This window comes from Phascolarctos cinereus, unplaced genomic scaffold (assembly GCF_003287225.1).
Source record: "Phascolarctos cinereus isolate Bilbo 61053 unplaced genomic scaffold, phaCin_HiC Scaffold_726;HRSCAF=1367, whole genome shotgun sequence".
Taxonomy (NCBI): Eukaryota; Metazoa; Chordata; class Mammalia; order Diprotodontia; family Phascolarctidae; genus Phascolarctos; species Phascolarctos cinereus.
This window is the reverse complement of record NW_027556098.1, coordinates 178,380,111-178,668,468: the sequence shown is the minus strand read 5'-3', so window position 1 is coordinate 178,668,468 and position 288,358 is coordinate 178,380,111. Positions and strand designations below refer to the sequence as shown.

Here is a 288,358-nt window from a genome sequence, read left to right as displayed (position 1 = left end):
TTTTATTCCTAGATTTTATTTTTATATCACTTTCATTTCCCGATGTATTTCTTCCTAGGGCTCCACTCAGAGAGTCAACCCTAATAACAAAGAATGAACAAGAGGGGAGCAAACAGTTCAGCAAAACTAGCCAATGTATGAAAAAGTTGGACATGATATGCTGTTCCCTACCCATAGTTGCCTACCTCTGTAAAGAGATTGGGGGAGGCACCTTCTCACTTCTCTTCTTTGAGGACAAGCTTAGTCATTATAATTCCACAGCATTCAGTTTTAATTATCTTGTTACTGCTCTTTCCGCTTATGTTACGGTCATTGTTTATGTTGCCTTTTGGTTCTGCTTATTTCTCTTTCCACTAATGCATATAAAGCTTCCATTGTTTCTCTGTATTCATCATAGTTATTGTTTCTTACATCATAGTAATATTCTATTACATTAATATTCTGTAATTTGTTTATTCACTCCCCCATGTCATGAACATCTGCTTTGTTTCCAATTCTTTGCTACTACAAAAGTGCTTCGTTATATATGAGGTCTTTCTTTTTCTCATTAACTTTCTTGGGGTATATGCTTAACAGTAGACTCTCTGGGTCAAATGTGTGATAGGAACACTATCGACCAAGATTCTTCTTTCCCTCTACAACAGGAGTTAGTCAAGTTAGTCACCCCTGAAAGGTGACGAAGCTAGAGTTTGTTTAGACAATAGGGCTAATACTCAAACTAAACCTCTGTTGATATAGATTCCTTGAAGCCTCTGGCCATATTGAAATGACTTCCTGGTCACTTAAGGGCCCCCTTGGTTGAGGCCTTTAAACTTGGCAGATCTCCCAAGACCAGACAAGTAAACACATCCTGCTGATGAGCTTTTCTGTGTGGAATACAAGGCGGGCAGGGAAAACACGTGTCTATCCAAGCTAGGTGTTGGAATATTCTTGTTGAATACTCTTTCTATGCTCTGGCTAAGTAAACCTGCTTTTTTTCAAACTTCGGAATGACTTACAAGTGCCCAAGTTCATTTCCAACATTAAACCTGCCTACAAAAGAGTATAAACATTTTAGAGTTGTTTATTTTTCTTTTGTATATTTCACATTTTTGTTCTATAACGTCTGATCCAGACTTCTGGTTTGGATGGCCCACAAAAGATTGTAGAAAAGCTCAGCTCTCTGTCATATAAACCAAAGCACGTATCTAAAAGGGGCCCCAGAAAGATTAACAATGAAGAAAACCAAAAGGAAACAGAAGGAAGCCCCTCTATTCAGTCATTAACTACATAAAACAGAGGCCTGCAGCCAGTGAAGGCTGGTAGAGAGGTTGCACTGGGAAAGCTAGTATGAGCACAAGCAAATGTTTGGGAGCTGGTAAGAGTGGGGGGAAGAACCACTTCAGGGAAGCCAAAGCAAGCTGGACCGAAAACCAGCCAGTTCTTTCAATAGAGGAGTTAAAAGCCCTCTGAGCTCTAGTAATCAGGGACTTGATGCCATATTCTGGCATTAGCTTGTCAGAATAGAAGCAAGAGGAACAAGTGTTTATGGGTCACTTCACAGAGAGCTGTACCTGCCTGTAGATTCTGTGGAGCCTTGAGAGAGAAAGGGCCAAGTTAGCACCTGGCAAGAGAGTGTGAGGATTGCGGGAAGGAAGGGGAGGCTGTACAAGAGGCTGGAGACCAGGATGATGGCCAAAATCCCACTATCAGGTCTATCAGGGTAATGAGAGGGGAAGGAAACAACTCCCAGTTGAATAGCATGTGAAGAGAAAGATACCAAGTCCAGAACCTGCCATAGACCACCAGGACACTGGGTCAGGTAGCTAGATTATGTAGTGCGTAGAGTCCTGGAGTCAGGAAGACTTGAGTTCAAATATGGCTTCAGGTACTTCTAAGTTGCGTGACTTTGGGCTAGTCACTTAATCTCAATTTGCCTCCGTTTCCTCAACTGTAAAATGGGATAATTATAGCACTTATTTCCCAGTGTTGTTGTAAGAATCAAATTAGATAGTATTCGTAAAGCACTTAGCATAGTGCCTGGCATGTGTATAACTGCTAGCTATTATTACTATTAGAAACCAAGACTTAGAGCAAAGTATGGGACCTTGTACCAGACACCCCATTTGGAATGGCAGCAGCAGTGGCATCCTGACTATAGAAGAAATAGGTCCAAACAGAACCTATACAAAAGTGCCACAGGGCATTGGCCTTCTGAACACTAAACCCCAATCCAAGAACTGAGACTGAAAATGTGAGGAAAGAGAGGAAAACAAGAAACACTACAGGTTAAAAGAAACCTAAGAGTCAGTTTTCCCAAGCGTAAAATGAAGGAGTTATACTCAATGACCTCGAATGTCCTTTCTAGTTCTAAGTATAAGAGAGCAACCTCACAATAACTACAAGTTGAGACACTCAGAAGAAGAAAAAAATCTTGACCAAAAAAACTACAAGAAGGTCTGAATGAAATGATGCAGGAGATAAAAATGAAATTAAAAATCAAATTAGAGTTCAGGAGGAAAAAATTGAAAGGAGACTAAATAGCTTAGAACAGAGATGGAAATCATTTCCTAAGTAGTGAATTCCCAGGGAAAAAAAACAAAAGGAAACAAACCAAATTCAACGACTCCATGAGATAGTGAGAAATATTAGAACAAAGTCAAAGACTGGGGGAGAAGGAAAACAGGTTGAGGAGAGATAATGTAAGAATCCTCAAGCCCTCTGAAAACCATCACCACACAAAAAACCCACATGTGTTATTTCAAGAAACCATAAAAGAAAACCACCCAGGTCTATTAGAACCAGTGAGCAAAGCAAAAATGGAAAGACTATATCAGGCACATAGTTTCATCAGTGTAGAGCTCTGGGCTAAGTACATTTTCAAATCAGAGAGTAAGGATTCAGGTAGAAGAGGGGAAGCCCCCTTAGGAATTCTGGGTTCAGACCAGGGCAAGATGATACTGCTAATGGTGCTCTCCTGATCAGGAAGGCTTCCTGGAAGAAGTAGGATTTCAGCAAAGCAGGATGTCTGATTCTCTTGGTAACAGAACAAAACACAAGTTAGCCTCTGGTGGGTTCCCACAGTACAGAAAAGTTTTCCAAAAAAAACTTAAAAAAAAAAGATTCGAAGCGATCACAGTGACATACAATGCACTGTACTCTAGAACAGTTCTAGTTTGTTTATGTATAGTAGATAATTCAAGTATAATAGAGATGATTCGGTTTGTGTCATTTCACTCCAATGGGCAGTTTGTTGAATTATTAAGTTTTATTAATGCCTGTTTTTATCATATTCACTTCCATCTCTTGTAGCAAAGAAAAATGCTTAAGAAGAACTGACTGATCAAACAAACCAGTCAGATGGAACAGTAAATATTCTGTAGCTGTAATTCCCTAACTCTCTCTCTACTGAGTGTATGGAGGCGGGAAATGTGTTTCATAGACTATTCTTGAGGATCAAGATTTGTAGCTGCAATTAATCAATGTGGCTGTCTTTTAGAGCTATTTTCTTTTACAGTATTTTTGCCAATATTTTATGTTATTCTTATTCTACTTCACTCTGTATCACTTAATTCAAGTCTCCCCATTTACACGGATCATTGATTTTATACTTAGAACTAAAAAGGACATGAGTGGTCATTTATTTTACACATGGGAAAACTGAGGTCCATAGAGGTTAAGTGACTTGCCCAAGGTCACGTACGTAGTAAGGAGCATATCCTGGATTTGAGTCCAGCTCTTCTAGTTCTTCATATTTGCTATTTCTCATGGCCTAGTATAATCCCATGTTAAAAATGCGATAAGTAAATAAGTAATAAATAAAATGTAATAAAATTACATTTCTATATTACAGTTTATTCAGCCATTCCCCAAATGATGGACATCCACTTTATTTCCTTTTTTTTCCTTTGTCACCACAAAAGATGCTATTATAAATATTTTGGCAATATAGACATTGATTTCTGACACTCGCTCATCCTGTCCTCTCGCTCTACTTTCACTGAGCTTAAAAATAAATGGAAGGGGAGCCACGCATTGGGGAATCTCTGGAGCCGTTTGCCCTTTAAGTGACCGTCTCAGGACTAATTTATTTTCTCTCCTGATTTGGGAAGCATTGACTTAGAATATCCGCTATTTCTGGCGAAGAAAAGAGTGACTTCCTGTGACGTGATGTAATTTTCACAAAGGTGAAACATGTGTTGAGTCCTGCATAGAAAATAATAGCCAAGAGCTGAGAGCCAGCACTGCCCATCACATGACAGGAAACAGCGGAAGGGGTTAGCAGCTCCACACAGCAGCCCCTGGGAGCCCTGAGGAAGAAGGGAGAGAAAGCCAGACCAAAACAAAACGCCATCTTTAAGATGACTTTAAAAAAAAAAGCATCAGTAAGTTTAAAAGGCTAGAAAAAAATCTTTTAAAATGTTTAATTCTCTTTAATAGAGGATTTAGTTCTTTCTAAGACAATGCAGGGTTGTCCCAAAAGTCTTAGTTCACTTTAAGCTTTAATAAGCTTCATCTTAGTGGGAGAGGGGGAAGCGAGTTTGCTGCATATAAGCTTGCTTAAAATGGCACTAAGACATTTGGGACACCCTGTATTTGTTGCTAAGGATTGCAAAGAAATTCAGCAAGCTTCTTTTTTTTTTTTTAAAGATTAATAAAAATAAACATTAACTTCCTTAAACCTGAGTACTAATCACACTTCAGATACTACATGGACCATGAGTCAGGTCTTTAGACATTGCAGGGACAATAAGGAATCACTCTCCTTCTGTTTTCAGATTATATAGATACCCAGACAACTGTCTAAGAGTAAGCTGCAGAATAGGTTGTGATCTGTATTGGTGAAGGGAGTTTCCTCTATGGTAATTCTTTATACCATTGAAATCATAAGTCCAGTCCCTTTCTGTTCCCTTTTCCCCCCTCCTCCCTCAAAGGAGAGGGGGTACAGTGTAGTCTTTAGAGTGCTGGCCTTAGATTCGGGAAAATTTGTGCAAGCTCTGCCTCCAATGCACGCTGGCTGTCAAGATGACTTTGTATCACAGTGTTCTAAGTGATGTCAAAGTCAGACAGAAAATCTGTACGTAAGTACAGATGTACATATGTACAAAACATGTATGTAATCTGTACATAAGGATCTCTGAAGGCCACATATTGATGTAGAAACCCACCTATTCACATTTTCTCTGTTTTATTGCCTTTTTATTTATTTTAGTAAGTATTTCCCAATTACATTTTAATCTGGTTCAGGCTGCATCTCATTTGACACCTCTGAATGAGCAACTCTCTAAAAGGGTAAGTTACAGAGTCATAGCTGATCTGCTTTGGTGAGAGTTGCTTATACCAATGAAATCACAAGTCTAGTAAAAAAAAAAATAAAATAAACATCCCCCCTCTTAGGTAGGGGGAATTCAATAGAATCCAGAGGCAGCAGATTGGTCCAAATGGCCTCTTGTGTTTCCTTCCAGCCTCTGACACTTTCCATTTCTGTGTCTCAGTTTCTTCATCTATTAAATAAAAACATTGGACTTGTGACCTCTAAGGTCCCTTCCATCTCTAGATCTATGACCATCTATGATCCTCCCCTCATCCATGATTACTCCAAGATTTTGCTCCTGTACAATCTCTTATTCTTCCTCAATATCCTTGGCCATATCTCTGGTCTAGCAGCTGTCCATATAGTTATGCCGTTCATATTCACCACCTCAACTCTTTGTTCCTGAGAAAGACTTATCTGTCTTCCCCCTATGAAGACCTTTAGTGTCTACTCATATTATGTTTGGGAGGGGACAAATGAATGAATACTTGCTCAGCATTCAGAAAAGCTGCCAGTCCTGGATCTAGTTCTATACAACTGTGAAGTTTGCACTCTGACATTTTTTGTCTCTATAATAGTCCTACAGAATCAAAGAATTTCAGAGTTGGAAGACATCTGAAACATCATCCAGTCTAACCTTTTCCCTGTATCTGAATCTCCTCTACAACATCCATGGCATATAGTAGGTGCTTAATAAAAGTTTATTGATTGAAATGTTTATTAAGTGGTTATCTAATTACAGCTTGAAGACCTCTAGCTCTCTGATTTTCCTGATACTTTCCTTCATATGGAGTTAAAATCTGCCCCTCTGCAGCTTCTATCCATTCATGCATCTTCCATTCCATTTGGCATAACTGGAATCTGCCAAAAGTCATCTAGTCTTTCCCTCCTGCCTTTCAGCAGGCACTCAAAAGGTTTCAAAGGACCAAAGGTCAGTCTATTTTTAGAGATTTCCTGAGGAAGAAAGGATTCTGTTGCCTTTCCTTCTCCCTTTCAAGCTAACCTAGTCTACTGATTCACAACTTCATAAAGACAGGAAGTGTGTGTCTAATAAGAATTCCTCCTGTCTTTATTGAAGGTCATTTCCCTTATTTTGACCTCAGGAAAGCTGCTCACCATTCTCTCTAGAATCTATCATTCACCTGAACAGGCTTATTACAACCTCCGTACCATCTTCTACCCCTCCCCAGCCTTTCTTTCAAGGTACAAAGAAACAAACAAAAAAAATCTCTAAAAACCTAATTTCTTTAGCCATTCTCCAGCCAGTCTCATGAGCACTTAAACACTCTCGAGTGAATGGGCCTCCTTTCATCATCCATTTAGGAAAGGGGCTAGGAGATTTTTCAACTTTGCTGAAGACCTCCATGCTGAATAGCACTTCAGCTGAATTGTTATAACAATGGTCACCAAGCACCTCCTGTAATCCTATGAAAACAGAACACAATAATCAATTTTATTTTAGAATCATAGAATCACAGGCCTAGAAGGGAAGTCAGAGGCCATCATTTGTAGTCTGTACCTGAACAATAACCCCCTCTAACAATAACAACTAACATTTATATGACACTTAACATAATTATCTTTTTTGATTCTCACAATAGTCTTGTGAGGTAGATGCTGTTATCATCCCTATTTTCCAGTTAAGGAAACTGAGGCTGAGAAAGAGGTAAAGTGATTTGCCCAGGGTCACACAGCTTGTAAGCATCTAAGACAGGATTTGAATTGAGGTCTTCCTGACACCAAGGTCAACACTCTATCTCCTGCACCACCTAGCTGTCTCTACACTGTCTTTTACAAACACGTATCTAGCCTTTGCTTCAAGCATGGGAATCCCTCTACCTTCTGATACATCCAGTGCATTCCAATGTGGGATAGCTTGGTTAGGAAGTTTGTCCTTACATCAAGCCTAAATCTTTCTCTCCACTACTTCTCCCCATTGTCTTGAGTTCTGCTATATAGGACTAAGGAGAACAAGTCTAATTCATCCTCCATGAAAAAGTCTTTTAAACCATTGGAGAGAAGTATCATGCGTTATCTCTTCTAGGCTAAATACCCTCATGTCCTTTGAACAATGTACATCTGGAATGGTTGCCACAGCTCTTCACCATCCAGTTGGTCCTTCTATGTGTGTTCTATAGCTTCTCAGTGTCTTTCCTAGAATGTGGTGCTCTAAACTAAAATGGCAGCTAGGTGGTGCAGTGGATAGAGCATCAGGCAAGGAATCAGAAAGATGCATCTTCCAGTGCTCAAATCCATCCTCAGACATTTAGTAGCTGTGTGACCCTGGGCAGGTCACTTAACCCTGTTTGCCTCAGTTTCTTCATCTGTAAAATGAGCTGCAGAAGGATATGGCAAACCACTCCAGTATCTTTGCCAAGAAAATCCCAAATGGTGTCACGAAGAGTCAGACATGACTGAAACAACTCACCAGTAACAACAAACCTAACATAATACTCCAATGTAGATGTTACTTTCCTATTAATGTAGGCTAAGATTGTGGGAGCATTTTTGAGCACCACATTACATTGTTGACCCATACTCAGCTCATAATCCATTAGACCCTCCTAACTTTTTCAGATGAATGTCCACTTCTGCCTCTCCTTTCTTTCCTCCTTGTATTTAGGAAGTTGGTTTTGAACCTAAGCATGAGTTTTACATTCATCCCTGCTCAATTTATTATATTTGACCCAAAATTTTAGACGATTGCTATAGTTTTTTGTGTAATAATGTTATCTGGTATGTTGTCTGTCTCCCACCTCTGTGTCATTTACAATTTTTATGTGTATGCTGTCTGCTTTTATCCAAGTCATAGCTAAAAATATTAAACAGCATGGGACGTGGGACAGATCTCTGGGTTAATCCACCACAGACCTCCTTCCAACTTGACATTGAACCACTAATTTCTAAACTTTTTGAGTCCATTTATTCAAACAGTTTCAAATCCACATAGCTTCACTGTCATCTGCTCCTCATCTTTCCATTTTGTACATAAAAAGGGCACAAAACACTTTGTCAAATATTTTGCTAATATCCAGTTAAGCTATAACCATGACATTCGTCTGACCTATCATTCTAGGAAAACCACCAAAATAAAGAGAATTGTTAGTCTCTTATCGTCTATTCTTTTTTTTTTCAGCCAAAGACAAGGTTTATTAAAGATCCACCATTTTGGTTAGACTCTTAAGGAATCTGAACATTTATGAGCTATTGGCTAGGTTCTTAAGGAATCTGAGCACCTTAATGGAGACAAGATGGACCTTACATCCAGAAAGACTGTGGGAGGAATCTAGGAAGGATCTTGATAGGAGTGACTGGGAGGTCGAGAATGGGGTCTAGATAGGGTCAAGGATGGGAAGAAAACAGGGGCCACGGGGAGGTAATAGACAATAGAGGGCTGGACGGGGTTAAGGGTAACAGAGAATTGGGAGATTGGGCATAAGCAATAATGAAAGGCTAGTTGATAGGATTATAGTCTCAGGGGAATGCCAGAGACTTCCTTGATCAAGTGGGAGAATTCAAGGAGAATCCCATAGACAAATGGGACCCAAATTCTTTTTGGGGTATCTTATGGTCTATTCTTGATGAAGCCATGCTGGCAGTTTGTGATTGTTGCTTCCTGTTTTATTTCCCACCTGGCTACTCCCTTGGACTTCACTGTGATACCCAGAAACTCACCTTCCTACAAAATCAACTCTGAAGTTCATACTTTTTTTGGGTGCCTATTGGTATCCCTCATTTCTAGGCCCTTCCTCCTCTCTGATTGGAGAGAGGGGAAGGATAGCATCTAGAACCTACCCAGCTGTAGGACTTTGTCATATCCTCAATACCAGGAATCCTTTCCCCCTACACACACCCACACACCCTTCAGTTTCCTTTTTGGTCTTGTCTTCACCCATTAGATTGTGAGCTCCTTGAGGGAAGGCAGGGATTGTCTTTTGTCTTTCTTTTATCCTCAGTGCTTAGCACAGCACCTGACATGTAGTGGAAGCTCAATGTTTATTGACTGACTGATTGACTCTTCTGGTAGTTCACTAGCCATCGCTTTAGTAAAACCCTCTAGAATTTTCCCAGTGATCAAAGTCGAGTTCACTGGCCTATTTCAGAGTGAATTCCTTATTTACAGGTATACAAAGAAAGAAAAGACCAGGAAATATATTTCAGTAGACTTATAGAGGGGGAGATTGTCATTGATCATAAAGTAATAACAATAATAACTCCCATCCTCTGTGATTTAAGAGTGCTTTATACATGTTATCTAATTTGATTCTCACAATAATCTTGAGGCAGGTGGTATAACTATTATGACCTCTATTTTATAGATGATGAAACTTTTCAAAATTAAGTGACTTGATCAATGTTAACATTTAGTAAGTCATGGACCTAAACCTCAAATGCAAGTTTTCTGACAACATCTGGTCTTCTTTCCACTATACGCTTTCCTACCACGTGTTAGGTGATTTAGGGGATGAGGAGAAAGTATGAGACATACATTTTTTATTCAAGGAAGTAGCAATCAAGCTGGCAAGGCAAGACTTAAGGATTTTTTTAAAATTGTATTCATCATAGCATATGTTCCAGACCTTTACCAGATTCTTCAAGTCCCCAATCCCATCCCCTTTCCTCCCTCTCAACAGATGGTCTTCCTCCTATTTTTCTGAGAAGATAAGCCCATGGTGTTGCAAACTCTCTCATTTTCTTTCTTTAATCTACAGCTCAAAAAAATGTTTTATTGAAACATACATTCACTGCCTTTATTTCCTCCTTTGCCACACTGCTAAAACTGCTTTTTCCATGATCACTAACAATCTCCTAATAACAAAATCCAATATACTTTTTTCCCCTCAGTCCTCATTTGTCTTGACCTCTCTACAGCATTTAACACTATGTACAACCTTTTTCTTCTTGAAACTGTCTCCTGTCTTGGCTTCCATGATGCTATACTGCCCTAGTTCTTCTCTTTTTTGCTTATGCCACCCTGTAGAGTATACCCTAAGATCTAGTCCTCAGCCCTCTGCTCATCTCACTGTACATGTTCTTCATCAGAGATATCATCTACTCTCATGCCTTCTACTGTTTCATCTACTCAGAAGATACCCAAAATACATATGTCCAGCTGTGATGTTGCATTTTAGCTTTAGGCCCCCTCCATGACTTCCAGATGGACCTCTTTGCTTAGATGTTCAATACTGTCTTACACAGAACTCATTTTGCTTTCTTGGCATCCCTGGTGATGGAGATGAAAGAAGCTAGGGTACTTTGTTATACTATCTTCACTTAACAGTGAAGCCACCTCTGAGGAAGGTAGATAACATCTAGAAACTTTCTGTCAACTTAGGGAGCTGAACAAAGTCAACTAATTGATCTTGACAGGTAACCCAGTTCCAAAATGAGAGGTATGGAAAAATTGATCTCAACAATGCTTTTTTCTCTATTCCTGTGCCTGAGATTAGTCAGGAGCAGTTTGATTTGAACTGGTAAGAGTTCAGAATGCTTTCGCTGTCCTTCAGGGCTATTTAAACTTTCCCGTGCAGTCAATAAGCATTCGTTAAAGACCTACCACGTGCTAGACACTGTACTAAACACAAAGGATACAAAAAAAAGGTAAAAGGTAGTCCCTTCCTTCAAGGAGCTCACAGTCTCATGGGGGGTGGTGGGGGGGAGGGGGAACAAAATACAAACAACTGTGTACAAAAACTGAGCAGGATAAATAGGAGATAACCCACAGAAGAAAGGCACTAGTATTTAGGGAAATCACTGAAGACTTCTTGCAGAAGGTGGTACTTTAGCTGAGATTTGAAGGAAGCCAGAGAAGCCAGGAGGCAGAGATGAAGAAGGGCATTCTAGGCATGAGAGACAGCCAGAAAAAACACTCAGAGTCAGGAAATGGAGTGTCATATCTGAGGAGCAAAAGGAGGCTGGTGTCACTGATCACAGAGAACCTGGTGTGTGTGTGTGTGTGTGTGTGTGTGTGTGTGTGTGTGTGCATGTGATGTAAGATGACTACAAAGGTAGGAGGGGACCAAGTTACAGAGGGATTTTTAAGCCAAACAGAGAATTTTATATTTGATCCTGGAAGTTATAGGAAACTACTGGAATTGATTGGATAAGGAAATGACATGGTCATGGTGTTTGGGGAATGTCAGTTTGACAGTTGAGATGAGAATGGACTCATATGGCAAGAGACTTGAGGCAAACAGACCCACGAGTAGCTATTGTGACAGTCCAGACATGAAGTATAAGAGCCTACAACGAGGTGGTGGCAGTGTCAGAGAAGAGAAGCGGGGCATATAGGAGAGATATGACAGAGGTAGAAACAACAGGAGTTAACAATTGATTGGATTGGGGAAAGAAAGGTGAGAGAAAGTAAGGAATCTAGGATGATACCTTGGTTGTGAGCCCAAATAACTAGGAAGATGGTGCTATCCTCCATGAAAATAAGGATGTTATGAAGAGGCAAATATTTTGGGGAAAGATCATGAGTTCAGCTTTGGACTTGTTGAATTTAGGATTTTTTTAAAAAAGAAAAATTAATTTGAGGTGTCCATTTGGCAGTTTGAGGTGCTGTACCAGAGGGGACAGGTTAGGATTGGACAGTTAAATTTATAAATCATCTGCATAGAGATGAGAGTTAATGAGATCACCAAGTAAAATAGTATATAGGGAGAAGAGAACCTAGAACAGAAGAGCACTGAAAGACATTTAGTGGGCATGACCTGGATGAGAATTCAAGAAAAGGACACTGAGAAGGAGCAGTCAGACAGGTAGGAAGAGAGCCAGGAGACAGTAGTATCATGAAAACCCAGACATCAATAGTGTCAAAGGCTGCAGATGTCAAGAAGGATGCAGATTAAAAAGGGCTATTGGATTTGACAATGAAGGGATCAAACTTTGGAGAGAGTAGTTTTTATTTAATGATGAGGTAGGGAGACAGCCTGCTGCCAGATGAATCTTTAAAGAGGAAACTTTGCATATCTCTTCTCTACTCAGAAACTTTCACTTATCCCCATTGCCAAAAGAATCAAGTTCAATGTCTATTGATCCTTTGAACACCCAAGTGTTCCAGTGTCTACTCAGTTCCCATGACCTATGCCTCCTCTCCACGTCGGCTGTGGAGATGGTCATACCCTTCACCTTGCCATCCCCCGCAAATGTTCTACTTCCAAGTTCACGAATGCCAAAATTCCTTTATCTGATCCCAATATTTCTTTCTTTTCTTTTCTTTTCTTTTCTGTTTTTTTTGTGAGGCAATTGGGGTTAAAGCGACTTGCCCAAAGTCATACAGCTAGTGAGTGTTATGTGTTTGAGGCTAGATTTAAACTCAGGACTTTGTGTCTCCAGGGCTGGTGTTCTATCCATTGGGCCACCTAGCTGCCACCCACAATCTTTATAATTCCATATTTCCCTATGCCTTGTAAACTTTAACCCCATTCTTCATCCTCGTCATGACCTACAATCCCTCGTCTCTTTGCTTTTTTCCCAGGCCATCACCCATGCTCTGGTGAGAATCTCTTCCATTCTCTATATTTGACTCTTTGGTGAACTGATTTAACTCTAAATTATTCTCTTGTTCCCTCCAATCTCTTGTCCTCTTTGTCGTATTGCTTAGCACACCTTGTCGGACCCACATCCAGGGTTACCCCCATCACCCACCTCATCTGGTCCTATTCACATGTTGCTGAATGGAGCTAGAGGAAATCATGAACTTATGCTGATTGGGTCCTCTGCAAATTTATGCTTTATAATCTCAAATGAGTCCTCGCTGGAGCAATGTATCCCTTCTACTCCTCCTAATCTCCATGGCAGCTTTTCCAAAGTTCTCATCTCTTTTGATCCTCCCATGACACCCCCTTCCCTGACCCTCTCAGCTAAGGATTTTGCTGCGTAGTTCACTCCCCAAATTGAGGACATTTGATGGAGACCCTTCATCTTCCCTCCTCCTCATCTCACATCCCTCATACATCTTCCTCCTCTTTCTCCTTATTTCCTCCTGCCTCATGTGAAGTAGTGGACCTTCTCCTTTATAAGTCTTCCATGAAGTGACTCTTGATCCCATTCCTTCTCATATTCTCCAGCAGATTGTCCCTACCATCATTTCTCTACTCTTCAATTCCCCCTATCTACTGGTTCATTTCCTGTTTTCTACAAACATGCCCATGTCTCCCCCACCTTTGAAGAGCCCTCATTTGCTAGGACCATTCCTGGTGTCAACCTGTATCATTCCTACCCTTCTGAACTCCTTGAGAAAGCTATCTAGACTTGGTGCCCTATGTGTCTCTTTCCAATTTAGCAATGTGTTTCTGACCTCACCATCCAACATCAAAATCACTAATGAGCTCTTTGTTGCCAAGTCTTATGACCTTTTCTTGTTCCTTATCCTTCTTCATTTCTCTTTGGCATTTGACATTTGATCATGGTCTCCTCCTGGATACTTTTGCCTCTGTAGGCATTGATGACACTGCTCTTACTTGGTTCTCTTCCTACTCATCTGACCATTCCCTCTAAGTCTTTGACTATCTTTTCATCCATGATAGGTAACAACCCTAAATTGGACATCACATAGCATTTTGTTTGTACTCCTCTAATGTATTGAATATAATATTGTGTATTATTGCCGTACAAATCTGTATCTTAGAGGCAGTGTAGAATGGTGAAGAGAACCCTGAACCTATAGCCTGGAAGTCCTGGTTTCAGGTTCTGTTACAGATTCTAGCTGTGTGACCGTGGGCAAGTCACTTAACTCTGTTTCCTCATCTGCAAAATGAGGATGATAATAGCTAGGTGGCACAGTGGTTTTGAGTGCCAGGCTTGGAGTCAGGAGGCCTTGAGTTCACATCCGACCTCAGATATTTACCAGCTCTGTGTTCCTGGGCAAATCACTTTACCCTGTTTGGTCATCTGTAAAATGAGCTGGAGAAGGAAATGGCAAACCTCTCTAGTACCTTTGCCAAGAAAAACCCAAATGGAGTCAAGAAGAGTCAGGCACAACTGAAACACTGAACAATGACAACAGCAAAAATAGTAATTATTTGCAACATTATTGTAAGGATCAAATGAAATAATGAATAGTAAGTGGTAGGTGGCAAAGTGGATAGAGTCCAGGGCCTAGAGTCCAGAAGACCCAAGTTCAAATCCATCTTCCAACATTTACTAGCTGTGTGACCCTGTCTGAAGTCACTTAACCTCTGTTTGACTCAGTTTTCTCATCTGTAAATTGAGAATAATACAGTAATCCCTTCCACATCAAGGAGGTTGGGGGCACAGCACCCCTGCAACCTAGAGAATCCATATAAAATGTTTTGACCTTCCCTTTGTACTAGAGAAGAAGTTTGAATTTTTTTCTTTACTTTTTCTTTTTTTTAAGCATTTTTTTAAGGCAATTTGGGTTAAGTGACTTGCCCAAGGTCACACAGCTGGTATCTTTACATTTATAAGGTGTTTATAGTACCTCATTATAAAATTTGGATTACATATTTGGTCATAGGCTCTGTGTCATCTTCCGGCATTTGCCTGGCATCTGCCGCTTCAGCAAAGCTGCCCCTAAATTCCCATTTAACTTTTTATGCTGACCTGCAATACATCTAAACCATGATGGGGAAAGTTGCGATGTGGAAAGGATGACTGTAATAGCACCTATCTCTCAGGGTTATTGTGAAGATCAAATAAGATAATAATTGTGAAGCACACTGCTCAGTGCCCAGTCCATAGTAAGTACTTTATAAATTTTAGCTATTATTATTATTGTGTTCACCAACCTTAAAGCTCATATATAAATGTGAGCTATTATCGTCTTCTCCCATACTAGACTCTGAGTTCTAGGACAGGCATGGTGGATAGAATATCAAACTTGGAATGAACACTAGATTTAAACCCTGGTTCTGAAATTTAAGTAGCTGTGTGACTATGGGCAAATCATTCTCTCTGATTCCATTTTCCTCATCTATAAAATGGGGGCCATAGTATCTCCCACACAGGGTTCTTGTGAATTACGGTGAATCTTAAATGAGATAATGTATATATAAAGTGATTTGCACATTTTAGAGCACTATATGAATGTCAGTTGTTACCAATATGAAGCTAGGAGCTATCTTATCCAAACTTTATATTTCCCTTAGAACTGGACATAATGCCTTGAACGCAGTAGGTGGCTAATTAGTGTTTATTGAATGAATATTATTTCTCTACCTGCAGATTTACTTTCACAATCATATTTTGCTGAGAATGGAATTAAATTGAGCACACAGCACTGATAGTAAAGCAATGAAGTAGCCTAGAAGAGAGAGCAAATCCTTAGTCCTAATGTCCTTTGGGCTTTTGATAGATGGGTAAACATGCAGTTCACATAAACACATATATAATAATGAATATATACATTTAACAGATAGGAAAGTAAAGAAGCATAAAATGAGAAGGGTCACAGAGTTCATTTCTTCCAACCCTGTAATTTTACAGATAGGTAACCTGAGGCCGAGAAAGGGGCAGTGGGCCACAGTGGATAGACTTGGAGTCAAGGAGACTTAAGTTCTGAATCCTGCCTCAGACACTAACTTGCTAGGTGCCTGGGCAAGTCAATTAAGCCCCTGGCCTCAATTTCCTCATCTTCAAAATTGGGATAATAATAGTATCTATTTCACAGGGTTGCAGTGAGGATCAAATGAAATAATGGACGTAGAATACTACATAAATGTTAGCTGTTATTATTTTGATCAAGTATATGCGCACAAATTCCAAGGTGTGCTTAACTACATTTATAGAGGAAGACAATTATTTCAGTAATCACAACCCAACAGATTAATTTTTAAAAGCCCAGAGTTTAGAAATACAATCTAAGGGAAAGCAGCAGTGGAAATAAACACTCTCTTTTACTGGTCTTTGAAACAGAGGTTCTTTGGTACAATTCCAGCGAGTGAAACCAGAGGGAAGACCCAATAAGCATTGATCCCATGTCCTAGCCTCAAAGGTCCTGGCTGCAGGGGAGACTGGGGTGAGGGTTACAGCACTCCTTGACTATGCCTGAGATTATTATCTGAGCAAAGATGATTATATTTCCAGGTTCATTACTTTTAAAAATTTATTTAGGGCCAAGAAACCCCAAAATAAAAATGTTTCACTAAAGAGAGAATGTACAGTCATATATCCAGTGGGTGGGTTGTTCAAATAATTGAAGTTAAGCCAGACAGAAACCAGTAAGAATGATCTTTTGAGGCAGGGGTTGCACAAATCTACCAAGAGCAGCCCACGAAAAGTGTGAGTGGCCCATAGAAGAAAGAGTGGGTTCAGAGAACTAGAGTTTACTCTGCTAACAATGGTAATGTAATATTGGATGAGTCACTTCATTTCCCTCAGCCTCAGTTTCCTCTTCTGTAAAATTAGATTAGATCAGTTCTTAGGGTTTATGAACTCGATTTTTTAAAAAAGATATTTTGATGACTATTTCAATATAATTTGTTTCCTTTGCAATCCTACATATTTTACGGCTTTAAAAACACTATTCTGCGAAGAGATCCACATGCTTCACTAGACTGCTGAAGGGGTCTATAACATGAAAAAAGGAGTGGGTAACCCGTAAGGTCCCTTTCAGCACTAACATTATAGCATCCTTTTGGTTCTACTAACCTTGCAAGGTTTTTGTTAGAGAAGGGATTTGCAGTTATATATTAAATGTTGAAAGAGTATGATAGTGTATATTCTCCCCTCTCACATCCTTCCCAAAGGAGGAGAGCATGGAGCATACAGTTGTCTATACATTTTCCCAGATTTCTTTGCCTGATCTAGGCTATCCATACCTGATTGCTTATTTTTCATCCATTCATTTGTTTGTTTGTTTGTTCATTTATTCATCCATTCATTTGTTTGTTTGTTTATTTATCTATTTATTGTGTATGTGTGTGCATGCATGCATGCGTGTGTGTGTGTTTCCAGTGCCTACGATGATGCCTGGTAAATAGTAAGCACTTATTGATAAATGCTATTGATAGCATATAAAGGCAACAAACGTGGGGTTATAAATATAAAAGGTAGCATGGGAATATATGAAGAGGTAGTGTCAAGAGTGCTGGATCTGGGGTTGGAAGAGAACTACAATAAAATCTTAGCATTGACGCTTATTAGCTATATATCCATGGGCAAATAACTTAGCCTGTTCTCTCATCTGTAAAATGGGCATCATAACATTTGTACTAGAGACCTTTAAGGCTTATTGTGAGAGTAACACTTTGTTAGCTTCAAAGTACTTAAGTGTGGGCTATTATTTTCTATATAGCAACATCCATCCCATTTCACAGAATCATAGAATTTCATAGTTAGAAGGAACTTGAAAGTCATCTAGTCCAATCTATGCTCCTGAAGCACTTGGTGCAACCCTCCCACAATGTGCTACCACAAAAGTTGCCCCAGATTTGAGAAATTCTGTGAGTTCTTAGAACCTACTCAAAATCACAGACCTAAATCAATATGTTCACTTTTATAAGCCAGTCAGAGGGCACATTTGTTCAAAACAAAAGACAGTTAATAAAATATTATAGCAAATAAAATTACAAGATCCTCCTCCCCATGCATGAATGGGGTATACACTTGAGCAAGTTATCACATCACCGGAGGGGGAGAAGGCATGTACACAGGGAACACATGTGACCTAGACATACCAGGAAACACATGGAACATGTCCCTCAGGAAGCCATGTCCCTAGTCACATCCATAACACTAGAAACGCCAATGTCCTCCTGAGATATTACAAAGCTGCTCTTTGCTGCTCATTGTTGGCTGTGATGACTCTCTATCGGTCATGTCACCTCTACTGGGTATTTTGTCTCTGCTCTGTCCTAAGTGTCCCTTGTCTCTATTGGGCTTCTCTGGTCACAAACATGCTCTCTAACAATCTACTACACATTAGCACTTCAGGACCACCTACTAGCTCTCAGTTTCTGTCTACTAAGTGTGGTGACCCAAAGGCTTCTCTGTGATAAAAGCAAGCTGAGTTCTTTTAATAAGTGCCTAGCAGATAGGACTAAGAGCCACCACCCTTATCCAGGAGCCAATGAAAGACAACCAGAGTGCCCAAAAGCTAAGACTAAGTTCACTTTTTTGATATTCTCTAGTGCTTCTTCTAAGTACATGGTCCCAGACAACTATTTGACTTAGGGTTAGGAAGCTCCTTACCGTCTCCATTTATTTCATGATAGGAATCTCGTTCCTATAAGCCTAATTTGGATGCTGCCCCCTAACCAAATTAACCCACAGGAACTGTGTGCAGGCTGGGCTACACACACACACACACACACACACACACACACACACAGAGTTCCAACTAGTTCCAGCCATTTCCCAAGATCTTTCCAATTGGTATGCCAATGAAGTTGAACAAGAAGAAAAGCTAAATGAAAAGGGCAAAGACCTTGCCCTCCATCTTCCTGGTCCACATTCCTTCTTTTATTATGTATATCTATCAGTGGCAGCAATAACAATAACCCAACTCTAGGTTTTGAGCTATGGTCTAGCCAGGGCAAAAACTAGCTGCTTTCCTATCCTGAAAAAGGATTCCCTCTACAACATATCCAATAGACTACTTAAAAACCTGCAGTGAGGGGGAAATGCGTTAACTTTATCCTCACACTAAGCAGTCTATTCTCCTTCTGGATAGATCTAATTATTAGGCAGTTTTTCCTTTACATTAAGCCAACGTTTGCTTCTTTGAAACATATGCCTGTTGCTCCTAGCTCTCTCTGGGCTCAAGCTGAACATATCTAATTCCTCCTCCTGGGGCAGTCTGACAAACACTTGAAGACGGTTAACATAGCTTCCTCTTGGTCTTCTGTTCTCCAGGGTGAATATCTCCATTTCGTTCAACCAATCCTCATACGACATGATTTTGAGGCCCTTCATAATCTAATTCATGATCCAGCACTTAGCACAGTACCTGGTGTATAGTAGGTGCTTAATAAATATTGATTAATCCAATTACCATCCTTTGGACACCTTCTAGTTTATCAGTGTCTACTCTAAAATGTAGCATTGATGAAATACAAGGGGACTATCACCTCCTTATTCCTGGATACTATGCCACTGTGACACCTCCAAACATATCTCAGGGAATGAATAAGTGAACATTCTGATTTTTTTTTTAAATTTAAGCATTTTGGAAGCCTGTGATGTCTGGTGACTCTTTATCTTGGGTAACAGCTTTTTTGGGGAGAAGAAGAAGAGGCCAGAGAAACAAGAGTGGAAGCTCCCTTGATTTTATTCTTTTTTTTCTATTCCTGCAAACTCTCTAATTTACTTGTTAAAAGCAACCTCACCTTATTTATTCTTCCTGTCTATTTTTTGGTCCTAATTGATACTAATTAAAATCAAAATAAAATTACCACTATAAAACTTGACTAGGGTTTTGATCAGTTGCCAGCATGCCCACCACTGATGATCATTACAGCATAAACACTTCTCATTTGTGACTAGGTATTTTAGAACAGAATGCATGTGAAAAATGGGCTTTCTGTTCTAAAATTGATTTGAGTGGAGTCTGGAACATAACAAAAATAGAACCTTATTAATTTTGCATTGAGAATTTAGATTAAGCACAAGATTGAAACTACCTGAAGATACTCATTATTATATGGTAGGCATGACAAATTACTCTCTCCTTGGTGCTAAGAGGAATGTGTGGCCTCCCCAATTAAAAAATAAACTTGGAACATATGAATAAAAGACTATGTATAAGAGCATCTGGGTTAGTTATGGAGGTGTTGCTTTATCTAAGTATCATCTTCTGGGTTTGATATTTATGCTGGTTATCTCTTGTGAGACAAAGACACTATCTCACAGCTATAAAGGACACTCTTGGCTATGATCCATCATCTTGTATGTATGCACAACTGGTCATATATGTATATGTGAACATGTAAAACTGGTTAAGAGAGTATAAATGGATCAGAAACCCATCATTACGCCTGAAAAACAACTCAAAAGTATGTCTGATTGTTTCAATTGCATACAGAAATCGATTATAATGCAGCACTAAATCTGGTTTAAGGTGGGTAGACCTTGAACATCATACACAGATTTTTATTTTATTCTCTCCTTGGTGGTGGGGGGAATATGTAGCTCCTTTTCTCTCCCTCTTCCAGAAGTAGCTTTGAATAGGAATAGAAATAACCCTACTCAGCCCCCTAGGAGAAGTGAGTAGGCTGGTGGGACAATTAGGGAGAGAATGGAGGTGATATTCTGCCTGTATCCCTCAACCCAATATTGAGCGTTGACATGAGTGGGAGACATCCCAGCCACATCCTGAGGTCATGCTAGAGGAAGGAGTGCCGTCCATCACAAGCTAAGGAAAGAAGTGCCCAAGAGCTACAGAGTACAAGATGACAGAGAAAGGGTCTTATGATAAATACTACAATCTCCTGGGTGCTGATGAGAGTTGTGGAGGATAAGGAACAATTTAGGGGTGTATCAAGCTGTCTTCTGGAAATAATTGAAAGAAAGTGCTGTTCTGAAAAGAGCAATACTGTGTAGACAGAAGAGCCGTACAGGAAAGTACCAACATGAGTGGGTGGGGGTAGGAGCGGGATGGCCCAGCAAACCTCAAGTGCCATATTGGAGCCACTATTAGCAGAGTGCTCTAAGTGACTGAGACCATACAGAGGTTTGTTCCCTGATGGGTATAATTTTTCTTTTATGGACTCTGTTATAAGTCTTACCTGTTCCTTTAACTTGTATTATAAAAATGATTCATATTTTGGGTCTTGTGAGCCTACAGGCTACTATGGAGAATTAGTGACTACAGTTAAGGACTATGGTTTGGGGTAAGATTGTCAAATACTTTAGTTCCCAGATCATCTGGGTGGTGACAATGAGTTAGAGAAGTATAAGGTCCCCAAACTATACCAGTGTGCTGGAGCCAGCTTGAACCAACTCGTAGCCAGTTGTTAAAATTTCAGTGTAAAATTTATATAGTGCAAGTTGGCAATTGTTAAACATTTATCAGCAGGTCCCTAACTAACCTTTGTGTCAGTTTGGAGCTATTTAACCTATAGCATAGAGTAATAATGATTTTAATGTATTATGAAGGCCAGAATGTTACATATTTTACTTAAGTTTGCCACTGAGTTCCTGCTGTGTCTACTATTATAAGTGCTGTGGGGGGCCAAGATGGGGTACAATGAAGTAGGAAACATGGTCCATGCTTCAACAATCTTGCAATCCAACTAAAATAAGACATACATAGAAAAAACAGTGAAGGTGTCCTTGAGTATAGCAGAAAGATTTTGAGATTTGGAATCCAAAGACCAAGGTCTGAATTCCAATTCTGCTTCTTACTAGCTTGTGACCTTGGGTGAGTCATTCATTCTCTCTGGGCCTCACTTTCCTAGCCTTTAAAACAAGGGCAATGGGCCAGATGGTCTCTAAGTTCTCTTCAGCTCTGTGTTCTACAAGCCAGTAAAATAATAATTCAAGTGCAAAATGAATGGTGAATACAATAATCAAAAGAAGACTTGGCTGTTTCCTTAGAGTAGGTAGAATTTGACTTCTGCTACTAAAATATGTGAAATTGGAATGAATATAAGGTGAAGGGGAAATAGCATGAAGAAAGCACATCAGCTAGAATGTACATGACAAGTGCAGGTGACAGTGTTCAGGGGATAGAATAGTGTGGCTGGAGCAGAGGACACATATTGGGAAGGAGGGAAAAGGTTGGAGAGGTAGGTTGGGGTCAGATATTGGAAGGTGCAGAATAGCATATTAAGGAGTGTAGATTTTATTCTCTAATCAACAAGAAGCCATTAAAAGTTTTTGAGCAAAGAAAAAAATGATGGAAACCTCATTTTAGTAAAAATTGATCTGGCACTGCTGTGCAGAATGGTTTATAAACAATAAAGGCTGGATGTGAAAGGATCGGTTAAATGGAGGCTAATGCAATTATCCAAGTGTAAGGCAATAGGGTGGTGGTAGCAGAGACTCTGGGATTTGTAAGCCATTTTTTCTATCACCATCTTTAGATTAATTCTCTTTCTCCTATTAACTTCATAGGCCTTCTGTCTTTATTTAGAGTCAAAAGATTTGGGTTGGAATTCTAGCCTTGACACTACCAGTGTGACCTTGGGCAAGTCTTTGAACCTAAATAGAGCCTAATAGGCCCAGAGAGAATGAATTATTGCTTCAAATTACAAGATTGTTATAAGTAAAGTATTTTGTAAACTTGTAAGGGGATTCCAAAGATGTAAGGGGAGGGGTGGCTGGGAGACTTCAGCAAAAGCTCTAACTCTGGAGTGGCTAAAAGATAGAGACATTAAAATGTAAAGAAGAAGGCCTTCAGATGCAAAGTAGACATTACTAACCCTTAGAATGGTAAGAGTCTTGAATAGTTCAATTGCATATGAAAAGGCCTGCTGGACAATGTACTTGCCTTCAGAGCACAGACTGAATTTGAACCTTTGTCCCTAGGCTCTCATCTACATAAGATTCCCAAAGCTGTATGGGAGGTAGAATTGAAACTAATCACTTAAAGGCAAGGTAGAGTGGCTTACTGAGTTGTTGCCTAGGAAGAAAGAAAAGAATTAGGAGAAAAAAGGTCTCTATCACTTGTCCCTGGAAGTAACAAATTACCTCAGAGCCTCTGTGTAGAGGGATTCAAAGAGAAGACCTTTCTGTCAGCCCTACTGAAAAGAATACTTTGCCTCTTGACTTGGTCTGCTCATCACAGTTCAATGAGGAGCCCATATAGCCACAGAATGACCTGATTAAACCAGATACGTTATCAAAACCAGTGAGAAGCAAGCTCTGCTGAACTGCCTTTCCAGCCATTCCCTCCTAGGAGATAGCATGTCCTGTGAAGGGCCAGCCTGGCTGAGTAGCAGAGTGACTAGTTCCATTGAATCCCTGCAATTCCAGAGTTGTGAATTGTCCTTGCTATGCTATTTGAGAAGATGCCTCTATGAAAGAATTGAGTTGGTTGGCTGATTGTTAAGGGGAAGCACGCTGGTGGGGGCTTATGAACTAGTATCAGGAGGATAGCCAGACACAGAGCTACCTCAGAACCCTGGGCCCTTCAATTTAATTGCTGATATCCTTTTAAATATCCTTGCTTTCCAGTTCATTAACCTCCTCAACTTCTATGGTCTGTACTTTCACTTCATTACAGCTATACACATGAATGATCATGCCCTTGACCTCATCATTGCTCATGAGTCTTCCACCTCCACGATCCATAACTCTGAATTTTCTCTGACCTTGACGCTTCATCCTCCTTTCTTATTCTGTCTCCCCCGTGTCTCATTCCTCCTAAACTTATTCTTCATTCTTTCTGCAACATCTATCAAGGGTCTATGAACTTAAGAAAAACAATTTTGACAACTATTTTTCAGTATGATCAGTTTCCTTTATAATCCTATGCATTTTATATTACACATTTAGGAACATTATTCTGAGAAGGGGTTCAAAGGCTTCAGCAGACTGTTGTAGGAGTCCATGAAGCAAAAAAAAAGATTAAGAAATGTTGATGTCACTCCATCCCTCCATGGTTTTTTTAGGCCATCACCCCTGCTCTGGCTGCATTTAGAGGCAGCTACGTGTCCAGTAAAGAGAGAACTGGAGTCGGGAAGTCCTGAGTTCAAATTTGACCTCAGACACTTACTAGTTATGTCACCTTGGGAAAGTCCCTTAACTGCTGTTTGCCTCAGTTTCCCCAACTGTAAAATAGAGATAACAAAAGTACCTACCTCCCAGGGTGGGTGTGAGGATCAAATGAGATATTTGTGAAGTGCTTAGCATAGTGTCTAGGGTATAGTAGGTACTTAATAAATGCTTATTTCCTTTTTTCTTTTTCTTTCCTTTCTTCCCTTAAAATCTTGACCATTTCAACTTTACTCTGTTTTCTTGAGTTCTTCATTCTGTTGTACTCTTATCACCCTCCCTAACCCCGTGTTATTCCCACCATCCTCCTTCCTTATTCTTACTCACATACAATTGTGCTGATTCAGCCCATTACTTATTTATGCTATGTAATCTTAATTGGGCTGCTGCAGACCAATCCCTACTCTTCCATGATTGACTTTGTCCTCACTCCCCCCAGCATCTGTTTCAAACCTTTTTCACTCAAGTCACTTATAAAGTAGCTTTCTTCTTAGCAGAAGACCGTATGTCATACTTCACTGGAAAAAAAAAATGAGGTCATCTATCATGGTCTCTCATCTCCCTAATTCTATACTTTAATCAATCAACATTCATTCATTCATTCATTTATTCATCTATCAATCTGTCTGTCTGTCTGTCTATCTATCTGCCAAGCACTGGAGATACAAAAAGTGGCAAGATACAGTGCCTGTCCTCAAGGAGTGTACAACCTAAAGGGGAAGACAACCTGCAAACAAATATATACAAAGCAAGCTATATACAGGATAAACAGGAAGTAAGGCACTGGAATTAAGATGGTTTGGAGAGGGTTTCCTCTCTCCTTTCCTCTCCCTTCTCCTTCCCCCCACCTCTGCCCCCTCCGGGCACTTGAGCCATGGAGACCTTGAAGCCCAGGTACCCAGGTTAGATATTATAACCAGCCCATTAGGGAGCCCCTGAGAAGTCAGAATAAAACACAAGCTCAAGAGATGCTTCAGTCTTGGATCTTGGTAGGACTAATGCAATATAGGAACCTAATCCTCTTCCCCTCCCTAGAGCGGGGAGGGGGGGATATATTGGGGGAAACATTTGTATGAGCTTGTTATATCTTTGAAGTAAATATTCCTTTGTAAAAAACTAATCTGTTGAGTGGTTAAATGGAACACAGGTGCTTGGATTCCTAAAATTTAGGGCACACAATTGATGGAGTCTTGAGCCAACAGCAGAGAGCCTTCACCCCCACCCACCACCCTAGTCCCTTAAGGGTACCAGAGAGCCTTGGGAGAGAGATGAAATGCAACATACCTGTTCTTCCAGATAGTGGAAGGTTCCAAATAACCACTGCTACATTTGCATAATTCCAAATTGCTTTCTAATGAAATGTGAATTGTATTCATTCACAATTCTACCAACAGTGCATTAGTGTTCATGACTGTTCTAATCCTGGTTCTGACACTACCTGTGGGAATACAGGCAAGCTACTTCTCTGAGACTGTTTGCTCATCTGTAAAAAAAAAAAAAAAGAATAATAATCCTTGGCCTAGGAACCTCATAGTGCAGTTGTGAGGAAAGTCCTTTGTAGACCTTAGAAGAGCAACAGAAATTGGAGCAGGCTTTATTTATAGAGAGTCTTCTGCTGCAGTGCCTTTGTGTGGTCAGTCTATAACTGAGGTGGGACCCCTGTCTGTTAGTCAGGCTGAGTAAATGGTCATGCTTCCAGGCATCACCTGAGTCACCCTAAGGTGGAGCTTCTGGTGCACAGCCTTCCTCTTGGCTTTCCTACCTTGCCAGCCAACCCACAAGCACTTATTAGGGGTCTGGTATGTGTTAGCCACTGTGCTAGGCACACGAGAGACACAGAGAAAACAAATGAAAAAGTATCTGATCTTAAGAAGCTTACATTCTTTTGGGGGGAACAACACAGAGGATAATTACATATATAAGTAATACAAAATAAGTTTTTGTTGGTCAGTCTTAAAAAAAACTATTTTATTTTTAATTTGTGAAATAAAACAAACATTTTTGTAACATAGTACAATAAAAAAGATGATCATAGATGAAACTGTAAATCTACTGTGCACAACTTGCTATTCCTTTCAAATATACGACAAAATTATCATGTAAATTTCCTTTTTTTCCCTTTTTTTCCCTTTCACCCCCCCCCCCAAAATGGCTAAAGTGTTGTTTTAGTTGTGTCTGACTTCATGACCCCATTTGGGGTTTTCTTGGCAAAGATATTGGAGTGGTTTGCCATTGCCTTCTCCAGTTCATTTTTTTTAAGATGAGGAAACTGAGGCAAACAGGGTTAAGTGACTTGCCCAGAGTCACACAGCTAGCAAGTGTCTGAGGCCAGATTTGAACTCAGGAAGATGAGTCTTCCTGACTCCATGGCTGGCACTCTATCCACTGTACCACCTAAGCTGCCCACACAAAAATTACACATGAAATATATGGAAGATAAGACACTAGTAGCTGGAGGGGTGGAGGGAGGATTATGAAAAGCTAAATGTAGAAAGTAATGTCTGAGCTGAGCTTTCAAGGACACTAGGGATTGTCCTGGAAGAGTGTTCCCTATGTATTCTGTAGGCCATTAGGAAATATACCTGTAGCCATTCTAGAACTGCAAGATTCTGCTGTCAACTGAGATTTTATTGAGATGACTGTGGAGCAGGATGTGTGTGTGTGTGTGTGTGTGTGTGTCTGTGAGCGTGCGCATGCACGCAAGCTGGGGAACCATATGAACCATTGTTGATGAATATTATCTTTGCCGTTCATTGGTATGATTTAATGCTATTCAGCAACAATGGTAGTGAGAGTAGCATTGCCTTCTTCCCTATGGGACAGTGAGCTGCCTTGGCCTGCCCTATCACAGCTTGCCTTCAGGCCTTTCATCATAATGCCCACAGCCAATTGGAAGTGGCCATGGCCTAGGGAGCTCCCATTGGTTGCCTGAGCAGAGTGTGCCAATGGTCTCTGATTGGCGTGGGCATCATCCAATCCCTGCCCCCCACCTCCCTTCCTCTAACACTGGCTAGATTTCTGTTGAATCCATGCACCTGGGCCAACCCTCTCCCCACATCTCCCCGCCTTTTATCTCCCTTACTCTCACTTCCCCCACCCTGTACCAAATAAACTGCAGGTAGCACATCCCTACCATCCGCCCAAAAAATCCGGCATCTGCAGCTAACAAAGAAAACCTCGTGGTTTGCTAGGGATATTGACTCAGGCAATAGGGAACTAGAATAATTACATTGAAAGATTTGTGTGAGTGTATGTATATGTGTTATCTGTGTGCCCCTGCACAACCCTACAGAGAAGAAAGGAACCAGATGTTATTCCAGCTAGTATGCCTCCCTAAAAAGTGTAAGGGGTTAGGTGGCAATCTCTGGTGGGCCGGGTAAGCAATGAATCTCAGAAAGTCTCAAAGCATTTGCAGTGTCAAGACCTTGTCAAACCCCACGACCCCTCAGTTGCCTTTAACTCATCTTAAAAAAAAAATCTCTCCTTTTGAGTTTCACTGGGAGCAGCATGGTGTCTGATCAAAGTTTGGATGGAAGGCGGTCATTTGTGTGAGGGGAAGGGGGGGGGCTGGCAGGAGGGAGCAGTGGTGGTGCAGGGAGAAAGCATTCCAATGTAAAAGTCTTTCTGAGCCCAGGAGTGAAGAATTTATTCCTTGAACCACCCACTCCCTTGACAGTTTGTTGGCTATGTCTGGGTTATGCTCGGAAAGCAACAATCCCTGTTCCTTAGAAAATGATTGGTGGGGCAAATGCAGGGACATTCAAATGTAGCAGTGGGAAAGAAAGGAAGAAAAAACACCCTTGGCAGAAACTCAGGGTCGGCGGATTGTCTTTATTGAAATGGCAATGAATTAAAAACTCAGAGGAGGTAGTGGCATCTTATTTAGCAAGAAGATGGAAAACTGGGTCACCCCTACCAAGCAAAGAAAAAGTGGCAGTTCTTTTCTCTTCTTTGTTTTCTTTCTTTCTTCCTTCCTTCCTTTCTTTCTTTCTTCCTTCCTTCCTTTCTTTTTCTTTCTTTCTTTCTTTCTTTCTTTCTTTCTTTCTTTCTTTCTTTCTTTCTTTCTTTCTTTCTTTCTTTCTTTCTTTCTTTCTTCCTTCCTTTCCTTCCTTCCTCTCTTTTCCTCTTTCATCTTTTTTTCTCATCTTTCTCTGTCTTTCTTTCCATCTCCCTTCCTCTCTTCTTCCTTCCCTCCTTCGCTCCCTCCCTTTTCTTCTGTTTGTTGCAATGAGATCTTCTTCAGTTACTATAACAAAATAAGCACAATGCTATAAATGTGCTCAGATTTTAAAAAGAAAAAATCTATCCAGACAATAAGATGAAATGGTTGCCTTGAGGCCTAACCCCATCTCCCCCACTAACTTGGCCCAGGACACTAGAAGACCCCTAGATGCCTGGATGGAGTAGGTGCCACAAGCCATTTTCTGTGGAGAATCTGTCTGGCAAGGGCAGGGGGGCTTGGAGTTTCATGGCACTACTTGTCTATACCGATTGGGAGACTCTAGGCAAATCCAACTGAGAGCAGTTATATATTCCTCACACCTAATGATGCAGCCACATTCTTCTTTTCTTCATCATCATCATCTTTTTCTTTTTAAATAAATACTCAGGTTCAGATCTCTTGGCACCTGGTATGCTTTGAGATTCACTATCCTGTTTGTTTCTTGGCATAACTATATTCTTATTAGTGTGCTGTATCTTCTCATTTTCTCCTTCCTTCTCCTGGCTATTTTTTTTTTTTGCTTGCCAATTCCAGCATTCTCACATACATTACCCCTTCCTTTTATCTCCAGGATGACCCGAAATGACCTTTTGCTTGGCACGAGACGTGATTCAACTGATAATAACAGAGAGTTGGGGGCCCCAGTGGTGGGCTGTCTGAGCACGTCTTCAGACTAGCCAGGCAGGGGTGAATGCTGTGTGGGGAAGACCATATCAATTTTAAGCAAATGCCACCTCTACTTTGCAGGCCCATTTCCTGTAATTAATTTTCCACATGTCACCTATTACAGGACACAGAGAGGATCCTTTTTTTTTTTTCTTTAAAGAAGTAATTCCCTAATTTTTTTCCTTTGTCTAACCAGAGACTCCATTATTTAAAGGAGAGGGGAGGAATAGGAGCCAGGAGGGGATGGAGGGGGAATCTGCGGCCAAGAGGTTAGAATTCTCCCCAGGAATGTGGGGTCACTGGCTTCAGGCACTGAGTTGCAGCCCTTTTTTCTTCCTGCCTCTAGGAGCATCTCTCTGAGGCAGCCAGCCCCTGCTAGGCTGCAGCTCCTCTCTCCCTTCCATCTTAAATCAGCCGCACTTCAGGGGCGTGGGCCTTTCTCCAGGCTCCACTTCCCTTTGTCGTTGGAACAAACCTCGCTTTCTCACCGGCCCCAGAACTCCAAATAGATGCCGACAGCGAGTCTCATTGATTTTCTTTTTTTTAAAATTTAAATAGAAGGGGAAGGGGATGGGGTGGGGGGGGAGCACCCAACAAACTATTTATTTGGATACCCAGTGAGGTTGCAGGAGTTGCCACAGCAACAGCTCTGAATCCTGCCCATGAAAAGGCTCTTAATTGTAGCATTCCCTGCCTTCCAGGAGACCTCGTCTTTTAAAGAGACATTGCTACAGATACTATATCAACTTGGTGTGTGACACTGATACCGTTCGAAAGGAGAAGAAAAAAGAGAGAGATCTGATTAGACTCTGGGGTGTGTTGTGTACGTGTGTGTTTGGTGAGGGGTGGGTGGGGAAGTGAGTGGTTGGTTTTTTGCTCAGACCATGAAAACAATTCATTTCTATGTGTACTTTAAGATTTATAAAATACTTTCCTTACAACAAATCTGTGAATTGTAGCTTTTATCGCACCCATTTCACAGATGAGAGAACTAGGTTTCAGAGATGTTAAATGACTTGTTTGAATACATAGTTATTCTTTTTTCTCCAGAGTATGAGAAAAGTAAAGTGGAAAATTACATTGGATTTAAATTAGACATGAGAAAGAACCAACTTCCAGATCTTGAAGATGGTCACTTTTTGGCCATTTCCAAACTATGCCGTTTGTACTCTGGCTGTCATCCTCATTCCCTTTCCATGGACTCTGTCCCTGGAGCTTGAAATTTATCTTATTTAACCAGACTTCCAATCATTTCCCACTTTAAAGTGTTAGCTTCTTGAGGGCAGTGGGTCATTTTGCTAGCTTCTCTCTCCTCTGATGCTGGCACCAACCTGGCATAGTCCTTCATCATTTCAAACCTGGACTATTGAAAAAGCTGCTGGTGGGTCTGCCTGCCACGAATCTCCCTCCCTCCAACCCCCCACTTTAATCCCTTGTCCACTGAGCTGCCGAATTGCTTTCTGTAAAGCACAGGCCTGACTATGTTACACTTCTCAATAAACTGCAGTGGCTCCCTATCACCTCCAGAATCAAATATAAAACCCCCTGTTTAGTGTTCAAAGGCCTTCATAACTTGGACCTCCTACCTTTCTAGTCTTTTTTACACCTTGCAGCCCCATTCCCCACACAGCACTCTGTGATCCAATGATTCTGGCCTCCTTACTGTTCCTCAAAATAGACACTCTATTCCCTGCTTGGAATTCTCCTCTTCCTCATCTCTGCCTCCTGGTTACCCTGCCTTCTTTTAAGTCCCAGCTAAAATTTCACCTACTGTGGGAATAATTTTCCTAGTCCCTTAATTTTAGTGATTTCTCTCTATCAATTATTTCCGATTTATCCCGTATATAGCTTGTTTGTACCTAGTTGTTTCCTTATTGTCTCCCTCATTAGACCATGAGTTTCCTAAGAGCAGAGACTGTCTTTTGTCTTTCTTTGTATCCCTAGTGCTGAACACAGTGCCTGGCACATAGCAGGTGCTTAGCAAAATGCTTATTGACTAACTTACTGACTGAACATATGAATTCCCTCTGGAATGTCTCCCACAGATAGCCTGGTCACCCTGGTCATCCTCTGCCTCAAAACCTCCAAGGAAAGGGAACTTAAGATTGCCATGAGAGAGATTGGTCTGGGCAGAAGACTGGACTAACTGATCTTTGAGGTCATGTCCAACTCAGATTCCTTTTAAGAAATTTTTTTTCTTTTTTATTATGAAGTTAATCATCAACAAACACAAATATGTTGATATACCAAGAATGAAAAAAGAATGTTATGAAATAACACCCCTCTCTTATGTGGTTTATAAATTCATGTATTCAATTTAACAAAGTAGTAACAAAATCGCCCTGTTTAAATCTTTCTGAACCTCTCTGTTTATTTTCTTTTGTTGATCAAAAATAACTGAACCCTGAGATTCTATAAAGCATGTGAAAGCACATAGAAAAAAGGAGGGTGGCTTAGTAGGTATTTATGTCATCCTATTTCTCCTGTAGGGTTAGAAAGGAGTTGCCCCCTCTACTAGACTGTTTTTCACTCTGGATACTGATCTATTTGTTGTTCAGTCATATTAGTTGTGTTTGACTCTTTGTGACCCCATTTGCAATATATATATATATATACACACACCCCCCCCCACACACACATATATACATATACACACATACACACACACACATATATATATATACATATATATATTTGGCAAAGATATTGGAGTGGTTTGCCATTTCCTTCTTCAAATCCTTTTTTTTAACAGATGAGGAAACTGAGGCAAACAGAGTTAAGTGACTTGCCCAGGGTCATACAGCTAGTAAGTGTCTGAGGCCAGATTTGAACTCAGGAAAATGTCTTCCTGACTCTAGATCTGGCACTTTATCCACCGTGCCACCTAGATGTCCATGATCTATCTTTAGACTTATAAAGGATTGTCTAAGGGTCTGCAAAGTTTCTTTGGAAAGGCTATCTTTTTCAGGCTCTGTATTTGGCAGTGACTGGAAAACTTGAATTTATTATTATTATTAACTTGAAGCACATGCTTAGATTATGTGGTGATTTATGCCTTCTCTATTCCTCACTGTTCCTCCCTTTTCTTTGAAACCCAGCCCTAGTCCCTCCAGGAAGCCTTCTGTGCTTGGCTCTACTTAGCCTTATTATTCTTTTTTAAAAGATTTGCCACTCTAGTCCAATTGATGTACTCCAGGATTCTGTCTCTGACAGAAACACCAAGTGATATGTTGTACATTGGCATGGTTATTCTTTTTGTTGTTAGTGTTGTTGTGTCATTTCAGTCTGGTCCAACTCTTCTTGATTCCATTTGGGGTTTTCTTGGCAAAGATACTGGAGTGGTTTGCCATTTCCTTCTCCAGCTCATTTTACAGATGAGGAAACTGAGGCAAACAAGGTTAAGGGACTTGCCCAGGGTCATACAGCTAGTAAGTGTCTGAGGCCAGATTTGAACTCAGGAAAATGTCTTCCTGACTCTAGATCTGGCACTCTATCCACCGTGCCACCTAGTTGCCCTATGGTTATTCTTTATTTACCTCAAAAGTTTTGAGTAAAACAGTAACATCCTAGTTTCCCTTACAAACTCATTCTGGTTTGGTCACTGAGAATTTCATCGAATTCTCTCTCATCATGCCCAGTTTGCACTAGGTTATCTAGAGCTAGAAAAGACCTCAGGGGTTCAATCTCTTCATGAAATGAAGACCTAAGGAAGTTAAGGGACTTGCCTAAATTCATAAAATTAATTAACATCAGAGTTGAGGTTTGAACCCAGGACCTTTGACTCTAAGTTGACTGTTTTTTTCCACTGTACAACACTACTCCAGTTAGTACTTGGGAGGCAGTGGGGTTGGAAAGCTGTGGGTTCAAGTTTATTCTCTGACAGATTCTGACTGTATGACCACCATTTAAGCTCTCATTGTCCCAGGCAGCTTTCTAATCCTATAAGCTACGAATGAGTTGCAAAAGTAGACTTTGCACATGGAGTTACATTGAAATCATAGGACCAGACCAAAAATATTTCCCACATTATTAGATATTGTATTATGTTCTTAAAGTCTTCCTTCTCATGGATACATTGGTTTTTGTTTTTCCCCTCCCAAATTGGATTGCAAGCTGCTTAAGGACAGAAAGGAAATTTTTTCTTTCTTTTATTCCCTCCATACCAACCTATGTAGAGCTGCTTTTGGAGATGCAAGAGAAAATCAGGTTCATTACTATAAAAAAGCACTTGCTCTTGACCAAAAATAGCATTCTGCAGTTTGATCACCCACTCTGTTCCAACTTGGTTCTCAATAAGTTTTTGGTTAGTTCCCCAAATCAAATATATCCTCAGGTAATTAAGATTTGAAACCACTGAGGAAATTCAGAAAAAAAGTCCTGTTGGCTCTGAAAGCAAACCCCAAAGAAGAACTTATTAACAATTTGAGCAGTAGCAATTGTATTGGAATAAGTGTGTCATCTCCCCAAATGACTTACTTTGAGGTGATAATCCCAAATTGGATGTTTGCATTGTACTGTATTCAACAAAAGGTCATTCATATTCATTTAGCGTACCCTGGGGCACAATCATGAAACATCAGAGCTGGAAGGGGCCTTAGAGGTCATCTTCTAGTTCAACCCCCCTCATTTATAGATCCCACTTGGTAGGTGCTCAAGACAGAATGTTGATTGACTAAAGAAAACTGGTGGTATTCATTTTATTACTCATACAAGGGTCAGCCTTGAAGTTGGGAAAGTTTGTCATTAGAGTTCCCAGATTCTTTTTTTCTTATCCCGTTTATGCATGCATTGTCAGCTTAGTTTCTTCATGTCCCCTAGCAAAACCTATCCCAAGGAAAGGATCTTATATCAGCCTTTTCCAATTCAATATAAATTTAAGTCACTGGGTACTCTTTAAGAAGGATTCTGGCACTTTTAACCTCCTCTCCCATTGGGAAAGCAAAGGCATTCATTGTCCATTAGTAAAACTATTTCAGTCATCAGCTCAGTGATGTGTATTTGTCGGAGCAAGGAATTCTTTCTGGTGCTTCTGAAATCATAAGATCATGCATGGTTCTAGAATTGCCCATCTAATACAACACCCTCATTTGACATATGAGGAAACTGAGGCCTAGGTGATCAAGATCACACAGATAGTAAGCATCAAAGTCAGGATTTGAATCTGACTTTGGAATCCATGCTCTTTCTAATGGGCTACACTGATTCTCCAGATACCTATTTATTTCACTGAGGAACTCAGAGTTGGGGTCTGGGTCTGTGTGTGACTGGTAACAGAGTAACATAGATAGCCAATTGGACATATTTGTTTACATGTCTATATTATGGAAGCCCTCTGTTTTAGAATGGGACAAAGGAGTTACGATTCCTTGAGACCTCAATACAGACAGTTTCAAAGTGGCCAGGAGATGTCAGAATGTTTGTTAGCACTGGAATGGACTTAGTCTAAACCTCTCCCTATTACAAATGAGCAAGTGGAGGCCCAGCATGATAAACTGATTTGTCTGAGGTCACATATACTCGAACCCAGGTTACCTCAGTTTAAATCCAGGTTTCTGTATCAAAGCATCTTGGTTTAGTCTCTTGAGTGAGGGGGGATGTGAATAAACGAATATTTTACGCAGGTGAAATCCAAGTCAATGTGGAAAAAGCAGCCCTGCCATCAGATAAGGGCTCAGCTCGAGACTGCACATGTTTCCTAAGGTTGCCTCTTCTGCAGGGGTCATCCTTGGTATGCAGTCTGCTGGTAAAGAGAATGAGCTGGCTAGTGATCAATCATCACCCAGCTCCCACATAAATCAAGATTGTTTGACAGGATCAGTTTGCACAGTTGGTGCTGAATCAGGTCAGGTCTGAGTAGGGAGAGTGGAGAGAAGAATGTATAGAGAAAACTGAGGGAATGGAAAGATCAAAGCTAAAGATGGCTTGGGGTGGGGGGAGGGTTCTCTGGTCAGTGCCTGTTTCCAGTCACAAAGTGATCTTGGGAGGCCACACTGCAGATAGAGCCCAGATGACCTACTTGTCTTTGGGGAGCCAGAGAAAGGAGACGGACTGGGCCACTGCCCTCAGAGAGCTCACACGCATGGAGGCAAAAGAAGAGGAGGGGTAGTGCACACTCAAGAAATTCAAGAATGTTCTGGCCCAAACCAGTGCACAGCAAAGACAGGGTGAAATGGAAATAGCCCTCAGCACAGAGTCCAAAATCCTGAATTCTAATCCTACTTAGTTGTGTGACTCTGAATGGCAAAAAGATTCTCTACAAGCCATCACTGAGCATCTCTGATTCAGAGATGTTGACTGTAAGGTTCATTCTGAGTTTTCATGAGGAAGCTCAGAATGGGACAGAACATTGGGCTTGGAGTCTCTAAGACCCAAGCTCAAACCCTGCCCCAGGCACTTACTATGTGATCCTGGGCAAGTCACTTAGTCCCTGGGACTTAGTTCCTCATTTATAAAATAAAAGGGTCAGACTAAACAATTTTGGAGGACACAGTGGGTTTTCCTATCTCACCTCATCTGGAAGCGCAATGGCCATTCATGGACCTGACCCCACTTCTAATTGGCACAGAAACTTTTACCCAGTCTGTTTCTGACTTGGGCCAATTTGCCTCTCAAATAGCTTGGTGGCCCCTTTGCTCCTACAACTCACCATAATGCTACTGGACTTAGGGTGGACCCTGAATTGGCTTTAGCCCTACTGACGCTCAGAACTCCCAGACTCAAGGGATCCACGATTCTCAGTCTTCCCTAGTAGAACGGATTACAGGTGTATGTTATCATACTTAGCACTTGATGACTCCTAAAACACATTTCAGCTATAAATTCATGACTTTATCATCCTGTTACCTAGTGTTTTGTCATGCAATAAATCTAGAAAGAAGGAGTATATGTTTATTTTCCCATTTTGCAACTGAAGAACCTGAGTTTCTTCTAGATTAAGTCATTTGCCCTTGATGATGAAGGTCTGTGAAGGCTGCATGCCCAGGTTTCCTGATGTCAGATCCAAGATGTTATCTACCATACCATATGGCCTTCTAAAGGAAAGAATTTGATCCTGGTAGGGTTGAGGGCCATGATTTGGCCTATCTCCTTGGCCTAAAATTATACTTAAAACATTTTCTATTATTTTGAGTTAAATCTAATGTAATGGGCATCTGGGGCAGCTCAGACCCCATCAGTTTGCTTGGCTGAGGCAACTTCCCCACGTGGGTAGAGCTAGGAAATTTGCATCCAGGAGAATCATAATGAAACATAAATCCTTTGGAGTCTGTGGAGCATGTGTGGACATTTAATAACTAGTTCTGGGTAGCTGACCAGGTGGTTGGGAGCAGCCCTTTTAATTGGTTGTGTAGCTTGAACTTTAGGTCTTCAAAAAGGCCCAAGTCATCTTTGGCCACCTTTGAGCTCCATTTGTATCTGGGGGAGTTTGGTGACTCCTTTTTTCATGTTGTTCAGTGAGAGACCATGCAATCAGGGGAAGGGCCTTAGATTCTTTTTCTCCTTTGAGACCAGATGGCCTCCAAAAAACAGGTCTTAGTCTTTTTGGCCTTTTTGTTTGTGCTTTTCTGTTTTAATTGGAGGGGATGAACTTAATCAAGACCACCAACCACAGGAATCTGGTAGTCAGAATCGAGGCCAGATATTGCAGATAGCTCGGCATCAATGCCCCAAAGAGCAAAGAGGAATCTTCAGAAGTGACCTTTGGGACCCCAACCCAGCAAAAGGACTCATCTGGCAGTTGTGCCACATATGGGAATGGACTTGGTAACATCAATCCTTTTTGAATTTATCTAAATTTTGAGTCTATTTCCCAAGAGACTGAAGTGGTATAAGGAAGAGTATACCCTGAAAGGATTAGGGGAAATGTTTATATATTAGTTCATCTTTTAAAAAAATGTTTTACCCAGACAATATCTGCATCCTTACCCTCCCACTCCATCCCATTCTCCCATTGAGAACACAAGAAAAACAAAACTCATTACCAGTCAATCAAAGCAAATTTCCACATTGGCCGTGCTTCAGCAGGAGGTGGGTAGCATGTTTCATCATTTGTCTTCTGGAATCCTGGTTGGTCATTATGCTGATAATAGTTCAGGATGATAGCATTTCATCACATTTATGTACCATAATTGGATCATCCATTCCCCAATTTATGGGTAGCCCCTCAGATTCCCACTCTCCGCCACCTCAAAAAGAGCTAAAACCATTTTTGCACATCCTTGGGATTTGTTTTGCTTAGGGTGAAGCCTGCTCTTAATTTAACCTCCTTCTGATTCCCCCTCCCCCTTTCTTCCTTTTCCTTTGTCACTGTTGAGTGAAATGTGTTTCTGTACCCAAATGGAAGAATGAGTGCATCCCTCCCAAGGCCTTCCTTTATAGGTGGCTCAGACTTTTCCAGCTAACTTCACTTACTGTCTACACTCTTCTTAGTTGTGACTCCACAAATATCATGCCTCTGCATTAGGTACCCTCTGGTGGCCCTCTTCCCTTTCCAGGTTCTCAGATCTAGGGCAAAGTCTGATTGTTGCCCTCCTAGTCTAAGCGGCAAGTTCCCGATCTGGGTGTGGGTCAGAGAAGGAATAGAATGATACTGAACTCTGCCCCTTTGGACAGCTGGGAAGTTCTATTGGCTCCCCTTTGTTCAGGGATGGCCCTAGTTATTCCTCTGCAGGCTGGCCTGGACATTGGAAGTGAGACCCTGCTTTGTGCCTGAGGTCTAAGCCCATGCAGCTTCTGTTTGTTTTTTTTTTTTAAATTTCATTAATTTATTTTGATTTATCAACAATCACTTCCATATGCTTTTGAGTTGAAAATTTTTCTCCCTCTTCCTCCCCCCCACCCTCCTCAAGTTGGCGCACAATCTGATATAGGCTTTACATTTACATTCCTATTAAACATATTTTCACATTAGTGAAGTTGTAAGTAAAAATTAAAACCAATAGGAGGAACCATCAGACAGATGAAACAAAACTCAACAGAAGGTAAAAATAAGTGATGGCAATTCGACTTCCATAGTTCTTTCTTTGGATGTGGTCAGCATTTTCCATCCCGAGGCCTCTGGAGATGTTTTAGATCCTTGTAATGCTGAGAAGGGTTCAGTTTAACAATATTAGTCATTGTACAATGTGGCTGTTATTGTGTACAAAGTCCTCTTGGTTCTGCTCACTTCACTCAGCATCAGACCATATAAGTCTTTCCAGATTTTTCTGAAGTCAGCCTGTTCATCATTTCTAATAGCACAATAGTATTCCATTACATTCATATACCACAACTTGCTCAGCCATTCCCCAATTGATGGGCATCCTCTCAATTTCCAATTCTTTGCCACCACAAAAAGAGCTGCTATGAATATTTTTGTACATGTGGGTCCTTTTCCCATTTGTTTGTCTCTTTGGGATATAGCCCTAGAAGTGCTATTGCTGGATCAAAGGGTATGCACATTTTTGTAGCCCTTTAGGCATAGTTCCAAATTGTTCTCCAAAATGGTTGGATCATTTCACAACTCCACCAACAATGTATTAGTGTTCCAATTTTCCCACATCTTCTCCAACATTTATCATTTTCCTGTTTTGTCATGTTGGCCAATCTGATAGGTGTGATGTGGTACCTCAGAGTTGTTTTGATTTGCATTTCTCTAATCAATAACGATTTAGAGCATTTTTTCATATGACTATAGATGGCTTTAATTTCTTCATCTGAGAACTGTCTGTTCATATCCTTTGACCATTTATCAATTGGGGAATGGCTTGTGTTCTTATAAATTTGTCTTAATTCTCAATATATTTTAGAAATGAGGCCTTTATCAGAGAGACTGGTTATAAAAACTCTTTCCCAATTTTCTTCCTTCTAATCTTAGTTGCATTGGCTTTGTTTGTGCAAAAACTTTTCAATTTAATGTAATCAAAATTATCCATTTTGCTTTTCATAATGTTCTCTATCTCCTGTTTTATCATGAATTCTTCTGTTCTCCATAGATCTGACAGGTAAACTATTCCTTGTTCTCCCAGTTTACTTATGGTATCAGCCTTTATATCTAAGTCATGAACCCATTTTGACTTTATTTTGGTATATGGTGTGAGATTTGGGTCTATGCCTAGTTTCTGCCATACTCTTTTCCAGTTTTCCCAGCAGTTTTTTTCAAAGAGTGGGTTCTTATCCCAGAAGCTGGGGTCTTTGGGTTTATCAAATAATAGGTTACTATAGTCATTGACTACTGTGTCTTGCATAATTAACCTATTCCACTGATCTACCTTCCTATTTCTTAGCCAGTACCAAGCAGTTTTGATGATTGTTGCTTTATAATACAATTTAAGATCTGGAATTGCTAGGCCACCTTCCCCTGCATTTCTTTTCATTAGTTCCTTTGATATTCTGGACCTTTTGTTTTTCCAAATGAATCTTGTTATTATTTTTTCTAACTCTATAAAATAATTTTTGGTAGTTTGATTGGTATGGCACTGAATAAGTAAATTAGCTTAGGTAGGATTGTCATTTTTATTATATTAGCTCAGCCTACCCATGAGCAACTGATGTTTTTCCAATTATTTAGATCTGATTTTATTTGTGTGAAAAGTGTTTTGTAATTGTGTTCATAGAGTTCCTGGGTTTGTTTCGGGAGGTAGACTCCTAAATATTTTATAATGTCTACAGTAAGTTTAAATGGGATTTCTCTTTCTATCTCTTGCTGTTGGGCTTTGTTGGTAATATATAGAAATGCTGATGATTTATGTGGGTTTATTTTCTAGCCTGCAACTTTGCTAAAGTTGTTTATTATTTCAAGTAGTTTTTTACTTGATTCTCTAGGATTCTCTAAGTATATCATCATGTCATCTGCAAAGAGTGATAGCTTTGTTTCTTCTTTGCCTATTCTAATGCCTTCAATTTCTTTTTCTTCTCTTATTGCTAAAGCTAAGGTTTCCAGTACAATATTGAATAACAGTGGTGATAATGGACATCCTTGTTTTACCCCCTGATCTTATTGGAAATGCTTCTAGCCTGTCCCCATTACATATAATGCTTCCATGCAGCTTCTGTTGCTGCTTCTGAACTTGCTTCTTCTGAACCACCCAGGGCCTCCCTACCTGGGAATAAATTGCCATGTGTATGTCCCCTTCTCACTCTGCCCTGGATCTGGAACTTAGGATTGGGTGGTCGGTAATAAAGCTGTCCATTAGCACTTATCCCTGTCATAGTGCCCTCATGTAGGTCTGGGGGTGCTTTGATGTGGGCCTAGGGTGCCCTGATATGGATCTGAGACATCCTTTTGCTCTCCCCCTGACTGGAGTGCTCTGAGCACAAAGCTTTGCTCCTGACCTGAGCTATTTCCAGTATCTGAAAACCTCCTTGTCTACCTCTCCATTCCAAGTTGGGCTGGACAAAGGACTTATTGTGACTTTTTCTGAATTTCCCCTTCAGAATTCAGGCACATTTTCTGGATCTGTTAGAGTTTGTAGAGAAGAGCTCATTATATTACTCTGGAATTGTGATTTTACTGATTTATCTGAATGTTTGTTCTGCCTGTATCTTTGAAGTAGTTATCCCTTTGCAAAAACTACCCAGTGTTGTTTTTAAATTGTATTGGGGTGCTAGTAACAGGCCCCATAACAATGGTGGCAACACAAACAGTGAGAGGCTTAAGCTGAGGGGAAGAGAGAATGATCCAAAACCCTCAGGGTAAACCTGGTACCCCATGAGGGACTGATACAGTAGTTTAGTTATGGGATAGGGGCCAGAACATACATATTACACTAGACTTTCCCACATGGAGTAGTAACCCTTTATTTGTGTTTATTCATTATGTTTATCATAAATTAGTTTTGTAAGCTTCCTGGGCTGAATAGCATTACTATTTATTATTTCAATATAAATCGGTCAATCAATCAGCAAGCATTTATTTAGCCAGTACCAGGCATTGTTCTGGGTGCTAGAAATACAAATACAAAAAATGAAACAATTCCTTCTCAAGAGACTTACATTCTATTGGGAGGATTTGAAGGGAATCGTAGATCCAAGAGAAAGTAGAGAATCATGTTTAGAGATTAAAAATTTATAGAGAGGAAGCATGGTATAGTAGAACAAATACCCACTCTGTAGTTCAATTGTTTCAGTCATGCCTGACTCTTCATGGCCCATTTGGGGTTTTTTTTTTTTGGCAAAGACACTGGTTTGTCATTTCCTTCCCCAGCTCACTATTTTTTTTAATAGATGAGGAAACTGGCAAACTAACTAAGGTCACAAAGTTGGTAAGTGTCTGAAGTCAGATTTGAACTCAGGAACATAAGTCTTCCTGACTCCAGGCCTGGTACTCTGTGCATCATGGCCTCACCTAGCTGCCCCTGTAGTCAGAAGACCCAAGTTCAAATGCTGACTTTTCCACTTACCTTTGTGACTATGGTCATATCATTCAATTTTTCTTGGGCTTTTGTATCCTCACCTGTAAAATGAGGGCAGAACTCTAACACTGGAGCACTTAGAAGGCCTCTAACTAAATATAATTTGGTTCTTCAAACCTCAGGATACCCAGAGGCTGCTTTTCTCCAGGAAAGAGTACTGGGTACTTTCAAATTATTAATAACTATACCATCACATGCTTTGTAAGTACTTCCTGTCCTCTCTGAAAATCACAAATAAGATTTCATTATCATAAATTTGATCCTGGTTAATTAACTGGGTTTGCAGATGTCTCCATCTGAGGACCCTAACCAAACATCAGTCAAGTGGGTTATAATTAGTGAAACACCTCAGGACAGGGGAAATGATGGCACAAAGAAACAGAAGAGATTGTTTTGTTTTCTTAGTGTCTAAAGCTGTGGGCTATAAGCTTGATTATTTTCTGATAGATTAATGCCAAGTTTGCCTTCTTATGGTTTTGAGGACTGAAGAATTACAATAGGAAGGGAAGGGTGGATAGGATGGGAAGGATACAGGCATGCATTGGAAATATTGCAGGTTTGGTTCCAGACCACCACAAATATCACAATAAAGCCAATCACATGAAATTTTTGGTTTCCCAATGCATATGAAAGTTATGTTTACACTATAACAGTAGTCTATTAAGTGTGCGATAGTATTAGGTCTAAAAATGTATGTACCTTAATTTAAAAATACTTTATTACTAAAAAATGCTACTGATCAGCTGAGCCTTCAAGTGAGTCATAATTTTTTGGCGGTGGAGGTATGATCTTGCCTCAGTGTTGACAGCTGCTGACTGATCAGGGTGTGGTTGCTGAAGGTTGGGGTGGCTATGGCAATTTCTTAAAATAAGACAGCAATGAAGTTTGCCGTATTGATTGACTCTTCCTTTCCCTTGATCACTTAAGAGGCCATTGTGATGTTGTCAATTGGCCAAATTTCAATACCGTTGTGGCTCAGGGAATAGGGAGGCTCAAGGAGAGGAGAAAGACAAGGGAATGGCTGGTTGGTGAAGCAGTAAGAACACACCTACCATTTATCAATTAACTTGGATGTCTTATATGGGAATTCATGGCTCCCCCAAAACGATTACAATGGTAACATCAAAGATCACCAATCAGGGATCAGTATAACAGACAAAATAATAATGAAAAAGTTAGAAATATTGAGCGAATGACCAAAATGTGACACAGAGACACAATGTGAGCGCATGCTATTGGAAAAAATGGCACTGATAGTTTTGATCAATGCAGGGATGCCATAAGCTTTTAATTTAGAAAAAAAAGTGCAATAAAACAAAGCACAATAAAATGAGGTATGCCTGTAGCTGTGTACCAAGAAGGAGTCTACTTAATGCAGAAAGGACATCTGCAGTAGAGCTTAATTCTATCCTCATCTCCATGGAAATACGAATAGGACAGACTCCTAGAGATGGATGGGACCAAGGCATGTTGTCTCATTGATCCTTTTGCCTCTAGACAGGGCTGCATTTAAATCTTCTTACAGATTTTTAAAAAAATTCTTTTAAAACTTCTTTCCACTCAAATACATTATCTACTCTCTTCTCTCTTTCTTCACAATCCAAAAAAAAAGATCTTGGCTTGCTACAAAGTTGTGAAAATGATAAATCCTCTAGAACACATCGCCGTCATTCAGGGGGTGGAAGGTACAGCAGTGAGTTTCAGGACTGTTTCAGAATTAGGAAATGGAGAAGTGTTTACTGAAGTCATGTCTGGGATATAGTGGGTGGTTGTTTGTGTGTCTCACTGTGAGACATTTCACTGAAAACTCCAGTATTACTCAAATGTTTGGACTGGGAATGTTCAAAGCTCTTTCCAATTGGCAACAAGGAGAAGCTAATTGAATAAATAAAGGTAGAGAAGGAGAGGTGCTGCTTACTTGAGTCCATCTCTGGCTTTTCCCCCTTTGATATTTCCTGGTTCAGGATTTTTGATTCTGCTTTTCTTAGCATCCTACAACCGTCAAGGGGTGAAAAACATGCTAATTGTATTTATACAGGCAAGGTTAAATGGAAGTAAGATGTAATATTCTGGACAATTCAGGAAAAATAATTTGCTTTTTGAGCTAAGATGGGAACTATTTTGGTTGGAGTGCTCTGTATTGGACATCTAATTTTTCAATTTTTCTTTTTGGTTTGCCTGAGAAGGTGCCCCCAGAGAGGGAATATAGTGGAGTGGAATGAAGACAGTAATGGAAGCTTGAGGATTTAGTCTTGGCTCTCTCACCTGTCATATGACTTTAAGAAAGTTACTTAATTTTTATGGTCCTCATTTTCTTCATCTATAAAATAAAATCTATGATCTTTCTGGCTCTAAAATTTGATGAAAGACTGATTTGAAGCAGTTTGTCTAATTTACTTAGCACTATAGAGAATATTAAGAGATGAAAAGAGATTTTTAGAGATCCTTTAGTCCAATCTCTTTATTTTATAGGGGAGGAAACTGAGGTATTGAGAGGTGAACAGATTGACTCAAGGCCACACACAGAGTTAGTGGCAGAGAAGGGACTAGAATTTAGATCTCTTGACTTTCAGTGTGGTACTCATTTCCCTTAGACCAGTATTTCCCACCTAGGTTGTATGGAATCTTAGTGTTTCATATAGTGTGATCAGGACAATTTTGATGCTAGTGATATTTTCCCTCTAAAAGATTAAATATTAAGTCATGTATGTGTCAGGAATTCTTATGACTTGTGGCAGTTTGGGGTCTGAAAATAGACCTCATTTCCTATATTTTCTCTAAAATTTTGCTGATGTTGCCTTTAACTCCAGGAATTTCCATATCTCTACCTCCCCCCATTCCCCCACCCCTTCCACAACACCATTTCCATCAATTTTTTAAGAACTAAATTGTTCTGTGGACAAAATAATTAGGAAAAGATTGCATGACACCACACTCCATTAGAATTGGACTAAAAACATCATTTAAGAAAATCTTGATAAGAATGGGATGGGGACCTTGGCTACATTTTTTCTTTTCTAGCTTTTTCGTATTAGCTTATCCATATGCCACTGGGTATCTTACAGAGCCTGGAGATGGGTGTGAATACACTTTTTCTAAATCCTGAGCTTAAATTGGAAAACCTAAGTGTATTGGAGACATTCTGTTCACACCAAGCAAATGGTCTCAAACTACAGTTTTCTTTTTTCTTCTCTTTTGGCAAATACCATTTTAAAGAAAGACCATTTCCTTTGAAAGTTCTTCTCTTCTCCATTCCCCAGTGTGACTTTCCATTGAACTGCTTGGAGAAATAAATAGGGTATGTCTTCAAAGTACTCCTGGTTCCCTTGGAGCTCTTGGAGAGGTGTATATATAAACAATGTGTCTAGTTTGCATTGTAGGACTAGTAGAGCATTCCATTTCTCTGCAAAGAGTCCCAAGGGTCAGTTCTGTTATTAGCACAACTATGTTTCATTAAGACACCTAGTAGAATTTGTAGTACATCAAAACAGAAGCTCACAGATGTAAAGAATTTATCACAACTAGGATGTCATTAGAGATGGGATTCAAAGACAATTCCATTCAAATCAATTCAAGAACCATGCATCCTCCTTGTCTTTTGGCAAGGAATGTTACATGTGGCCAAAAAAAAGTAGAAGTTAAAGTAGGCGGTCCATTGTCCTACTCAAATGCCTTCTCCTTACATATATAAATGTCATTAAGGTGAATATGCTATTGGTATAAATCTCTAGTACTCTGATGAAAGAGTTTCTGAAGTAGTTTCCTAATTCTACTTGGCTTTCTTTTACCTGTCTTAGGATGTTATTTCCCCCATATTTCCCCAGGGGACTTTCACACTGAATTTTAGGATAAGAAAGAAACTATCAAAAAAAAAAGAGGCAAATTTAGTATATGAAAAGGCCATTTCTACTCAAGTCAGCAACTTGGGGCATTAGAATAACAGAATTCCAAAGGCCATGTGGAAACTTCAAAGATCATCTTTAGTCTATCGCTTCACCGTGGACAAATAGCTTCTATGATGTTTCCAATAAGTAGTCAGTCTCTGCTTAAATCTCTCCAGGAGACCTTTATCTGAAAGACAGTCTTGAAGAGGCAATGTGATCAGAGGATTATAGATTCAGAGTTGGAAGAAACTTCAGAAATCAATTAACCAAACCCCCAATTTACAGATGAGGAAACTGAGGACCAGAAATGTGAATTGACTTGCCCAAGATCACACAGGTAATAAGTGGTAGGGTTGGGATTTAAACACAGGCCTTTGATTCAAAAGCTTGTATTTTTCCCCCACTGTTACCATTCTGTCCCTCTGATACAATGGAGTAGAAGGGATTGGACTTGGAGTTAGCATGTGTTATTACTCCAGTATTATAGATGAGAAACCTGAGGCTAAGAGATGTTAAAGAATTTGTCCAGGGTCAAACAACTGATATGTTATTCAAGCTGGGTTTCAAAGACAATTCCATTTAAATCAATTTGATAAGCAAATTCCCAGCCAACCATCTTCAAGAACTGAACTGACCTAGACTGAGGTGTCTTTGAATTCAACTTAGAAAAAGATGCATGATAGCTGTGTGATCACGGGAAATTCCCTCACCTTCTCTGATTCTCAGCTTTCTCAGCTCTAAAATGAGGGTAACTTCTCCAACTACTTCACGGTGCTATGTAAAATGTTGTCATGGGTAAGGAACTTTACAAACCTTAAAACACCGCATAAAAGTGACATTATTCTCTTTTCCCAGAATCTGTGCACTACTGTGCACTGTGATTGCTACGTTCAGTGACTTCCATTTTAGAACACTCAAGTCCGGTAAATAAATACTCAAAAGGTCTTTGAGCTCTTGACCTTGACCTTAGCAGGGCAAAATGACTGAGCTTCCTACTTGTGAAAAAACCACTTTATGTATCTATTTAAAATTCTCATTATAATCTGTTAGGTGGACACAAACATTAAAAAGTTCTGTGCTAGTAAGCCTGAATCTGTACTTGGAAAGGGTACCTCAGTTTATTCATCTGTAAATTGGAGAGATTGGCTTGCATGAATACTAAAGTCTCTTCTTCCACTAACATGCCATGATTCTGTGAATATGGTCTCTTTGATGTAAGGAGTTTGTATCCAATCTAGTGTTTATATTCAATCCCTTTAATAGACTACAAGGTCCATGAAGGCAGGGACCACCTCTTACCTAAACTTTCTATCTTTCCTAGTCTTACAATATTCTATACAAGTCAATCCTTGGTAAATATTTGTCAAGCTTAATTGAATTAAAAAATGATTGCTAAAGAGACTAGTATCTTCAAATTGATTGGTAAATTTCCTGGTAGACCTGGTTGAAGGGAAAGGCTCTCTCTTCTGCTAGGTAAAAATGACTCTCTTATTATCAGAAAGTCACATCCCTAGTGAGAGGAATCCATGTTGATGACATGGAGACTCAACCAGCAGCCACTGGATCAGAAAGCAGCCTTCATTTTGGTCACTCATTGCTTTCTGGGCTCTGCTCCCGAGTCTATAGACTTCTTTCTCTACCATGTATCAGCAGCCATGTCACTCTGGAAGACCTTGCTACCACTGTGGTGATCGATTGATCAGATTGATTGGTCAGATTTCTCTTTCTCTGATTGATCAGATCTCCTTGAAAGATTCATTTTAAGGAAGGGCCCGAGCCAGCCATGTTCCTGCCTTCATTCCTCTCTGAGCTCTCCTGAATCTCCATTTTGGACTTCCTTCTCCAAGTTTTTTTTTTGCTCAATTGTAATAATCAAAATAATAAAATAATAAATAAATAATAAAATCGGGAATTGTATTCCCAATGCTTATTCGAGTGTCTGTCACACAGTAGGCACTTAATAAATACTGGTTGACTTAACTCAGAGTAAGTGAGAGCTGGACTTTTAGGTAGTGAGAGTGCTAGATGCTTGCTAGATGTGTGATAAAGCCCATGAGAATAAAAAGATTCTATCATTAGTTAGATACAGATTGTAGAAGGGCAGAGAGGGTACAAAGATTTTAATACTTAGTGAAGCTGCTGAAAGAAAGTTAGAGAGCTGCCTATAAGCCCAGGGTGGTCAAATTCCAAAATTAAGAGCTTCAAGGCTAATTAGTCCCACTTAAGTTTGGGGAAATCATAGGTTAAACAGTCATTGATAAAAATTAAGTAATTTTTGGTGGGTTACTTGATTTTTTTCTAGGTGTTTATATTTCTTTTATTTTGAGGGGGGGTTAAGTGACTTGCCTAGAGTCACACAGCTAGTAAGTGTTATGTCTCTGAGGTCACATTTGAACTCAGGTCCTCCTGACTCCAGGGCCAGAGCTCTATCCACTGTGCCACCTAGCTGCCCTGATGTTTATATTTCTTTACATCTTATGTGTATCATCTATTTCTGTATATGATATAGAATTGGAAGAGACTGTAAAGATTATCTGATTCAACTTCCTAATTTTACAAAAGAGGAAACTGAGGACAAAGAGGTTAAACAGCTTGTCCAAAGTCACATGGAAAATAAATAGCAGAGCCAGAATTCTAGCTCACATCCTCCAACTGCATCATACCTTGTGACCTCTCAAAGTAATGAAGAGTACCATTTAATCTGCATACTTAGCAATTTTAATAAAGAGCTGTATCTTTTGGAATCAAAAGCAAAACTCAGAAGAAAATCACCTTTTCTCTAACTTGTTTAACCATGGCTATGGGAAGCCTAGATTTTTGGACCACAGGATACTTTTGTCTACCTAGGGGCAACTTATTCCAATTATAAGCAAAGTGCTTAGGAAAAAATACTCATCTTGAGTGGAGGGGCAGTGCGACATAGCAGAAAGAGCCCTGGATTTGGAATTATAAGAGCTGGGTTTGAATCTAGGCTCTGCTTCACATGAGCTATGTGACCTGGGATTCTCATTCAAACCCTTTCTGGGTCTAAGTCTGGGGAAAATGTAGGTTAGATTAAACAGTAGTTGATAACAATTAAGTAAAGGATTACTTGGTAGATTACTTGATTTTTTTCCCCAGGTGTTCACATTTATTTACATTTTATGTGTATCATCTATTTATCTACATGATATAGAGTTGGAAGAGCCTCCGCTCAAGTTAGGCTAGGTTTTGTTTTGTTTTGTTTTGCTTTGTTTTTTGTTTCTTCTTACAACCATCCTCAAGACTTGGTTGGCTCCAGGAATGAGAGGCTCATGTTGTTGACATCACTTCCTGGTTCATCAGCGTACAAAACAGCCCTGAGGAGCTCTAGACACTCTTTTAAATGTTTAACTGGTGGAAAACACCGGAGTAATGGAGATTCACCCAGTTAAGTCAGCTTAAGGTATCCTTAATACCTGTTGAATAACATTCTCCTGCTATGGCTAAGTAAATCTCCTTTTGTTAACTGTTGAATGCCTATGGGTTTCTCATTTTCTTCCAATTTTGAGTCTAAACTACCACGGGACTGGCCTGAGTCAGGCCCAGCCCAGAGCGGTCTATTTCCTGATCTATAAAATGAAGGGATTCAATTAGATGTTTTCTCAGTTCCCTTCCAGCTCTCTGAGTCTACTGTAAAGTGACAGCAAATGTCACAGTACACTTCTAACCAAATGTTTACCAGCATTCACTGAATTCCCAGTGTGAATATAATTAGAAAAGATGGATGACTTATTTGGGACTGGATCCAAGGGGAAATGGGGCAATTGGAGGAAGAGAAGTAATGGAAGAGGGAGCGAAGGGCAAGAGAAGGGGAAATCTTTAAAAGTGAAATCCCTCTTGGCTCATCCTGTCTTCCATGGCTTTTGGTGGCCAAAGGTGGACTTCCCTTGTCCTAGCAGGAGCTATACAACAGGAACCCTGTGGGAACCCTTGGCCTCAAACTCTCTGGAGGGTTAACTTTTGGAAAATGCTTCCTCTGGCTGAAATCCAAGATGATGTTTCCCTTCAGAATCAACCTAATACATTCACCAGCTGCAAAGTCAGGATATGCTCAGATTCTTTGGAGAATCTCATAAGCCTCTGGGAAGGGCTGTCATATCAATAGTCTAAGTGTTTCATGTAGCACGGGCTCCGTGTGAGAAGTAATATCCGGCCTAGTTTACCAACCAATAAGTTAGTGGTCAGGCTCGTGTAAGATTACCTCAGAGAGGGCATTAGGCTAAGTCATCCCTACTTTTTTATACTTTCCCAGCATAGATATGTTTGGAGATGGGTCAAGAAGTAGCAATATACTCAACTTCCGGGCTTGCCTATGGGAATTGTCCATAAATTCATGAGGGTAAAGTCTACAGTATCTCTGGGTTGCTGAGCAGGGGTACTTCCTGGAAACGTTATGTTGGAATGTACCCTCCAGAACCTAACACCACCCAAGGGTATAAAATGGGTGGATCTGGAACCATATACATACCCAGAGAGAAGCGGTCTTCTCTTTGTGGGGGGAGTAAGGAGAGAGGCAAGAGAAGAGCAGAGGGAACATCTAATAGTCTAATTCAGGGATTCCTAACCTGAAGTCCATTGTACTAGTTTGTAAAAAAAAAAATTTGATGACTGTATTCCAATAAAATTTGTTTCCTTTGTAATCCAATATATTTTATTTTATGTATTTAAGATATTTTTCTGAAGTTTTAAATTTGTTTTTTTCTTTTTTTTGTAAGAAATTTGCTTTTTTATTTTTTATTTTTCAATAAGGTGGCTGCAGAAGAGAAAAAATAAATTTCTGTTATTTAAAAAATAGAGAATGTGTGGGGTGGTAGAGCTGTGAAATATTGCACACATTTAGATAAGGTCATAGGATTATGTTTTATTAAACTGTTTTACTTTGCTACCTTTCAGGGAAGACAGAGTAATCTGGAAAGGTAAAATGTAAAAACAAAAACATCAATAAAACTGAGAGTATAAAGAATTAAAAATAACAAAAAGATAAGGAAGGAGGAGGAGAGAGAGGAGGAGGAGAAAAAGGAGGAGGAGAAGAGTCCATATGATTCATCAATCTCCCCAAGCTGGCTATGACACAAAAAAAGTTTCAGAACTCCCATTCTAAGAAGGAACCTGGGGGTAGGAGCCGGGAGACCCGGGATTTAGTTCTAATCCTGTCACTAACTAGCTATATGAACTTGACAAGCCTCTTGATTCTGCCTCAGCTTACCCCTAGGTTTAGTAGGAATAGTGACACCCTCCCATTTTGTTCCTTCATGATCCAATAACATAACATGTGTGAAAGTGTTTCAAAAAATTAAAAAATGGCCTGTAGAATTCAGGCATGATTTTCTCTCTGACAACTTTAAAATAGTGAACCAGAAAGGGGGTCTGGGTGAACCCTGACTGAAAACCAGAAAGGAAAAATGTGGCAAAATGTAGATTTACTTGGAATGTCTATCTAATCTTATCTCATTTTAACATCTATAATCTTATGATGCTAAAATCTATCAGTACCTTTACCTTTCTGATGTGGAATTCCCTAGAATAATTCTCCTGAGTCAGAGAACAAGAATAAAGTCATTGTCTCCAGAAGGCCCTCATAAATATATGTGGAGGTAGAAGGAAGCCCTTTAACCCTTTCCCATTAGTATACCACCGGGAATTCATTTCTAAATCACATAAGATGATATATAAAACAAATTACTTTCAGTGAGGGAGGAGAGGAGTGTGGCATGGATGAATCTTGATGAATATCCTATGGATCACACAGGGCAGGCCCAGAACTTGGGTAAAGGGACAATGAAAGATGATGGACTGCCATAATGAAAGATACACGGTGTAGAAAAAGGAGATCTTTTAAGGAATACAAAGTCTGCCTCTTGCACAGTCTTGCCTGGGGCCGTTCCTGTCTCTCACTTTGTCCTTGTCTCTAGTATTTCCTCCTCTTCCTCCTTAAAGGGAGGAGAAGGATACTGACCAGGCTCAGAGGCTTGCTGGGCTAGCTAATAAAAATGATTATAAAGCATTTTACCAGCATAAAGTTGTAATAACAAGACTTCCAGTTCCAACCAGGGTTAAGTGGTATACTTTAGCCTGAGGGTTTATGAATCCATTGGGTCAATGTTGTGTTAGGAAAACATTAATGGGAACTGATTAATTGAGCTACTTCCCTTATAAGACTCAGCATCACATACTATTATTTAAGGGCATCTAGGATGGAAGAACAATTTGATCTCATTGCCATCTTGCCAGCAATTCAGGGTTAGGTTCTTGGCCAGTTTGGCCAAGAGACAATGGTCACTGCCAGATTTGGGGGAAATGAGGGTGATTGTACCAACTTCTCCTGGCCTATAATTGGCCAGCTTGCTGGAGAAACCTATTTCTTTGACCACCCCTGAGCTTGGTGATTTTTTTTTTGTGATGTCTTAATACAGAGAAGCAATTAAATGGAAAGAGCTCCTCTAAATTTAACATCCTGTCTCTGCCAGGGAGTTGAACATCAAGATGGATGAACCTTTTCAGTATGACATGAGTTAAGAATACACTTTCATTTCAATACATTTTTCCACCTGCCTCTCTCCACCCCCACCCAAAACTGATGTCATTTCTGGCTCCAGCCCATCTTATCACTTTCAAAATTCCACTGGGCTTCCTTCCTTTCCTCCATCAACGGGTTGGCTAAGGTAGGGAGGCTGGGATTTTGTCAATATGCCAACAGTGAACTCTTGTAGGGTGGTAAATGGGGGAAAATGGGATGGATGCATTTATAGTTTTAGGATGATCCATGTCCTTCCTACACTTTCTCTGCTGGCTTCAGGTGGAAACATTGAGTGTCCAGGAAAAAAGGAATTTTTTAGAAAGATGGATGCTACTCTCTGGGGATGCCTGGTCAAGCAATGGAGATCAAACTAGGAGAAGGCTGTTCTGTTTTCTTAGCTGGACCTTTACCTGGCTTTGAAGGGTGGCCAATTCTCCCTAAAGGCAAAATCAGGAAAAAAAAAATCCCGCGATTCTCTTTACTTCCTTCTGCTTTACCGATCTGACAAGAAGGGAGATGTCACACATGTTGAACCTGACATTTTAGGTAACTTTCTCAGGGAAGAAAATAGTTCAGCCTCTAAATATAGTCAATGGTCTAGAGGTTCCCAAAGCTAACCATCCACATGCACACCCTTCCAGTCTTCTTACCCCCCCCCCTCTCTCTCTCTCTCTCTCTCTCTCTCTCTCTCTCTCTCTCTCTCTCTCTCTCTCTCTCTCTCTCTTTTCCATCCCCCACTGCTACCCCATATACATATACTCTGTGATCCAGTGACATTGGCCTTACTGATGTTCCTTAACCAAGCACTCCATCCTAATTCTGGACATTTTCACTGGCCATCTCCCATGCCTGGAATGCTTTCCTCCTTCATTTCTGCCCCAACTAAAATTCTACCTTCTGTAGGAATCCTTTCCCAACTCTTCTCAATTCTAGTGCCTTCCTCTATTAATTACTTCGCATTTATCCTCCATTTAGCTGGTGTCCTCATTAAATGGTAAACTCCTTGAGGGTCAGGCCTGTCTTCTATCTTTCTTTGTAGTCCCAGTGTTTTATACAGTGCCTGGAACACAGCAGGCACTTAATAAATGATTGTTGACTGATTGAGTTGTGGTTGGCAATTCATGTACATTTTGGCATTTCAGTAGAATTATGGAGCCTGATTCTCTCCATTGCCAAGTTGTTACCTAAAGGTAGGAGTGTTTTTTTTTTTAACAGGGTAGAGTAGAGAGCACATTAGATTTGGAGTAAGAAAATCTGAGTTCAAGTACAGGCTATGCTCCTTACTCTTAGAAAAAAATTAAGCATTTCACCTCTTTGGGGCTCAATTTCTTCACCAGCCAAATTGGGGAGGTAGAATAGATTATGCTTAAGGTTCTTTTCAGTTCTGGATAGCATTTATGATTTTTATCTCTTTCCCGAAGGTGCTCTTCAGTTTGATGGAACAGTGGCCTAGAAAGAGTTAACACCTTCTCAAAAATGTCTAATGTATCCTGGCCAACTTTTAATTATCCATAGCCACTGGAGCCAGGGAAAGCATGGATAATTGAAATATAGATAATCCCCAAATCTCTTTGAGCCTTTACTTTCAGCCTCCTTCCCAGCCAAACCTTTTACTTGAGCTAAAAACAGGGACTTTCCTCTCCCTTCCCTGAACCTGCCTACCCTTAGGGGGTGGAATGAATAAGCAGTAAAGTCGCCAAATACTGACAATGAAGAGGGAGGAAAGAGAGAATTACAAGACCTGGATATGCTACAAACTGGATAATAATCAACCTTTGGATAATCAGAATTGGCTGGCCAGGCTCTCTGGAGTAACTCTGCCCTTGGGGACCAGGTTCCTTGTGATGTAATGTGCATCAAGTATCCAAAGGGAACGCAATGCTGTGTAGTGTTAGGGCTGGCTACCCTAGCTCCAGGAGCTCCTCTTGGGCTGTAGGGGAAAATGACCATTCCTACAGAGGGGCATGTCAGAACAGACTTCTAACAGAGTGGTTGGTATAGACCTCCCCACTCTGGCTGCACACATCAAGTTATTAGTTATGTCCACTATGGATCAGCTCTCCATCTATGATTCCCTATGGTATAGGGAACTCCTAGAAGAGAAGACTCCCACTGCTGATGCAGATTGGCATTTTCTTTGCAACTTACAATGTTAGAGAATTGACTAAAGTATTGAGGAGTTAAGTAACTTACCCAAGGTCATATAGCCAGTCTATGTCTAAAGCAGGACTTGAACCCAGCTCTTTCTGATTTTGAGGCCAGCTTCCTACCCACTACACCAAGTTGTCTCTCACGGCCATTGTGGATATCTCCAGAATATCAAAATTTAATATCTGGATATCAGAAAATTATATTTTCTGGGAATACAAATTTTATCACCTTAATTCAATTATTCACTGAGCCTTGTTATATTTTCTTCCATTCTAGGAAGGGGAAGGAGAGAGATAAAAACTAAACAGAAGACACAGTCCTTTTGTATACAAATCAAGTTCTCAGCTTTGTGATTTGTAGGATTCAGGGAAGGGAGAGATAAGTAATCTCTGGAACGAGATAAGTCCCATGGAATGGAAATTAAAGCACTGGATTTTGAGGCAGAAGATTTGGATTTGAATCCTGTCTACTACTATTAGTGTAAAAATACAAGTCACTTCCCTTCTATGGTCCTCAGTTTCCCCATCTGTAAATAAGGAAAGGGTTTAGTTTGATGAATAGTAAGGGTCTTTTTAGTTTCTATGCATTGATCTTCAACTTAGAAAGCTTCAGGGAAAAAGTAGGACTTGAGTTCGATGGTTGGGTAATATTTTAACATTCTAGGTAGATACGTGGACATTCCATGTGGACATTATAGGTAAGAGAAACAACTTGGGTAAAAGCATGGAATAAGCATGGTGCAGGGGATCCACTTCAGAAGATTTAAGGAGGAAACTAATCTGACCAGAATAAAGGCATTCATATTGTGAAGTAGTGAGAAGTAAGTTTGGATAGTTAAAATGAAGCCAGCTTATAGACAGCCATGAATGCCAGGATGAAAATTTTGTTCCAAAAGGCAATAGGCAATCATGGTTGGTCCATAATCGGAGAATGATATAAGGATAATTAGGTAAATTCATCCGGCAGTATTATGTATACTAGATTTTATAGGGTCAGTTAGATAGTGAAGTTGGAATTAGAAAGACTCATCTTCGTGAGTTCAAATATGGCCTCAGACACTAGCTGAGTGACCCTGGGCAAGTCATTTAACCTTGTTTGCCTCAGTTTCCTCATCTGTAAAGTGAGCCAGAGAAGGAAATGGCAAGCCACTCTAGTATCTTTGCCAAGAAAACCCCAAAACGGAACCACAGAGTCAGAGATGACTGAAATGACCAAACAACAACAAAGATTAGATAGAAGAGGAACTGAAGGCAGAGAGGCCTGTTAGGAGGCTGTGGCCTTGATCCAGGAATGAGGCAATGAGATCCTGGGCCAACATGGTGGCAGTGGGGAAGAAAAGGAAGGAACAGGGCCAAGAGATATTATATAGGAAGGGTTCTGCCTCTAATATTTACTGGTTATGAGATGCTAGGCAACAAGATACAGTGACTGACTGGATATGTAGATTTGGAAGAAGTTTTTAAGGTTGGATGACCAGAAGAATGGAATAATTAATATATTGGTAAAATCTGAACACAGTAGGGGCAATACTATGGGTTCCATTCTGTCTCTTTTGATTGGGCCCATTACGAGTCATTTGTATGAAGTCATGCATACCTTTGCTAAGGAAATCAATTCTAATGACTTCAGAATGAGAAAGGGTGGTAAAACTAGGAAGATGGTGATTGGGCTATTCTCCATCACTACAGAGGACAAAACAAGTGGAAATGATCTTAAAATCTGGCAAGAGAGAATCAGAAGAGTCCTGAGAATAGGGTAACTAGAACCTCGAGGAGGCTATGAATGGAGATTTGGGAGATGTCTGGCTCCAGTGATTATTCAGAATTAGCTTGATGGCCATCTCTCTTGGTTGGTGTAGATGCAGACCTGAATGAGACCAGTACTGGCTCTCGTACCCTTTTGAGATCCCTTCTTCCTTTAGCTCAGGGGTTTAACCTTTTTTGGGTTATGTACCCTTTGGAAGTCTTGTGAAACCTATGGAATGTGTTCTCAGAAGAATGGTCTTAAATTCATAATATAAAACGCATCAGATTACAAAGGAAACTAATTAGGTTGAAATACAGTTCAAATAAAAATATTTTTGAAAACAAGTTTACGGACCTCAGGTTAAGAACCCCTACCTGCTCGAGGGTTTTCTGTTTGTCTTTGCAACAAGAAGCTCTACTACTTTAGGTCATTTACCATTGTGGAGACATCATCAACTCAGTGCCAAAGAGGACTGAGTTTGCCAAGTTTACTTTTCCCAAAGTGATCTCTTTGCTGAACTTGCTGAAGGTCCACATCCTTCAACCCTGACCACAAACACACAGCCTTCAATTTTGAATTGCTTACCCCTTGCCACTCTTTGACCCCAAGACTTCAGCTCAAACATGTCACAAAGAAGAGCTCCGAGTAAACCTTTAGCCAAATGAACCCTGGAGTTTAGATCTTCTTGTTAATATTTCATTTTTAGTGTGTGACAGGAGGAAAAATGTGTTTTAGTATTTCAAGTAAACAGTTTTCTCAGTCAGATCAGTAGATTAGTCACATTCATGTGGTCCACAGTTATATAAATGTGGTTCCCTGGTAGGGAGCTGTAAGAATGGAACAAACATGCAGCAGCAGCAGCAACAACAACAACAATAATAATAATAATAATAATAATAATAATAAAACAATAAATATTTTGTAGTGCTTTAAGGTTTGCTAAGTGCTTTTCACATTTTGAATCCTCAAAACAAGGTAGGTGAGGTAGGTGCTTTTATTATCCCCATTTTACAGATAAGAAAACTGAGGTTCAGAGATTTGCCCAGGATCACAGAGCAGGATTCAAACCCAGGCCTTTATGATTCTACATAGTCATAGAGTCTACCGCTCTATCCATCATCATGCTACCGTGAGAGACAACACGATACAGGGAACTGAGCAGAAGATGGGAATGGAAGGGGCTGTGAATTTTAAACCAGTTTCTACATTTGACTGTCTCCAGTAAGTTAGCCACAGTTATTAGACTTTATATGTCTAAAAGGGGCTGGTAGTAAGAACAGAGAGAGAGAGAGAAAGAGAGAGAGAGAGAGAGAGAGCGAGAGAGAGAGAGAGAGAGAGAGAGCGTGTGTGCTGAGAAAGCCTGAATTAAAGGAGAAGAGTTCATTGATCTGGTGGACAGTTGGACAGTTCCCTGTCCACTAGACCAGTTATTTGCAGTTATTCTTCTATTAGATTAGAAGGTAGGGAAAATCTTAAAACATTTTGTAGTCCCTACAGCAACTGATCTAATTCAATTAGAGAAGCATATATGAAGCACCTACCATTTGTAGGGCGATATATTAGGTGTTGGGTTGCTAGGTGGTGCAATGGATAGGACACTGGTCCTGAAGTCAGCAAGACCTGAGTTCAAATCTAACCTCAGACACTCACTTTGTGACCCTTGGTAAGTTACTTAAACTTTGTTTACCTCAGTTTTCTCATCTCTACAATGGGGGTAACATTTACCTTGCAGGGTTGTCACGAGGATCAAATGAGATAATTATAAAGCACTTAGCACAGTGACTGGCATATAGTAAGTGCTATATTAATGTTAGCTATTGTTATTGTTATTATTATTATTCATTTGATAAACAGATTTAGTGGCCTTCATCAAACTTGGCTTAGCTCGTAAAGCCAGTTCCTGAGACTTTAAAATAAACACACCTTTTTTTTTACTATGAATTTTGAAAGAATTCTTGGATATTGAATGCAATTAGCAAAAGAATGACAACAATGGGCAGTGAGCTCCACGCTGTATAAACAAAACACTCAAAGATTTCAACAAATAGATACTAGGGCACTTGGTGAAAAGGAGTAACCATTCATGAAGAATTGGAGCCTCTGTAGGAATTTCTAGGGTGGAGGTCAACTTTTTCTAGCTAGGCTGGTTTGTCAGCTTTTCTCCAGATGTTAAGTTATCTCCTGGGGGAGGGAAGTTAGGGAACTATGCTATCAGGTGTTGGGTGACTAGTGTGATAGAGGTGCTGGAGGGAACTTGGATACCTTGTAAAGACAGCCCAACTGGAAATGCTGAAGTTTCCCATTCTTTTAAAAAAAATTAAATTGTAGGTATTTTTTCTCTCCCTTCTGCCCCATTAAGGGGGAAAAAGAGTGAGGAATCCTTGTGAAAATATGCATAGTCAAAAAAACAAATTTGCTCATTGACCATATCCAAAAAATGTCTACTAAAAAACTACTCCTAGTGATAAAATTAAGAATTCATCATAAAGCATGTGGCTATACCTAGCTATTCCTGAGTCACTCTGTCCAATTAGTGTTTGACCTCCCTCACTTTACTTTTCTTATTTTAGGGAGGGAGAGCTCAACATAAATCATCCATTCCCACACCCTTTACCCCTCCATCTCGATTTGTTTTCACCTACTACATTAGGAAATAAGAGCTCATAGGTCTCATTCCTACCTTAGATTAGCTTCACTAAGCTTCCAGGAAGCGCTAAGTAAAATTGAAAGGAAAAGGCTGCACTCAAAATCTTTGCCCTGGATTCCTTTCATGATGGCAAAGGTCCCTCCCCTTTAATATATATATATATATATATATAATATATATATATATTATATATATATATATATATAATATACATACACATACATATATACACATATAGTAGTATCTAAATACATTTTAAAAAAGTAATATATGATATATGAATATATTATTATATACTTACACTGTATATTATTATATATTAATTAATTTATGTATTATATATTACTATTTTTAAAACATGCCTTTAGATGCTATTGTGAATGTAAAATACAAATTCATTGAAAAGCACTATTGGATTCAGTGTAACTTTCTGTCATCATGTATTTTCTCAATGAATGGACACTAATAATACAACTGCTGTCATATGGGAATTTGAAAAATCATTTTATGCTCAAAAAGTTTGGGAAACAATGTTCTTGACAATATATTTTTCTTAATGCAGGCTAAGATTGCTTTCTGTGGAGCCAGGTCACACTATTGATTCATACTCAGATTATCCTCAATTGAAACACCAAGTTTTTTGTTATATTCCATTTACCCTTGTCTCCCCCATTCTGTCATTTATTTTTTTGAATCCAGAAACAGGATTTTACATTTATTTCTATTGAAATTCATCATGTTAGATTTGGTCCCTTGTTCAAACTTATCCAGATGTTTTTGGATCCTGATTATGTTGTATAATATGTTAGCTACCCTTGTAGCTGAATGTAATCCACATTTTTGCTAAGCATGCCATTTCTGTCTTCATGCATGGCATTGATTTTGATTAGTTTTATTGATATGTTTTGTTTTTATGTCACAAATATTTATAGATTACCCCCTTTCTGTGAGGTCTTTTTGTGACAGAGTAAAACAATTAAGAAAACCTAATAATGCAATGACCTCATCTGAAAGTACATGCAACATTCCACATCTGTAGCACCCCTTTTTCTCTCTAATAAATAAAGTCATCTATTTTTTCTCTCTTCTCTTTACCTCCACCCATGTTGTGGGGGGAAAAAGAAAAGAAAAATGAATTCCTTGTAATAGATATGCATAGTCAAGTAAAACAAATTCCCTCACTGGTTGTATGCAAGATATGGTTGTAAGTGTGTATGTGTGTGTGTGTGTGTGTGTGTGTACATATATATGTATATGTATATATGCATGTATATATAATGTATTACATACATACATATGTATGTATATGTATGTTTATGTCTTGTTCTGCCCACTAAATATCAATCACCTCTCTGTTATGGAGAGCAATGTTTCTTCATTGGTCTTCTGGAATCATCAATGATCATTGTATCGATCACAGTTCTTATAGCTTTTAAAGTTGTTTGTTTTTATGGTATCATTATTTTATAGATTATTCTCCTGGTTCTTTTTCTTTCCTTCATCAGTTTATAAAAGTCCTCAAAATTGTTCATTTTTATGATATTGATGTATAAATTGTTCTGATTCTATTCATTTCAGTCTTCATCAATTCATATAAGTCTTTCCATATAATTTTGGAATCATATATTTTCTCATTTCTTATACCATAATAATATTTCATATTATCACATTCATATAGTGTGACTTATTCTGCACTGATTCATCAATTTATTTATCCATGTCATTGAATTAAAAAAAACATAGACTAGTGGCACACACCATTCATGTCCTCTCTCCAAGTTGACATTAATGAAATATATATACCCCTGGAAACTGAAAGAACTTGCCAATCATAGAGCCCCTGTCATTAGCCTTTGAGGAATTGTACAGAATAGAAGAAGTGCCAAAAGATTTGAAAAGAGATATCTTGATTCTTAAAAAGAAAGATGTGGACTGTGGAAATTATAGATGGATAAGCTTGTAAGTTTGCAATGGTGCAAATCCTTCTAAAGCTTCCTTCCTTTTTCAGGTAAAAGTGGGAAACTTAGGTGCCAGAACGACATCAGCTTCTATGTTTTCACAGAGGCTCTAGGTTAACCCTAATACCCCATTTTATTCTAGCCACACAACACCCTCTAGGTAGGTTGCTCAGACAGCTTAGAATCCACTTAACTAATCACCTAGTAGTCTATATCATCTCTTAGTTGTATCCATCAAGTTTTGTCACTTGCCTTGATGAAATCCAGCTGAACTATGCCTAGCATTCCTCTGGTTCACTATCTTTGTGGTTCTTTTTGAAAGAAAGAAAGAAAGAAAGAAAGAACAAGAAAGAAAGAAAGGAAGAAAGAAAGAAAAAGAAAGAAAGAAAGAAACAAAGAAAGAAAAAGAAAGAAAGGAAGGAAGAAAGGAAGGAAGGAAGGAAGGAAGAAAGAAAGAAAGAAAAAGAAGAAAGAAAGAAAGAAAGAAAGAAAGAAAGAAAGAAAGAAAGAAAGAAAGAAAGAAAGAAAAAGAAAGAAAGGAAGGAAGGAAGGAGGGAACAGAGAGAAAGAGAAAATGAAAGAAATCAGTTCTGCGAAACTTTTCCTTATCCCTCTGTTGGTGACCACGAACTATTATGTGTAATAATTCATTCTAGAATGTTGCCAGGGATGGACATCAAGTTTATCAATCTGTAGTTTCCAGAATCCAGTTCTTTCATTTTTAAGAACAGGACATGTCTTTAGAGAGGTAGTATGGTACAGTGGAAAGAGCATTGGCCCCAGAATTAGAGGACCTGGATTTGAATTTTGCCTCTGTCATAAACTCCCTGCATGACCTTGGGCAAGCCACTTAACTTCCCTGGGTCTCAGTTTCCTCATCTGCAAAATAAGGGTGTTGGTATGCCTTATAAGGTCCCTTACATCTTGAAGTCTGCGATCCTATCATCTCAAATCTTCTCGTACCTCTTCCACTTGCCAGAATTCCTAAAGATTTGTGGCAACGATTCTATGATTGGCAAGTCTTTCCAGTACTCAAGGATATAATCCATCTCTGTCAACTCATTTGAAGCATCTAGGGGCTCTCTACTTTACTTTCAGTCATCTTTTACAGTATGCCTGTAGTTGCTCTGCATGTTTTAAGATCATTCTTTATGGAGAGAATGGAAGCAAAATAGAAGTAGAATACTTTTTCTTTCTCCATGTCATTTGTTACTATTAGCCATCTGCCTGAAATAAGTGGGTTTATCCCTTCTTTGTTTTTCTTTTTGCAGTGAACATGGCTAAAAAAAGTCCTTTATGTTGTCTTTAGCATATTTTTGTAAACCTCAGCCCATTTTGTGCTTCAGCTTTCCTGACATTATTCCTACATTGACTCTTTTATATTCACCATTGATTATATGCTCCTCCTTACATCTGCTGTCTCTATTTGTTTTTTTAACCTGTGAAGTCATCAGAGAGCAGCATGTGTAGCCACATTGGTTTCCTTAGCTGCCTCCCTCTTCCTTCCTCAGTGAGACCATTTGTAACCAGCAGAATTTCATTTTTAATATTTTAAAATTAATTTCTTTTCTTTTTGGATCCAAATTTTCTCCCTCCCAACTCCTTCTCCCACTGAGAAAGCAAGCAAAAAAGCCAAACCTATTACAAACATATAGAGTCACACAAAATAAATTCCTGCGTTAGTTATGTCCTGGAAAAAAAAATCTGCCTCAGTCTGCTCTCCCTCCCTCTTGAGCTGTCTTCCTTCCACAGTATCTGACTATAGGTCCATATTTACTTCTTCTCTGTTTGAAATGTCTTTGAAATTCTCTGATTTGAAATCTGTTTTCTTAGTCTACAACTCATCAGACTTTGCCCAGCACTTCCTTCCTTCGTCAGTACAGAAAACATGGTGCCATGGTCACTTCCCCAAGGGTTCTATCACTTCCACATTCCTAACTAAGCTTTCCTTATTTATCAGAATTCACTTCAGAATAGCAGTTCTTTACTTCCTCCATTTTCTGAAAGATGAAATAGTGAGACAAGTAAAAAACTTATCAGATGTTTTATTTCCAGCTGAATGATAATTTCAACAGATATTTAGATGTTTTGAGTTCTCTATTACTACTAAATCTCTCCTCTGTGAAGGTTTTATAATTTGTATTAGGAAAGCATCCTCAATATACTTTGCCTGCCCAGTAAAGTACTCCCACGATTTATATCATAGCCATTGTACCAAGTAGTTCTTTTCTATGTTTCCATCACCCATAATTTGTGAATTTTCATACAGATGACTACCTTCTTGCACCTTCTCCACCCCCTCTGTCTGTTTTTATTTTATTTTAACAAGATATATTCTTTTATTGCTATGTTTCAGGCACGAATACCATTACCAAAAATGTTGGCGATATTCAGGAGATCTCCTTCATTTTCCTCTTTGTGTTATAATTTTACATTCATTCTGCTCCTTGGCCGTGTTCTGTGTTCGCACCCATGCATTGGAAATAGACATTCCAAAACACCGTTATTGTTCCTGACCTCTTTACTAATATTTTCACTTGGAAACTAATTATTGGTTACCCCTTAAACTGTTATACTTTTCATATCACATCTATTGTCCATAGTATCTACTTTTACAATTCTAGCTATATACGTTTTCCTGACTTCTACTGAAATTTCAGCTAAAAACCTTTTTGATACAGTTGGTGGAACTCCTGCCAAACATGTTTCTTCTGGTATTTTCAAACTCTTCCTGCACCTTGCTAGGAGCCCATTATTCTGGTATCATAATCCACGATACAGGAAAAAAAAAACAAGAAAAAACAAAGAACATATCCTGTTCTTTGCCAACATCTATGTAGCCAGCTGTTCACTTTCAATATTCTTTCCTTTCCAAAGTCATGAACTCCAAGAGGACAAATCGAGAAAAACATCCTGGACGTTCACTCAGCTCTTTAAGTTTTCCACTCAGAACTTCAGTCACAAAGTACACATAATAGGTTTCTTATGGATGATGCATTTGTTCTGCCATCATTTAGCCAATGAGGGGTCGTGGTTAATGAGTTTATCAGGCCCTTCATTGTGTCTTGGATACATACTCCAGGAGGGTAGAGGGATGGAATGATTAGTTTTGTCAGGGCTACATGCAACCACTACCATATTCCTCAGTGGGAATGACCAAGCAGTAAGTAATATGAGACTCTTCTTCCTGGAGTTGGTAACAAAATTCCCCACACCTGTTAGCGCTTGTGAATCTTTCCTATTGTTCTTCATACTATGGGGTAGTGCTTTTTCAGATGGTCTGGATTCACTTAGGGAAAAAAAAAGTATTATAAATGCCTTTTATTTTTACACCATTGTCATTTCTTCCTCCCTAATGCTAGTGAGTCTTCCTTCATAACAAAGGAAAAAACTGTAGTTAAGTAAAACAAATGGACACACCGGCCATGTCAGACAGCATATGTGACCTTCCACCCCCACATTTCTCCAGTTTTTCATTGAGATGTGGGTGGTGTGGGTGGTGAATTTCTGCCTTATCTGGGACAAAGCTTGGTTATTATGATTCCACAACATTCCATTTTGTTTTATTGTCCTTTGCCGCTTACCTCATTGTAATTAGTGTGAATTTTGTTTTTCTGGATCTGCTTATTTCATTCTAGGCCAGTTAATAGGATCATATAGGTTTATTGAAGTCTACTCATGTTTTTCTGAATCCCTTCAATTTGTTGTTTCATATGACAGAAAAATATTCAATATATTAATGTATCCACAAGTTTTTAGTCATTTCTTAATCAACAAGCACCCATCTTGTTTCTAATTACCTGTGACAACATGCATATACACACACGCACATATACACACAGATGAACGCATACACGCATACACACATGCACACATAGATTTCTAAGTACCTGCCACCACACAGATTTATGCATGTATTGTACACATATGCATGCATGTATATACACACATATGTAAATATGCATACATAGGCATACATATACACATATGCATGCATGCATGTGTATGTATGTGTGATAGCAGAGGATTATATGTGTATATATATGTCTATATATCACACATGCATGCATGTGATATATACACATGTGTGTATATGTAGCCTTTCTTTCTTTCCTTGACTACCTTGGAGTAGGTACTAAGCAGTGGTATCTCTAGGTCAAAGGGTATGGACATTTTAGTCACTTCTCTTTTTGCATAATAATAATAGTGACAGTAATAGCTAACATTTATATAGTGCTTACTGTGTGATAAGCACTTAATAATTATTATCTCATTTTATCCGCAAAACAACCCTGCAATATAGGTGCTATTGTTATATAGATGAGAAAACTGAAGCAGAGGTTAAGTGACTTGCCCAGGGTCACACTGCTAATTAATGTCTAAGACTGGATTTGAAGTTAGATCTTCCTGACTTCAGGCCAGCACTCTGTCACTACACCACCTTGCTGTCCCAATTGTTTTCCAGAATGGTTGGACCGATTCACAGTTATTATGTTTTATTTCCTAAAAATGCATTAGTTAAGTTCCTAAAAATGTATTAGTCTTCATATTTTCTGGAGCCTCTCCAGTGTTGACTATTTCCAAATTCTGCCATCTTTTCTAGTTTGTTGTCTCGTTTAAACAACATCAGAGTTGTTTAAATTTATTTTTTGTTAGTGATTTTGCAGCAATCTTTCATATTGTTGCTAATAATTTATAATTCTTTATTTGAAAATTGTTTGCCATATCCTTTGACCACTTATCTTCTGGGGAATAGCTCTTAGTCTTAAATGTTTATATTGATTCTTTGCATATCTTGGCTATCAGGCCTTTACCAGAGTTATTTGTCATGAAGATCTTTGTTTCCTGTTGACAGTTTTTACTTCTTATCCTATCTGCACTGATGCTGTTTGTGAAAAAGCCTTTCAATCTCATGGATTCAAAATTACCTATCTACTTTATTATTTTTTTGTCAGTGTGTGTGATCTTCTCTATCTCATCTATTTTCCTTTCTTTTTTTTCTTACTCAACTTTTTATATTTAGGTTGCATATACATCTGAGACTCCTTGGGAATACATGGTATAATATGGGGAATATAATATAGGGCAACATTTGTTTTTCAAACTTTTTTCTACTTTCCCAACAGTTTTGTTGAATAGAATTACAGGATTATAGAATGACAGGATAAACTGAAAGAGACTTAGCAGCCATCAAATCCTACCAACACCTAAAAGGAACCCCTAGTACATCGTACTTGATATACATCATTGCGTATATGAATAACAGCACATGATTCTTCCTCTATTTGAAGACCTTCAATAAGGGGGAAGCCAGTGCCTCTGTGAGCAGCTTGTGCCACTCTGACAGAGCTCTCATGGTTAGGGAGATGTTCTGACATCAAGCCTAAATTGGACTCTTTGTGCCTTCCCCTAATACTCTTGGTTCTGCCTCATAGGGCCAAACAGCAAAAGTCTGATTCCTCTTTCACATGATGGACCTCCAGGCATTCTCAGGCAGCTCTTGTGTCTACCCTGACTTCATTTCTCCAGGCTCAACAGTATCTTCTACTTATTCTCGTATAATAATAACAAATACATAGCACTATGAGGCTTGCAGAGTACTCCGAGATCCTGTGATATAGGTACTATTATTATTTTACAAAACGAGGCTGAGAGAGGCCAATTGACTTCACTCAAGATCACCCAGCTAGTGAGTACCTGAGGAAGGATTTGAACTCAGGCCTTCCTGAATTCAAATATGGTACTGTCCACTATGCCCCTTGGATGTCAATGAATCATATGGCATAGACTCAAAATCCTTCACCATCTGGGTTGCCTTCTTCTGGTTCTTCAGCTTATCTGAAAAAATATTTTTGAAACTTTAAACAATACTATCGATATGGTCTGAGTTGGGTGGACTACTGAAGAACATATCCTTCTTTTTGGAAGTTAGGTCTTTCTTACTGCAACCCCAAGATCATATTATATTTTCTGAGTACCACATCCTACTGCTGGCTCATGCTGAATCTGTGGTCCACTTAAACCCCCAGTTCTTTTTCAAACAAATTGCCATCTAACCAGGTCTCCCTGATCCTGTACTTGTAAAGTTTATTTTTTTGTGCAATACTTTTAATTTATCCCCATTGAATTTCATCTGATTAGATTCAGCAAATGCTCCAGCCTTTCAGGATTTGTTTGGTTCCTCACTCTGGCATTTAGTAGAGTAGTGTCTAAAGCAGGATGTGCAAGATGATCCAGTGGGCTACACAAAGAAAATATCAGAACTGTGGGGATGGTAGAGCTGTTCAGCACATTTGCAGCCACCACCTCCTTCTGTGGTTTTCCTTCCCTCTTCCTGAGCTCATCACAGGTTGCCCTGGATGGTCATCCGTGTTTGTTACTTCCCAAGTAGGCAGTCATTCCTTCTCCCTCTTCACCCTCCCTATCCCTCCACTGACATCCCTGGCCTCTCTCACGCCACCATCAGAGCAGTAGCACACACTTCCTTACCTGCCTTCCTGCCTACCTGGGCATCTTGCCTTCCACTGGCTGATGCCCCTTCTCCATACCTGAAGTAGTGCCACTTCTGACCAGGGCCCTGACTTCCAGAGACCATGCCTCATGGTCCCTCACATCAGGAAAGATGGAAATTTACTAGCTTATTTGAAAAAACCAAACACCTTTGCATAATTGGTGGATGGGATTGAAAAATGAGTATCACAATTTAATAAGCGCAGCCATTACATACTTCCTCCATGTGGATACATGTATCTTTGAATGGCATATTTTTCAGTTATTAGTCATTGAAATCATGTATCTAAATAAACTGACCTTGGAACTAGACCTTTGAATCACTAGATTACAAAGAGTTAAATCAAGCTTTCCAAAAATAGAAAAGTGTGTTCAGTTATGTTGCTCTCACTAAAATCTTATTTTTAGTGAGAGCAAAAGTGCTTTTTGGGGACAGCTAGGTGGCACAGTGGATAGAGCACCAGCCCTGAAGTCAGGAGGACCTGAGTTCAAATCTGACCTCAGACATATAACATTTTCTAGCTGTGTGACCCTGGGCAAGTCACTTAACCCCAATTGCCTTAAAAAAGTGCTTTTTATACCATTAATAAAGACAATCCAGTTTTAAAAGATCTAAAAATAGTTTCTTTCATTTTCTCTCATTCTTTAAAATTTTTATATTTGTGGATATTTTATAATTTGTAGCCCAAAGTGCCAAATTCTCTAGCAAATGCCTTCTAAACTCCAAAGTGAGCCAAACTAGATAAAAATATAAGTGGGAAATGTTTAACAAAAGAAATTAACACACAATACAACCTATATAATGTTCATTTTTAGTTTTCTAAGTCAATATGTGGCTGGCTGGGATCCATTTCTAGTTGTTTAACACCACTGATTTATACAATATGTTAATACAGTAGTATATCTATAAAATTTATCAATCAATCAACAAAAACATATTAAACACCAGCTTTGTTCCAGACCCTATGCTAGGTGCTAGGGAGAAAAATAAAAAGAATGAAACAATTCCTACTCTCAAAGACCTAACATCCTGTAGAAGAAGATAATATGTATATACAAATATATATATATATATGTGTGTGTGTGTGTGTGTGTGTGTGTGTGTGTGTGTGTGTATGTGTATATGTGTGTGTATATATATATATATATATATATATATATATATATATATATATATATATATATGAGTCTATACAGAATAAATTTGAAAAAATTTAGATAGAAGGTACCTGCATTTGGGGGGGGGGTCAGGAAAGGTTTTGTATAGAACACGGTGCTTGAGCTGTGTCTTGAAGGAATAGAGGGATTCTATGAAGTGAAGGGGAGAAGGGAGTATATTCTAGGCATGAGATGATGCCCTGCAAAGGATGGAGTATCACATATGAGGAGCAGAGAGAAGACCAATATGACTGATCATAGAATTCACGTAAATGAAGTTGGAAAGAGAGGTTGGACCAGATCATCAAAAGCTTTAAAGGCTAACCAGACCAGATTATATTTCATCCTAGATGCAACAGGGAGCCATCAGAAATTTTTGAAGTAGACAAGTATAATGGTCATTTGTGCTTAAGAAAAATTATTTTGACAGTTCCATAGATGATGGATTAATAGGATGAGACTTGAGGCATTAGGAGGTCACTGCAATAATCTAGGTGAGAGGGGATAGTGGCTTGAACTAGGGTAGTGGTTGTGAGAGATGGTGGGAAGGTAGAAATGGCAGATCTGGCTACTGAGGTAATATGTGGGGGGACAGAGAGTAAGAAGTCTAGGATAATGTTACATGAACTTGAGAAAGTGGAAGAATAGTGGTGTCTTTTACAGAAATTAGGATATTTGGAAGAGGGGAGGATTCAGGGGTAATGATGAGTGCAGTTTTGGCACTTTTCCCTTCAATCATTTTAGCCAATCTGATAGATGTAAAATGATATCTCAAAGTTGTTTTCATTTGCATTTCTCTAATCAATACTGATTCAGAGCATTTTTTCATATGGCTATACATGGTTTGGATTTCTTAATCTGAAAACTGCCTGTTCATATCCTTTGACCATTTATCAATTGGGAATGATTCATATTCTTATAGATTTGACAAAGTTCTTTATGTACTTGAGATATGATACCTATATCTGAGAAATCATCTATAAAAATTTCCCCAATTTTCTGCTTTCCTTCTAATCCTGGCCACATTTGTGCTATTTGTACAAAACCTTTTTAATTTAATGTAACTGAAATTATCCATTTTATACCTCATTCTGCTCTCTATTTCTTGTTTATTTACAAATTGTTTACCTATCCATAGTCTGATAAGTAATATGCTGCATGTTCTTCAAATTTTCTTGTGATATCTCTCTTTATGCTAGGTCATGTATCCATTTTGACCTTATCTTGGCAAATGGTGTAAGATATTTGTCTGTGCCCAATTTCTGCCATACTGCTTTCCAGTTTTCCTGAAAAATTTTTACCAAATAATGAATTCTTATCCCAAAATATTAAGTCTTTACACTTGTCAAATACAAGGTTACTATATTTATTTGCCACTGTGAATTGTATGTTTACTCTGTTCCATTGATGCACCTTTGATGAATTCAATTTTGGACAAGATGAGTCTGAGATTTCTCTAGGACATCCAATTTGAAATGTTCAGTAGGCAATTGAAGATGTGGGACTGATGCTCAGAGAGAGACTGGGGATGGATGTATAGATCTTTTGTTCATATGCATAGATAATGATAATTGAATCCATAGGAGATGATGAGGTCCTCAGGAATAAAGAGAAGAGAGCCCAGGAGAGAGGCTTTGGATCCATTGGCCCAGCAAGGGAAGCTAAGGAGCAATGAGACAGCTTGGGGGAGAAACAAGAAAAAGCAGTGTCATGAAAACTCAAAGAGAGACAGGCTGTCCAACTGTGTCAAATGTTGCAGAGAAGTCAAGAGGATGAGGACTGTGGAAAGACCATCAGATTTGGCCAATGAGAAAAGATCATTGGTAATTTTGAAGAAGGAAGTTCAAGTGAGTGTTGAGGTCAGAAGTCAGATTGGAAAGAACTGAAGAATGAATGAGAGGAGAGTAAGTGGAGGCAAAATGTGAACATGGCTTTTTCTAATAATTTGGCTGAGAAAGGGAGGAATATAGAATGATATCTTGAGGAGACGGTGGCATCTTTGTTGTTTATTTTTTTCAGTCATGTCTAACTCTTTGGAACCCCATTTGGGGTTTTCTTGGCAACTATACTAGAGTGGTTTACCATTTTCTTCTCCAGCTTATTTTACAGATGAGGAAACTGAAACAAACAGGGTTAAGTGAGTTGCCCAGGGTTACAGAGTTAGTAAATGTCTGAGGCCAGATTTGAACTCAGGTAGATGAGTCTTCCTGACTCCAAGCCCAGCAATGTATCCACTGTGCCACGTAGTCACCTCATGGTGGTATCTATTGAAAATTGTTTTTGTCTTTTTAAAATTTTCATGCTGAGGGAGACTTGGGGGAAAGCAGTAAGAAACGAACCAGTAGCTAAGTAGATGTTGAAGATTAGAACAAAGAGGAATGATTGATGGGGCAATCTAACTAAATATATTGGGAGTTAATATTCAAAGTCGTGTGTGTGTGTGTGTGTGTGTGTGTGTGTGTGTGTGTGTGTGTGTGTGTTTTACTGATTGGTCAAAGTAATCAAAGAAATTTGGAGAATGATCCAGTGTGCCAGCTGTCCCTTCAAATTGCATCATCTGCAAATTTGAGAAGGATGCCAGTTATGTCTTTATCTAAGTCAATGATAAAAATGGTAGCTAGCATAGTGCCCAGCACAGATCCATGGGAGCCTCCACTGGGGACCTCTTGCCACATTGACCTTTAAGAACTTACTACTATTTTTCTGCCTGGCCATTGAAATAATTCTAAATCTGTTTATTTGTATTACCATCTTTTTATTTTTTCCACAAGAATTGTACGAGATCTATCCCTAGTGTTGTGTTAAGTGCTATATAAAATTGAGATAATAACAGCACTACTTCCCAGGGTTACTTTGAGGATCAAATGATATAATATTTAGTACAGGGCCTGACATATAGTAGGCACTTAATAAATGTTTGTTTCCTTTTCTTTCCTTCCTTCTGTACACTGACTCCCATTGGAGTTCAGGGAAAGAAGAGGAGAAGGTAGTCTTATAAAATCAGAGGTTTTCACACAGTACATATTGAGGAAAGTTTATAGGAATTGGGATTGTTGAACCAGGAGAGAGGAGCCTGAGGAGCATTTGAATGAGTCTTCAAATTAGTGGAGGGTTATGATGTGGTGGCAGATGTATCAGTATTTCTTGATCACTATAGACAATGTGGACATATGTGAGAATGAGTGAATTATGCAGCAGCAGAGATTTGAGCCAGACAATTAGAAGGAAAAAGATCTTGCTTCTATGGGTTGTCACAAATTGGAACAGGGTCCTGGGGGGGGGGGTGTAGAAAGCCCAATAATGCCACATTCCTTGAGAGGTTCACAGAATTACAGACTTCATAGATTTATCACAGAATCATAGAATTCATAGATTTATAGATAGAAAAGACCTATGAGGTCATCTATTCTAACACCTTCATTTTGCAGATGAGAGAGCTAAGATCAAGAGACATTAAATGACTCGCCCAAAGTCACAGAGGTAGTAGGTGGCAGGACTCCAATTCTAATTTCTTTCTACTATACCTTTATGCCTTTCAAATGGTCAGGTTTCCATTCCCCAAATCACATATGGCATAAATCTGGGGGTTCCTCGCTGGCTGAGGGAGATTGTAGAATTATATCTATTGGTCATTTTAGGGAATGAGACAGAAAGTTAATTATCCATTTGGGATGTATCAAACACAATCTGGGAACATTCACAAGAGAAAGAATGATGATCCCACAAAGCCATGGATTACAAACATTATTCCCACCCCTTCCATACCCCAGCTTTCACTTATAATCCCAGTTATTTTTCTGATTCAACTGCCTAAAGCCCATGGAGGAGCAACAGCATGATACTAGGAAACCCTCTGGCACTTGCCGTATCCCTGAGCCAGGACCGGCCATCAATCAGCTGGGGATGGTGGTTAACCCCAGCCTTGGCAACCTGAAAGCTCTCTTAGGTTGGCACGAGCTTACCATATGGCAAAACTGGCACAGCTCTGGGCCTGATGTCTGCCTGGCCAGGGAGTCTCCCTTACCTCCTTTCTCCTTCCCTCTGGGCTCTTCTGGTGTCCAGATTCAAACTAGTCTGTGTCCAGAAAACAGCTCTCCTTTATACCCGACTTTATAGTTTATCAAGAACTCACATGTGAGTACATGACTTAACATATACTACTTGCTTTAAAAAAATCTTATAAACAAAATGTTAGATGATAAAATTTCTATAAGTATGCAAAAAAATACAATTGTTGAGTTGATGATACAAAGACTACCTAACAAATTTTCTGAATTAATTTTTTCTTCACAAGAACCTTATGAAGAAGGTGGTATTGCTGTTAGCATGTCACTTTTCTAGATGAGGAAACTGAGGCTCTACAAAGACTTGCCCATGGCTGCATGACTAATTAGAAAGACAGAGCCAAGATTTGAGCCTTAGTCCTCAAATTCCAAGTGTTGGTTCTCAGGAAATGTGAACAAGATGCCCCAAGTCTCTAAAGAATGAGCCAATCAGCTTTGGATGTGAAGAGAAGGCAATGTGGAAGGATAGGAAAGAATGTTAGAGGTGGAAGGGACCTTGGACAGCATCTAATCCAGTGATTCTTAACCATCTGTGTGTCCTGGACCTCTTTGGGAGGGTCTGGTGAAGCCTATGGATCCCTTCTCAGACTAATGTTTTAAAATGAATAAAATAAATACACGTGGATGACAAAGGAAACAAATTATGCTAAAATACAATTATATATATATATATATATTTAAATCCATGGGCCCCAAGTCAAGAGCTTTTGATTTAGTCCACCTTTTTTATTTCATAGTTGAGGAAACTGAGGCCAGGGAGGAGAGGTAACACTTCACTATGCCTGACTGCCTCTTGGGACCATTTTAATCAAGGCATGCCCTTTTCTACTGACTGGATTATTTGTTTGCTGGTCAAGATGGTGGGAGCAATGGAGCCACATAGAGGTTGTCTGTAATATCATAACTCCTAACTCAATTTGAGGTGGAACAACTCTCCTGACTTAGAATAATTGGTGTCTGGGACTATCTATGTGGCTAAATGCAAAATAATGAAGGGACAATGTATGTGCCTTTCAATGCCCCAATGTATGTGCCTTTCTTCTTGTTCCCGCCCCCAACCCCCATCCCAGCCTCTGAAATTGATCCCAGGACCTGGGACAGAATCCTTTCCAACTGGAACAGGAGCCGTCTCCATCTCGGGCCAATGCAGAGTTAAATAAGCCATTGTGCCATGTGCTTATGGGTAATTAGGCATGAAAAGAATCAGCAGTCAGCTCCCTCCATTGTTCCTCGCAAGCTGTCCATTTGCAATGTGCCCTGAGCCCCCAGGACTCAGTGCTGGCATCCATACAGAAATATGGATATCATTGCCATGGCAACCATCATGTGCTAAGCAACTTTATGGGCTAATATTATTAAAGGGGCAGGGGTCAAAAGGCAGTAGGGGATCTAAGGGCCTCTGATGCTCAGGCTAAGTATGAAGAGGATAGGGTGGGATTGCCAATTTACAGGAACACAAGGACCTTGCAGAAAGCACAGTGCTGCCCCCTTCTGTTAATGGAGATGGCCATAATTCAAGAGTGCAAAGTTGCCAGGTATCCAGGGTGGTCTTAGGCAAAATGATGAAGTGGATGAAATTTGCCTTCAGTGTCTGCAGCCCCTCCTTTCTGTGTTGTTTTCCTCGTCCAGTGACTTGCTTCACTTCTTAGGAAATTAATGTATTGCACCCCAAGTTTCATTTCCTCAATAAAGAATAGAATATTAGTTGTTTACAATTTAGTATGAATTTGAGTCAATGTGTTTGTTATCTGCTTTAGAGGTATATGCAAATTGACTTATGCCTATTTGTGGCTTCCCTTTTCTCCCTCCCCTCCTCCTCGAAAATGAATTGATGGCTGCTGTAAGCAGGTGGTCTAACTGCCTGCTGGATGTCTTCCTAAATGTTCCACGGGCACTCTCAGACTTAAAATGGCCTCCACCCAACTTATTATCTCTTCCTACCTTCATTTCTTCTCCTGGCTTACTTATTGATATTAATGGCCCTGCTAGCATCCCACCTGCCCAGGCTCAAACCCTAAGAGTCATCTGGACTTGGAGCTATCAGGTCTGGGTCTGGAATCCCAGCTCTATAACTGTGTGACAATACAAGATGGTGTTCTAGGTAGATGTCACTTCATCCTCTGAACCTCAGTTTCCTCACTTGTAAAGTAGAGATAATATTTACAATTGTTTGTCATAAAGGTCAAATAAGATTATATAGGAAAAGCACATTGTAAACTACATATTAAGCATGATGGCAGCATTACCTATGATTCTCCTTGACTTCCTGTTTTCCCTTACCATTCCATATTCTGTCAGTCACAAAGTCTGGTTAAGTCTTCTTTCATACCTTCCACATCCTTTCATTCCTTTCTATTCCCACTGCCATCCCTCTCATCTAGTCCCTGATTACTTCACTTGTGTATCTTAATAGGCTTCCCTGGCACTGGTCTCCTCTCTAATCCATCCGACGTATTGTCACTAGACTGATTTTCCTTAAAAAATCATTTCATTATGTCACTCCTCTCCTCAAAAACCCTTAATGATTGTCCATTGTCTACCAACTATACCAAACTTCTTAGCTTGGCGTTCAAGACCCTCCACCACCATCTGACCCCAATTTACCTTTCCTACCTCAATTTCTACTCTTCCCTTCTAAATGCTTTGCTGTAGCTGGATTCATCTATAATTCATTATCTCTTGAGCATACAATGCATATCACATTTCTATTCCTTTGCCTACATAATTCTTCCCTATTCAGTCTAAATCTTACCCATTCTTCAGGGGCTAAATCCCATCTTCTCCTTAAAACCTTCTATGATCACACCATCCCTCAAAGATCTCTGTTTTTCTCCTTCCTTTTAACACATAACACTTGTCTGTTCTATTCACTAGGAGGTGGAAAGAGCATTAGATGAAGAGTCAGACTCAGGTACCTGGAACCAGACTGGTTCTGATTCTCGCAATATGGCCTTGAGCATGCCACTTTTCTGTGAGGTTCAGTTTGCTATCTGTAAAATAGGAATAAATAAATAAATAGATAGATAAATGAATAAAATAGGAATAATACACTTGTAACCATCTACCTCCCAGAGTTATTTAATGAGAGTGCTTTAAACATTAAAGCATTAGCTGTGATTATTTCTTGTATTATTGTTTAACTTCACATTTATGTATGGTTCAATATAGCTACTTAATAAATATTTGTTGAATGAATGAATATAGCTTCCCAGCTAGATGGTAAGCACCCAAAAGGCAAGGACCATGTGTTTTACATTTCTGTGTAGTGCCATATTGTGTGCATACAGTATACTAAAGCCCAAAATATTTGTTGAATGAATAAATGACATACCACCACTCTTCTGGAGCAGAGGTATCAAATATGAATGCCAAATGCCAACTGCAGCCCTGTCCCAAGCACAGCCCAAAACAGACTAAAATACAACTGGGAAATATTTAACAAAATAAAGAAAAATGCAATATGACATAGATAACATTACATCTTAATATTAAGTCAATATACAGCCCGCAGGGATCCTTACAGATGATTAGTGGCCCCCATTTATATTTGAGTTTGACACTACTGTTGTAGACCAATTTTCCCTATAACAGTTTTACAGATAAAACATCAGACAACATGCTTTGTTGATCCCAGGCAGCAAGCAATGAATTTAGATTTTGGATGGTCCAAAATGCTCAGGGGATGATATCCACATTAAGTAAAAGGGATCGATCAAACTGCAGCTTAGTAACCAGAAAGCAAGGCTATCTAGGGGCTAGAGCATTTGGGTCCATGAAGGCACTGCTGTGCAACCTCAGGTAAGTTTCTCATTTTGGAACTTCTACTTTTTACAACGGGATAAATGTCATCCTTACTCTTCTTACCTCACCTAGTTTTTGCTTTTTGTTTTTCTTAGGATGATTTCTCTTTGGCATGGTCTGATTTCCACGGGTCCATACTTCTATGTCGTGTAAGGATGGACCCATGGAAATCTATGTAGCAAAAATACAAGCATATAGAGAAGAATGCTAAATCTTATTCTTCCCTTGTGTAAAAAGAAACTTAACAATTACCTAGAGGGGAAAAAAAAGAACAAAAACCAAAAACGTTTCGTCTGAACTTGTTTATCCTGCAGTGACATCAATGTGCAAGGAATAGTGGATGTTACAAGGTCCATGGAAAGGGGCAATCTATGACAACAGCTTAGCAGTAGCTCCTGGAAGTATTCTTGACCAGAAGAGGTAGTGAATTTAGTTATACCTTAAACAGAAGTACCTTTCATTAATTCACAGAATCGATGTTAGGGGCTCAGTAGAATTTCTCTTGCATTTATGAGGACTATTTATAAGATTTCTTTTCACGTAGGGCATATGTGTGCATATATATTCAAGTACATGTAAATACAGATGTACATGCACACATTGGTATGTGCACAAGAATGTGAAGCAAAGGCAGGACAACATTTTACAACTTGTGACATAATCAAGAAGGGAAGCACATGTACAAACAACTGGCCTGAGGCAATATTGTACTTTCAAATTTTGCTATTATTTAAAATTAAACATGAGTCTTTTGCTATCCATATCAGGCAGGCTCAGGTTATAGAACCTAGTGAGGGTGTTTGCTCGATTCTCAGGCTCACAAAGGGTATATTCTTCATGTCAGCTCTGCCCAGATTTCAGCACTCTGCTTCCTGGATGCAATGTGTGAAATTGGGGGAAGGCAAGTGTCATGTAAAAAGGCAAGCCAATAAATTCAAACTGGCCCAAATTTTGGGCAGCCCTTCACATGAGATCTAATTTCTTAAGGAGGCACACATAGCATTTTAGGGACAGGAGTGAGTTACCAGAGAGCCTTCAGGGTAGGAGTGAATTGTATTTTGTTTACAGTAGGAAAAATTGGAAAACTAGGGTGAGTTTTTCAGGGCAGCTAGGTGGCACAGAGGACTGAGCACTGGGCCTAGAATCAGGGACACCTGAGTTAAAATTCATCTTTAGACACTTAGTAGCTGTGTGACCATGGGCAAGTCACTTAACCCCATTTGCCTTAGTTTCCTCATGTGTAAAATGAGCTGGAGAAGGAAATGGCAAACCACTGCACTATCTCTGCCAAGAAAACTCCAAATGGGGTGATAAAGAGTCAGACACAACTGAAATGACTGAATAACAACAGTGTGAGTTTATGCTACTACTATTTCTCATTCTGACTTGGGGCTTTGGAAAGAACTTTCCAATGACATTCAGAGAGTTGTACTGAGAAAGAAAGAAGGGGGAGGGGAGGGGAGAGAGACAGAGAGAGAGAGAAGGGAGGGGAGAGAGAAAGGAGAGGAAGAGGAGAAAGAAGAGAGACTGAGAAAGGAGAGAGAGAGAAGGAGAGGAAGAGGAGAAAGAAGAGAGATTGAGAAAGGAGAGAGAGAGAGAGGAAGGAGAGGAAGAGGAGAAAGAAGAGAGATTGAGAAAGAGAGAGAGAGAGAGAGAGAGAGAGAGAGAGAGAGAGAGAGAGAGAGAGAGAGAGCGAGAGCGCTCTTTTCTTTTGTTCAGGGAGAGTGCATACATTTCATTGTGGCCACAACAAGAGGATAAACAAGTACAGAAGTTTACCCCTATGGTCTATTTGACAAACTGACCTCCAGGTCACAACCTGAGAGTTTATTGATCACTGGGGCCTTGTCTGGGTATAAGCATGTTTTCTGGACTTTGGTTGAAGCGACATTCCTGACTTCTGAAAGAGGAGTGGGTGTGGACTTCCAGCAGGAGTAGCCAGTGGGAAGGAAGTGATATTCATTAAGAGTGTTTCATGCAAGCAGTGCAGGGCTAAGCATGCTCAGTGTAAATTCTCCTGTAGCCTGTCAAGCTATGTTTGAACTCATTCCAGAATACTGGATTTACTTTTTTTTTTCCACAAGGAAGAATAATGCCTGATTAGTCTGCATTTTGCTTTCTTTCTTTCTTTCTTCTTCTTCTTCTTTTTTTTTTTTCGGTGTAGGGCACCAGAAGATTGGAAACAATATTCTTTTCTGATCAGTTCAGTAATACAATGTCCTTGAATGTTCATATGAGCATTTCAGTGGAGAAGAAAAGAAACTTTGCTACCTGAGAACTGAAGACTACTTAGGTCAGTAAATGCTAATAAAGTCTTTAAACAGCTAATGGAGGCAGGGGCTAACTTTTTTCATTTTAAAACTGTTAATTAAACTAGAAGGAATTCAGCCACATTTCCATCTAAGTGTATGTGTGTACAACAAATCCTTCCACCAAAAAAAAAAAATCCTCTATGCTGGATTAAATTTCCAGAACACAGACAAAATGTGTCTTTGGATAATTTGCATTTAAAAGCTTTCTTTCTTTCTTTCTTTCTTTCTTTCTTTCTTTCTTTCTTTCTTTCTTTCTTTCTTTCTCTCTCTCTCTCTCTCTCTCTCTCTCTCTCTCTCTCTCTCTCTCTCGCTCTCGCTCTCTCTTCCTTTCTCTCTTTCTTTCTCTCTTCCTCCATTAGGGTACTCCCTCCACCATAAATTGTGGATTTTTCTTTTTAATATTGTGGTAGGCTGATGTAACCATACTGATGTGAATGGAGAGGTGTTCTTTATTAGTTCTTGGCTTGGTGCTGGTTTGTTGAAAGTTACTATTTTTGGTGCTGCCACAGTTAGAAGAGGCATTTTTGTTGCTGGTAGTAGTGGTAATTTTTGCAACTTTCAGGGGCCTTTGGGGATGTATCAGTATTTGGTGAATAGGAGAAGCTTTTAATTCAGTTTTTAACAATATTAAGACTTAAGGAAATTCAGCTGCAAATTACAGAGCGAGGTACAGCTTTTATTGTTACCTTTGCAGCAGAACAGGCATAAAAAAGGCTAGGCCTGTGGAGACACTGGACTAAGAAAAGTCGTGCACAAGTCTTGCAAATGGAGAAAAAGGAAAGAAAGTTCATGGAGATAGGTGACTGCAACAGCACTTTTTTTTTTTACATTATATGTTTAGTCATGGTTGAAAGTTGTTAATTTTTTTTTAACTTTTGTTTGAAAGACTAGGTTTTACATTGCAGTTCTATAACATCATGTGGAAATAAATGTGTAAACCTAGATTGGTGAGATCCTGGCAGCTGAGTAAAAGTTAGCAAGGGTAGCCTCTTTAAAAAAAACAACAACCATAGGGAACTGAGGCTGTGAAATCATGTGGATGTGTCTATGATCAGAACATCCCAGGTTCTGGCATGATTTTATTCAAGAATTTTAAGAGCGGAAGGGGATTTATTTTCCTTCATAAATGAATAGCAAGGAGAAGGTTATTGATCTGTTAGGGATTAAATATTTGCTGGGATAAAAAGCATTGGGTCTTATCAGTGTGTAAATCAGACTGATGACTATTCAGAGAAGGAAAATGGAAATACTTCTGTTTCATAGGAAACCCAAAGGCCCTTGTTTCCTCCCTCCCCCCAGACTCCCAACCCCCTCCTCATCTTTGTGTTTCAGGATGGAGTGGTGGAGGTGAGGCCAGGCAGGAGTTAAGGCTGTGTTGATGCTCTCTTAACTTCAATCAGTCCATTCCGGTTGGGCTGCCAGAAGGGTCAAGAATCATAGGGGGAAAAACAGGGGGGAGCCCCAAAGGGGCAAACCTGGAGCTATGACCCTTTCCCCTTCCCTAGATGTGGCTTTGTATTTCAGCCATATAGCAGCCATGTTGGTGGAGGCATCAGCATCACCTCACTGGGCCCCTAGGCTTTTGAATTTGCTTCAGATTCCTTTCTTCTGCACCTGTCTTTGGTTTTTCAAGACTAAATGCTGCCCCTGGTTGGTCATTTTTTTTTTCAGCATAGATTCCCTAAGGGGTTAACCAAAGAAATACAGCTTTATTTCAGTTTTTCTACTCTAGCAAGTGGCCTAACTCTTGATATGTTGAACCAGAGAAAAAGAAATACCTCTTCTTCAGACTCAGAAGTCTTCTTACCCAGAGGCAGGGGATGAGTAAGATAACATCTTGAGGTTCCTAGTAATCAAGGTCTGGGCCAAGGGGCAGTATCACCTAATAACCTGTGTATGGAGCCCCAGGACTGGGAATGAAGGCAAGGAGCTATATGCTCTATGAATTTCTTTCCTTTCCCTTTTCACCACGCATGTCACCCTGATGTTCTCTGAGTTGGTCACCTACTGACCAAATTTCAAATATGGTAGCAGATGTGAAAAGAAGCAGAAAAGATGTAGGTAGCTAGGTCACTTCAGTCTCTCATCTAGATAAAGTCTGGATTTTGACAAGAGAGGGATAACAAAGAAAAAGAACCTTGCACCAAGTGTTCTTTATTATGTTGATAATAATACCTTGGATTTCTTTGTTTTCTTTTGTTTTGAAGACCTAAAGGACTGCCACATCTTCACATACATAGACCTTTAAAAATACTTTAGCATCAATTATGTAATTTAAGCCTAAAACATTTCTGTGTGAACTAGGTAGGGCTGGGATGACTATTGCCAATTGGTCAGATGAGAAAATTGATATTACATGATTTACCTTAAGTCATATAGTTAACAATTTAGTAAGAGGTTTAAAAAAGACAGGTTTTTTATTTACAAGGCAGTGTGGTATAATAGAAAGAGCACAAGACTCAAGAGTCTTCATTTCCAACTATGGTGCTTAGTTACAATGTGACTTTGAGCTGTTCACTTACAGGCTTTAAGACTCTGCTTTCTAATCTGTATAATGGGGAAAACAACACTAGGTAACAGATAACTTACTGAGTGCCCGTTGTGTGTAGAGCACAGGATACTGTTGGAGAACAATGACAAAAAAAAAATGAGAGCTAGGTTTCCAGACCTTGGGAAGCTTAAGGTCTAGTTGAAGAGGTAAAAGATAAGCATCTGTAATGACTTGCCTACACATAAATATAGCACACTGATGTAGTTTGGTTAGGCTGGGCCCCTTCTCCTAGAGGGAGTATGGGGAAGGGAGGGTATATAGAAAGAAAATGCTAAAATGACTGATGAGTGCATAAGTGCAGGTCCTAACCAGTGGAATTCAACCAACCCCTCTGTTTATACTTATAGGAAGCTAGGTGGTACAGTAAATAGAGAGATGGGCCTGGAATCAGGAAGACCTGAGTTCAAATCCCACTCCTTACACTAGCTGTGTGACCTTGGGCAAGTCACTTAACTTCCATTTGCCTCAGTCTCCTCAACTGTAAAATGGGGATAATAGCAGTATCTACCTCCCAGATTAGTTGTGAGGCTCAAATGACATAATAATTGTTAAGTGCTTAGCGTAGTGCCTGGCACAAAACAGACACTTTGATAAAGAGGAAGGATGGGAAAAAGCATTTGTTAAACGTTTCCTTCCCTGCCTTCCTTTCTTTCCTTTCTTCCTTTTCTTCCTTCTTTCCTTTCCTTTCCTTTCCTTCCTTCTCTTCTCTTTCCCTTTCCTTCCTCCCTCCCTCCCTCCCTCCCAGGTATCTGTTTGTCCTAGAGTAGTATTTATAAATTGGTGTTTATAGCTTAGCCTAGATTGGTATTTACAAAAGGCTTCTGTTCCCTTTTCTATCTCGTTGCAAAGCCCCCAGATGATAACCTCCTTGGGCAGTTTGGAACCAGCCTTTATTTCTAGGCCAGGTAGATTGACTGAGATTTTGAGGATGCTACTTCATTTCTCAGGAACAGAAACAACCAACCCAGAAACCCTGGTGTCAGTGAGGTGCTGGGGCACATACACCCTCAATATCCTTTGTCCCATAAAACCATATATTTAAATCAGCTGAATGCAGGACTCTGTCTCTGGGCCTTGAAATCCCAGATTTATTAATATATATATATACACAATGCAATAGTTCTAAATAATAACTGACATTTATATAGCTCCCTTCACACTTACAAAGTACTTTACATTGTCTCATTTGAACGTCACAATAACCTTGTGAGGTAGGCATTAGTATTCCCATTTTGAAGATGAGGAAAATAAGACTGAGAAAGTTTAAAATAGTTATTATATCCTTCCTAACTCTCCTCTTCATTGAACTAAACATCTCCACTCCTTTTGAGCACTATTCAGAGAATGTTTTTGTGTTCCCTCAATCATGGTGGTCACTCCCATTTGGATGCCCCTTTCCAACCCCTTCATCTTAATGTCCCTCTTAAAGTTTAATGCCCAGAACCAAACCCAATATTCCAGGAATGGCCTGACTTTGCAGAGTAAGGTGAGGTATTATATTTCTGTTAATTCAGCCTAAGGTTACATTTGTTTTTTTGGGCAGGTATATCACATTGATGGTTCAATAAACTCATAAGTCTTTTTCACATGAATTGCCATTTAGCCACATCTTTTTCATCTTACCCTTGTTCTCTTGATTTTTTGAACCTAAGTACAAGACTTTTCATTTAAACTTTACCTCATTAGATCTGGCCCATTTTTCTATTTTGTCCCATTTTTTTTGGATGCCAGTTCTGTCATTCAGTATGTTAGCTTTGTGTTGTTGGAAAATCTGAGACACATGCTATTTCATCATCTGAGTCATTGGTTAAAAATGTTGAACAGTAAAAGGAAGAGGATTGAACTCTAGGGTTCAACCTCCATGTTGGTGTTAATCCATTAATCAATACCTTTTGGGATTGATTGTTCAACCAGCTATGCATCAGACTAATTGTTATATACACAGTGGGTTCTAGATCAGTTATCTGTTGCAAGTATTTTTTTCCCCATTATACCCATGGGGAAACTGAGGGTCAGAGAGGTTAATGAACTGTCCTGAGAACCTTGTTAAAAATCCTTGTTGAAAATCAGATATACTGTAATTATGACATTTCTCTGAGCTACCAGTCCAGTCTTCGGTGATTACATCATCTGGAATTTTGGTGGTGTGGTAATCTCTCCAACAACAAAGCTCATACTCTTGCTTGGCCTTAACAGATCCTCTTTCTAACCTGCTATAGCTTAAAAAAATCATCTAGAGATCAGCCTTTGGGTGATGAATCTTTTGGAATTAAGGGAGGTTGGTTCTCAAACAGGCATGTGGTCATTTGCCATATAAACCCTTTCCAGCTGGGCAGAGCCTGCCAGAGCTTGTCCTTTGTTAGCAAAGCCCTTGAGAATGTGGCAGTAAGGCACTGGAGAAGGACTTCGGTCCAAAAACACAATCAAAAATGGAAATAAGTTCATTTGCATGATTTATTCTCCTAGTCAATCCATGCTGATTCCTAGTGATCACTTCCCTTTCCAAGCGTTCAGCTGAAAATCCTTTCTAGAAATATTCCACGGTTTTATGTCGAACTCACTGGTTTGTGGCCTCCACCTCCACCCTTTTTTCTAAATGAGAAAGCATTTGCCTGATTCTAGTTTGCTGACACTGATAGATTTACATACAATGTGTGTCCAGGTATACGTTGATGTATTTCAAAAAATTGTATTCTGTGTCTCATTTTAAAATTTTGCATTTCAAAATTAAAGTACCCTTGTTAATTTTTAAAAAGAAGTTTCTTTAATTTTTTGAACAAAAAGAATGTCCTTTATTATAAAGTATTCACAGTTTGCTAAAAACAACTAAAAAATAAAATTCCACAGTTGTACAGCCTAATGAAATGTTCTCCACATACCTAGGCTGGCACTTCGCCCATTTTCCACGATTCTTTGAAGATAATGAACAAATGGTTCAACAATTTATTCTGCAAGTTCCATAAACAGTGGAATAGGTTGCCAGGGCAGGTTGTGGAATCTCCATTTTTGAAGAGCTTTGAAATGAAAACAAAGGATCATTTGGAAGAACCAGGCAGGCACTGACCTTTACAGGGGAAGGGGAGTGGAGCAGGTGAGCTGTTGAGGTCCTGGTTTCCAGTTTATTCTCATGATTGCATGTGATACCCTCCACAGGTAGGAGAAGAGCAGGAATGAAACAGGTTCTTGGTATGATAATAACAGTAATAACAACAGCAACAATGACCTATATCTTTATATGCTTTTAAGGTTTACCAAGTGCTTTTTTAAAATAATAACCATGTAAGATATGTAGTAGAAATAAAATTATTCCACTATGCTGTGGGGGTAGATAATTTGTTGGACCAGTAACCTTGAAATCTTTTATAAAGGCTAGGAGCTAAGAGACAATCTCCTTATATATCTGAGAAGGTTCAATTTCCTCTTAACCATGTTTGTTCTACTTTTTTCAATTTGAAGAAAAATTCTCCTTGATCAAGAGGACAAGAAGAATAGGAGTTGATTTAATTTTGCATTTTGTCTATCTATTAACATAATATCATCTTCCCAAGAAGTAGGCTTGTGTCTTTTTTCTTGTTTTTGTTTTGGGCACACATAAATCCTTTTTGTGCTCCCTTAATTTTTTATTTTTTTGCAAATTCATTCCAGTTTTTAACCTTAGTGATATTATTCTTACAAGGGTCATGATTTTTTATATTCATTCTTAGTTGTGTCTCTGTTTTCTATTTATGTATTTTTGCCAAGGCTTTAAAAAATCTGAACTTGTTAAAGAGCACCTTTTGTAGGCACATTATCTCTTTGGATGTCTTTCTTTTTTCCTTCCTCATTGGCATTCATGATTTACTCTAAGAATTTTGTTTTGGAGAATCTCCCATTCATCTTTCCTTTTAGAAGTCTCTGTCCATGGCCTTATGCCCATAATTTCTCCAAAATTAAAAATAAAATGTTTTTTAAAAAAATAATGTTTAGGGAATATACCACAGCATTCCCTTTCATGTATAGGTACTACAACATCCCCTTACACACACACACACACACACACACACACACACACACACACACACACACCACACACACACACACACACACACAAAGGTAAGTCTATCTATATATCTATATCTCATAGGGTCTAAGGTGACAAAATCTCTTATGACACCTTATAGAAGATAATTATGTTTCACCCAGCTACTGGATCCATCATCATTTGTTGTCCAAAGTTAGGCAAGTCAAGGTACAACATCGAGTGTGCTGCTGACTGACTGCCTTGTGAGTGTTATACCTTCTTCATAAAGTGGAGGAAAGTTATTTGACTGCTGAAAGTGGATGCTGTAAAATTCAACTACATTTTCTTTTCAAATGAGGACCTTTAAGGTGTGGCCATCCTGGAACTAGAGTAATAATAGCTGATGCTAATATTCAGTTCAATCGGGTTTTTTTTCCCAGTATTGTCTGACTCTTTATGACTCCATTTGAGGTTTTCTTGACAGAGGTACTGGAATGGTTTGCCATTTCCTTCTCCAGCTCATTGTACAGATGAAGAAACTGAAGCAAATGTGGTTATGTGACTTGCTCAGGGTCACACAGCCAGTAAATGTTTGAGGCCAGATTTGAACTCAAGAAGATAAGTCTTCCTGACCCCAGGCCTGGCACTTTGTGCACTGCCTTGCCCAGCTGCCAGATACTAACAGTGCTTTCCCAAAACCTCATTTGATCCTCAGAACAACTGTGAGTCAAAAGACAGTTATTGTTCTCTTTAATTTATAGAAGAAGAAAGTTGGGCTTAGGAAATTTAATTGATTTCCCATAGTCACATAGTAAGTGTTAGAGATTTGACCTCTACCCTCTCTTGTTTCCAGATCCAGCACTCTTTTCTACTATGCCGTGCTGCCTTAGTAGTTATGCCTCTGGATGTTAATTGTGGGTATTTATTGGCAAATGGAAGGACTTCAGCATTTTCTGCCTTAAAAAATATTCTCTTTTACCAACTGGGATATAGTGCCGTGTTGCTAACTGAGCTGGGCTAGTCTAGTCCTATCACAGGACTATAAATTTAGAGTCAGAAAGTACAATCACCCAGTCCATTCCTCTCATCTTATAGAGAACACTGAGTCTCAGAGACGTGAAGTGACTTGCCCAGTGTCACCCACAGAGTGAGCAGCAGAGCCAAACTTGAATTTGGGTTCTCTGACTTAAATGGCACTGTACACCATCCTGTGGAGCCGTTTTTTTCCCCATGAGAACACCAAGAGCTCTCAGTTTCTTGCCAGCATTGGGATCATTTCCTGAGCTTTTAGAAGATGTACAATTAGGGAGATGACAAGAAGACAGGGGAAATGTATACTTGGATTAGGCGAAAGGAAGGAGTTTCTGACTGCAGAAATAAACAGTAGAAGAGGTTAACAGGACAGGTTGTGGAATCGCCATTCAAGAAGAGCTTTGAAATGAGTACAAAGAACCTGACAGGCACAGACCTGCCTGGAAGAAGGGGGCTAGGCCCCTGAGTCTTTGACATCCCTTCCAACTTATTTCTGTGACTACATGTGATACTCTCCACAAGGTAAAGAGCAAAGGGAAGAAACAGGCTCTTGGTAAAAGTAAGAATAGCTCACATTCCTATAGCCTTTTAAAGGTTTATGAAGCACTTTCCTCAAAACAATCCTGGGACAGAAATATTACAAGTATTATTATAAATAATACATATACATTTTTACCAATAAGGAAACTGAGGCTCGGAGAAGTTGGGGGAAGTTGGGGGAACTTGCCCATGATCACCTGGCCAGTAAGTGGCAGAGTTGTGAATCTTCCAAACTCAAAGTCCAGGATTCTTTTACCTTGCAAGAATGGACAAGAATTTTTAAATCATCAAATGTTGGAATGGACCTGGGAGAGCTAGTTCAATCTTCCTTTTTTGCAGATTAAGAAACTGTAGACCAGAAGGGTAAAGAGATAGAATTTCCCTGAAACCATTCCTACTTGGATTTGGGGTAATGTTTTTGAGGATAGCCCTGTGGCGGGCTCAGGCAGGAAAATCATACAGTTCATGGGGACAAGGAATCAACCTTGGGCTACTTTTGGCTTTAAACAAAGACTCAAGCTGAAAGAGTTTTCTCCCTCCTTATGCTTTCCTAGAGCATTTTGTCTGCTACTTTCCTTTGCCTTCATCATGCTTTCTGTTTCTTATTTATACTTAGCAAAAAATAAATTGTATACTCCTTGATACAATATATACTTGATACAAAATGACTGTAAGCTCCCTGAGGGAAGGAACCTATTTTTTTTTCTTCTGTAGCCTCAGCACCTAACCTTGCACCTCATAGGTGCTTAACAAATGCTTATTGGAGGGAACTAAATGAGAGATTCAGGCAAAACTGTTCCAGCCTCAGCTCTTGTTGCCAGGGAGTGGACACTCCAGACACCCCCTCAAAATTCCCCCAAGAGCCTGCTCCAGCGATTAAAACAAAAACAAAACACTTTTTTTTTTGATGCCTGGAGCCTTTAGCTGCCTCTCAGAAAAGCTTCCCTCCCCCCTCCAAACAGGTGTTTAGGGGGAGCTATTTGTGCAGGGCGAGTTGGTCTTGGGTTCAGGTGGCTGAATGCATGAACTCTGTGTGCACTGGTGGACCGCTGTTCCCAGGCTCCTTTGTTTGGCTCGTGTATGGCCGTCAATGCATAATTCCTTCTGCTTCGACTGTTTGAGAATCCCATCTTCTCTATTGATTTCCCACAGAACGCTCCCTGCTCTCCAAGGTGTGACCTGTACCTCTAGCTAATTTATTTCTGTCATGGCTGTAGGATTTAGGAATGGGAGGGGGGGAGGGAGGGAGGGATGCGTTCAAGATGTGGGAAATAAATCCAGGCATTGGAGCCCCTGGCGGACATGCAAGCGGCTCTGGAGGGCAGCTCCCTGAACACAGCCAGGGAGGGGACTTTGTTTGAAAATCTGCTCAGCAAGATGGAAGCCTCAGCTTAGGGCTTTCGGAAGGCCAGGAATCAGAGCGAGATAAAGACCAGGGATCTTTAAACTGATTCAGAGAGTGAACAGAAAACAAATTCGTTTTGTTGTTGTTTTTTTAAAAATACTTTTAAAAAACCTACTAGTCACTACGTTGAACAGAATATAACAGATTCATTTAAAAAAAAGAATGATGGAAAACTCTTCTTTTAGGGCCAGAGAGGGTGATTTGTGAAGACATATTCCATTGTTCATTTGCTAAGTAGTTATGTGGAGTTTGCAGCAATGGTACATCTGCTTGTTAATCCCTGGGATGATCTGTGTTCACAATTGAATGACATATGTGATACAGAATTGAACCTCTTTTCATGTAGATTTCCAGTGTCCTCTAATGAACCAATTCTATGGACTAAATTCACTGGATAGTTGTTCAAGTATCTAGTTTGTTTTGCCTGTGCAGGTCAGTGAAAGGAATTTAAAGCCTCTTTGGAAAGCACTGTTAACTCTGAGTTTATAAAATTCTTACAGACAGCATGGTGTAGTAACAAAAGAAATAGAGGTGTAACTAGAAAGAAGAGCTGACTTAAAGTCGAGGCTCAGTCACTTAGAAACAATGTGACTGTGGCGAAATCATGTCTGCTTTCTGAGTCTCAGTTTCCTCACCTATAAAATGGGGATAATTATGTTACATATTTAACTAACAATACCTACAGATTAGAAGTTGAAACTTCTCACATATCTCTTGTCTCACAGTGTTGTGAGAATCAAGTAAGATAATATACGTAAATATTTTTGTACTTGTAAAGTACTGTATTTTAAAATAATTTAAGCTGTAATTTAAAACTTTCTAATACATGCATGACAGGTCTAGGCAGCAACGTCTTACAAGCCCACCCACCACCAGAGGGCAGAAGAGCTGCAGAACAGAGAAAGGCCAGTAATCAGGGCAAGGTAGATTTTATGTCCATAAAAAATAGATGCAGACAAGCCTGAACTTTCTAGAAGTCAGCTGTTTGGATCCAAGAAAGCATTTTTCCACAAATGTTTCATAATATTATAGATTGAAAATGATGTTACCTTCCTTAGAATTCACATAGCTCTTTGTTCTCTTATACTAAGGTCAACTTTTATTCTGTTTGTAGGTATTGTTAGTTACTCATATTTATGTATCAGTTACAGGCTGCCTGTTTGATGGCAAACTCCATGAGGGCGGGACACCTAGCACCTGACTTTATTATCAATCAAATAACAAGAATTTATTGAGGGCTGGACACCTAGCATCTAACACAGTACTTTATTATCCCTCAACGAACAGGAATTTAGTAAGTGCCTACTATTTGCCAGGGACTGAGGCTACAAGTACAAGGAATCCAACGATCCCTACTTGTCAGGAACTCCTATTCTGATGGGAGAGACAACAGCTAGAATATAGACAGCATAAATGCATAAATAATTGCTGAATAAATGAACATATGGGGAGATCTTAATTCACATCTTCTTGAGTCCATATTCATTGTTCTTTCTAATAGTCCACATATTTGAGTAGTTAAAACTGATTTGCAGTCAATTTTCAGTCGTCCATTTGGGCAAAGCAGAAATGAGATGGATGACACCATCAGTGGATAATTAAAAATAGAAATTAAAGTTCTCTCTAACTCTGGAATTCACTGCAGGACACCCCTGACTTATACACACCTAACTTAGGAATGACATCGGCATGTGCCAGCTGTTGGTGCTGCTTCCACTTTGCCTCTTTGCCCCTCCTCTAGATTTACTGCCAGAACCACAATCCCAGAAGCTCCTGCCTTATAACCTGCAACCTCCACCTCTCTCCCTATACTCCTCTCCATCTTTTCTAGCAGCTCTCCTATTTTTTTTTTTTTACTGTGGTAGTGCCTGCCATCATTAAAGCTGGGGAGAGTTCACTCTACTGCCAGACAGAGGTCTTTCTGGCATCTCAAGTTGGAGCTTGAAGTAATGTTATAAATGGAGGCTAGGTTGTAAGGTAATAGTACTTGTGTAGTTCAGCTCTTTTAGGGATTAAATCAGCTATTGTGGGCTAGCCTGGAAACCTAACTACTGTGTTGGTTTTTTATTTTTCACATTGTTTCCATGAAAAAATGTTTTCCAAGTTTCAGACATCATCCAATGTCATCAGTGTTGAATCTTTCTCTCATTGCTTCCCTCTTTTTTTTTTTATTGTTACCTCCTAAATGTAAGCCCTCATTAACTTTCACCTGTACTGTTGCAATATCTTAATAGGTATTACCACCTCCAGGCTCTTCAACCTCCAGTTTGTTCTGCTGTTACATATATCTCCAAATCTGATCACGGTCACTTCACAGTTCAGAACTCTTCAATGGTTTTCCATCACCTCTTCAATAAAGTTAAGCCTCCTTAGCTTAGCATTCAAGGCCTTTCATAGTCTAGGTCTACTCTATATTTCCAACTTTAATTCATATGACTTTTCCTAGAATAAAATTGGAATAGTTCCTTTAGCATGGCTCTACCTTTCTTGTGTCTATACTTTTGTTCATGCAGTTCTCTACATTTGGAATGTTCTCTCCTTAATCTCTGCCTGATGCCATCTGGCCCTTCAAGGCCAGCTAAAATGCCATCTCCTCCAGGAAGCTTCCCTTGATTCCTCTTTGATTTCCATGATTACTTTCTTTCTTCTGATCACATGGCATTTTGTGTTCTTCATTTGCTTTTCATACTCTCATTTATAGTCTATTTATATAACCCAAAGTGCAATGGAGAGGCACATGGTGGGCAGGGGAAGGCTGCTACAAATGTAGAATTACACAAGGTAAATGCTTACAGTTTGTCATTAGAAAAAGTGTGACCTGAAAAAGATGGTATGGTTACATAGCTAGAATGAGTGATGAGGGATGGATAGCCCGAATTCACTACTGGTATCCATGCAATGTAATGTCAAGGGAATGAGAAGAAGGACCCCAGCATGTGACATGGAGCTTCTATGGTGTTCTCAGGGAAGGACATGGATAACTCCTATGGGTTGGGCAGCTATGGATGGGTTTGACCTGAGACCGACTACATTGATGAGATCACAGATATATTGGAGAATCTGTGTATGTAGGCACCAGGCCTATAGTTCCCTATAGCACTCCAGTATTTAAGATACAGTATATCATAAGAATAGTGTTATCACAAGTGCTTAGCCACTATCTACTCCCTAATCCCATCGTGAATTCTCCTGCCTCCAAGCATTTGTACAGGTTGCCCCCATGCCTGGAATGCTATTCTTTCTCATCCTTGCATGTTGAAATCCTTCTTTTCCTTCAAACTCAGGTACCTCCTCCTCCTCCTCCTCCTCCTCCTCCTCCTCCTCTTCCTCCTCCTCCTTGTCTTCCTCCAAGTTTTTCTTAATCTCCCACCCTGTGAAAGTATCTGACTTCTTGTTTTCCAAGGAATGCTTTTTTCTGGATTTTTGCTACTATAACACCATCACACTTCAATTCAGCAAACATTTATGAAATGACTACTATAATATATACCAGATGCTGAGCTAGGTGCTGGGGGCGGGGGAGAAGAAAGAGTGGAACAGTTTTTGCCATCAAATAATAGCTAGCATTTCTCTAGCACTTTAACGGTTGCAAAATACTTGAAATATGTTACACTTCATTTAATCCTTGTGATCCTAAGAGGTAGATGCTATTATGATTGTCTTCATTTTACAGATGAAGAAACTGAGGCCAAGAGAGATTAAGTGACTTGTGTGTGGGTTACAGTGGTAAGTGTCTAAGGCTGAATTGAGATCTAATTCTGAATGTAAATCTATTACTCTATTTTCTATACCACTTAGCTACCTAATCCAAAGGGACCCAAATGATAGGGTAACAGTGATACACTAAATATGCAGAGAGGTATTATACTTACCTGAATCTATGGAACATCTCCCCCGGCTTCCAGTAGATTCTGTGTTCTTTGAGGATCTTTTTTTTCCCCCACTGCCTAGCACAGAGTAGGTGCTCAGTAAATGTTTATTGAATTGAAAGTGGAAAATAAAAATATTGCTATTTCTCAGATCTGTTTAATCTGCATTCATTTATCAAGCCCGGGTAGGCAGACTGACTACATTCTGTTCAAGTTTCCCCCCTTTTCTTTTTTTTTTCCAGACCACAAGAATGAGAAAAGAATTCAAATCTCTATCTGTGGTAAAACCTACTTGACCACTGGAAACCTTTTTCAGTGGTTCTCAAGATGAATAAATGTCCAAAGTACGAAACGGATACACTTCTAAAGTTGGAAAGGCACTTAAAATGATTTTTATCTTCAGATGCAACATGCAACAGAAAGCAGAGACTGCAATAACCTAATAGTCCATCAAAAGACTGCAGTCAAGGGTCACTTAGTATGCCCATGATAAATTGCTATTTTTAGAGGTTTATGTAACCCAGCTAAGAATGTGTTCTTGGCTATGGTGGTGGAGACAAGCTCTCTAAGTGCAGGGAGGGACAAAGGCATGTGAGGAGTTCAGGCTAGGCCAGGGCATTTTATATGGCTCTTTCTCTGTTTATCCACCCTTCTCTGCAATCAGCTAATGCTGTGCATTCCAGAGGTCTTTTCATCTTCAAAGTGCTCCTCCATCATTAGCTAATTAATACTAATCAATGAATTTTCCTCCCCTCTAGGAAGTTGGGGGGAGGGGAGAAGAAATACTTTGCCATTTGGTAAGGATTATTCCCCTCTGGCCTTCCCCTAGTGTGTTTCTAATGGAAACATAGGAAATAAATTACACCTGCCCATTAGGAATGACTGAAGACCACCAACTCATTCCACAAAGGGCACCAGGAAACTCCCATCCCATGTTAATGACCATTAGTAACCACCTAGCACCAGCAAAATGAAACTGGGGAGAAGACTGTTTCCATCACCAATTTCTGAACTATATCTTTTTTGTTAGTATCACTGCATGTCAGAATTGTGGGGGGCCTTGGACAAGAGATCATCTTGTCCACCCCCCTTATTTTATAGTTGAGGAGAGTGAAGTCCAGAGAGCTGAAAGCACTTGCTTTGTTGGAGATGGTTTCAATTTCTTTGAAATTTTTAATCATTATCTTTTGATTTTACATCTCCTTAACTTCCCTCCCTCTTCTCCTAGCCAGAAAGCTAACCCTTGCAACAAAGAATACAAAAGGAGAGGAAAAAAAAACAGTTCAGCAAAACTAACATGGGAGATGGTTTCAATTTCAACAGGCATTTAGCAGTAGAAGTAGCTGGCATTTATATAGTTCATTCAGGCTTATGAAGTGCTTTGTATACATTTATAGAATTGTAGAACTTTGGAAGAGTTGGAAGGCTGTTCAGAATATTCTTTGTGAAGTAGATCCGAGAGTATTATTACTCCAGTTTTACAGAGGGGAAAACTGAATCTCACAGACATTAAGTCACATGATCATGGGCACATGGCTACCAAGTGTCAGAGTCAGTATTACAACCCACGACTTAAGTGATTCCATGTCCAAGGCCCTTTCCTCTCCATCCTGAGGCTTCCTTTTTGTGAAGCATCTGTTAGGTACAGAATCAGGTACAGGTATGCCTTTGAAGGTGATGCAAAGATTGAATAAGACACGGTCTCTGACCTCATGTAGTTTACTGGCTAGTTAGGGGTGAAAATATGAAACATGCAAAAATAGCTACAATGAAAAATGATAAATAAGTTCATAAAAGAGATGCAAACCAAGGGATTTGTTATGGAATGCATTAATAGACTAGAGTGATATTAGGAAGGGCACCATGGAGGGGGTAGCATTTGAACTGGGCTTCAAAAGATGCTTAGGATTTCAAGAGCTTAGGGCTAGGGGAAATATATATCCGGAGGTATAGTAGCTGGGAGAATGAGGAATGTATATAGGGAATGGCAAGTCATCTATTTTGGCTGAAGTGCAGAAAGAATGTAAGGGAGAATAATGTAAAAGAAAAAAAGTGGTGCTTGATAGTGGAGGGCCTTGTGACTCTTATTGGGGGAGCATTTGGGATCCACTAAAGGGTGCTGGTCAGAGACAGTAGTGACAGCATCAGAGCAAACATGGATTGAAGGTCTTACTTCATATGCAATTGCAGTAGACAGGTTCCGGAGTCAGGAGGACCTGAATTCAAATGTGAGTTCTCATACTTACTGGCTGTGTGACCCTGGGCAAGTCACTTAACCGTGTTTGCCTGAGTTTCCTCATCTGTAAAATGAGTTGGAGAAAGAAATGGCAAGCCACTCCAGGATCTTTGCCAAGACAACCCCAAATGGGGTCACAAGGAGTCGGACCTGACTGAAACAACTGCAACTTCCTATGGTGATTGAAAGTGTTTTGAGTCTTAGCAGTTTTCTCAAAATGTTAAGATGATTAATTTAATAATTTCTATAAATATGTTTCCAAAACTTTGTCAGTGAATTTGTTCTTCAGTAAGAATTTTTAAATTTGGAAGGCATTTACTTAATAGAAAGAAAGTTAGAAAGGCAAATTCAGGGATTATCTCTTCAAAATGTTCCTGTAGGTAGAGGCCTCTGGGCCTCAGTCTCTGGAGTGTGGGTAGCTTTTTAGCTTGTTGGCAGGGACAGGGTTAAACTGCTGCTTTTCCCCCACCCCCACCCCAAGCTCACACAGGTGGTTGCTCTTAGGATGGAATTGACTGAGTTTTCCAGCCAGTGAAGGGGGGGCTGGGGGAGGGGGAGAAGAGGCCTGTGGAGAGAGAGAGGTTCAGCTGGAATGAATTATGGGGCTCTGTGAGGAGGAACTGGAGGAGGAGGGACCGAATCTGCCTCTCTTCTTCTTTTTCTGAGTTAGGTTCACAGACCCAGGCAGAGGCAAAAGGGAGACTCCAAAATCAAATTCTGCTTTGGTTGACCTCCTGGGATCGGAACTCCCACCCCTGTAGCAGTTTGTGTTTGGTAGGAACAGCTCAACCTTTGTAGCAGCAACATTATCCAAAAAGAACCAACTGAGTGTTCACACGGACGTTGTACTGTTCTTATTAAAGGGAAAAGCTTCCTTTGTCAACTTGTAACCTTGTCTTTGGGAGGGCTAGATGTCTCCTGAGGTGAAGGCCAAAGGGGCAGATACAGTCCAGACAGCCCTCAGAAATCTTTGTCTTCAGATCTTCAGGGGGTGAAGGCCAGTACTAGGTAGCGGCTTCCCAACCCAGTATTTCATTTTCTAGGAATCGTGGTTAACCCTTCCGATCCCTGTTTTTGTTTCCCAGACCTCAGTTCCCCCATCTGTAAAATCAGGGGGTTGGATGAGATGGCCTTGAAGCCCCCTTTTAGTTCCAAATCTTTTGATCCTATTGAGATACAGTCTTGAAGGCATTGTGTATCCCCCATAAAGGATCAGTGTTCCTTGGCTTGGTAGTGGTGATACAAATGATCCCCTTTCAGCTCCCGGCCCCAGTGATACTTATCAGCACATTTTGCCCTCTACTTATTTCAGTTTCTGTTGAGAAAGAGCAGAATACCATGGATAGGGGTCAATGCAGCCACGCTCTGGTTTCTGACCCTATAGGGCTTCCTTGTGGCTTGGATTGGGATCATCCTGGCATCGCTGCCAGATGTCCCCCTCCATGTTGGGTACTGTGACAGGCATTAGCTTAGACATGTGCCTGGACCCTGCTTCTGGTTGCTCAGATGGCACCATGAGGTCACTGAAAGGGATCTGCCCTGGTATATACATTGATCAAGCCTGGCTAAATTTCTTCCATCAAGCACTGAAGAGAGGAAAGGAGAACACAGGCTTGGTGACTGTATAACTTTTTTTTAGATGTTTGAAAAATTATATCAATTACCCACATATGGATTTTTTTTTTTGGATCACCTCTGTGATTTTTTGGGATGGGGAAACTCACTATACAAATGTAGATCAACAACTGCTCTGCCATTCAGTCTTAGGAAGTTGACTGGGGCACTGAACAATTGAATAACTAGCCCAGGATCACTACTCCAAAGTGTAAGAAGTGGAATTTGAACACAGGTCTTCTTGATTCTGAGGTTGCCTCTCTGCATGAGGACTATTCACAGGGAAATCCAGATTCATAGGAGCTACTCTCTGCCACTCAGGGAGTTTCCACTGGTGATTTTGGAGAGAGCATTTTCAGTTGAATGAAGAGGTCAGAAGCCAGATTGTTTAGAAGGGTTTAGAAGAGAGTGAGAGGAGAGGAAGTGGAGGCACCCAGTGTAGATGGCTTTCTTAAGATGTTTACCTGGGAAAGGGAAGAGAAATATAGTGCAATTCATTTTCTGGATGTCATGCATCCAAGTGACCAATCTACTTGAAATGAGTGTCATTGACAAGTGTGTTTCTGTCTTCTTGGGGAGGGTTTCACCAAATACATTCTAAGGCTGTGGATCCCATTTGACTATCATGGCTTTCTCTCCGATTTTTAATTGCCCTGCTCCAAGAAAAGTAAGAAGGTGCATGGATTGTCTATTATTTATTTCTAATTGTACTCTACAGTGACTTTGATGCCTGGGACCTTAATGTAGCACAAGAAAAGGTCGAACAGAAAGGTTTAACCTTTGATGTACTTGAAGTCCCTCGTTTATCATTAGAAAACCTTGGTGATCCTTGCTAATTGAAATTTGTGTTTGCATATCATGATTAATAATAACAATAACTGACATTTCTAGTGCTTTACTATTTAACAAGCACTTTACATACATTAACTCATTTGATAATCAAAGCAAGTGCTACCTCCCAATGAACTAAGTAGGTAGTTTTCTTGCTTAATTTTTGTGCCCAGGGAATGTGAATCCTTAAGCGGAAATTTAGCCCTCTCTGTTCTGACTCTTTCAGAATGGATTAGTCCTTTAGAATCAAAAGGTAAAGATGAACCAACTAGAGGGTTTAGCCTTGAAGAAGAAAATCATACTAAGTAACTCTTTTCCTCCTTTATTGTCCAATAGAGTTCATCTACTGGTTTTTGGTTTTTTGAGAATTCATTTCAACATTCATTGTGTTTACCATTTCTAAAACATTATACTAGGCTAGGGGAAATGCAAAGATGAGGAAAATGGGATCCTCAAGGATAGGAGGTAGCTAGCTAGCTCAGTGGATAGAGTGCTTTGCTGGAACTGGAGTCAGAAGACTTGAGTTCAAATCTAGCCTCTAAAACAAATTGTGATGGAATGAGGCATAGGAGAGGTATAAGCTTAGGAGAGATTACTTTCTGTGGACTCAGAGAAGGATCCTTGGAGGAGGTGGCACCTGCGTGAATTTTAATGAACAAGAAGGATTATCAGAAGTGAAGATGGGAAAAATAACATGAGCAAAGGCAAAGAGGTGGGAAAGGACAGCATTGGTTTGCTGAGTGGTCCAGTTTGGCTGGAATGTAGAGCACACAAGGGGGAGAAGAGTGAGATAAAGCTAGAAATTAAATTAGAGCCAGACTATGGAGAACCTTGAATCCCAGGCTATGGAATTTAAACTATTCTTGGTAGGCAATGGGCAGTGCCAAGCCTAAGCAAGCAGAGAAGTATCAGGATCAAGATTGGCATGGAGCCTATATGCCAGCATACCTAGCCTACATTCATACATAGGCTCTATGTTTCAGCAGAGAGAAGGATGTCTTAGAGGAGAGAATGAATAGTGGAAGACTACTTAGGAGACTATATAATGAAGTCTCAAATGAGGATGATAGATGGTATTTTCTATCAAAACAGTCCATCAATAGATGGTAAGCTCCTCGAGGGCAGGGACTATTTCAGTTTTGTCTTTGTGTTCCTAGCACCTTCTTTCACATAGTAGGTGCCTGTAATGTTCTGCCCCATCACCTTTGCCTCTTAAATTACCTTGGTTTCCTTCAAGACTTAGCTTAAAGCCCACTCTTTTTTTTTAAAAGAATTTTCCTGGTTCCCCCACCTGCTATTGCCTTCCCTGTTCATATTACCTCCCATCTATTCTGTAGATATCTTACATGTACCTATTTATTTATATGTTTCCTTCAGAATGTATGCTCCTTGAGGACAGACATCATTTTGGGTTTTTTTGGGGGGGTTATTTGCCTTTTTTTGTATCCCCAACACTTAGCACAGTGCCTAGCTACATAAATGCTTCTTGACTGACAATTGAAATTCCCTGGCACTTCTTCACATCTACAGTATAATCATAATAACATTGATTAGGGTGTCCCTGAGACACTGAAAGATTATTTTGTACCTTTTAAATCATAAAAGAAATGTTTTTAAAAAATAATAAATTTAATGTTAAGCATATAAGACTCTAGGATTTAGAACTGGAAAGAGCCTTGGAAATTATCCATTCCAGCCTGTTCATATTATGGAAGAAAATGAGGCCCAGAGAATTTAAGTGATTTGTCCAGAGCCATATAGCCAGTAAACATTTTTATTTTAGTTTGGTTCTTTCAACATCATATATACATGTAAATGTGTTATTCATATATATTCATATAAGCTATTAAATAGAGTACTTGATTATCCAGAAAAACCTATTCCTCAACCATATAGGATGGTACAGAATTTATTTTAGTAATTTTCCCTCTTTTAATAAGAAGTTGCTTTTCAAACTCTTTGAATCTTTCAGAATCCTTGCATAATAAGATTTGGTATTTGAAGAAAGTGGAAATTTGCTTTCCACTAAAGATAAATTGGGATCACACTATAGGTTGTGAGATTTGGGCAAGATAAAAGGAAGAACTTCCTAACAATGGGGGCTAGGAGTAATTATTGAAGAAAAATTTGGGATGTTGCTTTTTTTCTTACAAACACAAAGCTATATGGTCAGTCCTTGTCTGGGGGCAGAAGAAGAGACCAAAAACTTAAAGGTATTAGTGTTTTTTGATTTTCTTTTTTTGTGGGGAAAGCAGGATAGGGGGGCGGTATATGGATTTTTTTAGGAGAGATCAGATGACCTGAGGCAGCCCTGAAGGAGGATTTCCTGCATCTGAGGCCCGATTATAACACTGCATGAAAGGTTCTGTTAAAGAGCATGAAAAGACCCCTCGTTTTCTCCTATTGCTCGAAGTTGCTGGCTGACCATGGGGTGAGACTGCCAGGGGGGAAGAGAAGAGTGTGAAATATCTCCAGGGAGTCTAAGTGAGGTGCTGAAGATTACTGCTTGGAGTTCCTATTGGAATATTGAGACTATAGTGGGCATTGTAGCCCAGATGGGAACATGTCTGCTGATTTGAGAAAGGCAAGAGATTGGAGGGGAGGGGAAGGGAAAGAAGGGAAGAAAGGGTTGTCTGTTCTCAATTCTTAACACCATACTCTTGTGTGACATAGCAATTGATTTCCTATTCCTCAATTAATATATATTGTAATGAACTCTTCCAAATGTGTGAGATACTGGACAGAATATGAGAAACCATATGTGCTCTCCAGGAAGTTTCAGTAAAATCATGGATTATTAGAGCTGGAAAGGGACCTTGTTGTTCAGTCGTATCTAACTCTTTGTGATCCCACTGGGGGGTTTTCTTGTCAAAGATACTGGAGTGGTTTGCCATTTCCTTCTCCATCTCCTTTTACAGATGAGGAAATTGAGACAAACAGTTTTCAGTGACTTGCCCAGGGTCACATAGCTAGTAAGTATCAGAGGCCAGATTTGAATTCAGGAAGATGAGTCTTCCTGACTACAGGCGTGGCACTCTATCTACTGTGCCACCTAGCTGCCCGGTCAGCCTTAGAGACCATTTAATCCAAATTCTGATTTCACATATAATGGCAGTGAGGCCCAGAGAAGTCAAGTGAGTAGAACTCAAAACTTAAACAAACAAAAGAAAGTTTAAAATAGTTTTTATATGTAATAGGGGAAAAATAAAATAAAATACAAAAAAAAGTCAAATGTGATGCATAGCTAGTTAATTATGGAGCTAGAAATGGATGTTATGACCTCTTAACTTCCCAGCTGAGTGTTTTTTGGATTCCTCCCCAAGTCTTTACCATAGTTCTTTTCCCCTCTGTGTAAAAGAGTAATAAGATATAGATCAGGACCACTGGAGATGGCCCTGGATGCAGTGGGAGACCTTGGCCTTTTTAAGTTAAGGTCTTTAACAGGTCTCAGTTTGCAGTGAGGCTGGTGACTTTACACAGTTCTCCCTCACTTAAATCCAATTCACTGGCATGTCATGGCATCACCTCCTTGATGTCATGGTCCTCTTCGAGAATGAAGGACAAACAACAAGGAAGTGATAAGAAGAGGATTTCATTGAGATGCTTTTGCTTTTGTTTTCTCTCTGGGGTTACTGGAATTGATGCCTTATTTCTCCTTATCAGAGGAGGTTTCCTGGAATTGGTGAGTTTATGAAGGAAGAAAGAGGAATTTCTTGTCTTTGGAGAAGCACTTTGCTTAGGAGGCAAGTAACGGGAGGACATAGAGAGCCATAAAAGAAGATTTTGGGGGGCATTTTGGAGAGAATAGACAGTGCTGAAAGTGGTCAAAAAGACTTGAGGAACTGTGTTAAGGTGTTTGAAGTCTGGTAAAAGGCCTGATCTGGATATCAGTCAATCCATCAACATTTATTAAGTGTAGCCCTGCTATGTGCCAGGCACTGTGCTAAGCACAAAGGATACAAAAAAAGAGATAAAAGAAGAGAAATGGTTAGTTACTGGAGTGTTTAGAAAGTGAGGCATTCTATTCTGTCTCAATTTCCCCATGGGTAAATAGGAAGACTAATAATACTGACCTTACAAACTTCCAGTGAGACTGAAGTCAGTGACTGGTGTTCATGAAGAATGGTTTTGTTTCAGTGTAAAATAGGGTTTATTTAATAGGGTAGTAATAATGAAGAACTGGCTTATTGAACCCAGGTGTGAATTGGCTGGATTACTGACCCCTCCATAAAAGGGAGAGAACAGGGAAGCTTGGCTTATATAGGGTACTGATTATTTGCCCAGAAATAGCAGCTGGAATGCTAGTGAGAGGAGGCATAGGGAAGTTAGGCCGTCTGGCCTTCCCGTGTGTACTGCAAGTCAGCAAAATTCATAGAGAAGGGACAAAAGGAGACCCCCTACAGCCCAGGAATGTGTGGAAGCGTACAAAGTCAATAGCAGAAGGTAAACTTAGGACAAATTACGTGGGGCCTTAAACCCAGATACTTTTAGAACTTTGCTTCCTTATTTCCTGTGAGGAATAACTTAGAAAGCAGTGAATGATAAAGTGAATAGTATGACAGTCATGCTTCATAGAATTTCAGAATCATAGATTCAAAGACTCATAAGACCACAGGATCAGAGGGTCCGTAGGTCTTGGACTGGAAGGTACTTTACAGGTTACCTGGTCTACCTCCCTCATTTTATAGATGAGGAAACTGAGGCCCCAGTAATTAAGCCACATGCCCAAGGTCACAATGGTAGTAAATGGCCAAGTCAGGTTTTGAGCCTAGGTTTTGTGACTCCAGTCTCAGATTTAAAGGATCCTCTGAAGCCATCTAATTCAACTTCTGTAACCCCAAATTTTCCCAGAAGCAGTTATAAGGCCCATTGTACAAAGTCCTAGCAGTCTGACTTATTTGTAAAATGTAGATGTTCTCCGAGCAGTGTCTACTTAGCAGTACTGCATAACATGGGGTCCACCTGCATCCCTGTGGTCCATTGGGTTTCTAATAGCACATTGATTTTCAAAGTGCATTCATATTTCTTAGTACTCAAAGTATCACTGTGAGTTGAGCTCAGGGATTACTTCCTTCATTTTACAAACAGGAAAATTGAGACCCTGAGAGATTGAGAGATATCAGTGGCAGAGCTAGGGCACGATCCCAAGTCCTCAGATTCCCAGGCTAGGGCTTTTCTGAGTAAACTCTAGATAACAGATTACCCCACTCACCCCAATTCATTTCACTTCTTAATTCCTTTTCAGTACAGAAACCCGGCTTTTGCTCTAGCTATATTGGCTAAATGTTTGAATCAAACAAGTGTAAATACCAACCATGTGACAGGCACTGTGTTAGGTTCTAGGAATACAAAGATAAAAATGAAAGTCTCTTTCTCCAAGGACCTTACTTATATTCTACATCATGTACCCATACATAAAGATAGGCACAGGAATAGGACCTGGTGATTTCACTGATACTGGGAACTCCCAGATGTTGAAACACTCTCTACTAATGCAACTTGGCACTTTTTCTTCAATTTGTAATTTTAGTTACTTAGAGCACCAAGGGATTAAGTTAGACTGGCCCACTTTCACACAGGCGTTATATGTTAGAGGTGGGGCTTGCAACCAGGTTTTCCTGGCTTTAAGGACAGCTTTCTTCTGGGCAGAAAGGGCAACCTGCTGTCTCTTATGTGACTTAGAGAGGTGCATAAAATATAGACAAAGTAAGCACAAGGTAGTTTGGGGGAGAAAGAGGCAGAAGCAGGTAGGAGCATCAAGAAAGGTGTCCAGACAAAAGTACAGGTATTCAAAGATGTCTGAATGACAATCATGTAAGTCACCCAGACTTAGGGTAGGGTTCTAGAGTCTATGGTTCTGGAGGGATTACCTTGCTACTGAAATCTGGCATTCTTCAGCATCTCACACAAAGAGGATGTAATAAGCAGATCTTGATTACTTGATGAAGTGTACAGGCCTTGGACTTGAGAAGGCCTTCCTTAAAGTAACAAAGCTCCAATTTTGAAACTCTTACTACATTTAAAGGAACAGGCTTCTTTGAAACTGATTTCCCCAGCTGCTAGTACCTCTTTACTCTCTACCTCTCACCCAATTGAGGGTGGGGCCAGGAGGCTAATTTAGATAAGAACCCACCTGGAGAAAGGAAGATTTAGGGCAAACTTGCTTGTTGTTTTCAAGTACTTGAAGAGCTATTATAGGGAAGAATACCTTTTTTCTTAATGTGGGTCCATTGGGTAGAAATAGAGCAAATGGGAGGAAATGATGGGTGTAGGCAGATTTCAGAAGGCATTCGTATTTTTATATATCATCTTTTTTTTTCTTCTTTAATCCTCACAGAAGCACTGTGAGAGCTGAGTTCAGGGAATTCTCCTTTCTTGCGTATAAGAAAATCTAAAAGAAATTTATAAGAAATTCTTAATAATTATCATTGTACAACAATGAAATAGGCTAGCTCGTAAAACCATAATCTCATCATCACTGGAGGTGTTCAAGGTGAGGATGGTATGAGTAGATCTTTGAGATCTTTTCCAGCTCAGAGATTCAGATATTCAAAGCACCCTGGCCTTCATATCCAAACCAAATTAATATTCTGAAAATCAAAATTTGTAGATTGATTCTTTTCTACCCAGGGCATTCCCCCCTTGCTTTACTTCTTCCCTTGCTTCAGCCTCTGATCTCTGTTAGTTAAGAAAAGAAGTCACAGTGAGATCATTTGATCAAAGTGAGACTTGTCAATGTTCAGGTCCCAGAGTAATGAGGAAGTGCACCTCTCCCTCAAGAGCATTTTGGGTAAGTTTTCTAACTTAATTTACAGTACCCCCAACCCCTTCTCTTAGAGGATTCCTTAAAGTCCTAGTCATCATTTATCCCATTGAAATGGATCTCATTTGGGGATGAGATTTATTAGTCACTGGGAACTTTTGAATTGAAATATGAGAGGAGATGTTTCTAACAGTAATACCTTCAATATGTTTCCATAGGTTGTATGATGGTCTTATGTATAACCAGGGGATTAGCAGTGACAGATGGGCTGAGAAGTGCTGTATACACTTCCCAAATGGGGAGTTCTTCAGGCACTGGCAGGCTCAATGGGCTCCTTCCCATTCTTCAGTCCAGAGGCATTTGAGCTGTTAGTAGCTTTGGGGGTTCAACACATTTACCTCCAACAGTGGCAGAAGATCTCTGCCAAGAGGCAGCTTGTGTGAGATTTGTTGCTAAGCATTTTGCCTCTAAACCAGAACTGGGCAAAGCTGTATGATCATGGGATGACAGGGAGAACTCAAGAGACCAGAGGGTTAGTCAGTCAGTCCCTCAACTACATTTATAAAACATCCACATTATGTGTCCGGGCATTTGGTAAATGCTGTGGATAGAAAGAAAGAAAGGAAATAATGACAACAAAATTCAGTCCCTGCCCTCAAGGAGCTCACAGTCTAATGGAGACAACCTATAAACAACAATGAGCAAACAAAATATATACAGGATAAATTGGGTATATATAAATATATTCAGGATAAATTATACAGATAAATCCTCTGTAACCTCAGAGGATAGGCGCTAAGATTAAGGAGAACTTGTAAGAGCCTTCCAAAGATAGTAGGCTTTGAATTGAGATTTGAAGGAAGCCAGGGAAGCTAGGAGTCAGGGTTGAGGAGGGAGAGCATTGCTGGTGTAGGGGATAGTCAGTGAAAACTCTTTGAGTTGGGAGATGGAGTGTTACATGTCAGGAATAGCAAGGAGGCCAGTGTCACTGGTTGTCCAAGTATGTGGAAGGGAATAAGATATATGCATACTAGAAAGGTAGGAAGGGGCCAGGCTTTTGAGGAAAATTAATATTATGCTGTATTATTTCATGACAAATTTGGACCCCACTTTAGAAGGGCTGGAAGTTTCTGAAGAGTGTGATATTTAAGTAATGTGATCACTTCCAGCCCCCAAGGCATCTGCTCTTTAACCACCTTGGGCTAGGCCCCTCCCAAGTGGGTCCCCAGCTTCTGTTTACCTTGTAGACAGAGAACCAGCTTAAGCTAGGCCCTCCCCAAGGCATAAGTCTGCTGTCTTTGCTTTCTAATCAAAATTAGGGGTGACTTGGTCTACATGGGGGAGACTTGGTTGAGATGGCTTTTGTTTTTCTAGCCAATGTTGCTAGAGGCAGCTGGGTCTCTTAAGGCAGCCAGCATTCCTTCAGTGTCAAGAGGGGTGTAATCACCACTGCTAAACTTTCCCCAGTTGTAGACTAATTCTATCACCTGAGAATTAGTGGCAGGGAGGAGGGGGCAATGAAATAACGGGGAGCAATGGAGAACTCTTAACCCATCTCCTCATTAAAATGTCTGCCAATTGGGAATGCCTTGTCTTCCTCCCAGGAGGTCCCAATGACTGTCAGGCCAGTCAGAAGGAAGACATCGGTAAGTAGGTTTAAAAGGCTCTATCAGCCCTCACTCCAGGTCTTTGGTCATTGAGAGAAGCCAATGACTTGATTTATTAGTTACTGCTAGCCTAACTAATAAATTGATTGATTGTACTCAGAACTTTGTCTCTCAGAATTTCAGTTTGCAACATTTTGAAAGTCAAACAGAGGATTTTTATATTTGATCTATTGGAGTCACTAGAGTTAATTGAATAGGGTGGTGATATCATCAGACCTGCATTTTAGGAAGGTCAGTTTGACAGCTGAGTGAAGGATGGTTAGAGTGGGGAGAGATTTGAGGCCATAGACCAATCAGCAGGGCATTGCAGTAGACTGGGGGACAAGGTGATAAGGATCTTTGCCAGGGTGATTGCAGTGTCAAGAGAGATGTCATGAAGGTAAAGACCACAGAACTTGACCATTGATTGGATATGGGAGGCCAGAGAGGGTGAGCAGTCAAGTATGATACCTGGGTGGGAGCCTGAGGTACTGGGAGAATGATATTCCCTTCAGTAGTATTAGGGAAGTTAGCAAGTTGGGAAAGTTTTGGGGAAAGGATAAGTTCAGTTTTGGACATGCTGAGCTTAAGATGTCTATGAGAAATCTAATTCAAGATGTCCAATAAGAAATTAGAGATATGAGACTAGAGGTCTAAGAGAGGTCAGGATTGGACATGTAGATCTAAGAGTCATCTTCATAGTGACAATAATTGAAATCATCATAAGAAATAAGAGGGAAGGAGAAAAGAAGAAGGCTTAGGATAGAGTTGTGGGGGACCCCTACTATTAGTGGGCATGATTTGGATGAAAGTCCAGCAAAAGAAACAGAAGGAGCAATCAGACATATAGGACTAATGGTCTTAGTTACAGCTATGTAACTTTGTACAAGTCACTCAGCTTCACTGGGATCCAGATCTATCCATAAAATGAGAGTAAAAAATGTTATCCCCAGTCTAGAGTCAGGAAGACCTAGGTTCAAATCCAGCTTCAGACACTTAACTAGCTATGTGAGCTCTGTTGGTCTCAGTTTCTCCATCTGTAAAATGAGCTACAGAAGGAAAGGTCAAAGCATTCTAATATCTCTGCCAAGAAAACCCCAGGTGAGGTCATGAAGACTTGGACACCACTGAACAATAATATTCATAGACAAGCTATCTAATTTCTCTGGCCCTTGGTTCGTGGGCAAAATAAATTTGGACAAGATCAGTAATTCTCAGACTTTTTGGCCTTAGAATCCTTTTACACTCTTAAATTTTTTTGAGAACACTTCCCCTTTTTCCTCTCCCCTTCCCCCAAGAGTTTTTGTTTGGATTATAGCTATTGATATTTACAGTGTTAGACATTAGAACTCATTATTATGAAAACTTTGACCTTAAGGATCCCCCTGAAAAGAGTCTTGGGAAGCTCTGGGATCTCTGGACCACACTTTGAGAATCACTGGACTAGGTAATCCCTAAGGTCTTTCTAGTTCTGAAGTTCTATGGCTCTATAAGGCATACTAACCTGACATTACATTACGAGAACGTACATATGGGTTTTATTTTACAACGTAAGAATTACTATAATACTAGGTCAGATTTATGGTCCATTGAACCCAGAACTTTTGGGGTATGAATCTACAAATTTGACCTAATTTGATGAGAACACAGAACATGGTTATGAACCAAACTAAAAGAAAGGGAAATGATCGAGAAGCAGTATGGAAGAGGGGAAAGGGTGCCTGACTATGTTTGGAGCCTTACCTATATTCAAATCTCAGGTCTTCTACTGGCTAGATGTGTGATCTTGAGCAAGTCACTAAACTCGGATTTTCTTGACAGTAAAATGAGACTATTTTGAGTAGATGAGTAGAGCTCTTGTAGCTCTAACTCTGTGATGCTATGAATAATATTTATACTGTCTACCTCATAGGCCTGCTGTGAGGAAAATGCTTTGGAAACCTTAAAACACTATGTAAATATGAGTCATTATTATTGTAGCATCATCACCATAATACCCCCTTCACCTAATTTTCAGACTGTGGTGTTTATATTTGCTTTCCCTTGTTTCCTGTGAAGATACAGTCTCCACAGCATTTGACCAAACTTTTTGCTCAAGATGCTTTATGCTTCTCACATAAACTAATTAACTGTCATATTTCATCCTACTGGGTTGTATCAATAAAAGGCTGGCTGATAGCCAATTTGCTAAGTCCTCAAGGATAATGGTTTATTGTCTACTAAACAGCCTTGTTTTAAAGTCTCTCTTTTCCATTCTAGTAGCCCTTCTGAACTTGTCAGGTATTTATAAGGTTATGAAGAAAGGTCGGACTTTGGGTGTTAGCAGCATAGAGTGGCCCAAGTAACTTTCTTTTTCTATTTAACAACTCCTGATGAAGAAGGCAAAAAAAAAGGTATACTTTGATGATTTGCTAAAAACAGAAGGCAGATGTTCACATCTGGCTGGTGGTGGTGGTAGTGGTGATGGTGATCATCTTTAGCCATCTAGTACAGCCCGGGAATTTCCCAGAGGGAGAGATTAGGGACCGAAGAACAAACATGCTGGGCCAAAATGAGAATTGTTTCAGAAATTCATAAATTTGGAGTTTACAGTGGAAACTTTTGCCATTTAGGTCTCCCTTGTAAAATGTGACTTCCATGTTTAGGGGAAAAAAAGAGGCTTTCATAAAGCTCATTAAATGGTGAGAATTATTTCCTGGATATCAAACAGCCTTTTCAAACCAACGTTTTAGTGACTTAAGAATGAAAGAATGAGGAACATAAAGGATTGTATTTCCCCTGAATTATATGTATGGTTGTCAAAGCTGAAGAAGACAGACAAGGGGTGCTGATGATTTAGTGGAATTTTTGAACCCTCTGAAGCAACTCTAGCCCCACCCTCACCCCAGAAATACCTTGAGTCAGAACTGTGGTTAGGACAAGGTTGTTGGAGCTTTGCATCAGAGTGGAAAATTTAGAGGGCACTAACAGGACTGTGCTAGGGCATGTTTCCTCCCCTGCCCAGCCCTGCTTCCAATGTGACAGATGGCAGTGTCACCTGGGAGAACACTTTCCCCTTCAGTTGCTTAGAAGCATTTTGGTCGGGGATGGACTTCCTCCCTCAGCCCCTTACAGCCGCATCCCAGGTGAGTACACCTTTCTCCCCTCCTCCCTCACTACCACGTGACTTGTCCACAGACAAAAACCATCAGTTACTGCTTTGGTGCCTAATAGGTTGTATATTTTCAATAGACACTTAATAAGAAGGTGATAGAAATGACGTAATTGTGAACACCTCAAAGGCTTCATTATTCTACTATTTCGGCTTAGGTTTAGGTTTCTCCCCTAAAACACTTTGTAAAGTGTTTTGCAAACCTTAGAGCACTACATAAATGCTAGCTATTGTTGTTGTTATGGTGATGCTAATCACTTGGAGTCCATTATTGGAATAGTGCTAGACCAGAGGCTGATGTGAACCTAAAGTTAGTCTATACCAATAGAACCCTTCTTTTATGTTGCCCAGAATGTGATTCTTAGCTTTCAATGTTGTCCTTTAATACATTTAAGCAGCTGGCATGAATGAGCAGTGATTCATTGTATAGAATGCTGGCCTGAAGTCAGGAAGACTTCAGTTCAAATCCAGCCTCAGACACTTACTAGCTGTCATGTAACTCTGTGCCTCAGTTTACTCATCTGTAAAATGAGCTAGAGAAGGGAATGACAAACCAAACCAGTATCTTTGCCAAGAGAACCCTGAATGGGGTCACTAAAAGTTGGCCATGACTGAAATGACTGAGCAGCCATAGCTGGCATGAGAATATCCATTCACATTGTGATAGACACAGTTTCTTATATTCTTTCCCAAATAAGGATCCTACTGAATGATACATCTTGGGTCTATCTCAAAAGCAGCAGAAGAAGAAAGTCAACATAGTAGGAACCAGTGAAATGACTACAGAATTTCAAAGTGGGAGGGGATCCCCATTATCATTTAGTCCAACCCATCCAAAAGAATCTGCTCTAGAATATCCCCAACAAGAGGTCATCAGCTTTTGCTTGAAGACCTTGAGTGAGGGTGAACTTACCAACTTCCAATGCATCCCGCTCCTCTTTACTAGTGTATGATTGCTGTAGTTGTTAGGAAGTTTTTCCTGGCATCAAGCGTGACTTCTCTCTTGTAACTGCCTCTTCATGACTTCTACTTCTGCCCTTTGGGGCCACGCCAAGCAAAACTAATAGGAAATAAAATGGTTCTTTCCAGTTGTTGGAAACCAACAATAACGCTGATGTGGGGAACCCTTGTGATGTTCAGTTCTGCATTGTTGAACCCACCCAAGCAGATGGGTCCAAAGGCACATATTCCCTCTTTCTTGACACAACTCTTTTTGTCATTGCCTTTTCAATTCTTCTGGTTGTAATGGGGACAAAGCCTTTGGTAAGCACTGATCTCTTTTGAATTTAATAACAGTAATAACTAACATTTATTATGTGCCAGGCACTGTGATGACCTAAGCACTCTACAATTATTATCTCATTTGATCTTCACAACAACGCTGGCAGGTGCTATTATTATCCTTATATTACATAGGTAGTGCAGTGGATAGAGCTCCAGCCTTGGAGTCAGGAAGGCCTGAGTTCAAATCTGGCCTCAGACACTGGACACTTACTAGCTGTGTGACCTTGGGCAAGTCACTTAACCCTGATTGCCTCACCAAAAAAAAAAACAACCCCCCCAAACCAGGAAACTGAGGCAAACAGGGGGTAAGTCACTTGCCCAGTGTTTAAAAACACAGGGAAGGCTTTTCTCTACCTAGCAAAAGTACAGGATAGGAATTTCAGATCTTGCTGTCCTTCAGGAGCTCTACAATGTATTCCCCTTGCAGGAAGTGTTGGAATGTCTTACATAGGAAAGTTAAGAACAGCACTTCCATTATGAAATTTTTCCTTGTTACAGTAAGTGATGCACCAGATTTTAATATGTATACATGAAGAGTAGAATCATGGAATTTAAAAGACAGAAAGGATCTTAGAGATCACAGTCCAATTCTTTCATTTTACAGATGAAGAAACTGAGGCCCAGAGAGGGGCAATAACTTTCCTAAGGTGGCAGATTTGAATTCAGGGTGTATGACTCCAAACCCAGGGATTCTTCTTCAATTATATGCCATAGTGCTTTTCACCTAGAATTTATTTTAGAGCTGTGATCTATGAACAAATGTACTTTAACTCACAGTAAAAAACTAACCCATAGCATACCTGATAGTATGATTTTATTTGTTATGCATTTAATAATTGCAGTGTTTATAGCTATATTAGTTAGCAGATTTAATATGGAAGTCTAGGGCTTAAGCTGGATCCTCTTCTCCCTGGTAAAGAAGCCCAGCACTTCCTCCTCCCCTCCCCCTCCCTACCCCCCAGGAATGACAACCAGTGAAGGCCCATGGTACAAGGTTTAGGAAGATGATATAAACTCTTGGTGGAACTCATAAGAGCTAGGAATAGGCAGAAAATGGCAGAGAAGGACAGCCAGGTAGCTAACTTTATTAAGGCCTCTTTCCTTTTCCACCATTGAGATGCTTCTGGAAACCAAGGTAGGAGTCTTCTTTTATAGATTCTATCCAATAATTCAACTAAGGGGTGTGTGTGTGTGTGTGTGTGTGTGTGTGTGTGTGTGTAGAGAGAGAGACAGAGAGGGAGAGAGAAGGAAAAAAAAGAGGGGGGAAGGAAAAAGAAGGGAAACATTTGCTTTTGAAGTCTGTGCCCTCGGGATAAAGGGATCTACATCTTTCCAAGGATGGTTAGAAATGTTTCAGATTTAAACCACGAGAGAGTTTAGTTCAGAAAAGTCAGGTTGGGCTTCTTCTCAAGTGGGCAAACATCAGACTCCCAGGGACTATAGTCCTACTTCTGTTCATTTCAGTTCTTTCCCAAAAGATGATATTGTCACACTGATAAATAAGTTGGGAAGGATGAGTTAATGTCAGGGAGCCCTATTGTGCATGTAGAACTGGATATCTTCAGAGTAAGGTTGAGAGCAGGATTTTTCCAGCCAGACTCATTAGCAACTCAGTTCTTCATTTTTGGCATTGAAAGCTAGGTGTGATATAATTTCACCCGTTTAGGTTAATTGGGGAGGTCAGTCTCAACGAGACAAAGAAAATTAAAGACATTTTTTAGAAAAAGAAATACATTTTTATTGTCTCAAAACTATGTACTTATACTAATCTTGAACTAAGAATTAACCAGTGGTTGCCCTGCATAATCTCCACAAAATGCTTGAGTAAATAGACTCACATCACTAAAGAATAGAGGTCTTGGAATTAGAGTCTCATTGTCTGTCACTTCCTAGCTGTATGATCTTGTGCAAGTCACCTAACTCTTCTGAGCTTTTAGCTTGCTGTCTCTAAAATGAGCATGTGTTAATATATTTGGACTGTTTGCTTCACAGGGCTGTTATGAGGGAAGTAATTCATTAATTTAAGTACTAAGATTATGTTCAAAAAACAGACCATTTGCAGAAAAGACTGAAGAATTTCAAACCTATTTGTTGCCTTAAGAAAGATTATCACTGGGACAGCTAGGTGGTGCGGTGGATAGAGCACCAGCCCTGGATTCAGGAGGACCTGAGTTCAGATCTGACCTCAGACACATGATACTTACTAGCTGTGTGACCCTGGGCAAATCACTTAACCCCATTGCCTAGCCAAAAAAAAAAAATTATCACTGATGTTGTGGACAAGAACATTACAGAACCATAGATTTCTAGGGCCTAGAAGTGACTTTAAGAAGGAATCCAACACATTTGTCAAGATAGTCCTTCATGTTGTCCATGTTGGAAGTAGGATGTCTATTCTACTTTATAAAGTCTTAAAGAGACTAGAAATTTCTCATAAGTATTTTTGTGTTTTGAAATACATTAAAACAATTTGCTTTTATGTAGGTTAAATGGCATCTTTCCCCTCCTCCATTCTGGTTCACACTATGAATTTGCTTGTCCAACCCTCTGTCTTTTTTTCCTGAGCAGCACAAAAATGTTTACTGCAGTTGTCTGGTTTGAATCATTGTGAATTTGGAGTTGGTGTGATCCAGATTAATGAGGTTTCACTTAAATTCTATCTTGAAGATATTAGCATGTCTAGGTATCCAAGAAGGAGGTGTTATTTTTAGGATTATTCTCAGAATCAAGTCACCAAATTTGAAATAAGGCCTCTGGCTAACAGTTTTCCATTTAATCTTCTCTCTGGAACAATAGACAATTGTCTTTAGTTGGTTTTAAATTCTGGCCTTTCTATCTGCTTTCCCTGAGATAGCCCCAAAATGTTGGTGATCCAGTTATAGTCAGCTTTCTTAGGTTGTCCTCTGCAAGTCCAGTTCTAAAACAACTGTCCTGCATTGGACCAGTTTAGGTGTCTTCCTAGTATTCAGAAAAGCAGAAATACTAGAAGAAACAAATATTTAGGAAAACCTTAGGGTAAGTGGAACTAGTAGGATGAAACTGAGAAAATCTGTAAAACGTATTTTGAGAGAATATCAGTTAGACAAGTTCTCCCCAGGGAGTTTGTGAAGTCAAAACTATTTTCATAATAATATTAAAGCATTTTAATTTCTCATATGGTAAACACTGATAGATATAACCCACACAACCCAAGCTGTTTGGGAGGTCTTCAGTCATTTTTAACAGTGTATAAGGGTTCTGAGACCAAAAAAGATTGAGAACTGACTAATCTCTCAGACTATTATCAAGGTGGAGGTAGGGGATTGAATTGGAGCTAGGCATGAGCTCTGATGGCTTCTTAATGTAATAGAGACAATCCAGGCCCCCCACTGCTTAGAGGCAAGGTTTATTATTTATTATTCTTTCCCTTCCCCAGGAATCTCCAATACCCTTAAAGGAGATGTGGGGATATTTAGTCTCTGCCATTGGCTCAAGTTCTCATCACTTACATTCCTCCAATGTTATGGGTTCCCTACACCCCAGTTCCATTTAAGTACTTAACAGTCAGATTACCTTTTTCAAAGAAATATTTATTTCAAAGCTAAAGAAACTGGTTCCTGGCACCTCCCACATGGGTGCCTCCATCTTTGGTGATCTGGCCATTTGCAAAGCCACACTGGTGACCAGTAGCTTTTGCTTGATCTTTAGGCCCTTATAAAGGGAGAGAGGTATTCAGGGAGTACTTATCAAAGATGATTGGTGACCGACTCAGGAAGTCTCCCACTCAGTAGGCTATATGAGCCTCTCCCCCTTAGTCTCCTCTCCCTTTCCTTTCCTCTGCCCTTCCTCCCTTCTCTGTTTCTGTCTCTCTCCCCTTCTCTTTCTCTCTCTTCCCTTTCTCTTCTCTCCCTCTCCCCTTTTTCCCTCTCTTCCCCTGTTCCTCTCTCCTCCTTTTCCTATCTCCTCCTCCCTTTTTTCTCTCCCTCTCCTCCTCTCCCCCCTTCCCATTTTCCCTCTTCCTTTTCCCTTATTTTCTCTCTCCCTCACTCTATCCTCCTTCCTCTCTCCTTCCCTCTCTTTTCTCCCTCCCTCCCTCTCTCTCCTCTACCCCCACCCCCTCTGTCTCCCCTTATCCAATTCAGTACATATGTGAAGTGCTCACATCTAACACCTCCCCCAACCCCCACTAGAAAGGCAAGAAATTGAAGTTCTTGGTTTGGGGAACCTTTTAAAGCTAAGCTCAAAGTACAGTGTGTTTCGGAGCCTGGAGAATTACGGTTTTCTCTTGGACAACAGACAAGGTGAATTTTCCCCAATCTCATGTAGTAGGGGACAGGGGAGAATGAGAGGAGCCCCTCTATCTGCTGACCTGAAGGCCTTGTCCCATGCACCATGTGTAAAGATGAGCCTGTGCCCTGACCCTTAGGAATGGGAGTATGGGTGATTCTTGTGACTGAACAGGAAGTAGCCTGCCTACTCAGTAAGCTTGGAAGGAGAAGTAACATCTGCTTTTGCTCTGTCTCCTCTCTGATTCCAGAGGAAGAGAGAGAGAGGATGAGTTGTTTCTCCCTTAGGCCCACTGAGTGGACAGACTCCTGCTTAGTCGCCAATCATCTCTGACGCAGTTCCCAGTGATGGGCACAATGGGAACCAATTAAGGGTCTGTGTTGAAGCACATGCGAGGAGTTCCCCAGGAAGCACCAGGATGCAGGCCCATCCACATGCATTGGGAGTGAAGGGGAGCTCCCCCAATTACCCCCATTACATTTATTTCCCATAGGTCTTTTTTTTGTTTTTTTTTTGTTTTTTGGCTGGGCAGTGGGGTTAAGTGACTTTCCCAGGGTTAAGTGACTTGCCCAGGGTCACACAGCTAGTAAGTGTCAAGTGTCTGAGGCCTGATTTGAACTCGGGTCCTCCAGACTCCAGGGCTGGTGCTCTATCCACTGCACCACCTAGCTGCCCTCTCTCCCAATAGGCCTTTTAAAATGTGATGGACACACACCCATCAGAGATTGTATAGGTAGTGTCTTGTCCAATGCAGAGCAATGACACTATCTTTTTTTTTTTTGGCTAGGCAATGGGGTTAAGTGACTTGCCCAGGGTCACACAGCTAGTAAGTGTTATGTGTCTGAGGCCGGATTTGAACTCAGGTCCTCCTGACTCCAGGGCTGGTACTCTACCTACTACACCACCTAGCTGACCTTCAATGGTACTACCTTAACATCTTTTCCAGAAAAATATGGTTTTATAATGCTTTGATCTTAACGTCACTGATTTCCTGATTTAGACAGCAAAGGTGTGTGAAATTCTCCATCCTGTTCTTTGAATGGCCTTCCCTTGGATGCCATCTTTGAGTTTGAGCTAATGGAGAATCAGGGCCAGCAGAAGTATAGAAAGCCTTCAAACTTTCCTATGCCTGTGCCAATCCTTTTGAACCACAAGATTCAAGAGAGTGCCAGAAACTCTCAGATCTCACTACCTAGGTTGGAAGCCAACTTGTGGCCTAACAGAAAGAATCAGATTAACTCTCTCCAGATCCTGCTGGGAAAGCTTTCACCATACCCCCGTCTCCCTTCTTGGATGCTTAGGGATTTGTAAATGCACGTTTCTTCCTGGTCTGAACTGTAGATGATTGAAAGCAGCCCCTTGGAGGCTATCAGTTTCTCTGTCTGCATTTTCTTTGGCTTGGGGATGGAACGTGGAGATGTCCTGAGCTTTCAGAGGACATGCCCCACACGTACCATTTGGCTCCTAAGCTTGTGTTTGTGAAAAATGGTGCCTGGAGAAACAAATTGAAATTGAATAAAGCCAAGTATTCAGGAGTAGACTCCTGTGACTGCAGTCTTCCTACTCCTTGTTCTGCTTGATTATTGAAAGCATAGTTTGGAGAGTTTTGCTGAAAGAGTCAAGAAAATATAGTTAATATCCCACCTGGTTCTCCTGGGGCCTGAGTGCACAGAGAATCTCATTTGTTTTCTCTAGCATTCTCTAGCAGCTAGGTGGTACAGTGGATAGAGTGTTGGGCCTGAAGTCAGGAAGACTCATCTTCGTGAGTTGAAATCTGGTCTTAGACACTTACTAGGCTGTATGACACTGGGCAAGTCACTTAACCCTGTTGGCTTCAGTTTGTCATCTATACAATGAGCTGGAGAAGGAAATGGCAAACCACTCCAGTATCTTTGCCAAGAAAATCCCAGATGGGATCATGAAGAGTCAGATACGACTGAAATAGCTGAACAAAAAAGCATTCATCTTGTTTCCTTTTTGTAGTGGCCTGGTCTTTGGAGTTACACACCTTTTCTCTTACCCTTTGGCCTGTGTCTACTATAAAGTAGATATTTGATTGTATTCATTGTTGGAAGGAAAACCACAGCTGCAAAATGATAGCATATAGAAGAACATCTATATATACATGGATCTCCATTCTAACCTAAAATCTTAGATATCTATTCAAATTCTGTTTGTTGGTTTGATGATACTATGTAATATATTGTAGACCTTTATTAAATCCTGAGCCAGATTCTTCTACTGGGCAAGATACTCTTTGGAAGAATGATTTTTCTTTGGAAGACTTTCAGGCTGATAAGAGTGTTTTAATTCATAGCTTAGCAATTTGTGAATGGAGTCACAGTACCCTGAAAATTGTTTGAGTTCTCAAAGACACATGGGGAATACCTTATCTTGGGGACTTGGGGGGATAGGAGAATCTAGATCATTCATCCAAATACAGTGTTCCTTCTTCCTCCACAGTCTTGCTTGGATAAAATCCATGTGACATCAAATCAGTGTTTATTTACATACATATTTGACAGTGTTTGCTATCAAAGAGACCTCATTTTTCCTGGGGTAGTCTGTATTCAGACCTCTGGTTACTTCATTCATTCACTCCTTTGTTTATTCAACACTTACTAAGTGGCTGGTTGGCAAATGTCTATTACTTGGCAACATAATACAGTGGAAAGAATGTGGGACTTACAAGCTCTGTGAACATGGACAAACCATTCCAACTCTCTGAAACTCAGTTTTCTCATCTGTAAAATGGGAAGGCTCTTCACTGGGTTGTAAGGGTCAAATGAGAGAATAATGCAAAACAATTTTAAAACCTTAAAACATTGTATACATTTTAGTGGCCGTGGTGGTTGGGACATTCAGGATGTCCCAAAAGTTTTAGTGTAGTTTAAAATTCTTAAATTAATCACCTTTTATATTTTAATAGCTTAAAACTGCACCAAGACTTTTGGGGAAGAGTGTTTTAGTAGGAGAAAGATACTAAGTTGGGATAAGTTACAGCAGCGGCCACACCCTGGTAAATGTCTCCAGGCTAAACCAGGTTGAGGGGAGCTGACAGGCTTTAAATCCATCATGAGCTAGTGGGATGCCTACCCTGAGCGTGTAAAGAATTCTCCTGGTGGAATGGACAGACAAGAACAATTTGTTCCAATGGCCATAAAGGAGGCTGAAGCAGGCACTGTGGAGCACTTCGAGCTTGGTTAGACATCAAAGATGCCAAGGTCATCCACTGCGTCCTGGCCTACCGCCAGTCATCCTGACTTTTGTCTTGCCACTGGACTTTGATTAATCTGGAAGAGAAAGTGAAGCTGACAACTTTGTGTAACTCTGCCTCACTTAAATCCAATTCACACACGATGACATCACCTGTGATGTCATTGGTCCTTTCTGAACCCCCCCAAGGACCACCACCATCACCACCCACAACAAAAATAATACTGTCAAATAGGGCAAATACTTCAGTAAAAGCTGTCCTCTTTCTTTCAAAATCAGTAGAAAAGTTAAACGCTGAGGGGACATGATCAGAAACCTTTCTTTGGTAAGGGGAAGGGTAGCACTGTGAAAAGCATTCTGGGTTTTGAGTATATGACTTTGGGTTAAATCCTGGCCTGTTGCCTATGACAATGTCACTTTAGTTAAGTGTCTTAACTACTCTAGGCCTCAGTTTCTTTTTCTGTATTGTAAGACTGTAGGACTAGATGAGATAAGGTCTATTCTAGCTCCTAAGCCTATACTTCTGTCTTCCTTAGGGTACCGTTTTTTTGTTGAATTATTTCAGTTGTGTCTGACTCTTCATGACTCCATTGGTTTTTTTTTTTATTGGGGTTTTCTTGACAAAGATATTGGAATGGTTTGCCATTTCCTTCTCCAGATCATTTTACAGATGATAAAACTGAGGCAAACAGAGTTAAGGATGACACAGCTATTAAGTGCCTGAGGCCAGATTTGAACTCACAAAGATGAGTCTTCCTGATTTGCAGTGCTCTATCCACTGTACCTTATAGCTATTAATGAAAAACTGTTATGTTTTTTATTCAGTTAGGAACTTGTGAATAAAAGGAGGAGGTGAAAGGCAGCTCAAATTTTATGACTTTCTGACATGATATGGATGGAGACAGCGAGGTGTTAATAAAAGAGTCCAAAACCTGAAAAGTCTGACTCTTCTAGGAAATCATGTAAATTATTTCATCACTACATGAGTTCATGGTCAAGTCACTCATCTCTGGGCCTTTTTATATTATGTACAAAATGTGCCTGCCTAAGCTGCCTGATAGGGTGGTGGTAAAGGTCAAATAAAAAGAATATGTGCAGGTATCTTGGAAAATATAAAAAAAAATTGAAATTTTAATTCCATTAGACTCAAGAAGCATTGATTAAGACAATCATCTTACAACTTACCTCCGTGGGACTTCATGGTCTGGTGACATTGGCCTCACACACAGACACTCCATCTCCTGACTCTGGGCACATTCAATGGCCATCCCTAAGGCATGGAATCTGGCTTCCTTCAAATGTCAGCTAAAATCCCACCTTCTGCAAAAAGATTTTCCTTTTTATTCTTCATGCTATTCCCTTTTCTCTGAGATAACTTCCATTTTTTTTTCTTGCATATGTCTTGTTTGTACTTTGTTACTTGAATGTTGCCTCCCTTAACCCCCATTAGACTGTGAGCTCCTTGAAGGCAAAGACTGTTTTTGCCTTTTTTTTTTTTTTGGTATCTCCAGCACTTAGAATAGGGGTTGGTACATTGCAAGTGCTTAGTAAATGCTTGGTTCACTGATCGACTATTATGTGTCATGCACTCTGTTATATGGACAGCTAATTGGCACAGTGGATGGAGTACCAGCCCTGGAGTCAGGAAGACCCAAGTTCAAATCTAGCCTCAGACATTGCTACTTGTGTGACCTTGAGCAAGTCACTTAACCCTATTGGCCTCAGTTTCCTCATCTGTAAAATGAGCTGGAGAAGGAAACAGCAAACCACTCCAGTATATTTGCCAAGAAAACCCCAAATGGGGTCCCAAAGAGTCAGATACTACTGAAATGACTCAACAACAACAATACTGGAGATACAAAGAGAAATTAAATCGTCCTTACCCTGAAGTGAGTTACATTCTACTAGACGAGAAATATAGAAATGCAAGAGACTAATTATTATTATTATATTAATATATAATATATATATATAATATACATAACATATAATATATATGATATATATAATATATAATAATATATATTATTTTAAATTATCTTCCCCATTGCCTTTGTAGGAGATTCCTGTTCCCTAAATGACCTCTAAGGTCACCTTCCAATGCTGAGATTCTGTGATTTAGTCTCCAGCCACTCCCTTCCTCTCACCCCCAGAGCAAATTAGACAAAACCTAACCCAGTTGCTAGGGCTTGTTTAAAAGCTTCCATTTTGTGGTCCTATGAGAAATGGAAAATCTGATCAAGAAGGATCTCATTAGCTTAAAAGGCTGTAACCTGCTGCAGCTGATTGAAATCACCATCCTAAGACTGGGACCGATATTTGTTGGCTGAACTAAACATATAGCAGCTGAGGAGAGCTTTGGACTGCACAGAGAACGCTCAGAGGAGCCCCTGGTTTTTCTTAAACTTGTCTAAACCTCCTTCATAGAATCAGACCTCAAATGTTGCTCCATTTCTGGAAAATTACTAACTCCAGGATGAGGAGTAAGCAGCATTGACCCATCTGCTGAGTTCATTTGGATCTGATGTTGTTTGCATTGGACATGCCAGCAGAAAACTGCTTAGGTACTAGTGTCAGTTGAACCCTATAAAAAGAGTTCAAAGGAAAAGATGAAGATGATTAAATGCCAGGCTGCCATTTTGATTGACTATACATTATATGCTGAGTTCTCTAATAGCCCCTGTGGGGGATGGTAACTAGGGGAAGGACATTGAAGATGTATAGAAAGATGATAACACAGAGGATCATAGAGTTATCACTGGATGGCGACCTCAGAGACCTTTTAGCTAGTCTATTCTTCCTCATTATATAGATGAAGCAACTGAAGCTTATTTTAAATGACTTGTTCACAGTCTTACAGCTAGCCAGTGTCAGGGGTAAAATTTGAACCCAGATTTGCTGAGCTCCCACTCTAGACTCTATTCAGTTGCTGTTTATAAAACACAATTCTTTCTTCAGTAAGCTTATAATTTTTGGTAGGATACATAGTACATAGTATACAAATAAAGGACTTCACAATAATTACAAAGCAACAAAGTAAATTCAACCTGAACAACCAAAGTCAATCATAGTTACTGAGAACATAATAGGTTCATGACACTGTGCTCACTGAAAGAGAAGCGAAGATAAGTATGGCTTTGTTCCTGATCTCCAGAAGCTTTCAGTCTAGTGGTTGGGGAGCGAAGGGGTGGGGAGAGAGGAAACATATACAGAGAGATATAATACAGAGTTGAGTATGAAAATGAATTAGAGGTAGAGATTAATCTAGACTATTGTGCATAGTCAGAATACATAAATGCTGAGGGGAATGCTCTTGGAGTGAAGTAGCAATTAAAGTGGGCTGAAGTCAATTAGGGAAAGCTTTGGGGAGAAGTTGAATTTTTGTCTTGATTTGGAAAAAGGGGGAGTGATATAGATTCTCAGAGAGAAGATGAGAGTTATGGCTTATACAATAGTATATCCTAGAGACACCAACTGAACTCCTTATCTATCTCCCTAAACCTGCTCCTCTTGGCTTCACTATTTTTTCCCTCTGGCACCACCATTTATTTGGCCTATATTCAGATCATTGGTCACTTCATTCATTCATTCACTTATTGCAACCTTTTAATTCTATGGGAGGTGGGGAGGGGAAACACATGCACATCGAAAAGCAAATACAAAATTTATATGAAATAAAGATAAAATAATTTTGGGAGTAGGGAGCACTAACACATGGAAGTCTTCTTTCCAGTAGGTGGCCCTTCCATTGGGCCTTGAAAGGAGTGAGAAGTCACAGGGAGCAGAGGGGAGAAGGTACAGCTTTCTAGGCATTGGAGACAATTGATGCAAATGAACAGAAGCAGGAGATGTTGTGTATGGGAACTGGCAAATCGACCAGTCTGGTTGGAATGTAAATGCATGAGGGAGAGTACTGTATAATTAACTTGAAAAGATGGGTTGGAATCATATGGGTTATCTTTGATGCCTCCCTCTCTTTCACCTCCCATATCTATCAAATTTCCAAGTTCTGTGGATTTTACTGTCACAATGAGGAGGGAGGAAATAAATATTTGTTAAGTGGCTACCCTGAGAGGTAGGCACTATTATTATCCTCATGTTGGTCATTTCAGTGGTTTCTGACTTTCCGTGAACCCATTCAGAATTTTCTTGGCAAAGATACTGGAGTGGTTTGCCATTTCCTTCTCTGGTTCATTTTACAGCTAAGGAAACTGAGGCAAACAGGGTTAAGTGACTTTCCCAGGGTTACACAGCTAGTAAGTGCCTGAGGCTGGATTTAAACTCACAAAGATGAGTCTTCCTGATTCCAAGTTCACTGGGCCACCTCGCTGCCATCCTCATTTTACAGCTGAGGAAACTGAGGCAAACAGAGGTTAAGTGAGTTGCCCAGGATCACACAGCCAGTAAGTGGAACTCTGGTCTTTCTCACTTCAGGCCTGTTGTTTTATCCACTGTGCTATGTTTTGCATCTGTCTCCTTCTCTGTTCCCACTGCCAACACCCTGATAACAGGCTTTCATTACTACAAATATACAAATAAAGTAACTGAACTATTACAATTGCCTCCATACAGTTCTTTTACACCTTCATTCTTTTCCTCTTCAAATCTATTCCTTCATACGTAGAATGCCAGAATAATATTCCTTATGTATTTGACCACAACCAGGGACAGCGTAGCTACCAGGCAAGTTTCCTTTGTTTGTCTGTTAAGATCTCTGTGGTAGCTGGCTGCCATTCACCTACTGTTTCTATTTCTTGCGGTTAGCTAACCTGAGTTCTGACATAGGTCAAGGGTTGTTTGTGTGTACACCAATCAAATCTCTTAGGTTATATTCCCCCTTACTGGCAATTTCCTCCTTTCCTTCACATTTGTCAATCAAAAGCCTCTGGGCAAAGCATCATTATCCTAGTAAACAATTTAATTGGATTAATTAAAAGGGTAATAAAATGTTAGCAGTAGACACATATATTTGAGAAATGGCAACCAACTCGTTTTCCCCGTCCTCCAAAGAGTGAGACTCTTGGCTCTTACTTCAGTGTGAAAGAAACAAAGGTCAGGTGATTAAGACAAACTACCTACCTATCTCCTGTGGCCCTAGGGAGGGAGAAGATTGGAATCACTCTCAAAGGAAACTAAGGTAGGGGAAGATATAAAGATGTTTTGAGGTGTGGGATAAGGAAAGGTGAGAGAATTCATAACAGATGGCCTTGGTTTTCTCAAATTGAATGCAAGAGTGGGCAAGAGAGAGAGACAGAGAAAGACTACTGAGACAAAGAGACTCAGAGACAGAGAGAACAGAGGAAAGGAGGGTAGAGGTAGGCTAGGGGGTTGAGGAAGAATAAGATTTGGAATAGCCATTCTAGGGAACATAATAGTCAACTGGAGATAAATAAGGAGGATTTTCATGTGGTTCCAGTTAAGGTTAGATGACATGAATTTATAGTAGCAACCTTGAGCAGCTAAGGAGTAGGAGTAGTTGTGGGGGTGATACAGGATTGAAGATGGCAAAGTATGAACAATGAAAGACAAGGGAGCATGGGATTCAAAAATAGACAATAGTCCCTTCCTGAATTAGTTATCATCAAGTCTGTGAAGTCAGGGAAGTGAGAACAGAATGAGGATAATGGATGCAGAGAATAGAGAGGTGTACAGTGACTAGAGGTCATGGTGACAATACGAATCAAGTTTAGGAGAAGTGAGCGAGTGGGAGAGATAGTAAAGAAGAATCTGAAGAGAGATGGATTTTTTGTTTTGTTTTGCTAGGCAATGGGGTTAAGTGATGTGCCCAGGGTCACAGAGCTAGTAGGTGTCAAGTGTCTGAGGTCTGATTTGAACTCAGGTCCTCCTGGCTCCAGACTGGTGCTCTATGCACTTCACCACCTAGCTGTCCCAGAGGTGGGGTTTTTAGAACAGTTTTAGTTAATGGTGAAATCTTGGGTATGAATATTTACATTGATATAGTATGAAGACACAGGTCAGAAGAGATTGAGGCTATGGTGTTTGGTAGGACTTAAGTGTGAATTGAATATTGAAGTTGCCAAGAATGAGGTCAGAGAGAAATACTGTGAGCCTGATACTAAATTCCTTGAGAGAGGGAGAGTAATTTGGACTTTATTGGGTTCTAGAATCCAGTGTCATATTGGCATTCTTAAGGGCCTTTAATGGGATGTTGGATTAGGGCAGCCACAAGGTGGTAGAAAGGACACTAGATTTGAAATCATAAATCATGAATTAAAATCTCAGCTCTGTTATTGGGCCATACGACTGTTGTATGACCTTGGACAAATCACTTAATCTTTCCAAGCTTCAGTTTGCTCATATGGTAAATGGAGAAGTTATGCAAGATGACCTGTAAGGTCCCTTCTAGATAGAAATGAACTGATACACCTCAGTTCCTATGACCATACTTGTTAGAAGGCTCTCATAATCACCTGTGAGAGAGATGATACTTGAGAATAAGAATCATAAGACAAGGCTAAAAGAGTGAGAATCATTTGGTTTGGGAAACAACAGGCTGAAGACTAACAAAGATCTTTAGGGATGTGAAGGATTGTCAGAGCAAATGTACAGCTACTCTGTCTTCAATGAGAATGGAATAAGAGAACGTGGATTTAAGAAGCTACTTAAAGAATTCCTTTATGGTCAAAATTGTTAAACTCCAGACAGAGTTGTAAGGAGAAGTTGTATGATTTTCTTCTCTAGAGGTATTGGGAAACAGAGTAAATTATCATCTACATTGATTTAGGTGAGAGGCTACTCAGAGGCAGGAAAATGGATTAGCTAATCTCTAACAGCCCCTTCCAGCCTGAGGACTGCATGGTGGGGGATGGGAGGTGTTTTCGTGTCAGTATACTCTAGGTCAGGTGTCCTTAACCAATTTTTGTGCCATGACAGTCCCTATGGCATGTGCCATGTATTTCTCTGGCAGTCTAGTGAAGCTTATGGATCTCTTCACTCAGTAATATTTTTAAATGCATAAAACAAATATATAGGACTACAAAAGAAACCAATTATATTGAAATACAATTATAATTTTTTTTCAAGTTCATGGATACCAGATTAAGAACCTTTGCTCTAGGTAAAGGGGGTGGAAGGGGAAATAGCTTTTGGGCATCCTCTCAGCCGACCTGAAGGTATCTTTGGCTATTATTTTGCTAAGTCTGGATTTCTGACCCTCTCAACCCTATCTCCAGTTTCACTGTTCCTGTACAAAAAGTTGAAAGAGAAAATATTGGAGTGGTTTGTTCAAATAGCCATTGAGTCATTTGAAAAAATTGACTGTGCCTTTCAACAATAGAAAAGATGCTAGACTCAGAGTCAGAGCCCTGAGTTTAGACTCCAGTTTGGCCATTTACAAACTATGTGAGCTTGGGCAAGTTACTCTACCTCTGAGCCTCAGTTTCCTCATCTGTGAAGCTAGAGGGTTGAACTAGATTAACTCTAATCTTCTTTCTAGCTTGAAATCTAGGATCCTTTGAACTCAGGAAATGTCAAGAACCACATTTTGAGAGAACTCGTTAGGACACTCCATGGGAAACAGTTTTTAGCTTACTAGCCAATGGCTGAAGGTTGGTTAAAGGAAGACCACACTGAATAGCTACATTCGCATAGAAACATCCATCCAAGAGGTTCAGTGCGGTAGGAGAAGGTGCCAAATCAAAAAATATCTTGTGCCATACCCTTCTATTTACATAATAGCTGATCATGCTCTGCGTGGTTCTATAGTACAAGGTGAAACAGAACTACCCAACTGTGGGAGAAGGTCTGGTTGGAAAAAATATTTTAAAAAAAGAAATTTAATCAATACCTTGTGTTTTGACATCACCTACATTTCCCATTGTATCTTTCCCTTCCCAGAGAACTACCACCTATATATAATAATAAATAATAATAAAGAATTTTTAAAAGAAGAAAAAGAAGTTCAGCAAAGCCAAGTAACATATTTAAAAAATCAGACTTTATATGCGGTTTTCCATATTCATGATCCTCTACCTCTGCAAAGAAAGAAGTGGGAGGAGAACGCATCTTTTCATGTCTCTTATTTAGAACCAAGTTTGGCCATTATAATTTCACAGCATTCAGTCTTGATTGATTTTTTTGTTCTTTCTATTTGCATTGTTGCCACCATCCGTTGTTTTCCTGATTTTGCTTACTTCATTTTGTGTCAGTCCATGTAAGTCTTCCAATGACTTCTTGTAACAGTTATCATTTCTTGCACATTCATATGCCACAATCTGTTTAGCCATTTCCTAATTGATGGACATCCATTTTGGTTCTGGTTCTTTGCTACCACAAAAAGTACTGATAAAAAGCAATTATAAAATATATAAATATATAAAATATATAAAATATGTCTCCTGGGGAGAGCTGACTTCAAAGGAAAAAATGGGCCCATATTTCAATATATAGAAATGGCTTAGACAGAAATAGAATAAAGACGTTTTTTGAGGTTGTTTGGATAGTTTCTGGTACATTGTCAACATGTTCACTTACTGTGTTGTAATGGAAAGACCATTGAATTGGGAAGCAGGAGACTTAGCTTTCAGTTTTAGTTTAACCACCAACTTCCCAAGTAATCCTAAGAAAACCATTTTTCTTCTCTGGGTCTTAATGTTCTTAGCTGCAAAATAAAGGGGTTGCTTTGTATTAGAGGTTCTCAAACTATGGATGTGAAGAGATTGTGGGTGAGGTTCTGAGAAGGAATATAAACCCTCAAAGATCATGAGTCAGAGAGTTTATTACTCACAGGTATAAGCTTAAGGCTCCCCAGTGCTGTAGGCAGGCATGTAGTGTGGACATAGAGTGGGATGTGTGCTGTGGTCGACAGCCCAGAGCTCTGGTTCTCTACCCTTATATTGGATTGTTGTTGCTGAGTAGATCTGAAGTGGGAGGGAATTCTTAGGGGCAGTCAATAAGCAAGTGCCAAGGACTGTGACTGGGTGGGGGTGGGGGGGCACCCTTTTATAAAAGGTATTATAATTAGGAAGGTTTGCTAACTTTGAATACCTGAATTAGGTGGCATTTGCCAAACTGATTAGGATAAGTTGCCTTGCCTAAATGAAGTTGAATAAACCAATTATTGGGTATACTGGAACTTTCCAATAGGTAGGTCAATCAGACATGGAGTACCTTCTGTCCATGAGGGCCTGGCAATAGGCTAATTCTCACAGGGGCCTGGAGATTTTTTCAGGGGTTCTGTGAAGTCAAAACTTTTCATAATAGTACTAAGATGCTTTAATTTTTAATATGGTAATAGTAAGGATAGATATAACTCATATAAGCAAGTTCTTTAAGATCCTCAATAATTTCTGGAATATAAAGAAGTCTCAAAACCAAAAAGTTTGAGAATTTCCTGTCTAGATGATCTCCAAGGACCTTCCAGCTCTAAGTCCGATGATTCTCTCTCCATTCTTCAGCAAAATTCACTTCAACAACAGACATCTTTAATATCTTTCTTGCTGTAAGATTCCATGGTCCTAATGCTAGAAACCATTAACCTTCGCCTAGTCTTTCCTTTACTTCTGTCCCCTAAGGGGAGAAGGTGTAGGAACAAATTCAAAACTGGTGGTGTGCAGAGGACTTTCCACATGGAAATGAAAAGTTTGGGCAGAGCTCAGTGAATGATAGGAGAAAATGCATGGAGAAGATATTGAATGAGGCAGAGAACATATACTCTTGAGGCTTGTGGAGGTAGTGAAGGGGAGAGGTGGAGGAGGAGGAAGAGGAGAGAAAGGAAATGTACTTGCTGCAGAAGACTTCAGAAGATCAGAACAGAGAGTAAATAATTACCGTATTCTGGCAGATGGTGTGCTGTGTCGCTGAAGAGGATGAAAAGAACTTGGAGTCACTGAATGCTGAGTTATTGCAGTACTGTGGGAAGTACCTGATGTACTTTTCAGATTACTAAGATACACAGCTACAAGTTCATAAACCTGGAATAACAATAATAGCTAACATTTATATAGTACTTGAAGATTTATAAAGTTCTTTATATACCTTATCTCATTTTACCCTCGAAACAAACCCCGTAAAGTAGGTGCTATTATCTCCACATAACATGACTTGGTTATACTTTCGTTCCATCCCCCAGCTCCTCACCCCTATCCCTCTACTAGTAGGTCAGGTTCCCAGAGCTTGGCTAGCTACATCTTTCCCTAAGGGTTTTAGAAGTGATCCTGAGGGGCTCAGGGTGTCTCTAATGCCTTATTATGATGTTACCCCCACTGTTAACCACTAGTGATTATAATCTCAGTTCCATTTAACAAATTAACCTCAATTAGTTTTTTAAAAGGACTATTTACCAAAAGGGTATAGTATTTGCTGCAAAGATATAGCAGGGACAAAAGTAGGAACATTTCTCTCCCCTCAACATTTAGGGGTACACTCCCCCCTATACCACCTCAGTCCCTGGAGTATGTAAGCTCAAATTTAGAGAAGTTTTTGGCTTAGCATTGATTCAAGTAGGTTTACTTCCAAAAGTGGCATGGCCATTGGATGAGTCCTTGTCTCAGCTGCCACTGAGGGTCCCTTAGGTCATTCTTGAGGGCTTCATTGCTGGCCTGGCTAGCTCCTAGACCTCTTGTGGTTCACAAGGTTGTAGCTGCCTCCAATACTTCTTTACCTAAAGCAGGAAAGGACAACACAAGGAGGCAAAGCATAGAGGTCTGTATTCATGGGACATGTGTCAGCCTTGGAAGGAAAGAGTTCAAGATCTCTCTCCCTGTCCAGAGTCTTTCAGCATGTTTCTCTTACCCAAATAGCAGTGCTCAGGAAGGAGCTATTGATAAAGCAAGAGACTCACTTTGGCTGGCTAGTCCCTTTTTGGATGCACTCCAATTCTGGCTCCACAGTCAGTTACCAGTATATTTCTTCACTATGTAGTTATCAGACTGGAATCATTTACAGAATGTCTCTATACATACCCCAAATTTGGGAGCAAAGACCTTCTGTTACATAGCATCAAGACTTTTCCAGAAGTAGAATCCTCAGCCTCTTCTATGTGGGTACTGGATCAACCAAATGAACACACTCTGCATACTTACCAGTCCCCTAAAAGACCCAGTTTGGGGATGAAGAAACTGAGGTCGACAGAGGTTAAGTGAATTATGCAGGGTCATAGAGCGAGTGTATTTAGGGTAGGATTTGAACTCAGGTCTTCCTGGTACTAAGTTTAGCACTTTATGCATCATACTACACTGCTTAGAAGTCTATCCATTTGTCTCAAGACCTAGTTTCCATCATCTTGGTTCAGGTTCTTATCACCTTATGACTAGATTAGCATAGTAGCTTCCTGACTGGTCTCTCTGATTCTAGTTTCCCTAATGGCAATTTAAATCGCAAACCACTGTCAAATTAATTGTCCTAAGGAAGACAAGGTTAGTGCCATTTTCCTGCTCAAAATCTTTCAATGGTTCCAAATTGCCTATCAGATCAAGTGCAAATTCTTGAGCCTGGCTTTCAAGCTCCTCCACGAAGTGAGCCCTGAGCTCTTATTACTTCCCTCATGCACAACATGAACCTTATACTTCACCCTTCAAAGCTTAATGTCACTTCTTCTGCAAAACTTTTTTGATTATGCTTCCCACACGTCCCAAGAGAAGTAAGTCTTCTTTTCATCACTAGAGTACCTACTTTGTATCAGTCATTTGACACACCCATTTATTACTTCATACTGAAAATAATTCTCTTTCCATCTCTCTCTTTCTCTTCTATCTCTGTCTCTCTATTTCTCCATCTCTCTGTCCTCCTGAATTCTAGTCCTAGTCTCACTAACAAAGTATGTGACTTTGGGCAAGTCACTTAGCCTCACTCTAATCTAAGAAATGTGTAGGCTAGATTAATTTTGTCTCTTTAAACCCTACAATATTCTAAGAAACAAGTGTCTAACATATCTTTAGATTCTGGAGGGCAGGAACTATGCATTATTAATTTTGTATTTTTTTTAGCACCTTGCAAAGTACCTGGACCACAACAGGCACTCAGTAATTACTTGCAAATGAATGAATGAATGAATGAATGAATACATAGGAACTGGTTAACTTCTGTAGAGGATTCACATAGGAGGGATGGCTGTTTGTTGTTAGCATGGCCCAGTTCTCACAAAGTAATTGCTAAGATTTTCAGTCAGAAATGGAAGAAAACATAGCTGCCCCATGAGAACATATAAGTTTAAATGAGGCATGATGTCTTTTAGAAATACGTTTAGGAAAATTACCCCCTTTCCCTTCTTGCTCATTTACATTGGGTAGTAGAAGGAACCAGTAGAACACCTACCTCTTGGCACCAATTAGATGTCAGTGGTTGTACTTGGATGAGGCCACTGGGCTTCTTGCCCACAATGAATGGTGCGTTGTGGGACCTAAACAAGGATTGTCTTGTCCACACTAAAATGGACCATAATTCTGTTCTGTTACTGCAGCCAGAGAGAAGGTTAGCCTGCACTCTATGCATCATACTACACTGCTTAGAAGTCTATCTATGTGTCTCAAGATCTTTCAGTTGCTACCATCTTTGTTCAGGCTGTTATCACCTAGACAGCTAGGGTTGGCAAGAAGACACAACAATTTTTAGGATTTTGGTTCTTAGCTTTTTATTTACAACTACCATCTAAAACACTTATTGTAATGGAAACCGCTTCAAAGGTTAGAGGATATTCTGAACTTTGTTATGCAAATGAGCAAGTTCTCATACTGAATGACCAGTGTTGCATCCTAAGTAGTCTGCTTTAAAAGAGTTGGAGGTCAGGCACTTCGAGTGAGAGCTTTTTAAGGCTTTGACCCTGGTGGAACATCTGAGACAGGTTAAAACCAATCCGTTTGGTTTTAAAATATGGGTATGGTAATAATAAATCAGTTGTAAAATATTATGCATCACAAAGGTAGTGTTAACTTTCTCTAGAAAGCTTGGTGCCAAGAGTATGGTAAAAGGATGACAGTTTGTCCTGCTAGGTCCTCATTCTTACTATTACCAGCATTATTTCAACGTCATAGTAATATCAATGTCACAAAAATTTGTCCATTAAGTGCCTACTTATAGTTAGGTTTATGCTAACAGAGAATGGAGTGACTTAAATAGACATAGCTTTATAATCTAGCAATCTAGTAGATAATCTAGAAGATAATTAAATAGTTTATTCCCTCAACAGCTACATCAAGAGGCAGCTAGGATAAAATGCTGGGCCTGGGATAAAAAAAAAAACAAGTTCAAAGTAGATATTAACTAACTGTATGACCCAGGGCATATCATTTAACCTCTGTCTGTCTTAGTTTCCTCAGTTGTAAAATAAGAATAGTAATAGCACCTACCTGCCAAATGAGATAATAATTGTAAAGGGCTTAGCACAGTGCCTGGTGAGTAGTAGGTACTTTAAAAAATGTTTCCTTCCTAGTGAACGTGGAAGGAATAGGTTTTCCAGAGACAATAATATGAGGAGCTAGAGTCCCTTCCTGGTCATTTGATTGTAAAGATGGTAGAATAGTTGTTTTCAACAAATCTTTCCAATAAGAAAATCTCAGAAAGAGGAATTACATGCCAGATTTAGAGTAACTAAAGCTGAACCCACAAAACATAAGGCAGAAAACTTCACAAGGTAAAAATCTCATTAAATAATATTGAACAAGTGTAATATTTAGAGCTACCACTTAGTGTTCCTACTTCCAGTCCATACCACGGACCAAATATAGCTGAAGTATTGAAAGAATTAAAACAGTAAGTGGCAGTGGGAATTGGTGGGTGAACCACATTGACTTTATCTTGTGACTCACTTCTGGAACTAGTTCGATTCCCTTTTTATTCAATTATGGGTCTAGTTCAATTTCTGTCTTGTGAGAAAACTTTACTCAGTTGTGGGAATTGTCAGAAAATTCTGTTGCATTGTTTGAACCTAGCCTTGTGTGTCTGGGAAGCTGGACCACCTCTACCTGCTGCTTGGAGACCCTTAATTAAAGGACCTAGGTTTTGCTGACCAGAAACCCATTCAGACCTGAAGATTAATGTAAGGAGTTTTCTCACAATTATATATCTCAAGCAACCCATATGTCTTGTTTTAAAACTGGCCCCATACTGGTCAATCAGTTATTGTTTCCATGTTCGTTTGATTGAATGCAGTCACTTGGCGGGAGTAGGACAATTCTTTTTCTGATTTCAGGGAATTGCCCTCATTTGCTCTTCTCCTCCCAATTTAGAAAGTCCCTAATATTTTCTCAGAAATCAGATCACCTAATTTTGTATCCTGGTTCATACCCTGTTAGTTGCTTTCTTTTAATTAATTGGTCTCATTTGATTGTCCTTAATGCATAAAAATCTATCTCTCCCTGTATTCAGGTTCTAGTGCCAAAGCTGAGGAAGGCCTGGTCCTGATTTATTATGCAATTGACATGCATTGCTTAATAAATCAATATGCTTGGAAGCTTGAACCTTTGTTTCCTCAGTCATTTCATCTTTCATCCACCACATGACTGTAGGAGGTCCCTGACAGATCCCTCCATGGCAGTGGCTTAGTAGCCCCTCCACATGCATCATGTGTCAGTAACCATTTAACTCTGTCTAGCCACACAAAGGAATGGGAGAGCAACTAAAGGTGGTGGAGTTGAAGATGTGGGACACAGAGCTGGCTAGAGCATAAAGAGCTTCCATGCCCAAGTGAAAGGGCATTATAAACTCAGATGGGGTGAGTCCTCTCCCTTGCAAAGCGTACTCTGAGCAGGGACTACTTTTAGCACCTTAAAGTTTACAACACAAGAAGGTTAAGGATTCCCAATCTGGGCATACATGCAACGGTGGAAGTGGGAGAGGCCAAAGAATGAGAAGAAAAATAGACAAGATACTGAGAATACAAGAGAAAGACTGGAAGACCAAACATCAAATAGAGAAAACTGTGTATAAAACTAGTTCATAGGCAGATATACCACCAGAGAAACTCATGAAGGAAGAAGGAAAATTAGTAAAAATTCAAAGATAAGCTAGGACACAATGAATAGTTTTTATACTATGAAAGAAAACTAATTTTGAAAAAATACCTGATGCAAAAAAAAAGAACTCTGCAAACTCTCCAAAAAACATGAAACAACAGTAAGAAGCTGCAGAATGGTTCAAAAGAGAAATAAAACTTTAAGAAGAAAATACTAGGAATGAAATTAGGTCAGGAATTAGAGGCCTCAGTGTGGAATTAAAATGAACAACAGCATAGAAAAAATAGAAAATGTGATAGAAAATCCACATAAAAACATGCATCCTCTGGAAGAGAGAATTATAGTTTTAGAAGACAAAAATTCAGGATTATAAGAAAATTTCACAGTAAAGGAGTAAAAGACAAGAACTTTAAATGAACACATGAATCTATCTAAGCCAAACAAGTGACCTGGAGGACAAGAAACATAGAGATATTTTAAGGATCCAAGAACATGCTAAATTAAAAAAAAAACTTAATTGCCATATTGCAAGAAATACTTCTAGAAAATGATACATAACTTTTAAATTAGGACAACAAAGCATTGATCAATCAAATCCACAAATCATTACCATGAAAAAAAAAAGCCAAGTATACTAGAAACACCAAGGCATGTGGTAGTTAAATTCAACAATTTCAATAGCAAATAATATTTTTAAGAGGTAAGAAGAATGGCCTTCAGATATAAAAGAATGCCAGTTTGGATAATCCAGTATTACTTTGCAGTCATAAGAAAATGAAGAAAAGAATGGAATAAGAAAAATCTTTAAGCTACTATTAAGAATAACATTTTCTGCCAAATTGAATCTAATCACAGAAAACAGAACATCAAATAAAAGAGAGATATTTAATCATTCCTGCAAAAACAAGAACTAGTTACTCCTTCCCTGAAAAGAAAAAAAAAAGATTGGAAATGAGCTGTACATTCTATTTGAAAATTCTCCAAACAAGAGAAATGCAAAAAAGGCAAATAAATAGAATCTATCAGAAAAAAAGTAATTAAATGAATTTTCCAATATTTTTAGGCTATAGTTTAGAGAGGAAAAGAAACTGAACTGAAGGATAAAAAAAAGAACAAAGTGGGATCATCAAAATACACACACCCACACCCACCTACACACATACCCTATGGGTTTAAAAATTTAAGGGGAATTTAATCAAGAGGGAGGAAGAGCGAACTGAATTAATGTTCCATAGACTAAATCCTATGGTTCTCTATAAGTAAGTTGGTACATTTTTGTAAAAGGGACAACACAGCAGGAAGTTTCACGCAGGGAGAGAGTTGTTGGACATGAATCTCTACCCAGTCCAGGGATAAGGGGAGAAGGAATAGTAATTTCCTTACTTTCAGCAAGACAATAAGCTGTGAGAGAACAGGACCAAAACAATGAATGGTAATGATTGAAATGGAGAAGAGCAGATGGTTTTCAACCCAGAGGGTGAATTGAAGGGTGCCACAGAAAAATTTTGCCATGTTGGGATATATGTCTATGATAAGAGAAAAGTGTCTTATAATTGGTTTTATCTTCATGGGGAGCCAGAATTTGTGCATTAGGAGACCATCTTCTCTGAGAAAGAGTTGTACCTCTCATGAATCCCTCCCACTTCAAAAGAAAGGATTTTTGTGTCTCCAAGGACAGCTATCACCCGGAGTTTTAGGGTAGGTGTTACAGAGCCAGAGCCAGCATATCCTGTTTTTAAGGGTAGAGATTGATTATGGTAAGGGTAGGATTTAAGATCAGACTTCATGACTTGGGACACAGTGACTCTTAACACATGGCAGTGGTTCCATTCCACATTAGTTACTGGAGGTGATCTATGGATTCTTTCAATGGGCACTTTGTTTTCTGTGTTTAGAAGATCTGGGATTTCTATCTCATCTGGGCAGTTTTATGGATTTATTTCTTGCATTATAGTATTCAGGTTTTTTGACTTGATATGCACTTCTGAGAGACCTATCATCTTTAAGATATCTAGAAGCAGGCTGTCTTTGAGATCAGAATGTTTTACTCCACATGGTGAGAACATACTTTCTCCTAATATTATTGCTTCGTGCTTCTCTTCTTCCAGATTGTCCTTTGCTTCTGTGTGTCTCCATTCCCAATCAGTTATCCTTTCTTTTGTTTCTTTAGTGAGATGTCACAGCAGATTCAAGCTTTCTATTTTGCCAATTATTTCTGCTTTGCAGGCCATAAATTTTGCTCTCACAATTCTTATTTCTCTTTTTAAAATATTCAGGAGCAGCAGGCTATGGTTCCACCCTCTCCTTAAAATCCACAGGGTCCTCTAACTCATCAGGTGTTGAATCATTTTCCTTTCTTTTGCAGCATTATTCATAGATGCTTGAACTCATTTACTAGATCTGGAGGTTATATTTTCTTCTGCTGTTGATGTCTTTCTCGTTGGTTTATCTGCTAATACTCAAGGATTCTGAGTTTTCTCCTTCTTGAGATCTGTAGTAATTTTGGTCTTTTTCTCCTTTGTTTTCTCCTATTCACTTTTAGACTCTGTCTCCTTGGATGACAGTTTCCCTGGGGATTGGATCTAAAAACATCTCAGCCTCCTCCCAGACTGGGTTATTTGGGCTATGCACCAATCTAGGTCTTTACCTGAAGTGGATTCTAGGCGTAGAGAACGAGTCCTAGTCAGATGCTGGGCTCTTTCCCTTAGGTTTAATGGAGTACTACATAATCCCCCACAAACATGTCCTGTTTTGTTTTCTTTGTTCCTCATTTCTCCAGCCCAGTGCACAGAGCACTTTCATACTACAATCAAAACCTACACAGATTTCAGGCATTTGGAGTTTGCATCTCCATGGCACTGGAGGGGTCAAGGTATAGAAACGAAATCTATTGTAAGCCTGGACATATCCTGCTCCATTCTCTTGATTCCTTTTCTTTGTCTGAGCTCTGTTGCAACACAGAACGTTGCTATGTCTCTTTTGCAGCCTGAGAAAATTTCTGCCATTTGGAGTTTGGATATCCATGACACGAGAAAGAGGGAAGAGTATAAAGGTGTGTGTAAGAATTCACTCTGTTGCAAGCCTGTGGGTTGGGTTGGCTAGTACAGCTTTTTTCGTCAGGGAGGTGATTGGGAGGTGGGGGTGGGAGCCTGCTGACTGAGTGTCAATTAGGTATTAGTTCATGGAGTTATTATTATGTTCTTTGGGTTCTTGCTGTCATAGACCATTGAGACAGCTGAAATTGCTTTATCTCTGGTGCATAATTGCTATTTTGGAGAGATTAGAGAGGTTGTGAGGACTGGATAAAATGTCTGGCCTTCCATCTTGTTGGTTCTGTGACATATAAGTCCCTCCATACTACTTCCTTCATAAATACATACTTTTAAGAGTGAGTCAGAGCAGAAAAATGGAGAATAAGATAGAAACTACCAATTGAATAATGTAGAATGGGATAGAAGAGGGAATTCAAGCTTGCTAGTGTGGATAATCTACATTCTTGAGGGACATAAAAAGAAGAATAAAGTAAGGATAAAGGCAATGAATTAGAAAATAAAATTCAAAATAGGTTACAAAGGAAGACAAGGACAAAATAAAAAAAAATTGGAAAAGAGTATGCCAAAAGAATGTTACCACGTTATTTATATTAATATGTTGGAGGGGAAAGGATAAGAAAAAATTTTAAACCACATAATAGGTGGGGAAAGAGAGGAATGAAGAGGTCAGTGGAAGGTGATGGTGATGGTGACAGATACAAAGACATAAAGTGAAACTAAAATTTTAAGTAGATTAAAAATATTAGGTTAAATGAGTAAATGGGTATAGGTAGGAGAGCTTGTGGAAATAGACTAAAGTCAAAGTAGTATAAGAAAAACTAATTATGAGAAAAAACGCTGACTTAAAATAGGAAGGAATACAAATCAATACAAAAGAAATGAATGGAGCTAAACATAAGTTTAACAATCATAACCTTAAGTGTGAATGGATTAAATAATCCAATAAAATGAAAGAGTGGCTGAATGGTTCAGAAAAATATGATCTAGGTAGTCACAAGAGAGTTATCCAGGGGTTAGGAAAGAAAACAATGAATGTCAGGTCTTTTCAATCTACAACTGGTTTTGTATATGCCAGATGAGATATTACCCACTGCCCTCTGACTTTGTCTTGCCTGTTAAAGCAGGCACAATAGGGCTCTTTTGGCGTGAATTTTAATTGATGGTTACGTGATCTCATTTATGTGAGCATTTCTTCAAAAGCTACAGATCACAACCCATCAGGTGCCTTCCCTTCTTATATGACTTTACCATATCATACTATAACTATTCCACAAGTTGTTCACTCAATGGCAGCAACCCATGGATTATATGAGCTGGGGAAGAATACTTTTGAAAATGTTAAAGCAAAAGTTTTCTGTTAGGACTGCATGATTTTGTTAGTGGAAGCTCTTAAGTATTTAGGGATGACTAGCCAGATTGCAGTCAGGGATGATGATAAATCAGACATTTTGCTCCTCTCCATTCCTCCTGCCCACCTTTTGCCATACACTATTCACCTATATACCTTAAACAGAGGCAGAAACAAAAGGAAGATGTGATAGATTGATTTGTCAGCCTCCTGAGTAATCCTAACAAAAGGTTGCTTCATCTGATCTTATGGTATTTCATATTTTTCTTGTGCACTTATAATTATTATATTTATTATAATAGTAATAACTAGCACTTATATAGCACTTTAAGATTTGCAAAATTCTTTACATATGTTATCTCATTTGGACCTTCACAACAACTCTGTGAGGTAGATGCTATGAGAAAACTAAATCTGGGAGAGGTTAAATGATTTTTTCCAGGGTTGCACAGCTACTAAAAATCTAGAAACTCATCTATTTTCCATGATCCTTCAACCAATAACTGTTTCATTTGCCATTTTTTTTCAGAACTCTGGGATACTGTATGCTTGGGAACTCGGACTCAATGAGGATAGGAATTATACCCTCACATCTTCAATTTAAACTCTCTAACTCCTCTTTTTATTCCCAGTCCAAAAGTCATTCCTTCTTGAAAGAGAAAACATAAGCAAATGAAGAATCTTCTCCACACAATCATCAGTTATCCATATCCTATTCACTTTAGACAGTGGTACTATCCCTTCTTTGATCCCCTTTTTTGCCTATAATGGCTAAAAACAACATTTTGCATTCATCGCCCACCAGCCTCAGCTTGTGATCATTTTAGGATTCTTGACACTGTTCGTATTTTTTGTTGTTCAATCATTTTTCAGTTTGTATCTGGCTCTTTGTGACCCTGTTTGGGGTTTTCTTGGCAAAGATCCTAGAATGGTTTGCCATTTCCTTCTCTATCTCATTTTACAGATGAGGAAACTGAGGCAAACAGGATTAAGTGACTTGCCCGGGGTCACACAGCCAGTAAGTGTCTGGGGCCAGATTTGAACTTACAAAGATGAGTCTTCCTGACAATAGGCCTGGCACTCTGACAACTGTGCCACTTAGCTGCACCAACTATTCCTATAGGACTATGCTTTTCCTTTGTATCCACCCTATCCCTATATGTGCAACTCTGCTTCACTTAAATCTGATTAACATGAAAGTCAAGACATCATCCCATAATGTCATTGGTTCTCTTTGAAAACAAAGGATCAATAAACATACGTGTTTTCAAAAGGTATGAGTTGGTTGATGAGTTTCTTATGCGGCTACATCAGTTGTTTGTTTTTTTTAGGTAAGACTCCCTTTACTTCTTCATCTGAATTATTTTTGTTTATGTCTTCAGAATTTCACTTTTGAGAGCGTCTTATCCTTTTTGGGTTGACTTGTGCTGCAGACTATTAAGTCATCACATCCTACTCATCCTTTAACTGAGCCCTCTGGAATTCATTTTTTTTCTAAATCTAAGATGCACATCAGACTACCCTCCTGCTTTTTTATCACTGATTTTATGATGTCATATGTACTTGTCCCCAAGATGCTTACTTGTCTCTGAGCTTCTCATAATTCTTATTCATCTTCTCTTCCTTCTTTCTTTCCTTCCTTCCTGAAGTACAGTGGCCATTCATAGACTCATTCCCGTGACTGAACACTACAGAAGTTTTGACCTTCTTCATTTCTGACCTTGGCTTATTCACCCCTCCTTAGACAGGCCCTGCACTCCCAGAAGCTCTGCATTTTGATGCTGGACTTAGTGTGGACTTTAGCCATGCTCCAGCAAGGATTGCAAGCATGCACCCCCATGTCCAGAGATTTCCTTCATTTCTCTCCCAGTAACAAGTTCCTCTTGATGTTAAGAATCAGGTCTGCAAAGACAGTTCCCCTTGTTGCCTCCTCTATCTTTTTGTAGGATGAAATTATTATTATAACATATCACAAATTTACCAGCTATTCAGTTTTGCTTGAGAAGTTAAGAGCTTCAACAAAGATTTGGAAATGAAGTCCTCCAACAATATTGGTCTCTGTGCCAGGTTTATGATGTTTCCAGAATTTATTATTTAATTCCTTCTTCTGTCCAGGCTGTCTATAGTATAATCCCATGACATTTTCCCTCCATAAATCTTCAGCCAAATGCACTGGATTTCCTCACATACAACATTATCCATTGCCTCTTTTACTGATTCTGTTCCTTTTGAATAAGGTACCATTCCTAAGCCATATTCAAGTTATTATTTTCATCCCTACAAGTCTCAGCTATACCTATGAGGTCAAATTTGCATCTTTGAATTAGAATCTCCAAGGTGCCCTATTTATTACCCCACTTTACGCATTTGTATGTAGATATCTCCGGTTATGGGCTTTATTGCTAATTTTTTTCTTAGATATTGTCTCCTATTAATTATTAGGCCTCTTGTCTGCCCCTCTTCTTCCTGTGCTGTACCTGCTACTTTCTATGGTATCAGCCTTGGTAGATCTAGATGAACAGTTGCACCTCCCTCTTTACTCCTACCTCTTAACATTTTCAGTTTAAAGCTCTCTTGATCAGATTCATAAGACTCCAGACACTAATAGGTACCAATAGTGCCTGTATGAGTGACTAAATGGATGAATGAATTAGAAAGTGGACCAAAACTATTGCCTAATGTGAGGGTTTGGCATTATCTGTGGATTTGTCTTAACCATGCTTCCTGTCCTCTGTTAGCATGGGTTGTGGGAAATTGACTGTCCTGATTATTGTCCAACCTCCTTTGTGCATGTTTTATAAATTTTCATTTCAGTAAAGCGAAATAAGTTTTCCTTGGTCCTTTCTCCAGAGCACTGCTCCAGAGTGAGCATCTTGATGATATTTTCTCAGCAGAATCTTCCCCTTTCAGTTGAAAATTTTATCAGCAATTCTTATGCTAAGAGGGGTCAGGAGATGAGGCATTTCTCACATTACCCTCCAAGCTCCTCATGAATAATGGCCTATATCACCTCTATTGTCTACTCTAAAACATAAGCAAGCAGACATAAAGGCAGAGGAGAAATTACAGATCCCTGAATGAGCCAGCAGGGCAGACTGAGGCTCAGATAGTGTGAAGAGGAAAGAATGTAAGGTAGGACAGATGGTTATTTTGGGGGGAAGCATTTGAACAGATTAACAACTCAGCAGATAGAGAATGAGTCAGATTTCCTAGTTCAAGACGACGACAATAAAAAGTGTCCTGAAATCTTCAGAGCAAGATTAAGAATGTCACCACCAAAGACCACTGGAGCTAAAATAAATTAGGGGTCATTATTCCAGACTGAATGTGTAATGGGCTAAGAAGCTCACTGGGCTTTTCACAGCCTCTTCATATAGTTTCCTGTGATTTATGTTGCAGTTGCTCTTGTGTGGGGAAATCTGTCTCTCTAAATACATGCCTCTATCACTGGTGAATTGATTTCATTGAACTCTGACTTGGGGCAGGAATGGGGAAGCTGAGAGAGGGAAGAAGAGGCTAAGAGACTAGTGAGATGCTGAAGGAAGCTTATGAACTCCAAACTGGGTGGGCTAGGCAACTCTGTCTGGGGCATCTTGTGTTTGGTCTATTTGTGGGAAGGTTGTAGGACTGGTGGATTTTACTGCCTAAAGGTAGAGATAGCTTGGAGTCAATGAATGGCTTTTCAAGACTTAAAAGCATTAAGCCTGTTTGATTTCCTGCCACACAGGAAAACCCATTAAAGGCAACATTTTGTGGGAAAAAAAAGAAAAGAAAAAAAGAAAAGAAAAAGGAAGGGGCTGTAAGCACTTTGTTATAGGCAAATAATCATTTTGAAAAAAGAGGAGGAAATGAATTTATCATCCTGAGAAGTCATGGGTTCAAAGAGGGTGGCCATGTGTCTGATAAACATGTACAGCACTGCCCAATGGGAGAATAAGGGTATTATGAGATTAGTGAGTGATCATTGCATTAATTGTGTATGATGATCAAATCTAAGGAAAAGGCAGAAGCAGGCAGGCTTCTTCGATGTGCTGGTTTGTAAAATTAGCTTTGATTATTTTGGCATTTTATTTTTTCTTCTTCTGAAGCACTGACATTAGATTTGATGGGCTATTGGAGCTCTCTGTTAGGCAAGCTTTATGTACCTATGTTTCTTATTAAAGTTTGTTACAAGTGAATATAAAGAAGCATTTAATCCTAATTGAGAGAAGAGCCAGCTCTTCTAACAAACAAGTATAATAAGTAACATTATTATAGTAAAACTTCTTTACTTTTTGTATTCTGTGACTTTCCCCAGCAGATAACCTCATATAGTACCTCACATTGATACGATTTAGTGAGTAGGTGTGCATTAAGGGAGTAAAATAGCAATTTACTCTCGTGGAGCTTTGCTGTTTTTATTTATTTTTTTAAACAAACAGTTTGAGGCAACAACCTTCTTTTCCTGACTCTTTCAGTCAAAGCCCAGCATTAGTGGAAATGTTGACTGTGAATAATACTCTTTCTTGTTAGTTTCATTCTGAATTGGGAAAGGTGCCTCTTGTCAGGGCAATTGGTGAGCTGGTAATGTAGGGGAAGGTTGTGATGGGAAGAATATGAATTTGGAATCAGAGGACCTGGGTTTGGATCCTAGCACCTGTGTGATTTTAGAGAAGTCACTTCTCTATGGTTTTCAGCTTCTCTATCTGTAAAAAGAAAAGGGTTGGATGAGGTAACTCTAAGGTCCTATATAGTTCTAAATTCCTAGAAATGAGCTTTTCTAAGGACCAGCAGTCATTTGTTCAGCCAGAGTTTATAGCATCACAATCTAAATTGGAAAATACTTTGAAAAATAATCTAGCCCACCTCCCTGTTGTAAGGTATGTGTCTCAAGTATACTTATTGTTTCAATTCAATGTTCAAAGAATTCGTGACTCATGTTGTCCAATTTTGTGGGAAGGGGGGAGGAAAAGAAGGAAGACAGCAGCTGAGGGTAGGCATTTTTTTTAACCTTTCTTTGTATCCTTAAGGCTTAGCACAGTGCCCGGAACACATTAAGGTTTTAATAAATGCTGTTTGGTTGATTGTAATAAACTCCAAGCATTTTGCCTCTTTCTACCAATGCGTACATACCACAGGATCATAGATTTTGAATTGGAGGAAATTACAGACATCATAGAGTCACACCCTTTTATTTTACAGATGAGCAAGGTGGAATTAAGTGATTTGCCCAGTACCATATAGTTGGTACGCATCTGAGGTAGGACTCCAACCCAGGTCTCCCTAATCCCATGTCCAGTGTCCTCTAACTACTAAAGCACAGATCAACAAATCCTTTCATAACTTGTAGTCTAGAGTTGCTGTTGGGAACACTGAGACATTGTTGCTTGTCTATGGTAACATAGCTAGTATGGGTCAAAGCTAGGACAGAAGCCAGGTCTTTCTTTGAGGCAGCTTGGTGATCTCTAGAGCCACAGGATGTAGTTTGAAGTCCCAACTCTGACATTTACTCCCTGTGGGACCTCAGATGAGTCACTTAGGCTCCCTGGACCTCAGCTTCTTCAATGGCAAAATGCTGACGTCAAAGTAGAGGAACCCTGAGGTCACTTCTAGAGCTATGATCTTAACGTGGTCTATCCCCATAACACTTTGGCAGCAGCAATTATTTCACTTTTAAATTTGTATCCTCAGTACTTTTCCCCTAGAAAAAGACAGTTTCTTTGTATATCCAGTACAAATCTCTTGCACTTTTTTTTTGGTGGGAAGGGGGCAAATAAGGTGTGAGAATACCAGTTCTGTAATTTGTTTGAAGTAGATTTCTCTAGAGAGGAAACTGTCTACCAATGAACATGGGTATGCAGTAGGTGCTTACCTAGGTTTGCTTAATCCAATTCCAGCCCCCCCCCTTTTCAGATCAGGAAACTGAATTGATTTGCCAAAGTATATTTAGCTGGTGAATAACATAGCTGAAACTAAACCCAGGTCTCCAGCCTCCTATTCTTCTGTTCTTTAGAACTTCTGCCAGGTTCAGCTAGGTGGTGCAGTGGATAGGGTGCTGGGACTGGAATCAAGGAAGACCTGAGTTCAAAATTGACCTTAGATGCTAGCTGGGAAAGACACCCAACTGCTGTCCCAGTTTCCTCATCTGTAAAGTGAGGATGATGATAGTACCTACCTCCCAGGGGATCAAATGAAATATGTAAAGTGTATACCAGTGTACACAGTGATCAACTATATCATGTGAAAAGTATAAAGTATAAAATGTGATGTGCCTGTGTCAGGCACGCAGAAAGCACTATATAAATATTGTTGTTATTATCAGTATTATAAAGAATTCAGGAAGCAGAGGTTTTCTTCCTGGCATTCTGGTCATAGCCAGAGAAAGCTGGTTGAGTCTCTGTCAGTTGAAACCACTTACCAGAACAGTTTAAGAGGGAATGTCTGTTGTTATAGTCAGCAGAAAACTCCCTCATCCCCATGGAATGAACTCAGCAGGCACTGGGAACTGTTATCCCAGCCATCTCAGTGGCCCTGCCTGGTGGTAATCCTGCACAGTCATTGACTGCATTGTAGCGTTAACTCAGTCATTTATAGTAACACAATGTGGCTTTTCCACAAAGGATGGTAAAATGAATCCTGCTTCTGACACATAGTAGCTGTGTAACCTGGGCAAGTATCTTAATCTCTGGGTACTCCCCTCCCCCCCAACGTTTGAAAGCTGTAAGTTTCAAAGCCAGTGCTGATTTGCCTTGCTCGAAGGAGTTCCTCGTGGGGAGCTCCTTATAATATCTGCTTCCAGTCCCCAAATTCAATGTTTTAAATTCCCATTTTCTTTTTGGTCTCTTTCCTTGGAGGTTTTCAGCAGAGAGTTAAGAAGGGCCCCTGTGTCCTGATGTCTACAATTGTATAACTATGGTACAGTTATAAGCCCTACTAATTCTCATAGATAAAACCTAGAAAAGTTGCATATCAGTTTTATATTCATAGATAAGATTCTCTCTTATCAGTGTCTTAGGTTCTTCCCATAACTTGGAAATAGTCCTTAGACTATGGAAAGAAGGAAAGATCTGTTTATGTATCTATCTCTACCTATCTACCTATCCTGTGTACTTACCAACCTTACCTTATCCATCCATCCATCTAAGTATCTATCTACTTACCTATCCATCCATCTATCATATGTATGTATGTACCTATCTATAGCTACCTAACTATCCATCCATTATATCTATGTATCTGTCTCTACCTACCTACCTACCTACCTATCTAGTCATCTATTGTATCTACCTATCTATCTGTCCATCTATTTATCTATCTGTCTGTCTGGTCTGTCTGTCTTTCATCCCCATAACCATATTTTTCAAATCAGCTTAGTCTCTGGAATAGGAGAATGGGCATTTTTCAGTATTCACACTTAAAAAACCCCCTCAAAACAAAAACCTGTTTTCACTCATTCCAGCTAGATCCTAGGCTCACAGTGTGAGATAGTGAATCAATCAGAACCTTTGAAGCCTAGAGTTAGAGCTAGAAGAGAGGTTAGTGATCATCTAATCCACCCTACTCATTTTACAGATGAGGAAACTGAGACCTACAGAGGTTAAATAACTTTCCCAAAGTTACACAGGTAGCAAGTAGCAGATCTGGGATTCAAACCAATGTCCACTGATTCCAAATCCCGTCTCTTTCCATTACAACATTCTAAGGCAGTTGTCCATGGACTTGTGGTTAAAATCACAGACTTTTTTCTGAAAAAGCAGGGAACAGGTGTTTTGAATTAAATCCTTAGAACTGGAAAGGGCTTTACAGATGGTCTACTTGAATAGTCCCTGCATTTTATTTCATAAGGAAACAAAGGCTGGGAAAGAAGTTTCCGAGAAGTGTCCTGACACTCAAAGTGTCCTGTGCTCTTTCCTCTGTGCTTTGCTGGCAGAATGACTCTTTGTATTCATTTCACTCACCATATTTTTGCTTACCTTCTCACTCTGCTTGGCCTGTATATACTAAGTGGTCAGGGAACGAATGCAGCTATTTTATGAAAGACTCACTTTTGAGAGACTATCACCTGTGTTTATCTTCAGCTAAACCAGGGGTGGGGAACCTATGGCCTCCAGGGCACATGTGGCCTTCTAGATCCTCAAGTGCAGCCCTTTGACTGAATCCAAACTTCACAGAACAAATCTCCTTAATAAAGGGATTTGTTCTGTAAAACCTGGATTCGGTCAAAAGGCTGCACCCAAGGACCTAGAAGGCCACATATGGTCTCAAGGCTGCAGGTTCCCCACCCCTAAGCCAAACAAATCATAGGTCTGATCACATCACTCTCCTCACTCAAAATCTTCAAATGCAACTTACAAGCCAGCCTTAGCTCTTCATTATTCCTTATTCTCTATATTGAATTAATCGCCAAGTCTTGTCTCTTCTGCCTCTACAATATCTGTAGCATTCACCCTTTCCCCCTACTTGCTCAAATACCATCCTGGTTCAGATTCTCACCACTTTTTGCTTGGACTGTTATATCTGCCTCCTCATTGGTCTCTCTGCCTCCAGCCTCTCTTTAATCTGATCCATCCTCCACGTAGCTGCCAAAGCAAAGGTCTGACCAAGTCATTCTCCTGTTTGAAGCTTTCTTGGTTCCATGTTGCCTCTAGGAAATAACATTCAAGCTCCATTGTTTGGCACCTAAACCTATCAGTCTGGTTCTAGTGCAGGGGTGGGGAACCTGCGGCCTTGAGGCCACATGTGGCCTTCTAGGTCCTTGGGTGCAGCCTTTTGATCAAGTCCAAGTTTTGTAGAACAAATCCTTTTATTAAGTGGGTTTGTCCTGTGAAGTTTGGATTCAGTCAAAGGGCCGCACTTGAGGACCTAGAGGGCCACATGTGGTCTTGAGGTCAAAGGTTCCTCACCCCTGCTAACCTATCTTTGTAGACTGCATATTCCTTCCTTTCATTCACACTATGTTATGGCCAAACTAATTTCCTTGTTGTTTCCTATGTCTCACCTCCATGCTTTTGCCAAGCCTGTTCCCCAGTGTTTGGAAAGCTCTCCCTTCCCCATCCTTGCCTCTTGAAATCCTTCATCCCCTTCAAGGCTCAGTTCAAGTGCTCCTTCCTAAAAGTGGCCTTTTCTGATTCCCCTCAGTCATTGCATTCCTGAATGAAATTACTGTGTATTTTTAACATATTTACTTCTCTCTAGACACAGAATAGAAGATCCTTGAAATCAGGGTCTATTTCACTTTTGTCTTTATAAAAGACCCCTAGCACCTAAAACAGGACTTGGTATACAGTAGGCACTTACCAAATGCCTGATGAATCAGAAAAAAAAATTTACAAAATTTTCAGCCTGGCATTTAAGGCAGTCTACAGTCTTGATCCCACCTACTTTTCTAGTCTTATTTCATATTACTGCCTTTCATACAGTTGAACTGCTCTACTGGTTGTTTCTTGCCTATGACATTCCAAGTCTCCCCCTCATACCTTTGTATAACAGATCTCCCAGGTGCAGAAAGGTCTCCTGTTCTTAACAGCTAATTCAATGAATCCCTACCTCCCTTCAAGGCAGGTTTCCTTCTTGAGGCCTTTCCTGCCCTCCTGCTCCTACCTCTACCCCCAGCTATTAGCACAATCTCCCTTTTTAAAAAAAAATTTTTAAATTTTTAAAATTTTAAAATTTTATTAATTTATTTTTATCAACAATCACTTCCTTAAGCTTCTGAGTTGAAAATTTTTCTCCCCCTTCCTCCCCCCCACCCTCCCCAAGATGGTGCACAATCTGATATAGGCTTTACATTTACATACCCATTAAACATATTTTCACGTTAGTGAAGTTGTAAGTAAAAATTGAAACCAATAGGAGGAACCATCAGAAAGATGAAACAAAACTCAACAGAAGGTAAAAATAAAGCACAATCTCCCTTTAAATTATTATGTATTACTCTGTGTATTTTTGCATTTATTTACTTGTATGCGTTTTTTATCTCCTTGATAGAACATCAGTTCCATGAGGTCAGGAAATGTTTTTTTATTTTGATTTTGTACAGTATCTTGTACATTGGAAGTACTTGATAAATGTTTTTTAAATTAGATCAAGTCATAGTAGCCCAGTTTTTTTCAGGTATATATGCATGTGTGCATATGTGTGTGTGTGTGTGTGTGTGTATACATACACATAAACTATGCAGACATATATACATATAAATATATATATGTGTGTGTATGTGTGTGTTACCCCTCCCCCTCCATCATCCCTGAAGATCTTATTCTCTCTCTATCTGACCTCCTATTAGAGAAAATGTAGGATTATAATAGTACCATTGGCAAAGATGAGAAAGGAATGTTAACTTTAGGGGTTTGTCTTTATTTATAATATTGAGGGCTAGACACATCTCTTGAAGGGAAATGTTAGTATTGTTTCTGCAACTTAGTCAATATGGCATCATGTAGTTATTTTCAACATTCTCCAGATCTTTTACATCTAGTAAGAATAACACACAGCCCTGCTGGTGTACAATTAATTTAAAGAGTACTATTAGCTAGAAAGTGATCCAAATGTTTCTGAGATTGTATCAATGAGTTACACTAAGAGAAATCTCTGGGTCCAAACTGAGCTGAGAAGGGTCTGTTGATCCTGCTGTGAAGGATTCTAACTCAGATAAAAATCAGATGAAGTTATTTGTTATTTGTAAGCTAGACTAGGGAAGAGATGATAGGAAGGGTAGCAGGTTCACAGTCTTGACATTTTGTGTCCAGCTGTGAGACCCTGGAACCCTTTGGATTCATTTTCATCAAAAAACTTGTCTTGACAAATATTCTATCTTATATTCTATTGGTATCTTAAAATGATGAAGTGGGATAATGAAGTAGACAGAATGCTAGATTTGAAATGAGAAGACATGAGGTTCAAATTCTGACTGTGATTTACTTTCTGTGTGACACTGAGCAAGTCACTTAATCTTCTTTGGCCTCATTTTCCTCATTCATATTAGAGGGTTGGACTACATGACTGCTAAGGTCACTTCCAGCTCTATATCGATGATTTTAGGACCCTCTGAGTCCAGCTACATTGATTCCATCATAAAGTAGGCGATAGTCATTCTCTATAGTTAATCACTCCACTTGTATATGAATTTTTCTGGCTTTTCTTCCTTCTACATGTTTTTGTTTCCCAATGTGGCCTAATCAGACTACGTATGGAACCATACACTTGGACTATATTGGAAGGAACTTCAGAGGTCATTGAGTCTGACCATTAGCTAAGGCGTAATAAGTTCCTTCTGTAATACCCTTCACAAGTGATCTGCCAGCCTTTGCTCCAAGACCTCTGGGGACAAAGAATTATTTTATGAGGCAATCTATTCCATTATTGGAATGGTTATTTCTTCCTTATCTTAAACCAAAATCTATCTTCTGGTAATTTATTACTAATAAGTAATAATATAGTAGTATGCTATTATATTCAGTACAATGCACTTTACATTTGTAGAACAATTTTTTAAAAAAAACCTTTTCAAAGCTCTTCCATTATCTCACTCTATCTCACATGGTAACAATTATACAGAATCATTAAAAAGGGGTCTTTTGAAAGTATTTCAGTCAGGATTGATAATAAATAATAGCAAACCAATTTGTTATGGGAATTTTATTGTATAACTCAGAGAATCACCCTCATATTTGTCATCTATAATTCTTAGCTTTAGAGTTGAGAAGGACCTTATAGATCATCTAGTCAAAATTTCTCATTTTATATGTAAGGAAACTGAGGCCCAGAGAAGTTGTGATGGACTCAGGGTCATGCAGGTAGTAAATAGCAGAGCTAGAATTTCAATTTGATTCCCCTCCAAATGTACTATAGTATTCTATGAGTTTATGTTTTCATTTCCAACTAAACTATAATATATAATACAATACAACATGATATGATATGATATCATATATCTTTGAGATTAAGGCTTTTGTCTCTTTTAAAAAAATTTCTCCCTGCTTCTCTGCATGAAGTTTGAATTTTTTTTTTTATCAATTGCCTAGTTAGAGCCTTTTCCTTATATATTTAATGAGAGATGGTTTTGAGGTGTGCTGATCTTTATTCACAAAATAGGTGTACTAGCCAAATTGTCATGTTTCTTCTAATAAATCAGTGATGAGCCTTTTAAAAATTCTTTCTCCCAACTTTCCCCTGACCTCCAAAGGGTGCCTGTCATTTAGTGCTGGGGTGGACTACTGTCTCCTGGGGATTGGGATCAATGGCTTCATCTGATGCTATTTGCCCCAGTGCCAGTGACTTGTCACTTTACCTTTTGAATTTGAACCCAGTTTGACCTTCAGGGACAAAGATTTTACTTCTTATGGTTTAAGTTGCTATCTAGTAACTTTCTTTGGCATTAAATGTAATGATTCTGGAAGAGTCCTTGGGCCAGCCCTCCTCACCGCAATGAGCGGGTCTATAGTTTTCATGTCTTGTGATGATAAGTGTGAGGTATACAGAAACTGTGTTGTATCTGTCATTTTTCGGGTAGCCCCATATCAACTTGATGATTTTGGTTGTGAGTTGAAGTCATTCAAATTCCATTCCCACTATCTCTGGTCTTTCTATTCCTTTTTTCTCTTTCTCCCCCAAAACCTGTCCTCCAGATGGTTAAGTACTTCAGAGATACCATAGCAAATCGTGATCAGGAATTTGGTGGCTCATTAGTACCTAGGAAGAGGAGAGCAAAGCCTGGCCTTCCCCAGACCCTGATTTGCATTTGAGGACATTTCTGGCAAACTCTGAATACAATACAGAATGACCGATTTGGCACTGGATAACAATGGGCCTCCTTCATGTTCTAGAACATATGTGTATATTTATCTATCTAGGAGGCAGGGTAATTCTAGCCTGAGAATTGCATTGGAGAAGAATAACCCTATCGTAGGCAAAATTTGGCTGATCTTTTAATTCTAACGGTCCTGGTTGAGACAAGAAATACTGGTGTTCATTTTGGGGATGGGGAATATAGCACTTATGTACACTCGGGGAGTGCATTTTCTTTGAGTCTTTTCCCTTTCAAGTCACGTTTTACCTCTGGAGTTACTCAGCGAATTAATAGGTATAGAAATGCAAAGCTCTTTTCTTATTACATTCTATCGATCTGATTGCAGTGCCATTAATTGAAAGACTGGGGAAATGTGATGGATAGCTTAGCTCAGGATTCTACGTTCATTTGGGCCCAGCCCTGTAGGAGGAAAGCTGCTTGAAACTGATTGAAGGAAGCCTTTTGGTCTGACATGAATTATTCTTTCATTGTCAAACCTTAGAACAGCATTCAGACCTAGTGGGATTTATAACGTGGAACCATAAACTATGTCTATTCTTTAAAGTAAAATCAAATCTCAAAATGCTTATCTGTGAGGTTGAGAATAACATCCTGTTTCTTCTCTCTTTCTCTCTCAATCTCTTTCTCCCCTTTCTCCTTTTTTCTCTCCCTCCTCCTTCCTCCACATTTAATATATATATATATATGTATATATGTATATATATATACACACACATATATATACATATATACATACATATATATACATACATATATATACATACATATATATACATACATATATATACATACATATTAAAATGGTTCTTCTTAATTAAATCTCTTCTCACAAATCAGGAGATGGGCATATCTCTCTTCTGTTTAAATAATTTCATTTGCCACATTGTGGTCATGAATTTTTTTTTTCAGTCTTCAGCATCTCAATCATGTCTCATTTCATTGGTTTTGTGATTTTGTAGTGGTTAGAGTATGATCGAGGGTTGTTGGTCATTTTCTTTCTGAGTTGATTGCTTTGTAAATCCATACATTTTTTTCTTGTCATTTTAAGTTATCCAGAGACTTGCATAGGTATGGATATAAAACATTCATATCTGTCTGTATAAACACACTTAAAAAAAAGAATTTGTTCAAATGTTTTAATCTGGTGTGCACACATGTCTCTATGTGAATGGATGAGGTGCAGACAATAATAGGCAAGTAGCATTTTAAATTATGTCTACTTTAAAAGGATGAGCTCATCACCCTCCTTTCTTCTGATTTTCAAACTGGTGATTAATGTATTATTTTTCTGTCGGGTTTATCATTTGCAATATTTCTGGATAATAGTTCATGAGAGGAATCCCTCAATCCTCACCCTTTCCAAGTCTAACATTGTTCATGTGCCCCTTTTTGCCCTTTTTATAAACACTGCCGGCTTTTAAGGTGTAAGAAATGCAGTTATTTCATTCGTCAAACACCCTTTGTCCTTAGCCTTCTCGTGTATCTAGCTTACTTTCTGAGGAGATGCTTTCTGCTCCAACAATCATATTGTGGGCTGATGAAAAATGTCGTAAGTTGAGAAGATAGGAAGTGAGCAAATTACCAAACTGCATGACCTTGTTCCAGGTTCAGATCTGGAAACCGTATTTAAGGCTTTTTGAAAAAGGAGATAATAGGTTATCATTTCAGGGCCCTTTCTAAGCACAAGGGACCCTGCGCTTAGATAGAGCTGTAGACTTTGTTCTTCAATAACCAACTATTATGAGGGACCAAACAAACTCATTTTTGTGTGTGGGGGAAAAGACTACAGATATTAGGAAACAAATATTGTTGATAATTACCTAGGCAGCCTTACCAGTGCTTGAGTGTCTGTCTAAAAATACTACACACAGAGACACCAGAATGTGCATTATCATGGTGTGTATAGAGAGTATGCATTCCTCATACCATAGATCTAAATTCTAGAGCAAAGAGTTATATTGGTTAGGATGATTTTCCCAGCTTCTGACCTGCCGTTGTTTCTGCTTCTCAGTTGCTTTTGAGGGGGACCCTCCGTCAATGGTTTTCATTGCTCTGTCCGTTCTGGTGGGATCTGTTACTCGATGATAGTGTCTGTTATTTCTGGTTCTCCTCTGTCTGAGGCATGACTTTCTTTCTTTTGGACAAGGCGAAGAGCCTTGGGTTGTGCCGGGCACATTAGAATTCTGCTGTCACCGCTGGGGCTGCTGGTTCCTCTCCGACAGAGCGAAGGAGCAGAGTGGACGGTGGGTGACCTTTGTCAGGTGCTTAGCATCCATTTCCCCAAAGCTCATTATGACTTTATTTTTCCCCCTTAAAGTTTGCTTGGGATTTAATCATCCTCTCCTCTGCTTTCAGTTGATCTTAGATAAGGGCCTACTTTATTCTGACTTCTAACACCTCTCCTCATTATGAAACGCCTGCTAGACTCTCTCCAGCAGTCTGCTAGCAACTCAGTTTTAGTTTCTATTGTTGGGAATTTCTCTTTGAGGAGCTTTTCCTGTATTTCTTGGCCTTTCCCAATATCCCTTAGGTAAAACAGTAAAATGACCTTGTGGGTGATTTTGCTCATGAGGAAAGAAAAAGAAAAAAATATCTAGTTTGGAGCTGGTTGACAAAGAATGAAATATCATAATACAGAAAGATAAAGAGAGCCGGTTTTGCAGATAATGTTGCTTAGAAGCTATTAAAATATGTCTTCTTGTGGGGCTCTCTGACCAGGTTGCAGAGTGAGAGAAAGCCCATTAACCTTCAGGTTTGAACTGTTTCATCTCCTGCCTCAAAATACTTTAATTTTAACTGTGGAGGAGAAAAAGAATACTGCCATTCTTGGACATGAAAAATGCTTTGCACAGAGTAGATGCTACCTGCATGTTTGTGGAACTGAATTGAGTTGAAAATATAGGGAAGCTTAATTTTTTAAAGGAGAAAAAAATCTCCACAAATAACATTAGACACAAAATACATTGCATTCCATATGAAATGTTTATATTCAATAGTCAGTAAAGATCAACTGTTACTCATACCTGCCTCTTATTGTGGATTCAAGTTGGCAGTTTTTTTGGTGTCCTTGAGAACTGAGAGGCTTTTCAAGGGGATGGATTTATTTGTTGAGATTAGTAGAAACTAGAATAAAAGGTTCAGCGTTTTCTCAGTTGGTTAGCACAGACACATCAAATGTAAACAGGCTTCTCCAACATGTACAACTTAAAGCATGTGTGTATACACACATACACATATACACTCACACATACATACCACAAACATCCAAGTGAAAGCCAAAGAATCGAATCTAAAACAAAACCATTTGTTTCGTCAACGGGCTAGGAAAACTACTCTTCCCAATGTTGGCACGGATGTCTATTTCCTTCTATCTCTCCCAGCCTGGCTGCCCTTGGTTTTATTTCAGAAATATAGTTGAACTGGACAAAGGAATACACATGCCTTTGGTTTTTAATAGCTGTTGATTAAAATGGAGCCCAGAGCTCGGTCGGGTCTATGGTTTCCCTGGCCATTAAAGCATTTCCTTTTAGTGGCTTAATTCACTTTATTCCCAATGATGCCAAAGGGGGAAATATATCTATATCTACATGCCTATATACATTCTGAGCCTAATTATGCAGCTGGCCACATTAATAACCTGCATCAAAAGGAGGATTCAACACCTAAAAGACAGACAGACAGACAGAGCTGCAGTTATTTGTTGCTAGCAAGTTGCCTGATCCAGGTGCTGGAGTATTTGCATGTCTTTCCACCTTTGTTCCTTCAGAGGCGTGAGGGTCTCAAGCTATTGCTGACTAATTGATAGTTATAGTAACGGCTACAGGCTCCTTAGATTAGAAATGCATGCAGACGTGTGTCTTGATTCAAACATTAAGGAATGCACACTCTCACTTACACAGGCAGAAAGTCTTCAGACTAATAGAGGTGTGATGGGGATAGCAGGACATAAAACAGAAGAAGAGAGACACACACACACAGAGACACACAGAGTGAGAGAGAGAGAGAGAGAGAAAGAGAGAGAGAGAGAGAGAGAGAGAGAGAGAGAGAGAGAGAGAGAGAGAGAGAGAGAGAGATGGCATGCAGTAAATATGCCCCTGCAAATACTTCTAAAATGCGTTTGCAAATGCAGAAGCCTTCAGAACCATCCAACAGTTCAGAACACCCTTTTTATTTCTTCTCTGCGGGACGCCTCCATCCAGACTATTCGCAAAAAAACGGAAAAGGTGAGAGCCCTGCCATCTTAGTTCTGAATTCCTCTGATTTCCTCTCCCCCCACCCGCCCCCCACCCCCTGCCTTGTGTCCCTCACGCCATTGTCCATGCTTCCGATGGCAGCCGCCCTGGCTCCTGAATGCAAGTGTCGCAGCAGGTGCAGAAAGAAGGTTCAGGGGGAGCATTGTCAAAGCCACGGTTGCCTATTGTTTCTCTGTTTTCACTGCTCTGCTTTTTTTTTTTTTTGAGCTTTTCCTATCAGTGGCCCTTGCCAAAGGGGAGGAGGAGGGAGAAAATTGCAAGAGTTAGAAGAATTTTTTTTAAAAAACACACTGTTATGATAAACAGTCCAGCAATGCATTCCACGAAATTAGGAATTATAGCAAGAGTGCAAGGTCGGGGTGAGGGGCGGGGAAGGAGCCTGGACGGAGATAGATGTTTGTTGCTGTCTTGATGCCAAAGGCAGGTTTGTTAGGACGGACTTTTTGTCGGTGCTCTTTGGCTTCTGGTGAATTTTCATCTTTTAAAAAATCACGAGGAATGCTGTATTCATCAGTTCATCCCTGCATTCGTTCTACTCCCGTTGAGCAGTGAACGAGGTTGGAAATTTTAAGGAAGGCCAGAGCTTCTATTTGCGCTTTAGTCGGTTGTTGCAGGCGGCTCAGCCGGAATTGGAGATTGTGTTTCAACATGTTTAATAAGCTCACACTGGATATTAGCGTGGTCCACTTTCTGATGGTTTGGGCACAGTCAGCCCAACGGAAATGCTGTGATTCTGCTGCCTTTGAAAGAGCTGGTCTTCAGGGTGATTAGTGCTATGTGTGTGATTGCGTTCTGGGAACAGGCCGGCTGCTCTGCTAACCCCTGAAGTTTGGGAATGTTACCAAGTCATGCCCTCGAAGTCGAGGTTTCAGAAACTATTTCAGATGGGCATTTTACACTAAGCACACAAAACCAGAGAGAATCTATCAAGAAACTTTGGGTAAAAGTGGTCACAGTTGCACCCAGGTAGAAGTCAGAATTGCACATTAAATTTACTCTCAGGTATTTAAATAATAAAAAAAAGAACTAAAATTTTAAAGTGTTTTAAGTTCACCCTAGAAAAAAGATCTTTTTACTTTCTTTTTTCTCAATTATTTTACTATTGCTAATTATATGGGAGGGGAGTTTCAAATTATTAGCCACAGGATTTTTTTTCCCCTTTTCTTGAGCCTTCTAATTTCTATCAAGGGTGTAGGTAGTACTCTTTGGCAAATTCTAAAAATAGCCGACATTCAGCATTCCAGTTCTGAAATGTGTTTGCAAGTCAAGATAGGTTGTATCTCAAAGCAGGAGAAATAATTTTTTTTTTTTTTCAGAGAGAGCCCTTCTATTTTGTAACTCCTTCTGGTTCATTTGAATTTTGACTAATATGAACTCACAGTTTCTTTCCCTTCCAAATAATAAATGATGCTTGCAAATTATTTGACTATGAATGTGGGAATAGTATAACTTCAGGATTCCATGAGCAAAACACCCCGGAAAAGTCCTCGATTTCTGGACATGCAAATAAATGGCTTATTTAAATGCATGTTACAAATACACATACCTTCTTTCCCTTTTTATTGTCATTATTCTGATTTAGGGACCTACCCAAGTACAGTTAGTGGGCCTCGTTCTTTTGTGAGGAATGGGAGGGTTACCCTTAGGATGGTTTGAGATTTCTTTAGAAAGGGAACTTCTTGAATAAATGCTGAGTGAGCCGTGGCCTGAATGCAAGCTTGAATTCAATCCAGGCCACCCTGGTAGCATACTGTTTAATTTCCAGCACACATCTGCATTATCCTCACATCAATCCCAGGCCAGAAGCTGGGAGCAGGGGAAAATTTATCAGTGATAGTTACATGCCTTTCTTTACCAAGGGGACAGCCTTGAGAGACTACTTTTTGGCTCTTTAAGTGGTTACATTTGAAAAAGAGCTAACTGCTGTAGGTAACTTTTGGGGAACCTTAGATATAGGGAGCAGCACTGATTCCAACCTTCTGCTTTTGCACAGGTTGGTGGTCAAGGAAGGGTGAAGAGTCACAAGGTGATACGAGGAATTTCTACTTCAAAGCGAGAGGCCCCAGGAAAGCCGCTGGCCTCAGTCTTGTGAAGAGGCCCAGATTAAATGTTTGTTGGTCTCAAAAACTTCAAAGTGGGTGGAGAAGTTATTAGTTCTCACAGAAGTTGGAAACAGTTTGAGTAACTCATCCAGAGGGACAGACTTGCTTTAAAAAAAATACACACACACACACACACACACACACACACACACACACACGTTCTGGTAGCCAGAGTCCTTTGTAGATGCCTGGCCTCTTAGTAAGACATTTGGAAGAACTTAACAGAGAATATTTGGCTTAGGTCTTTCTGTAGATATTGTCAAGATTAAGTGATGGGAGAATCTCAGGAGATTTACAAAACCTGATTCAAACCCAGTTCTTGTCCTGAGTTTTTCAAACAAGTGTCTGAAGTTGATCCAAAGGATATACGCCTTAAACATTAGAAGACCTGTTTTAAGAGTCTCCTGAAACTGGACTCTCTTCCTTCCACCAGCTCCCAAGATCTTGCCTGTAGGTCACATAAGTGGACAAAATACCCAGTCTATTGTAAATCCTATGATTAGTATTGTAAATCTGGGGACCCAGTCCAGCCCTCAAATGTGAAATATGGAAAGAGTTTTAAAAAATCCAGTTTGCTACCTCAGCATTTTAAAAGAAACACATGGACACTGATTAAAGGTGTGTCATAAAGAAGCAGTTAAAAAGAAAGATTAGAAAAAATGGAAGAAATACTGGATGTGGAGTCAGATGACCTGGGTTTGAGTCCTGGCTCACTCACATACTAGTCACTTGATTCTGAGTAAGTTATTTCATTCCTCCAAGCCTTAGTTTCCCTTATTTGTAAAATGCAGACAATAATAACTAGGTTTTAGCCATCTAACAATGTTGTAATCTCTCTCTTTGTAAACTGCAAAGTGTTATGGAAATGTGAGTTGATTAATCCTGACTCAGTTTACCCATCCTGACTCCAGGCTCATTGCCCTTGAAACAGGTCATCTCCAGAATGGCAGTTGTATATGAGGAAATGAGAGGCACATTGTTCTTCTTGATTTATTGGAAAGATTCTCTTTCTGATGTCTATGACTCTGGGAACCCATAAAGGCCAATTAACCCTCCTCTCATACATTTTAGAGGTCTCAGTCTCAGAACTTTCATTAGTTCTCCCTCTTCTTCTTCCAGCTTTCTGGACTTCATCAGCCCAGCCCTCTTTTCAGATGAATGGCGCCTGCTCTAGTCTAACACTAGAAGACCTCCCAAAATATAACACTCATTGAATTTCTGTTGCAGTGTGAAATTGCCAGGACCCATAGGAAGCGTGAAACGTGTTAGCAAACTGAAGACTTTCTACTGTGTTAATCAACCAGCACCACACAATGTTCTTGTGATATTTTGGGAAGCAAACAGAAAACTCTTAATGGTTTGTTAAATTAGCAAAAGGGTAGAATTTGGATATTGTGTCACATAGTGTTTAAGGAATTGGGTTTAAAAATGAACGAGTATGGGAGCTCAAGATCCCATCACAGAGAAAGCTTTTGGGCAAAGTTCTTTTTTCTCCCTCTGACAAGTAATGTATCCATGTATGCATGGAGAAGGCCCAGCTAAAGCCACATGTTCAAGGTTTCTCCAGAAAAGAATGACAACACTATTTGTCCATTTTTTTTCCTAATCAACTCTTGGGTAGCCAGATTAGACCCATGGTGTTCTAGGAAAATAACACTGTACTCAGCAGAAGGCCAGTGATTCTTGGTGAGTTCCAGTTTCCTCCTTTGCTACTTACAAGCTGTGTATCCTTGGGCAAGTAAATTAATCGCTCAGAGTCCCAGTAACCTCATCTGCAAAATGGGAGTAATATTGTATCTACATGAAAACAGAGGGAAAAACTATACTATCTCTTATGGTCTCTTGCAACTTTAAGAACTGTCCCTTCATGGTCTAAGAGATGTAATAAGGCTATCCACGGTAGGTTTACTGTTTTCATCAGAGTTTTAGTAGGGGCGTCATGCAGAATGGAAGAGTAGGGATGGTTTGGGCTAAAATGGTTTTTCTACCCATCCTTTCCTTGACACAGTTCTGAAAACAAAAGAAAGAAAAAGATATAGAATCTGGTCAAAGTCCCAACCTGAGGATTGCTAAAAACAAACAAACTGGAAGAACTTAGTCATTTCTAGTCTCCTTCCCACTTCCATACCCTCTTGCCCAACATTGGCAGGAGTATATTCCTCTCTTTACTATTTTCCACAAACCCTTAAGAACAATGCAAACCCACTCCCAAACCTTTATTACCTTGTTTGAATAGGGCTAGTCCACATTTATAAATAAATTTGTAGGAGGGAAGAGCAATTCAGTCCTATTGGTTCTAATTCTTGGTAAAATAAAAAATTACTGATTTGTATTGATAGAAACTTTCCCCCCCAAGGAATTCAAGACATAGTGAAAACAAGGCATAGGGAAAGAATGCTCACCCAAGACTCAGAAGACCTAGGTTGAAGGTTTGGTTCTGATACTTGCTAAGTATGTGACTTGGGGGCAAGTCCTGACTTCCTGGGGTTTTAAATTCCTCTTCTTTAAAGTGGGGATGATAATACCTGATCTATCTACTTTATAAGGTTGTTCTCACTATTAAATGAGAAAATAGATGTGAGAATGGAAAGCTGTAAAAGCATAACACAAGCCCAAGGGGGTTATGATTCTTTTGAGTTTAGTTATATTCTGAATTTTACTTTTGGAGAAACTGAGGCTTAGAGAGGTTTAATGACTTAAGGATAGAAAACTAATGATAGCATTTAGCAACTGATTAGATATGTGACGTGAGGGATAGTGTGACATGGAGGCTAACACTAATGTTGTAAACTTCGGTGATTGGAAGAATGGTGGTACCCTTGACAGTAATACGGAAATCCAGAAGAAGAGTAGATTTGGAAAGGTTTGGGTACTATCCTAGCGATAAACTGTGTGCCTGTAGTTTCAGGACTAGTCTAGTTTGGAGAAACTTGTTCCTAGAAGGTTGGCCATCAAGTGGTAACTTTTTTTTTTTTTACTACAACAACTCATGAAATTAATGGAACTCATGGAGAAGAAGGAATTTATGGGAGTAGAGGAAATGTCTACTCTAATGAAATCATAGGTTTTTGGAACTTTTTGATAGGTAGATAGATGCTCTTCTAGATCAGAGGGGTCAAATACAGCTGGCCACATTGTAATCTGCATCATTCCCCAGTGTAGTCCAAATAGATTAAAATGTAATTGGAAAATATTTAACAAAATCAATAAAAATACAACAAAATATTTGATAATATTTGGTTTTCTATGTCATTATGTGGCTGCAGGGGTCGTTTTGTATATTTTAGTGACTCCTGTTTTTGTTGGAGTTTGATATCACAGCTCTAGATGGGCTGAGCCCACAACAACCTCTTTCCACATAAGCAAGTGTTTACCAGTTAGCAGAATCACAACTACCACTCTTTATTTCAGATTCTTGATCTAGATCGCAGTTTGAAATCATAGGATCGTGAAATTTCAGAGTTGCAAGGGACCTCAGAGTCTATTCAGCCCATCCCTGAATCATAGAGGAGATCTTCTACAGCATCCTGACAAGTTTTTGGGCCTGCACCTAAAAATCTCAAGTCAAGGAGAACTCACTGCTTCTAGAGGCACGCTGTCCTACTTTGAACAATTTTAATTGTTAGGAAGATTGTATCTAAACTTAGGGTAAGTTAGTCTTTCTTCTTTAGGATCAAACAGAGCAAATCTAACTCTTCCCTACCTTCCACTAATCACACAACAGCCTTTCAAATACTTACAGAAAACTATTACGTCACCTGTATGTTTGCTTTTCTCTATTATTAGTTCCTTCAACTGACCCTAGGATAGCATGATCTTGATGTTTTTTATTTTTTTGTTGCCCTCCTCTGGGCACTGATAGCTTGTTAACATAGGCTACAAAACTGACTCAGTTCTCCAGATGTAGTCTTATTGGGACGAACAGAGGATACGTCGTGTCTTTTGTTCTGGACGCAGTGCCTCTCAGTGAAATCTAAGATTACATTAAATTTTTGGACTCCATTGAATCTTGCCTACTGAGCTTCCAATATGCTAACATCCATAGGTCTCTTTCAGATGAATTGTGGTCTAGCTTTGCACAGCTTTCCTACCTTGGACTTGGGAAATTTATTTTTTGAATTCAAATGTAGGAGTTTACATTTATCTCTCTTCAATTATATCTTGGTAGAATAAACCCGGTGTTCTAGCCTTTCAAAATCTATTCAGATCCTCACTTTGCTAATCCAACATGTTAACAATACTTTTCAGCTATGAATCTGATAAGCACACTATTTATTCAAGTAAAAATAGTTTGCTATTCATCACATAAATAATCCTGGTGCAGGAGGGAAAAACACTAATAAATCATAGAATTTTAGAGCGAAAACAAGCCTATCTTTTTCATATAATCGTTATTCCAGGAACTTTAAATAAGACCAGGAGGAATGCCTTTAGTAGCTTAAGTATTTTACCTTAGGGAGGAGCAACAGTTATTACTTTTTCTGCCTCTAAGTAATTTCACATATCTGGATAAAATTCTAAAATCTTGTGATGGGTACACCAGTGTGATGTATTGTGTTGGCAATCTGTCCATCCCACACTCTCTAGAGAGTATAGATGTGGACCCTGGACACTGTGCTCCCACAACTTTGAGAGAAACATCCCTGTTTCAGCTAAGTAGGCTGTGGCATTTCTGTGGCAAGCTGAATGATTTTCCTGGTAGCGTTCAGCTTAGGGTTCATGACTGTTCTTTCAAGAAGCCAAAGAAATCACAAAGTTTTAAAACTTGCATAATTTTTTTAATTACTGGGAAAAAAGACATTTCCACATCACTAGATGTGGAGGGTTTTTGTTTGTTTAAAATCAGAGCCCATATGTCTTCCCTACCTCTTATTTTGATAATAACATGAGACTTGGTCTATGTAGACATAATTATCTAAATAATTAAGGTTTTAAAAAATGTACAATTCAAACATGTTCAACAATTCAAACATTGTTGATTTGTTTTGCTTAACTGTATTTATTTATTACAAGAGAGGCATCTATTAGGAGTGCAGTTGGAGAAAGTCAGTGGGATGTGACAATGATATAAAAAAAAAAACACCCAAGACAATAAAACAGTTAAAAATTCAAAACTCTGAACCTTCCTATGGGGATAAAGTAGATTTGAGAGACTGAATTATATATATTGTCTGTATGGTCACTGAACAATCATCTAAGTCCCCACTTGACTTTGTCTACGTAAAGAAGGTCAGTTTTTCCCTCTCTGGGTAGCGTTAATTTACTGTGTAGGTCTGGTTGGGATGTAAAGTAAAGGATAGTGTATAGATGAGATTACATTACACTTGTGTCCATATGAAATCCTCCTGCTACCTACCATAAGCTTTGTGAGGGCAGGGACCATGTCTGACTTCTCCTTAGCACTTGGCACAGTACTTTATACATTGTGGGTCCTGAATATATATTTGTTGCTGTTACTGAGATTGAGCATGGTATGATTGAGATTTGAGAAGTGTCGTGATAAATGATGATGAATCAGACTATCTTACTGAACTATCCAAATGTTGACTAGATTTCCTCTTATTGGAGGTTTACAAGTAGAAGCTGCATCATCACTCAACCAGAAGTTGTGGGGACTCTTTTGTAAGGTATTGGACCTACAAGGCTTGGACGAGATGTTCACCGAGGTCCTTTAGACCTTTAAAATTCTTCGATTCTTGGGTGGTCTAACATCAAGGTGTTAAATTTATGGTACAGAGTGCAAAGTGGCCTGCACTTTGATTCTTGGATGCGTTTATTATCTATCTGTCCATGTTGGTGCTCCCTCCAGTGATAGAGATTGCAACCCATCTGTGCCTTCTTATTCTGTGTAACTCTTATGTATGTCTTCCTTTAAGTCCTTCACAGGGTGTCTACTCAACATTCTTAGGACCTTCCTTTAGATTATGGGTTCTTAACTTGGTGTCTATGTACTTTTAAAAAATATTGGTAACTATTTCAATATTGTTGGTTTCCTTTGCAATCCTGCTTGTTTTTTGTAAAAATGCATTTAAATACACAATTTTGAGGAGTCCGTAGGCTTCACCAGACATCCAAAAAGAATTCATGACATTCAGAAAGGTTAAGAACCCTTGATTTAGATTATTTAACATTGCACGGATTGCAATCCACAGGCTGTCCATCTGGTACCCCTCACCCTTGATACATGGCTGGCCTACCTCCTTTCCAGTCATAAATCTATTTGATGATAGCCTTACTGCTGCTTCTGGTGTATAATTCTTCATGGATAATAATGCCACAGCCTATTTACACCATTTACTGTCTCTCCATTGCCCTTTGGGTGACCCTTTACTTTAATTCTTTGGAGACTGGGATACTCCATAATTCGTAGCCATATATCTTCACCAGAAGAATATTAGTATTACAAAGTGGGCCTTTGTTTCCGAGAGGAGCTTGGGGTACAGTGCTTAACAGCTGTGAGTACCAGAAACCTTTGGATACAGGCCTTGCCCTTGAAAAGCTTATAGTTGGTCAGTCAACTAGCACTGATGAAGTTCTTGCTATAGGCCAGGCATTGTGCTAAGCACTGGGAATATAATAAAAGAGAAAAGCCCCAAACAGTACCTGCTATTAAGGTGCTCACAGTCTAACTCAGGGGACAGCATGCAAACAACTGTGTACAAAGAAGCTGCGTACAGGATAAAGTGGGGAGGGGTGGTTAGCTGAGGCTTGAAGGAAGTCAGGAGACAGAGGTGAGGAGGAGAGTATCCCAGGCCTAGTAGATGGTCTGTGAATGTTCTTGAAGTTGGAAGACGGAGTGTCCTGTGTGAGGCACGGCAAGGAGGTCAGTGTCCCAGATCACTGGATCTGTAGGGGAGTAAGAAGACTGGAAGAGTAGGTAGGGGCCAGATTTTAAAGGGCTTTCAAATCAAAAAGGAGGATTTTTATATTTGCTCCTGGAAGGATAGGGAGCAAGTGGAATTTATTGAATGGGGTGGTATGTGTGAAATAGACCCACATTTTAGGAAGATCAATTTGACAGCTGAGTCAAATGGATTGGATTGGATAAGTCAGATTGATGGATTGGAGTGGGGAGAGATTTAAGGCAAGGGGATCAACCAGCAGGCTTTTGTAATCTGAAATGGGAAGACATTCACATAAGAGAGTTCATATTTAACTGTATGCCTTATATTATTCTCTACATGGTAATAACAAATAATTATAATAACAGATTTAAATAGCATTTAGTGGTTTTCATACTATTTAAATATATAGTACTTATTTCCCCATTGTGAAACTTTGAGGTGAGGTAGGTAATCATATATTTTGTTATTCTCGTTTTACATCTGAGGAAGGTGAAGCTCAGATAGGTTAAGTGAATTGCCCAAGGTCACACAACTAGTAAATAAAAGTATCCTATATAAACATAGCAAATAAAAACATCCTAACTTTTATTTAGGATAAGAACCTAGGTCCTCTGTATCCAAGTCAAGCATTAGTTCCACTGACCAGAGGTCTTTAATCTTTTGTGTCCTGGACCCATTTGGCATTCTGATGAGCCTATGTTACCTTTCTTATAATGATGTTCTTAAATGTATAAAATAAAATACATAGGATTACAAAGGAAATAAATTAAATTTAAATACAGTTATCAAAATGTTAAAAACATGGACCCTAGGTTCATATTTGCTAGGGGAGGGCAGTGTGGACCAGAGAAGACAGAGATGACTTTGAGCATGAGACTGCAGTTGAGTGGAAGCTTGAAGTATGGGTAGGCTTTGAATAAATGGTAGGGAAAGAAAGGAGGAGCAGCCTCGAAGCTGAGAGAGGTCTTGGCTAGGAGGGATAGACAACATGAACACAAGAATGAAGAGGAGATTAAGCAATGCCATATCTGTAATGTAAATGTCTATGACATATGTTGGTTTAAAGAAAACAAGTCAGGCATTTTGTGTTTTTTGTTTCTCTTGTCTTCTAAATTGAGCTACTTCTTGAATTTGCCAGCTTGCCTGCTCACCCACCTTCCTCCACCTGTTAAGATTACCTAAAACAAAAAAGTAAAGTACATAGGAAGCAGAAGGCAATTACAAGATGTGGGTTCTTGTCCAGGCTCTGCTACCAACTAACTGATCAAATCACTTAGTCTCTCTTGGCCTCAAGTTTCCCTGTGTTTTTTTTTTTTGTAAAATGAAATATTTTTAATAAATAATCTCTAAGATCTCTTCAAGCTATGACATTCTAGGATTCTGTGAGACAGACTCATCTGACTTGGAGGTGGGAGAATCAGGATACCTGGGCTCTTTTCTAGCTATGTGACCTTATTCAAGTCACATAAACTGAGACTTGTTTTCCTTATTTGTAAAATGCGTAGAGCAATATTTATACTATCGACCTCTTTTTTTGAGAATTGAATAAAAATAAAATAAGGGATATTTATGTATATCATGTAAATTGCAACTCTAAAGCACTAATTTCCTATCATCATCAATCCATTACAGCCCTATGATCTCTAATAATTAATTTCTAGCATTTTTCTGGCAGCACAATGTTGTCTTCTGAATTTAGGACTATATTTGCTTATGTATGTCTGAATTTTAAAGAAAGGCACATTTGATAAAATTGTCATAGATTCATAGAATTTTGGGAAGGGATATCCCTTGGAGCAGCAGTTCTCAAACTTTTTGACCTCAAGACCCCTTTACGCTCTTAAAAATTATTGAGAACCTCAGAGAGCTTTTGTGTGTTTTGGGTTACATCTATTGAGATTTACAAAATTAAAAATGAAAGCATCTTAGCATTATTATGAAAATAGTTTTTACCAGCAGATCCCCCTCAGGGACCTTCAGGGGTCCTAGGACCACACTTTAAAAGCCACTGCCTTGGAGAGCCGTCTCTGGTAAGTAGCAGATTTCAGGGCACTATAAAAGAGGGAAGAGAAAGCATAGAAACAAAAATTGCAGAGTGAGAAGGCATTTCAGAGGTCATCTAGCCTAATGTCCAGCAAAAAAAAAGAAGAGTCCCAATTACAACATCTCTGACAACATCTGGACAAGTAACTTAACTCTGCTTGACTCAGTTTCCACATCTGTAAAAATGAACTAGAGAAGTAAATGTCAAACCATTCTAGTGTCTTTGGCAAGAAAACCCCTAATGGGGTCCCAATGAGTTGGACACGATTGAAAACCACCGAACAACGACAACAAAATCATTTCCTATCACTCTCCCCCACCACACATCTCCTTTCCTTTAGATTAAACATCCTCAATTATTTCAACCAATCTTTCTTTGGTTTGGCTTGGTTCCCCCTCACCATTCTACTTGGCCTGCTCTGGTTGTACTCCAGCTGGTTAATTCTTCTAATGTTTGCCAATGAAGGAGGAAGGGAATGTGGTTAACTCCTTTTTTTTTGAGGGACATTGTTCATTGTGATGGAGTAACTCAATGTTTTAGATGCTATAAGAAGTTCATTGATAAAATTGACAAACGAGAATCATTTGAAGGAATTGAAGATGTTGAACAGAGAGAAGAGAGAACTTAGGGTGGAAAGGATAGCTATCTTCTAATACATGAAATACTGTCACCAGAAAGAGGGATTCCACTTGTTCTGCTTGGTCCTGGAGGGCAGAACTAGAGTTAATGGGTAAAAATTGCTTAGAGGCGTGTTTAGCCTTCCTGTGTGGAAAACCATAGCAATGAGAGTTGTCTGAAAGATGAATGGGCTGCCTCAGGAGGTAGTGAATGTCTCCATGAGAGAGATCTTTAAGAAGGGGCTGGGATATTGGGATTATTGGGAAGAATGTAGGTTTGCAAATTCCCGTTTTGGTCTTAGATGAACTTTTCTGTGAATGGCAGCTTGCCGGTAATTGCTATTTGCTCTTCATTCTCCAAGAGGACCATGGCATTAGGGAGGTGATACCATGACATGCAAGTGAATTGGATTTAAGTGAGGGAGGGCTGTGCAGAGTCACTGCTTCACTTTCTTTTCCAGAGCCATTTAGGTCCAGTGGCCAGATATAGATCAGGATGACTGGAGATGGCCCATGATGCACTGGGGGACTTTGTCCTTGATTAGAGCAGTCACAAAGGCTGAAGAAGGAGGGTTGCTATTTGACTTGAGAGCCAAGTGAACAGAACCAAGCTTGGGCTAGTCTGGGCAGGGAGCTTGAGTTTCTCTGGTTGACTATACTCCAAGGCTGAGAAGGAAGCAAGTAGCTACATGCAGGAGTAGATTCCAAGCTGGGGAGGTTAGTAAGGGATCAGGAGCTACCAAAGTGCTGCCTTTTCTGGTAGACATGTGTTTCCCACTCCTGTCTTCACTACCATGTCGAGACAAGATCATGGACTGGATCCATAGTACCCCTTTCTGAGTCAGCTGGGATGGTAAGGCAGAATGCTCAGATTCAGACTTAGCTGACCTCTGAGGTACCCTCCAGCCCTGACACTCTGTAATGAATTAAGGGTTAGAATGTTTTTCATTCCATTCAACAATATTTATAAAGTGCCTACTATGGCAGTGCCTTGGGCTGGGTCCTAGAAAATGGAGCCATACAGTATTATCCTTGTCTTCTTAGCTATTGCCAAAGCTGGCCTGTCTGATATTCCTTGTGCAAGCTACTGAAACATTGGTTAAGTGATCTGGGGGTTGAGGGAATCTGGCTCTCACTGGTTTAAAAAGCTCCATTCAAGAAGGCAGATGGATCCTTATGAAATGGTAATGACTTCTTTCTGTGTGTAGCACATTAATTTAGCGAGCCATGACTGGAAATCTGTCCTCTAAAAAATATGCATTTCTTTAGAGACAGTGGCTACTAGTTAAGAGTACTGGACTTAGGCTCAGGAAGACCTGAGTTCAAGTCCTGCCTCTGACATTTAATTGTGTGACCATGAGCAAGTCACCTTACCTCTCTTAGCTTCAGTTTCCTCATCTGTAAAATGGGGATAATAATAGCACCTACTTTATGGGAGTCCTTTTTAGGTCCAAAGGAGATAACATGTATAAAACACTTTGTGATATATATATATAATGTGTATATATATGTACATATATATACAATGATATATATATATATATATATATCTCATATACATATATACATATATATGGTAACATGTATAAAGCATTATATTGGTGCTAGCTATCATTATTATTATTTTTTTTATGAATACCTGTAAGGATGGGAAGCTAGGTGGCATAATAGATAAAGTATGAGACTTGCAATCAGTAAGACCTGAGTTCAAATCCTCTCTCAGACACCTATTAGTTGTGGGACCCTGGGCAAGTCACTCAACCTCTCATGTTCTAGGAAACTCTCTAAGACTATAAGTTGCAGACAAGGTGCTGAACCTCATTAGTTGAGGGAATTCCTTTATCTGAAGTGCCCTAAACCAATGAAATCTCAAGCTCAGACTCTTCTCTTCTCTATGACTTACACATATGAACTTGATAAGGATATCACAGAATCATAGAATTTAGAGTTGGAAGAGATCTTAAAAGTTATCTAACCAAATTCCCTCAACTGACAGAAGAGGAAACTGAGGCCCAGAGAGATGAAGTAATTTCACAAAATTATAGAATATTAGACTTTAAACAGACTTGAGTGGCTCTCTAGTCCAACCTATACCTCCCAACAGAATCTCCTTCTACCACATTTTTGTCAAGTGGTCATCTAGTCTGTTCAAAGGCCTGCAATCACAGGGGGCCCACAGCCTCCCAAGACAGCCCATCCTACTTTTGGACAGCTCTATTTTTTAGGAAATTTTTCCTGACATCTGCACTAAATTTCATCTTTGTAACATTTACCTGTTGCTTTTGGTTTCCACTTTCTAGGGCCAAACAGAACAACCTAATCTCTCTTCCACAGGACACCCTTTAGATACTTGAAAACAGCTGGCATGTCCCCTCTTAACCTTCTCTTTTCTAAGATAATTATCCTCTCTCTTCCTTTACCCAGCCCTCAAATGGCAAGGTCCAAGGGCCACACAGTCAGCTATGGCAAAGCTGGGAGTCCAACCCAGTTCTCCTGATTTTCCAGACAATTCTCATTCTTTGGTGTCAGCTGCCTCAGTGGTGGCAAATGGAGATTTTAAAAAATGTATATTTTTATACCATTTATGGACACGTATTAGCTCAGAAGCTTGATACTGGTGAATGATAGCTGCCACGTTAGGTACATAGGCACTTTCGAGTTTACAGAACATTTGCCTCAAAACTCTGTGCATTGTATTGTTATCATTTTATAGATGAAGAAACATTAACTTACAGAAGTTAATTGATTTGTTTGTTGTCACACAGCTAGTGAATATCAGATCCAGGAACTTGAACCCAAGTCTCTTGACTCCAAGCTAGTGGAACTTTTCATTATGCTTCCTTGCACATTAGAGGATGCCTCTGTCTCAGTTGGAAATAATCATCCCTTGTGCTCTCAGTAATTTTTTTTTTGATTCCTAGATTTGTAGAATATTTGAGTTGGAGATCATCTAGTCTCCCCTTATTTTACATATGAGAAAACTGAGGCTTGGAGAGGGAAGTGATTACTCCAAAGTCAATCAACTATTTAGTGACAGAGCTGAGACTACTACTAAGATCTCCTGACTTCTAAATGAAGGCTCTTTCCATGTACCTTCTCTCCAGTCTATTTAGAAATTCAGTACAATTCAAGAAATGCTTCAAGGCACTGAGAATATAAGGACAAAAGATGGCAGATTCTGGCCCTTACGATGGGACATACACAGTTAAGCATCTTAAAGCATAGAGTATGAACGGAGCAAAGGAGACAGGGTGCTCTAGCCTAGGACAATGTACCCAGGGAAAGAAGGCTGTTATCTCAGTAGTATGTCCTATTAGGTTGTAAACTCCTTGAGGCCAGAGGCTATTTCTTTTTTATTCATTCATTCATTCATTCATTCATTCATTCATTCATTCATTCATTCATTTGGCAATTGGGGTTAAGTGACTTGCCAGGGTCACACAGCTAGTAAGTGTCAAGTGTTTGGTCTGAGGCCAGATTTGAACTCAGGTCCTCCTCACTTCAGGGCTGGTGCTCTACCCACTGTGCCACCTAGCTGCCCCACCAGAGGCTATTTCTTGTTCATCTTCACTCATCCCCCATAGTGCTGTATACAGTGTCTTTCTTAGTGAACAGAGGTAATGTTCTATAAAGAAAAGAGCGCTTGTACTTGGAGTCAGAAGACCTAAGGATTCTGATGTTCTCTGGCCATGTCATCATGGATGAGTTCCTTAACTTTTCTGAGCCTCAGTTTCCCCAACTATAAAATGGGAATCATAGAAGGTAAGAGTAGAATAAGATCACAGCAGTCATCTAGTCCAACCCATACCCCAGAAATAATCCTGTTCAAGTATACCTGAAAAGTGGTCATCTTGTTTCTGCTTCTTGCCATCAAGGAGAACCCACTATCTCCAGAGGCAGTCCATTCTATTTGCCTGTAACTTTGATTATTAGGAAAGTTTTCCTGACATTAAACCTAAATTTGCTTCTTTACAACTTCCACCCATGTCTGTCCCCTGGGGCCATACAGAATGATAGGACAAGTTTAATCACTTCCACTTGACAACCCTTCAGATATTTGAAAAGAACTAGTATTATCCTTCTAGCCCCAATTCTTCTCTTCTCTAGCCTAAATATTTCCCATTCCTTCAACTGATTTAATTTTTTTGGGGGGAGGTATGGATTAGATCTGTTTAAATTCTAATATTTTATAATTTTGTGAAGTTACTTCATTTCTCTGGGCCTCAGTTTCCTCTTCTGTCACTTGAGGGAATTTGGCTAGGTAACCTTTAATGTGCCTTCCAACTCTAAATTCTATTATATGGATTAGACTTGATGCCTTTGACCACCTTAGTTGCCTTCCTCTGAACATTCACCAGCTGATCAAAGTCACTCTTAAACTGTGTTGCTTAGAACTAAGTATGGTATTCCAGATGTCACCTGACTAGAGCAAACGATAATGGGACTATCATTTCTCCATTCCTGGAAGCCATGCCTCTCTTAGTAAAACTCAAGTTTGCATCCCCCCGCCCCTGCATTCCTTCCCCCTTCTTAGCTGTCATACCATGCTGTTGATTCATATTAAGCTTGCAGTACATGAAAATGTCCAGATATTTTTCAGAAAAAAATTTCATATAACCATGCTTTCCCTACCTTATACTTGTGAAGTTCATTTATGAAACCAAATGGGAGATGCTAGATGTTATCCTCATTAAGTTTCAGATCATTAAGTTTGGCCTAGTGTTCTAGCCTGTCAATGTAATTTTGGATACTAGTTCAGTCTTCTAGTGTGCTAGTTATCCCTCCGAGGTTTGTGTCAACTGTAAATTTGATAAGCATGCCATATATACCTTTATGCAAGTCTTTAATCAACATGTTAAATAGAACAGAGTCAAACACAGATAGCTAGCATTTATACAGTGCTTTAAGGTTTGCAAAGAGATTTATAAGTATTATATTGTTTTATCCTCACAACAATCCTGGGAGGTAGAGTTCTATCAGATGATAGAACTGAGATTAAGTGATTTGCCCAGAATTACACAGCAAGTTAGTATCTAAGGCTGAATTTGAACTCAGGTCAATCTTTGTGACTGCAAGTCCAGTGCTCTATCCGCTGCACCACCTAGCTGCCTGTCCTTGCAAGATCCCTGGAGCACTCCATTGTTGACATTGAACCATTAATAGCTACTCTCTTAAGTCCAGCCATTCAGCCAGCTTTGAAATAACTTAATTATTCTTATCTAGTCCTTATCTCTCCACCTTTTCCACAAGAGTAACATGAGATATTTTATCAAACACTGCTTTTATTTAGGTAAACAACAGAGCATCATTCCCTTGATATACTGGTTTAGTAATCCAGCTGAGAGAAAGAAATGAATTTGGCATTTTCTACTCTTAATGAACCTAGATCCATGATGGTGGATCACATAAGTTGTTCATGATGACCATTTTCTTTTCCATATGTTCACTAACTACCTCTATAATAACATTTCTAGAATTTTCTGGCAAATTCATTGGTCTGCACTTTGGTGACTCAATTCTCCCTTTTTTGAAAAGTATTTGCTTAGTATTTGCCCCTCTTCAGTACGGCAGTCTTTCCAGTATCATTGACAGTGGCTTAGCAACACATCTGCCAGTCTGTGCCAAAGGGGCAGTCTTTTTCTTTTTGCGAAGCTGTCTTATATGGGGATTGAACATATGACCTTAGCCTCATTAGTTTTGTACTCTAATTACGTATGTCCAGGTGCAGGCTGGGTAGTCCTAATGAGAGAGACTCTATGAGTTGCAATAGATGGGTCTTATACTCTTAGACCAGACTGCATGCTTTTAGCAAAGTCACTTAACTGTTCTTTCCCTCAGTTTCTCTAACTGTGAAATGGAAGTATTCACATTATTTTTAGAATGAAATATTGGGTGTTTGGAATAAAATATTGACTATATTCAAAATATTGATTTGGGTAGTGGAAAACTTTGGAAGCAATGGACTTGGGTTTATATCCTAACTTTGCCACTCATTTATCACCTTGGGCTTATCATTTAACCTTTCTCAGCCTGAGGTTCCTTATCCATCAAATGTAGAAGGTTGGAACTGTTACTTGGACTATGCCTTCTAAAGTCACAGCTTTAAATCTATGATATGGTTATCCTATTGTCATTTATTTGGGAGATGGGTGAGATATCTACTTAGATGGGTGAGGTATTGGGGAAAATCAGTTCTATTCAACTCATGTCATGAATCTGTCTTGTCTTCACTAACAGTAAAGATTCTGGAATGCTATATCCATCCTTCAAAGTCTACTAGATGGCCTGATGCCTTCAAGAAGTCTTTCCTGATTCCATGAAAGTTAGACATAGAATACTTCCCTGGCTGAAATGCAAATGGTAACCTCCTGGAACAGGCCTGGCATCTTGATCCCTAGAGGTAGCTAACAACTCCAAAGATCACCAAGGAGGTAACATAGATGGTCTTTTCATTTTCTTAATATGCCTTAAACAGAAAGTTATTATGACTTACACATATTCCCTGTGGCACTTGGTCCATGCCAAGGAAGGTGATCCTTGAAGGTAATTGGCATTGTTCAATAAGGCCAGGTTAATTAAGGAGAATCTGTTCTTGAGGCTCTCTGAAAGGAGGACTTGAGAAATGTTTATAGTCCAGAAATTTTCCTCATATAATCAATCCACTGCTTCAATTGCCAGTTTAATACAGAAGAGTTCTGAAATTTTTCACATCCCAACCTCTTTCCCAAGTTCTAATACCCTATTTCCAGCTGCTCAGGGGACACCTTTAATAGCATGTCCTGTCAGTACCTGCCTAAACCCCATCATACCTTGAATCACAGTATGGACATCTTTGTTTTTCCAAAGGTCCTTGAGGTAGAAAACTGCCTTCTTTGTCTTTTTTCTTTGATATTCTATTCTGCCTCCTTTGGGAGCAGGCTTTTCCAAGCAGAAATATACAAGGGAGTTGGAGCCAGTGGAACTCATGGTATGAGAATTCCCTCCACTTGAGGCAGATGGCACCTGGCTGTGACTCTGGAGATAAGTCCTAGGGAATTGACTGAGGCACCTAGCAATTAGGTGACTTGGCCCAGTGCCACTACACGTATAGTATCAGGGATAGAATTTGAACCTAGGTTTGCCTTACCGTAAGCCCAGACTACTTCTATTGTTGAATAGTACCTGTTGCAATAATGCCTTAAAGGTCAAATCTAAGTGTGTAAATCCCCAAACCTCAAAGTCAAGATACCTAAAACAGAACTCCTCATCTCCCAGCTCCCTCTCAGTTTTCCTCCTACCTCCCTGACTGATTCTTCTGTGTCTCTGTTGTTGTTTTCTCTGTTCTGTGTGCTGAGCACATGCAGCTGGATGGATATCCCCACAGAATGTCAAGATGAAAATTCCTGTAAATCCTAGAGATGTCTACCATTATGGAAATGCTTGTTTTATTTCACAAATTAAATAAATAATTAAAACCCCCCAACAGTTTTTTCTTCTTAAAAAAAAAGAGAAATTATCACCTCTCTCCTTCCAACTAGCTTCTTTTTTGAGAAATGTGGAAGGAACATAGCAGAGTTTGGAATGTTTGGTTGTGGTTGCCTGAGGGCCCTGTAAAGCAGTCCCAGAGTTAAGACAAGAATGCAACTTTCAGTAACTGTTGGAAACTGTGTTTGATTTTTTGCAGTACACATTTAATGGTGTTTTGGAAAATTCTTTATTATCATTGTGTTTTAATTGCCTCTGTCAACCCTGATTGCCTTTATAATGGGCTTTTCACACAGTTTGCTTTGTCATAATGATAATGGCTGTGCTTTGGGACTGTCTCATCCATTCAAATGGAAGTCTGCAGCCTTGGAAGAGCTGGGATGATAGAATAAACATTGGGCTAGGACTGGGGACACCTGGGTTCTAATCCCAGCTCTGCTACTAACTAGGTGTGTGACCCTGGGAAAGTTTCTTTTCCTCTCTGGGCTTGTTTCCTCAGCTGTAAAATAATTGGGTGATCTCAAAGGTCTCTTCCAGCTCCAAAATCCAATGATTCTCTAACTCAGCAAAGGAAATGAAGCCATGTCTGGGGTGGAGCACAGCTTGATTTTCTATAGTTAGCCATCAGGAAAAGAGCCAATCACAGGGAATTACAGAGGTGGGGAGGGATGGTAGGTAGATAGAAAGCAATTACCCAACTTGGAACATTACCAAAGTCTTACGATGAATATCCTGCTTTTACCAATGTCCCTGAGGATGTTTACAAATAAAATTATAATTGTTATTATTATTTTTGAATGCAGTACATCCTGCCCACATTTGCAGTCCCTCTAGATCCCACTGCCTTTTGGGTAGGGATGTGTGCAGGATGACCAACTTAAAAAATACAGCTTTGATTAGAGATTCATTGTATGCTATATTCATTTTCTCCTGCATATATCCAGGTTTTTTTTTTTTTCTGGATGAGTTTCAGCTATGGCTAGGCTGAAAATCAATGCTGAACAGTACATTATCTTCCAAGTATAGGCTCACAGAAGCAGTTCCTCAGTTGAGTGGGAGAATGTCTACAATATGTTCATATCCTGGGAGGAACCCTTAGTCTCTTACCACAACCATGATCATCTCTTTCTGAGTGATCTGAGTAAGGACTTAGGTTACTGGACTCAGTAAACCACTAATCCATCAGTGACCAAAGCAATAGCCTAGTAGTGAACAGAGAAGCCATGTGATCGTCAGAAGGGCCCAGGTGCTTGTCCCGGTTTTACCATTGATTGTGGCTGTGTCACTTAAATATCCTCCAGACCTTAATTATTCCAAATGAACCACATGGTGCTTCAGGACTCTACCTTGGTTTTTGTGCCTCTGTGACATATGCTAGGCTTGAGATAGCCACTCGTGTATCCCCCACTTCCCATACATGCCTCCCCCAAACCCCTAACTCGTACCTATGGAAGTACCATAGAAGGAATGCCTACATCTGTTTCCTTTCTACCAATACATTGCTCAATCCTTTTCCATTGTAGCTTTCAGCCCCATACTACTAAGTCTACAATTTCAAAGGCCACTTCTGAACATATCTTATGTCCTTTCCCCCCTCTGGCTTTATCTAATTTACTAATTATGGTCTTCTCTGACACATTGAATCCCAAGTTCCTCATGGAACACAGTAAATGCTTAATGAAACTAACTGATTGATTAGCGTTTGGCGTTGTTGACCATCCTGTCCTTGAAGCTTCTCTCCCTTCACTTCTGTGACTCTGCCCTTTCCTGACTACCCTCTTACCTCTCTTCTCTGCCTCTTTTACTGGTCCCTCCCTCCCTAAATATGCTCGTTTCTTCACAGACCTTTGCTTAGCCCTCCTTTCTTCCTCTATACTCCCTGCACCTTTTCTCTTAGTTTTCTCTTCAGCTCCCACGATTTCAACTCTCACTTCCAAGCACCTATTCTCAAATCTATCTCTTTAATATACTAGCTCCGAATTTTCTAACTTCCTGCTGGATGAACATCTCCACCTAGATGTCTTTCTAGCACCTCAAAATATATAGATCTAAAACTGAACGTTTTTGTCTCTTGCCAACTTTTCCTCCTCATTTCCTTAGTTGAGTTAGCCCTCTCCTTCACCCTCACAACCAACTAGTCACCAAGCCCAGCCTTTTCCTTTGCTGTACCTCTCCCATCTTCTCCTCCTTTCCATCCCATTGCCACAACAGACCAGACCGGCCTTCAATATCTTCCTTTGAGCGCTTGCAATAGCCTCCCAATGAGTCTCTTTGTCTCTCCTCTTCCCCTCTTTCTGTCCTAAGGCTAACAGGTTAATCTTTTTGTAGGACCCCTTGGGGTTATGTTCCTCCTTCTCCTACCAAATCTTCAGGGGTTCTCCATTGTATACCAGAGAAAGTCCAGACTCCTTGGTTTGGCATTTAATGCCCTCCACATTCTCCCTCTGACCTGCTTTCCCAGTATTATCTCCTACATGTATACTGTGTACTGCAGCCAGGTGGGCCTACTCACTTTCTGCTTCCACACAATTGCTCATGCCATTTCTTGTGTCTGTTGTGCCTCCTATTAATCCAGAATTGATGATGGTACATATTTAGAATAAATGTCAGACCTGGAAGGGACCTGGGTCTGACCTCATTATTTCATAGCTGAGAAAATGAAGGCCCAAATTGGGGACGTTACTTGTCCAAGGTCATTGTCAGAGACAGGACTAGACTCTAGGATCCAGGTCCTGGAGCTCTGCTGCTAGGAACAATTGTGTTCCTCTGCTCCTGCTCCTTCCCACTCCCCACCATATGTTACTGATTGCTGTGTGCTTTGTAAACTCACAGGGTCACAGAATGTCACAACTGGAGGGAACCTCACACTTATACTGAATCAAGAATCCTCCTCTTCAACCTACCTGAGAAGCAATCCTCCACCGTCTGCCTGCCATCTGAAATCTACTGGTCTTTGAAGGTACGAACTCAGATGCCACCTCCACTATGAAGGCTTCCAAGCTAGCCTGGCCAGAAATACACTTTATTTCTCCTTTGCTGTCTTGTAGCACATAGTTTTGTTTGGACCACTCTTACGATGATGCATATTGACCACATCTTGTAGCTAGTAGTGTCCACTCCATGGCATCTTGAAATGCCTTGAGAACAAGGATTTGTGTCTTCTTCATTTTTATAGCCTCTTCAGTTTTCTAGGATAGGGCCTCACACATAGATGATACTACCAATAATTATAATTACAGACTTTTAGTTAATGTTTGTTGAATGAATGAATAAACTTTGCTGATGTCAGATGTTTACACAGAGGTTATATTTCCTAGTAACCTTTTAGAGAGATAAGAAACCCAACCCAATTTGCATATTAAATTCAATATTTAGGTTGTTACCATATCTATATATAAGTATACATATATGTATATATATCTGAACATGTATGCATGCATATTCATATATGTACACATATCCATATATAAGTATACATAGTATATATACTTATACATAAATATATATTATATGTATACACCTATAAATAAATTTAAATATAAATATATTTATATATGTACATACATATATATGATCAATTAACATGTATTTATACATACATACAGAGAAAGAGGGAGAGAGGGAGGAAGGGAGAGGGAAAGATGGAGGAAAAAGGGAGGGGGAAGGGGAAAAAGGAAGAGAGAGAGAGAGAGAGAGAAACAGAAACAGAGTGAGAGAGATGGGGCGGGAGGCGGGAAGAGAGAGAGAAAGAGAGAGAGGGAGAGAGAGAGGGAGGGAGGGGCAGGCTCTGATACTCCTCGATTCATAGAGTGATTTAGCACCTGGTCTGTTCACAGTGGAAAGAACATTGTCTCTAAAACTGGAAGACCTGTGTTTAAATCCTGGTCCTGGCACTTAACCACCAGTGTGACCATGAACAAATCTCATAAGCTCCTTGGGCCTCAGTGTCCTCATATATAAAATGAAGGGGTTTGGATAGATCACCTCCAAGGTCCTTTCGAGATCTTAAATCCATGACCTTGGAAGTCTCCTGAGAAAGCCTGGGAATGATTTGCATCCTGGGGAGGTCTGGCTAAGCTCCAGCTAATCTCTGTGGCTCCTCCAGTGCACACCTGCTTGTCTGTCAACCTACAGTCTCCTCAGTCACTTCCCGTGGGATGTCTGGGATCAAAGGTCTTTGAGAAAGGTCTTTTATCGGCCGCTTTGCTGCCAGACCCCACTCTCAGCAGCACCTGGGTCCAGATTTAATATTTTCTGTGGAGAGAGGTCAAGACCCTGTCCGTCCTAGAATGGGGCAAGTGCTCTTTTTTCTTCTCTTGCCGGCTGCCTAGTTCTTCCTTTACAATGAGAATTTTAGTTAAAACTCATGGCTAATAAAAACAATAATAGCTAGCATTTATATAACACGTTAAGATTTGCAAAGCACTTTGCAAATGTTATCTCATATCCTCGTATCAACCATGGGAGGTAGATAATATTAATGTTCCCATTTTATAGAAAAGAAATCAAGACAGGCAGAGATTAAATGACTTGCCCAGGGTCACACAAGTGCCAAGTGTCTGAGGTGAGATTTGAACCCTGGCCTTTCTGACTCCAGGTCCAAAGCTCCCTCTACCACCACCTAGCTATATACTAATGGATCTAAACCGATCTGAACAGTCAGTCTCTGGATAATAGTGATATAGACCAACGGCAGTTGCTCCCTCATTGTTTAATGATTTATCTAAGTCTGAAATGGGGTTTGCTTATGGACTCCCTAAAAATGTGCAGTTGAGTCTTCATTAACTGGGATATAACAGTAGCACAAATAATAAAAAAATGCCAGATAATCCAAAATTCATTAATATTTAGCTTTGGGACACAGGATATGATTATTTCCTGAAGCCCATTTGTGTTCCTAATTATATTCCTCTTGGATTAATATTATAATTAATTTGCATTCTTTGAGCACACAGCAAGTGGTTGGGAGTGGGGGGGAGGGTAGCAGATTGAAATGACCTGACCCTATACCAAGTAGCAGAGGGAAGGCCGCCTCAATTTGCCCCTTTTTTCAGGTGGGCATTTCACTGTGACAATGACCCCAACCTTGTTTTTTGAGAATTGATGATAGCGGATATTTAGAATAGAATGTTAGATCTAGAAAAGACTTTGATCCAATCCTCTCATTTATTATTATCTTTATTTTTATTATTATCACTGTTATTATTACAACTAGTATGCTGTCTGGCTTGTTTTATTGGAGATGATGGAGGGCATGATATAGAACTTCTGAGTGGGGGAATGACTCATCAAAAGTCACTGAAGGAGTATTGTAATGGCAGAAATTGGACTAGAAATTAGACTGCTCTAATTTTTAGGAAGTTTTTCCTGACATGAGGCTCAAATTTGACTGTTTGCTAATTTCACCTGGGCAGCTAGGTGGAGCAGCGTCAGGACACGTGTGCCAGGGTGGAATCAGGAAGACTCATCTCCCTGAGTTCAAATCTGGCCTCAGATACTTACTAGCTGTGTGGTCCTATGCAAGTCACTTAACTCTATTTACCTCACTTTCCTCATCTGTAAAATGAACTGGAGAAGGAAATGCAAACCACTTCAGTGTTTTTGCCAAGAAAACCCCAAATGGTGTCATAAAGAGTTGGACACTGAAAATAACTGAACAACAATAACTTTTACTCATCCTTCCTAGTTCTGCATCTTGGGGCCAAGCAAAACAGGCCTCATCATTCTTCCACACAACAGTTTTTCAAATGCTATCAATTCCATATCAGTCTTTCTCTTCTCTCGGCTTAACTTTCTGGTTTCTTTCGGCAGATTTTCATAGGCATGATCTTGTAGATCCTTGTAGTCACCTTTCTTCTGAGGTGGATTCTCTCTCTGACCAGCAATGGGTGCTCCACCTTAGAGTCCTCTGGATTAAAGAAAAATCACCTTAGTATAGTGGAAAGATTGGGTTGCTATTCAGGAGGTCTCCCTTTTTGTCCTGCCTCCACTGCTAATTATCTATGTGACTGTTGGCAAGTCAGGTAACCTTTCTGAACTTTAGTATTTAGCACTGTGCCTAGCACATAGTAGTAGGAGCTTAATAAATGCTTATTTACTGACTAACTGACTCTCTGGGACTCAGTTTCCTCCCCTGTAAAAGAGTGTTGGATAAGATGACTGTAGGATGTCTTCCGTCTCTAAAGGATATGATTCTTTTTTTTTTTTTTTTAGGCAATGGGGTTAAGTGACTTGCCCAGGGTCACATAGCTAGTAAGTATCAAGTGTTTTGGTCTGAGGCTGGATTTGAACTCAGGTACTCCTGACTTCAGGGCTGGTGCTCTATCCACTGCACCACCTAGCTGCTCCTAAGGATATGATTCTACAAAGGCAGTCTACTTCTCTGGGGTACTGTTTGTTCATCTGTAATATGACAGAGTTTACCTAGATGATTTCTAAACTGGCTTCAAGCTCGAGCATTCTGTGATCTTATAATTAATTGATTTTTTCTTCTGTGATTAAAACAGTTGAGAATTAATACATATACCTGGGTCCACATAGAAATGCAGCTTGGTCAGATCGAGGCAGTAAACGCACATGTTATATCTAGGAGATTGTTTCATGTGTTATGTCTAGTTGATTCTAAATTCTTTGAAGGCATGAAACTGTTTTGTTTTTGTCCATGTATATCTAGAGCTTATTTCAGTGCCTTGGATTATGTTGAATTGGATTTTCCTGGAAGCAGACCTGCCTCTTTAAATTTGATTTTAGACTAGTGCTAACATTTAATTTCTGTTCCCTAAACGTGATGGAATGAAGAGGGTTTGAATGATGGAGAAAGCTCCAAACCTCCTTCCATCCCCTACATCTAAAGCAGGAGACTTACCCTGAGAATGTTGAGGCATCTGGCATAAGCTCCTTTAGTTGTCCCACCCCCACCATTCCTCCAAGCTTCTCAGCATCATTACCCACCCTCTCCTCTTTCTCTTTGGACACAGAATAAGTAGAATCCTTATTTTAACTAAATCTAATCCCTCTACATGCAATCTTAATCTCTACAGCACCTACCACGGTACCTTCCACATAATCAATTTTTAACAAAGTTTTGCTGGATGAAATGTTAGTCGTATTCTCTCCCTCCTCCAGGAACTTGCTCTAGCATCCCCTCTCTCTCACACATGTCTGCTCTCTTTCTCTCCACTGGCTACTTCCCATATGTCCACAAATCCATCTGTCAGTCAATCAACAAGCATTTACTTTGTGCTCTATACTGTGCTAAGCACTCCAGGAGCTTACATTGTAACTGGGGAGACAGTATCTAAATGAATAGGTACATACAAGAGACAGACTGAGTAGATGGAAGGTAAGAGGAGAAGCACCTTCTATTCACTCTTAGGTAATGGGGATATAAACAAAAAGGGAAATATAACTCAATTCTCACAGTCCTTAAAAAAAAATAGAGGGGCCTTCATTTCATTGATAAACTTCTTGAAAAAAATTGTCTATTCCTGATGTCTCCATTTTCTCATTACTCACTTTCTACTGAAACCCTTGAAATAGATCCTTCCCTTCTGTGTTAACATTTCTCTTTAAGGCAGCTAGCGGTGACCTCCTCCTGGCCAATTCCAGTGGCTTTTTTCACTCCTTGTCTTCCTTGACCTCTACAGCATTTGCTATTGTTAACCACTTGATCCTACTACATATCTCTCTTGTTTTGACTCCTGAGATGCCACACTTTCCCGGTTCTCCTGTGCCTCTAAACACTTCTTTTTGGTCTTACACAGTGGCTCCTGAATGCAAGTATTCCCCAAGGATCTGTCTCTGCTTCCCTTTTCACTTCTCCCTGTGCTTTTTCCTTTGGCCATCCCTTGCAGTTTCTTCTACTGTTTCTTTGCCAGCGGTTTCTGAAGAGATGTCTCTATGCCCGGCATCTCTTCTGAAGATGACACCCTTCCATCTCCAGATGCCCAAAGGTCCCTGCCACATGAATGGCTCTCTGGCAGCCAAGCTCAACATGTTCAAAATTATGCTTTCCTCTAAATATGTTTCTCCTTCTGACTTCTAGCACCAACATTCTGCCGATGGCACCAACATAAATTCTGTCTTGCATCAAAACTTGGAGATTAATTGTGACGTTTACACCTCCTTTAATACTACGCATGCTATGTTGTTGTCGTTCAGTTGTGTCTGACTCTTCTTGACCTCATGAACCACCTAACTGCCTCCCTACTGCTCATGCTAGGGATTTATCATGTCTTGTCATTGGTTCATAAGATTTTGAGCTGGAAGGGATGTCGGTGGCTTAAGGGATAGAGTGTTGGACTTGGGGTCAGCAATACCTGGGTTGAATTCCTGCCTCTGATACTTCCTAGCCATTTGACCCTAAATATGTCACTTAACTGCAGGAGATCAGAATAGTAGCACCAGCCTCACAAGTTGTTGTGAGGCTCAGATGAGATCCCGTTTGTATAGAGCACTGTAAACCTTAAGGCACTATACAAACGTTACTTACAATAATCACAATGATGATGATTATTATCTTAGTGATCTTATCAATCAGCCCCCTCATTGCACAGATGAAGAAAGTGAGGTCCAGAGAGTTTCAGTGACTTGGTAGGCTCCAAATCGTCCTCCTCTACCTGGTCTGCCATGCTGCTGTTCGATATTGCCATGTAGAAAGGGACAATGTCAGAAGAGCCAAAGGTTCATAAGGTACTTTCACCCTTTGGATTTCACATAGCACTTTGTTTTTCAACTTGGACTATGCGATAATATATGTTTTTCAACTTGGACTATGTGATAATATACTGAGAGATTTTATCCAGAATCCCTCTAACTACACAGCAGACTCCATATTAGGGATTGTGTCTTATCTTTCCACTATATGATGAAAGGCAGAGGGTGTATTGGGAAGAACTCTGGGTTTGGATTCACCCAGGGATGCACCAGAGGCAGCTTGTACAGGCTTGGGAGAGCTGATTGTTAAATTTTCAGTGTCAGCATTTGCACCTTGAATATCAGCAAACACTACAAATCAGGGTTTAATTTATTGTTTTGTTAAGAAAAAAAGTGATGGAGAAAGTGTTAAAAAGTCAGATGAAACTTAAATAGGTATCATGTATTTTCAGGGAGCTGGTTATTAAACGTTTGCCAGCACACCTCTGAAGCTACAGGTCCTAGTTTCTGATCCCAGTGTTGATATTTACTACCTTTGTGACAATAGACACATTCACTGTACCTCTCTGAGCCTCAATTTTCTCATCTGTAACATGATTTTTGGTTTTTTGTTTTTGATGAGCCTTGTAATGCAACCTCCGAATAAATGCCAGTTATTCTTGCTACTGTCTAAATTGTGCATTTTTCCTAACAACTGTGCAATTTCTTGCAACATACTAGGCACTTAATGACTGTTTATTTAATGTTGCAAGCCAAACTGGAAATTAATGTTCCCTCTGAGTAAATCACATATGACTAATTAAGAAATCATGAAAACTGAGACTTACAGAGAGGTAAAAGTGACTTGGGGAGGGTCATACAACTGGTAATTATCTGAAGAAAGGCTCCTTGTGAATCCAGGTCCAGCTCTGTATTCACTATGCCAGGCCCATCACCAGAAATTTGGCCATTAGGTGATAATTTTTTCCCCTACAAGAAATCATCAAACTACTTAAGTATGGAGGGATTGCATTGTACATCTATGGAGGGAGAGTCTCCTCCCATGAAAATGTGAGTTCTTGAAGTATTCCTTTGGAAATAGTAGTTATGTATAGTGTCATTCCACGTAATATGGTGTTTCTCCAAAACCAGTTAACAGTGTGTGATGAAGTACACCTATGCCACTCTAAAATCTTTTTACCCTCTCCATTTTTTTCATAATCTTCTAACCTATCTCACCTTCCTACCACCTCCAGCACATGTACCTATGCACACAAATACAGGCACATATGCTCGCGTGCTAGCATGCACACACGTACCCCCTGCCACACACACACTCATACTTCTCATCAGCTCAGTTGCCTTCATCACATTAGCCTCCTTCCTCAGAGCATTCTAGCAAGGTTTAATGTACATGATGATGACCCCATAGTGAACGCTTGGAAAAAAGAGGCAAAGAAGCACACATACTTTGCCCAAGGCCTGCCTCCTGACCTTCAGTCTTGCATTTATTCTGGGAAACCCCTGAAACTCTTTTTCCTGAGCATTTGTTGTGCTCATTTCGCTGCCTTACTCCCTTTAGTCTCCGGGATTTCTTTTGGATCCCGAGCATGTGCTCACTTCCCAGGCCACAAAGGTTGTCAGGGTCTCAGCTTTGTCTCTTCGGCAGACCAGATGGCTGGTTGCCCCATCTTGGGGTTTCCCATCTGGAGCAAAAGAGAAAAAAAAATCTTGAGAAACTCTCATTTCCTCCCACTCTCCTCCCCCCACGGAGGGAGTGTCAGAGTGTCAATGTCAATGGGAAGGATGACGGATTTCAGTCGGGAGCCCAGGGTGCCCAGAGCACGGAGACCATTTTATCTAAATTGGCAATGATTTGTTTCTTATTGCAGACACTAACTCTTTAGCATTATTGATCCTTCTTGCCTAGTGGGGCACATTAGGTGCCTTTGACCCCAGCTTGCACCAGGAAAAACCCAGGGGCCGCCTGAGACTGTCTGGCATTGTGACGGGTGGACTTGGTGCATTCTCTCCCCCCCTTGCATATGTCTTTTTGTTCTGCCGTGAAATGGTCTGCCCTGGTGCAGGTGGTGTCCAGAGGCTGCATCCTTTTGTCTCTAGCTCTTCAATACAGTAGCGGTTCCCCTCAGGGTCAGAATGTCTTACCCATAGAATCCCGTTATCTCAGCATAGAAAAGGTTTCCAGGGCTGTATTTCCTTCTCTGAAAAGTCTATTGGTACAATTCCTGAATGAAACAAGGAGATGTGGGAAAGAATTTTTTTTAAATCGGTGAATATAAATAGGAATGATAGGAGGAAATGATGATGAAAAGAGATGTCTAGTCTAAAAATAGGAATGCCCTGTATTTCTGTAGTATCTATTTTTTTTTCCTCCTCAGAGTTTAAAGTTCCTCATGGCTTATCTTCTAAGACTTTGATTAGAAAAAAAAAAAGAGCTCATTTCCTTGCCCTTTTTTCTTGACCCCCACCAAAGTGCCCACCAAAGAAATCTAGTTGTTCCTTGCCCCCTGTTGCCCCTAGATTTCCATGACTACACCTTTCCCAGTTCACCACATCTGATTGATTTTCTCTCTTTCATCCTGGAACCTACAGAAGAGCCCAGGTGTCCTGCTGCCCATTCACTGTGATCTCTGGAGTACAGCACTCTTGAGCACATCCTAATGTGACCATAATCAGAAGGAAGAACAATTTCACAAAAGAAGATAAGATATCCCTACTTCCTGAAACATTTAACTGTCTGTTTGTTTGTTTTTTGGTTCACATCTTGATTTCACCCTTGTGGAGAGCTGCTTGTGTAAAAGTACATTCCCTGATGCAGATGGCTAACTCATCTTTAACTTACTTGGTCTTAAAGTACTACTTGAGGCATTGAGAGGTTAAGTAATTTTCCCGTGGTTCACACAGCCAATATATGTCAGAGATGGGACTTGAACCAAGGTCTTTCTGGCCCTCTCTCCATTATGCCACTGCATCTTGCTGATTTCTAACAGTCAGGAAATATATTGCAAGGGAAGGATACAATTCATGAAGATTCTGTTTATACGGGAAAAGTGAAAATGGAGAGCAGCAATAATTATCTAGATAATTTGGGCAAAACCCTCTGCTCTGGGGATACCTTTGCTCTGCAATGAGTTAATTGGCTAACTGGTTAGAGTTTTCCTGTATAGACACAGGTTTTTTCCTATATAGACACCTCTATGCTTGTTTCTTGAAATAGGTGTTCCATTTCACCAGTAATCTGCTCAGTGTTTGAAAGCACTAGCTGTTGGGGAGCTGATCCAGTCACCCAAATTACCACCTGATTTAAATGTTCTAGATTAGGACTTCTAGGAGATAGAAAGCTCCCATCTGAATATTTGGGTGAACAGACTAGTCCCCCAGACCTGGATGTAGATTGTAGAGTGCATGATATGAGCACTGTTGGCATATGGGATAAACTCTATTGGTTAAACTTGCCAACCTGTTGCCATGACAACCTTCACATTCTCCACAAAGCAGAATTCAATATTTACCTGAAAATTCAAGGAAGTAAAACCTCCACTAAATAGGAGAGACACAGGATTAGCTTGTTTCCGTAAAGCCCTATGATGCCAAGCCACTAGGCAGTTTCCTGGGCTAGAGGCAATTAGCATCACCCTCCCTTCCTAGCCCCAAGGCAAAAGCCCAATTGTTCTCTAAGAGAATCTTGCCTTCAACCTGGGAAATCTAGTGTGACGTGATTGGGAGCACCCGAATCTAGAAGATTAGAAGATCTGGATTCAGATACTGTTCTTTCATTTTTCATTCATGTCTGCCTCTTTGTAACCCCATCTGGGGCTTTCATGGCAAAGATGCTGGAGGTGGATTGCCATTCCCTTCTCCAGATCACTTTACAGATGAGGAAACTGAGGCAGCAAGGTCAAGTGATTTGTCCAGGGTCACACAGCTAGTAAGTGCCTGAGGCCAGGTTTGAACTCAGGAAGTTGAGTCTTCTTGACTCCAGGCCCGGCACTTTATCCACACTGCACCACCTAAATCCCGACCCTCTCACTAAATATGTTACAGACAAGTCACATCTTCCTTGAGCACCATTTTCTTCATTTGTAAAAGTGGAGCAGAGTTACTAATTGAGACTAGATGAAGAAGATTCTTTTCTCTTCAGTTTTTCATCAAGAAGAAGCACACGCCAGAGGATGCTATAAATGTGGTCTTGCTTAAAGGGAGAAGTGTGGGGACAAGGGAAAGTGTGCTAATTAACCTGTCAGCTGCAGAAGTCTCTGATAACACTTATAATGCCCACTTGTTTGCATGTCCCCTCACCCCACCCCCAATTACTTATCACAATTCAGGAATCTTGAGAGTTTTCCAATGGTAGGTGGTAGGGTGTTGTGGAACTCAAATGAGATAACAGACCTTAAAACATTGTATCAATTTCAGTTATTGTTATTATTAATATTATCATTAATCTATAGTCACCAGATGTCCAGTCTGGCAATGACTTTATTCCCTGCGCATTCTACTGTACTCTTGCTGGGCTCAAGCAATGTTTATGGAGGAAAACTGGGGTGTGCTGGTAAATATTTAACAAATGAGCTTCTGGGGGGATGGGGGAGGAACAAACCATATATATATACACACTTTTTTTTTTCTTTTTTGTAATAGAATTTTATTTTTTTCCATTTACATATGAAGACAATTTTTAACATTCATTTAAAAAATTTTTGGAATTCCAAATTTTCTCCCTCCCTCCTTTCCCTCCTCTCTAAAAAGGTAAGAATTTTAAATAGGTTATATATGTGCAATCATGTAAAATATATTTCCATATTAGTCGTGTTGTGAAAGAAGAAGCAGATCAAAAGGAAAAAAAAACCGTGAAAAAGATAAAGAAAGTGAAAATAGTATGCTTCTGTCTGCATTCAGACTCTGTCAGGTCTTTTTCCGGACATAGACACTTTTAATTTTAATCTGCATTACTAACACTGTCCTAAGTCTACACAAGCAATGAAATAATAAATCAAGCTCTGATTTGTAGACATTGCCAATCTCAAGCTGCCTAGAGCTGGCTCCAGCACACCCCAGCAAGTGAATTTGGTTCCTTTTAATTGCTGTAGTATGTGAACTAGCTGACAATGAACATTTCTTTTCTTATTCCAATCCCATGAAGGATGTATGAAGAAGTGTTAGTAGGAGTGGAATCCACTACATAAACACTGTAGACTCATTGCATTTCAGGTCAGTAAAGGACCCCAAGGAGACCCTGGACTTTCACTGCTGGAATCTTTCTTCCAATCCACTTTGACATGGTAGGTAACATATCCCTCTTTACTCCAGCATGATAGACCTTGTGGCAAGAGAAGCATGATGATGGGGAGGGGTAAGCCAAAGTGAAGATTAGTTGGCAATAGTAGGAGAAAAAAAAGTGGTTCTCAGCTTCCTGAAGGGAACTTGGGCATGATAAATTACTTTTATTCATTTATATGGTATGACAGGGGCATCTGGGTGGCATAGTGGATAGAGTGCTGAGCCTAGAGTCAGAAAGACTAATTTTCCTGAATTCAGATCTGGCCTCAGACACTTTCTGGCTGTGTGACCCCGGGCAAGTCACTTAACCCTGTTTGCCTCAGTTTCCACATCTGTAAAGTGAGCTGGAAAAGGAAATGGCAAACCTCTCCAATATCTTTGCCAAAAAAAACCCAAAACCCAAATGGGGTCACAAAGAGTAAGACGTGACTGAAACAACTGAACAAACAGTGGTCTTACAGTTGATAAATATATAGTTGAAATGTGCTTCAGGATCTACCGGTGAAAAGCAAGGTAGGAATGATTAAAATAAGACTGTAGATATAAAAATGCATTGAAAAGTAATAATCTGTATACAAATGTAAGGCCTTGAAATGGAAGAAGAAAGGTTAGTTTTAATAAAGGTTCAGTACTCTTAAGGACCAGTGTTTTTTGGTCACTGGCTGTTATTTCTTCAGGGATGCAGATTATAATCTCTCTATGCCTCAAGAAAAAAAAGAGTTAGATCTGTGATTTTATTGGCGTAGAGCAGTAGTGTCAAGGGGCCATTAAAACTCATATGAGGATCCTGAGGGGCCACATAATGACTTTAGTGGAATAGGTAGAGATGATACTTTTAAATTTTAGGCTACTTTCACATCTCTTACCTTATTGTCACAAGAATTACATGAAGCGTGTGATTCTCTTTATTCCACCAATTATGAATCCAAGACCCAGAAATTAAGAGACTTTTCCAAGGCTACACAGTTAATTTGTGGCAGAGCTGGGACTGGAGTCAATATTCTTTTATTTTTTCTCTCTCATTGCACCACACTGACTGTTTGATAAAAACCAGGCTTTCTGAATAGTTGTCTCAGCCATGTAGACACAGGACCAGTCATGAATCCTGAGATCATTTAGTGGTTCCCCTTCCCTCCCTCCCTTCCCTTTTTCCCTTCCTCCCTCTTTTCCCTTCATTCCCTCCCTCCTTTCCTCCCTTCTTTCTTCCCTCCCTTCTTCCCTCTCTTCCTTCCTCCTTTCCTTCTTCCCTTTCTCCCTCCCTCCTTCCCTCTCCCCTTCCTCTCTCCCTTCCCTGCTTTCCCTTCCTCCTTCCCTTTCTCTCTTCCTTCCTCCCTCCATTCTTCCCTTCCTCATTTCCTTCTTCCTTCCCTTCTTCACTTCCTCCCATCCTCCCTCCCTCCCTCTCTCTTTCTCTCCCCTTCCTCCCTCTCTCCCTTCCTTACTCCCTCAAATGTCAGACTACAAAATTTGAACTTTGGTAGACAATAGAAAACCACTGAAGATTTTTTGAACAGAGGAGTGAAATGAATAGATTAATGTGTAAGAATGATAGTTGGGCAGTTCTGTACCTTCAGTTAGCCACAATAAATGAATATTAATCTCCTACTTATAGTTCCCCACAGAAATAGATTCCCCAGTCTCTCTCCAGAGCCTGTCGCCTGATGGGTTTGTTTCATTTTGTCATTCTCTCTCTTCCTACCAGGCTTGTCTTACATGAATCTTTGGTTTGGGATAAAGTCTCTGAAAAAGGACCAAGGAGTTTAGACTCCATTTCTTCTCTTAAGTTGAATCTATCAATAGGACTGATAAATCTTGAAATGTATTATCTCTTATCTTTGTGGAGTTGTAGCAGCAGGGTACAACTTCTTATTTAGTCATTTCAGTCATGTCCAACTTTGGCGACCCCATTTGGGGTTTCTTGGCAAAGATACTGGAGTGATTTGCCATTTCCTTCTCCATTTTACCGGTGAGGAAACTGAGGCAAACAGGGTGAAGTGACTTACCCAGGGTCACACAGCTAGGACATTTCTGAGGTCAGATATGAGCTCAGGTCCATCTGATTCCAGGTCCAGCACTCTATCCACTGTGCCACCTAGCTGCCCTGGGTACTACTAGGGTCAGGTAACAGATTCCATAGAAATCTTGAGATATCTGTCACTGGTATTCCATTCCTTTAACAAGTAACAAACATGGTAGGAACTGAGTCAGTGACCTAGAGGTAAAATTCCACTCTAGTCACTATAGAACCACTTAATCACCAAAGATCTTCTCTTTGAAAATCTTTCTAGCAGCAGGAAGACTGGGGTGGGTGTGGTAATAAAAGAAGAAGAAAAAGAAAAAGAAAGTCTTTCTAGGAAAATGTATTTTATATTAGACCAGCTTCCCAGAGATAAGCTTTTGGGCAGTTCAGACTGAGTCTGGGGTTGGACAGTGGTTGTTTACTTCTACTACACATCTGATCAAATGCATTAGGGCAGTGCACAATCATGGTACCGTTTCCTCAAGCCACTGTACTTCCTTCTACCCTTTTCTTCTTGTAATTCTGATCATGCTGGGAGAAAGTTCTTAGAAAAAAAGCAGATCAGTGGTGATCAATAATATAAAGGCCATGTATTACAAAACTCAAGAAACAGGGGACTTTCTAGTTCCCAATACCAGAAATGATGATTTTTAGGCCTACGGTGTTCATACTTAGAATATCTTCCTTCACAAAACAAAAAATTGTTGATCGATTTGTTCTTTTGATGTAGGATCTCTTACTTGTAAATGAGAGGAATTAAACTATTTCTCATAGATGGACCCATTATGGCATGAGCTTGAGAGCTGGAAAGAGACCTTAAAGGTCCCTGAACCCAGTCTCTGCATTGTATAGGAAACAAAGGCCCAGACAGATTAAGTGACTTGCCTGAATTCATATGAATAATCAATAGCATAGCAAGATTCAAATTCAGGTCCTCTCCCTCCACTTTCCTCCTCACTTTCCATTATATAGCTCTGCCTTCTTCACTCTAATATCCCTCCAAACTCTAAATTTTCCAACACTGTGATTGTATTTTGTTTTGGTATTTACTGATAACATGAGATTCTCATCTCTTTTTGAGGGGCTCAGGGTGCTAGAATTCCTTAATTACGGACTTGCTTGCACCCATTTTTTTTCTACTCTAGTTAGGTATTAGAAGGAATTGTGTTAGTTTGTGCCTAAAAACTATTAGGAGGAATCTGAAGCCTGTCTGAAGAGGAATTCACCATAACCATTAGTGAAGCCACCTGGTGAAGCAGCATAGGCAGCCAGGGTAGGGCTCTCAAGCCAGCCCCCCCTAAGGGGGATCCAAAGTTGTACCATGGTCCTTGGAGTGTTGGTCGAGTTTAGGCAAGACAGGGCAAATGGAGAGGTAAGAACTGAGAGGACAAGCATAGTCAAATGCCACATTCTGAGCCAATGTTCCTACAAGCATAGTACTGACAACTGATCGTTAGGCTGGATGGGAAGGATGATAGAGATACCTGGAGCTTCTGGTCACCTGTGTCAGAATCCCAATGGACAGAGATGAGAATGTCAGTGATGGATCATTCCTAAGAAGAGTTGTCAAATGACCTCATGGCATCATATAAAGAGAGAGGGAACACTGGATCAAGAGTCAGAATTTATGGGTTCAAACCAGGAGTGTGCTGGAACCAGCTCTAATTGACTCAGAAGAACCAGTTGTTAAAATTTCAATCTTGAAAAGAGCAAAATGCTACAAATCAGGGCTTCATTTATTGTTTTGTTGATTGTCTGGACTTAAGAAAGTGTTGGAAAAAATGTTAATAATACAGATTAAACTTGAAAGTGTGTCCTGCAGTACATTCTTTTTTCTTCCTAGAGAGCTGGTTGTAAAACATCTACCAGCATGCTGCTAGTTCAAATCTTGATTCTGATTGCCACAGTGTGATGTTGAATGAGTCTCTGGGTATGAATTGAAGGACCTGGGATGTTTCATGTGGAGAAGAAAAGAATTGAGGATGGGGGTATTGCTAGTCTTCTTTTAGTATCTAAAGAATTCACATGGAATAGGGATAAGTCTTGTTTTGCAGGAACCCAGTGAACATATCTAGCAACAATGGATGGGAACTGCAGAGAAGCAATTCCAGGCTTTGAAATTCAATCAACAAATGTTATTGAAAGCTCACTACACCTAAGATGCTATGTTAGGTGCTAGGGATACAAAAAGAAAGAAAAAGAGTGAGAGAGAGAGAGATAGACAGAGACAGAGAGATAGAGAGAGACAGAGAGAAAGAGACAAAGAGAGAGAAGAGAGAGATACAGAGAGACAGAGAAAAAGAGAGAGGAGAAGAAGGAAGGAAGGAAGGAAGGAAAAGAAAGAAAGAAAGAAAGAAAGAAAGAAAGAAAGAGAAAGAAAGAAAGAAAGAAAGAAAGAAAGAAAGAAAGAAGAAAAAGAAAGAAAGAATGAATGAATCGTGCCCTTAAGGCCCTTTTAATCGAGAAGAATCCCACATAGTAAAAAGTGGCAGACAGGAAAGGGGGTGGGATAGGACTTTGGTCTAACCAGGCACCAGGTTTGAGAGTGGAGATGTAGGAATAGATTCTCATGCCCTTTACAGAAGGAATTGTTCCCTGGACAAGAGGTGAGAAGTGGAGACGAAAATAGGGTATGCATGTGTCAGCAGGACAGATAGCAAGATGCTCACTCTAGATGGGAGTATTCTGGTAGAGGGTTGAATGGAATAAAGCATGGTTTTGAGTTCTGAGGCTAGCTAGAAAAAGCGGGTTGAAGTGAAGATATTCTATAGTTCTATGATTTTGTTTAATAAATGTTTATTGAATTGAATTAAATTTAATTACATTCGAAGCTGTTTAGGCCAGGTCAATACTAATCATAATAGTAATAGTTTTTGTTGTTGTTCAGTATTTTTCAGTCATGTCTGAATCTTTGTGGCCCCTTTTGGGGTTTTCTTGGCAGAGATACTGGAGTGGTTTGTCATTTCCTTGTCCAGCTCATTTTACAGATGAGGAAACTGAGGCAAACAGGGTTAAGTGACTTGCCCAGGGTCACACAGTTAGTGTCTGAAGTTGGATTTGAACTCAGGAAGATAAGTCTTTCTGACTTTAGGCCTAACACTCTATCCACTACGCCATCTAATGGCAAATAGTAATAATAGTATTTTTTTAAGGTTTATTAAATGCTTCACCTACATTATCTCCTTTTATTTTAAAAACAGCCCCATGACAGTTATCACCTCTATTTTATTGGTGAGTAAACTGAGGCTCAGGCAAGTTAAATGATTTGCCCACAACCACATGGTTAGATCTGAAACCAGGTCTTGCTGATTCCAAGTCCAGCACTCCATCCACTTTGCCACGTCCCCTCAGCTTACATTCCATTATAGACTGCTTATTCTTCGAAATGGCAAGCTGAGTAGAGTAGGGGGAGAAGTTTATAAACAGTCATACAGCCACGTGCCCAGTACCTAGGCTAGAATGCTGCGTCTGTGGACCATTTGAAGTATTTTGGATGGCATGGTTAGTTGATAAACAAGGAATGAATGGAACATTTCAGCATTGATGCAACCTTTTAGTAAATGGTATTGTAGGATTTTGAAATTTTTCCTGAAATTCTATGATTATCTAATTAGGTTTATTGGCCCTATCTTGGGATGTTCCCCTAGAGCTGATATTAAAAAAAAAGAGGACTACTAATAGAACGCAAAAAGGGAGCCACTGAAGTGACTGATAGTAGCTGACTGGTGATTACAGAGTCCCTATTCTTCCTGCAATCCCCATTTGTATCTCTTTCCTCACTCTTCCCTTATCACTTATTCTCTCCTTCCCTTGTTTGACCTATTCTCATCATAATCATGGTTGATCAGAAAATCATAGAACCACAGAATGTTAGAGCTAAAAGAAGGACTTTACAGGTGATTTATTCCTACCTATTCCCTCATTTTACAGATGAGGAAACTGAGACCTTCACTAAGAACTCTCTTATAACTGTATATCATTCATATCAATTTAAAATTCCAGTCTGGCTTCCCATCGAGTGAGGGTGGGGGAAGGAGGACAGAGATTATGAACCAAATGTTGAAATCACCTCAAACAAAGCATAATTAAGAGATAGTCATCCTCATCCCTTGCTCCATAAAAGCCAAAGTCAAATGTTTTGGAATGATCAGCATTTAGGGGATTATCCATAGTTCTATTCTTCTCTGTCAGATAATTGCCTGTTTTCCATGAGACAGAGGGGAGGTCTGGACCTGATGTTTCATTGATATAGGCAACTTCCTTGTCAGGAGACCACTTCTACCAATGCAGATTGGCATTTACTACACAATTCATAGTCTGAGAGAGTTTCCTGGGGGCACTGAGTAAGCATGTGACTGGCCCAGGGGCCAGTATCATACAGCCAGGACTTAAACCAAAATCTTGCTGGTTCCTAGGCTGGCTTTCAATCCACAACATGCTGCCTCTCTAGCAGCTATATGTGGCTTATTGCCTATGTCCATGATCTTAGAAATAAGTATAAACATGTGCCAGTGAGGGGGCACTCTTTTTTTTCACAAGCCCTGGTAGCTCAGGTAGTAAAATAAATGAAATCACCAGCCCTTATTACTCACCTGGCCTAAACCACTACTCCCCTCCTGTGCAAATGGGCAGGTGGCTGCTTTCAGGCCTTGTGCTGCTCTCTTTATCTAGCTAATACTCTGTATAATAGTTGTGATTAAAGATCACTGTACTTCTTTGGAACTTAAGTATATTCCCCAAAGGTCAAGCACATTTGAGCTGTCCATTGTTAGCCTGCAAAGGTGGAAATCAGAAGCGAAGGGACTGAGAGAATGTTTGAAAAGCCTAAAAGTGGCACAGGTGGCTTCACAGCCCTGAACTGGGAGGTGTCAGACAGCAGGACGTCTGTGCTTTAGTCTAGCAAATATCCTTGCACATCAGTCTGTGACCCTGGTGAAGCTATAACCTCAGAGTCTTACAGTGCCAGGCCCTTTGAGACTGATGGGGATATTGAGCTTCTGCCGGAAAAGTAGAGAAATGTTGAAATCCTGGCAGGAAGCTCTGCTATTATCTGTCAGGCATGTTTTTGTCATCCTTTCTCCTCATGGGCATCTTCTGTAATTATCTGCTTTGCTGCCTAAAAAGCCCTTTGCTGGCTTATACTAATGAAAACTCACAGCCTCTTGGCTTGTGGCCCCCATAGTTTGGTTTGTGTTTGTTTGTTTTTGTTTTTGTTTTTTTTTTTCAGAGTAGGGGATATAGGAAACAGAGCAGTGAGGAGATTTGCCCAGGAGCCCACTGTATGTTGATCTGATGAGAACAGAGGGTTTCAGGATGCCAGCCCCAAAACGCTGTGCTGCCTTGCTGCTGCTATCTGGTCATTGTGTTTACCCCTTGCAGGGTCCTTATTTCAAAGAACTCATTGCAGCAATTCCAAACCTTCTTTGCCCTGCTCAAGCCCCCTTCCCCATTCCCACTCATCACACTTAGCAAATGATTTGACCTCCTACTTTACTGAGAAGACAATTATCTAATATATTAGGGACCATCTGATACAAATACATGTAATTTTCTCTTCTCTATCTCAGAATGTCTTCTTTGGCCACCCTTTTTCTCCCATCTTGGGGGGGATGAGGTGTTCCTTCTCTTTCCCTAGGGTAGCCCTTCCATCTGTGCCCTCTTGTCTTGTGTTGATGAGCTTTTTCTGGGATTTTGCCCTATGAGTTAGGCCCTTTCATTTGCATTTCCCACCTTTCTCATCACTGGGTCCTTCCCCATTGCCTACGAGCATGTCCAGATTCCTGCTATTATACCTGCCCTTTATAGAGTAGCCCTTGATATACCCCTCAAATTGCCATAGTAATGATTCACACTTATACCTCACTTTGAAGGCTGCAAAACATTTTCCTTCCAATTTTGTAATCCAGGTACATCACGTATTATCTCCCCCACACATACATAACTTTTTTTTTTTACAGATGGGGGAACTGAGCCTCGGATAGATTATGCTTCTACTATGGTTATATATCTAGTCAGGATGAATGAATGAATGAAAAAGCATTTATTACGTACTTACTAAGTTCCAGGCACTATGCTATGCCCTTAGAGAATGTGAGACCATCCCTGCCCTCAAGAAGCTTACATTCCACTAGGGGGAAATAATACATATTGTGATGTCTAGGGAAAGGATTTTTTTGGCCTGTAGAGTCATGGGGATGAAGATTTGATCTATAGGGCGGTTGATTGACACATTCTTTTCAGAAGTAGTGATTTGATTAATATGCCTAGATCAAGAAGTGGGAAAGGGCCGTGGGGAAGGCATAGCGGTAGGGCAAATGGAAATTTAACCTTGCTGGATGGTAATATCAGGGGCAGGCTCATGTCTTCTGACTCATTGCCCAGTACTCTCTGTGCGATTGCATGCTCTTCTTATCTCTTTTTTCCACCAAATTTCTTTTTAAAAAGTAGTTTATTGCCTCCCCTACTTTACCACCACCACCCCATTCCCCCTGAGCTTTGTAAATATAGTTTCAAGCCCCACCAATCTACTGAAACAGCCATTTCTGTGGTCATCAATGACCTCTGAGTGGATAAAAGAAATGGCTGCTTTTTAGACCTTATCCTTGCCTGCTCCGTAGCACTTGATGCTGCTCATTGTCTCTGTCTTCTTGAAATTCTCCTCTTTTGGCTTCTGGGACGTTGTGCTTTCCTGATTCTTGTCTTACCTCTCTGACCAATCCTTCTTTATCTCCTCCATTAAATTGTAGGCATCCCAAGGTCTTCTTCTTAGCCCTCTTTTCTTTACTTCCCACACTTTTTCTTTTAGTGTCCTCATCCATTCCCACATCTTCAACTATAACCTATGAGTGGATGGCTCCCATATTTGATCCCAGCCATGGCATCGCTCATAATTTTCCAGAACAGCAATTCTAGGTCATGGCTGAATATTTCCATTTCACTCTCCTGATAGCACTTCGAACTCAACATATTCAAAATAAAACTCATCATCTTTTCTTGCAGTTGCACCCAATTTCCTTTGACTTTTTTGGACCTTTTTTTGTCTTGCCCCTGGGCTTTGATGACTCTAGAAGAGAGAGTGAGACTGGCAATTTTGCACAACTCTGTCTCACTTAAATCCAACTCATGTGTGAATCAAGACATCACCCATCATGATGTCATTGGTCTTCTTCAAAAACGGAGAATGAACAACTACCACCACTTAGTTTTCCTATTCCTGTTAAATACATTTACTGGTCACCCAGATAAAGCAGTACCATGTAGTGGCTAGAGGACTGGCCTTAGAGTCCAACAGTTCTTGTCTTGCTTTGGATACATACTAACTGTGTGATCGTGGTCAAGTCAATTAACATCTCAACTACCCAGGCAGTTCTCTTAGACTATAAATTGCAGATCCATTGTTAATTTGCATTGGTGGGAAAAATTTCCTCATGAGAAATTTTCACCATTAATGAAATCACAGGTCCAGATTTTTTTTTTCAAAAGTTACTAAACACAACCTGACTTGCCTTTCCATTTTCTACTATCAGAATAATCCTAGTGAGGCAGCTAGGTGGCACAGCGGATAGAGCGCTAGGCCTGCAGTTGGGAAGACCTGAGTTCAAATTTTTGTTTAGAGGCTTACTAGCTATGTGATCCTGGGCAAATAAATCACTTAACCAGTGTTTATCTCAATTTCCTCAGCTGTGAAATGGGGATAATAATGGCACCTACCTCACAGAATTGTCATAAGAATGAAATGAGATAATATTTTTAAAGTGTTAAACATAGTGCCTAGCCCGTAGTGGTTGTTTAATAAATTCTTATTCTCTCTTTATTTTCCTCAGCCATGTCTGTTTTCATTCCTGCAGTAGACACTGTAATTTAGGCCTTCATTGCGTCTCATATGGACTATTGCAAATTCTCCCAGTTGCTCTGATTTTCCTCTAGTCTCTTCACTCTAATTCATCCTTCAGATGCTGCCATGTTTATCTTCCTATAACATGAAATGGTCATATTGCAAGAATTTGTAATATGAGTCAAAAGAATTGCTATGATCATGTCACTCTCCTGTTTGGAAAGCCTTTAATGATATTACAAAGTCAAGTCCAAATTCCTTAACCTAGCATTCAAAGCCCTTTATAATCTAGCCCCCCAAATGCTTTTCTAGTCTTATCTAATTTTTACACTCCCTAACCTATGTCACAGAGATATTGTGAACATCAAATCAGATAAAGCGTTTAAAGTGCTTTGTAACTATAAAACTCTGTGTGTATATAACTACATGTGAGCTATTTCAATTATTATGCCCTATTAATATCCTAAATATCATTTATGATCCAGTCAAATGGGACTATTCACTATTCCCCAAACATGAATTATACTTTCTATACTTTTGCCCATGCTATTCTGAATACCTGGAATGAACTCAAAGTTTCTACTTTTTAAGTTTATACCTATTGTCAAGGCTGCCCCGTTTGAGTTAATGGCTCCACAAAACTTTCCTTTTATCTTTCTTCTTTCCCTCTCCTACCTCAACAGAAGCCATCTTTCTCTCCTGAAAGCACAGTGCTTGTACTTGTCTAGCATCTACCATATTCTGCCTTGGATGGTAGTTATGCATAGATACAGAATGTTAAGTAGTAAGTATACTTTCTATCCTGAGCTTGATGGTAGGTCCTCAAAATCTGAGATTGTGTCTTCTTCATTTTTGTATATACTATAAAACATAGAAGCACAATATTAGATATTTAGTCAATATTCAGTCAGTATATTGGACTGTGGAAAGAACTCTAGTCTTAGAAGACCTGGCTTTGAGTAGTAGCTCTGACATTATAAACCACGTGATTCTGGCCAAGTCATTGTATCTCCCTGAGCTCAGTTTCCTCATCTGTGAAATGAGGGTAGCAATATCAGCACCACCTACCTCATAGGCATATTGTGAGGAAAGTGCTTTTGTTTATAAGCCTTAAAGGCTACAAAAATAGGAATTGTTGTTGAATAAATGAATGAATAAAGGCCTTTTAACTGCCTTTTTTGCAAATAATAATAATAATAGCTAGCAATTATTTAACATTTTAAAGTTTGCAAAATTCTTTGCAAATATTTCATTTTATCCTTACAACAACCTGGAGAGTTAGATGCTATTATTATCATCATCCACCATGTTTCTGATTCCAAATGCTTTTCCATATTATGCCACCCAAAGCCATCATTTGCTACCATATTCAGTTTCCCCCCAAAATCTTCCTTGAATCATCTCTCTCCAAGTGAACTACTCTTCCTATTGCTTAAGGGCTTTGAATTCTCCTCTTTTTAGGAGCCACATCTCATCCCTTCTGACCTCCCTCCCCCTCTTCTACAACCTTTCCTTCTATCAAACTCTAAACTCAGCTTGAAAGGATGGCTCAAGTCCCATGGACTAGTTCCTTCGCTATGGGTGAGTGACTACATCCCCAGGGACCCTCCCACCAGCTGTCATAACCTTTACCTGCTGCCAAGTGGGCCCTGGGAGAGACACCCAAGTGATTTCCTGCCTTGGAAACATCAAAGCTAACCCCCTCCCCGGATGATCCTTACCCCTGAATGCGCCAATGGCTGGTCTAAATGGAGGGAGGGGCTCCACCAGCCTCCAAGGCTTGGGGAAATTCAGGTTTGAGTAGGGGGCAAGCTGGTCACACCAAGCGGGTAAGACCCCACCTAGTGCCTGGGGATTTGACCAGAGACCCTGAGGCTCATACAGAAATGATAAGAAGTGCCCCAGCAGGCCAGGCAAGATCATATCCCCAGCATCCTGCTTGGATTTCAAAGGGGAAGCCGGCAGCCTCGAGTTATTATTTCAATATTGTATAATGTCACAGGCCTCTGTTTGGAGATCATGTCAGAGATAACAAAGCGCCAGAAGCCTCCTCCGTCCCTGAAGAACCAATCAACCTAAACTAATACTTTAATGACCACTTTTCCCAACGAGGAAACAAATTCAAGCAAAAAAAAAATTGAAGCAGGGAGCCGAGAAGAACCTTGTCTGGTCAATGAAAAGAAGAAAGAGACGTCTGGAGTCATGGCAATGGAGTAGGGATTACTTTGATCTGGAAAATAGGTTCCTTTTCTTTTTTTTTTTCTTTTTTTCCAGTGCTTTTTCTCAGGCAGCTAAGAGATGCTATTGAGTCTGATGAGAGAGGCCCTTTCAGCATGAAGGGGGACCTCAGAGGAGAATTGAATGACCTCTTTCATAGGCTTGCTACTCTAATAGTCTTATGTTTGAAAAATATGCAATTAAGGGAAATACTATTACAAATGCCCCGTATTTGTTTCTTTTTAAAAATACTATCGATTAATTGAAAATTGAGAGAGAGGTGCTAGATTATTGTGTTAAGTGTAAACTGTTCAGATTGCTTAAGGGAAACACACACACACACACACACACACACACACACACACACACACACACACTCATACAACAAAACATTCAAAAACCAACCAAGCACACACAAATGCTCAGTACATAGGACATGAGAAGGCAGGGAGAGAAGACTTTTTTTTTTTATCACATGCCCTCCATTGTTCTGCATTAAGAACTATACCTTATAGCAAACCTTAACCTCACCCTATTTCCCCTCCCCTTTCCACCTTCCCACCTTCCTTGATATTTTGGAGGGTTTCTTCCATTTCCTGCTTGTTACCACTGCTAACAATAAATTAAACTGTTGTTATTTAAGGATTTACTTCCCCAAAGAGCTGAATAGCAGCAGGTTAGGGATCTTCCACCATTAGCAGAGTAATTTAAAAATGAATGATGTTGCAGCATTTCAAGTGAAACAGCAGTAAGAAGAGACATTTGGGATCCTAAATTTGCAATTGATATTTGTGTTTATCCTGCAGTACCCACTCCTGGCACACCCTCCTCCCCCCAGCCTTTCTGAGTATATTCTATGATAACTGGCTAATGCTGCAGCAGATGAACATGTCTGTGTATCATTGGCTAGGGAGCAGGGATGTGCCAGCCTGCCATTTTTGTATGTGCTTCCTCAGTAGACTAAAACATTTCTGGCTCTTTTTTTTTTTTTACTAAAGATTCACAAAACCTCTGTCCAGGTAACATGCCTTGTAGTCATAGCAACCACAGAATTACTCCTGTTTCTCCTTCCCTACCTTTTCCTTTGCTCCCACAGGCTTTAGTAATGTTTCTGTGCCTGATCTATACACTTGTCAATTTTTTTTTTTAATGCTGCCTGGGGTCTAGCCTCTGAATACCACTGGAAAAAATTAGAAACAGGGCAATTGCTGTTTTTTAAAAATCAGCTGGTGTTTTTGCTCTCTCTGGCTGGGTTGGCCAGAGATGGGTAAATCCCCAAATGTGTTCAAGACAGCCTGATAGCCAATCCGGGGAGAGGTGAAGGAGGGCTTACTAATAGCAGGTATTTGAAGGGCTCTGAGCAAAGGAAAGTAACCAAGTGTTCACCCTCTTTTCCTGAAAACAAAATAGGTTATAGGATGTAGATGCCTCATGAGGGGTTTAGGTCAGATGTAAGTAAGACCCTCCCTACTATGAGGCTAGACAGCTAGGTGGTGCAATGGATAACCTGGTAGGCCTGGGGTCAGGAAGACGAATCTTTGTGAGTTCAAATCTGGCCTCAGACACTTACTAGCTGTGTGACCCTGGGCAAGTCACTTAATCCTACTTTCCTCAGTTCCTCATCTGTACAATGATGTGGAGAAGGAAATGGCAAACCACTCCAGTGTCTTTGCCAAGAAAACCCTAAAATGGAGTCACAAAGAGTCACATATGACTGAAGCGACTGAGCAACAATGACAACACTATGAAGGGTGTTATCAAACAATTTAGAAATTAGAAATTAGAATATTAAAAAAGGAAATGGTAAGGGAGTTGTGAAATTTGCTGTGGACAGCTGATGGCTTCAATCTAGCCCTTCCTGAAAGAAGAGTGATGGATGAGAAGATCTCTAGGCCAGCTCTTTGATTCAGAATTTCCAGAAAAGGGATTATTCCAGACAAGGGCCTATGCTAAAGAACGTGCCAAATCCTGGAATGCAGATTCAATGGTTCTCACCCAGGCTACCTAGCAAACCTGAAGGAGTTTCTTGAAGGAGGGAATTCTTAGTTTCCTGATGCCACATAGCCTAAGGGGAGATTGGCCCCTACCAAGCAGCACAGTAAGCCCCCAGCAGAGAGGGACATTGCATATTGCAAGCCATCCTTCCCTATGACCATCTGAGAAAATAGCTCAGTGTGCTTCTAACTGTCCAGAGATCACCTGTTTCTCGATGAATAATACAAGAATCGCATTCATACTTCTGCTACTTAATATCTGTGTGACTTTGGGTGAGTCACATGGCCTTTCTGGGCCTCAGTTTTCTCATCTGTAAAATGAGAAGATTGGACCTATGTGTGATCTGAAAAAGTGATGGGCAAACTGATATCTGAATAGAGGGCACTGGGTAAGAATTTAGCCAATAAATGTTTACCGAGCATTCTTTGTTGTTGTTGGTCTAGACCAAGGGTGGCAAACTATGACTAATCCAGCCAGCCTCTGAGCTAAGAATGGTTTTTACATTTTATTTCTATTTTTTTTGGCAAGGCAATTGGGGTTAAGTGACTTGCTCAGGGTCACACAGCTAGTAAGTGTCTAGTATCTGGTCTGAGACCAGATTTGAACTCAGGTCCTCCTGATTCTAGGGTTGATACTCTATCCACTGTGCCACCCAGCTGCCCCAATAATAATTTCACTCCTGGTTTTTTCTTTTTGTTGTTGTTTTTCTGAGGCAGTTGGGGTTAAGTGACTTGCCCAGGGTCACACAGCGAGTAAGTGTCAAGTGTCTGAAGCTGGATTTGAACTCAGGTCCTCCTGACTCGAAGGCCAGAGCTCTATCCACTGCGCCACCTAGCTGCCCCTTGGTTTTTACATAAAAAAAACACAATAAAACTTTATTTTAAAGTGCAAAAACCATTTTTATCTTGAAGGGCCATACAAAAACAGTCAGAGTGCTAGTCTTGAGCCACAGGAGGTAATTTGCTGACCCCTAATGTGGACTGACAATTTCATTCCTGTGGGTAAGTTCCAGTGTGGAAATTCCCTCTGCCAATGCAGATCACATTGATAAGCATTCATCAAGTCAACAAGCATTTATTAAACATCTACTATGTGCTAGGTACTATGTCAAGCTGCATCAGCAACTCTTCTGTTATTTATATTCTTAGTTGCCTGGGGTCAGTGAGAGGTCAAGAGATTAGCCCACGATCACATAGTAATTAAGTGTCCAGTGCAGGCCTTGCACTAAGGCTTCCTGAGTCCAAGGCTGGCCCTCTACCCACAACTGCCGGCTGTAAAATTCTGGATTCTAGTCCTTCAGTTTTAGCACTGTGCGAAGGTCTTCAACTGGCTCCCTTGCTGATGGATACCAGGTTAGTGTTAAATCCTGACTGTGCTCTACCTTCAGAAATGATGAGATTCTGATTCCTTTGTATTGACAGCATGGAGAACAGTCCTCTGATCACAACAGATGCTTGATAAATGTTTGTGAAATTGAATTGAGCTGGCAATGGCATCTTTTTCAAAATCAGACCTGTGATTTCTTTGGTGTAGGGAGGTGGTGGTTAGGAATTTTCTCTCTCAACACAGATCTGTGTGTTGAGAAGGACCAGGTGCGTCCATTGATACAAATTTTAAATCATTGATTATTATTTCTCCTATCTATGCCAATGCACTTTAAATGCACAGAATTACAAACAGATATTCTAATTTTGTTGTTGTTGTTCAGTCATTTCAGTCCTATCTGACTCTTCATGACCCCATTTGGGGTTTTCTTGGCAAAGATACTGGAATATTTTGCCATTTCCTTCTCTGGCTCATTTTACAGATGAGGAAACTGAGGCAAACAGGGTTAAGTGACTTGCCCAGGGTCACACAGCTAGTAGGTGTCTGAGGCCAGATTTGAACTCCAGAAGATGGGTCTTCCTGACTTCAGGCCCAGAGCTCCATGCACTCTGTCCCCTAAAATTTTCATCTAGCTATCTTTCACTATTTTCTTTGCCTTATGGATTAAAACAATGAATTGGTCCTTTGAGGTATTCTGAAATATTGATCTTTCTTCAAAGACTTGCCTGAGGTAGCTGGAAGTTAAGTGACTTGCTTAAGATCACACAGACTATATGTGTTTGAGGTTAGCCTTGAATGCTTGACTTCTTGACCAATTTCTTGCCTCGGCTCTCTTCTACAGCCCAGCGATGTCAAACTCAAACAGAAACCCAGGCCACTAATCTCTGCCAAGAAAACTTCAAATAGAGTCATGAAAAGTCAGACATGACTAATCAACAACCACAACAAAAATTATATTTTTATTTATTTTGTTGAATATTTCCTAATTATATTTTAATCTGGTTCAAGAGGCATGGAGTGTTGTTGGCTGCAGATTCCTGCTGTTTGACATCTCTGCCATATACTGTATTATCTCTCAGTGCAATTGAATCATATTAGAGCCTTTGTTGTTCAGGCATGCCCACTCTTTGTGACCCCTTTTGGATTTCCTTGGCAGAGATACTGGAGTGGTTTGCCATTTCCTTCTCCAGCTCATTTTACAGATGAGAAAACTGAGGCCAACAACGTTAAATGATCAGCCCAGGGTCCCACGGCTAGTAATTCCTGAGGCTGGATTTGAACTCAGGTCCTCCTGACTCTAGGCATGCTCTGTCCACCGTGCCACCTAGCTACCGGTGATCTAATGAGATGCTGCTGTTGTTCATTCTTTGCTCAAAAAGGACCAGTGACATCATAACGCTGGAGTCAAGGTACAATGTGGTCAACTGCGGCTGATTGGTCCAATACGACCCCAGAAGACTCTGCCACAGGTTGAGCACAGGTAGTCCATTTGAACATTTGGGATGGAGATGTTTCTGGATTTGCACTCGTACTTTCTTTGTGCTATGCAATTCTGCTTTGCTCATAGAGCACAACACATTTTTTTATATGTACTCATGCTATGCTGGGTGGACTTATGAGTGTCTGCCATGTCTTACTATCAATTCTAGAGTTCTTCAGAGTGACCTTGAGAATGTCCTTGTACTCCTTCTTCTGACCAACGTGTGAGGGCTTGCCTTGTGTGAATTCTCCAGTGAAATAATCTTTTAAGCAAACGTACATTTGCCATTTGGGCACTCAGTCTCCACTGCAGAGAGCACAGCTGTGATCTAATGAAGTAGATTTAATAGTGAATTAATGTACAATCCTGAATGTAGGTCCAAAACAAACAAACAAACAAAAAATCAAATACCCAAGTATGGGACAAGACAGTGTCATGTGAAAAGTATCTGAGGATTTTAGTGTAGCTTCAAGTTCAGTATGAGTCAGCATTGTGACATGCAGCAGCTAAAATAGCTAACAAGATTTTAAACTACATTAAGAATGGCCTAGAGTCTGGAACAAAGGCTCTGATGGTACTATTGTTCCTCTGCTCTGGTGAGAGTGCACCTGGAGCATTATGTTTGGTTCTTGGTGTCTCATTGTAGGTACAACATTAAAAGGCCACAGAAAATGTAAAGTAGGGAGGCCAGGATGGGGAGGAGATTGATGCCATATTATAAAAGAATCAGTTCATTAATGAGGGATATTTAGCCTGGAAATAAAAAGAAGATTTAGGAGGAACATGATGGCTATCTTCAAGTATTTGAAGGGTTGTTATGGTGAAGAGGGCTTAGGAAGATCTTAGGAAAAGTTTGCTTTTTCTCTTAACTCCAGAGACAAGAACTAGCAGGGGACAGTGGTGCTACAATTGGTGGAAGATGGAGAGAACAAATTTCAGCGTGATGCAAGGAATAACTTCCTAATCACTAGAGCTATTTTTAAGTGGGGCAGGCTGCCTCAGAATGTCATGGTTCCTTCTCCATGGAGGACTCCATGTAAAAGCTGGGTGGTAGTGTTAGGCACATGGTGGAGTTAATTCCTGTTCTGGTATGAGCTGGATTAGAATGGCCTATGAGATCACCTCCAACTCTGAGAATTTTTTTTTATTGTCTACTTCTGTGATTTTGTGAAGGGTGAGCAAATTTCACTGCTTTGGAAGTAATGAGAGTTGAAATGGTTGGAGAATGTTTGTTGGAAGAGAGTGCATTCATGAGTTTATCCCTATCAGCTTTAGATCCATAGAGACAGGAATGAAAATATTTCATAAGAATGTGTTGAGAGACAGATGGACAGAGAAAGGGGGGAGAGAGAGAAATAGAGAGAGAGAGAGAGAGAGAGGGAGAGAGAAAGGGAGAGAAGAGAGAGAGAAGAGAGAGAGAAGAGAGAGAGAGAGAGAGAGAGAGAGAGAGAGAGAGAGAGAGAGAGAGAGAGAGAATAAGAACAAGTGTACATAACTGTGAGGAGACTGGTTTCACTAAAGTGAAATATGGTAAGATTATAAAACTAATCTTTCCTGTTTTCCTTGTAGGGAGCTTCTATTACCAAATGTTCCACTAAGACTTTAACCATTGGTAATGGAAATCCAAGATAGAAAACACTTAATTCTAATTATCTAGGCTAATACCATAGAGCTATTTCTCTACTTTGCTTGCAACATCATATTTGATGATTCTGTACTCCCACAGTCAATGCTGGGCTTTTTTTTTTTAATTGAATTATCCAAATGTGTGCTTCATTCTGATGGCTGCTTTTGCTGAAATCTGAGGTTGGTTTGCTTGGTTGATGCCTTCCCCTGCCCTCCCAACCCCATTCTCAACCAAATAGTTTTGGAATTTGGAGCATGTTCAAATTCCAACACTTGAAAAAACAGAAGTCAGAAAGGCATTTCAAGGACAGTGGTGGTTTATTCATTGTCTTTATAGGGCAAAATAAGAAGAAATTGTAAAACATGGTCAATTCATACAGAATTTCTTATTAAACCTTTCTACCTCCAATATGTCAAGAATCCCCTTTGCCAAGTAGATGAATGTTGAAGATAGAATTCCAGGGCCCAAAGGGACTTTACCTATGCCTTGCTTCCAGACAGGCTGGTGTTAAATCAACCTGTATAACTAGATATATGTTTTCTGTTGCAAAGGATCCTTAGAAGAATTCCACCATTTACCCAAGTAACCTGTATCCATGCTTCTAAACTTATGCTCTAAGGAGGTTGATTATCTTTAGCATAAATCCATTTTATTATGTGTTTTCTTAAATCCATCCTGCTGTAGTTATCCTCTCTTTCCATCCTCACTAGATAGGGAGAGTAGCTAGTCATTACTTACTTAATCCATTTAGCACACACTGTATTGTAAATAGTTATTTCAATGTCCCTATTCTGCCAATGATAATGTAATTAAGCTTTGTGAAGGGAAGAACCACGTCCAAGAATCACAGGATCCTACATGGAGAGCTGGAAGAAGCCATCTAACCCTCTAATCCCATATAACTCCTCATTTTACAGATTAGGAAATTGAGGCCAAGGCAGATTTTAAATAATGTGTCTATGGTCACACTGATAGTATGTGTCAGAAGAGGGACTTAATGCTAGGTCTTGTGATTCCAAAGCTTCTCACTATGCCTTGCTGCTTCCCTATAGTTCTTTAAATCCCCAGGCCCCAGCATATGCCTTGCTTGCTTGCATCTGTGGGGTAGTTCATAAATGTCAAATACATGAATGAATGAATGAATGAATGAATGAGTGGATGGATGTATAAAAATGCTAAGTAAGGTATGTTGAGTTGTCTCCTAGCATTGTAGCACCTACCTCTAATGTTATGAATGATGCAGTCGATCTCCATTTCCCAGATTTCAAGGCACCTCCTTTTTGGATTGGAGTTCTCAATCAGGTCATCCTCCTAGGCTGCCTAACAGATCTAGGAAACATGGATTGATTTCAGCACTCGTTCCCTGCTCCAGGGGGTTCTGGATGGTTTGTTTCCTTCACTGATTGTCATTCCCTCTGTGTGGGAAACAACTTGTGCTTTATGTCTAGCTCACCACCGACTGTGCTGTCAGTGTTCAATTAATAATTGATATTCAGGAAAAAAAATCCCCATTTGAAAAGATTTTCTTGAAATTAGAAGCTATACTGAATGGCAATGATGCCTTTATAGATTCCCATCTTCCACTCACTGACTTAGCTATAACAAAGAGGTTTTTTTCTTTTCTTTTCTTCTTTCTCCCCCATCCCTTTTTTTTTTCAAAGATTACAACAGAGCTTCTCTAAGGCTCACTTCTGGCAAACCTGCTTATTAAGTTATTGGTGGGGAGAGCAGGAATTTGTCTTTCATTTTGTGTCTTGTGTCTCTTTGCACTCCTCTCTCCTTAAACTTCTGGTTTTCCTCCAGAATCACCTCTTCACATTTTTTGGTATTTCTATTTTATCTCTTTCACACACAACTTTCATCTTTCATCCGGTTGGCCCTATGGACTGCCACCTTCTTCCTCGTCCACTGTCTTTTCTTTTTGTATCTGACATTCCTAGGCTAGATCTAGTGCTTTCCCTTTCCCCCTTGGGGAGGGCTCTTAAATTTTTAGCCCTTTCTTGCAAAGATATTCAGCTTAAAGGGGGAGATAAACTAATGCATGTGATCTTCTAATACCCAATTTCCTACTTGATGAAAAGAGAATAATGATGTTTTGGGGAGGAAGGCTGAAATTAAGGGAGAGAGGTCCGGTTGGGGGAAGGGAAGAAAAGGAGAGGTAATAAGCCTTTTATGTTCCAAGCACTGTGCTAGGACCACGTTATCTCATTTGACATTTACAACAACCTGTAAGGTAAGTGCTAGTATTATCCCCATTTTACACTTGAGAAAACTGAGGTAAATATGGTTTAAGTGACTTGCCCAGGGTAACTCAGCTAACAATTGTCTGAGGCCAGATTTGAACTCGGGTATCTCTGACTTCCAGCCCAGAGCTCCATTGTGTTTCCAGCTATGTTTGATGTATTGTGAATAAATGGGACAGTTCTTCAACCTTGATTGTAAAAATGAAATGAGAAATGTGTATATGGTTTTATATTGTCCCGGAATGGATTTAGGTTAGACCCAAGGACAAGGCTGATAAATGTAAAAGCTGGCTTCTGTTAGTACAGGGGACTGATTGGGTTTGAGGATTCACCCTTTTTGAAAATAATTATTAAGAACAAGATAGATAGCCACCTGTTAGGGATTTGTTTAGGTATAGTGCTACCTGGAGGTGGGAAGATAGATTACACCTGACAGGAAAAAAAAGCAGTTGTTTGCTCAACATAACAAGATGAGGTTTATGTAGTGTCTTGACAGTGGTAGAGAGACAGACTTGTTTTAAACAATGGGGCAGATTGCTACCTTCCCTTTTGAGATGTGAGACTTTAAAATTGAGTCTCTGCTTCCATGCTGTCAGTTAACTGGCAGAGAAAATTGAGGTTTTGGGCAAAAAAGTGGGGTAGGGAGAGAGATGGAGGGATGGTAGCTTTTGAGAGGAAGAGGGCCACAGACAAGGAGTTTTGACTTGCTTAGGACAGAGGGAAATCATTTAATCTTTTCTGTAGGTCAGTTTTTCTAGGGGCCAAATGGGAAAAAAATACCTAAGCTACATAATTCACACTGTGGTCATGAAGACCAAATGTTGTAATACACATGAAAATTCAGAACTTTCAAAGTGCTATACAAGTAGGAGATACTGCTACCTTATTTATTCAGCATGATTGGGGAATGAGGTCTTCTTCATGAGTGAATTTTTTAGGTAACTAAAGTTCACTTCTTTGTGTACCAAAATTTGTTTGGTTTTAATCATTTAAAAATTTCAGTCTTTCTAAAATATGTTATTCATTTCTTTGCTTTTATTTTAAATGTTTTGTTGATTTTTTTGTTTTTATAAATTTTAAATTTCCTTCATTACTCTTCCCAGAGAGCCATCTCTTATTACTGATTTTTTTTAAAAAGAGGAAGAAGAGAAAAAAAATTCAGCAAAATTAATCAGTACATCGAAGAAATCTGACATTATATATAGTCTTCTATTTTCTGCCTTCTTAAATAGGGAATAATGAATCTGGTTCCTCAGGTTCATCATTATGAATACCTATTATCATACTAAATGATGATGTAGTTCTATGTCTACTTTTTATTTTTTCTGTGTCCTTAGTTAGCTGTTACTTCTTCTACTGTCCTTGTGCCTTCTTAAAAAAACAAACAAACACACCCTCTCCCCACCCCCAACATTTCTATTTGGTAGATTATAATCTAGCCTGCTTTCAAAAAACCTGATAATTAAACTTATTAAGTAAGAGTCAGTATGGATCCAGATGGCATCCTAAGGAGAGCCTGTACTTCTATGATTCTGTATGTGGTCTGTTATCTTTGTCAGGGACAGAATACTAAGCTGCCTATACCATGGATCTCACACAGCTTGGCAGTTCTCAGTGTTTTTATTTTGACATGGCCATTGATGATATTGCTTGCCAAACATAAAATTAGGACATAATTGATTTATTTGACTCAAATGAGATAATATTTGAAAAGTGCTTAGCACAGTGCCTAGAACATCATAGGTGCTATATACATGCTAGTTATTTTGTGTGTATATGTATATATATACACACACATATATACATACACACATACATATACATACACACACATATAAGCATACATATATATAGGTTTTATATATATGTATAGGTTATCACACACACACACACACACACACACACACACACACACACATATATATATATTTGCTTTTTTGGTAAGGCAATCAGGGTTAAGTAGCTTGCCAGGGTCACACAGCTAGTAGTGTCAAGTGTCTGAGGCTGGATTTGAACTCAGGTCCTCCTGACTCCAAGGCCAGGGCTCTATCCACTGTACCACCTAGCTGCCCCTAGTTATTATTATTATTGGATAGACAGCCAGGTCAGGAGTCAAGAAGATTCATCTTCCTGAGTTCAAATCTGACCTCAGATACTTACTAGCTATGTGAGCCTGGGCAAGTCACTTAACCCTGTTTGCCTCAGTTTCCTCATCTATAAAATGAGCTAGAGAAGGAAATGCAAAACCACTTAAGAATCTTTGCCAAGAAAACTCCAAATGGGGCCATGAACAGTCAGATATGACTGAAAAGCAACTAAACGAAACAACAAACTATTATTACTATTATTATTTGGCAGTATATTTATCAGATTATTGTGTTTTTAAAAATTATCATGCATATCACCTTATACATGAATCCTAAAAGATTAGTTTTTTCTTCAAACTCTCCTATTTTGGGGAAATCAGCTGTTTTGAAAAGTTAAAAGTTAAATAACTTTGAATGGTGCCTGTGGTGATGAGTCAGAAAGATGGGGAGTCAGCACCAGGAAAGCCAAGGCATGGCTGGGAGCTCTCTGGCCAATAAAATCACAGACCTTGTCTAAAATAACTTAAATTTTTTCTGGCACCTTATTGTTTCAAAGAGCTTAAAACTATTTACTTGAGTCTCCCAACAGGTAGGTAGTACAAATATTATTCTAATTTTACAAATGGAGGAAAAGGCCCAGATAGCATGTTCAATGTCACATAGAACCTCATGGAATCTAGGGCTTCTGACTCTAACGCTCAGCCTTTTTTTTTGATCTATGTTGCCTCCTCCATTCCTCAAGGGACTTTCCCCTCTATTACCTGTTTCACTTTTTCCATTCTTGTGTAGTAGCTGTGGAGTTTGACAGGGATGTTCATTAGTGTGCTTCCTATTCCAAGGGACCTTGAGGACAAGTGGTTACCAAGTCCATAGCATATGCCTGAGAAAGGCTATGGCAGCCAGAATCCAGTCAGGGGCAGGAGAGAGCTGTCAGTGGGGCCAGTCTAAGAGGAGACAGAACTTTAACTTTGTTTTTCATAACCGTCAGAGTATTATTATTAGATTCCAGTACAAGGCTGAGATCATGTGTGTGCAGGGAGCCAAGGAATTTCTCAAAAACTTGGGTGATAAAGCTATGAGGAATGGGACAGGAGATCATGGTCCACAAAGCCAAGAAATAGATCAATGAAGATGGGCAAGAGTTAGGGTTGTGCAAAGACAGAGTTAGAGAGAAGCGTCCAAGAAGAGCAACTGGGACTGATTAACACTGTGGCTGCAAAGCTGTCTGTTGCCTGTTGGGCCCTGTACCTCCTGGTGGCTGTAGGAATTTAACCTGACATTTGGGCCCTCGTCTGCTTTTGATAATAGACAATCCAACAAACATTTTTACGTGCCTGATATGTGTAAAACAAGGTGCTATGGGGAAAAATCCTTGCCCCCATGGAGCTTGTAGTCTACAGGCAGGGGAAGCATACAACATGTGTACAAAGAAGTACAGTATAGGGTAGATTATGGTAGGGACAAGGAAGAATCTAGCAAAGTGCTAGGAAAAATTTGGAGAAGTAGAGGTCCTGAAAGGAAAGGTAGAGAGTGTTAAGGAAGGATTGATAAAGAAGGTAGCATCAAGTTGAGTCTAATGGAGGGAAGAAATTTCAATAGGAGATAGGGGAATTTATTCCAAGCGTGATATGTGTGTGTATGTGTGTGTGTGTGTGTGTGTGTGTGTGTGTAGGTAAGAGCTGGAGGTGGGAGGTTGAGCAAAGGTGTGGAGAAAGAGTTGTCCCGTTTGGCTACAAAGTAGAATAGAGATAATATTGGGAAGGTATTGAAGGCTAAAACAGAATTGTTGAGGGCCTTGAATCCCAGCATCTAGAACTTAAAGTTTGTCTTGTAAGTAATGGAGTCAGGCTTTTGAATAAAGAATTGTAGCATAATCATGGTAGTGCCTTCTTCTGTTACACCATGGCCAAATGCCATTACCAGAAACGGCAACTAAAACGCCATATGACACAGATTTTCTACCCTTAGCCAGTAGCCTCCTTATTTCCTCCCATGTTTCATACAAACAAAATTCTACTAAAAGAAGAACCTTTGGGGGTTCCTAGTTATTCAGTCCAGTAGCCCTGAACTGGTATGGGAATCTTGGATAGAGTCAGCAGTGTCCATGGATGTTGAGCAGTTGGCTTCTTGCTTGTGAGAAGCAGTGTAATATGATACAAAATGTATTACAGTTGAAGTCAGGAGAGATCTAAGTGTGTATCCCCACACTTAGTAATTGTGTGACTACAAGCAAGCCATTTACTTCCCTGAGCATTAGTTTTCTCATCTGTAAAGTGGGAGAAATATTACCCATAACACCTTCCACATGGGTTGTTATGAGGAACCAATGAGATAATGGGTCTAAAGCACTTTGTAAACCTGAAAATGCTATATGAATGATATCTTTTATTCTACGGATTCTACCTATTTGATTCTTTTTCCCAACCTATTTTGCCCTCTTTATGAAACACAGTTTTGGGTGTATCTTTGAAGACTATGTAAGGTTGGAGAAAATATGGCATAATGAGTAGAAACCTGGATTAAGAGTCAGGAGACCTGGGTTCTTGACCCAACTTTGTCACCCTTTTGCTGTGGGGTTTTGGTCACTCACTCAGTCAAACATTTATTAAACACCTACTATGTGCCAAGCATTGTAGTAAGCACTGAGGGTACAAAGGAAAGCAGAAACAGTCCTTGCTATTAAGCAGCTCCCAGGCTATTGGGGGAGACATGAAAACAACTTATATACAAAGAAACCATATACAGGATAAATTGGAAGTAATTAACTGAGGGAAGAAGACACTAGAAATAAGAGGGATTGGGAAAGGCTTCCTGTAGAGGGAGGTGAGGAAGGAAGGAAGATTTGAAGGAAGCCAGGGAAACCAGGGGGCAGAGATGAGGAAGGAGAACATTCCAACCATGGGAGACAATCAGGAAAAATACCTAGAGTTGGGAGATGGAGTATCTTATCTGAGGAACAGCAAAGAGGGCAGGAAGAGTTGAACATGGCTGAAGCAACTGAACAACAATGATCTTACCATTCTAGAATATGAAATTTTCTCATGATCAGAATTGATCTTCTTCAGTTGCTTTTCCCAGGACTTCTTTGGATCTGATCCAAAAGCATTCCATTGTACCAAATACCAGGAGGCAAAGGAAGGCTGGGGATTTGGTCTTTCCTCTATGTTTGTCCAGTCTGTCCCTCATGCTTGAAACTAGCTCCCTTCACATCTTCTTGCAATCCTTCCTTTCCCTCAATGCTGGGCTTAGGGACCTCTCCTTCCCTCATTTTCCCTGGCAGAAAGGATACAATTTTCTTTGAGCATTTTGTCTGGTCTTTCTTTGGCTCTTAATCATCTTTCTTCTGTTTTGTACTATCCTTTGTATACTCCTACATCTACGCCATCACCCAAGTAAATTTTAAGTTCTTCCCAGGCAGGGACTGCATTTCTTAACTTTTGTCTCTCCAACACCCAGCACAGTGCTTTGCCTAGTAGGCGCTTGGTAAACACTTATTGGATTTTTTATACCCTGGAGAGACCTCAAATGAATATACAGAAAGGTTGTCTTGATCTGCCCATTTGGGTTTATTGGTTCCTCTGGGCAGAATTAGTCAGATGCTCTATTTGTCTTCTTTGATCTGGTTGGCAAAGTTACTGGGTACCCAAAGGGGGTTTCCTCAATCTTTATGGTGGCTCCTGGCTACATTTTATTTACAGTGCTCCGTCTGCAGCAAAAAGAAGACCACTGAGATGAAGCAGATAGGCATTGTCCCTTGTACAAAAATCAGCATCTTTTCTTGGATTTTACTTGTGGCTTTTTGGAAAGGGGATGATGTGTATTAATTTATAGGCACTTGTAACCACAGATGAAATTATAACATCAGAATCTCAGACTCTTAGAATTTCAGAATCAGGATTTAAAGAATTAGGGAAATGGAATGGTAACTTAATGAGACAGAAGACTTTAGTGAAGGCTTTTTTTCCCCCTTTAAATAGAATTAGGGAGACCCGAGTACATTTGTAGGCATTTGGAGAGGAGCCAGTGGAAAGGGAAAGATTGAAGATGCATGACAGAGAGGCATGATTGATGGAGCAAGGTTTGGGAGGTGGTAGGAGGGTTGGAATCAAGAGCACAGGGAGAAGAATTACCAGCATCAGAGATTTAAGACCTCTTTCTCAACATACTCCATAATGCTGCTACAGTATAAACTCTCAAAAATTTAGCCCTCGGTATTCATTAGCATTTCCTCAAACTCTCATTGATTTGTACCCACTTCAAAAAAAATGTTGTAAACAGTTCATGGACATCCTTTTCTTAGAAGAGATTGTCATGGCAGGAAAATGCCTTATCTACAAATTCTGAAAATAAAGATGGCATAATTGTGGAGAATTGATTGAAGCAGTAAGTATGAGTCACCTACTTTCTTTATTTGCAAGCTGAACAGTGGCTAGAAGAAAACATAAAAAGGAGAAAACAAAAAAGTTGAGTCTCAATGGCAGACCAAGAGATAACTCAGGTAGTATGCTTTGTCTAATTAATCTAGAACCTCAATGAGATGGCAGACTGATTTAGTTTCCTATGCACTAGGAAATTGAGATGGATTTAGGACCAGATCAAGTACCTTACAGAAGAGAAAGCAGTTGGGCTCTTTGGTGGACTGAAAATATGGTTTCTTTAATCAGGTAACAGACATTGTGCCTTTTGGACTGGCGTTGGCCATTTATGAGAATACCTATAATTTGTAGCAGGCTAATGGAATAGTTCAACTGAAGCCAAGGAAATATACTTTTGAAACAAAGACCTTGAGGCTACTATCGTTCCTTTCTATCTTCCCTACATTCTATAAAAGACTTTTCCTCAGTTACCTCTCATTTATTATCAAATAACACTCAATATCAGAACAAGTTGGAATGGGACTAGTCAGGTCTTTCATTGGTCAAGGTTTATTACTTAGCACAAAGACATAAGTTTAGGGAGAGGGAAAGAGAAGATAGTAGTGCTGTTTGGAACATGACAGTTAACTGTCATACCAAAATCCATGATGTACAATCATTGCCTAGGATAGTATATTATTAAAAAACTATTTTGGTGGCTCCAGAGGCCAATCCATTTGTTTACCTATGCCATAACCTGTTGCAAATCCATGGGTACCAATGAAATCCTTTTGGCTTCCATTTCAAATAAAAAAATTCCAATAATCCTGAAGCAGCATCAAATTTTAGAGTTACTGGGAATAACTTTAATCTTCTTCAGGCCATCCAGTCCAGCCCCTGTCACAAACCAAGTAAACACATGAGGTAAGACAAATGGTTGTATGTGGTTGTGCAGATGGAGCCAAAAACCCAGGTAGTTTTATGAAAGCTACAGATTATTCATGTAGGTAGATTTGCAGCCTCTTTATTAGGGTCAGAGAGGGCAAATAATATCCTCTCAATTTATAGGAGCATTGAAGGCACAAAGAGATGAAATAATTCTACTAAGGTCACATGGCAAGTTCACCAGGATGTGAACTTCCAATTTCCACCCCAATGTACTAGCCAGTGGAGCATACGATGTCTTGTCCTTTATGCTCTCTCTTGCTGATGCTTCCTGGGGGAGATAGGCCTGACTAAGATAGATGTCTATGAAAGAATGAATATTGATGATGCATTATGTAAGGCTCAGTAAAAGTTGTGAACTAGCCAGATGCTTGAAAAGTCAGCAGCTTCTTTATCATGCCTTTCCTTGGCCTAAACTTGGATAGTTTCCAAGAAGGCAGGCAGTGACAGGGGCAAGTGAAAAGAACTTGGGGCAGGGGGAGAAAAGAGAAAGGGGGAGAGAGAGAAGAGGGAGAAGGAAAGGGAGAAAGAGAAAGAGAGGAGAGGGGGAAAGGGGAAGGAAGAGTAGGAGAGAGAGAGGAGGGAAAGGGACAGGGGGAGGGAGAGAGGAACAGAGAGACAGACACAGAGAAGGAGAGGGAGGGTGAGAGGAAGGGTAAGAGAGGGAAAGAGAGGGGGAGGGACAGAGAGAGGGAGAGGAGAGTAAGAGAGAGGCAGGAAAGAGGGAGGGAAGGAGAGAGAGAGAGAGAGAGAGAGAGAGAGAGAGAGAGAGAGAGAGAGAGAGAGAGAGAGAGAGAGAGAGGAGGGAGAGAGGAAGAGAGGAGGGTGAGGACAGAGGGAGAGAAAAGGACAGAGAGACAGAGACAGCAAGGGGGAGGGAGGAATAGAAGATGAGAGGGAGAGAGAGAGAAGGAGGGAGAGAGGAAAAAGAAAGAAGGGAGAGAAAAAAGAGGGAGGGAAGGAGGGAGAGAAAAAAAGAAGGGAGAGGAGAGGGACAGAGGGAGATAGATTGGGAGAGGAAGGGAGGAAGAGAGGAAGGGAGAGAGAGAAATGAGAGAAAGAAGAGGGAAGGAGGAGGAAGGGAGGGAGAGAGAAAGAAGGAGGGAGGAGGAAGGGAAGGAGAGAAAAAGACAGGCAGAGAGAAAGAGGGAGAGAAAAGAGATAAGGGGAGGGAAGGAGGAAGAGAGAAAGAAGGGGGAGGGAGAAAGGAGGAGAAAGGGAGAGAGAAAGAGGGAGGAGAGAGAGAGAGAGAGAGAGAGAGAGAGAGAGAGAGAGAGAGAGAGAGAGAGAGAGAATTTATGAAAAATGTGTGAAGAACTTTCAGATCTGCTTTTGAGATGAATGATGAACAAGGGTTTGGATTGGAAATCAAATTAGAAGCTGCAAAAAAAGGTGAGGTCCCTACTTCTGAGAAAGCTGGCCTGGGGTGGCAGGGTTAGGGTTGTGATCATTTCTACAGGCACTGTGTCCTCCTTTGCTTAGCAGCATTCTTCCTTGATGACAGTTCCCAAAGCTGTAGGAAGTGAATGGAGGTTTGATTAACCATAGGCCATAATGGCTATATCAGTTTCTTTTGTAAGTGAAAGATTGGCTTTGCATATTCATAAGGAGGGCATGTTTAAGCTGTCCCACTGTAGCTGTCAGCCCTTTTCAGCTAAACAGGGTGGCTTTGGATTAGTGAATGCATGGGTGGCCCTGGGGAAATTGTTTCACAAATAAGGAATTCAGATTGGGCAGAACTTCCCTACTGTAAGTTGGTCAGGGGGAAGAGGGAATTTGTAGAATCTATTTTCCTGCACACTTAGATGAACAGGATGGAAATTCACTGAATGGGCTGGATTAAATGCAGTCCCCCTGGGAGAGCTTGGAATGTGCACTGCACTCCAGGCCCAGGAACTAAAAGAAACTGGGAAGTTGAGGAATGTGGAAGTTTTATCTCAACCTTGGGGGTGGTTTTGAAGCACTAGCTCCAAGAATGAAATTTTATAGCTCCGAGGACTGATCTTGTTTTGTTGACTGTTCAGAGGGTAGTACCTTCTAGACCCACTTGTGCTATTGCCAGGAGATTTCCATCCCAACAATAGATTATATTGTACAGTGCTTGGCCAATGAGGTCTGGGCTGTTATAATCACTTTATACCAAATTCATTGAATTACAAAAAACAAAACAAAGAATAAGGAGATCATATTATTCATGTACAAGTAGGATTCTTCTCAGTTTTAAAAATAATTGCCTCTTTCATTTGAATCATGGTTTTTGTTTTTCAAAGTACTTTCACATCTATTATTGACTTTTATTCTCACATCTCTGGCAGGTGGGTATTTACACATAAGGAAATGGAGGTCCAAGTTGGTCAAATGACTAGCTTAGTGTAAGTGGAAAGAACACTAGATTTAGAATCAGAGGCTTGAGTCTGAGCTCTGTCACTTTTTAGCTGTGTGCCCATGGGCAAGTCATTAAGCCTTCTGAGCCTCAGTTTCCCCAAATCTCAGATTGGGATAAAAATACTTGTACTCTTCCTTACAGCACTAATGTGAGAAAAGCACTTTGTAAATTTTAAATGGAACAGCTAGGTGGTGCGGTGGATAGAGCACCCACTCTGAAGTCCAGAGTATCTGAGTTCAAACGTGACCTCAGACATTTACTGGTTATGTGCCCCTGGACAAGTCACTTAACCCTGTTTACCTCAGTTTCCTCATCTGTAAAAATGAGCTGGAGAAGGAAATGGCAAACTGCTCTAGTATCTTTGCCAAGAAAACCCCAAATGGGGTCACAGAAAGTCAGACACGACTGAACAACAACAAAATCTTAAATGGAATTCCAAAAGTCTTTGTGCAAATTTGGGCTTAAAATGGCCTTTTTGTTGATATTATTGTCTATGATCACTTGGCAAAAGTAAAATTAGGAGCCCATCATCCTGGTTCCTAACACAGTGGCAGACAATGCTATCTTCTTGTAGCAATATTGACTTCTATTTATATGGCACTTGGAAGTTTGCAAAGCATTTTCTTCACAGCTCCCTCAGAGATAGGAAGTGGAAGTTTTATTCTCATTTTACAGATGAAGAAAGAAACTGAGGCTTTCAAGTGACTTATAAGAAGGATCATACATAAAGATTTGAAAGAGACTGTGATAGTTCCCAAATCCATTAGCTCTTGAGTCAGAGGCCATGGGTTCAAATTCCATCTCTGCTGCTTGCTTACTCAAGTAACTTTGGGTTAGTCACCAAAGGTCCTTGTTCCTTCTTTTTCTCATCTGTAAAATGAAGGGATTGGACTGTGTAAGCTCGGTATCTCAATGATCATATGCCCTCGTGTTCATCTGGTCCAGTCTTAGAGTGGGATTTGAATCCAGATATGACTCTGAACTCAGCAGTGTTCCAGCATGCTCCTTCTTTTTGCCAGCTCCAAGGTTCTTTGATACTTCTTTTATATCTGAGGAATTAGAAAGCTTTGTTTGTATGAGAAGTATTCTACTTTACAAATTAGAATCTAACAGCTTCTTGCCTAAAAATAAGTGATTGGGTAGGTGGGGCGGGGGGCAGTTGGGGAAGGGGAGACAGAAATACAAACAAGGCCATCTGAATTTGAGCCCCTGTAACAACTGTGACAGCTGACAATTATTCCCCCCCAGGACTCTTGAGTTGCAAGAACTGGTTTCACATTAAATATCACCAGAGATAAATAGGCAAATAAGACCCAGAAACCTTGTAAGGGACTGGTAAAAGCAATGCTGCCATAGGAAGCAGTGAGTGGCATTTTAATCTGTTCACAATGAATGGGATGGCTAAGCCCCCTTTCTGAGAGTTAAATTAGCACATGAGCTTGGGAGAGGGGGCATTTTTGGTCCCTAAATTCACCTTTTGGGGAAGGGATCCTTTAAACAAGTGTATACTGCATTATTCTCATTATTCAATTATGACAGTCTTTCCCCCAGCATTTTAATTAGCACTCATTTACTAAGCATTAAACTGTCATTTTAGTTGAACTCAATGGAGTACCCCAGGGACAAGCATTCCACAAGATAATAATAGCGAAATGTAATTCTGGGGCCTCAACAGTGGCGTCTTAGCCCACTCTAGGAATCTTCTGTCAGCCTTCTCTGATAGAACTTAATCACTGTTGTTTGGGAAAGAAAAATAATCATATAGTACACCTGAATCGTCGATAGGAAATCATGTTAGAATATGAAAATGTAGTCATCTGGTGTGCCTGTTTGATTCTTCCTATAATGTCTCTTAAATGGTTCAGCAAAAGGAAAAGAAGAGTTAGGGGGTGCTGGACACCTGAGTCCTAATTCCAGTTCTGCTGGTATCTCTTGTGTTTTCAGGGCGAAGGGAATTCTGGGCTTCTAAGGAATCAGGAAACCCTGAGTTCAAGCTCCGCCTCTGACAACTTTTTAGTTGAGTGACCCTTAGCAGGTCACTCACTCTTTTTATGCCTCAGAAAAGTCTCTAGCACTTACCTAGGAAATCACAGATGGGTTGTGATCTGAATCTGTGGACAGAGTTCCCACTCAGAGAATTCCCTACACTGAAAAAAAAAATAACAGATCCTTCATATGTCAAGTGACTTCCTGTTTCCCTGTCTTTGCTGTCTGGTTCTGGTTCTGGTTCTGGTCATAGCTAGGTTCTAAGACCTATCTTACTTTACCCCTTCAGCTCCCTGAAGGTCATAGCATTAAATGTCTTCGGCTCTGTTTTCCCTTTTAGCAAGGGAGTGGACACTATGATAGCTCATTGCTATGACTGCAAATGCCATTTTCTTATGTTTTATGTTTTTGAAATAGAATCAGTTGTCTTATGCATAAGCAAGGTATGTGACCTTTGTCCCATTCCTTAATGTTCATCCTATGAGTTTCCTCATCAGCTGAGTGTAAGGCTGGTCATCTCTGGGTGGCAGGGACAGCACAAACTATGTAATTCTGAGATCATTCAGAGCTGGAAGTAAAAACCCCCATCTTTTTACTGACAAGGAAACAGGTTCTTGATGAGGTAAGTGATTTGCCCAAGATCACACAGTTAAGTGACAGGGGCAAGGTTCTAATACAGGCTGTCAGCTTCAAAACCTAATATTCTTTTCTCTTCCACATGCTGCCTCATCCAAAATAAATGAAGTAAGATAAGATTTTGAAAAGTTGTGTAATAGGAAAAAAAAGGAAAACTGACCTAATTATTAATGTGATGGTATTAGAGTCATCATACTGGAATGTAATTAATTTTTTTCCCCCTCACAGCTGGATTTGGTTTTAAAATATAGTAGCAAAGGAAAGGACCTGTTTGAAAGCTGGCATGGACAACATGATGGAGGGAGAAAGAAAGTAAGAAAATGCATTTCCTGTGACTAAATCCTGTAGTAACATTTGTTTGGCTCTGACTTATAGCTTGACTTATTGATGTGCACGTTCAGGGGACATGCTGAAGCCCACAGTTCTCAGGGGAGGTTCCGAGAAATCCTGCTTTTCCTGTTGGCTCCAGTGAGTCCTTGTCTTCTTGTAGGTGGTTTGGAGTTGGCTTGGCAAAGCCAAGAGAGGAAAAAAACAAAACAATGATCCCAAACAGATGTGACTCTCTCCTGTTTTTAGCAACGCATGGAAAAGGGAATTTGACAAACACGCCTTTGATAGAATTGAGCAATTCCTCTTCATAAGCTTCTCCATTATGTGTCCTCTAAATCCTGTCTACTGCAGTTTGAGCTCATAGCTTCTGGCTCTGATCTTGATGGTTGGTGATGGAGGAGAGTTGGGCAGTTTGCAAAGACTGCTTGGGCACACAGCTCTCAGCATGCAATCTCCTTTTATGGGGCCAAGCCCCTCAGCAATTGTTCTGATAGCCTCCTAGAACGTTAAATATGAAAGGGCATTAGAGATCATCAGGTCCAATCCACCTATTTTATATATGAGGAAACTGAGCCTACTTCTTAGTTAGGTGTAGAGACTTGCTTGGAATCACACAGCAAATTCATAGCAGAGCTAGGATTAGAACCCAGGTCTCTAGCACTCTTTTCAATACTCTATGCTTAATCATATGTGGAGGCATTTGGTTTCCTCCATTCCCATGCATAATTGAAAGTTGACCTTCCTTTGATTTCCTTGTCGTGGTGTAATGGTGAGAGCCCTGTATCTAGAAAAAGAGAACCCAGATTCATATACCAGCTCTGATACTTCCCTCATTTAAGTGAACCATTCCCTCATTTATCGGATGAGATGAAGTTAGATGTCCTTCAGAGTTGTGTTTTTTTATGAAAGTATGAGGGAACGTAGAGCTGGGGGAGACCTTAGACACCATTTTGTCTAGCCTTTTTGGCTGCAGGATAGTGGGGGAAGTCAGATTTGTCCCTTCCTCCTTACCAAGGGGTATTTGGATAGAAAGTATGATATTAGTGGTGCAATCTCCAGGTGCCAAAAGAGCTGGGGTAGCCCAGGCATGTTCATCTATGCCTAGGTTTTTGGCTTCATTTATAGCAGTGCGCTTGAAGAGCTCCCCTCACATGCATGTGGATTCCCAAGTACTACAGAGTCCTCACCCTGGTGGCGGGGGCCATGCAGATGTGTCTGCAGGCCTAAGCAAAGCTGGTGGACTCCCAAAGTAGACAAGAGTCTCACTATATCCCAGTACCAGAACATACTGTGACTTAGAGGTGGCTATGATGCCTTGCTGGTCCTTTCACTATAGATATTCATTTTAAATTAATAAAAAGCAGTAGTAGTAGTTCACAGAATAATAGGGTCAGTATCTATTTCCTTTCAGGTCCTTAGTAAGATGGGCACATTTCACAGATAAGGATAATAAGAATCTCTTTAAGGTCTTTAGTAGTTCGAAATGTGATGCAAATCTTACTGTGATGGAAACTGGCTGTTCTCCCTACACAACATTCCATCTTCCACTTCTTTATTTGCATGGGTCTTTCCCCATGGCTAAAATATTTTCCCTCCTCACCTTATCTTCTTAGGATGCCAAACTCCTTTAAAGACCCAGCTGAGTTTTTACCTTCTATCTGTGACCTCGCTTGATGTCCCAGTTGTTAGTTCTCCCTCCTCTATATAACCTATTTATTGATTGGTATATACATGTGGTTCCTCTGCCTCTAGTAGAATGTAAGCTCCCTGAGGACAGGTGTGTTTTTTTCCCCCTGTTTTTCAGTCCCATTCCCTAGCACAGTCAATTATACATAAGAAGCACATAATAAATGTTTGTAATTGAATGGATAGGCAACTGGAGTCACCCCCAAAGAGGTGTAATATTGTAGCTAACAGGGTTGGTGATCCCAAGAGGCAGAAGGCAGCAGCTGTTCCAGGCTCTTGGGATTTTATTTTGCCTTGATTGTAATACCAAGGTAGGCAATTTCCCACAATAATTACTCTGTTGTTTTTTTTTTTTTTGCCCATAACATTGTCATACCTCTTAGGTGCTCACTTCAGAGTGACCTTGGTGGAGAGAAAGTGAATAAGACAAAGGAAGAAAGACAGGACACCAAAGGAGGCTGGTTGGGTTGGAGTGCAGGGACAGGCCAACAGCAACAGTCTTCATTCCTGCCAACTTTAATTATCTCCCAGTTTAGTTCAAGGCTGGCTTCCCTCTGGCTGTCATGAGCTGTGACTTCAGCTCATGGTATTTGAATACAATGAAATGTAACACCAGCAACATTGTAATGTTACTCTGTACCAGACTAATTAAGCAAACCAACGGAAGCCATCTGGACTCTACACTTAGAGTCTGATGGCTGGGAGTGGGGGTGGAAGGGAGAGGAAGAGAAAAATGGAAAGGAAGAGAATGGAGGCAGAGAGCCGGACTTTGCAAAGGAGCACAGGCGACATATTTTGGAACCTCACATTGCTCAGGACCCTCTTAATCTGGAGGAGGTCCCCCTGCTTTATTATTATTGTTGTTTGTTATACTATTATTGTTATTATAATTATTTTAAAGTTTTATTGGTGCCCTTTTTATGCCTTTTAAACCCACTTATCCCTTTACCACCCCTCCTTGAACTCTTACTTGCAACAAAGGAAAGTATTAAAGCAAAACCAAGCAACCCTGTAGTTGGCTTTGCTCAACACATCTGACTGTTAACTACATTCCATATCTAGGGTCCCTGCCTTTCAACTGATAGGATGCAGGTATGTTTTCTTATCAGTTCTCCAAGACCAAGACTGTTCATTATAATATATGAGTTTGACTGATTTATAGTGTTCTTATCATGTACATTAGGAAGGTCAGCATGATATAATGTAGAAGTGTCAAAAATAGAAATGGTGGTGGTGGTAGTGGGAACCAATCCTTACCTGAGGCCACATATCGACTTAGTCTTAAAATATTATATTATTCTTCCTGTTTGTTATTTCTGAAGGCACATGAGTATTCTGTTACGTTCACATGCCACAATTTGTTCAGTCATTTTCTGATCGATGGACATCCATTTTGCTTCCAGTTCTGAGTTACCACAGAGTGCTGCTCTACTATTTTGCTATTGTATAAGAATTTTCTTTCTTTGGTTATATTCCCAGTTTGGGATCTCTGAGACAAAGGCTATCAGTAGGTTAGTGATTTGTCTTTCAAAATTCCGACTTGTTTTCCAGAATGGAATGTATTAGTGTGCCTGCCTTCCCACAGATTCTTCAACAGTCACTGCTTCTGTTTTATATCTCTGCTTTGTTTTGATTTCCACATACGATTTTTATGGGGAAAAGAACTTTGTATGTCCAATTTACAGAGGTTGAATTGGAGGGTCAGATTAGAGGACCAGGAATAAGCATAAAACCTCTAAAACTCTGTGCTAAAACAGGCTTCTGAAGTATAAGGTTGAGCAATATGAATGGTGATTTGACACATAGCTAAACTGGCATATTGAGGTTTTGATATGCTTTCCTCAACAGAATGGATTTTGTCATATATTCTAGGAAAGTTTCTTTGACTCAGCAAAGCCAGGGGCAGCTCTCAGGTAGCACTTATTTCCATTCTGTTTCTCCTTGTGTTTATATGGCACACATCATCTGGCTTTTGGAAGGCAGGAATCTGGACAAATTGGCTGATGCCTATTTGGTATAATCTTGGTATAAGAAATATTTGGATTCATCATCTGAAGATGCATTTCATGGGATCTGAATTTTCAAGTGGATGTGTATTCACATCTAAAAAATTCTAGATTGCATATATTTACATTAACATGTAAAATATGTATTGTTGTAAAACTCAGGATTTTGTTTTGTAAGATATTCCTCAAATTATTTCCTTTTGTGTAACAGGCTGCCAGGAAAATGAGGGGATTCATATTTTAATAGCTGGCATTTATACAACACTTTAAGGGTCATAAACTGCTTTACATATATTCTCTCACTTGGTCCCCACAAAAACTCTCTGAAGTTGTGCTGTTTTTATCCCCATTTTACAGATGAAGACCCTGAGGCTAGGAGACTTGCCCAATGTCACACAGCTGTAATTGTAAGGGGCTGCATTTAAACCAAAGTTTTTCTGATTTAGTATAGTATAATGGAAAGAACATTGGCCCTGGAGTTTCAGGACCTTGGTTCAGATATCACCTCTGACACTTACCTCTTATGTTACCTTAATTTATTCATCTGTAAACATACATATACACACACATGTATATATTACATATACACATGTATATATGTACATATACACATACATATATACACACACACATATATATGTGTGTGTGTATGTGTGTGTATATGTATATGCTAAACCCAGGGCCCAACTTATTTTTTTGTCTGTTCCTGAATGACATACTGATGGATAAGTTCTATAGGATGTCCATCCAAATGTGTGTTAAAATCTAGGCCATAGATGTTCTGCATCCACTTGTTCTTTCCTGTTTGGATAGACAAGCTAGATTCCTTTGTATGATTACATATCTCTTCCAAGATGCCCCACAATGCTCAGCACAGAAGCATCTGGAGGACCCTCATTCTCTATAGAGAGTCCTTCTTCAACCTAGATTTTGCACTTGATCTCCTCCATCACAATGGGTATACATTTTGCAAATATACATGTGTGTATATATGTATGCATAAATATGTATGTTATATATACACATGAATACATACATATATATATCTCCCTATTTTATTCCTTACTGTATATTTATTATCAGGCAATTATTGAACACGATTGCTTCTGTTGTCAAAAGTTCCAAAGAATCTTGAATTATCTTGATTTGTGGATGGAGAACGTCTTGCCCCTACTTATCTATACATGGATCCAGAGGGATGGATTATCTTGGAGAAATTTATAAAGTTCTTTTACTGATTTCAATCTTCCCATGAAAGCAAAGGCCCATTTACTGACATTTAAACTGATGTTACTTTATGGTAGTGAGAGATGGAGCTTCACTGCCTTGAAGTAACTAAAAATGAGTATCATATAGAGGGCAATGGAGAGGCACATTGTGGGTATGAGCAGGCTGTAATATATAACCAATGAGAAATTCTAAAGAAGAATAGAAGAAATTCTAAATAGAAGGCTAGAGGTAAAGGATATCATCAAGGAATTGAATGATGGGGCAAAAAGATGGGCTGGTCACATAGTAAGATTGAGGGGTGGCACTTGGGCAGCTAACATACTCTTTTGGTAATCAAGATAAAAAGAAACACTTATGGAAGGACGTAGACAAGAGTTGCACAAGATGGGCAAGAATGGATGGGTTCTGACCTGCATTGTTGAAGAGAACTCTTGAGTTGATGATGTCACCAGTCTTTTGAGTCAAAACAAAATGAGTGGATTGGCCTAGCTGACCTCTGAGGTCAGCTCTGGGTTAAAGATCCTATAATCCTGTGACTCCAAGTGCAGCTCTCCCTTCTTGTCTCTGCCTCTTAGAATCCTGAGTTGCCTTTAAGACAGCTCCAGCACAGTCTTCTATATGAAACCTTTCCTGATCCATCCCAACTACTAGTGCGTGCTAGTATTACCCTAGTAGATAAGTGGTTTCCCAAGTAAGGGCCATGGCCTGACGCCAAGGGGTGTGTGATCAACCAACGAGAAGCAAATTTGAATTCCATCCTCACTATGATAGTTAATCATGGCTTTGTGTCCAATACAACCACACAAGCCCTTATCCCTTATCATTGGATTTAAGAGGTTAAATATAACTAGATCGTATTTAACTACTTCATATATATTTTCATTTATTAATTTTATATCAATTCTGTATATTTTTTATGTATATACTTGTATCCCTGTTAGAATATGAATTCTTTACAAGTAGCAATAGCTTCATTCTTTATGCTTGCATTCCCATTGGCTAGCACAGTGCCTGGCACATAGTAGGTGCTTAATAAACACTCACTGATTCATTGATTAATGATTTCTTATAGCATGGTAATATTCTATTATATTCAGGTATCACAACTAGTTTAGTCATTCTCCATTCAACGGACAACTACATTGTTTCCAGTTCTTTGCTACTACAAAACTTACTGCTATAAATATTTTGGCATTTTGGGGACCTTTCCTGTTATTACTGACTTCTTTGGGGCTATATGTCTATCAGTGGGGTCTCTGGGTCAATAGTTTTCGTTTTAGTTACTTTTCTTCAAATTCCTAATTACTTTCCAGAATGGCTGACCCAATCCATTGTTTCACCAATAGAGGCACTGAATATTTTGGACAGACTTTCCCACTGAAATACGGTTTACAAGTTGGGTTCTGATGGGAGCAGTGAATGTAATTCGGTCCAAGTTGATTGAGACAAGAAGAGAATGATTTTTCAAACTCAGGAAATCCAGAAAGTTAATCAAGTCTGAATGGTGGCTGCAGCTACTAACTACAATCATCTAGATATACGGAGGGGAGTAATGATATAGAGAATACAAACTGATGGGGGCAGGCATTGATCAGAATACGTTAAAATCTGATTTTAGAAGTAGGCTATTAGAACTTGAGCTTGTCCAGAGAAGGGCAACCAGGATGAAGAGGTGGCTGTGGACTATGAGAATCATTTGAAGGGACTGATGATGTTTAGCTTGGAAGAGAATTCAGGGAAACCTAATAGCTGTCTTCAAACAGTCGTGATGAAGATGGGTAGGACTTGTTCTGCTCAGTTCCAGAGATCAGATCTAGAAGCAGTAGGTAGAAGTTACAGAGAAACAGTTTTTGTCTCCAAGTAAGGAAAAACTTCTAAACAGCTGTCCCCAAATGAATCCTTCAGGAATATAGTAGGTTTGTCTTCACTGGAGTTCTTCAAGAAGAATCTCCATAATTATGTGTTGAGCATGCTGTACTGAGAATTTCTGTTTAAGTCAGTTCAAGTCCATAAGCCACTTACTGACTTGACTGTCCATGTATAGATTGAACTTGATAACCTCCAAGGTCTTATTGAGGTCTCAAGTTTTTTGATTCTGTGATATAATTGTAAGAAAAAATTTCTGCTTTGCATTTATGTTTTGCTTTGGGCAAGATTAGAGCTTTAGGTGTATATCTATATCTAAATATACCTATAGGATAACATTTGGGACTGGACCTGTGATTTCATTGGTAAAGAGAGCTCCCAGGCCAGGAAACTTACTTTACCATTGTAATGTGGCTTCTCTTCTACCCTGTGTGGTCTTGGGGAGTTGGGGTTAAATGGAGTTAAATGACTTGTCCAGGGTGACAAAGCTTGTATATGTCAAGAGTCAGGATTTTAATTCAGGTCTTCCTTCCTCCAGTATGCCACATTGCCTCTCCTGTATATATCTCCATCTCGATCTCTATCTCATCTTTCTGTCTTTTTCTCTCTCTCTCTTCTTTCTGTTTTTCTTTCTATTTGTTTCTATTCTTTCTCTTTTTCTATCTCTAGGGTTGCCTGATCAATTTCATGTATCACAGGCAGGTAAGCCATCGTTGGAGATTATGGTTGCATCTGGCATTGTAGGATATTTATATTGGTACCTTGTTTTATAAGATAGTCCTCATATTACAGATTGGGAGGATTGAGGACATTTTCTTAAGTCTTAGTGTTTGGGTGAATTAATAGAGATATGCTGGGCCTGTATTTACAGGAGGTCTCAGTTTTAAAGGCTCTAGTTTCTAGGAGATCATAACAGAGCTGAACATAGGACAGAAACTTGAGCAGATAATGGAGAGGGAAGGAGGGAGATTACACAGCCTATCCCCACAGCCACTGATGGCAACCATGAAGCAGAGGCACATTCTTGTTGCTTGGTCTCAAGCTGTACAAGAGGTGGTTTTTCTAGGAGTTTACACTCTGTTAAATTAGGGTAAAAGGAGGTAGGGGATACAATGAGGAAATACCCTGAGATTGAAAATTGGCCACAGAAATCTCCAAAGCAGATCCTCCACCTGTGGATAATTGAGAATTTCCTGCTTAGGCTCCTTGTTAGAATGTTTGTCTTTGATGCACTAGGTGGCTTACTGGCATTGGACTAAGTAGCTCACTTGCCTTGTAGCTAGAGACTGCTGAGTACTCAGCAGTTTTATATCTGGCTTCAAATAGTCCAGGTAAAACAAGGCAAATGAGCTAGCCTACCTTGTGAACCACTGAGGGGGAAAAGTGTGGCTCTGGCATAATGAAACCCTGCATATATGAGGTCCTGCTATTTAGGTCATCAATGCAGGTTAGGAGCTTTGTACCATTTTATTTCAAATCTCTGACATGTTTCCATTTTAAGGTTAAGTAGGTTTAATTACTCTGTTCCTTTTCCAATCTTTGCTTCTTTTTGACATTACATAAGATATTTTAGGAATGGAGAAAGGTTAATGGGTCCATGATGGGCCCTGAAATTAACTTCCTTAATTAAGGCCTCCACAAGCCATTGCCTTATTCCTTTTAATGATCTCTGTTCAGAGACAGCTAGAGATAGTCTAGTTCTGTGAGAGTCCTATCAGTTTAAGTACTTCACAATTCATCCCACATTTGGGACCCCGATTTTACCTACTTTCCTGATTCCATCAATTGCTATTATTTTGGCTGACCTGTAAAATAGAGAATGCTAGAGAAAAAAATCATGGGATCATAAGACTTGGATGTAGAGCTCGAGGGTTCTTAGGGACCTTTGAGTCCAACCCCTTCATTCTACAGATGAGAAACCTGAATCACAGAGAGGTTCTTTGATTTGTACAAAGTTTTACAGATAGTGAGTACCTGAGGCAGATTTTGAACCCAGGGATTCCTGACTCAAAGTCTAGTCCCCTATCCATTACAACATGCTGCCTTTCCCAGTTGGTATGGTACAGTAGAAAAAAGCACTGACTCTGGGGTCAGAGGACCTGAATTTAAATCCTGCCTTTGATGTATCTTTGTGGCCTTGGGAAAGTCATTCAATACTTTCTTTCCTTTTCTATAAAATTAGAAGATTCAGCTACTTGGCCTATGGGGTCCCTTCCAGATCTGGAGCTATGGTTATTAGGGCCAAGAAAGAACTGAGAGATTGTCTCATCCAGTCTTCTCATTTTTTAAGGAAAAACCAAAATTGGTGTTGTCCCTTCCTGGCTTATGAAGAGGCTGTTCATTTGTTTTGTCTCTAGTACATTTTTGTCTCAGTAATATCCTCCTGGCACAATTCTATCTTTGGGAGTTTGACTTTTTTCTATCTATAACCATTACTGACATTTTTAGTTGACCTTGTTGGCCCTATAGCCTCTTTCCTTTAAACATAGCTAACCATAAGTGTTTTTTATAATATTTTATTTTTTCCCCCAATTACACATAAAAACAATTTTAACATCATAAATTTTTTAAAGCAATAATTTACTTAATATTAGGGAAGGGTATAGTGATGGTAGTGTTGTTCAGTCATTTTTAGTCATGTCCGATTTGTTGTGATCCCATTTGGGTTTTCTTAGCAAAGATACTAGAGTGGTTTGCCATTTCCTCCTCTAGTACACGTTACAGATGAGGAAACCTAGGCAAACAAGGTTAAGTGACTTCCCAGGGTCACATAGTAAGAATCTGAGGCCAGATTTGAACCCAGAAAGATGAATCTTCCTGACTCCAAACCCATCACTCTAGCCACTGGGGAAATATATAATTAATGGAGCGTATAGAAACGATACAGTGTCATAGATCCTATCTGAGGCTGTCTTCTGTTTCCCATACCCCACCAAAAAGACCACCTAAATGACTGATATCAGCTTCTGAAATAAGCAAAACCATAGGAACCCCTTGATGTCTGGTATGGCCGCCATCTTTGGGGGCAGCTTACATCTGATAGCTCTGCTAGATTCGGGCCTAGCTGGCTCCCTTCTTTCCAGGGGCCTTGGTGCTGCCCTCTAGGGTTTTGCTTACAAGATTCCTCTTTTTAACTCTGCCTCCAGGAATGGCAGTGCTCTAGCTGGAGGAGTGGTTTTAGAGAATATAGTAATTACAGGAAAGATTATTCCTTTACAGAGCAGTCTAGCAGGGGAACTAAAGGATGCATAGAAAGGGCTCTGTTGGAAGGTAGAATGTGAAAGGATAATGAACACAGTACATTGAGCTCTGAGGACTCAGAGGAAAGAGAGATGACTTCTGGGGGCCAGGTATGGAGGAGTTGGTATTTAAGCTGGACCTTGAAAGCTAGGTAGGAATTAGGCCAGCAAAAATTGGGGGGAGGGGGGAGGGAAGAAAGAGAAGATATTGCCGGAGTCTGGGTTAGCCCAGACAAAACCAGACCTCAAAGTCATATGTGGCCCTCCAGGTCCTTGGGTGCTGCCTTTTGATTGAGTCCAAGTTTTCTAGAGCAAATCTTTTTATTAAGGGGATTTGTTCTGTGAAGTTTGAATTCAGTCAAAGGGCTGCCCTTGAGGCCACAGGTTCCCCACCCCTGGACAAAAGCATGGAGCTAAGAGAGCACAGAGATAATGGGTAGTACAGTTTGGCTCTTGATTCATAGTATACATGAAGGGGAGAAATGGGAGAAAAGCCTAGGCAGGTAGGTTGGGGTTAAACTGTACGGTTCTGGGATGGTTTTGTGTGTAAAGGGGAGCTATTGAAGGAGTTTGAGCATGGGAGTGACATGATCAGAGCTCGCAACAATGTATAGGATAGATTGGAGAGACGATCAGTTGTAGCCAGGGAGGCACCTCAGGAGGCCTTCACTACAGTAATCAAGGTAGGATGGAGTGTTGGATGGAAGTGTCTGGATGACAGAGACAGTGCTCAGAAGGAAGTAAATTTTCTCCCGGTTGGAGCTTTCATGTGTGTTTGTGATTAGTTCTAGTTGAGAATTCTGGGCCAGGAAGATGGGTAGCTCTTCTCATGCCCTGGGCAGTAGCATCAGGTTCATGCTTCCCTGACTGGTTTTATTGGTTAAATGAGTTAAATTCTCAAGTTAAGTTCTTAATACCCCTTGACCTGGCATTCTAGGCCCTCAACAATCTGGCGGTTGCTGGCCTTCCCAGCTTCATGCATACTGGGCTGCAGTATAACTGGACTTCTCTTTGGCCCCAAACACTTTCCCTGCTGCAGTACTTTTGCTCACATTGTTTCCTATATCTAGAATGCCCTACCTCACTCTTCTAACCTGTTGGATCATACCCATCCTTCAGAGCCTAACTTCCATGAAGCAGTATCCCTCCTTTGCAAAATAGCACTTGATTTGACTTCTCTAATGTATTATTATGTTATATGTTTATATGGTACTAGGTGGTGCAGTGGATAGAGCCCTGGGCCTTGAGTCAAATAAGTCCTCAGAAATTTACTAGCTGTATGACCCTAGGCAAGTCACTTCACCTCTGTTTGCCTCAGTTTCCTCAACTGTAAAATAGGGATAGCAATAGTGCCTATCTCTCAGGATTGTTGTGAGAACCAAATGAGATAATATTTGAAAAAAAAATGCCTAGCACAGATTAGGCTCTATGTAACTGCTTATTTCCTTTCTTCCCTTCCCTTATATTATGGTAAGCTCCATGAGGGTAGATACTGTGTCTTATCTGAGCTTATATCTCCTTCAGCATCTAGCATTGTACTGAATACTTAGATGGCAACCAATAAATGTGACATGGAACAAATGAATGAGAAGATGGATATTAATACTGAAGTCCTGGGTAGAAAACTGAGACCACTGGGGCACAAGTGGTGTCATCATCATTTCTACTAATCAAAAATAGGGGCTTTAGAATAGAAAGGAGAACAGGGAAAGAGAAAAAGTTAGTTTTAAAAATGCTGCCTGAGAATGGGATTCAGATCTCTACACCAGATCAGGGACTGAGTGTATTTAATAAGGACCAAGATGGATGTGGTTGCCTAGAGGCCTCTGGATCAAACCAAGAGGGTTTTAGCTGAAAATAGAAGGAGAAAGAGGAAAACTGCCACATGCAATATCTTAGCTAGATACCACAGAGAATTAGGAGTAAGTATGACATAAGAAGAAGAAAAGCAATAGAGATGCTCAGTAAATCACAGGAGACAATGCTGCGGATGAGGAACAATAATAATACTCATGTATTATATATTACAAATATGTAAAATATAGTTAATAAAAAACCAAAAAGAACTAGAAGTCTAAATGCAAGGAACTAAAGATGACATTCTGGGTACTACTGAGGCACAATCAGAATAAGGCAATGAAAGAGTGTACTTTATTTTATTTTATTTTATTTTTCTGCTTTTTGGTGAGGCAGCTGGGGTTAAGTGACTTGCCTAGGGTCACACTGTGCTTTATTTTAAAGGACAACATCATATAATATGGGGAAGGGGTTGGCATTGTATATCAAGAAGATATGCCCTTGTGTGGAAATCTACAATCTAGAGGGTAGAAGCCTGGTGGGAAGGATATGGGTGAGGCTCAGTGGGAAGAGAACCAGAAGAAATGCTGTGGTGGGAGCATGCTGCTGACTCTCCAGCCAGAGGGAGGGACAGGATGATGAATTCCAGAAACAGATCACCAAGCTGGCACCAAAGCATGATATGCTATCAGTGCTTCTGTCTGATATCTCTCTCTGCTAAAAGCAGGATAGTGGAGGAGTTCTTGACTTAGCTTAAAGATAATTTCATCCATCAGAAGGTAGATGGAAAACAAGAAAGGGTAACTGCTCTTCTCATCCCAATTTGATACTGACCAACAAGGAGGCACTAGGAAAAGGTAGAAATCTTGGAAGGAAGCAAATGCTATATCATAGAGTTTGTCATAGATAAGGAAAGGCATGCTAAACACAGTTGGAGATTTATTCTGTACTCTGACCTTCAAAGAGTTTAGAGGAAGGACAGGGTAAGATCCCATGGACCAAGAGAAGAGGGTTCTCAAGAATGAAGTTCTGATGACATCAACACAAATTATTTTAGTGAGGAGGAAAAGAGGGTACCATCCAAAGTAGCAGATGTGGTCACACAGTATTATAGTTATGTAGTCAGTCAGTCAGTAAACATTTATTAAGTGCCCACTTAGCACTCTGCTAAGTGTCTGAGATACAAAGAAAGGCAAAAAATAGCCTTGCTCACAAGGAACTCACAGTTTAAACTGTGGGGAGACAATATGCAGCCAACTATATACATATGAGCTATACATAGTATATATCTACATATACATCATATAGTTCAGTTCATTCTGCCCCCCAACCAATAGACTTTATATCTCTACCTTTCTGGCACAAGGCCTTGAATATATTTGGTGCTTAATTAATTTTTTGTTGATTTAGTTTGAATTGAATTGATCTACTTTAATTTTTTAAAAGGCACACGTAGAAGATTAAAGGCAAGTTGTAGAGTCAGAATGATGATGATGATGATGATGATGATGATGATGATAACAACAATGCATGATTCTGTAATAATGATATGAGGAACATTAAAGCCCAGAATGAGTGGGGACTTGCAATGGATACAAAAGATAACAAATAGGGCTTTTTAAAAAAAGTTATGTTGGAAACAAAAGAAAGATCAAAGAAGAGATAGAACTACTTGGAGGGGATGAAATGATGCTATGAAAGGAGAGGAGGCATAATCATTTAACTCTTATTTAGTTCTTGTTTTCTGTGCCAAGTGGAATGATGGTCAGAGTGAGAAGTGTGGAATGACAATAACAGCAGTGCACCTAGCTGTCCTCATTACGTTCATGTCTGGCAGATTTGATTGCTAAGATATTTCTGGCGATCTTTCAAAAATTATAGAGAAGGGGGCAGCTAGGTGGCACAGTAGATAGCGCTCTGGCCTTGGAGTCAGGAGGACCTGAGTTCAAATCCAGCCTCAGACACTTGAAACTTACTAGCTATGTGACCCTGGGCAAGTCACTTAACCCCGATTGCCTCACCAAAAAAAAAAAGTACTAAAAAAAAATCATAGAGAACAGGGAGGTGCTTCAAGACTGGGGACAGGCAAAATTTATGCCACTTTTCAAAGAAGGGAAGAAAGTAGATTATTAGAACTTTAGGCTCGTGAGTTTGATTTCTATTCTTAGAAAAATAATAGAACACATATTCCAAAGGATGCTTGTTAATGTTTAGAAAGGGAAGAAATGTAGAATATGACCTTGGGTTCTTCAAGATCAAATCATGCCTCACCAACATAATTTCTATTGTTGACAAGGTTGCTAAAATGGTGGGTTAGGCTGGGGAATATTGGAGGCACAGTGTAGCTTTGAGTATAAAAAGGCATGATTTTGTAATATTAAAATTTGGGCAAAGCAGCTAAAAAAGACTCTTACACCATTCTTGTGGACAAAATGGAGGATTTAGTCTCAATGAGATTTGAAATTATTTAAATGACCGTGCAAAGATTATTGTTTATTTTTTCTCTAATGTTATGTAGCGGGTCACTGGCAATGCCCCTATCCTAGATAATATTTTTATCAATTATTTTGGATGAAGGGATAGGGTAGCATACTTATCAAATTTTAACACAACGTAAATCTGATAAGAGTTGCTAGCATGTTACATCATGTTAGGTATCCTTCCTCTTCTCTCACATGTCCCCCAAAATAGAACAGGTTAGAAAAAACAGGCTAAATCTGAGAACATAAAATTTTAAATCACTGTGATTCCTCATCATGGTGTGGAGGTGACTGAATTCTCAGATGTTATATCACTGAAATTGTTATCTCATACAGCTTCCCTGGCCGGTGACTCTAAGCTTGAAAAGTTTTGAGTATGTTTGTAATGACAAACTGTCAGTTGGCCAAATACTGGCTGGCTAAAAATGGACCAGAAGACTGGCCAGACACTCGGCAACAGATTCCTTAGGCCGTGATGACCCATGTAATGGATAGACATACAAAACCTGGGTGGCATCCTTCTACTTCTAGAGTGGAAATGAAAGTACATTAGAAAAAGGAGGAAAAGCTACAAAGAATTGCAGGTTGTTTTTTTTTAAACTATATGCAAATATTAATTTAATAGCTTACACTCTAAATGGACAGTTTTTGTATATGGACCAGAAGGTTAGCACATTGTAAAGGAAGTGAACCGTAAATATTCTCACTTTAAATGAAACCAGAAGCCATAGGAATGGACAACCCTGGGAAGCCTGAGTTTGGCAAATCCCCTGAGCTCGGGAGTTTTGAGCTAGAGTATGCTAGTTCAGTCAGGTATTCTCACCAAGTATAATAATAATAATAATAATAATAATGATGATAATAATGATGATAACAGTAGCGATGATGATGACTAACATTTGTATAGCACCTAATATGTGCTAGGCATTGTGCTAAAAGCCTTACAAATATTATCTCATTTTTTCCTCACAACAACCCTGGGAGTTAGGTGCTATTAATATTCCCATTTTATAGATGAGGAAACTCAGGCAAACAAAAGTTTAGTGACTTGCCCAGGGTTACACAGATAGTAGGTGTATGAGGCTGGGTTTGAATTCAAGCTTTCCTTATTCCAGGCCCGGTGCTCTATCTATCTATCTCCGTGCCCCATTTTCTTGAGTCTCTTGAAGTGGGGGGTGGCATCATGTTGCCTAAGGAGGGATGAACTGGCCCATTTGGAAATAGAATAGGCCAAAGCTTCTGTGTTGACCAGTAATAGTATCAGCCAGTAAGTGGCTGCTGAACTTCCAGTCTGGATGAGAAAAAGGAGACCCTGTCTTTATTTTTTTTTTTTTTTAGGCAGTTGGGGTTAAGTGATTTGCCCAGGGTCACACAGCTAGTAAGTGTGTTTGGTTCGAGGCCAGATTTGACCTCAGGTCCTCCTGACTTCAGGGCTGGTACTCTATCCACTGTGCCACCTAGCTGCCCCAACCCTGTCTTTAAATGAGCAATTATACAAATAAATGAAACCAGAAGTTACCACTAAGCAGAAAAATGGTTCTCCTAGAAGTATGAAAAATAAGTTGGGAAGTAGGTTTTGTTGTCTTGTTCAAAGTCAGCAAGAAGCATTGCTTCAGGGGGACGCTTGGTCATTTCCACTTGTAGAGCTTGTGTAAGAAAACAATGAGGAATATGATTTCAGTTTATGCGTTAACATTGATTTCAAAGAATGAATAAAAATAGATAAATTCTATGAAGAATTTCATGCTAAAGGAAGTCACCATATATATCCTATACTTAGTGACTTCAATATGAAGAGGGCAAGGAAAAATATGTTAGAATATAGTGTTCAGAGTAAAAGCAGTAAGAAAGGCTTACAAGTGACTCTGAAGTTTCACGTGTGTACATCACGAATGCTTTCTCTCAGCCTTTCAGAGGGTGCTTGAAGGGACGGACGCTGAGCAGCATCACAAAAGATGAGACTGACTGTATCTTAGTGGAAAAGATGGAACTGGCTCCTGACATAGCCACCATGTTTGCTCACCTTGTCCACTCAAGCAGTCTTCCTTTAAAACAAAAGCCTCGAGGTAAACTCAGCTGCACATGATGCACAAATTTGTCCAGAACAAAAACTGTGTCCTTAACAGGTTATTCTGTTTTGTGGGGAGGCTAGGAACCAGATCATGAACCATATCCCCAGGTATATATGGTGATGCCCATGCATGGAAAAGAGTTCTTCCACAGCCCCAGTCATTCTGGGGCCTTTTCAGCCTCTAAACTCAAGCACAGTCATTATAACCGGTCAGGTGTCACTCCTCAGTATTCCACTGGAGACTTGTGGGTCCAAGCCAGTGGCATAGTGAGACAGAGTCAGTGTCTTTTGTTGATTTCCTCCCTGCCTAAGAATTCTTGAGAGCCAATTGTTAAATTTTCAACGTGAGCATTTATATCTCAGAAATTGGCAGCACTACAAATCAAGGCTTAGTTGGTTGTTTTGTTGAGTGTCTAGACTTAAGAGAGTGAGAGAAAAAATCTTAATGTAGATTAAACTTAAAAGTATCTCATGAGTTTTTTGGGAGATCTGATTATTAAATACTTACTATCACACTTCTGGCTTAAGCCTTCAGTCTTTCTACTTGCCTACACTGACTATTTCTCCCAGGCCACTTCTCAAGTGTACCATCTCAGACTCAAGTTCTGTACTCGCCTGTTCTCACACTGAATGTACCACCTGCACCACACACGTGAAACATACACTACAATCACTACCTTTCTTTCCCCTCTGTCTTTCTTTCATCATTCTGACCAACTTCCAACTCTTTAAGACTGCATATAACAGCACCGTGGCTACTTTTTGACACATTACAAATATCCTTATGGAATTGTAGCTTCTTAGTGTGTGGCTGCCCCACAGCTGCAGGAGACGAATACTCTCTTCTGTTTTGGGGGGGGGGGGACAACACTGTCATGTCAAGTCTTCTTCCTTCAGCTCCATGGCATTTCAAGCTCCAGACAAGAGCTTTTCTGTGTATATTCAGATCATGACTGTTCAGAACAAAGGATAAACCAATACCGTATTAGAAAAGAGGATCAAAATGAGAAGTTATTATGTGTGCTTATAACAGTATTTTTTAAGTATTGACAAAAATAAAAAGGGGGTGGAAGAAAGGAAATGGACAAAAGTAAAGACACCGACTCTGAATGTCATTATTTTTTAGAATTTAACCAACACAGTTTGCCCCAGCAAAGAGGCAGAAAGAGTCCAGAAACCAGCTCAGATAGCAAACACTATTTCTTTTTTTCCAAGTGGAGAGATAAGTAGCCAAAGACCGGTGGTTTACAATATAATCTCATTTTCAGAATATTATAGAAAAGAATGATAGATTACAAGTAGTCTTGTTTCACAGAACAGTGAAGAGCTATTGAGAGCAAAGCGAGCCTGCTGAGAGGTTGGCATGAGATGGCATGAGAGGTTGGGATGAGCCAGCTTACCCTGAAAGCATTCACTAATAAGGATAACACTGCTAATAATACAAATAATAATTTACATTTACATAGTACTTTAGAATTTTAGTGGTACTTAAGAGGATGAAATCAAGAAGACTATCTGAATCTGGCCAAGTGCATACAGAAGAAACCTGTTTTGGAGGTAACATATTTTTTAAGGCAATTGAGTATCCATTTTCAAGATATCTCAGAGGGAAACATTCCACAAGAATGGAAAAGATGAAGACTCATACTTTTACTGAAAAAAAAAGTGACCAAGAAGATATCAGTAATGATATAATAATATAATGATCCATATACTTACCATATCATGCCTATGAAATATTTGTGAAAATTTTCTATGCATTAAGGAGTATCCTTGAGGGAAATGAGCAGGTATCCCTGTTGGAAACATGAAAAGGAAATAGGTAGACTTTTGTTCATGGTTTTATAAAGAGAGGAATATATTTTTGCATCTTCACTTTAATACAACTAACAGATTCAGAGAATATAATATCCTACTTCTGTTATTGATTTTTGACCAAAATATGGCCTTAAAGGCTCTACTTCAACAAGATGTCTTAAATGCATATATTAAAATGAATATGAGGGTCTATGAGATACTCATCCATGGAGATAATTTTGTTCAGTGATGCACTGAGTATCAATATCCTGTTCTCTAGACTCTCATTTTTTTCATGGGAGAATTAATTTTGAATGTAACCAAGAAACTTTAACTGGATTTGCCAGTTGAATAAAATAGTGTGGGCCTTGTGATGCATATTGTTGTGGAATTAAGTCTCCCTACATGTTTGGATGGGCTCTCTTTGGAATGGCAACTGACACAGAAATACATACATATACAAATGCTCATTGAGAAATTTATTTCCTTTTTAAAGAGGCATCAACAAACCATCCTCTTGAGTAGAAATTCAGTCAAGTCATTTTCTCTGAGACTACAGGGTTGCCTTGGTTTTCCACAAAGAGACCCAAAGTTAATTTTCCTGGCTGCAGTGCCTCCAGTGTATCTTACTGAACCAATCAAGCATTTACGCAAATGCAAAAATAATTTCAACCCACTGGCCCACAGGTATTCCCACCCAGCCAAACCGAGCATAGAGTAATTATTGTTGAACCTTCCCGGGTGGCTGGGACTGGGGTTTATTTGCTCCTATATGTTATAAAAAGCTGTTTGTAGCAATTGCAATGTTGGCATATTGACCACGTGATACAAACGAGCCTGGAAGTTGTTAGCACATGCCTACTTATGTGAAGAGTTAGCATTCATCAAGTTTGGCTTCCATTCCTTGACCATACAGTCCTTGAGTTCTGGTTTATTTATAAATGTCAGTACTGTAATTATGAAGATATAATTGCAAGGGGTCCAGGTGCTGTGGTTGGCCTTTCCTGGTGGGAGAGTGAAGCCTGGAAGGGGACCTGCAAAGCTCAGAGTCTGTCTGGAATTATCTGGATGTTCTTAGCAGGTAGCAGATTTGGCTGGTATGGAGGTGCCATCCTTCACCCATGGGGATGGGTAGGAGATTATTTAAAGCATGATGATGAGGGCAGGAAGAGATGGGGAATAGAGAGTTGTCCGCTTTGAGTCTGGTTGGAACGTAAACTATTTGTAGGGAAATTGTAAGAAACTAAAGCTGGAAGGAGAAGTTGTAACCAAATTCTGGAGGTGCTTAGCTGTAAGCCCCAAGCAGTTGTCAAGGTCCGTCATTCTCTTGCTCAAAACCTCTCATGAAGAGCAGATAAAGCTCAAACTCCTTAGCCTACCCTTGAAAGGCAGTGTGGGGCAGTGGAAAAAGCACTGAGTTTGGAATCAGACTATTTGGGATTGAATACTGGTTCTATTACCTGTGTGACCTTGGGCAAATCACTTAATATTTCTGGACCTTAGTTTCCTCAGCTCTGAAAAGAGGGAATTGGATTAGATGTTGTCTTAGTCTGCTTCCAACTCTAAATCTGTGGTCCTAGCCTCTTGATCAAAGCCCTCAGAAATCCATAAAGGATAACTCTTCTGCTTCTCCAGCCTTATCTTGGACTATTTCCATCACATACTCTATTCCAGCCTAACGAGATAACCCCTATATGAACCCCATGCCTTCCTCTCTCCTTGCTGTGCCTGGAACGTCCTCCTTTTCTTTTCCTCTGCCTTTTGAATTCTTACCTCTCCTCAAAGTGTCGGTCCAGGTGCTACCTCCTCCAGAAATCTTGCCCAGTTCTCCTTTGGCAGCAATGACTCTTCATGACTCTGACACTAAATAGCATTTAGATCACATCTTTCTTATGAATTTGGCATGTATTATTTTATGCTCAAGTTATTTGTAAATGTGTTGTATCTTTCCTCTTACAAGTTTGTGAACTTCACAAGGGAAGGGACCATGTCTTATTTAATCTTTGTCTCTTCCCTAGAACCAAGCACAGTCCTCTGTATGTAGCAGATGTTTAACAAATATTCAATGAATCCCTAAAAAATCTGACTACAAAGCAAATTTCAGTAAATCAAATTATATTTTTACATTAAGTTCCACTGTAAAATTTATACACATTTCACAAAATTCCACTTCATGCCACTCAATAAGTATTTGACAAAGCACTCTTCTCACAAAAAATGTGTGAGGGAGGTAGGGGAAGTATTATTTTGTCCATTTTACAGTTGAGCAAATTGAATTTTTGGGAGTTTAAGTGACATAATCACAAAGGAATTAAGAGTTGGAGTGAAAAAATGGGCCTAGGTCTCCTGATTCCAAGTCCCACGCTCTTTGTATTAAATTACATATGTGAGAGGGTAACAAAGATGACCATTACTCAGTACCTACCTTCCAGGAACTTGTAATCTACTAGAGGCATAATACAAATTCTCAATTAACCACAATACAAGTTATAGTAGGAGAAATGCATAGGAAAGTTCCAAATAGAGCAGTGGGAGAGATTTAACAAGGGAAAAATCATTTCTGTCTGAGGTGACTAGGGAAGACTTCATGAAAGAGAAGGTACATGAGGTGGGTTTTAAAGGAAGAGAAAAATTTCAAGATTCATAAAGATTTGGAGGGTTTTTTTTATGTCAGTGGAAGGATAGAGGAATGATTAAAGTCCCAGAAATGATGAAGGAAAGGATAAATTTAGGGAATAATGTGTGGTCAGTTTGGACTGGAAGGTAGAGTACATGCAGAAAGGTACTGTGGAAACTTTGAAAGGCTGGGTCTGATTGTGGTGTGCTTTGAATTTCAGGCTAAGGAGTCTGTATTTTATTTGTTAAGAAATGAGAAGCCACTGAAGGCTTTTGATGGAGGAATGACTAGGAGAATTACTCTGTTAGCAGTGTAAAGGTTGGATTAAAGAGGGGAATGATTGGAGGCATGGAAACCGGGGTAGAGGCTATGTACAGTAGTCCTGGAGAGAGGTGATTGGAGCCTGAGTTATAGTGGTGGCAGAGGGAGTGGAAAGGATGGAACAAATGTGGAATATTATGGAAGCAGAAATGACAATTCAGGAATGAATTGCATATTGGAGGTTCAGGAGAGAGAAGAATCAGGGAAGACTTTGAGGTTTCAAACCCAGATGAATTGGGAGGATGGCACTGCCATCAACAGAAATATGGTTGGTAGGAGCAGTGTTCAATTTTGGACATGTTGAATTTGTGGTGCCCCAGGATATCCAAGTAGGGATAATTAAAGGGCAGGTAGAACTATAGAAGTATAACTCAGGGAAAGGGGTTTTTACATGAGGTAATAAAAATCTCACTTGGATATGCAGCAAGCCTTTTATAATAAAATATTTATTTAAGAGATACATGATAATATATTCCGAAGTGCCAATGGGTTTGCGATCTCTCAGTGATGTGGTTATTCTTCCATCAGTGTAGATAGCAGCAGTCAATCAATCAGTCCATAACAAGCTTATAAAACACTGTGTTCTAGCTGCTTTGCTAATATGGAAATACCGAGAGAAAAAAGTCCTTGCCCTCAAGGATCTTATATTCTATACAGGGAGACAACATGTACCTATATAAGTACATACAAAATATCTTTGAAATAACTACAGCATAATTTTGGGGGTGAGGCACAAATAGCTAGGGGGATCAGGAAAAACTACATGAAAGAGACTAGGGATTTGCAGGGGCAGAGGTGAGGAGGTAGTGCATTCCAGGTTTGAGGGACATCCTGTGCAAACGGAGGTGGGACAGGGAATGTCATGTGAGGACCAACCAGCAGGCCACCCATTATCACTATGTCCAAAGAATTTACCACCTGGTCATGAAACTACAGGTGATGAGCCTCTCTATTGAACCAGCAGACCCAAGCAGCAGGCTTAGCCTGTCACTGGGATGGTACTTGAAGCCTTCCTTGCCTGCTAGAACCTACCAGAACTTGTGCTTTGTTGACAAAGCCTTCAACAACCCAGGGTCACCTCAAAACAGAAAATAAGATACAGTAAGTCTTAGGGGTAGCTAGGCGCCGTAGCGGATAAAGCTCTGGGCCAGAAGTAAGGAAGACCTGAGTTCAAATGCAGTCTCAGATGCTTATTAGCTGTGTGAACCTGGGCAAGTCATTTGATCCCTGTTTGCTTCAGTTTCCCTGTCTGTAAAACGGGGATAATAATATCACCTACCTCCCAGGGTTGTTGTGAGGATCAAATGAGATATTTGTGAAGCACTTGGCACAGTGACTGGCATAGAGTAGGTGTTTTATAAATGGTAGCTATTATTATTGTTGTTATTATAAGGTGTAATAAGGTATTTATAATAAAGATATTTCATTAGAAACAGGTTTACCTTGGTTCCCTCAATCCACAAAGAAGAAAGATGTAGTCTATGAGTTGTTTAAATTCAAGCTCTGGCTTTGTCTTTAGCACGAGGGAAACATTCCTTTTCAATTATCCATGATTTTAGCTATTCTTTATAAAGGGAACTCTCCTGTGTGACATCTCTTTAATTGTTTGCTGATTCACTATTAATGTGTGTCTGTGTTCAGCATTTCTTTCTAAATTCCTTGTTCTGAGGAACCTTATAAAGATCATTACTGAAGTCCACTATTTCACGAACTGTGACTTTCCACACACAGGGAATTTTCATGGGACTTAGAGCTGGCACCTTGGAAGACCTCTAGTCCAATGCTCTTATTTTACTGATAAGAAAACTAGATCCATCGGATGTTGAGACTTGCCCAACAAGGTTGCACAGGCTGTTAGGAGACAGTATGTCATGGAAGGTGCTGGGTTCATATCCCAGCTCTGTGGCTTCCACTCTGTGTTCTCCTAGAAGAAACAGGTGGTTGGATTGTGTGACCTCTACTATCTCTTCCAGCTCCAGGTCTATATGTGTTTCAAACCCAGGCCCTCTGACTCCTAATCTGCCGCTTGGTCTAGTCTGCCTAGGAGTCCACACTGAGGATCTTTACAGCAAAGGAGCAGTGGAGTGCTTGGGAAGTTTCATTCCCCATTAGGATTAATAATTTAAATTCCCAGAGGTACCACCCCACAATGTGGACAGCATGCTGGACTTGGAATCAAGAAGACAGTTAGTTCACATGTTGTCTCAGTCATCTAGTAGCTGCATGACCTCGGGCAAGCCTTTTAACTTTTCCTAGTCTCAGTTTGTTCTTCTGTCAAATGGGCACAAATAACAGCACCCACTTCATAGGATAGCTGTGAGGATCAAATTACATATACGATATGTTGTTGTCAGTCATTTTTCAGGCGTTTCCAACCTTTCATGATCCCATTTAGGGTTTTCTTGGAAGGCATGCTCGAGTGGTTTGCCATTTCCTTCTCCCACTCATTTTACAGAGAAGGAAACTGAGGCAAACAGTTAAATGACTTGCTCAGAGTCACATAGCTAGTAAGTGTCTAAGGCTGGATTTGAACTCATGAAGATGAGTCTGACACCAAGCCCAGTCTTATGGCCACTGTGCCACCTAGCTGCCTGTATATGATATTATTATTATGTACGTGTATATAATGCCTCACAAACCTTTAAAGCACTATATAATTGCTAGCTATTGTTGTTAGTATCAACACATACTTATCAATTAAATGAATTTAATTCTAAGGTTATGGCACTATTGAAAAGAAAAAGAAATTTCATGGTGAAGAGTGGAGAGGTCATAGTTTTCTTTGTTTATGAATGGAAATGAGGGAATTCTTCCTCTGCTGGTGAGGGAGGATGTCAGCAGTCTCAGTAGACTTACTCAGACCATAAAACCGCTATATTTGGATTCAGAGATGTGATCTCCTCCATGCTGGGGTTACAGGCTACCATGCTAATGGAGCAGTTTGCTGCCAAATGGGATGAGGCACCTTGGCCCTTGCTCTGTGACCACTGATAGGGTATTGTGATACAGACTAGACCTGTGATCAGAGGCTCTTACAGAGCCATTCCAGTATGTGGGGATGTGGACCCTAATCTGAACCAGTTCAACAGATTCCTAGTTTCCAAGAATACCATAAGATCTGGGGATTTTCACAATAATGGGGTTAGTTCAATTTTCTTCTTATTGATTTATGTCAGATTGAAGGCATTTTTATATATCCACATATTGGACTTGACCTGGATTTTTTTTTCCCTTGTCACAAATACTTAATTAACATTTGACCTGGAAAAGTGAAAAAAATTAGAGCCAAATTGCACTGAACATTTGGCCTGGGTGCTCCAACCTTGAGGGCAACCTTTCTCCAAAGTAGAGGGTACCACAATAGATCCTGTTGCTGGCTATAATCAGAAGTTTAAGGCAAGTTTTCCCACATACAAAGATTTCCCACCCATCATATCCTGAAAATAGGATTAGCCTACTTTGCAGTACAAGATGGCTAAATTCCCTGATACTGATTTTTCTTGAACATTGTGAAAGACCTTCTTGCCTGAGGAGGAGGGAGACGGAAGAGCTATAGGTTGGGTTTTGAATATTTAGGTTGGGTTATGCAAATGGTTAGACATGAGTGACATTTCTGAATTTATAGTAACCTCCATTCATTCCCACCCACTCAATCCATCCCTGTCTCTCACCTTACCAAGTCATGTCTTGTCAATGGGCTAAAATATTCTTTTTAAAACTTTCTTGTTTCTAATGTTACTTATCATTTTGTGCCAGCTCGGCTTTCCCATCCAACCGTAGTAGACATGCCAATTTGTCCTAACATTCCTGATTGAATAGAAGTCTTTTGACTTCCAGACCCATGTTGGGAGTGATAGAAGAGTAGAGGGATTGGTCAGAGATACATCCATGATGGAATTTGTATTTCCCTAAGCCCAGGAAAATAAGATCGTAAGATCATAGCTCTGGAGCTGAAAGGGACTTCAGAGACCATCCACTCCAACTCTCTTCATTTTGTAGATGAAGAAACGGAAGCCCAGCAATGTTAAGTGATTTGTCCAAGGTCACACAAGTAGTACATATTAGAGGCTGGATTTGAACACAGGTCCTTTGACCCCAGGGCCAAAACTTTTTATTATAATATTCCTACCTCAATGATTTTGTATCAATCCATAGTGCTAATTTGAGGTTATTTCTAAAATGAGGAAAAGGGAGAAAATAAGCTAGTTGGGAGGGATTGCTAAAAATCAGGCTAGGCTAGAGTGTTCTGCTTTAAGCACTTGATGCTGTAACCAAGCTATTCTAACATCTTGCTCTACCCTCATTCACCTCTGTGATTTTCCCTGGAAGGGAAGAGAATAAGCATTTATTAAGTGCCTACTGTGTGCTAGGTACTGTGCTAAGTGCTTTTACAAATATTACCTCATTTGATCCTCACAACAGTCCTATGAGGCAGATTTTTTTATTATTATCTCCATTTTACAGTTGTAGAAACTGAGGCAAACAGGTTCAGTGAACAGCCAAGGGTCACACATCTACTAAGAGTCTAAGGCCAGTTTTGAACTCAAGTTTTCCTGATTCCAGGCCCAACACTCTATCTACTATACCACTTATCTGCTGCTGGAGCTGGACTCTGGAATAAGAGTCCTCTCCCAATTTCTACTTCCATCTCTCCATGTTGACATCCTTCTTCCTCTTCAAGGCCCTAGCTCAGGTCATACCACTTACGTGAAGCCTTCCTTGATTCCTCCTCTTCCTTCTCTGCCTCCCTACATGGAATCCTTCCCTCTTTGAATCTTTCAGGCCACTTGTATTTGGCCTGTCCTGAGCAACGAACTGTTTTCTAAACTATATCATCCTTCATAGATGGCGGCAGCTAAGTGGCTCACTGGATAGAGTACTGGGTCTGGAGTCAAGAAGATCTGAGTTCAACTTCAGTCTCAGGTGCTATTAGCTGTGTGGCTATCACCAAAGTGACTTGGGCTCATCACTTTGCCTCAGTTTCCTCAACTATAAAATGGAGATAATAATAACACCCACCTCCCAAGGTTGTTCTGATGATCATATGAGATTATAATTGTAAAGTGCTTAGCATGGTGCCTGGAACATGATAGGTGCTAGATAAATGCTAGCCATCATCATCATCATCATCATCATCATCATCATAGAAGTACTGTAGCATGATAGTTAGATTAATGTATTAGGCCCATTGGAGTGAGGAAGACTTAAATTCAAATCTTGCTTTTTAAATGAGCCATGTGACCCATGATGAGTCACTTAGCTTATGAGTGTCTTAAGCTGGGTTTCCATCAGCATTGGTGGAAAGAGTTCCCACACAGGAAGTTACTCAAACTGACAAAATCATGGATTTACATATTGGAATTATTATAGAATAATAAATAGAATTATTAATAGAATCATTAACTTAGAACTAGCAGCGGTTTTAATGTCCTTATCCCCTGAGTTGTTTGTGCTTTCCTTCTCTGAGACCCTTGAGATTACTCTGTGCTTACTTTATATATATTTGGTATTTGTTTGTCTGTTTATAAGTCCCCCCTTCATGAATACTCCCCTGATCCTCAAGTTCCTCGAGGTCAGAAACTCGTTCATTTTTTTAGTTGTATGGCCACATCCTACTCCAGAGATTTGAACATAATAAGTACTTAATTAAACTCTTGTTTCATTAAATTTAAACCAAGGCCCCTCACTTTGAGGATAGGACTTGGTTTCCCCATCATTTCTCTGAGTATTTTGCATGTAGTAGATCTTTAATTATTAAATTGAGTTTAAATTATTGGAGGGCAATGGGCACATAGGTATGAAATCCTTATCATTTTCTTTTTTGTCTCTTGTTCACAGGGAATCTAGGAAAGTCTTCTGTACCAGAACCCAAAAGGGATCATGGCCAAACTCAACCACCCAAGTAAGGAAAATGAAAGATGTGGGAAGACAACATGGTCTAATTAATGGAAATAGTCTAAGGGTGGCAATCAGATCTGAGTTCTACTTCCAATTCTATCACCATTTTTGATTCACTAGGTATTTAGTGTCTTAGTTTTTCTAATACTGATTGGTTTTCTGGAGCCATCAGTACAGTTTAAAAAACATTTAGTATCTACCTAATATGGTAGTTAGGGGCAGCAAGGTGACACAGTGGATAAAGTACTGGGCCTGGAATCAGGAAGGCTCATTTTGTGAGTTAAAATTTGGTCTCAGATACTTGCTATCTGTGTGACCCTAAGCAAGTCATTTAACTTGGCTTGGCTCAGTTTTCTCATCTGTAAAATAAGCGGGAGAAGCAAATGACAAACACCAGTATTTTTGTCAAGAAAACCCCAAATGGAGTCACAAAGAGTTGGACACAGCTGAGAAATGACTGAACAACAGTATGAGCAGAGCACTGTACCAAAGATAGAAAGTTTAGAGAAGATATTGTCTCTACCCTCAGGGAACTTATAAGTCCATTAGGGCAGTATGGCAAACATAAGAATAACTGTAACACACAATATTGCTTGATACGTACATAAGAGATGTGAAAAGAAAATGTGATGTGTGATCCCAGGGGAGAAATATCATGATCAACCTGTAGTGTTCAGGGAAAGCTTCATAAAGGAGGAGGATGCATTTTAAAAGATGGCTATGAATTCCAATAGTTGGAAGTAAGGAAGGGAATTCTAGGCTTAAGGAATTGTGTCAAAGACTACAGGGAAAAAGGAAAGCAAAATGTATGTGGTTGGGAAGGAACCAGAGCGATTCTGCTGTCAGAAAAAGTATTTGAAAGAAGATAATGTGACCAGGACCATGAAGAAGTTTGGTCGGTCAATAACTACAGCAATAACAAGGATAGTTAGCATTTGCATAGGTGCTTTCAGATTTAGAAAATGCTTTCAAATATTATCTCATTTGATCCTCACAATATCCCTGAGGTTAGCGGCTGTTATCAAATGAGATAGCTAGGTGATACAGTGGATAGAGAAAGGGACCAGGAAAAGCCAGGAAGACCTGAGTTCAAATGTGACCTCAGACACTTGCTAGTTGTGTGACCCTGGGTAAGTTCCTTAATCTCTGCCTCAGTTTCCTTATCTGTAAAATGTGGATAAGAGCACCTCCCTCCCAGGATTATTGTGACCATAAAATCAATCAACATTTGTTAAGCACCTACTAATTGCCAGCCACAGTGGTAAGGGATGGGGGTGGGGGGGAAGGAGGCAAAAGACAATCCCTTTCCTCAAGGAGCTCATAATTTAATGGGGAAAATAACAAGGAAACAAATGGATACAAACAAGCTACATACAAGATAAATGGGAAATAATTAGAAGAGACAAGGTACTAGAATTAAGAAGCGTTGGGATGGGGCTTCCCATAGAAGAATGGCTTTTGGCTGGGATGCAAAAGAGGCCAGGGAAACCAGTAGGTAGAGCTGAAGAGAGGGTGTCCCAGGCATGGAGGACAGCTGTGGAAAATGCGCAGGAACGAGAGATAGAGTGTTTTGTTTATGAGGAATATAGTGTCACTGGATGGAAAAGTACGTGGAGGGGGTTAAAAGGTAAGAAGACTGGAAATGTAGGAGGGGGCTGCTAGGTTGTGAAAGACTTTGAACATCAAACAGGATTTTGTATTTGAACTTGAATGCTATAGGAAGCCACTAGAGTTTATTGAGTAGAGGGGTGACATGGTTGGACCTGTGCTTTAGAAAAATCACTTTGGTTGCTGAATGGAGGAAGTGTTGGAGTGGGGAGAGACTCGAGGCAGGCTGACCCACCAGCAGGCTATTGTAATAGTCCAGGTGTGAGGTGATGATGGTCTGCACTAGAGTGATGGGCATGTCAGAGGAGAGGAAGGAGGTTATGTTCAAGAGATCCTGCAAAGGTGAAATTGACAGGCCTGGGCAACAGATTGGATATGGGGGGTGAGAGATAGCGAGGAGTCAAGGATGGATGCCTAGGTTGTAAGCCTAAGTGCCTGGAAAAGGGGGTGTTGCCCTGCAGAGTAATAAGAAAGGTAGGAGAAGGGAAGGGTTGAAGTGGAAAGATAATGGGCTCCATTATGGATATGTTGAGTTTATTTGTAAAGTGCTTTGCAAATCTTAACATGCTTATTTCTATTACCCCTTTTAGAATTGAGGAAACAAGTTGAGAAAGGTTAAGTGACTTGCCCAAAGTATCTGAGACATTATTCAAACTCAGATGTTTCTGATTTTAAGGTCAGCAGTCTATTCCACTAGTTGCTTATAATGTGTAGGATGGGTAGGAGAAGAGACAGAGGAGTTAGAAAAGTCTCTCTCAGTTGGAAGGGATTTCAGAGACATTTAGTCCATCTCATACCTGTGCAAGATCTATAGCATAACCAGCTTTTAGTCATTCATCCTTTTCTTGAAGACTTACAGTGATGAGGAAGGAAACAAGCATTAATTAAAGCACCTATTATGTGGCAAGCACTTTGCTAAGTGCTTTACATAGATTATCTCATCTGATCCTGGCAACAAACTTGAGATGTAGGTGCTATTATGATTCCCATTTTATAGATGAGGAAACTAAAGCAAACAGGTTAAATGACTTGTCCAGGATCACTCAGTTACTTAGTGTCAGAGGCCTGAATTGAATTTGGATCTTCCTGACTACAGTTGCATTTCTCTCTCCATTGAGTCACCTAGCTGCCTCTGCCTCCTAAGAAGCACATTTCACTTTGGAGCACTATGATTTATTAGAAGAAGCTTTCCCTAACCTCTACCTAAAATCTGCTTCTTTGCCACTTCCATCTATCACTCCTAGTCCTGTCCTCTGTCTAATCCCTCTTATGCATGACAGGCTTTCAAATACTTGAAGATAGCTATCACATATCCTCCCCAAGTCTTATCTTGTCCAAGCCAAGCATCACTTCAGGTAACCAGTGATAAGATGGTATAGACTGAGGGCCTTTTCCATCCTGGTTGCACTCGTGTGGACACTTGTCAGTTTAGTCAATGTCATTTCTAAAATGAATTGTTTAGAACTTAACATAATATCCCAGATATAGTCAGCCCAGGGCAATGTACACCAAGGCACAATACTTCCTTATTATAGAAACTATGTTATCTCTCTTGTAATGGACAGTAAGATGGCATTAGCTTTGTTTGTTTATTTGTTTTGTTTTCAGCTGCTTAAATTACTCCTAACTTACATACTTGCACTCCACAAATATTCCCAAATCTTTTTTAGATGATTTTCTCGCTATGTCAACTCCTTCATGTACTTGTGAAATTGACTATTTGAACCTAAGTATTTACATTTGTTCCTGTTATATTTCATTCCATTAGATTTGTGTTAACGTTCTAGACGATCAAGACCTTTTAGATCCTGACTCTGTCATTTAAAGTGTTAGCTATTTCTTCTAGTTTTGTGTCATATACAGGTTTGATGAAGGCGACATTTATATCTTTAAGCCATTGGTAAATGTTCAGTGGCAGCTAAGTGGTGCAGTGGATGGAGCACTAGGCCTGAAAGTCAGGGAGACTCATCTTCTTGAGTTCATATCTGGCTTCAGACATTTACTAGCTGTGTGACCCTGGGAAAGTCACTTACTCATGTTTGCTTTAGCTCCTTATCTGTAAAATGATCTGGAGAAGGAAATGGCAAACCACTCCAGTATCTTTGCCAAGAAAACCCCATATGGGGTCATGAAGAGTTGGACATGACTTAAATCTACTGAACAACAAATGTTCAGTGGTACAGGGTCAAGCACAGATATTTGGGGCATGCTACTAAAGACTTCTTCCTAAATTGTCATTGAATTGTTGACTGATTACTCTTTGGATATGGCCATGCAGTCAATTTGAAATCCATCTCACTGGTGTATGTAGCTCATACCTTCCAATCTTGCCCATAGGAATAGCATGAATGACTTTGTCAAATACTTTGATTATGTAGCACCCTGTCTGGACTCACATTCCTAACTTTCCCTTCTACTGGCAGTTTGGGTGGCTGAGTTCTACTCTCCCAAGGTAGTAGAGATAACCTGGAAGGGATGGAGTTTCCAGTACTATAACTCATTAACTGTTCCTCACCTCTCATTTGGTAGGATCACTTATCATCAACCAACCAGTATAAATCTATTAGCTTCTGGAAAAAAAGATATTTACTTAAAAGTATACCAACAGTTACTAAATACTGACCCTCTCACCCCCTTCCCCAACCTGGAACCACTCTTCCTTTGTACACACAAATTTACTGTGGAGAATATGTTTAAAACTTAAAATGCAATGAGAGATATTCACATGGTTGTGTGGTCAAGGGTGACCTCTCGGCTCTTGGCCCCCAGGAGCCCTTTTTTCCCTTCATAGAGTCCTCAAGGGGTTCTCCTCCTTAGTTTGAACTCACTGCTGGGCTCTAAGGAGTAGTGCCTTGGAAGAGTCAGCCAGCATTTCTTCCCATCATCATGTGTTATAATACCTGAAGCTGCCTCTTTCACTGGGAGTATGCCTTCCATCTTTCACTAGGAGTATGCCTTCCATCTTCAGGTACTTCCTTTGTCACTGGCTACTACCACTGCAGTGGACTCTGCTACTAAATCAGGTTGCCGGTGAGAATTCTGATGACTTTGTTGAATCTCTTCATTTCATAAGTTACTGGGAACTCCTATCCCAGGATAATTCTTCACCTAAGATCAGGAAACAATAAACACTTAAAACAAAACAAATCTCTCCTTGACCCTTATGCTTGACTGCACAGTATAGATTCCATGTGGTCAGGGACAGTGGGGGACACAGTAGCCAACTTCTTTCTTCAACCTAGTGGCTCACAGGAGTTGCCATCACTCAGAAGCTACCATGGAGAGTATGAGAGATTAGACACTCAGATGTTTTGGATGCACACTCAATTTTGTCTTAATCTTTCCCGAGTTAGGGGTCCTTATAGCTGAAAAGCCAATAAAAGGGCATTTCATCATTATGGCCAGAACAAATTTCCAAAGTTCCAAGTGTTAGATTGGAACCAGTCAAGGAAGATCTGCACATACTCAATGTAACCCATCAGGAAGGGCAAATACAATAATTTCTTTATTAGCCTGTGCCCTAGTTACAGTAACATTTATGTTAACTTTATCTATAACATTACTTTCATCTACAAATCAAAGAACCCTTTCAAAAAATGGAAATCGAGTTAGTTTGGTATGACATGTTCTTTGTTATTACTTCCTTTTCTAGACATTTCTTTTTAACAATATGTTTTCTGGGCTTACTTTCCTAGAGCCAGGTTGGCTACAGCTTCCTCTCAGGTGTCTAGGAGTGTCCCTGAAGGGTTTGGATGCCTTTGTCTAATGCAGTCAGCTCAGTCTTCCATTCCACTATGGTTCTCTCCCACTGTTAGGTACCAGAGACCAGCACCATAGTTCATTTAACCAACTGACCTCAGTTAGTTTTTACAAAGGATATAGCAAGAACAGAAGCATGTTCTCCTTCAACCTCTCAGGGACACATTCTCCCTTATACATCGGTCACATCAAATTCATGTCCAAATTCATCTTTACTGCCAGATGAGACCTCATCTCAGCTACTGTTGCTGTTGTGTTCCGAAGGTGGCTCCTTAACCCTCAGTCTTTAGGGCAGTAGTGCTGGGCTGGCAAGAGACAATGCTACAAGGGGAGAGATTTTTAACCCACTTCCTGTCTTAACATGGAGTATTGTAACCTTTATTGTAACATTGTCTCTATGCCATGGTTTAAAACCAGCCTTGACTTCCAAATGCCTGGACCTTTGAGTGGCTCACTCTCTTGGCCTTTCAAAATTCACGATGTTACAATAAAGGTTACAATACTCTGTATTAAGACAGGAAGTGGGTTAAAAATCTTGCCCCTTGTAGCATTGTCTCTCTCCAGGTGCTGAAAGAGTCAAAGTGAAGAATTCACACTGGTAGAAGAAAGCCTGAGATAGCCTGGCTAGTGCCTTTTAAAGACCTTCCTAGCTAATTATAAAAGCTCTTCTTCATCACTGGTTGTTGTTTTCAATCATTATTCATGTACAATTCTGTGACCCCATTTGGGGTTTTCTTGGCAGATTCTGGAGTGATTTGCCATTTCCTTCTCCAGCTCATCTTGCAGATGAAGAAACCGAGGCGAACAGGGTTAAGTGACTTACCTAGGGTCATATAACTATTAAGTGTCTCAGATCAGATTTGAACTCAGGAAGATGAGTGTTCCTGACTTCAGGCCTTGCCCTCTATCCACTGCCACACTTGACCGCCCTCACCACTGGTTAGCAGACAGAAGCCAGATACAGGATTTCTACACATGCTCCAATGTCTGAATCTCCCAGAAGCAGGCGCGTCAGCCTCTTCCACATCACATGAGATGCTATTTGTAAAGCGCTTAGCACAGTGCCTGACGTGTAGCAGGCCCTATATAAATGCTTATTTCTTCCCCTCCCTCCAACATGGGGAATTGCGGCAGCATTACTCTGAATACTCATGAAGAGTGGGCTCAGTAGGCAGTCCCCTGTTACATGGTCTAGAATTTTATCAGGAATAGAAGCTCACTAACCCATAGTTTGCAGACTCCACTTTTTCTTTTATTGAAAATCTGGACAACATTTGCCCTTTTCCAGTCCTATGGTGCTTCTTCTGTTTGTGCAGTTTTTCAAAGGTTCCTGACTGTGATTCAGCAGTCCTACCTGCTAGTTCTTTCAGTACCCTGGGATGTTGTTCATCTGGACCTGGTGACATGAACTCATCAAGGGCAACTAGGCATTTTCTTATTGTATTTGTTTATCGTGAATATCATCTCCCAATTAGCCAATCTGTTAGATTTGTTGTTGTTGTTGTTGTTGTTGAGTCCTGTCTGACTCTTCCTGACCCCATTTGGGGTTTTCTTCACAGAGATACTGGAGTGGTTTGCTATTTCCTTCTCCAGCTCATTTTGCAGATGAGGAAACTGAGGCAAACAGGATTAAGTGACTTGTCCAGGATCACACAGCTAGTAAGGGTCTGAGGTCATATTTGAACTCAGGAAAACAAATCTTCTTGACTCCAGAACCAGAGCTCTATATATTGTGCCACCTAGCTTCCCATAGGCTTGTTAGTAGTCTTGAAATAATGAGGTCCCATACTAGGGTGATGGCATTGAACATAGAGAAGAAGGGACAGATGTGGATGAAATTAGGGTTAGAATCATGCTTTGGTTGTAATTGAGTGGCTGTATCAGCTGGAGGGGAGAGAAAAATTAAAGATTACACTATTGCAGATTGGATGAATGCTATTGACAAAAATAGTCAAGATAATAATAATGATGAATTATTAAGTTGATTAAATTATCAAAATGGCAATTAGAAGATAAGCAAATATGTTAAATTTGATGTTCGAGTGATACACCACAGTGGAGGTACCCTGTAGACAGCTGGCGATGTAGTCTGGAGCTTAGCAAAGAGGTCAGGGCTAGATTTGAGATTTAGCCACACAGAAATGATAGTTAAAGCAATGTCAATAAGGTTGCTGAGGGAGAGACAGCAGAGAAACAGAACAGAAAGAGGGCCAAGGGCAGAACCTTGGGAAATCTCTACCTTCAAGGAGTGAATGAAGATGACAGGGAAGGAATGGTTGGAGAGGTAGGAGAACCACAAGACAATAAAGGTATCTCATGAAGGAGGAGTTAATATACAGAAACAAAGGGGGTATTTAATAGTGCTTTAGAGTTTGAGGAGGATAAAGATTAAAAGAAAGCCACTGGATTTGGAGAGTATGAGAAAACAATTTCAGTATAATAGCATGAATAGAAGGAAAAGGTTGAAGAGGAAGTAAGTAGTGTGGAAATGGAGGCATGGGTCTAGATCGGAGATGCTTAGCTTTGACTTTAAAACAATTTGATAACTCTATTTTAATATGATTGGTTTCCTGCATATTTCATTTTGTGCTTTTAAAAACATTTGGAGAAGGGATCCATATGCAATTCGCCAGAGTGCCAAAGGGGTCTACAACAACAAAAAAACCCCTTAGATCTCTTGGTTCTGGACAAATTTTTTGAGAAATTTTACCTGAGATGAGAAAGAGCCATTAGAGAGAGGAGAAACTAAATATGCATGAAAGAGAATGGGGCGAAGTATGGTGGCAAATGGGATCAAAGGCACACTTATGGGTTGGTTAGCTTTAGTATGAATATAGATACTTCATCTGAGAAAAAGAATGAAAAAGAATGGATGATGTTGAGAAATTTTCAAGAGGAGAGAAGGATTGACAACACACATCAAATGACCTTATTGAAGTAAGAGACTGAGTCATCTGCCCTAAGTATGAGGGTGATAGGTTAACTAGGGGGCTAGAGGAGAAAGGGAAAGGTTTGGAACTATCACTGTGGAGAATTAGAGAGACAGTCAATAAGAGCACTCTCTCACTGTGAGTCATGTGATATGCATTTGTAAAATGGCCAGACACAGAACAGACTGAAGAGAATTGAGCCAGACAAGGATTTATCCTGTAGAGGTGGCTTTGATTAAAAACAAACAAACAAACAAACATCATTGTCTATCCAACTGAACAACCTACCTACTGATGAATTTTGCTCATTTCCCAAAGGTTGGTCTTAAACCTAAAGGCTTACATCAATTTTAAATTACCATGCAAATTCTTACTAGCCACTGGCTATTGGTCAATAAGAAGTTTTAGAAAATGGAAAATGTGTCTCCCAATCTTCATTTCCTTAGATTCTTGGCATTTGATCACTCTCTAAATTAGGAAATGGATGAGCTTGGAAAGGGCCGGAAAAACCCTCCCAACATTTTGTAGGCCAATTGTTTTGAACTTCTTTTCAAAGCTGATATAAACTCAGTCCAGGGAAGAATGATATGAGTAACTGCTTGGCTTGCTGTTCATTTTAATAGCTGATTTCACTCATATTTTCCACTCACACCATGGCACAAATCATGTTATGATGGTGTTAATTATTTTTCAGGATCTCTCTGAGTTTTTTGAGCATTGTCCACACAGGCAAAGAAAAGTGAAGCAATAATATGGTGATTTTGATTTTGTGTAGACAGCCTGTCTAGATTATTTTGGACCTTTCTTAATAAGGGAGGGTTAGGTTTGGTTTTGGGTCCAATCATCCAGATAATTATTCTATTCACCTTTGCCTGCTAAGGCCTAACACTGAAGGAGACTGCATAATTGGTCAATAAGTATGGTTAAATGTGGTTACTTGGGGAATGAGAGCCACTGTGGCTCCAATCCCAACTCTTTCCTAGAATTCCCACCCATGTCTGAGGAATTCTTGGTCTTCTCCAAGCACCATAGCACCTTTTGACCTACTGGCTATGTCTTTGCTCTCTCTCTGAGTGCAGCCTAGCTGAACAGCTATGGAGCTCAAGTCTCTTTCTGAAATCACTGATGACAAAAGCTCATTTTCCTTTCGGTTTGGTTTACTTTAAATCCAGTGAGTTGTGGGCTCCTTAGCTCTCCCTCTCTGTGCAGTAGCCCAGAAAAAAAAATCCCAATTCTACTCCCAGCAGGGTTGCCATTAAGCTATGCTGATCTATACCTGTTTGTATTCATCAGGTTTATTTCTTCAGTGTAAGTCAACCTGATGCAGCTTTTACATTCTGAGTTTTTAACCTGGACTCAAGAACAGCCAAGATGGCTGAAGGGCGACAGCTTTTGTCTACCCATCCCTCTCTCACCTCTGAAATTAATGTGATGCTTATCTGGGTGCAGAGGAACAGACAGCAAGATACTTAATGTAAATTCAGCCAGCAGGCTCGTGCTGCTTCACAAAATATTGATTAGGTGTCTGATTTGCTCTCCCCTGACAGTGGGCCGTAAGGAATGAACCAATGAGGTGGGCTCAGCGCCAGCTTGTCACGGTCATTCGATAAGACCAGGCAACCAATAGGGAGATGCCACCTTTTGATTGGGTGAGAGGGAAGTGGGGAGGGGGGCAGGGGAAGGTGTCTTAGCAACAGCAGAGAATGTCCTACTCACACACACACACACACACACACACACACACACACACACACACACACACACACACACACACACACACACACACTCCTATTCCATGTTCAGCACCCGCTGCCAATGAAAAGTTGCTGCTTATGTCTCTTAATGCTTTTATTTTTTGCCAAAAACAAGTTTCCAAAGGACCAGTCTCTTAACACATCACACTGCTTACCTGTTCAATCAGCCCCTAATCTCTTTTTTAATGGAAAGAAGGGGCAAAAATTCCATCTCCCAGCCCCCACCTCTTTTGCCACCTGATAACACCTATCTTATTAAAAAGAAACTTTAATCTTCAGGTAAATGTTCCCAGCTTTGTTCCTAGGGTGCTGGTTGCTGGCCTTTCTGACCCAACATGTAGAAGAGTCTGGAGAAGGGGGTGAGGAGAAGGAGGGAGAGTCTAGCTGTTCCTTTTGCTTCCAGAGAGAGGACTGCAGATGGGATTTCACTGAAATTGAGCAGGCTTCAGTATTACTGTTGTTTTTCTGCTGGTTCCCTCACATTGTTACATGGCCTTCACATACAGTACCCCGGCCGACTTCCTGTTTCCAGAGCGACATTTGGCAATTCCTTTCTTAGACACAAGCATTCCCAGCATCAGAGTACTTTAATTTGAAAGGCTTCCCTCCTTCGGCTTCCTCTGGGGTTTTAATGTTTCCTGAGTAGGGACTGAAGAATAGGGGTAGCTTTGGGCTCAGTTTGGCTCCCATGATCAGAGTGGTCATTGCTCTTGCCCTTTAAGTAGGTGTTTTATCTTGACTACTATTCTACTTGCAGGTAGCCAAGAATACCAAACATTTTTACTAGGTTTCTCTAACATTCTTCAGATAGCTGTGATAATGTCATAACTTCCTTTGGCTGGGTGGGGGAACCATTGGGCTGAAGTAATCTTTATTCTGAGGAACACAGGGCCATTCTTTAACCTGGAGAAGGGAAGGCAGAGCGATGATGTTGTAGGAATCTTTTGGTCCACAAAAGGCACTCATTAGATGCACTCATTCTTCTTTATATTTCCTGGTGTCAGAATGAGGGGAAATGGTCTGCAGTAAGAAGGATTTAAATTAGATTCAGAGAAGAACTTCGTAAGTCTTGGGTTACATAATGGACCATCAGGTAAGAATGTGGAATGTCTTGTCTTAGGGGATGAAAGTAATTTTTTAAAGCACTCAGCTGTTGGAGTTTTGTTTAGTTACATTCTCCTGTGGCTACAAGGGGATAGAAAAAAATCATAGATGACCTCTGACCCTAAGATTCTCTTGAACAGAAGATAGTGGGTATTATCAATCTGGTAGTTAAGTGATCAAAGAATATTTACAGAGCACTAACTTATGTACCTACCATCAGACTAGGTATTATGGAAGTGACAAAAGATGGATGAGATATTGTCTCTAACTAGAAGAAATTTTTAGTCTAGCTCACCGGAGACAAAACATACACAATGCACACACCTAGGAAAAATAGGGAATAAGACAGAATGAGTGTTAATTTTGTGAGGCAGATAATAAATGCCACATGAGTTAGAAAAGAGAAACAATGGAGTACAAATGGAGATGGAGTGATTCAATGGAGATAGGATTAGCCTGGGAATTAGAGCACCTGATTTTGAGTTCCATCCATATCCTTAGCTAGCTGTGTGACTGTAGGCAAGTAACTGGACCTCCTTGGCTCTCACTATCCTAGAATAACAGGATTTAGAGCTGGAAGGGACCTCCCAGCCATCTGGTCCAATTGATATCTGAAAGGAATCTTCTGTCCTCCCATTACAACATATTGAACAACTGGTCATCCAGCCTTCGCTTGAAGATGTATAAGGAGAGGAAACCCACAGGATGCAATATTTAGAGCTAGAAGGGAACTGAATAGTCATTGAGACCAACCTCTTCGTTGTACAGATAGGGAAATGCAGGCTTAGGAACATAGTCCCATAGCATTCCAGTCATGGAGGCAGCCAGAGAAAATGCACACAGAATAGGGAGATTAATGTCATGTGCAATGAGGCCAGTGTCACTGGATTGTAGAGTATGTGGAGGAAGGGTAACGTATAAGAAGACTGAAAAGCGGCCAGGTTATGAAGGGCTTTAAAAACCAAACAGAGGATTTTATATTTGATCCTGAAGATGATAAGGATCCACTGGAGTTTATTGAATAGTGGGGTGATGTGTTCAGACTTGGAGTTTAAGAAGATCATGTTGATAGCCGAGAGGAAAATAAAATGCAAACTCTAGCCTTCCAGCCTTATTGAATACCATTCTATCTCCTGTCTCTGTTCACTGACACAGGAACACCCCATTTTGGGGGAATGTACTCTTCCTCAAATCTGCTTTTCAGAATCCTTATCTTCATTAAGCTATTTTATCTTCACCTTAGCAACCACCTTCCTTTCCCTGTTCCTTTCCTTTCACAATCCCCACCTTTCAACCTGCTAACCAGCTGTGGGTGAGATCTCCCCCCTCAAATTTTCCTAGACCACTTTAACCTGATCTTTCCTTTGTATCCATTCATACCTGTCTTGTATTAGAGTCAGCTATGTGTATGTTACACCCAGTACTAGGAGGCACAGTGGCTAGAGCTCTCACCTGGAGACAGAAACACCCAAATTCTAATCTAGTCTTAGATATTTATTAGTTGTGTGACCTGGACAAGTCACTGAATCTCTGCCTCATCCATAAAATGGGGATAATATTAGTACCTACCTTGTGGGATTATTGTGAGCATAAAATGAGGTAATACTTGTAAAGTGCTTTGCAAACCTCAAAATGCCGTATAAATGCTCATTATTATCATGAATAATTATTATATCACAATACAATCACAATACAATAATAATTATGTAATAAAAATTGTTACTACTATTCCTTCCTCAGTAGAATGTAAGCTCCCTGAGGGCAGGAATTATTTTGTTTCTGTCTTTGTAACCCTGGGGTATGTGGGGGTTCTAGTAAAGTGCTTGGCACATAGTAGGTGCTTGTTAATTTCCAATGAATGGAAGAATAATCTTTCCTGAAAATACAATAATATTGAATATGATGCCCCCCCCCAGCATGCATATCCCAAGAAGAATAGTGCTTAGGAATTGTATGTTGTAATATGACCAGATGATTTATATAAAAAAAAAATAATCATTGGACAAGTGAATCAGTCAAACAAGTCTGTTTAGGAATGGCTAGGTATTCAATAAAATTAAACTGGGGCTATTTGGAGGCTTCTAGAGAATGACCCTTAGTGTCATCTGATCTAGCCTTCCTTTCCCTCTGTGGATTACGTTACAGCTCATTAACATTCTTACTTTTATCTCCCTATTTACATGCTGAGAATAGACACAGATTTGGTAAGGTCTACACCTGTCAGGATGGAGGGACAATAATAGAACCACCATTGGGGACTAATAGACATTGGTTTTAGGAGCAGGTCCAGTAAGGTCTAGGTCAGGAAGCCAGTAGCTGCAGAGTCAGGGAATTTAGTCAGCTGTCATCCCTTCCTAATTAAAAATAGCCCAGTGTCTCTTGCATTCCATTTTTCTGTGTTAGTTCTCTACCTACCCAACCCTTTCCCCCATTCCAAACCTGTGTAAGGATATTCTCCCTCTACAAATGGGTCAGACTGTTTGCATGTTTAAGCCATGGGGAATTTGATTCAATTCAGTTCAATAAACCTTTCTTAAGCACCTGCTGTGCACAAGACACTGTGGTAGGTGCCTGGTATCCAAAGACAAAATTGAAGGAGTTGACATTCTACTGGGTAGATTCCGTGCATACACAGTTAAGTCAATAGAAACTGGTAGGAGACAGAGAGATCACTAACAGCCAGATGGCTCAAGAAAGACTTGTTGTTCTTGGGTAAGTCTTCAAAGATGCTAAAGATTTGAAGTGTATGGAACCAGCCTGTGTAAAAGCCCAGAGATGGAAGATGGCATTGTTGAATTTGAGAACAGCTCATAAGCCAAGTTTGTTGGAATGTACAAAGTGAAGTAATATAAAATGTTTGCAAAGGTAGGTGGGAATCAAATGGTGGAGGATTTTCCATGCCAACCAGCCTGAGGAGTTTGTATTTTATCTTAGAGACCATAGGGAGCTACTGAAGATTTTTGAGCAAGGGAGTATCCTATATGTTAAGAATATTCATTTGGCAGCTTTGTGTAGGGTAGATTAGAAAAAGGAAGAACAATTAGGAGGCTATTATAGTAGTCCAGGTGAGAAATAATGAGGTTCTAAAGAGTGAGTGAAGAGTAAATGGAAGGAAGGAAATAGATCTGAGAAAAGTGGCATCAATTCAATTCAATTCAGTTCAATTCGCTTAAATAAATATGGCAAAATACTGTTTTAAAAATATTCATTCAGTAAACATTTCTACATTAGCTTTAAGGTTTTGCAAAAAACTTTACATAGATTAACTCATTTGATCATCATAACAATCCTGTCAGATAGTGACTATTATTTTAATTCCCAATTTATAGATGAGAAAACTGAGGCTGAGAAAAGTTAAGTGACTTGCCCAAAGTCACTTATTCTACTAAGTATCTGATGCAGGATTCGAAAGCAGTCCTTTCTTATTGCCAGCCCTAGCTCTCAACCCACTATACCGCACTACTTCCTTTGCAGTTTGTTTTACTTACTTCCTTAAACTTACGTCTTGCGTAGCATAAATGTTGAATGAAACCCCTCCATAATGCTAGTGTTGGGGGACAGGGATAAGACCAATAGATTGTAGACTCATTTGGTTATATTAGAATAGCTGACATTTATACAGTATTTTGAAGTAAGCAAAGCCTTGTAACAACCCATGTTATAGATAAATTGAGATTCAGAGGGAATATGCCCATGGTCAAACGGGCAATAAAAGTAGTACAACCAGGCTTCAAAGCTATGTCTTTTGACTCCAAGACCAAGGCTCTCTGGACTATATCCTGCTGCTTTCAATCACTTACCTGGTCATATGTCAACTATAAAAGAGGCAAAAAAAAAAGAGTCAAGTTTTAGTCACCAGGTATGTAGTTATTTAGGGAGATATGATTTGAACCACTGATATGGACTTGAACCATGTTATTAGTTTGGTTGAAAGAGCAGTAGACTAGGAATCTGGAGAATTGGTTTCTGGGTTTTTTTCTGTTACAAAGTATTGACAGTCATTCCCTTCTGAGTTTTGCTTTCTACATCTATAAAAATGAAGGATTTGACGGTAGACTAAAAGCTGTCTCCGGTCTCTTCCAGCTCTGACATCTATGGTTGCTGTTCTAATATGGATCCATGCTTCAGTACTTACAAGAATCCATGACTTCATTGATGTGGGACCTTTCTCTCCTCTGAGGGAGAGTAGAGCCCTGCCATGCCTTAGTAGGCAGTCATCAGGAGCTGCTGTAGCCAGAAAACCATCATCACCTGGTAGGCAGCCTTCTGCTGATGGGCCTCTCTGAACTAATCTTGGCCGGTCCTTGGATGACAGACACTAGGCCAATACTTGAAGCCTATCCAGCCCTGGGTAGGACCTGCCAGGGCTTGAATTCTATGGACATAACCTACCCAGAATAGCCTCTGTTCCATAGTGAGGAATAAGAGGAGGACTTTGGTGGAGGACAACATGATTATAACAATCTGATTTTTTAAATCAACAATTAAACTGCTAATGAACCATTATTAAAACATTATTAATTATTTCAATTAATAATTTGATGTATGTTTTTGTGCCTCTTGGAACACACAGCACAGTTCCTACTCTGCTTAGGTTGTATGACCTGCAAATTACAGGCTCAGGACATACCCCAGTGGGCAAAAACTAAGTAAACTTCTGCTATCAACCTTAGTGTCAGCTAGGTGAGGCAGTTAGCAGATGTGCTGGATAGACAGCTGGGCCTAGAGTCAGAAAGAACTGAATTCAAATCTGGCCTCAGATATGTACTAGCTCTGTGACCTTGGGCAAGTCACTTAACCTTAGCTTACCTCAGTTTCCTCAGCTGTAAAATGAGGATAATAAGAGTACCTATCTCCCAGGGTTGTTGTGAAGATCAAATGAGATAATCGCTGTAAAGCACTTAGCACAGTGCCTGGCATATAGTAAAGGCTATGTAAATATTAGCTGTGGTTATCATCATCATCATCATCATCCCTGCACCTATCTGGCCTAGACCTTTCTATGGAGCCATTTAGACAGACTTGATCCCTGCCCTCTAGTTACTTATAGTCTACATTAGTATCATAAATCTAGAGTTGGAAGACACCTCTAATTTTATTGATTAAAAACACCGAGGCCCAGAAAAGTAAAGTGACTGGGCCCATGGATAGTAAGTGGCAGATGCATGAGTTTAATGCAAGGTCTGTGACTCCCAAGTTCACCTCCAAGATAGAAATAGACAATAGAGGGGTGGTTGAATATAAAAATAAAAGCATATACCAAGTACAGAATTAAATGTTGGACAAACACACAAGTAGGTAGGATGAAACGTTTCCATACATGACAAGAGCTGGGAGGTAGAGATGTTGGAATTCTAATCTCAGGGTCAAGTAGGCTTCTCTTACAGTAAAGTTTATTATTTCTGATTTTTTTTTAACACTGTGATCAGACTAAAAGCAACTTCATGACTATTAAGTTACAGTGTTTGTTTACTGGTTACATAGTCATCCTTGAATCTTCTTGAATTTCTGGAATGGCCCTATTATCTAGTTTCCTTTGGACTCCCTTGGGCCTGGAGTCCTTTATTAGAGTGAAAGAGAGAGAGAGAGAGAGAGAGAGAGAGAGAGAGAGAGAGAGAGAGAGAGAGAGAGAGAGAGAGAGAGAGAGAGAGAGAGTTAGTTGAATGTGTTGTTTTGGGGAAGCCAGGGTTTACCTCTCAAGCTAGACATTCTACTTAGTGAAGCAGGAATCATCATGTGTTTAGTGTGTATCTAGCTATCCTATTGATTGCTTAGTGACTCCTAAAGATCATACATCAAAATGAAATCATTGGAATTGATCTCATTGGTATCACTGAGAGTAGGATAAAACCCATGACTGGTCAGACTGCTCTGGATAGGTATATTTTATTTAAAAGAAATATGATAGTTAAAAAGGGTGAGGGAAGGGGTGAGGTAGCATTGCATATTAAGAAGGTATGCTCATGTCAGGAAATCTAGGGACCAAATGGGGTATATGTGACACAGAGTGTTTGGTCAAAGGAAGGAGAAACAGAAGCCTGACACGGAGACATTGTAGAGTAGTGATGAGGCATTTCAATTATCTAGACATTTGTTGGAGCCCTCTGCCAAAAACTTAGTAACTCCTGACTTAGTGGTAATTTAATCTTTCAAAAGATGGAAGAACTAATGGGGGGAAATTCAATTCTGGATCTGATTTCCACTAACAGGGAGGGACTACTTACTAGTATGGAAATGATGGAAACCTTGGAGAGATGTGACTACTCCACCCTAGAATTTGTGATAGAGAAGCAGGCAAACAGCAAACATTTTTTTAAGCTCCATGAGACTGAAAAACCAGGGTTAATGAATGGGGATGGGAGAACATAACTGAGTCAGCAGTGGAGCCCAAAAAGGAATGAAGACAATGTCTGGCCCTGGTGCTTTCCTTAAAAGGGATCTAATGACAGTCAGTTAGAGGAAGGGTCTGAAGAGACAGAGTATAATTCCAGTGTGTCAGAAGCCTAGGGGCATGAGTAGGTTACTGATAATGTGCCTTAGATTTTGCTAGGTAGGGAAAGAATATTTCAAATGGTTCATCAAATTTCCAGATGACTTGGAGCTGAGAGGAACAGCTGGCATACTGTATGACAGAGTCAGAATCCAAATGGACCTTTTCAGTACTAGAGCATTGGGTTGAATTTCATAAGTTGAAATTCAATAGGTAGAAGTGTCTTGCATTTGGCTTCAAAAAATTCTACTTCACACATATAAGATGAAGGAAGCATGGATAGATAGCAGTTGTTTTGAAAAAGATCTGGGGGTTTTAGCAAACTGTCATCTCCATATGAATCAGCAATGTGATGTGACAGTCAAAAAGCTAATATAATTTTGGGCTGCATTAAGAGAGTCATAGCATCCAAGAATAAGGAAGTGCTAGTATTATAGGACTCTGTCTTCATTATATTTCATTTGTAGTATTATGTTCAGTTTGGGGTGCCATGAAAGATATTACCAAGAAAGCTAAGGATATATCTACCTCTACTACTACTACTACTACTACTACTACTACTACTACTACTACTACTACTATTACTATTCCTACCACCACCACCACCACTACTACTATTCCTGTTGCTACTACTACTATCACCTTCTCCCACTACCACCAGTACTGCAACCACCACTACCACTACTGTTATTACTACTACTACTACTACTACATAAAAACTAGAATTTATAGAGTACTTAAAGATTTCTAAAGCACCTTACGAATACTATCTTATTTGATCATCTCAAGAACTCTGTGAGGTAAGGTGATTTGCCCAGGGTTGTTCAACTACTGAAGTGCCGAAGCAGAATTGGAATTCTAGTCTTCCTGACTCCAAGTCCAGTACTCTTGCCCACTGTACCACCTACCTGCCTCCATATGTCAGGATCAAGTGAAAGAAGTGAGATATATATAGTCTGGAGAAGAGACCATGGAGGAATGATAGTTTCAAGTATATGAAAGACCCTCAGGTTGAGGAGAGATTAAACATTTTCTGTTTGGCCCTATCTTCACACACATTCAAGAAAGTCTAGGAAATGTCAAAATCCAATACAAGGAAACATGGAGCTCATACGACAGTAAAGCAAGTCAACTTTATGGGGATGGGTGATATTCACAAAATGAAGTCAGTGAGAATGATGGAGACAGGTTAGCTGGGACCCCAGAGGGAATGGGCGTTCTCTCCCAAACCAGTAAAGTCCGATGGGTTTTTATAGGTTTCTTACTTGTGTCTAGCAATACCAGGTATCTGGGGCAAGAGTAAGAATCCTGAACCTAAAGGCTGTTGCAGTTTCATGCTTGTGGTGGGGAGGAAAGGCTCCTGGGTAATTGGAGGCTAATTGATATTCAAATTCCTCACTTCCCAGAAAAAGGACTTTAGGTTGTTACTTCTGGTTTTACTCTGACAAGGCCACTGAGCTTCTTTGAGGCTTCTTCATTTAGCAGATTGGAGAGGCTACCATATTCTTTACAGGCCCCAAGATAGCAGAACCAGGAGAAATGGGTGGAAGTTAAAAGGAACCCAATTTCAACTTGACATCATGAAAAATTTCCTAATAGTTAAAACTGTCCAAAAGTGAAATGGGCTGGCTTAAAAAGTGGAGGATACCTCTTCCTTGGAGGTCTTCATGCAGAGACTGGATGTCCACTTGTGGGATGTTATAATGAAGATACTTTTTGTATAAGGGTTGAACTAGACAGCTACTGGAGGCCCTTCTAATTTTTAAATTCTGTTTATGTGAATTCTTAGCCTTTGAACAGCTTTGATAATAGAGACAGAAAACTGACCAAACCCATACTTTTTTTTAACCTATCTTTCCCACCCCCACCTCCCATCCCCAACAGGTAAGTAACAAGTAGAACAAAAAGAAATCATTGTCTTTCCTTCTCATATTATAGTAATTTTTTTAGATGCAACTGTGGGAAAATGGCTATTTTTTGGTAAGGTTCATGGAAGCAGAGGCATTAGATTTCCTGGCAAGTCACATTTTGCAGTGGTACCTTCTTCAACTCCCTTCTCTGATCTCAACCACATTTATTTGAAGAGGCATTTTGGTGTATGCAAGTAGAAAGGTTAGTAAATTAGGTTTGAACCCTAACTCTTACACCTGTTGGTAACTTTGTCCCTTGGCCTGAAGTCAGGAATACTCATCTTCCTGAGTTCAAATCTAGCCTCAGATACTTACTAGCTGTGTGACTCTGGGCAAGTCACTTAACCCTGTTTTCCTCAGTTTCCTCATCTGTAAAATGAGCTGGAGAAGGAAATGGCAAAGTACTCCAGTATCTTTGTCAAGAAAACCCCAACTGGGGTCATGGAGAGTGGGACATGACTGCGCAGCAACACTGCTACCACTAATGTCTCAATTGACTTCCCCTCTCTGGGCCTTAGTTTTCTCCAATGTAAAATGAGAAGGTGTGATTGGACAAGTGATGTGGTCTCCTTCAGTTCTCTATCCCATGATCTCCTTGGTGCATGTCTTCTCCTTAATTCTCTTTATTCCCCCTTAAAAAAAAATTGCTTAATGGAACATTAACAAACCTTGATCAATACTCATTTCTCCTTCACAGAACAGTGCCAGAGTTCAAAAGTCAGAGTCAAAGCTGAAGATGCTCCTGTCACATGCCAAACCCCTAAGGTGGCCAAAGCAAATTCTGCCCAATGTTGTTGGCTGCTTCCCCATGTTTTTATTTTACCACTGCTCCCTGACATTCCAGCGAGGCTTTATAATGTTCAAAGCCCTTTCTCAGACATTGTCTTTTCTAAACCATAATACAGCCCTCTAAGGGAGGGACTGAAAATAATTGTTATTGCCTTTTTACACATAAGCAAACTGAGGTTCAGGGAGGTTAAAAGTGGTTTGCCCAAATGTGTATAACTCCTAAGTGATGGAATAGCTGGGAAGAAAAGCAGGTTTTTTTTTTCTGACTCCAAGTCTAAATAACTTTCCACTAAAGCCTGCCATGACTCTGTCAATCTTTCCCAGGCAATGGGGAAAAAAAAATCTTTAATCACAGAATCCAGAATCTCATCTTGGCATCTGTCCTTATCCACAAACCCTCAAAGCCCTTCACCTTTACATCAGTGGAGACATTTTCAGATTGTGCAAAACTTTTTGCTCCTTCAAACTAATTAAGCTCTGATGACATCAGCTTTATTTGCAATGCACCTGATTAAGGCCGTGATACTAATTAAACTCTTGAATGATTAGAAATGCAAATTGGCAGCCTTGGGTTCAACCAAAGGCCTGAGTCTGCTAGCTCTGGGACAGTGGAGGGTATAAGTAAAAGTGTCTCAGGAGGAGAAATGTTCTCCATTTCCACCTGCATCCTGTGCAGAAATAATATTGCCTGTTAGGGGCCAAGTCTTATTTACTTAACATTGATGGTGACTGTGCAGAGAAGCACCATCTTCCTCAAACATCTGCTACCTTTGCAAATGGAAACTGAGCCAAGGTTATGAGGCTTGAGGGGATAAGAGGGACCTCATTCACTTCACATTGCAAGAGTTGGAGCATTAGTCACTGCTGGTGAAGGATGAGGATGGCTGCTTCATGATTGCCTGGTTCTGGCCTGTTTAGGTGATTAAGACATTTTTACCCTGTAGCACTGTCCAGGAAAAGACTTTTGTTTTCAAGAGATGGCTCAGAAATCAGAGTTGTTTGAATAAAGAAACCAGGTCTGCAGGCAGATCACTGTCTCTCAGCACTTAGCACCATGCTTTGTCCATAATGTGTGCTTAGTAAATGTTTGATGAATCACATAATTTGAGAGTTGGAAGAAACCTTCAGTTCCAAGGGGAAGGAATCACTCCATTTTCCTATGAGCTTCCTTTCTCTTTTGCAGGTACCTGTTCTCCCCTTCCTGCTCCACCTTGTGTTTTGTCTTCTCCTATTAGAATGCAAGCTCTGTGAGGGTAAGGACTATTTTGTTTGCTTTTTTTTTTATTATACCCATACTCAGCACAGTGCCTTGCATGTAGTAAGCATTTAATAAATGCTCTATCATTTATTTATATCTACCCACCTACCTATCATCTTTCTTTTTATATCTATCTTCCTTCTTTCCTTCTTCCTTCCTTCCTTCTTCCTTCCTTCCTTCTTTCTTCCTTCTTTCCTTCCTTCCTTCCTTCCTTCCTTCCTTCCTTCCTTCCTTCCTTCCTTCCTTCCTTCCTTCCTTCCTTCCTTCCTTCCTTCTTTCCTTCCTTCTTTCCTTCCTTTTCTTTCTAACTACCATCTTTCTTTATATATCTATTTGTTTGTCTGTCTACCTACCTATCATTTTCTTTCTAGATCTATTTATCTATTTATCATCTTTCTTTTTATGTCTATCTATCTGATTATATATGTCTGTCACTTTATTATCTCTATCATATCTATCTATCTATCTATCTATCTATCTATCTATCTATCTATCTATCTATCTATCTATCTATTTCAGGGCCCACTTAGTTGAACTCATATCCAAAAAAGAAGTCCCATCACCACATACCTAGCTTTTGCTTGAAGACCTCCAATAAGGATGAAACCACCGTCTATCAAAGCAATCTGTTCCACTCTGGGGTAGCTCTAATTGTTAGGAAGATATACCTGAAATTGAACCTAAATTTGACTGCTACTTTCACCTGCTGCTCCTTGTTCTGCCAAGCAGAGCCAAGTAGAACAATGTCTAACCCCTCTTCTGCAGGACAGCCTTTCAAGTACTTGGAGAGAACTGTTATCCTTCACTGAGCTGCCTCTTCTCCTGGGTAAGTATCCACAGTTCCTTCAGTGGATTCTTATAGAGCATGGACTCAAGACCCTCCAAGTGAATCAGGTTGAACCAAGCCTCAGTTTTCTCATTTACAAAATAATGGGGTTTTACCAATAGAGAATTTGACTTAGAAGGAAGGTCATCAAATCTGAAGTATACTTGAGAAATAAACCTTTTTTTTTTAAAAGGCAATTGGGGTTAAATGACTTGCCCAGAGTCACATACAGCTAGTAAGTGTCAAGTGTTTGGTCTGAGGTCGAATTTGAACTCAGGTACTCCTGACTTCAGGGCTGGTGGTCTATCCACTGCGCCACCTAGCTGCCCCAATAAACACTTCTACTGTTGCGTTTTACCATCATTCAAAAGGAGAGGAAACTACCTACTTCATTTTCACAGGGAATATTTTCACAGACTTTTGGAGTTAAATGGTCCTCAGAGGTTGTCTTATCCAACCAGGACCTCAGTAGAGAATCTCTTAAGTTCCCCTTTAGCTCCACCATTCTTGTTCTTGGAATGCCTTTGAGTGCAGCTCATTTCCCAATATGCTTTCCAGCCCTGAAATTTTAGGAAGAGTGGAGTAATGCTGAAAACAGAAGCAGGATTGAGAGGAGAGGTGTTAAAACATTTAGGATGCTGGACCAAGTTTAGATTTGACAAATTGTTGTTTGTTCAGTCATTTTTCAGCTGTGCCTGACTCTTCGTGACCCCATTTGAGATTTTCTTGGCAGAGATACTGGAGTAGTTTGCCACTTCCTTCTCCAGCTTATTTTACAGATGAGGAAACTGAGGCAAACAGGGTTAAGTGACTTGCCCAGGGTCACACAGCTAGTAAGTATCTGAGGCCAGATTTGAACTCAGGAAGATGAATCTTCCTGATTCCAGGCCTGGCACTCAGTGCATTGCACCACTAAACTACCCCTTATTAATTGACAAATTAATCATATCCTAAAGAGTGAGTTAACTGAGAGTCAGAGGAATCCCTAAAAGTACAGGACCTACTTCATTTGGATGATGTGTGTGGGGAGAGGGGTGTGGATCGTGGAAGGCAGAGAGCAATGAGTAAATAGACAGAGAGAAGTAGAATATGGGTGTTTCTTTCAACACCGGTTCCCCTATTTCATTACTACCTTATTACTTTGTCAGGGGTGCATGAAGTACTGGGGAGTGGTCAGTTACCATCCCTATGCCTTCATTGAGGGGTGGAGCAGTTCTGGCATTTTTCCACCTCACAGACATTTGGTGCTAATTTATGCACATTGGAAATATTTTTTGTCGGTGCTCAGATGGGGACCTCCTAGTGGGTGTGCTATCCATGACGAAATCAAGAAAGCAACTGTGGTTCAAGAGTATGATCCTTCTGAGGTTGGAACCAGAGGCTTGTGTGAGGCGCAGGCTTGGCTTGTAATCTCAAACTCATCTGTTCACAGAATCCCTGCTGGGGCTCAGGAAGTGTGATGAGCAAAGAGACCACTTTTCCCATGAAAACTGTTGGGTTCATTTTCCACCAGGCTACCCAGTTTTACATTCCAGGCATGTAGGAATATCCTCCCCCCCCCATGGTAATTGGTAGTGTTACACTCCTCTCCCCAAGCTCTATAACCATCTGTACTAGATGAGAATTGGGAAGATTAAAAATAGAAGCACTTTCAATTGGAGAGCAAATGCCCTCAAGAGGCCAATTTAAGGCAGGTTTGTGGTAAAGAGGATCATTCTGAGAAGGTCCACAGAATAATCTATAAATTAGCATTTAATAGGCAATGTTTACATCACATCATTTTGGGAGGAGAGAATCATGGAGTCTTGGAATCATGTAGTCATAGTCAGTAAACAGAAATGACTCCTGAAAAAGGTCAGTTAGTTAATCTCTGGCCTCCCAGACTTCCTCTGCAAAGTCAATCTCCCCCCCCCCAAAAAAAGAAAAGATCGTATCTATTTTCTTGTTAAGAATCCTCTAGGAAAGAAAAATATTCTATGGTTGCCATTGGTAGGCATGGCTCAGAATACAAAATTTGTTGTGATTAATGGATATAGACCCTTATTCTTGTATATCTGAAGTATTACAATAGCCTCCTGACCAGTCTTCTTGCCTTCATTCTTTATGTTCTCAAATCCATCCTTCATATTGCTATTAAACTGACCTTCTCTATTCATAGATTCAGTCATGTTACTCCTCTTCTCAAAAATCTTCAGTAGCTTCCTATTGTCTACTAAATTGAACTCAAACTTCTTTGCCTGGCATTTAAGACTTTCCACAGTCTGATAATGCCAGCCTTTCAACTTTTATCTCACTGTAGTCCCTTCTATGCACCTTATACTTCAGTTAAAGTGCATCACTCTCTGTCCCCCGGGCTCACCCTGTGCTTTCCACTCTTCATGCCTTTTCTCATACCTTTCCCTATGTCTGCTATGTCCTTTCCCTCTTTATCTTCTCACCTCCTAGTCAGCCTTTAAAGTCCAGGACTACCTCCTCCAAGAACAACAATGAACAGTGGATGAGTGTTGGAAAGAGACACGTTCAGGATGGATGGAAAGAAGAACTTCCTAAAAATTAGAGTTAAAAGCATAATGGCCTGCTTCAAGGGGTCATAGGTTCTGCCTCACTGAAGGTCTATAAGCAAAGACTGGAAGCCCACTCCTGGAGTTGATGTAGAGGTTTTTGAGGCACGATAAAATTAGATGGCTGTTGAAACTCCTTCCTCTGAGATTATATGAGACCTTCCCAACTCCCTCGTTGGTAGCAAATTTCCTCTTTGCAGAGCAATAACTAACAATTTTGATACCTAGTCCTTAAAACACTAATCAGAGCCAGTGATAGGCAGCAATAAATGTGCCTTTAAATCAACAGGTGAGGATAGAAGATTAGCTCCATGGGGGATAAACTGTAGGACTCTTCAGACTATGGCCAGGGGAGGAGAATGGAGGAGCAAGGTAGAATGATTAGCAACAGTTCACTTGGTTTAAATTTTTGCATCCTATAAATGGTAGCATCCTGGGACAAAGCCCCATCACCCAACCCTAGGTATGGCTCTGTCCACCATCCATCACAAAATACTTTGTTTTGCACCTCTCTAATGTGATGTCATATAATATTGTCTGTTAGAGTTGTCTGTGTCATTTCCTTACTGGAATGCACATTCCCTTAGGGTAAGGACTCATCTGCATCTAAAATCCTGTTCCACCAATTGTAGAACAATTAATTGTTAAAAGACAGATAATTTCCTAGCACCTTTGCACTTTGGAAAACTAGGACTAAACTCAGTGGGGAGGAGCTGTCTCAAGAGTATTAGAAGATAATGTTTTTACTTTTAAAAAATTGAATTGTCAAGATAATGAGGTAAAAAGAACACAGGGCTGGGCGCAGAATAGGCCTTCCATAAATGCCTGTTGTATTTGCCAGACCTTTAACCAGAAGATGTGTTGTCTTGGTGACGCTACTGAAACAGCTAATGCGAACGAATTTTATTTCTGGCAGGTACAGATCAGACCAGACGAATATTCCAAGTTTCCTCCAGGAGAGAAGGAGTTGAAAGAGCCCAAGTGAAATGAATACAGGTAAATGTCACCACATCCCCACTCAACACACTGAAATTAAATATGGATTTAGCAGATTGCAAAGCAAGGTAGTCAAGGCAATTAAACAACATTTAAATGAAAAGTAAATCATATACCTCCTATTTTAAAATGATTTAACAAATGTGAATACACTAAATTAAATACTTAACTATTCCTATTGAGTAAGTAAATACACAGCAGAAAAAGGATGAAACATGAATGACATCTTATTAAATGCGTAGCCGTGTTGTTCTAGCACAAGGGTCAGCGGCCTCTCCAGTTCCATTTGATTTAGTCCAACATTTATTAAGCATCTGCTAAGTACAGGGCCCTATGGAAGGGGCAGTGATGGGTTAAATAGGACATAGTTCCTGCCCTTGTCAATCTTCCAATCCAAAAGGGAAATGACGTGGGACTCAACATTTTTTTTAAATGAATGTTAAAAAATTGTGTGTAATTGGAAAAAAAAATTTTAAGAAAGGAAAATGACAAATATACCAAGAACCTCAATAGAAAACCCAGGATGTCTACTAGGTCTATCTCAAAGACTTCCGTCCCCTTTTCCCCTGGACTATTTAAGGGGAGAAGGAACGAAAGTAAGATAGAGGAGAGCCTAATGTTATACAGCAAGTAACAGAAATAATGTGATGGTGGGGAAAGAATGCCAGATTTGTGATTTCTTGGATATGTCTGGGCCACATTTTTCTTATCTGTAAAATGAGGGGTTAGAGCAGAGAACTTGTAATTAATAATAATAATGATGATGATGATGGTGGTGACAATGATAATGATAATAATAATGTTGATAATAATAGTTAACATTTATGTAGGACTCAGAGATTTGCAAATCTTTGCAAAAAATCTTTTCTTATTTCATTTTCACAACAACCTTGGGTAGTAAGTGCTATTATTATGCCCAATTTACAGATGAAACTGAGGCAGAGATTAAATGACTTGCCTAGGGTCACATAGCTAGGAAATGTCTGAAGCTAGATTTGTACTCAGGTCTTTGTGACTCCCTGACTCTATGTCTAGGGTTCCATTGACATAGTATCTAGTTTTCTTTAGCTCCAAGTCTCCTTTCAGGTGCCAATCTGTAAGTTTTGGAGGTCAAGCCTGGGGGCACTAATAGGTGACTGAGAAGTAGGAAAGGGAACAGTTAGTCAGTGGTTGAAACTTAGTTCAGCTCATTTACATTCAAGACAGCAAACATTTATTAAGTCTCTACTGTTTGTTGAGCACTGTGGAGTAGAGATGATACAAGTTTTAGATAAGACGTGTCTAATGGAGCTTATGATCTAGTAAGGGGGATCTGATGCCTGCACAAGTAACTGCAATGCAACATAACAGAAGATAAATAAACCAGAGGGGATGCAAAGCTCTATGTGAGTTCTGATAGGGAAAAGGTCATGACTAAATTGGTGGGATCATGGGGAGTTTCCTGAAGGAAGCAGCTTTGGAATCAAATGCTTTTTAAAGGTGGTTAGGAGTTCTGTGGAGTGGGGGCCATGCCTAGGAGGGGGAAGGAATTTCAGGCATAAGGAACAGCCTGAGCTAAGGTACAAAAACTTCAAGGGAAACATACAGAGGACAACAGGGTCAACCAGTTTGTCTTGAGATTAAGGTATACAGAAGAATGTTTTGTAACACTAGAAATATAGGGTGGCCTTGGAGTAGATTTGGAGAAATAGTTACCAAACTTTCTATTAGTTCACAATTTGTAATTTACAGTATAGCTCTCATCCTTCTGCAACCAATTCCAGTCAGTAATTAATAATGAATGAGTGAAACAGCATTTATTAAGCACTTCCTACATACAAAGTGCTCTGCTAAGCACTGGGGATAAGAATAGAACACAATGGATAGAGCACGGAGCCTGGAGTCAAGAATATCTAAGTTCAAATCCATCTTTAGTCACTTACTCGCTGTGTGACTCTGGACATATCACATAATCTATGCATGCTTCAATTTCCTTAACTGTAAAATGAGGTTAATAACAGCACCTACCTCCCAGGTTGTTGTGAGGATCAAATGAGATAATAATTGTAAAGTGCTACCTGGCACAAAGGTGTCTAATAAATGCATATACCTTTCCCTTTCTCAAAGAGCTCACATTCTAATGGTGGAGACAACACATATAGGAGTTTTCAGCTTTAACTCAGATGGAAAAGTCCTATGGTTCCCAGGGTACAGTAGCAAAACAGTTTGTAACACATATTATTTTTAAAAATTAATTAATTAATTTTTAATTTTCAACAGTCACTTCCATAAGCTTTTGAGTTTCAAATTTTCTCCCCCTTCCTCCCCACCTCCTTCTCCAAGATGGTGCGCAATCTTGGAGATATAGGTTATACATATACATTCCTGTTAAACATATTTTTACATTTAGTCATGTTTTAAAGAAGTATTAGAACCAATGGTAGAAACCGTATGCTTCGATCCGCATTCAGACTCCACAGTTCTTTCTCTGGATATGGACAGCATTTTCCATCATGAGACTTTTGGAGATATCTTAGATCTTTTCATTGCTAAGAAGAGCTAAGTCTGTCAAAATTAGTCATCATACAATGTGGCTGTTACTGTGTGCAATGTTCTCCTGGTTCTACTCACTTCACACAGCATCAGTTCATTTTAGTCTTTCCAGGTTTTTCTGAAGTCTGTCTGCTCATCATTTCTTATAGCACAATAGTATTCCATTACATTTCATATACCACAACTTGTTCGGCCATTCCCCAATTGATGGGCAATCTCTCAATTTCCAATTCTTTGCCACCACATAAAAAGCTGCTATAAATATTTTTGTGCATGTGGATCCTTTTCCCATTTTTATGATCTCTTTGGAATACAGCCTTAGAAGTGCTATTGCTGGGTCAAAGGGTATGCACATTTTTATAGCCCTTTGGGCATAGTTCCAAATTGTTCTCCAAAATGGTTGAATCAGTTCACAACTCCATCAACAATGCATTAGTGTTCCAATTTTCCCACATCTTCTCCAACATTTGTCATTTTCCTGTTTTGTCATGTTGGCCAGTCTGATAGGTGTGATGTGGCACCTCAGAGTCGTTTTGACTTGCATTTCTCTAGTCAATAACGATTTAGAGCATTTTTTCATATGACTATAGATAGCACATATTCTTTAAGGTCAGTTGTACTGCTAATATATGTTTCTGATGTTAAACTATTTGACATTGCCAAGGATTTTGGTGGCAAGAATTTTATTTTCTCCATCCTTAGTCACTTGGGCTGCAAAGGAGGCAGAAGCAGTTGCCAGGTTGCATCTCTTCGGGAGTTTCTCCTTAGGATGATGCCTATGGGGGGGAGAGGGCTAGGTTGGAAGCAAGACTGATGGTCTAAGTGAGTGCTTCCACTTTGGGGTCTCTTGGGCTTACCTGTACAATGGTGACAATTATTCAGCAGTTAGTACTAATGTGGCAAGAAAAGCACGCTCTAATAATAATGATAATAGGTAGTTTGTCTCCCGTGGAACCTCTAAAACAGCAAAGATCTAAGAATGGATTTGAAAGACCCTCCTTGAAGGATATCCACATGAATCCAACCAACATTATGTAGAAGACACTGCATGTCAGTCTCAAGTGTTTGAAATTTAATTGGTAGGCATTAGGATGCCATTGAAAGCTTTTGAACAAAGGAACTGTAAGACCAGAACTATGCTAAAGAAGATCCATCTAGCAATCAGTATGAAGAGATGGTTGGATGGGAGTGGGGATAGGGAATACTAAAGGCACCTAGACTATAATGATGATACTGAGGGCTTGTGCTAGAGTGATGGCAGTGAGAAGAGAGATGAAGAAGTAGTTATGAGAGATATTGCAATGGTGGACTCTATAGAATACAATTCTTAATTGGATATGAGAAGAGTAAGTAGGAGAAGAGTACAAACTAATGCCATATTTTCAAACATAGGGATTTGGTGAGTGGTGGTACCATTCAGAAATCATGAAGGCTGAAGAAGGAATAGATTTTGGGGATGTAGTCAGTTTCAGACACCTTAAAGAATATGTGCTATCTATAGTCATCTGAAAAAATACTCTAAATCACTATTGATTAGAGAAATGCAGTGGTGGAACATCCAGGGGAGATATAGACAGATATATCTCTAAAGATTAGGTGATAGGTCAGTGCTGGAGAGATGGACTTGGGAATCAAGAAGGAAGGAAGATGATGAGCCAGTGAAGGGGCCATGTTGGAGTAGTTAAAAAGATAGGGACAGGAGGGCATGCCATTTTGGAAACCTAGGGAAGAAAGAAGGTCCAAAAGAACAGGGTGGTCAATGATGATAAATGTTACAGAGGCTAAGTAGAGGAAGACCAAGGTTCCTTGAATTTGGTGATTTAGGAAGTCACCAAAGTATCATATAATTTGGAATTGGAGGGTACCTTAGAACTCATCTAGTTCAAGTCTCAGTTTTTATTGATGAAGAAACTGTAGCCAAGAGTAAGTGAACCTTCCCCAAAGTGAGAGAGACAGAGAGAGAGAAAGGGAGAGGAGGAGGGACAGGGGGAGAGGGAAAGGGAGATAGAAAGAGAGAGATCTCAGTAAAAAGGTAGGTATTGAAATCAGAATACAAGGGGATGTGGAAAGAATGGGTAGTGAGGAAATAGGGACATTGAATAAAGACTACATGAAATAGATTATACATCATGACATTGGACTTCATTTTCACTTTTATGCATCCATAGATGTTTTGAAAATATATTATGATTTCCATTATCCTGATGGGGAAACTGAGACATAGAAAAATTATGTTTATTATAAAAATATTAGAATAACCTATTGAATAACTGAAAATTTCCTGAGTTAATATATATTTAGGCAAAGGATAGGAAAAATAGGCAATAAATATTGTAACATCTGATCTAATCATGATTTTCAATTTTGCTTCCATGGTTCAACTTTTGTTTTTCTTAGCCAGAGGGACATCATGGTCTTTTTTGAATAGTAGTCCTGTTGCAGAGGGATTTAGTTCTTCAGCAGTGTTAATAATGTACTTTCCATTGTGATATTGTGGGCTTTTTCTATCTACATTTGCTGATATTTACATAAGAAGGAGTATTACTGCCCACAAAGCATTCTGAGTTTGTTAGCCCATTTGGAAAATTAAAAACAAGGTGAGTTTTATGTGGGACAGTGGGAAAAGGCATCAGAATAGGAGTCAGGAGAACTGGGTTCTTTCTAGTCTTCGCTCTACCTCTACGTGTTTGGATGACTTTGGGCAAGACACATTGCCCTTTTTGGTCTTTCTTTCCCTGTCTATAAAATGGGTTCATATGTTGACAGATTATGGGGAGTTGTATACTAGATAATCTCTCCAGCTCCAAATCTATAAATCTTTAATTCTATATAGCAATTACATATAGCAAGAGACTGCACCCGTAACTCTAATCAGTGGTCTGACGGGAGTGTGTGCAGTATGGATGTAAGTGTGCGTATGTATGTTTATGTGACATTGGCCATAGAAGAGAATGAGTTTCTTCCAGAACACGTTGTCTGTTTCTACTCTTTGCTCATGTTGCTCCATACATCTTGTATACCATCTTTCCTCCCCTCTTCTTGGAAAAACCTATCTGTTCGACAAAACTCAGCTCAAATTCTACAATATCCATAAATGAAACCTTCTCTGAACTATTTTCTCAGGTAATTTAGTTCCTACTTTTCCTATGGCAGATGTCACAATCTCACCTTGTATTGCAGGTATTTATATACATGACGCCTCAGCAGGACGACCTAAGCAAGTCAGTCAGCCTCTTAGAGCCTCAATCTCCTTGTATTTAAAATAAGCCTATTTCTTAGGGTTGTTGTGAGGAAGGTATATTATCAACCTTGAAAGTTACTATAGAAATAAGAACTGTTATTATTATGTCTTATTTTTTCTACTAGGTCATAAGTTTTTGGAGAGTAAGGACCATATGTTGTATTCCTTATAGTGCCTTAGTGTAGTGACATATTCTCCATTAATGAATGAATGAATCAACCAATCAATTTTCTTCCCAAATATATTAAAGCTCATGGGGTTCAATAACATCATTTTGGAAGACTAGAGAAGGAACTATCACAGTGATTGTGTTTATTCCTCTTAAGTTCTCTGGGAGTGACCTCACTATTTTGAGGAGGTGTGGTTATAGTTTGAAGAAGAGCTTTAGATTTGAAATAGTGGAATAACTAGACATTTTTTCAACTTGGGTAAAAAACAGTTGTGTGAAGATAAAGAGAAAGCTTAGTTACAATTCAGAGAACAGTTTATTGACAGGTATAGTCACACTGGGAGAAAGGAGTCTCTAGAGTTCTGTATTTTGAAAGCTTTTCCTTGTGCATCACTTTAACATTATGAATATTTGGTATGGTGACAAGCTATTTAAATATTCTTAAATTTTTATGGATCAGTGTTGTGTCTAAGTGATTGTGGACCCTACCATTGTGAGCGATAATAATGGGTTAGGTTGCAGTACAGTTTTGTGGTTGATTGTTGATTTCGCAAGAATATCTGAGATCTTCATTTGTAGTTTAGGGATTGTCATCTGTTAGATTATGAAAGATAGTGAGCTTTTTGTGTATTAATCTAACCATCAGTCTGTATCCTGCTAGATGTTAGAAAGTGCTAAATTTTTGCAGTCTTCAGTGATGTATGTACACAGCTCCTCCCATTTCCATAGATAATCTGCATTGATCAATAAGTCCATGCTCCTTCAGGGTGATTCATCTAGAATTTCAGCAATGTCTCAGTGCTCAACTGCAATCACAAGCCCACCATTTTAAAAAATAAACCCATATGACCCAGCCATTTGTTCATTATTTCCTTGTCAACGTGTTGTTGTTTGAGCTTATGTGGATGTTACCCATGGAGGGCCTTTGGATTCCACTTTTGGATTTTAGCCATTTTGTGGGCTACATCTGGAGGTCAACCACCTATTATTATTATAATTATCATTATAATTGACTAGGCTTGGTGGTAGAAGGATGAGAACAGCTGTTGTAAATTGTGGGCTAGTGGAAAGTTTGGTGAATGTCTCTTTGGGGGGAACTATTTCCATAGCTGGTTTATGTGATTCGGCTTTTTTCCTGACACCACATAGTCACTGGCCAAAGAAGCTCTTCTGATTTCTGGCCCAGTGCTCTTCCCCATCAGACCACATATTTCCTCCCTCTTTCAGAGAGAACCCCTTTAACGACCTCCAATGGGGGCCCATAAGTCAAATGTATCCTTTCTGTATAATGATGACAGCCAAACTGAGTATAGGGTGACAGTGAGTTTGTGGTCTGAGGTCAGTAGCCACTGGGGTCAGACTACCTCACCATAGCAGGCCTGGCAAATTCTTATAATGCCAGGCTACTCGGCAGAATTTCCAGGGACTCAGGCCACTGACTTTTGCTCCCTGCCCCAAAAAATGCAGGTTTCTCCCACCGGTCTTATTGCCCTCAAGGCTGGTCTGACCCTAGTACCTGTGCCATTTTCTCCTTGTGTAACAGAGACATCTAACCATCTATGTTGGAGACAAATCATGGTAGTAAGGTATAGATGATGTGATGAGCTCTGATCTGAATTGCTGTGCTCTAGGGGTTAATAGAGTACTGTTTGTGGATGACTGAGAGCATATTCTCCAATTGCAATTTTTCAAATAATGGAAGCCTCTGCTAGATTAAAGTGGGACATGAAGAAATGATTTATGTGACATCAGAGTATTGGTTCTTGGTGATAGCTTCCCATGAGAGAAATAATATCATGAAATGAACCCAAGGTAACAAAATAAGTAACTATCTTCCAACCCTTTCTAACCCAGAACCTTCTCTCTCAGGGAAAAAAAACATCCTTCTCCATTTAGGTCTTAGAAAGCTACTAGAATAGAGAGATTGTGTCCTGTGTCTTAAAATTATTATTCACATTCTGGTGTTTCTGTAATACTGCTTCTCACATTTGTTTTCATTTTCCCTTTTGAGGGTCAGAGACTGAGCTTTAGTCAAATTATGGAGGTAGTCCCCTTTAAGGCATATGAGAAAGGAGAGAGGAAATACTTGTCTTCTCTGTTGCATGATGCTACTGTGTTCTTCCTCCTCTCCTCCAGCTCCAGAGAATGGCCTCTTGCATCTTATGGGATGGCTCAGGTGCTGCCTTGCTTAGGTGCAGGGCCAGGGGTTAGGTGAATTTTATTGGGCTCTTAAAGTCCTATGTATCATCCAATTTAAATTGTAAGTGGAAGCTGGTAACCAGTATCTTTCTCAACCTCACCAGGCCTTCTGAGTCAATGTCTTGGAAGAACAAGATAGATTCAATTTTCTTTTCTTCACCTGACTTTCAGTTCAGAATTTCTTATATCCTTCAAATTTGGGAATGTTTCTCCTTGTACTGGAAATAATTTTTTTTTCAAGTTTTTCCCTTTACTTGTCTACTCACAAGTGACAAGAGATAAGCTCGCCTGTCTGCTTCTTGGTTCTGGTGATTACAAGTCCTTCATATGTCCAGGAAACTTGTTTTCCCTGGGACTCTAGATTGACTGTATTTGCTCTTTTCAGAAACAGATTCAGCAAACACTGAATTTCAGAGTTGGAAAAGAACTCAGAGGCCACATAATTTAATTAATTCTTTTTTTTTTTGGTTTGGTTTTTTTTTTTTTGCTAAGCAATGGGGTAAAGTGACTTGCCCAGGGTCACACAGCTAGTAAGCGTCAAGTGTCTGAGGCCTTGTCTTCCTGAATCTAGAGCCTGTGCTCTATCCACTGCCACATCTAGCTGCCCAAATTTAATTAATTCTTGAACAGAAATATTCCTTATCAATCAATCAATCAATAAACATGTATCAAACACCTACTATGTGCCAGGCACTATGCTAAGCACTAGGTGCTTAACACATGCTCATTCAGCCTTTGTTTGGAGACCTCCCATGGAGACAAATGCACTATCTCCTAAGACAGCCCAGAAATATTGCCTTATATCAAATTTAAATTTCTTTTTTTTTTTTGGGGGGGTGGAATATGGGAAACTCCCTGAAAATAAAACCCCTTCCACCAGTGCAGATTAGGAATTCACCTGTTTATAGTCTTAGAGACCTTCCTATTTCTTATTTAACTCTACCATCTAAATTTGACTTTTTTGCAGCTGGCCTTTCCATAATCATAGGGCCCAGCCGGGGACATGGTCTCCACTGCTGCCCTTGGCCTCAGGACCAAGAATGGAGTGAACGTGCAGTGGAGGGAAGGTTTTGCTTACTGCTTTGAGGACCCTAGAGGGTTGGTTTTTGCTCTCTGGCGCCACCTGCTGGAACTGTATCCAGTCACTGGGTAGACATTCTCTAGCCCTTTTTTCCCCTTGCCACCCAGAACCTTGAATCCAAGCACAGATGCTGTGGAGGCTGCCAGATTTCTGTCCCGGCCTTATCTGTTCTTCCTCCATTGGCTTTCTAGACCAGAAGACCAGATGTCCCCGAAAGACTTGCCTGAAGTCACACAGACTATAGGCCTCCCTGGCTAGAAGTAAGTGCATCTGCTGATTTGGAGCCTTCTAACTAGGTATTCTGGTCAGGTATCTGCATTTACAGTCAATAAAGTTATGGCTAGCATCCTTACCTCTTTCTGTAATTAGTAATGCAAATAGATTTGATTAAGAAAAAAGTTTAGTAAATACACACTTGCTTGTCAATGCAGAACTCCTAAACTGTCTCCCACCAATTCATACATACTGGTCCACTGAATTTCTGTGACTTGTCTCCAAGCTTGGACAAAGCTACCTTTTTCTCACTGATGTCAATTTTTGACTAGAAGATAGTGATTAGAATTAATTTATAAGGACAAAAAGGCTGAAAAGGGAATTAGTAAAAGCAAGCTGTAGAGCTAGAAGGTACCTTAGAGATTATGTAGCTGATATCTTTCATTTTGCAGATGTGGAAACTGAGGCCAGAGTGAGGTGATGTGAAGGCCAAGGGTGAAGGTCACATGCGTACTAAATGCAGTAGGCAGATTTTGAACCCAAGTGTAAAGCCAGTCCTTATCCTTTTATTTTACTATGTCTTATGTGGATGCTCAGCTGGTTGTAAGTACTAGTCTGAGACTCTGCAAGATCCTGCCTGGTTTAAGCTAGTTAATACAGCTTTCACAGAGATAGCAGAAAAAGATGAGAGTGATTATCACTGTGACTGCTATCATTCAGGCAATGCTGAATCGCTGCTCCTAACTTCTCAGAAGATTGAAAATAGTAGATGGCAGAGGAGAGCGTTGGAATAACTTTCTCGCTGTGAAAGACTTCACAAGACACAGATTGCCGAGGCAAACGTTTCAAGCCACCAAGCTTTTGGCTCTTCTGGCTTCTGTTCTTTGGGGGCTGCTACCCTTCAGCTCAGTTAAGGGGAGTCTTGCTTTCTTTAGGGAGAAGGATCATATGACTTATAACTTCCCTGGCCTTTTCTCCTCCTCCCCTGCCCTGAAAAAAACAACAGCCTTGTTATTAATATAGATATAATTTCTCTCACTTGCTTAGCAGAGTGCAGACAGGTCAGCCTGGTTGGGGTAACCTGATGTAGGTTTATGGGGGAAGAAAAGGGGCTAAATGCACCTTCCCTCTGCAGCTGAATGTCGTGGTTTATCACATTGCCTGACACTTAAGAAGGGTTTGATGAATGTTTTTTTGACTGACTGCCTGGCTTCATGTAAAGGCGCCCTGCTCCCATCTTCAGAGGATGACAGAGTTGTCTATGTCTGCTTACATACACACCTAATCTGACACTTTTTGTGGGGGTCGCTCTTTTGGTCTGTGCAGAAAAACATTGGAGTCAGGGACCAGGCAGGATGCCTTCTGCAGAGCTAAAATCCAACCCTAGAGTCAGAAGTAGTAACAGTAGAGATGAAGGGTAACTAAGGGAGGGGTGCAGTCCCTGTATTCTGGGGGAGTACAGAAGAATGTTACTTAGTCATTTATAGTGGGGCTTCCTGGAGCATTATTAAATTACCCCCAACTGGTCCATTTTACAGATGGGGAAACTGAGGCTGATAGAAGTATAGAATCTTACCTATCTACTAGGCAGACTTAGTACCTCTGATAAACTAATTGGCCTTAGGGCTATAGCCAGAGAGCTCCGAGGATGGGACTTTTACAAAGGCCAGTGACTTGCCTTTTTAGATGCGGGATGACCAGTCAGTTGGAGCCTGTGTATTGTGAATGAGTTAGGCTGACAACTGTGGGAATTTTCCCAACCTACTATATGGATGTTATCCAATCCAGGCCTACCCCAGCTGGCTTCTTTGAAGGCATGGACCACCATCAGAAAGAGACTCCTAGAAAAACGATAGAGCCCAGCGGTCTTAACAGACCTGAACCTGTTACGCCCACATGCCTAGGAGGGGTTAGGCAGGGTCAGTGCCAGGCAGTGTGCCCTTTCCCACCCCCACCCCCTGCCCAGCTCATCTGCTTCCTTTCAGAATGCCAACTGTCCTGAATGGCTCTTTGTGTACTCCACGAGAACAGGCTTGGAGGAACCCTAAGCAAAATGCCCAACGGAGACGTCTCCTCTGGATACCAGGCGCAGCTCGGCTCAGTGCCTGCTGTGTCTGAGTCACGCCTTTATTGTGCCGCCACATTATTCCATATCTGGGAACAAGCTAGGGAGCTAAATGAATTGGGAGATATTTTCTGCACCCCTGCACAGCAGGGTCATTGGCAGGGCTATGGAGACAGCAGGTCCTTGGTGACTCCCCTGGATTCCCTTCCCACCACCCAAGTCCACCTTCAGCTTTATTGTTTGGGTTTATCACATTTCATTTCCTTCCAGAAATAAAGAAAAAATGGGGGAGAAAACCCCCTTCTTGGTCTCGCGTAGCAGTAGCTTGGCTCTTTCCCAACCAGAGAAGTCCCCATGACCAAAGGCATTTGCAGAGTTCCAGGTACCAGAGGGAAACAGTGGCCAGTGTCCTGGAACTGATGAGGAGATCGCATGTCTGGTTTAGGTATCCTGGGCCTCTGCTTTGCCCTCCTGCCCTGTGCCACTCCATTTTCTTCTTCTTTTTTTAATCTAGAAAAACATTTTCATTTTCCAAGGCAGAATAGGTCATACATGAGAAATGAAGAACTGGGAGAGGAACGTAATAATACAAGTTTTGGAAAATTGTTCCTAAGAGGAAATGAGGAGGGTTTATGAGGCAGTATGATATGTGGAAAGGGCCCTGGGAATGGGAGTCAGGAGACCTAGACTCTAGCCCCATCCTCCCAGCTTGTGACCTCCGGCAAGGTATTTCATCTCTCTGGGTCTTGATTTTCTCGCCTGTAAAATGAGTGGTTTGGACCAAATAATCTCTAAGGACCCTTTCAGTTGTATGATCCTGAGATTCTATTTAAACTACATGAGGGGGCTTTAATAATGGCCTTCCCAGAATTGTTGAATCTCAGCCCTGGAAGGGTCCTTAGCAGTGACTGAGTCCAGCTTGTCCTCATGCAGAAATCTCCTTTGTAACATTCATAGAAAGCGGTCACCTGGAAGTCCTGCTTGAAGGCCTCCATTCAGGGAAAGTGTCCACTCCTTCTGGGCCCTTTCTCCATGAAAATAACTCTCACTGTTAGGAAGTGTTTCCCCGATCAAACCTGCATCTGCCTCTTTGAAACGTCTACCCATTTCTTCAAGTCCCGTCCTCTGGGTCCAAGTAGAACAAATCTAATTTTTCTCCCACCAACTATCATGTTGCCTTTAAGTCTTTTCTTCTATAGGCTCAACACTCCCAGAGCCTTTGAATGTTCTTGAGGTCCCTCACTATCCTGGTAATATTCTTGTGAATGTCAAGCTTGTCAATGAAATGTCTTAAAATGCCCTGTCATTACCAGTAGGTTTGGACTTTGAATTTTTCAAGTAGATGTGGCAGCCGTGGTGGATTTTTCTTGATTTATTTATACTCCTTGGTTTGGTCTTCCTGGGAATCAACCACATTTGTGACACTGGCCCTTAAGCTTAGGCGGTACAGTTAATGACTGGGACGAAGTGATGTCAATTGGCCCTATGGAGTCAGGCCATGGTTTCATTCAAATCGTGCTTTAGCTAGGTGAGCAAACTGACTCCCAGTAGGTGAGCAAACTGACTCTCAGTAGCTGTGCTCCATGTACATGGAGGCCAGAACCAGTAGAGGCTGGGGTTGAATAGTAGTGGGAAAGATTAAGAGTAGGAGGGATGCTCTGACTACAAGATGCCATGAGGCACTCGAAATGTGCTCAGTTCCATTAGCCAACATTTATTAAGTACTTACTATGGGCAAGGCACTGTCCTACACATGTTGAGTTGTAGAGTGACTTCCTCTAGGTTTTTTGTTTGTTTGTTTTTAAAGAAAGGGACAGGCAGTGATATCCTCAGGATAGGTTTTCTATTCCATTGGTGTCAAACTCAAATAGAAGCAGATCTGCATATTAACTTAGAAAACCACAAATTAACATTATCTATGTTGTATTGTTGGAAAAGGAAATGGTAGACCATTATCTTTGCCAAGAAAACCCCAAATTGGGTCAAAAGAGTCAGACACCACTGAACAACCACAACAAATATTGTATTGTATTTTTAAATACAATTTTGATGCTTCTGCTCTACTCTGTGCTCACCTGCAGGTGCCTCCCAGGGGGAGGACCCTAGTCTAGGCAGAGATATATTGGAGAGGGAGAACTGATTGTTAAATTTGCAATATGAACACTTACACATCAGAAATTGGCAAAGGCCATAGATCAGGGCTTGATTTATTATTTTTTGGATTGTCTACACTTAAAGTGATAGAGAAAATGTTAATGTTGCACCTTAGACTTAAAAGTGTGTCGGTGGATATAGTTCTCCCCCCCCCCCCAGAGGGTTGGTTGTTAAACATTTGCCAGCATACCCCTGACTCTAAGTCATTTCACCTCAAGGCATGAAAAAAGAGAAGCTCCCTCTAATAATAATTATAACAGTAATAACAACAACAATGATAAACATTCATACGGTGCTTAGGGCAGCTGGGTGGCACGGTGGATAGAACACGGGGTCTGGAGTCAGGCAGACTCGTCTTCCTGAGTTCAAATCTGGCCTCATTTGCCTCAGTTTCTTCATTTGTAAAAATGAGCTGGAGAAAGAAATGGCAAACTATTCCAGTATCTTTGCCAAGAAAAGCCTAACTAGAGTCACAGAGTCAGACATGACTGAAAACGACCGAATAACTACAATAAAATATGGTGCTTACTAATGTGTCAGACGCTCTATGTGCCTTATGATAATTATTATCTTCTTTAATCATCACAATAACCCTGGGAGGTGGGTGCTGTTATTATTCCCATTTTACAGATGAGGAAACTGAGGCAAACAGAGGTTAAGTGACTTGCCCAGGGTCACATAGTATCTGAGGCTGGATTTGAACCTAGGTATTTCTGACTCCAGACCCCTGTTCCAAAATGGTTCCTCAGGGCTTACTGGCCATGTTCCAACATGAGACATTGTGTTCCTTACTGTGAAGGGTTAATATGTACCACCCTCCCTCTGCTACATTCTACCCCAGAAACAACTGCATTGCAGAGACAATTAAAGTGAGGTAACAAACACACAGTCAATCCCTCTCTGTGCTACTTTCTCTTCCTGTATTCCTGAATGTCTCTCTTTAGATCATGCCTGCATCTCCCTTTTCCTCATCGTATAGCCTTATTCCATTCTAATTGTGGTGACATGCAATAATAAATGTGTATTGAACAACAGGAGCATAAGTACTGCAGAGCTGAGCCCATCACTACCAGGATCTCCATTTGTAAGTGATTAAGGTCCTGAGATGCAGGGTGTTGAGCAAACACTAGTCATAAACATCCATTAGTTTAGCTTTCAATTTCAGGCCTTTTCACTCAGTGTGTTATTTTTCTTTGTGCCTTTCTTGGTAGGAACTTATTTTCCTAGTCTGATCTATGAGAGGGCAGTTTGCTATTGAAGTAAAAATTGCTGCCTATCAGTGGATTTTAACTGGAGAGCTTCATTGTACTGGAGGAAATGGGGCAAGAGAAGGAGAATGGGCTTCAGGGACATTAGGATGAAATGAGACCAGATACCAGGAAGAACTGTTTGCTCTCCTGAAGTTAAAACACGTTACAAATCGCACTAGTATTTTTCTTCCAAATTAGATTATAATTAAGTTATTTACTCCTCTTTCTATCTACATCCTGGCATCACGGGGGAAGCCCCCAAAGTGGGTGGCATTCAAAACAACATAACAACAACAACCTGCCAAGCTCCCATATGCAGCTTCCTGAGCTGTGCCTTGCACCAGCAGAGATGCTCAGGCGTGGCTGGCTTGAGAATTAGAGGCTTAATCAATGTCACAATAGTGCTGGAGGGGCGGGGCAGAGCTCCTTTCCCTAACCAGAGAATGGTCCCTTTAAGTGGGAGGCTGACACTCATTCCTGAAGGGGACACGTGGTCCCTGAGCACCTTTCCAGGCTTTCTAGGGTTATTGGTCTAGTACTTAGCAGTTTCTCCCATGTTAATAAGATGTTTCACTTCTTTAATTCTTTCCACAGACTTTTCCAAAGGGATCTCATTACTTCAAAATCCATTGTCTTACTCATTCTTCCTGGTATCCTAGAAAACCCAGAATGATTTCTGGTGTGAATCAGGTCCAATTGTTTTTTTCTGCCCGTTCTTCCTAGTTACTTTTCTACCTTGGTTCCTCTACATTTGGTTAGCAGATAGGCAGCGAAGGCACAGAGAGCATGGGCTGAACCTTTTTGCCTAGACTTTGGCAGTAGCCGCCTAATGATCTCCCAGCCTCAGGTGCCCTCCTTTTTCCATCTTCCCCACAGCTGCCAGAGGGTTATTCTTAAAGTCCAGTTCTGTCTGTGTCACTCCCTGGTTCAGTAAATTTCATTGGCTCCCTATAACCTTCTAGGGTCAAATAGAAAATCCTAAGTTTGTTATTTAAGGCTTTTGACAAACCAGTCTCCGTTCTACTTCCCTCCCCACATTCAAACTTGCCTTTTGTTCCCTCTCACATACCGCCTGCCATCCCTCGTCTGTGAGCATTTATACAGGTGGTGCTGTTTTGCCCAAAGTGGATTACCTGCTCATCTTTGCTTCTTTGAATGTCTAGATTCCTTCTAAACCAAACTCAAATCCACACCCTACATGAGGCTTTTCCCTATCTCTCTAGCTACTGGTGCCTCTCCCCATCACTACCTTGGGTGGGTTTTGTACACATTT

At 40.0% G+C, this 288,358-nt stretch overlaps 2 long non-coding RNA genes across 2 annotated transcripts; both read left to right on the top strand.

Moving 5' to 3' along the window:
• The first annotated feature begins 77,633 nt into the window (after nt 1-77,633).
• Nucleotides 77,634-261,881, top strand: LOC110207252 (uncharacterized). Its single transcript, XR_002324107.2, has 5 exons — nt 77,634-77,941; nt 174,619-174,745; nt 185,653-185,723; nt 246,137-246,200; nt 261,435-261,881. It is a non-coding gene; the product is annotated as an uncharacterized LOC110207252 (long non-coding RNA).
• On the top strand, nt 133,842-136,951 carry LOC110207250 (uncharacterized). Its single transcript, XR_002324101.2, has 3 exons — nt 133,842-134,145; nt 134,259-134,325; nt 136,204-136,951. It is a non-coding gene; the product is annotated as an uncharacterized LOC110207250 (long non-coding RNA).
• Nucleotides 261,882-288,358: the final 26,477 nt, after the last annotated feature.